The sequence below is a fragment of the Bufo gargarizans genome, chromosome 4 (assembly GCF_014858855.1).
Source record: "Bufo gargarizans isolate SCDJY-AF-19 chromosome 4, ASM1485885v1, whole genome shotgun sequence".
Lineage (NCBI taxonomy): Eukaryota > Metazoa > Chordata > Amphibia > Anura > Bufonidae > Bufo > Bufo gargarizans.
In genome coordinates this window covers 386966210-387254567 of record NC_058083.1, presented here as the reverse complement: position 1 = coordinate 387254567, position 288358 = coordinate 386966210, and the positions used below count along the sequence as shown (strand labels likewise).

Genomic DNA, 288358 nt, shown 5'->3' with positions numbered 1-288358 from the left:
TATCAATAAGCATGATTATATTGCTGAACAGCAAGCTATCTCCTGAAGAGACTCAGTTTTAAGTGATTTGATTTGCTACTTTAAAGCCAATGCAAAACATAATGTTACTAGAACAGCCAAAAGGCTGCTTTCTGTATTGAATGTCATTTCAGTAAGTCTATAATCAGTCCTGGTGATGTTAACGTTATTAAAAATATTGATTGAAGTTCCTGACTGCTGACAATGAAGGTTTGCAAAGGAGCCTAAATTTACATTCAATATTAATCACTATATTAGACAGGGATAAGTGAGCTAACATGTGTAATTAGCATTTGAAAAATAAAATTGCCATTGCATATAGCTTCTAAATTACGATACCTTTTTGAGATACATACAAACCGGATTCCAAAAAAGTTGGGACACTATACAAATCGTGAATAAAAACTGAATTTAATATAATTCTTCTTTTGCATTGCAAAGTACAATACTATCAAATGTCCTGTAGATGGCAACCATCGGGCGCTGCCTTCACAGCACGGCAGCCCCTATGGTTGAGAGAGGGAGCCCCACAATGACGGTGTGTAGGTGGCATCAGGAGACCACAGAGTGGCAAGGTGACATAGTGTAGAGGTGGCAGCAGCATCAGGAGACCACAGAGTGACATGGTGACGGAGTGGGGAGGTGGGTGGAAATACCAGCTGAAGTACCAGCTGAAGATGGTGGGTGAAAGAAGGAGCACTTGGCATCAGATGTGTGGCATCAGGTGGGTGGCAGCATCAGAATAGCAGCTGAGACAGGTAGTCAGAAGAAACCTGTCTCTTCTTTTAAAGTGTTGGAGTGGCACCATAGATGATCTAGTCTGATGCCTCAGGCATTGGTGGGTAGAAATCCTGGCTGATCCACGCCTGATTCATCTTGACAAAGGTCAGTCTCTCTGCATGGACAGGCGAGTTCTTCTTGGGGTAACTATGGCCCTTGCTGCACTAAACACCCACTCTGATGCCACACTACTGGCCGGGCAAGACAGCTTTTCCATGGCAAACTCTGCCAGTTGTGGCCACAAATCCAGTTTGGCTGCCCAGTAGTCCAGTGGATCTTCAATGTGGGGTGGCAGGGAGCTGCGCAAGTATGTCACCACCTGCTGGTTCAGGTTCTGCTCCAGGTCTAGCTGCTGCTGCTGGTGAGTAGTTTCTTTACTAAGCGGGTGAAGACAGCTGCTCATCTGCGACTCTAGACTTAAGTTGCTACTGATTGAGCTGGTACTGCTCCTAGCCCCCCACCCTGCCACAGCAGCCATGGCAGTGGAACGTTAGCGCAGAGGGTCCCCCCAGTCAGACCTGCGAGTGGATGGGCGATGGCGCACATAGGCAGCGGCCAACTGACTACATAGGATGTCTCTATAGTAGTTCAGTTTGTCCTCCTTCTCAGCTGGTGTAAAAAAGGCCCCCATTTTTTACCGGTAGTGAGGGTCCATCAAGGTTGAGAGCCAGAAGTCATCCCTCTGCCGAATGGTGACAATTCGGCTGTCACTACCCAAGCAAGTGGGCATGCAGCGGCCATTTGTGCACGTGACTCGGAGGAACTCCCTGCCTCCATCTGCACTGCATACTACCACGGTTTGCCTGGGTCATCTGCCTCCTCTTCCGGATCTCCCTCATGTTCCTCCGGCTGCTGCTCCTCTGCTTACAACTGTGTAGAAAAACCACCTATTTTGCTACACATTGCTTGTGCTCCAATGTCCTCCTCCTCCAGTTCAGCCCCTACAGGGCTCATGTGACCATGAGATGTAGGCGCCACATCTCCAGTCACCTGACCAGCCAGATTTACCAGCATCTGTTCCAGGATATAAAGCAGTTGAATGACGTTGGTCATCCCTAGACCTGGCGAATGACAAATAACGTGGCAATAAGGGCCTGAGCAAATGGCAGGTGTCAAGCATGAGCTGCCACTGGCTAACATCGAAGTTACACAGGAGAGTACCTCTGTCCATCTGTATTATCATGAAATCATTTATGGCCTTTCTCTGTTCGTATAGTTGGTCCAACATATGGAGGGTGGAAACGTTGCATATCAGCCTATGTTGGGGGATGCCGTTCTGCTGCTGCAGCTCAAGGAGGGTTGGTGGTGTACAAGTGGCTGGAGTGCATGCAAAGTTTTCTGGCCATTTTTAGAATGTTTTGCAGATGGGTGGAAGACTTTAGGAACCACTTGACAACCAGATTGAACACGTCTGCCATGCAGAGCGCATGTCTCAGCCTTCTTTGACGCAGTGCCGACACCATGTTCTTCCCGTTGTCGGTCACCATGGTTCAGATTTTGAGTTGTTGTGGAGAAAGCCAGCATTTGATTTCTTAAGGACGCAGAGAAGTTCCTCCCCGGTGTGACTCAGTTCGCCCAGGCAAATGAGGTGTAGAAAAACGTGACACCGCCGTGCCCTGCACATGTGGTATGCTGGAGGGGCACTACTGTGAATTGCATTCCATTCCAAATGAATCCCTGCAGTGGAGGCTGAGGACACAGTGAAGGATGAGGAGGCAGACATTGTCGCATGACTAACGGCTTGAGAACGTGGAGGCGGAAGCGGCATCACCTGGACAAGTAGCTGGGGTGGCTGGGCAGGAACCACATTTACCCAGTGGGCCATAAAGTTCTTACCTGTACTTACAGCTCCACACGTCGGCGCTGTTGTGCACTTTGACAGACACTGGCAGGCTTAAGGACTTGCCCAACTTCTGTTCTAGATATGTGTGCTGAGCTGGTACTGCCTTTTTGAAAAATAAATGACGGCTTGGGACTCTCCACCTCGGTTCGGCACAAGCCATCAGTTCTATGAAAGGTGCAGAGTCCACCAGTTGGAAAGGGAGGGACTGCAGCACCAGCAACTTGGCCAGGAGCACGTTCCGTTGGATGAGCGCACGGGTATTGCTGTCTCTTGCAAATCGCTTTGGTGATCAACTGCTGACAAAATGCATGATGAGGACAAGGAGCAGGAGCATCAGGACTGGTAGATGATGGGAAGGACAGACAGCTCTCTTCGGCTGAGATGGTGGAGCCTTGACTTGCTGAAATCGGGTGCGTGCCACTGGGTGATGCAGCGGTTGCTGCGGCAGGCTGGAGCACCACATCGGAGACATGGTTTTCCCAGGCCATTTTTATGGTGAAGCTGCAAATGCTGATGCAGGGCCATGGTGCCAACATTGGCACCCTGGCCATGCTCCACCTTCTGCCCACGGATTCGGCAAATGGCCATGTTCACCTCCTCCGCCGGCTTAACAAAAAGCTGCCACACCGCCGAGTAGGTGATTTAACCTCTAACACTCCGCACTGACTGACTGCTACGGCCGCTGCCTCCGTGCCCTGCAACACTACTTTCCAGGCAGGTAGGCTCCTACGAAGCGGGTGGTCTACCCTGGGCATGTTTGGCTCCCAACTCCCTGCTGACTCCCGACCATGCTACAGATTTTATGGTTCCGCCACTGCCTCACATGCAAGCTGCCACCATCTTCTCCCGATGATGATGAAGTCCTTTCGTCACCCGACTACCAATTGCGATCGGCTACATCATCATCGAGTACTGTCTGCATGTCACTGATGTCCTCCTCAACGGTCTCTGAGCCAGGAGCCTGACCGCTCACAACACCAGCTCCCATGCCACTCTCCTCATTACTACTTGCCCGCCTACCAGAGGAAGCGGAGTATGTCTCCTCCACATCTTGGCTGGGCAGTAGCTGCTGACTGTCCTCTAGTAGCTTGTCCTTGCTGTATAGTGGAGCTAAGCCCACAGCATTTAATACTTCTCTGGCTGAGGGAACAGAAAAAGATAGAGGCAGATTGATAGGTGAGGGCAAAGGGCCTGCTCCCAGGCCATGCCAACTAAGGGTTGTGTCTGACGAACCCACCGACTCTTGGTTGGGGGTGTCTGATGTCACTTGGAACAAAGTGGATGACCGAGTCAACCACTCAAGAACCGCTGGTTTGCTGGTCAAGACACAACTGCTAGATGACACCGGGAGCTCATGCCCCTCGAAGTGACCCCTTCTGCCATGCCCCCTTACTCTGCTGCGACCTGTGCCTGCGCCAGAAACATTTAAGCCTCTACCTGTCCCCTGTGCAGGGCCACTTCTCTGCCTGACATACTGTTCGATCAAATAAATAAATAAAAAAGGAAATTAATACTCCCCAAAAAGGCTTTAGAACATATAACTGCACTGATGAACTGCAAATAATACTTTTTTCCCACTAATACACCCCAAAAAAAGGCTGTAATTTTGTAACTTCACTGAACAAAGGCTAAAAAGCCCTTTTTTTTTTTTTTTACTAATACATCCCAAAAAAGGCTTTAGAACATATAACTGCACTGCTGAATAGCAAATAAGCCCCTTTTTTCCACTAATACGCCCCCAAAAAGCTTTAGAATATATAACTGCACCGCTGAACGGCAAATAAGTGCTTTTTTCCACTAATACATCTCAAAAAAGGCTACAAAACATATAACTGCACCGCTGAATGGCAAATAATACTTTTTTCCCACTAATACACCGAAAAAAGCCTATAATTTTGTCACTTCACCGCACAAAGGCTAATAAGCCCTTTTTCCCCCACTAATACACCCCAAAAAGGCTTCAGAACATAATTGCACCACTGAACGGCTAATAACACTTTTATTTTCCACTAATACAACTCAAAAAAGATTGTAATTTTGTCACTTCACTGCACAACGGCTAAAATGCCCTTTTTTCCCACTAATAAACCCCAAAAAAGGCTTTAGAACATATAACTGTAATGCTAAACGGCTAATAAAACTTTTTTTGCCACTAAAACACCCTAAAAAGGCTGCAATTGTGTCATTTCACCACACAAAGGCTTATAAGTCCTTTTCCCCCCACAAATACACCCCAAAAAAGGCTTCAGAACATTTAACTGCACCGCTGAATGGCAATTAAGCTCTTTTTATCCAGTAATACACCCCAAAAAGGGCCTCAGAACATATAACTGCACTGCTAAACAGCTAATAACACTTTTTTCCACTAATACACCCCAAAAAAGGCTGTAATTTTGTCACTTCACAGCGCAATGGTTAACGAGCCTTTTTTTCCCACTAATACACCCCAAAAAAGGCTTCAGAACATATAACTGTAATGCTGAACGGCTAGTAAAACTTTTTTCCACTATTACAGGCTTCAGAACATATAACTGCACCACCGAATAGCTAATACCACTTTTTTTCCACTCATACACCCCCAAAAAAGGCTGTAATTTTGTTACTGCACAATGGCTAACTAGCCTTTTTCCCACTAATACACCCCAAAAAAGGCTTTAAAACATATAACTGCACCTCTGAGCGGCAAATAAGTCCTTTTTTTTGTAGACTAATACACCCCAAAAAATGCTTTAAACCATACAAATGCATGACTGAATGGCAAATAATCCCCTTTTTTCCACTTGTACACCCCAAAAAATTGTGTTATTTTGCCACTTCACTGCACAACAACTAACAAGCATTTTTATTTTTCCACTAATACACCCCAAAAAAGGCTTTAGAACATATAACTGTACCGCACAAGGGCTAATAAGACGTCCAAATATTTCCTAGTAATGCACCCTGTTAATGGCTGTATCACACAGCACTTGCACCCCAATAATAAGCAAGGTTTGCTGGAATTAGAGGTATCATCTATTGCAAACCTAAAAGCAGCAGAATAATTCCTCCCCATCCTTTCCCTACACCTAGACTAATCTTTCCCTGAACTTGTAAATCGTTTTTTCAGCAAAATGAAGTCTTTCCTAGCACTGTCCCTAGCGCCTGATGACGTCTCTCCCTGCACTAAGCATACTGGAAAATGGCAGAATCCCAAAGGTTATTTATAGGGCTGTGACATCGCATGGCTGGCTGGCTGCTGATTGGCTGCATGCATGGCATTGTGGGTGATCCCTCGTTCTTTGCTCCATGTCCTAAAATGTGCAGCAGCCATTTTAGTAAAAAAATGTGATTCGTTACCATGAAGCGTGAGGAAATTCAGATTCGAATTCCACTTCGTCAACTTCGTTTTGCTCATCTCTATTATTTAAATATCTGTACATTGTAATTTAATGTAGTACACAAAAAATATAATGGTTTTGTTGCCCTCTAGTGGTTGAAGTTCAGGTAACAAATATTAATCTAACATTGCCAAATCAATACAAGTATTATTTTTTTATGAAGCATTTTTGGGGTGTCCACACATAAATTTGCATGGATTATTCATTACAGATAGATTATATAGAATTAGAAACTGATTACATTTAGTCACTTACACAACTAGTGATGATATCTTACATGTTCCCAGTATTGACTAAATGATTAAAACATTTTTAGTGTCTTTATCAGAGATTGTATAAAGGATATTCCTTCCAAATTTGTATTATTAGTATAAAGGACTGTTGTGTACAATTAATCCAGAAATTAAGATTTGAAAGCTATGAAATGAACTTGCAACATAATTATTGTTTTAAATAATTATTATTTAAGAGATGGAAATGTACAAGTATTTTAAAGGCAAGTTAGTAAGATAAAAATCTAGCTATGTCCACTGACAAAAAACTGCAAAACAAATCCCAGTAAGTCCCACGGAAGCCAGACCCACCCCTGAAGAACAAGAAGCAACTAACTATAAATTTCCTTCTGATCTCTGAACTACTCTGTACATTAATACCATTAAAGCTACTTTCACACTAGCGTTTTTGCTGGATCCGGCAGGGTTCAGCAAAAACTCTTCCGTTACTGATAATACAACCATCTGCATCCGTTATGAACGGATCCAGTTGTATTATCTTTAACATTGCCAAGACGGATCCGTCATGAACTCAATGGGGGGATGGATCCGTTTTCTATTGTGGCAGAGAAAACTGATCCGTCCCCATTGACTTGCATTGGGGGTCATGCCGGATCGATCTTGCTCCACATCCCAGGATGGAAAGCAAAATACAACATGTTGCGGTTGGCTCTCAAGTATGGAAACGCAACTAAATGGAACAAAATGCATTTTGGAGCATTCTGTTCAGTTCAGTTTTGTCCCCATTGGCAGTTTTTTTTCGGTATTGAGCCCCTATGACAAAATTAAATACCGGAAAACTTAAACGCTAGTGTGAAAGTACCCTAATATTGTTTGGGCTGGATTTACTGCATTCACTGCATTCACATATATGTTTTCTATTAGGAACATAAAATCTAAAATGATGGCAGTGCCAAATCAGTCACATGATTGATCCCACTGACTTTAATGAGATCCATCGAAGTTACTGGAAAAAATAGCACTGCACACTATACTATTTTTATGGGAATAAAGAGAAAATTATGGACTGGCACTCTGTATGTGTGGATAAAAACAATCCTTAATACTCTGTATGTGTGGATAAAAACAATCCTTAATACAATATAAAGTGATCACGTACATTTAATATTAATATTTTTATGGGAAATTTGACAGAACTTCACCACAGATGTAAACAGGTGCCAAATACATTCTGCCACTATAAATTCTTTTGAAAGCATGTTCCATGACTTTATAATTAAGGCCTCCCATTTTGAGGCTGAATCTCTCTTTTAGAATCGAAGTGTCAAAAGAAAAGGTTCAGCCTCCAAAGACACAAATGCTTCTTTGCTGTAAGAGCTGTGATGCAGTGGTATAGTATATACAGTTGCAAGAAAAAGTATGTGAACCCTTTGGTATTTCTGCACAAATTGGTCAAAAATGTGATCTGATCTTCATCTAAGTCACAACAATAGACAATCACAGGCTGCTTAAACTAATAACACACAAAGAATTAAATGTTACCATGTTTTTATTGAACACACCATGTAAACATTCACAGTGCAGGTGGAAAAAAGTATGTGAACCCTTGGATTTAATATCTGGTTGAACCTCCTTTTGGCAGCAATAACTTCAACCAAACGTTTCCTGTAGTTGCAGATCAGACGTGCACAACAGTCAGGAGTAATTCTTGACCATTCCTCTTTACAGAGCTGTTTCAGTTCAGCAATATTCTTGGGATGTCTGGTGTGAATCGCTTTCTTGAGGTCATGCCACAGCATCTCAATCGGGTTGAGGTCAGGAATCTGACTCTGACTGGGCCACTCCAGAAGGTGTATTTTCTTCTGTTTAAGCCATTCTGTTGTAGATTTACTTCTATCCTTTGGGTCGTTGTCCTGTTGCAACCCCCATCTTCTGTTGAGCTTCAGCTGATGGACAGATGGCCTTAATTTCTCCTGCAAAATGTCTATTGTGCAAACTGTAAACATGCAGCAATGTTTTTTTTGGACAGCAGTTGCTTCCTCTGTGGTATCCTCCCATGAAATCCATTCTTGTTTAGTGTTTTACGTATCGTAGATTCTCTAACGGATGTTAGCATATGCCAGAGACTTTTGTAAGTCTTTAGCTGACACTCTAGGATTCTTCTTCACCTCATTGAGCAGTCTGTGCTGTGCCCTTGCAGTCATATTTACAGGACGCCCACTCCTAGGGAGAGTAGCAGCAGTGCTGAACTTTCTCCATTTATAGACAATTTGTCTTACCGTAGACTGATGAACAGCAAGACTTTTGGAGATACTTTTATAACCCTTTCCAGCTTTATGCAAGTCAACAAATCTTAATCGTAGGTCTTCTGAGAGCTCTTTTGTGCGAGGCATCATTCACATAAGGCAATGCTTCTTGTGAAAAGCAAACCCAGAACTGGTGTTAGTTTTTTTATAGGGCAGGGCAGCTGTAACCAACACCTCCAATCTCATCTCATTGATTGGACTCCAGTTGGCTGACACCTCACTCCAATTAGCTCTTGGAGATGTCATTAGTCTAGGGGTTCACATACTTTTTCCACCCTCACGTGAATGTTTACATGGTGTGTTCAAAAAAAACATGGTAACATTTAATTCTTTGTGTGTTATTAGTTTAAAGGGAACCTGTCACCGGGATTTGGGGTATAGAGCTGAGGACATGGGTTGCTAGATGGCCGCTAGCACATCCGCAATACCCAGTCCCTATAGCTCTGTGTGCTTTTATTGTGTAAAAAAAAAACGATTTTATACATATGCAAATGACCCTGGGATGAGTCCTGTCCCTGACTCATCTCAAGTACAGGACTCATCTCAGGTTAATTTGCATATGTATCAAATCGTTTTTTTACACAATAAAAGCACACGGAGCTATGGCGACTGGATATTGCGGATGTGCTAGCGGCCATCTAGCAACCCATGTCCTCAGCTCTATACCCAAAATCCAGGTGACAGGTTCCCTTTAAGCAGACTGTGATTATCTATTGTTGTGACTTAGATGAAGATCAGATCACATTTTATGACCAATTTGTGTAAAATACATATCATTCCAAAGGGTTCACATACTTTTTCTTGCAACGGTATGTGAATTTAGACCTAATCACCGCCTAGAGCTTAGAACCCTTTACTATGAGCCAGAACAGTGAGCTGCCTAATTAACCACCAATTGCCGCCATGATTTGCTGGTTTCTGCAAACAAGTATAATAATAAAGTGGAGAAGATGATGGATATAACTTTTTTTTAATATAATGATTGCTGGCACAGTGCTACCTAGCACACAGCATGGTCCTAGTGATCAGTGGGGTGGACTGTGTTCCCCAAGGCTCATTTGCTCTATTGAGAAGTACAGGGCACACTGTACTATCATGTACTGGAATCTACATACTGTACATAGATTAGCCCTACACCTAAGTAATAATACATTTCCTGACTGAATGTTACCAACATACAGAGACTTAATAATAGTACCATACAGTAAAATAGATTGATATAGTGATTGGATAACAAATACCATAACATGATCAGATAACACTACCATACTGTGACCGGATAACACCACTATACTGTGACTGAATAACTGGATATATAAAGAGGCACTGTACATTATATGATTAGGGGTGCAGTACATTACATGACTAGGAGCACAGTATAGAATATAATAAGTGAGGACAATACAGGGTATGATTAGGGTGCACTATATATGGTATAATAAGAGAGCACAGTATAGGGTATGATAGGGAGGCACAGAACATGGTTAGATAAGGGGGCACAGTACAACATATTACTTGGGCCACAGTATAGGGCTGTGATGAATAACTTTCGGCACTCCAGCTGTGGTAAAACTACAACTCCCAAGATGAACACTTGCTTGGCTGTTCTCAGAACTTCATAGAAATGAATAGAGCATGCTGGGAGTTGTAATTTCAACACAGCTGGAGTGACTGAGGTTTGCTATCACTGGTATAGGGTATACAGGGGCACAGTACAGGGTATGATAAGGGAGAACACTACAGGGTATAATAAGAGGGCAGAGCACAGGTCAAGATAAGGTAACACAGCTCAGGGTAAAATTAGTGGGTACAGTATATGACTAGTAGGTATCACAGCAGGTACTATATGACAGCAACTATGACAATTGATGACAGGGTAACCAGAATTAGAAGTACTGTAAGTAATTTCCAGGATTACTTGGATGTCTGCTACAATACCCAGGATGTCACTAGCGGTAACCAGTCACTTGCCCCTCTGTCTGGAGGTTCTCTTCACCTCTCCACACAAGTGCATGTAGCTGGCTGGGCACCAGGATTCCACTTGTTCATCTCAGACGGGTAGGCAAACGGGTGAGTCACAGAAATGCTCAGCTGTTTCCTCCATGCCATGGCAGGCCGGCATGCTGTGTGAATGTATGACTGAGCTGGTTGGTGGAGCTGCAGTTCCTGCTCATTGCTGCTCTAAAAATCAGCTCAACACTATACATTAAAATCAATGCTAAAAAAATATACAGTAAACTCCCATACTCCCTCTAGTGAAAGAGACAGACACCTGTAAGATTAAAAAAAAAAAAAAAAAAAAAACATGGATCGCACATCCAAATGCCCTGCATTGATCTATTATTGTCACTCAGCACAATTCATGTAGCTTCTCAACGTAATTAATAGTATACCACGCCCTAATCTACAGTCATGGCCAAAAGTTTTGAGAATGACACAAATATTAGTTTTCACAAAGTTTGCTGCTAAACTGCTTTTAGATCCTTGTTTAAGTTGTTTCTGTGAAGTAGTGAAATATAATTACACGCACTTCATACGTTTCAAAGGCTTTTATCGACAATTACATGACCTTTATGCAAAGAGTCAGCATTTGCAGTGTTGGCCCTTTTTCAGGACCTCTGCAATTCGACTGGGCATGCTCTCAATCAACTTCTGGGCCAATTCCTGACTGATAGCAACCCATTCTTTCATAATCACTTCTTGGAGTTTGTCAGAATTAGTGGGTTTTTGTTTGTCCACCCGCCTCTTGAGGATTGACCACAAGTTCTCAATGGGATTAAGAGCTGGGGAGTTTCCAGGCCATGGACCCAAAATGTCAATGTTTTGGTCCCTAAGCCACTTGGTTATCACTTTTGCCTTATGGCACGGTGCTCAATCGTGCTGGAAAATGCATTGTTCTTCACCAAACTGTTGTTGGATTGTTGGAAGAAGTTCCTGTTGGAGGGTGTTTTGGTACTATTCTTTATTCATGGTTGTGTTTTTGGGCAAAATTGTGAGTGAGCCCACTTCCCTTGGATGAGAAGCAACCCCACACATGAATGGTCTCAGGATGCTTTACTGTTGGCATGACACAGGACTGATGGTAGCGCTCACCTTTTCTTCTCCGGACAAGCCTTTTTCCTGATGGCCCAAACAATCGGAAAGAGGCTTCATCTGAGAATATGACTTTGCCCCAGTCCTCAGCAGTCCATTCACCATATTTTCTGCAGAAGATCAATCTGTCCCTGATGTTTTTTTTGGAGAGAAGTGGCTTCTTTGCTGCCCTTCTTGACACCAGGCCATCTTCCAAAAGTCTTCGCCTCACTTTGCGTGCAGATGCGCTCACACCTGCCTGCTGCCATTCCTGAGCAAGCACTGCACTGGTGGCACTCCGATCCCGCAATCCTCTTTAGGAGACGATCCTGGCGCTTGCTGGACATTCTTGGACGCCCCTGAAGCCTTTTTAACAAGAATTGAACCTCTTTCCTTGAAGTTCTTGATGATCCTATAAATTGTTGATTGAGGTGCAAACTTAATAGCCACAATATCCTTGCCTGTGAAGCCATTTTTATGCAACGCAATGATGGCTGGACGCGTTTCTTCGCAGGTCACCATGGTTAACAATAGAAGAACAATGATTTCAAGCATCACCCTCCTTTTAACAGGTCAAGTCTGCCATTTTAACCCAATCAGCCTGACATAATGATCTCCAGCCTTGTGCTCGTCAACATTCTCACCTGAGTTAACAAGACTATTGGGCCTCATGCACATGACAGTATTTTTTCACGGTCCGCAAAACGGGGTTCCGTTGGTCCGTGACCGTTTTTTCGTCCGTGGATCTTCCTTGATTTTTTGAGGATCCACGGACATGAAAAAAAGTTTTGGTGTCCGCCTGGCCGTGCGGAGACAACCGGATCCGTCCTGAATTACAATGCAAGTCAATGGGGACGGATCCGTTTGACGTTGATACAAACAATATGGTGCAATTGCAAACTGATCCGTCCCCATTGACTTTCAATGTAAAGTCAGGAGTCCCTTTTATACCATCGGATCAGAGTTTTCTCCAATCCGATACCATCGGATCAGAGTTTTCTCCAATCCGATGGTATAGTTTAACTTGAAGCGTCCCCATCACCATGGGAACGCCTCTATGTTAGAATATACTGTCGGATATGAGTTACATCGTCAAAACTCATATCCGACAGTATATTCTAACACAGAAGCGTTCCCATGGTGATGGGGACGCTTCTAGCTAGTTAGAATATACTACAAACTGTGTACATGACTGCTGCCTGGCATCCCCTGATCTCTTACAGGGGGCCGTGATCAGCACAATTAACCCCTCAGGTGCCGCACGAAGTGAAAACTCAGCTCTGAAAAAGCTTTTATGCAGACGGACCTTCGGATCTGTATGAAAGTAACCTACGGCCACGGATCACGGACGCGGATGCCAATCTTGTGTGCGTCCGTGTTTTTTTTCACGGACCCATTGACTTGAATGGGTCTGTGAACCGTTGTCCATCAAAAAAATAGGACAGGTCCTATTTTTTTGACGGACAGGATACACGGATCACGGATGCGGCTGCAAAACGGTGCATTTTCCGATTTTTCCACGGACCCAATGAAAGTCAATGGGTACGCGGAAAAAAAAAAGGAAAACGGCACAACGGCCACAGATGCACACAACGGTCGTGTGCATGAGGCCTTACTGAAATGATCTCAGCAGGTCCTTTAATGACAGCATTGAAATGCAGTGGAAAGGATTTTTGGGGATTAAGTTAATTTTCATGGCAAAGAAGGACTATGCAATTCATCCGATCACTCTTTATAACATTCTGGAGTATATGCAAATTGCTATTATAAAAACTTAAGCAGCAACTTTTCCAATTTCCAATATTTATGTAATTCTCAAAACTTTTGGCCACGACTGTACATACTGTATACAAGGCATTAGTATACGTTTTGATCAACCACATCAAAGAGTGGATACCTACTCTAAATCGGTGCAGCACCACATGGGGACTACTGCCACTGCAACACCACACAGGCAGGAGGCGTGACGCAGCTGTCCAACAGCACCCCTGCTGTCAGACCAGTGTCTGTGTCTTTACTATGGTATCAGCATTCCTCCCATTTGACCCAGGTGTTTTTCATTAGCAGGAGACTACAGAAGGGTTAATTACCTTCTACTGGGTCTCAGTTGGTAGCCCCTGAGACCAGATGGAAAGGTGAGCTTTTGATATCTGTTCACATGGTGCAGTGCTGAATGGTTGCTGTTGTTGCTGTGACGCTATGCCTGTGGGTCAGTGCTGCTCAGTGCCAAGGGGGCTTTAGTTTGACAGTAGAGGTGCTGTTGGACAGCTGGGTCATACTGCCTGGATGAAACATCAGAAGTTGATTCGCATTAAACTTTGTTTGAATACTGTACTGAGCAAGCGCTCCATACAGTATTCGAATGTATTGGCGAGAATGTATTGGCGAGACTTCGCGTAATAACTTCATAAATTGATTTCTACTGTAAAAAAAACATTTCCCCAACTGTTTCATCCGAAGTCGATTCGCTCATCCCTACTTTTTTTTTTAATACTCCCTCTAGTGGCGGCTGCTGGTAGCCAGCATGTTATTATTTAAAGAATGTCTATATACAGTATATGGAGGTCTGAGAGCTATAAGGAAACATTGAGAAATTAGCACATTTTGGACAAAAAACCCCAAAAAGTCAGATTCACTTTAAGCTTTTAGGACTGTTTCCTTGGGGATGTTCATCTTTTTCTGGTTACTGTGAAGCTTGTTTATAGATAATTCCTACCAATGTATTTAACCTTTTCATTTGCTTTGGTAAAATCTATAACATATTAATCAGTGTTAAGTTCCATTCTTTATGGCACAGCTTGTTGTAAGTGATATCTGAATGTCTCAGTATCAAAATAGTGCTTTTTCTTTAGATAAATGTGCTGTTTTTACACATACATTTGTGTGCTAAATTGCTTTATTTTTTCTTTGAAGGCATCGCTCAGAAATGCACAGCCATCAAGTATCACTTCTCTCAGCCAATTCGCCTGAGGAATATTCCATTCAATCTGACCAGGACTATTCAGCAAGATGAGTGGCACCTTCTCCGTAAGTATAATGCATTAAATGACACCAAGCTGCAATTGTAAAGGAAGAGAAAAACATGTCACTTCAGCAAATGGCATTTATTATGTAGAGAAAGTTAATACAAGGCACTTTCTAATGTATTATGATGGCCCATGTTGCTTCCTTTGATGGCTAGTAGTGTCGATCGAGCACCAAAGCGCTCGGGTGCTCAAGTAGAACACTTTGGGATGCTCGGGTGCTCTACAGAGCACCCGAGCACAATAGAAGTCAATAGGAAAAACCAATCATTAAACCAGGTCAGAAATTGATGGAAACACCACTGAAATGGTTCGAGAACAGCATGGGGAGGATGTCTGAAGACATCTTGGACTCCCAGGTCGCTGCTGGGAACGATATTGTCTGAGTAGTACGCCACTTTTACAGACTGACAATAATACGCAACAAACCGAGGGGCTAGGGCCTGCTGCTGAGCTGACCATCTAAAACATTAGGGGCGAGGGCCTGCTGCTGAGCTGACCATCTAAAACATTAGGGGCGAGGGCCTGCTGCTGATCTGACCATGTAAAAAATTATGTGCGAGGGGCCTGCTGCTGAGCTGACCAATTAAAACATTATGGGCGAAGGCCTGCTGTTGAGATGACCATCTAAAACATTATGGTAGTAGGCCTGCTGCCGAGCTGACCATATGAAACATCATGGGAAAGGGCCTGCTGCTGAGCTGACCATCTAAAACATTATGGGCAAGGGCCTGCTGCCGAGCTGGCCATCTAAAATATAGGTGAGGGTCTGCTGCCAAGCTAACCATCTAAAACATTATGGGTGAGGGCCTGCTGCTGAGCTGACCATCTAAAATATTATAGGTGAGGGTCTGCTGCCAAGCTAACCATCTAAAACATTATGGGTGAGGGCCTGCTGCTGAGCTGACCATCTAAAACATTAGGGGTGAGGGTCTACTGCTGAACTGGCTCTCTAAAACATTAGGAGCGAGGGTAGCCTAATAAGCATGTTGATATGATGGAGGAGGAGGACGAGAAAAGGAAGATTGAACCATATACCTTTTTTGTGGTGGAAAGGGTGCATGGAAATACAGTGTATTCAATACACCATAAAAGCGACATAAAAGTGCTTTTATGTTCAGCCACTTAACTCTGGTGGAGTAGAGAAGTCAGGGGCAATCCAGGACTTGTTCATTTTGATAAGAGTCAAACGGTCAGCATTTTCAGTTGACAGGCGGATGCTCTTATCAGTTATTATGCCCCCAGCAGCACTAAATACCCGCAGGGCAGGCCAGCATCTCCAAGGCGTAGAGCGCCAGTTCATGCCACATGTCCAGCTTGGACACCCAATAGTTGTAAGGCACAGAAGGATCATTGAGGACACAGACACGGTCTGCTAGGTACTTCTTCACCATCTTCCAAAATGTTTCCCTCTTTGTGACAGTAGGCCGCGCATCAGGGTGAGGGTCCTGGCCGGGTGTCATGAAACTGTCCCAGGCCTTGGAAAGTGTTGCCCTGCCTATTTTGGAACTGCTGTGTGTTCCCCTCGTCTCCCCTCTTTGGTTGCCCAAGGAACTACGTACTCTGCTGCCAGGGTTGTCAGCTGGAAATTTTTGGAGCAATTTTTCCACAAGGACCTTCTGGTATTGCACCATTTTGCTAGTCCTCTCGACCACAGGAATGAGAGATGAGAAGTTCTCTTTATAGCACGGGTCGAGAAGGGTGAACGACCAGTAATCAGTGTTGGCCAAAATGCGTATAAGGCGAGGGTTACGGGAAAGGCAGCATAACATAAAGTGAGCCATGTGTGCCAGAGTCCCAAAAGACAAGACTTCGCTGTCCTCATCAGGAGGATGACTCTCAATCTCCTAATCCTCTTCAGCCCATCCATGCTGAACAGATAGAATAAACCTGATATGGGTACTACCCTCTGTAGCTGAGGCAACCGTCTCCTGCTCCTCCTCCTCATCAAATTTGCGCTGAGAAGACGAACGTCTGGCTATCACCCTGTGTACTGTCTTCCCCCATTTCCACCTCTTCCACATGCAAAGCATCCGCCTTCATTGTGAGCAGCGAGCGTTTCGTCAAAAATCCATGCCCACTTGTCGCTTGTGAAGAGCGGAAGCTGACTGGAAAGGCGACAACCATGTTGCAGCTGGTATTCCACTACTGCCCTCTGCTGCTCGCAAAGCCTGGCCAACATGTGGAACGTGGAGTTCCAGCGCGTGCTCACATCGCACAACAGTCGGTGAGCTGGCAATTGCTAGCGATGCTGCAGCGCTGCCAGACCGGCGTCAGCTGTAGATGACTTTCAGAAATGGGCATACACACGGCGAACCTTCACCAGTAGCTCAGGCAAATTGGGGTAGGTTTTGAGAAACCGCTGAACCACTAAGATTAACACGTGGGCTAGGCATGATATGTGTGTGAGCTTGCCGAGCTCCAAAGCAGCCACCAAGTTACGGCCGTTATCAGACACAACCATGCCTGGTTCTAGGTTGAGTGGCGAGAGCCACAACTCAGTCTTGTCCTTTTATACCCTGCCACAGCTCTGTGGCGGTGTGCTGTTTGTCACCTAAGCAGATCAGCTTAAGCATGGCCTTAAGCATGGCCTGTTGCCGCTTCCCCACTGCAGTGCTACACTGATTCCAGATACTGACTGATGGCTGACTGGTGCTGCAAGATGACAATTCAGAGGTGGAAGTGGAGGTGGGAGGAGGAGAAGGGGGAGTTGCAGCCACTAATGTAGGTGGTGGCGGAAATCCTGATGGAAGTAGGGCCCGCAATCCTTGGTGTCGGTAGCACCTGTGCCATCCCAGGGTACAACTCGCTCCTGGCCTCCACAACGATCACCCAGTGTGCCATCAAGGAAATGTAGCGTCCCTAGCCACAAGCACTTGTCCATGTGTCAGTCGTTAAGTGGACCTCCCCGTAAATGCGTTATTCACGGCACACATGCTGGTGTAAGGCGGTGATGACACCCCGGGCAAAATAGTCCACAAGCCTAAATGGCAAAATTTCCAGGGCCAGCAATTTGGAAAAGTGTGCATTTAGTGCTATGGCCTGTGGGTGGGTGGCTGGGTATTTGCGCTTTCATTCAAAGGACTGGGGTATGGACATTTGTACGCTGCGCTGGGACACAGAAGTGAATGTGTTAGCTGATGGTTCATGTGAAAGTCCAGGTGCAGGTCCAGGTCTTGGACAGGGGATTGGCTAGCATGTAACACAGGGGAAAAGGAGACAGTGGTGTGACCCGCAGACACTGATTGTGGACCCAGGCGTTCGGCCCACCTATTAGGGTGCTTTGATGCCATGTGGCAGATCATGCTGGTGGTGGTGAGGTTGCTAGTGTTTACACCCCTGCTCATTTTGGTACGGCACAGGTTGCAGATGACAATTATTTTATCGTCTGCACTTTCCTCAAAAAAGCACCAGACTGCGAACACCTACCCCTTGGCAAGGGAGACTGCCACAAGGGGGTGCTCCTGGGAACAGTTGCGGGCCTGTTTGGTGTGGCCTGTCTTCTCCCTTATGTCATCCCACTTCCTCTTCGAGCCTGTTACGGTGCTGCAGATCCCTCCCCCTCTATACTGCTGTCCTCGCTCAGCTTGCCACCTTCCCAGGTTGGGTCAGTGACTTCATCGTCCAGCATCTCCTCTTCCTCACTCTAGTCATCCTCCAGACTTGTTGACCTAACAACAACCTCACTTATTGACAACTGTGTGTCATCCTCAATCTCTTGAGACACTAATTGCCGTTAACTTATTGGCAACTGTGTCTCATCATCATCATCCACCTTGTGAAACACTAATTGCCGTTCCGCACCTCAATCTTCTTTTGACTGTGGATGCTCAAGAGTTTGGGAATCGGGGCAAAAGATCTCCTCATGTCCCTCTGTATGCGAGAGGCCCAAATTAAGGAATGTTGATTAAAAGAGCTCCTTGGAATATCTGAGTGTGGGATCACTTGTTTGCAAAGACCTCCATGGTGGGAGGAAGGAGGATCAGGGCGAGGATTCAGTTGACCAGACTCTTGGCTACTGAGACTGGACTTCTTGGAAGACAGGGTGGTGCTTAACCGACTGGAAGCATTATCTGCTGCAATCCAACAGACCACCTGCTTGCACTGATCTGACTTCGATAGAGGTGTCCTGAGCCGCCCTGCAAACTGGGACATGAAGCTAGGTATCGTGGATGAATGTGTTTCTTGTGCTCTGCCAGCAGGCACATTTTCACCACGTCCAGGGCCAAGGCCTCTGTGTGCTCCATCAGCAGCACGGCCACTTTCCTGTCCCTTACTGCTCACCTTCATCTTATTAAGTGGTATATATGCATGCAAGTATGTCACACGTACAGTAGCGCTGATTTTAAGTGTATGCGCAAATAAATTACAGTCAATGTCACAGATATTTGGGATGCGGAAACGTTATAAGGAGAGGTACCACAGGTAATGGCGCTGGTGTCAACAGTGGCTAAGAAAAAATTTCTGTCAATGTCACGGATATTTGGGATGCAGAAACGTTATACAGGAGAGGTACCACAGGTAATGGCACTGCTGTCACAAACGGCTAAGAAACAATTTGTCAATGTCACTGATATTTAGGATGCGGAAACGTTATACAGGAGAGGTACCACAGGTAATGGTGCTGCTGTCAACAGCGGCTAAGAAAAAAATAACTATCAATGTCACTGATATTTGGGATGCGGAAATGTTATACAGAAGAGGTACCACATGTAATGGCGCTGCTGTCATATTTTTAGTATGCACAGATGTTAAACAGGAGATGTAGCACAGATAATGTTGCTGTCTGCAGCATCTACGGATAAAGTACACTGGATGTCACAGATATTTTTAGGAAGCGCAAACGTTATACAGGAGATGTAGTGCAGGTAATGTAGCTGTCCGCAGCGGACTCCGTCTACGAAAAAAGTACACTGAATGTCAGATATTTTTAGGCTGCGCACACATTACACAGAAGATGTAGCGCATATAATGTCGCTGTCTGCAGCGGCCAAACATTTGCAAGCTATTTAGCGCACGTTGTGCTAAAAATATATATTGCTGCCAGATACAACAATAGTCCTCAAAAGGACTTTTGGCTCTCTAACACCATCCTACCTAGCAAATAAATTCAATTCCCTACACTATCTGTTCCTTCTACAGCACAGCTCTCCCTGACTAAGGCTACATGCACACGACCATTGTGTGTTTTGCGGTCCGCAAATTGCTGATCCACAAAACGTTGATATACAGTTGCAAGAAAAAGTATGTGAACCCTTTGGAATGATATGGATTTCTACACAAATTGGTCATAAAATGTGATCTGATCTTCATCTAAGTCACAACAATAGACAATCACAGTCTGCTTAAACTAATAACACACAAAGAATTAAATGTTACCATGTTTTTATTGAACACACCATGTAAACATTCACAGTGCAGGTGGAAAAAGTATGTGAACCCTTGGATTTAATATCTGGTTGAACCTCCTTTGGCAGCAATAACTTCAACCAAACATTTCCTGTAGTTGCAGAACAGACGTGCACAACTGTCAGGAGTAATTCTTGACCATTCCGCTTTACAGAACTGTTTCAGTTCAGCAATATTCTTGGGATGTCTGGTGTGATGTCTGGTGTGAATAGTTTTCTTGAGGTCATGCCACAGCAATCGGGTAGAGGTCAGGACTCTGACTGGGCCACTCCAGAAGGCGTATTTTCTTCTTTTAAGCCATTCTGTTGTAGATTTACTTCTATGCTTTGGGTCGTTGTCCTGTTGCAACACCCATCTTCTGTTGAGATTCAGCTGGGGGACAGATGGCCTTAAGTTCTCCTGCAAAATGTCTTGATAAACTTGGGAATTTATTTTTCCTTCGATGATAGCTATCAGTCCAGGCCCTGACGCAGCATATCAGCCCCAAACCATGATGCCCCCACCACCATACTTCACAGTTGGGATGAGGTTTTGATGTTGGTGTGCTGTGCCTCTTTGTCTCCACACATAGTGTTGTGTGTTTCTTCCAAACAACTCAACTTTGGTTTCATCTGTCCACAGAATATTTTGCCAGTACTGCTGTGGAACATCCGGGTGCTATTGTGCAAACTGTAAACATGCAGCAATGTTTTTTTTGGACAGCAGTGGCCTCCTCTGTGGTATCCTCCCATAAAATCTATTCTTGTTTAGTGTTTTACGTATCGTAGATTCGCTAACAAGGATGTTAGCATATGCCAGAGACTTTTGTAAGTCTTTAGCTGACACTTTAGGATTCTTCTTCACCTCATTGAGCAGTCTGCGCTGTGCTCTTGCAGTCATCTTTACAGGATGGCCACCCCTAGGGAGAGTAGCAGCAGTGCTAAACTTTATCCATTTATAGACAATTTGTCTTACCTTGGACTGATGAACAGCAAGGCTTTTGGAGATACTTTTATAACCCTTTCCAGTTTTATGCAAGTCAACAATTCTTGATTGTAGGTCTTCTGAGAGCTCTTTTGTGCGAGGCATCATACACATCAGGCAATGCTTCTTGTGAAAAGCAAACCCAGAACTGGCGTGTTTTTTATACGGCAGGGCAGCCATTGATTGGACTCCAGTTGGCTGACACCTCACTCCATACTTTTTCCACCTGCACTGTGAATGTTTACATGGTGTGTTCAATAAAAACATGGTGACATTTAATTCCTTGTGTGTTATTAGTTTAAGCAGACTGTGATTGTTTATTGTTGTGACTTAGATGAAGATCAGATCAAATTTTGACCAATTTGTGCAGAAATCCATATCATTCCAAAGGGTTTACATACTTTTTCTTCCAACTGTAACTGCCTATTCTTGTCCGTAAAAGAGAAAAGACTAGGACAGGTTATATTTTTTTTCCGGGGCCACGGAATGGAGCAACGGATTCGGAAAGCATGTGGAGCACTGTCCGCATCTTTTGCGGCCCCATTGAAGTTAATGGGTCCGCATCCGAGCCGCAAAAACTGCGGCTCGGAGGCGGACCAAAACAATGGCCGTGTGCATGAGGCCTACGACAGAGGCGAACCACATGTCATTGGGTGCTTTATAGCAACCGATGACGCGTTCCGGCAAGCCAATCACTGTAATGCTAGTAACCAACATGGCTACGGCATTACAGTGAGTTACAGTACTTACCTGCACATTTTTTGGCTGTGTAGCAACCAACAAACGTACGGGGAGGAGACTCAAGCATCGCGCACGAGCACACGCGGCATGCTTACTCAACACTAATGGGTAGATAAATTTTTCCATCGCATTACACACTGCTCGTTTCCGTGGTTTACGACCACCCTGCAAATCCATCATCAGTGACCGTGCTTGCGCACTATAGAAAAAAGCACCAATCTATGTGAGCTCCCACGGTCCTGGTCACCAGAGAGGCCTGCACTTTTTTTCTACAGTGTGCAAGCAAGGCCACCACTGATGGACTGAAGGGTGGTCGTACCCATGAAAACGAACAGTTTATAATGTGATGGAAAACTGATTCAAGCCAGCAAAGGAAGTAATATCTCAAAACATTAAGTGCCTGGTATTACATTTCTCTACATGATAAATGCAACTTACTGATGTGACACAACCCCTTTAAGACTGAACATGCTATCTAATGTGTATGGAAAGCTCCCGACTACCCCCCCGTCTTATGATGTCAGGTCGAGAGAAAGATTGGGTAAAGTGAATATTTTGGTCCAAACCTTTTGTTCTACCAGACGATAAGCCATCTCCATTGAATACACATACACTTTCAGCTTAGCCAAATGTGCACGATGGAACCTGGTGGGAATCGGGAGAGATAGCTGTCAGCTAAATGATTGTTTGGCCAACACCTATTGAATGTGTATGGCCTCCCTTACAGGAGCAAACAAAATATGCTGTTCAAGAATTTATTATCTCTCATCTACACAACACATATAACGGTCCTCCCAGATTATTAGTACATATTCTAACTGGGAGAGCTTGTGGAAGGCCCCTAGGAAATGGTACACCCTTTCTTGGGAAGACTGGAAAACAACTCCCACAATTGAATGCTGAAAAAAAAATTGCATAACATCATTTTACTGTGCATCAATAAAGATGTCCCCATAGACACAGGCAATTTTGTGTGAATTATTTTTGTGTGTGATTAAGAACAATTTGAAAACTTCAATACATTGTCCAATTACAGTATATCCATATAGTGCTCAAATACCACAATAAAATCCCAAACTGTGCAAGACAAAATAATACCACAATAAACTGCTCCAGTAACATTATCATATAGTACCCAATTAATACCAATTTAAAAAGCTCAAATACCGGCATACCAAACCCAAATATCACTGACAACCTATTAATTTGAATGGGAACTGTGTAATGCTCAAAGGGGTTTTCCAATCTCAGACAATGGGGGCATATCACTAGGGTATGTCCCCATTGTCTGATATGCACTGCCAGCCAGCACTTTGCCGGCTTAGTTTTGGGCTCCGTTTACGAGATAGGTGCAGGTCCTACCTCTGGGACCCACACCTATCAGACAATGGGGCATATCCTAGAAATATGCCCCCACTGTCTGAGATGGGAACAATGGGGCATATCCTAGAAATATGCCCCCACTATCTGAGATGGACTGCCAGCCAGCACTTTGCCGGCTTAGTTTTGGGCTCCGTTTACGAGATAGGTGCAGGTCCTACCTCTGGGACCCGCACCTATCGGACAATGGGGCATATCCTAGAAATATGCCCCCACTGTCTGAGATGGGAAGTCATAAACCCCTTTATGCAGTCATAATACCCCTTTAAAGAGGACCTGACACCTCTCCTGACATGCTTGTTTTAATAGCTACATGCATTCCCCATGTAATAATTCTGGAGCAGCTATTCTTATGGCTTTATGTTGTTCCATTCCATTATTATTTCTACTAGAAGGTATGAATGAATTGCTAGCAGTCTGCAGTAAGGGTACAGAGGCGTGTTAAACAGCTGAGGGTGTGAACCTGCACAGTCTGACTCTATCAAGTCAGTACTGATGTTGCCAGACTGTGCAGGTACACACCCCAGCTGGTTACCACCCCCTCTGTACACTTACTGCAGACTGCCAGCAAGTTATTCATAACTTCTAGCAGAAATAATAAAGAAATGGCACAACATAGAGCCATAAAAATAGATGCTAGGAATCGTTATTACATGTGGAATGTATGTACCTATTAAAACAGGCATGTCAAGAGTGGAGACATGTCCTCTTTAACTTTCCCGGTGGTGCAGCAGGCATATTAAACACTTAGGCCTCTTTCACACGGGCATTGCGGGAAAATGTGCGGGGGCATTGCAGGAACACGATTTTTTCGCCCGAGTGCAAAATATTGTAATGCGTTTTGCACTCATGTGAGAAAAATCGCGCATGTTTGGTACCCAAACCCTAACTTCTTCACGGAAGTTCGGGCTTGGGATCGGTGTTCTGTAGATTGCATTATTTTACCTTATAACATGGTTATAAGGGAAAATAATAGCATTCTGAATACAGAATACATAGTAAAATAGCGCTGGAGTGGTTAAAAAATAAAAATTTAACTCACCTTAATCCACTTGATCGCGAAGCCCGGCATCTCCTTCTATCTTCATCTTAGCTCTGTGCAGCAACAGGACCTGTGGTGACGTCACTCCGGTCATCACATGATCCATCACATGATCTTTTACCATGGTGATGGATCATGTGATGACTGCAGTGACGTCACCACAGGTCCTGTTGCCGCACAGAGCTAAGATCAAGACAGAAGGAGATGCCAGGCTTCGCGATCAAGTGGATTAAGGTAAGTTAAATTCTTTTTTATTTTTTAACCCCTCCAGCGCTATTTTACTATGCATTCTCTATTCAGAATGCAATTATTTTCCCTTATAACCATGTTATAAGGGAAAATAATAATGATTGGGTCTCCATCCCGGTCGTCTCCTAGCAACCGTGTGTGAAAATCGCACCGCATCCGCACTTGCTTGCGGATGCATGCGATTTTCACACAACCCTATTCATTTCTATGGGGCCTGCGTTACGTGAAAAACGCAGAATATAGAGCATGCTGCGATTTTCACACAACGCACAAGTGATGCATGAAAATCGCCGCTCATGTGAACAGCCCCATAGAAATGAATGGGTCGGTATTCAGTGCGGGTGCAATGCGTTCAACTCACGTATCGCATCCGCGCTGAATACTCGCCAGTGTGAAAGGGTCCTTAAAGTGTCACTAACTTTTCATAGAGACATATCGAAAGTTTTGATCAGTGGGGGTCAGACCCCAACCGATCTCTAGATTGAGGGGAGAGGAAACACCCCCCAAAAGTTCATATTTTGCATACTACACCCTTCAAGGAATTCATATATTGATGTATTAAGTATTTTGACCACATAGGTTTCATAAATGTTTTTTAGAAGTGGGGCATAATATCTAATCATATGTAGTTTAGGCCAGATCATTTCAAGAAAAACGACACCCTTCAAGGAATTCATATATTGCTGTAGTAAGTATTTTGACCACATAGGTTTCATAAATGTTTTTTAGAAGTGGGGCATAATATCTAATCATATGTAGTTTAGGTCAGATCGTTTCAAGAAAAACTACCCATGAATTGTTAAATAACTTCTCCTGAGTATAACAGTACCCTATATGCAGTGATAAACAGCTGCATGGAAAAATTGCAGGCCTCAAAATGGAAAGAGTGCCATTTGACTGGAGACACTGGTTTTGCTGGAATGAGTTTGTACATTTGCAACTCCCCTGAAGTATCAGTAAAGTGAAAACGTCCAAGTAATGGCCCCATTTTGGAAACTAGACCCCCTAAGGAATTCAGCTAGGGGTGTAGTGATCGTTTTAGCCCTACGAGTGTTTCATGGAATGTATGGGCACTGGACCATCAAAATTAAAAATTATATTTTTGTCCAGTAATAGACCTAGTTCACACTTCAGTGTTTGGTCAGTGATGTCCATCAGCAATTGTGAGCCAAAACCAGAAGTGGAGACTAAACAGAAAGTAATTGTAATAAAAAAATGTGCACCTGTTCTGTGTTTTTGACCCGCATCTGGTTTTGTCTCACAATCACTGATGGAAATCACTGACCAAATCACTGAAAAGTAGGCCTAATATTAGAAAAAAATGAAATTTTTTATTTTCATCGTCCAATGTTAATAAATTCCATAAAACACCTGTAGGGCTAAAACCATCACTACAGCCCTAGCTGGGTAAAAGAAGAGAAAACACGTCCCAACGGTTGTGCAGTTTCTCCTGATTATGGAAAAATTTCTTATGCAGTCATAAACAGCTGTTTGGGAAAACAGCAGGGTTTAGAAGGGAAGGCCTTCCACTTGGCTTTTGAAATGTTGATTTTACTGGAATGTGTTTAGGGTGCCATGTCACATTTGCCACTCCTCTGAGCTACTAGTACAGTGGCAACATCAAACTGACCAAATTTTGAAAACTACACCGCCAAAGAATTCAGCAAGGGGTGAAGTGATAGTTTTGACCCCATAGCTATTTTAATAATTTCTTAAAACTGGGCCATAAAAATGAAAAACAATTTTTTTTCCCAATATTATGTTGCTTTAAAGTACAGATGAACAATTTGGTTCTAACTAGACATAAGCAAATTTATTTTGTGGCTGACTCATTGAATTGAAAAAAAAAAACTATTTGTACCTGAATCGATTATACCGAAATAAAAACTGCTCGCATTTTCCTAAAAAATTGGTATGACACTTTGTGGTCTTGACGGACTTGACTTTCACTTTCTTTTCCTTCTTTTGAAATAATCTCATATGCTCTTTCTCTCCCTCACCCTTTTAACTTCTTAAGGCCCGGGCTCATTTTCACCTTCAGGACCAGGCCATTTTTTGCTAATCTGACCAGTGTCACTTTATGTGGTGATAACTTTAAAACGCTTTGACTTATCAGGCCATTCTGAGATTGTTTTTTCATCACATATTGTACTTCATGACACTGGTAAAATGGAGTAAAAAATTCATTTTTATTTATAAAAAAAAATACCAAATTTGCCAAAAATTTTGAAAAATTAGCAAATTTCCAAGTTTCAATTTCTCTACTTCTATAATACATATTAATACCTACAAAAATAGTTATTACTTTACATTTCCATATGTCTACTTCATGTTAGCATCATTTTGGGAATGACATTTTATTTTTGGGGGACGTTACAAGACTTAGAAGTTTAGAAGTAAATCTTGAAATTTCTCAAATTTTCAAAAACCAACCTTTTAAGGTCCAGTTCAGGTCTGAAGTCACTTTGTGAGGCTTACATAATAGAAACCACCCAAAAATGACCCCATTCTAGAAACTACACCCCTCAAGATATTGTAAACTGATTTTACAAACGTTGTTAACCCTTTAGGTGTTCCACAAGAATTTCAAAATTTCACTTTTTTGGCAGATTTTTAATTTTAATATTTTTTTCCAGGTACAAAGCAAGGGTTAACAGCCAAACAAAACTCAATATTTATGGCCCTGATTATGTAGTTTACAGAAACCCCCCAAATGTGGTCGTAAACTGCTGTACAGGCACACGGCAGGGTGCAGAAGGAAAGGAATGCCATATGGTTTTTGGAAGGCAGATTTTGCTGGACTGTTTTTTTTTTGACACCATGTCCCATTTGAAGCCCCCCTGATGCACCCCTAGAGTAGAAACTCCATAAAAGTGACCCAATCTAAGAAACTAAACCCCTCACGGTATTCAAAACTGATTTTACAAACGTTGTTATATTACACTTTTTGTGTGGCAAGGTAACAAGAAATAGCTGTTTTGGCACCGTTTTTTTTTTTTTGTTATTTACAACATTCATCTGACAGGTTAGATCATGTGGTATTTTTATAGAGCTGGTTGTCACGGACGCGGTGATACATAATACGTATACAATTTTTTTATAGAGCCAGTCGATACGGACGCGGCGATACCTAAAATGTATGTTTATTTTTTCCCCTATTTTTTACCAATTTTTTTTTACTTTCTTTGGGGAAAATGATGTTTTTGCTTATTTTTACTTGAAACTTTTAATTTTTAGGAGGGGGATTTATTTTTCCAACTTTTTTTTCACTCAATTTTTTTGTCCCACTTTGGGGGGGGTTAAATTCTTTACAATGAATTCAAATACTTCTGTATTGGAATGCATTGGCTGTATGAGTAATACTGTGTGTATTACTCATACAGCTTCCGGCCTGTGAGATCCAGGGGACTAGATCTCACAGGCACATAACAGGAAGGCATCGGTGATGCCTCAGAAAGGCTTTGCGCTGCCTTCCATGCCATCGGGTCCCCCCTACAGCCCCATGGCACCGCCGCCTGCAACATGAAAAGCCGCAAACTGCAGGTCTGAATTGAGGCGCTCCCAACTGCCGTTCTGAAGCCCCGCCCAGCTCATCAATATTCACTTTGCTGGGCGGCGGCTACAACTCTCCCCAATCACAATCCTGCGCATGGGCAATTGAATCCTCCTGGCATCATTTACGTCTAATCTTCTGCGCTTGCGCCCGGCCGTGGATACATCGCGCCTGTGTACAGACCCATGTAAAACCGATGTAACCACGGCTGGGCGCAAGCGCAGAATATTAGAACGATGCCAGGAGGATTCAATTGCCCATGCGCAGGATCGTGACTGGGGAGAGTTGTAGCCGCTGCCCAGCGAAGTGAATATTGATGAGCTGGGCGGGGCTTCAGAACGGCAGTTGGTGAGCGGCTGGCTGGGCACATTTGTAGATGAAACGCCGCCCCTTGGGCAGATTGGTGACGAGACAGGCAGGTTATAAAACTTCATTTTTCGGTATTTATAAGGTGGACAGGGGGAATACTTAGATGCTTTTAATAGACTGTATAAGACCTGTAATGTCATATATATAACTAAATATGCTGATTTTGCCTGTCAGTGTCCCTTTAAGTACCAGGACATCAGGGCGTACCTGTACCCCCTGTGTCCTAAAGAGGTTAAAGGGATGTTCTGAGATTTTTTAAGTGATGACCTCCCATCCTCTGGATACATTAGTATCTAATTGGTGGGGGTGCGACACCCAGGCTGTTTCAGAAGCCATCAGCACTCGCAGTTGCACCATGGCCTTCTCTCATCTCATCAAGCACAACGCCGTACATTGTACAGCGACTGTGCTCGGTATCACAGTTCAATCCCTTCTCACTTCAATGGGGCTGTGCTGCACCTATGCCATGTGACTGATGAACATGACATTAGATGGCCAAGACAAAACTACGTGTCAGATTGAAGACCTTTGCACAGAGATGGTGGCAGCCGAGCTTGGCTTAGGTCTGGCATGCTTTGAGCCTGCGACTATAATATCAGCGACATTGCCAGTTCCTGAGCTGACCATAATAGAAGCAGATATGGCCCTGGCAGTTTTTTCGGAGTTTATGGCTATTCGCTGCCTCTGCTCTTTATTGCTGTGGACACCACCCTCTTCCTCTGATGTCACCTCCTCCTCAGCACCCTGATCAGGCTCCCAGCTCCTGTCACACACAATTATAATTATAGTCCTCCACCTACCCACCACTTATATCAGACTGGGATATGTCATCATGAGCTTCTTGGCCCTCCTCCCACTTCCCTGTGCTGTATAAGTGCCACTGTCACCAGGGCTACCACCAACACCATTGCAAGAAATGGCATTACTACTGAACCTCTTCCGTATGGCAGTTCAAACACTGACTGTTCTCACACAACTCATCAACAGGGAGACTCTCTTGAGCATCTTCCATAGTGCATGGATTTTTTTGCCTCTGGGAGGGGCCAGTGAAGACGGAGATGATGCAAGTGCAAGGATTTTCTGGGGCTGCAAGGAGGTTAGTTCAGCATCATCCAGCTGTGACTGAGAAGAGGAGTGAGCCATCCAGTCCACAATGTCATCCTCTTTGTCCTCAATCACAAGATGTGCATAGAATGGCTTCTATACAGCTCAGGATCTTTCAAAATCCTTCCCCTGATTGACTCCCGGGCTGTCTATCAGCCTCTGAGCCAATCAGGGCAAGCCCCCTCCCAGGGTTATGCGATTCCCCCATCTTCACCCTCACCCGGAGCATTTTGTGTGTTTGGTACAAAGTGAATCTCATAACTCTGGATTAGTTTGGCAGCAGAATTTTTGTGAAATTCTTCACAAATCCAGTTCGTTCAGAATTGATTCGCTCATCTCTAGTTCTAACAACTTGATTCATCTCATCAGCAGGGGTTCTTCACCTGTGGGGAGCTGCCTGCAAGACTCTCTTGGTCTGCTAATTAGAGCAGCAGCGCAGGCAAGAAATTGTTAGAGCCGGACTTAATGTCTGGCTCTCTCAATCCAATTGATGATCTCTAATATCGTCTGGGGCAATTTATTTTCTGTGAATTATACAAATTTTGGGCTATACATCTTTAACAAGGCAAAACAAATAGTTAACACTTTTTTCTTTTTTTTTTACAGCATTCAGCTTCAATATATCTGCAGACTGTCTCGCCTTCTGTTTTACAGTTAGTCCACCAGACAGCAGCTGTAACAGCTCGTGTATAGCCCTTATCTCTGAACTCATGATAGCTCATAAGCTCTTATTATAGCTAAATTCATATTAGTTTGATAAGAATATGGCTTAAATGAGTGTTTATGAGCTGTCAACCAATCGAGGTTGTACATAATTTATCTTTTTTTATACTATTCTATCTGCTATTTATAAGTTAGTAAGGATTTGTTTGAGGAAACTATTATCTTATGGTACTTTATAGAATTTTCTGCAAATTATAGGACTGTATACATTGGACAACAAGAAGCAAAATCTGGTCCAGTTTTTATATAGGATGTTCTGCAGGGGCAGACTAGGAACTTAAAGGGGCTATCCCATCTTAGACAATGGGGGCATATCGCTAGGATATTCCCCCATTGTCTGATAGATGCGGGTCCCACCGCTGGGACCCGCACCTACAAGGAGAACGGAGCGGAGAAAGTGGAGGAGGGCGCACTGCGCATGCGCAGCCACCCTCCATTCATTTCTATGGAGCCGCCGAAAATAGCCGAGCACTGGCTCGGCTATTTCTTTCGGCCCCATAGAAAGGAATGGGAGCGGTGGCCGGGCATGCGCTGTGCGCTCCCATTCACTTCAATAGGAGAGGCGGGGAGCTGTGCCTAGTGGTGGATAGACCCTGGGAAACCCGGGGTCCTCCAGCCACAACTCTCCCCGACTCCGTTCTCGTTGTAGGTGCGGGTATCCAGAGGTGGGGACCCGCACCTATCAGACAATGGGGGCATATCCTAGCGATATGCCCCCATTATCTAAAATGGGATAACCCCTTTAAAGTGGCCCTGGCCTGGGAAAAAAATAAATAAATGGCCCCATATTTTAGGCGGGTCCAAATTGACAGAATGTGGGACAACAGAAGTAGGCATGGCTAGCAATACTATAGTGCAGAACATACCACCCCAGCAGAGCCAGATACCTCAGTACAGCACAAAATACTGCCACCTGCACCACAATATGAAACTGTATCATCGTTCTGAGGACAGCAATACAGTTAAATTCAGGAGGGCACCTGCGGCTGCTGGCCAGATGCATAAGCCCCTGATGCTCCTACATTAATTAATTCTAAGGCATCAGATCGTTATGTACTAGGCTGGTGGCCAACCACTTTATATTAGTACATTTAACATATAACTACTGAAGAGGAATCCTAGGTTGGTTCTGAGAGGCATCTGGCATAAGCAATATTCACTCTAATGATGCGATTTTGTATGTGACCAGTTTATGGGGTCTCATTAATGTCTGCATTCCTGTGCATGGATAGCCCTGTCACGATGAAAGAAGCAGACACTACAGCTTTGAAATTAACTTCGAACCACAATATTTACTGTACATAGCACAGGGGAACAAGTGGGAAGTGTACCTGTTGCAGTAAAAGACATATACAGTTGGTAAGCAGAGCTTTGGCGCAAGTACTCATTGTTACACAGAGGGAAAGATTGGAATTTTTTACATGCTGTTATACTAAAAAAAACTAAGTTGGATTGGGATCCGTTAGATACTTTGACTATGCAGATTTATGGAATTTGGAAACACTTAGCAGTAAAAATGAAAAGTTTAGTTTCTTCCAATAGCATGTTGCTTTAGCCCCAAATTTTTCCTTTTTTAAAAGGGGTAACAGGGGAAAAAGCTCCCCATAATTTGTTACCAATTTTCTCCTGAATACGGCAACATCCCATATGTGGTCGTAAACTGCTGTGGGGGCACATGGCAGGACTCCGAACGAAAGGAGCACCATATGGCTTTTGCAGCGCAGGTTTTGATGGATTGGTGTATGGGTGCCATTGTTTTTTTATTTTTTAAGCGATTGTCTTATGTGAGGGCTCATTTTTTGCGGGATGAGGTGACGTTTGATTGGTACCATTTTGCGGTACATAAGACTTTGATTGCTTGGTATTAAATTTTTTGTGAGGCAAGGTGAAAAAAATGGCTGTTAAGGCATCATTTTTATTTTCTTTTCTTTTACAGCATTCACCCGAGGGGGCATACAATGTGATATTTTTTATAGAGTAGGTAGGGCAGCATGTCTATAATTGTTATTTTCCTTTACACAGTGAAATCATTTTTGAACAGAATAAAATCTTGTTTTTTGTGTTGCCATTTCCTGAGCCCTATTTTTTTTATTTTGGGGTGATTGTTTAAGGTAGGGCTAATTTTTTGCGGGATGAGATGCCTGTTTGAATGGTAACATTTTGGGGTACATAGGACTTTTTGATCACTTGGTATTACACTTTTTGTGAGGCAAGGTGAAAAAAATGTCTGTATTGGCTTTTTTTTTTTTTTTTTTTTACAGCATTCACCTGACGGGGTGGATCATGTGATATTTTTATAGAGCCGGTCGATACGGACTTGTCAATACCTAATATGTCTATTTTTCTTTCTTTCCCTATTTTTTCCTAATTTATTTTGGGAAAAGGACGCTTTTAAAAAAAAACAAAAAAACTTATTTTTCTTCACTTTATTTTTTGTCCCACTCTGGGACTTCAACTTTTGATCCCCTTTACAATGCATTGGCTGTAAGTGTAATACACTTACAGCTTCCTGCCTGTGAGATCCAGGGGGCTGGACTTTACAGGCGGACATGGATGGGAGCCACGATGCCTAAGGAAGGCATCGGGCTGCCGTCCCAGCCATTGGGTCCCGATCACAGCAGCGCGGGGACCCGATGGCCACCCCACACCCGGCAGGATACCACACGTGCAGTGCAAGAGTTTTCACCGATGCCGGCACATACAGCAGGGATCCGCCTATCTGTGACTGCAGGACCCCTGCAGCCAATCAGAGAGCCGTAGCTGTACGGCGCTGGGATTTGTGACCCAGATACCAGCGCCGTATATAATCAGCCAGAGGAACACTGTGTGTGTGCAGGCCGCATCTCCCAGGCCAACTGTACTCTCCTGACCTGAACTGACTGTATGACAGTAATTTATGGTACAGGTAACCTGATGGTTGGGTAAGTACACAAGATGAGGTAAGTACATGACAATCTCCCTGCGGTCAGATACAGACCGGCTCTATCATACATTACTGTCATACAGTCAGTGCGGGTCAGGGAAGCCGCGGCTGGCCTGAAAAATGTGGCCGACGCATGGACATGGATTCCTGGGCCGATCACGGTCGTTTGCATACTGAGCCCTCATAACAATGTCATTGTAACGATCAGTGTGGGGTGAAAAACTCCACACTAAACACAGGAGGGAAGGGGAATAGTAACTGGGGAAGAAACAGGTCACCTCCTATACAACTCTAATCCGGGCCCTAACCACCTATCAATATCAATAGACCTTGAAGGTAGGAATATTCATATGCTGTATACCTAGGCTCTTATATCCCTATAAGGCCCTGGAATGAGGTTAGGACCAGAGACAACCCATTGCTCCCCAGATGGATGAATGGAAGTCTCTATCTGAGGCCCAGATACAAACAGGGAATATAACAAACACAAATCAATAAGAACAGTCAAGACTTATCTGAAAGTAGAAAACTGGCAACTCCAGAAGCACCACAGAGTACAACCGACCAGCTAGTTAGAAGGCAGGAAGAAAATCTATAAACCGCACCTCCAAGAGTGAGAAGCTGCTACTTATGGCAATGGTAGTTTACCAACAAACACCTGCCGCAAGGGATGTGGCATATACCAAAACACAGACACAATAAGGGTCCATTCACACGTCCATGTGTGTTTTGCAGATCCACGGATCTGCAAAACACGGACATCGCCGGCAATTGCGGACAAGAATAAGACATGTTCTATATTTTTTGGGATCGGAATTGCGGACCCGGAAGTGCGGATCCGCAATTCCGGATCCGGGCAGCCCCAACCAGGAAGTGGACAGCGAGTGCCGGGAGCAGGTTCCCCAACCAGGAAGTGCACAGCGCGCCGGGAGCAGGTAAGTATAACCTGCGTGTTGAGAAAACCCCTTTAAGAGTGTTCACATGGCTTCTTAGAGAATCACTGCAGTATTCTGTCACTTCGTGGATCCTAAACAATTCAAAGAACGCTTTTTTTTTTTTGTTACGAAATTCTTCAGGTCTTTTTCCTTCCAGCATGCCCAGACAGTCTACAGCAGGCATGTCCAAACTGCGGCCCTCCAGCTGTTGCATAACTACAACTCCCAGCATGCCTGGATAAAGCAGGGCATGATGGGAGTTGTAGTTTTACAACAGCTGGAGGGCCGCAGGTTGAGCATCCCTGCTACAGACTATTAGAATTCAGAATGCTGCTGTGAAGAAACAAACAGCAGGCAGCAGGGGTTCGCAGATTATGAGAGGGAGCCAGTCTGAAGCCACAGAGTTTTAGCCTGTCACAGTTTTTGTTGATTACTTTTGAGAAGATTTTTAAGAGAACATATAAATAAAAGTGAAGTTTTAAAAAAACAGCACATGGAAAAAAAGACGTAGTTAGGTCTTAAAGGGTTTCTACCACTTGCTTTGCACACATTTCGTTTTCAGACACTAGCGATCCGCTAGTGTCTGATGTACCATACAAGCTAAGTATTATATTCCTCCGTTCCACCGCTTTGTTTAAACAAAGCACTTTTATATTTATGCAGATGAGCCTCTAGGTGCTATGCAGGCGTATTTTCAGCACCTAGAGGCTCCGTCTACCTTCATAAACTGCCACCCAGCTCCTCGCTCCAGCACGCCCATCTCCTAGTGAAATCGATCCCCCCCCCTGCTTCTGGCGTCCGAAATCTCGCGCCTGCGCCGTTCGTCTCTGCATTCGGCGCAGGCGCAGTGGAAATGTCTGAGCAGGGAGCGGTCAGACATTTCCACTGCGCCTGCGCCGAATGCAGAGACGAACGGCGCAGGCGCAAGATTTCGGACGCCAGAAGCAGGGGGAGGATCGATTTCATTAGAGATGGGCGTGCTGGAGCGAGGAGCTGGGCGGCAGAGGGGCGTCACTCTTGCAGGAAGGAGCCCAGACAGGCCCCCTGCCACAATGTGTTCACCCTCGAAAGACTTAACAACCCGCCCCCAGGTCACACTAAGCCACACGTCTGATCTGGTTAGGCCACGCCCCCTCGCACTCCTGAGCCGACGGGGGATTGAAAAAAAAGTTTAAATTCAACTTCTAGGTCCCACTAAGCTACGCCTAGATCTGGTTAGACCACGCCCCCTCCACTCCTCAGCCAACAGGGATTGAAAAAATGAAGGTAAAAATCAACTTCTGTCAGCTGCAGGGGTGGGAGGTAGGGGGACTTTCTCCCTGCAGCTCACACTCAAACTGTACAGTGCTGCTGTCTTAGAGTGATCTGTTCAAAAGAACATGCCCCCGATCCAGGAAAGACCACTCTTAAGGCGGCGGGCCCCTGTGGAGGTCACTGTCAAGGGGGTGGTATGCTGTGAAAGTCACTATTAACCCCCTCAGCCCCGCTAGCTGAAACCCCCTTCATGACCAGGCCACTTTTTACACTTCTGCACTACACTACTTTCACCGTTTATCGCTCGGTCATGCAACTTACCACCCAAATGAATTTTACCTCCTTTTCTTCTCACTAATAGAGCTTTCATTTGGTGGTATTTTATTGCTGCTGACATTTTTACTTTTTTTGTTATTAATCAAAATGTAACGATTTTTTTGCAAAAAAATGACATTTTTCACTTTCAGCTGTAAAATTTTGCAAAAAAAACGGTTTGGGTAAAAGTTATAGCGTTTACACACTATGGTACAAAAATGTGAATTTCCGCTTTTTGAAGCAGCTCTGACTTTCTGAGCACCTGTCATGTTTCCTGAGGTTCTACAATGCCCAAACAGTCGAAAAACCCCAAAAATGACCTTATTTCGGAAAGTAGACACCCTAAGGTATTCACTGATGGGCATAGTGAGTTCATAGAACTTTTTATTTTTTGTCACAAGTTAGCGGAAAATGATGATTATTTTTTTTTCCTTACAAAGTCTCATATTCCACTAACTTGCGACAAAAAATTAAAAATTCTAGGAACTCGCCATGCCCCTCACGGAATACCTTGGGGTGTCTTCTTTCCAAAATGGGGTCACTTGTGGGGTAGTTATACTGCCCTGGCAATTTAGGGGCCCAGATGCGTGAGAAGTACTTTGCAATCAAAATGTGTAAAAATGGCCTGCGAAATCCGAAAGGTGCACTTTGGAATATGTGCCCCTTTGCCCACCTTGGCTGCAAAAAAGTGTCACACATCTGGTATCGCCGTACTCAGGAGAAGTTGGGGAATGTGTTTTGGGGTGTCATTTTACATATAACCATGCTGGGTGAGAGAAATATCTTGGCAAAAGACAACTTTTCCAATTTTTTTATACAAAGTTGGCATTTGACCAAGATATTTATCTCACCCAGCATGGGTATATGTAAAATGACACCCCAAAACACATTCCCCAACTTCTCCTGAGTACGGCGATACCACATGTGTGACACTTTTTTGCAGCCTAGATGCGCAAAGCGGCCCAAATTCCTTTTAGGAGGGCATTTTTAGACATTTGGATCCCAGACTTCTTCTCACGCTTTAGGGCCCCTAAAAAGCCAGGGCAGTATAAATACCCCACATGTGACCCCATTTTGGAAAGAAGACACCCCAAGGTATTCCGTGAGGGGCATGGCGAGTTCCTAGAATTTTTTTTTTTTTGGCACAAGTTAGCGGAAATTTTTTTTTTTTGGTATTTTCTCACAAAGTCTCCCTTTCCGCTAACTTAGGACAAAAATTTCAATCTTTCATGGACTCAATATGCCCCTCACGGAATACCTTGGGGTGTCTTCTTTCCGAAATGGGGTCACATGTGAGGTATTTATACTGCCCTGGCATTTTAGGGGCCCTAAAGTGTGAGAAGAAGTCTGGAATATAAATGTCTAAAAAAATTTACGCATTTGGATTCCGTGAGGGGTATGGTGAGTTCATGTGAGATTTTATTTTTTGACACAAGTTAGTGGAATATGAGACTTTGTAAGAAAAAACAAAAACAAACAAAAAATTTCCGCTAACTTGTGCCCAAAAAAATGTCTGAATGGAGCCTTACAGGGGGGTGATCAATGACAGGGGGGTGATCAGGGGGTCTATATGGGGTGATCACCCCCCTGTCATTTATCACCCCCCTGTCATTGATCACCCCCCTGTAAGGCTCCATTCAGACGTCCGTATGATTTTTTACGGATCCACGGATACATGGATCGGATCCGCAAAACACATGCGGACGTCTGAATGGAGCCTTACAGGGGGGTGATCAATGACAGAGGGGTGATCACCCATATAGACTCCCTGATCACCTCCGTCATTGATCACCCCCCTGTAAGGCTCCATTCAGATGTCCGTATGATTTTTACGGATCCACTGATACATGGATCGGATCCGCAAAACACATGCAGACATCTGAATGGAGCCTTACAGGGGGGTGATCAATGACAGAGGTGATCAGGGAGTCTATATGGGTGATCACCCCTCTGTCATTGATCACCCCCCTGTAAGGCTCCATTCATACGGACCTCTGAATGGAGCCTTACAGGGGGGTGATCAATGACAGGGGGGTGATCAATGACAGGGGGGTGATCAGGGAGTCTATATGGGGTGATCAGGGGTGATCAGTGGTTCATAAGGGGTTAATAAGTGACAGGGGGGGGGTGTAGTGTAGTGTAGTGTTTTCTGGTACTTTGCACAGCTACCTGTGTCCTTTGGTGGTCGATCCAAACAAAAGGGACCACCAGAGGACCAGGTAGCAGGTATATTAGACGCTGTTATCAAAACAGCGTCTAATATACCTGTTAGGGGTTAAAAAAAATCACATCTCCAGCCTGCCAGCGAGCGATCGCCGCTGGCAGGCTGGAGATCCACTCGCTTACCTTCCGTTCCTGTGAGCGCGCGCGCCTGTGTGCGCGCGTTCACAGGAAATCTCGCGTCTCGTGAGATGACGCATATATGCGTGACTGTGCGCAGCGCTGCCACCTCCGGACCGCACATCTGCGTTAGGCGGTCCAGAGGTGGTTAAAGGGGAAGGCTGCTGTAAAGGTCAAAGTTAAGGGGGTGGACTGCTGTGGAGGTCCAATTTTAAGGGACGGGGCACTGTGGGGGGGGGGGGGCAGTGTTAAGGGGTGGGGGGCTGTGGAGGTCACTGTTTTGGGGGGGGCAGGGTGCTGTAAATGTCACTGTTATAGTGGATAGTGTTGATTTTTTTTAACGACACACACAAACATTAAATATACCCGAGCAAAGTCGGGTCCTTCAGCTAGTATATATATATGTTGGACTCCTCGTAAGACTAGGGGGCTAATGAACAATATTGATTATATATACTATCCTTTAAATTAACATTAGACGTTTGCGGTACTACCTCTTACCCCTATATTAATACTATGTTACTGCCGCTTAATGTGTCATTGCCATGTACCCCTCTTTTCCAGCAGTGATCCAGATGTACAGTGCTTGTCTCTGCACGTCATTGTGTGCTGTCTGGATTTAGCCCTATGACAGATATATCAGTTGATGATCTCATGCGATTGGTTGTTATAATGCCTGTGGTGATGCGGGCTTTCCACGAGACGGTGGAGTGCGAGAGTTCTGATCACATGACCGGATTCAAGATCAGGTGATCGGCTATGCGATCATGTGACCGGGAAGTTTTGAAAGGTCCTGCGACATGCGCAGTGAAATGATTAGTACGCCGAGATCCATGTAGACCGCTTCCATCGCCCGCTCTAGGACCTGCCTCATCACTATGTTTTTAAGGTACACCTGCACACTATTTGCTATTATGATGATATCCTCAGATGTTTGTAGTTATAATCAGGGTGATTAATTATGGATACATGATCGTATGATTTGATTATGTGGCAATGGTGCCCATAGTATTACACTGTTATTTATGTATTAAACTATGGAATGAGATTGTAAAAAGTCACAGATAATGTCTTGAGGCTGATATTTTGAGAGATTTGCTTTTGATTAATGTGATTAACATGATTATTGTTTAACTATATGAAGTTGTATAAATATGCACAATGCACTACCAATTGCTGTCACTGTTTGAAAAAGATCCCAGGAAGCGGATCGAAACGTTGCAGGTCTGGTGAATAAAGCTTTTTTACTCCTTGGAGGTGCTGTGGAATTTTTTCGCTTATCAATTGGAGGTAGATCGCCTTCACAGCCGCTGGCACTCTGTCCGTACCTCATAGACAGCTGTGCTGCACACACTTTTCTACCTTTGCCTATATATATATATATATATATATATATATATATATATATATATATATATATATATACTCAATAATAAGTATATAGTAAGCACCCTCTAGTGGTAGCTATAGACTTTTAAATCTATTACCCACATTAACTAATGTGAGTGCATCTAGAACTGGCATAAAATGAGCCATATTGTGACAACATTTTGTGTATCTAGGTTTAAAGAAGTTCTATGCTTGTAAAAAGGGAGAAGCTTTTTGGAGAAGCGGTGTGGCCAGGATTCTACAATATGTGCTAAAACTGCACCATAATTCTGTCATAATATTCTGTCTCTAAGTAAACCAACCAATAGTTGGTATAGAGTTAGACAAAAGTGTCTAGCCATACACCAGTTCTATTATCCAACATGGGGTACTGTGATAATTCTGGCGCAGGTCTAGTCAGCCTAAGTTTCCGCCATCCACTGGGTAAGTAAAACTGCACCTATATCTATGTAAAGGATTTGGAGCTCTGAGCTCTATATAAACCAAGAGCATTTTCAGCAATAAAATCAAATAAATTAGCACATAATTGAAGAGTTCTTTACTGTCATTAATAATTACGGTAAACATAGCAGTCACAGTCTTTGTCCTGTATAGACTGACAGATCTTATACAGGTTACAGCTTGCGCTCTCTGTATCTCTCGATCTCTTCACTTCTTTCAAAATGCAACTACAAATATCCAACTATTTTTGCAGTTGGCCAGTCTGTCTCCAAAATATGCTGGAATTCCAAATCTGAAATGCTATGGAGTCTATGAATTAAATGCAGTTTATCTCCACAGTCTATTTACTACACACCTCCTCATAAAGGCTGATATACATCCAAAGGTTATCATCATTAGCTTCCTCAGAGGTGGTTTATGTCTTTCTCTCAGGACTGCTCTTTCTGCCTCCTCTCTCGTCTGTCTCACTCTACTCACTGAGCAAGCAATAATAACCCCTCCCTATGTGGAGGGTGAACACGTGGTCCCGTCACCTATCTCTAGTGCTAATTAACTCATTTGCGTCACCTAGAAAGGAAATGCTCAATACCATATTCCCACACATTTTTAACCCTTCTAGCAGTGGACTACCAGCACACTGCACTTGTTCATGCTAAATTTTATGTTTGTTTATCTTATTGATAAAAAAATGGTTCACTTTGTATTTAGGTTCCTGAAGTTAGTTCTACTTCATTTAACACTAGTTTATTGTTCATTTTAATGAATTGAGAAAATACGTTTTCAAGAAATGTAAAAGTTAATCCAATTTACCCAATAAAGTGGAACGGCCAGTAATACAAACAGTATTCATTGTTTTCCTAACATTTTTGAAGTGCTAATGTTCAAAGGGGATTAAAGGATCTTTGTTGTTGTTTTTCATTTATATTTCAAAATGAAATGTCCTAGAAATACTGAACTCTTGCCAACCTCTTATGTTGCTGCCGAAGAAGAGAAGATAATCTTTTTTTCTTTCTGTGCATTAACAGATTTAAGAAGAATAACTGCTGGATTTATGGGAATGGCTGCTGCAGTCCTCCTATGTGGATGTATAGTGGCAGCAGTGAGTTTCTTTTGGGAAGAGAGCCTTACACAGCATGTGGCTGGACTGCTTTTTCTCATGACAGGTAAATTATACAGATAAAATAAAAGGCTATGGACATCTTTGCGGCATTTTTTGTTACTGCATTCTAGTTATGTTAGACTACAAATAATTTTTCCAATTGGTAATTAAACCTTTGTCTTCTACAGTTTTCAGCTTGACTGCATTTTCAGGATGTTCCTTTTCCTTCTTAGGCCTCTATCACACGACGATTTTTTTTTCCATTTACGTGACTTTTTTGCGATCCGTATACGGAACCATTAATTTCAATGGTTCCGCAAAAAAAAAAAAAAACGGAATGTACTCCGTATTAATTCAGTTTCCGTATTTCTGTTCCTTTGAAAGATAGAACATGTCCTATTATTGCCCGATAATCATGCTCCGTGGCTCCATTCAAGTCAATGGGTCACATAAAGAAACGCATCCGTATGTCTTCCGTATCCGTTCATTTTTGCGGAACCATCTATTGAAAATGTTATGCCCAGCCCAATTTATTCTATGTAATTACTGTATATGCCATACGGAAAAACGGAACGGAAAAACAGAACAGAAAAACAGAACAGAAACGTAAACACAACAGAAACAAAAAACGGAATGAATCCGTGAAAAACGGAACGCAAAACACTGAAAAATCCATAGGTTCGTGTGAAAGAGGCCTTAGTGAAACCCATCACACAGCTGCTGTGACAGCTTGATTGGTAGCCCATATCTCTAAGGCCCCATGCACACGGCCGTTGTTCACGGCCCTGTGCGGGCCGTGGAACCGCGGCCTGGATCCCTCCTGAGAGCAGGAGCGCACGGCGTCACTGGTTGCTATGACGCCATGCGCTCCCTGCTGCCGCCGCAATACAGTAATACACTGGTATGATCTATACCAGTGTATTACTGTACTGTGCCGGCAGCAGGGAGCGCACGGCGTCATAGCAACCAGTGACGCCGTGGGCTCCTGCTCTCAGGAGGGATCCAGGCCGCGGTTCCACGGCCCGCACACGGCCGTGAACAACGGCCGTGTGCATGGGGCCTAAGGCCTTTGCACATGACCGTAGTTCGAGTCCGCATCCGAGCCGCAGTTTTGGTGGCACAGGTGCGGACCCATTCACTTCAATGGGGCCGCAAAAGATGCGGACAGCATTCAGTGAGCTTTCCGCATCCGTTGCACCTTTCTGTGGCCCAGCAAAAATATAGCATGATATAACGATAGTGAAGGAGATGCACAGGAATGCTGATCCTCCAAACAAGGGTGCTCACAGTCCCACAGTGTCACCCCACTGTTGAATAGAGTAAAAAATTATAGATAAAAAGACTGGGCACACCTAGGATATGAGGACAAATGCTTTAATTAGTAAATATTCTGATAAAACAAAGTTAAATAAAATACAATAAAATAAAGTTGAATTACAATAGGGTATGGACCACAGTCTAGATTAATTTAGGACATTCAACACCAATACTCTAAATTGTGAAAATAGCAGCAATATGCAAAACAAAGTGCATTAGTAACAGTGGAGGTGGTAGCGGTTAAAGATAGTCTATAGCTTCTGCAATAATAATATATCTACTTGAAGGAAAATAGATAGACTCTGTTACTTTGTAGCATACATAATGTTTGTGGATCCACCTGTGGAGAATAAGATAGTTTCTAGCCAGCACAGTCCTAAGTAAACCCTCGATGTATCCAAAGAGAGGGGGATTTAAAGTGCCGTCTGTAGAGTCCTTCAATATAGCATTTGTTGAATACTAATACACTGTGCACTTCGTAATCAGTAGATGTTTGTAAATGTGTCCTCGACACTAAGTGCACACCATATACCTAACCCGGCGGCGTCCCGCTAGCAATCAAGGTTTAGGATAGGGTGGTGTGCCAACTTTGGCTGGATTACTGTACCGGGTTTATAAATGAGAACGGTCTTACCGGTCTGTTGGATCTCCGTTCTCGACTGCGGATGAGTTCTTCTGTCCAGGAGAAGCTTGCTCAGGTTAGTTTTTTCAGTTAGGGAGATATCGTCTTCACCGCGTTAGATGTTTGCTCCACGTGGGTTAGCTTGTGCCAGCGGTGACGCTTTACTCCCTTCACCTTACGAGCTAGAGCTTCTCACTGGTTTGTCGCAATGTCCTTAGGTAGGTCCGGAGATGTGGTGCACTCACATAGGTTCGGGGGTCTGACCAGACGCGTTTCGGGGTTGGGGTATCCCCTTCCTCAGTGGTAACCAGACCACCCGAACCAGCTCTCTTTTATATCTCAAAAGGTGTTGGTTGCAAGACCCGAAATGGATTCCGTTCCGGAAGTCAGCTGATTTTCTTTATCATGTGTAATTATTTGGGTTTTCATTTTATTTAGTCTGGCTATAGTTATCTACACAGGTCATTGCACTAATGTTTTCACTTATGTCACTTATAATAGATTTATAATTATCTTCTTACTGCAACAACCGCAATTGTGTATATTCTTGATATTTTTACGTTTCCATTGCGTTATAGTATGCCGCTTCACCTTCCACAATATATTAGGGTATAGTCTATATGGTGTAGTATATTATTTATCAGTCATGAGCTTTTGTTCACTGATACCAAAAATTGGCTAATGCACATAGTGTGGAAGTGAACATATAGGGATAGACAATGAATATAAATAGTGGAATAAAAAATTATAAATGTCTAAAAATAGTGACAGATAAAATATTAAAATATTAAAAATAACAATAGTGTTTCTAATATAGGTAATATCAATTAGAGATGTAGCCTAAAAATATTAATATTAATGTAGCCTAAAAATATTAGTGTTATCCAGTGTTCAAGATAACGTTATAGAAGTAACTTTTAGTTTCATTTAATATAGCACAAAATTAAGAATTATGCAGATGGGCATATAATGCCTTATAGGCCACAGTTACACAGACATCGCAAATATTAGAATATAATAAAAAATCTGCAGAAAAAAGCGTCGGGAAATTCCCACAATGTCGGATTGCAATAGTGGGTCTCATCTTACGATATTTGGTTATGAAATATTTATTTTTCAATCAAAAAATCCAAAAGTTTAATTTTTATTAAATAATTTAATTTTTATTAAATAAAATTTTCTGTTTTAAATTTGTGGATGAAGATGTTGGTATTATATTATCAGTACAATCATATAAGTATATTGTCTACAAAAGTTTTTGTATTCATTTTTATATTTATTATTCATATTTATTATCGTTAGATTTTTAAAGTTTTTTAAAAAAAATTTTAAATATAAAATATTTGTGGAGACGGTCATGTGATGTGTGTGGGTGGGGGCCCACCGTCGAGGACGGGGCCCGCCGCAAAATGTTTTTTACGACGGGATCCATCCTCCACAGTGGGTCCCCACCCTTCAGATTCTTTAAAGGAAGCCAAATATTTCATATTCCGCGTTGAGGCCTTCCGGAATCATGGTTTCCAATTCAAATATTCTTTGGGTCTCCATCCTTGACATTTTGCTTATATGATTGCCCTTCCTCCAGCTTTTCGGTATTTTATCTATCGCAGCGAATTTCAGACCAGATGGATCGCTATTATGCACATTTTTGAAGTGTTGTGATAGCGAGTGCGTCTCCACTCCTTTTTTGATGTTAGATACGTGTTCCGCTAGACGTTTTTTTAGTGTCCTTTTGGTCCTACCAATGTATTGCCTTCTACAGGGGCATTCTACAATGTATATGACACTCTCTGTACTGCATGTTAAAAATTCTTTTATGGTATGTTTGTGTCCATTGGTGGTAGATGTTATTTCCTTAGTGTGTCTTCCAAAGGAAGTTAGTTTGCACATGTTACATTGGCCACATCTAAAGAACCCCTTTAAGTCCATCCATCTACATAGTGATGTATTTTTATCTGTATTGTCTTCTTTGACTGTGGGGGCTATCTTGTTCCCCAGATTTGGTGCCTTGGTAAAAATAATCAGGGGTTTTGGAGGAATTATAGTGCCAATAGTTTTTTCTTTTTTTATTACTTCCCAATGTTTGTATATGATGTTTCTTATTTTTTTGTGGTCTGCATTGTATGGTAATATTAGTTTTATTAGGCTTTCTCCCTGTTCTTTAGTGGTCTTCTGTTTTTCTTTAAAAATTTCTGTTCTTTCCATATTTTTCACTTTGTTTAGGGCTATGTCTAAAATTTCTTCTGGGTATTTTTTTGTTAAAAATTCTGTTTTCATATTATCAGCCTCCAATTCAAATTTTTCCATAGTTGTACAGTTGCGTCTTAAACGTTGGAATTGGCCTTGAGGAATATTTGAAAGCCAACTCGGCAAGTGGCAACTATTGAAAAGAATATAGCTATTGCGTGTTGAGGGCTTGATGTATGTGCAAGTTTTGAGTTTATTTTCTTCAACGTAAATTTTTAAATCTAAAAATTCTATATTTTCTTTACTAGTTGTACCCGAAAATTTGAGATTTTGATTATTTTGATTAATAGATTTTAAAAATATATCTAATTCCTCACGTCCTGACCGCCAGATAAAAAATACGTCGACGATGTATTTTTTATCTGGCGGTCAGGACGTGAGGAATTAGATATATTTTTAAAATCTATTAATCAAAATAATCAAAATCTCAAATTTTCGGGTACAACTAGTAAAGAAAATATAGAATTTTTAGATTTAAAAATTTACGTTGAAGAAAATAAACTCAAAACTTGCACATACATCAAGCCCTCAACACGCAATAGCTATATTCTTTTCAATAGTTGCCACTTGCCGAGTTGGCTTTCAAATATTCCTCAAGGCCAATTCCAACGTTTAAGACGCAACTGTACAACTATGGAAAAATTTGAATTGGAGGCTGATAATATGAAAACAGAATTTTTAACAAAAAAATACCCAGAAGAAATTTTAGACATAGCCCTAAACAAAGTGAAAAATATGGAAAGAACAGAAATTTTTAAAGAAAAACAGAAGACCACTAAAGAACAGGGAGAAAGCCTAATAAAACTAATATTACCATACAATGCAGACCACAAAAAAATAAGAAACATCATATACAAACATTGGGAAGTAATAAAAAAAGAAAAAACTATTGGCACTATAATTCCTCCAAAACCCCTGATTATTTTTACCAAGGCACCAAATCTGGGGAACAAGATAGCCCCCACAGTCAAAGAAGACAATACAGATAAAAATACATCACTATGTAGATGGATGGACTTAAAGGGGTTCTTTAGATGTGGCCAATGTAACATGTGCAAACTAACTTCCTTTGGAAGACACACTAAGGAAATAACATCTACCACCAATGGACACAAACATACCATAAAAGAATTTTTAACATGCAGTACAGAGAGTGTCATATACATTGTAGAATGCCCCTGTAGAAGGCAATACATTGGTAGGACCAAAAGGACACTAAAAAAACGTCTAGCGGAACACGTATCTAACATCAAAAAAGGAGTGGAGACGCACTCGCTATCACAACACTTCAAAAATGTGCATAATAGCGATCCATCTGGTCTGAAATTCGCTGCGATAGATAAAATACCGAAAAGCTGGAGGAAGGGCAATCATATAAGCAAAATGTCAAGGATGGAGACCCAAAGAATATTTGAATTGGAAACCATGATTCCGGAAGGCCTCAACGCGGAATATGAAATATTTGGCTTCCTTTAAAGAATCTGAAGGGTGGGGACCCACTGTGGAGGATGGATCCCGTCGTAAAAAACATTTTGCGGCGGGCCCCGTCCTCGACGGTGGGCCCCCACCCACACACATCACATGACCGTCTCCACAAATATTAATATTTAAAAATTTTTTTAAAAACTTTAAAAATCTAACGATAATAAATATGAATAATAAATATAAAAATGAATACAAAAACTTTTGTAGACAATATACTTATATGATTGTACTGATAATATAATACCAACATCTTCATCCACAAATTTAAAACAGAAAATTTTATTTAATAAAAATTAAATTATTTAATAAAAATTAAACTTTTGGATTTTTTGATTGAAAAATAAATATTTCATAACCAAATATCGTAAGATGAGACCCACTATTGCAATCCGACATTGTGGGAATTTCCCGACGCTTTTTTCTGCAGATTTTTTATTATATTCTAATATTTGCGATGTCTGTGTAACTGTGGCCTATAAGGCATTATATGCCCATCTGCATAATTCTTAATTTTGTGCTATATTAAATGAAACTAAAAGTTACTTCTATAATGTTATCTTGAACACTGGATAACACTAATATTTTTAGGCTACATTAATATTAATATTTTTAGGCTACATCTCTAATTGATATTACCTATATTAGAAACACTATTGTTATTTTCAATATTTTAATATTTTATCTGTCACTATTTTTAGACATTTATCATTTTTTATTCCACTATTTATATTCATTGTCTATCCCTATATGTTCACTTCCACACTATGTGCATTAGCCAATTTTTGGTATCAGTGAACAAAAGCTCATGACTGATAAATAATATACTACACCATATAGACTATACCCTAATATATTGTGGAAGGTGAAGCGGCATACTATAACGCAATGGAAACGTAAAAATATCAAGAATATACACAATTGCGGTTGTTGCAGTAAGAAGATAATTATAAATCTATTATAAGTGACATAATGAAAACATTAGTGCAATGACCTGTGTAGATAACTATAGCCAGACTAAATAAAATGAAAACCCAAATAATTACACATGATAAAGAAAATCAGCTGACTTCCGGAACGGAATCCATTTCGGGTCTTGCAACCAACACCTTTTGAGATATAAAAGAGAGCTGGTTCGGGTGGTCTGGTTACCACTGAGGAAGGGGATACCCCAACCCCGAAACGCGTCTGGTCAGACCCCCGAACCTATGTGAGTGCACCACATCTCCGGACCTACCTAAGGACATTGCGACAAACCAGTGAGAAGCTCTAGCTCGTAAGGTGAAGGGAGTAAAGCGTCACCGCTGGCACAAGCTAACCCACGTGGAGCAAACATCTAACGCGGTGAAGACGATATCTCCCTAACTGAAAAAACTAACCTGAGCAAGCTTCTCCTGGACAGAAGAACTCATCCGCAGTCGAGAACGGAGATCCAACAGATCGGTAAGACCGTTCTCATTTATAAACCCGGTACAGTAATCCAGCCAAAGTTGGCACACCACCCTATCCTAAACCTTGATTGCTAGCGGGACGCCGCCGGGTTAGGTATATGGTGTGCACTTAGTGTCGAGGACACATTTACAAACATCTACTGATTACGAAGTGCACAGTGTATTAGTATTCAACAAATGCTATATTGAAGGACTCTACAGACGGCACTTTAAATCCCCCTCTCTTTGGATACATCGAGGGTTTACTTAGGACTGTGCTGGCTAGAAACTATCTTATTCTCCACAGGTGGATCCACAAACATTATGTATGCTACAAAGTAACAGAGTCTATCTATTTTCCTTCAAGTAGATATATTATTATTGCAGAAGCTATAGACTATCTTTAACCGCTACCACCTCCACTGTTACTAATGCACTTTGTTTTGCATATTGCTGCTATTTTCACAATTTAGAGTATTGGTGTTGAATGTCCTAAATTAATCTAGACTGTGGTCCATACCCTATTGTAATTCAACTTTATTTTATTGTATTTTATTTAACTTTGTTTTATCAGAATATTTACTAATTAAAGCATTTGTCCTCATATCCTAGGTGTGCCCAGTCTTTTTATCTATAAAAATATAGCATGTCCTATTCTTGTCCGTGTTGCGGACAAGAATAGGCATTTCTACAATGGACCGCCCGTTACGCAAATTGCGGAAGGAACACGGGTGGCTTCCGTTTTTAGCGGACCGCAAAACACGTCACGGTTGTTCGTGTGCATGTAACCTAAAACTGATTTAAGCCATATGTTTATCAGTTTGATATAACTTTAGTTGAAATATGGGTCTAATGCCTCATTCAAACGTCAATGTTTTGGTCAGTGCATTTTGCAGTTCGCAAAACACGGATCTGCAAAAAAAAAAATTTGCTTTTTTGCGGATCTATTGTAGCAATGCCCGTCCTTGTCCGCAAAACGGACAAGAATAGGGCATGTTCTTTTTTTTGCAAAATGGACTTGCATATATATGGATACGCAATGCACACTGAGCCATTTCCGTTTTTTTTGCGGCCCCATTGAAATGAATGGTTCAACATATGGGCTGCAAAAAAACCTAAAACGGACACGGTACGTTTGTGTACATGAGCCCTAAGGGACAGTTCTGCACCTGTTCTGTGTTTAGAGCCACACCTGGTTTGGGCTGACAATCACTGATGGAAATCACTGACCAAAACACTGACATGTGAATTAGGCATAAGGGCTACAGCCTGAGCTGTCAGAATACTCTCTGAGGGGTTTCACTGAGAAGAAAACTGAACAATCTGCAGATGCAGTAAAACTGAAAGCTGTAAAAGACAAAGACAAACTGTTGAACATTATTAATAAAGACTAATTAGAAAATGTTTTTAAACCATGATAAGTAGAAAGCAACAATAAGAAAATGACCCAAAAGTGTCCTCAGACCTTAAATTCAACAGACTTGACCTTCTATGATGTAGCATTTTCCCCGATTGCAATTTAGAGCATGCAATTGGAATGTTTTTGATTAGACACATATTAAAATTAGTGTGCTAAAAAGCTATAAGAATACAGTGCCGGGCGCCACATAGAGTAGTACTTTTAAGATTGGAAAAGCCAGGGTGAAAGAGCAGAATTTGAGACTGGGCTCTCACCTTGTGTTGTGACAAAGCACAATATCCGTTGGGTGTAACCCATTACGGAGGGGGAGGGGGGTGTTTAGAGTTAATTAGTTGATTCAGATGATTAGGTTAATAGCTCGTTTAGAGAACCTTTTCATGATATGCTAATTTTTTTAGATAGGAATTTTGGGTTTTCATGAGCTGTATGCCAAAATCATCAATAATAAAACAATAAAAGGCTTGAACTACTTCAGTTGTGTAATGAATCTAAAATATATGAAAGTCTAATGTTTATCAGTACATTACAGAAAATAATGAACTTTATCACAATATGCTAATTTTTTTAGAAGGACCTGTAGTGACGAGCCCTTTAAAGACATTGTAACATGATTAAAAGATAATCCCCCGACAACATACAAAGTACTTGGCCATTTCCAGCAGTCCCATATAGAATGAGTAGAGTAGCAAGGTGCATGCTCTACCTGCCATTTCATCAGGAAGGAGTAACAGGACCTCTATTCTTGAGATTAGTAGGGGGTTCCAGAGGTCAGGCGCCAACCAATCATTTATCCCCTCTAAGTTTTGTGTGTTTCTAAAGTCTCTTTATCTATAAAGGGGTGGTTCTGGATTTTTTTTTTATACTTGCCCCTAGCCAGCAGTATCTGTGGAGAAATCTATACTCCCCTGCTCCCCTCCACTCCAAGTCCATGACTCTCTTCGGTGGCCTGGGCCCATCTGTCAACTTTACACAAATGGGGACACATGTGTTGCTGCAACCAATGACTTAGGGACAGCTAAAACTTTTGTCTAACTTTATACCAACTATTAGCTTAGTTTGCAACAGAATTTTGTGCCATAATGTAGGTGACATTTTGGTTAACTAAGTCACAACCCATTCTTGGTAGGCCATGCCTCTTTGCGTGGTGCTGTGGACTTTTCTAAAACTAATTGCACCAAAAATGTGCCAAATAACTCAAAGTATGGTGCATTTTATAATAAGATCTAGTCGCATAAGTAAATGTGGCCATTAAATGTATTTAATTGCAGCATATTACAACCACTTTAGGGAACATGTAAGCATGTTCATGTGACATTAATATAATTTCTTAAAATCTACTAGTACATTCTGTAATGAAAGACCAGATCATATATCGATCTGGTCATATTTTTCTAGGCATTTTTTTTTATGTTCTAAAATTCAGTATATAAAATGAGACATTAATCCAGGAAATCATAATAATTTCTATGAAATCTAATTGCTTACAGCAGGAATAAAACCTTTTGAATGATTTCTTACTAATTTTTATATTTCATTTGTTTTCTTTTTCAGGAATCTTTTGTACAATTTCTTTGTGTACATATGCAGCAAGTGTCGCTTATGATCTAAACCGCCTGCCAAAATTTCTTTATGGGCTTCCAAGTGATGTGGAACATGGATACAGCTGGTCTTTGTTTTGTGCATGGTGCAGTTTGGGCTTCATAGTAGCAGCTGGATGCCTGTGCACTGCATATCCTTTTATCAGCAGGACCAAGATTTTGCATCTTAAGTTTGCCAGAGACTCTTGTGTATGACTGTGAGAGCTGCAAGGTTAATGACTTTTGTTTCCATCTACAAGACATTGTGTGCACTTCAAGACTGGCTAAGCGTGATCTGTACGTATCAACAGAATATTGTGTTTAAAGCACAAGTTCCATATCCTTAAAGGACTGCAAAAATAGTGTCTTGTTATGTGAAATGCATATGTACGATGACCCAAGACACCATTGTTCTACTGTTGGATCTTGCTCTTAAACCTGCTTGATCACCTCTGCAGATCAGTCATTAAAATGTCAAACAATTATGTTAAATTAAGATGGATTTATTAAATACAGCTCGGCTTCTTGGGGAAAAAAAAAAAACAACAAAAGCAAGGAAATACATTGCAATCAGGTTCCTTGAGAGTCTATTAGTTATGCAGCATTTTTACTAATGTCTAACAAATGTGTCAAGAACATTGCATAGTTCAGAAGAGTGAAATTCATGATCCTGTTTTTGTTTCCAGAATTTTTGCCTTGTTGTCGTTTATAAAAAATAGAAATCAGTCCTGTTGTCAAAGCAAACTTGTAGATCTAAAGGTATGTTCTTCATATCACGCTTGAAAATTTTTACCTCCAAACCGTGTTAAGTCATTTCAGCTCATGTTCCAGAATTGCATCACATCAAATATGATTTCTTAAATGTCAATCCTATTGTGTCATAGAAAAGTACAGTGGCCTAAATGAATTAAGACCTAGCATATATTAACTATTGCATATTTTGTCACTGTGCAGTTTTAAAAAGCCCTTTAGAACATTACATCTGATATCAGTATTATATATTTTGGGTGCTATGGATATGGTCAGATGAAGTGGCAAGTCCCATGACATATAGGAAATTTTGTGGCTGTGCAGATCCAAACTATGTTCTAAAATGTGAACAGATGTCATCTGCATTTGAATCGGGTTTGGTAAATCCCAATTAACCTTTATTGTACTATATATGCACTATGTTGCATATTATTTGTGCAAAAAAAGTGCACAGCATCTGAATATACTCCAAAGTTCCTTATTTACAATTAGCTGTACAAAACAACCCCTTATTTCCAGCCTAAGATTATAAAGAAGCCCAACGTTATATTTTCAGGTAAAACTCAAAACTGTAATTCCAGTGCAGAAGAGATCAATGTTAGTTTGTGATTTAATTTGAACTATAAAGCACTACATGAACTTAGGAACCTTTATGGATTCCAATTATAAGTGAACGGCACAATGGACTTCCTGCATTATACAAACGCACAGTAGGATCACTCTGTTAAATAAACAATTTTCTTGATAAAATTGTGCACTCTTTTTTTTTGTTCAAACTTTGTTCTATATCATTTTTTTTTTATGTACAGCTCCTTAAAAAGGATTCATACCTCTGAACTTTTACACATATTTTCACATTACACCCGCAAACCTAAATGTATTTTACCGGGATTTTATGTAATAGACCAACACAAAGTAGCAAGTATGTGTGAAGGTAAAGAAATTAAAAATGGTTTCCAAAAATTTTTATAAATAAAAATCTAAAAATTGTGACATGCATTTGTATTCAACCCCCTGTACTCTGATACCCCTGTGTAATTTATTCTCAGTATAACTACAGCTGTTCTGTGAAGGCCTCAGAGGTCTGTTAATGAACATTAGTGATCAAACAGAATCATGAAAACCAAGGAACACCAAAGACAGGTCAGGGATAAAGTTGTGGAGAAGTGTAAAGAAAAAAAAATATCCCAAGCTCTGAATATCTCACAGAGCATTGTTCAATCCATCCTTCAATCCATCATCTGAAAATAGTGGATAGCCAAGACATGGCTGTCCACCAAAACTGACAGCCCAGGCAAGGAGATCCCAAATTAGAAAAGCAGCCAAGAGGCCCATGGTCATTCTGTAGGAGCTGCAGAAATCCACAGCTCAGGTGGAAGAATCTGTCCACAGGACAACAATTAGTTGCGTACTAAACAAATCTGGCCTTTCTAGAAGAGTGGCATGAAGAAAGCAAGCCATAAGAAGTCCTGTTTGCAACAAGCCATGAAGGGGACACAACAAACATGTGGAAGAAGGTGCTCTGGTCAGATGAGATCAAAGTTGAACATTTTGGCCTAAATGCAAACTGCTATTTTAGCCTCTAGATATGCAAAGCTGGTAGAGACATACCCCCAAAGACTTGCAGCGTAAGGTGGTCCACAAAGTATTGAGGGGGGGCTAAATAAAATGCACACCACAGTTTCCAGATTTTTATTTATTAACAATTTTGAAAAACATGTATCATTTTCTTTTCACACATACTTGCTACTTAGTGTTGGTCTATCACATAAAATCCCAATAAAATACATTTAAGGCTACTTTCACACCTGCGTTTAGGTGCGGATCCGTCTGGTATCTGCACAGACGGATCCGCACCTATAATGCAAACGCTGGTATCCGTTCAGAACGGTTCCGTCTGCATTATTCTGTCCAAAAAAAGTCAAACTAATCTGTCCTGACTTACATTGAAAGTCAATAGGGGACAGATCCGTTTACAATTGCACCATATTGTGTCAATGTAAACGGATCCGTCCGAATTGACTTACACTGTAAGTCAGGACGGATCCGTTTGGATCTGCATCGCCAGGCGGACACCAAAATGCTGCAAGCAGCGTTTCGGTGTCTGCCTCCAGAGCGGAATGGAGGCGGAACGGAGCCAAAAGTGATGCATTCTGAACGGATCGTTATCCATTCAGAATGCATTGGGGCTAAACTGATCCGTTTGGGGCCGCTTGTGAGAGCCTTGAAACGGATCTCACAGGCGGACCCTGAAACGGCAGTGTGAAAGTAGCCTAAGTTTGTGGGTGTAAATTGAAAAAAATACTTTTTCAAGGCACTATAGATATTTTCTTTTTCTCCAACAGACAGGTAAGTCAAGAAAAAGAAAATGGACATTCAAAATAGCTTGTGCTCTGACCAAAATAAAACAAAATTATGCTTACACCTTTTTGCTCCATCATTTAATATTAACCTGCAGTGTAAAGAAAACATGTTCTTAGTTTTTACATGTTAATATAGTGCCTGAAATAGCCAATGGATGGGGGAAAACTGATTAGTAGGGTTCCAACCCTCAATCCCGAGAACAGGGGTCCTGTAACTCTGCCTGATCGAATTGCAGGTTCAGCATGTGCCCTCATGTTGGACATGCCATTCCATCATGACTGGGGCATGTGATCCCCGTTCTTAGAATCAGTGGGCATCTTAGCAAACTGTAAGTTATCCCAAGAGAATAAGGGATAATTTTAATCACCAGAACATCTCTTTAATTATCTTTTGTCCTACTGCACACAAGACACCCCAGGGAGGCTCCTTCTCCAGCCACTTGTCTTACAGCCTGTAAAAACTGTAAAGAGGAGGAGGGTGTGACATGGATGGTGTCCTGGGACACAGAGAGAATATTTATTTATATAGTTATCCGTTTCAGGCCTCATGCACATGACCATAACCATTTTGCTGCCTGTAAATTGAGGATCTGCAAAATACCAATGATGTCCGTGTTGCATCTTTATTTTTTGCGGGCAGGTATAGGACATGTTCTTTTTGTGGCATGGACATACAGATACGGAAAGCACATTGATTATCTGTGTGCTTTTGGCATCCATACATCTGTTATGCAAAAAGAGAGAATACAGTGCCGTAAAAAAGTGTTTGCCCCCTTACAGAATTCTTTATTTTTGCATATTTGTCACACTTAAAGGGGTTATCCAATACTATATAAATTTCCACCATATGCTGGGCCTCTCACAGTGAATATAATTACCCCGCTCCTCTGCTGCTTCTCCCGCCCGTAGATGAAAACATCCGATGTCGGGAGCGAGCAGCCAATGGCAGGGGGGGGGACGAGCCTCCCTAGCGTCACCCGCGATGCTAGGGAGGCTCGTCCCCCCCCCGGTGTTTTCATCAGCGCACAGGGAGAAGCAGCAGCGGCACGGGGACCAGGAGCTGCCCAGGGAGCAGGGAGCCAGGTAAGTAGATGCACTGTGAGGGGCTTGGCTTATGGGTAGTATTTTAATATATTTATAGTATTAGATTACCCCTTTAAATGTTTCAGATTATCAAACAAATTTAAATATCAGACAAAGATAACCTGAGTAAATAGATACCGTATTTTCTATAAGACGCACCAGCCTATAACACGCACCTAGGTTTTAGAGAACAATAAGAAATAATTTAGAGGACGCTCAGACCACCAATCAAACCCCCAATGTTAATCAGACCTCAGCTCACAGCCCCAGTCAGACCCAAAGTTACTAAGACCCTCAATCAGACCTCAGATAAGGCCCCCGTGCCGCAGAGTAAATAAAAAACAAAACAAAAACATTAACTTACCTTCTCAAGATGCGGCCACTCCTAGGATCCATCTCTCTTCTTCTTTCGGACGCACACAGTGTGAGGTCACAGCACAGCCGACAGCAGAGGAAGAGGTGAGTACAGAGCCTTGCATTCACTGCTTCCCGGTACTTAAGGGGGGCGGGGAGTCCCTTAGTTTATAAATGATGTGATTTTATTTATTATGGGGAAAAAGCTATCCAAACCAAATTGTCCCTATGTGAAAGATCACCCTATAAGACACACTAGCCAATAAAACACACCTAGGTTTAAGAGGAGGACAATAAGTAAAATGTTTTTTATTAGACGTCAGATCAGACCTCCAATCAGATCACCGATGTTAATAACCCCCAATGAGACCTCAGCTCAGACACCAATGTGAATGACCCCCAATGAGACCTCAGATCAGTCCCCAATGCCTCCTGCTCTTCCTGCCGTCGGCTGTACTGTGACAAGATGTGCACAGCGGGAGGTCACAGAGTGCCCTAATGCCAGACATCCCAACCTGCAAAAACTCATTTCAGGGAGGTCCACCTATAAGCCCTGTGAGCTAAACATATGCTCATGTCCAGGGTAGCATTCTGATTTCTAAGGTGGCCTTATAAAAGCTATTTGTGGCTTTATTCTGCGGAAAAACAAGTTTTACTAACCTGTCAATCATTAAGGTGCCCAAGCAGGGGAGGTCTGTGGATGCATGGTGCCCGGCCGCTGTGCCGCCTCTGCCTCCTCCCGCTTTGAGATCCCGCGCGTTCGCACAGGCTCAGCCTGATGCGCCGTTGCGGACTGCTGGCATCGGCTTCTTCTTGCACTCTGCGCACGCACTGAGAAGGGGACACTGCTATAGGTTGCCGGAAAGGTTTACTGCCGAGTAAACCTTTCCGGGATATATTGTTTCACATGCGGGCATCAGGGAGCCGCTATCTAATAGCGGGAGACTCCCTGAACGTCCGGGAGACTTGAGATCCCTGCCTAACGCTGTGCGCAGCCACAGCACAGCTGACAGAAGGGGACCAGGAAGCGGTTAGTACCGAGCTTTCACTGCTTCCTGGTCCCCCGGTACCAATAAGCGCTTCCATACTGGAAGCACTCATTAGTATTCACCCCATAAGATTCAGGGACATTTTCCCCACACTTTTGGGGTAAAAAAATGTGACTTATGGGGTGAAAAATACAGTAATCAAGCATTTGAGAACTGGCGATGAGTCTTTTACATCTCTGTGGAGGAATGTTGGCATCAATATCAGATTGGCAGGGGTGTCGGGTGTCGGACCCCTGCCAATCAGCCGGTTGAAGAGAAGGCCATGCTTCATGCGAATGCTCCCTTCTCTTCATTGCTTATCTGCTCACTGTCGACATCGCAGCAGTGGGCAGGGGAAATGACAAGCTGTCCCATTCACTTCAATAGTACGGCTTTGTAGTATTCAAGTGTATAGGAATGAGCCGTTGCATAAAATGAATGGGACGTCTTGTAATTACAACTGCTCACTGCTGTGATGTCGACGGCGAGCAGGTAAACAATTAAGAGAAGGCTGTGCTCTAACGGAGCATGGCCTTCTCTTCAGCCAGCTGATCGGTGGGGGTACCAGACCACCACCGATCTGATATTGATGACCTATCGTGATGATAGCTCATCAATTTTAAATTCCCAGAAAACCCCTTTATGGTCGTGCCACAGCATCTCAATCAAATTTAAAGGCGTTTAATCACTTCAGTTAGTGGCATTTATGATGTAGAGAAAGTTAATACAAGGCACTTACTAATGTATTGCTATTATCCATATTGCTTCCTTTGCTCACTGGATTCATTTTTCCATCACATTATACACTGCTTGTTTCCATGGTTACATACCACGCTGCAATCCATCAGCAGTGGCCGTGCTTGCACAATATAGGAAAAGGCACCAGCCTATGTGCGCTCCCATAGTCTCAGCCACCAGAGAGGCTGATGCTTTTTCCTATAGAGTGCAAGCACGACCACCAAAGACATATTGCAGGGTGGTCTGTAACCATGGAAACGAGCAGTGTATAATGTGATGGAAAAATTAATCCAGCCATCAAAGGAGGCGATATGGACAATCAGAATACATTAGTAAGTGGCTCGTATTATCTTTTTCTACATGATAAATTACATTTGTCATGAGACAATCCCTTTAAGTCTGGACTTTGACTAGGCCACTTGAAATTCTTTATTTAGTTTTTTTTCAGTCAATAAGAAGTGGACTTGTGGTGTGCTTCGGACCATTGTCCTACTGCAGAATCCAAGTACACTTGAGCTTAAAGCTGCTCTGTCACCAGGATCAAAACTTATTAAACCAGATATACTGCCTGGTAAGTCTCATCATGCTAATTAAATGTCTAATATTAGGTGTATTTCTGGTGCAGACGGTATCGCAAAGCACATTTGTGTTGCAAGGTGCAAATTTTTCCCTGCTCATGACAGGTCTAAAAAAAAAAGAGAACAGGCTGACCCGTCTTATCGTATAGTTTTCTACACCTGTTTTAGGCATAGAAAATGGTCTAAATCAATGCCAGCAAGGGAGGCCGGTGCCTTAATAAATTACCCCCTATACCTTTTTTTGTCTGTATGCTAAACAGCTACAGAGATAACAGAGTTTTTATTCACATACAAATGAGCAATTGAAGCACCAGGAGGAGGGGCTAGATCATTTGAGCACAGCTTTTTAACACGCCCCCCATCACAGTTAATTATTTCGGGGAGGGGCAATTATTTTTTCACATAGGCTAAACAACCGGGCCCTAACTTTTTTTCCTGAATAATTAAACTACGATTTAAAAACTGCTTTTAGTTTTTACTCAGGTTAGGCCATTTTCAAACTAGAGGCACGGACCTCTGGGGTGTCTTCTTTCCAAAATGGGGTCACTTGTGGTGTAGTTATACTGCCCTGGCATTCTAGGGGCCCAGATGTGTGAGAAGAAGTTTGCAATCAAAATCTGTAAAAAATCACCGGTGAAATCCGAAAGGTGCACTTTGGAATGTGGGTCCCTTTGCCCACCTAGGCTGCAAAAAAGTGTCACACATCTGGTATCGCCGTACTCAGGAGAAGTTGGGGAATGTGTTTTGGCATGTCATTTTACCTATACCCATGCTGGGTGAGATAAATATCTTGGCAAAAGACAACTTTTCCCATTTTTTTTATACAAAGTTGGCATTTGACCAAGATATTTATCTCACCCAGCATGGGTATATGTAAAATGACACCCCAAAACACATTCCCCAACTTCTCCTGAGTACGGCGATACCACATGTGTGACACTTTTTTGCAGCCTAGATGCGCAAAGGTGCCCAAATTCCTTTTAGGAAGGCATTTTTAGACATTTGGATCCCAGACTTCTTCTCACGCTTTAGGGCCCCTAAAAAGCCAGGGCAGTATAAATACCCCACATGTGACCCCACTTTGGAAAGAAGACACCCCAAGGTATTCAATGAGGGGCCTGGCGAGTTCATAGAAATTTTTATTTTTTTTGCATAAGTTAGCGGAAATTGTTATTTTTATTTTTTTTCTCACAAAGTCTCAATTTCCGCTAACTTGGGACAACAATTTAAATCTTTCATGGACTCAATATGCCCCTCAGCGAATACCTTGGGGTGTCTTCTTTCCAAAATGGGGTCATTTGTGGGGTGTTTGTACTGCCCTGGCAATTGAGTGTCTCCGCAATCATTACATGTATGGCCAGCATTAGGAGTTTCTGCTATTCTCCTTATATTGAGCATACAGGTAATGAGATTTTTTTTTTTCCGTTCAGCCTCTGGGCTGAAAGAAAAAAATGAACGGCACAGATTTCTTCATTCGCATCGATCAATGTGGATGAAAAAATCTCTGCCCAAAAAAAAAAAAGGAGGGGAAAGGCGTCTGCCAGGACATAGGAGCTCCGCCCAATATCCATACCCACTTAGCTTGTATGCCCTGGCAAACCAGATTTCTCCATTCACATCAATCGATGTGGATGAATAAATCATTGCCGGGATTTTTATTAATTTTTTTATATACAAAGTGTTTGCCAAAGCATAGGAACACCGCCTCCTCCTCGGCTCGTATGCCTTGGCAAATGTATCTTTTACTGCAGAGTAGAAATCTCATCTTGCAGCGCCGCATACACCGACTTGCGTGTAATCTGACAGCAGCGCAATGCTTCTGTCAGAATGCACATCAGTGCTGCAGCTGGTCGATCAGTTGGTCCACCTGGAAGGTAAAAAAAAAAAAAAATGGCCGCAACGCAATAATTTAATTAACGTTGGAACTAAACATTAACCTTTTTGCTTACTGGTGTTTTTTTTGTTTTTTTACCTTTATAGAACAAACCTCTCCTTCCCCATGGGTCAATGTGCAAAGCGCAAATCGCCCAAAGATGTGGCGAAGTGCGTTATGGAGAGAGAAAGGAGAGGTTTGCAGCAGCTGTATGTGAATGGGCCCTAATAGCCCTGTGTGCCTGTCCTGGTGAGATGTGATCCCTATGCTAGGTGTACCTGTGTGTGGTACTTCCGGAAACACTCCCCTAAGCATAGGGCAGGGTGGTCAGGGCAGTCAGGACAGAAATAGCGGGTGTCACGCCTTATTCCACTCCTGCTACAGACACGACATCTTTTTCGGGGTGACGGTTGGGTTGAGGTACCGGCAACGACATTGGAGAAATGTCGCTCGTGTAGACGGCTAACTACACTGGTGGATGGGGCCACGGAACCTCCTGGGTACAGGAGGTTCTCGATGATCTCTTCCTGAAATTTGAGGAAGGATCCAGTTCTCCCAGCCTTACTGTAGAGAACAAAACTATTATACAGAGCCAATTGAATCAAATATACAGACACCTTCTTATACCAGCGTCTGGTTCTGCGGGAAACTAAATACGGAAACAACATCTGGTCATTGAAGTCCACCCCTCCCATGTGAAGGTTATAGTCGTGGACTGAGAGGGGCTTTTCAATGACACGGGTTGCTCGCTCAATTTGTATTGTCGTGTCTGCGTGAATGTAGGAGAGCATGTAAACGTCACGCTTGTCTCTCCATTTCACCGCGAGCAGTTCTTCGTTACACAATGCAGCCCTCTGCCCCCTTGCAAAACGGGTGGTAACGAGTAGAGTTGAGCGAACACCTGGATGTTCGGGTTCGAGAAGTTCGGCCGAACATCCCGGAAATGTTCGGGTTCGGGATCCGAACCCGATCCGAACTTCGTCCCGAACCCGAACCCCATTGAAGTCAATGGGGACCCGAACTTTTCGGCACTAAAACGGCTGTAAAACAGCCCAGGAAAGGGCTAGAGGGCTGCAAAAGGCAGCAACATGTAGGTAAATCCCCTGCAAACAAATGTGGATAGGGAAATTAATTAAAATAAAAATTAAATAAATAAAAATTAACCAAAATCAATTGGAGAGAGGTTCCATAGCAGAGAATCTGGCTTCCCGTCACCCACCACTGGAACAGTCCATTCTCAGATATTTAGGCCCCGGCACCCAGGCAGAGGAGAGAGGTCCCGTAACAGAGAATCTGTCTTCATGTCAGCAGAGAATTAGTCTGCATGTCATAGCAGAGAATGAGGCTTCACGTCAGCCACCACTGCAACAGTCCATTGGCATATATTTAGGCCTAGCACACAGGCAGAGGAGAGAGGTCCCGTAACAGAGAATCTGGCTTCATGTCAGCAGAGAATCAGTCTGCATGTCATAGCAGAGAATGAGGCTTCACGTCAGCCACCACTGCAACAGTCCATTGGCATATATTTAGGCCCAGCACACACACAGGCAGAGGAGAGAGGTCCCGTAACAGAGAATCTGGCTTCATGTCAGCAGAGAATCAGTCTGCATGTCATAGCAGAGAATGAGGCTTCACGTCAGCCACCACTGCAACAGTCCATTGGCATATATTTAGGCCCAGCACACACACAGGCAGAGGAGAGAGGTCCCGTAACAGAGAATCTGGCTTCATGTCAGCAGAGAATCAGTCTGCATGTCATAGCAGAGAATGAGGCTTCACGTCAGCCACCACTGCAACAGTCCATTGGCATATATTTAGGCCCAGCACACACACAGGCAGAGGAGAGAGGTCCCGTAACAGAGAATCTGGCTTCATGTCAGCAGAGAATCAGTCTGCATGTCATAGCAGAGAATGAGGCTTCACGTCACCCACCACTGCAACAGTCCATTGGCATATATTTAGGCCTAGCACACAGGCAGAGCAGAGAGGTCCCGTAACAGACAATCTGGCTTCATGACAGCAGAGAATCAGTCTGCATGTCATAGCAGAGAATGAGGCTTCACGTCACCCACCACTGCAACAGTCCATTGGCATATATTTAGGCCTAGCACACAGGCAGAGCAGAGAGGTCCCGTAACAGACAATCTGGCTTCATGTCAGCAGAGAATCAGTCTGCATGTCATAGCAGAGAATGAGGCTTCACGTCACCCACCACTGCAACAGTCCATTGGCATATATTTAGGCCTAGCACACAGGCAGAGCAGAGAGGTCCCGTAACAGACAATCTGGCTTCATGACAGCAGAGAATCAGTCTGCATGTCATAGCAGAGAATGAGGCTTCACGTCACCCACCACTGCAACAGTCCATTGGCATATATTTAGGCCTAGCACACAGGCAGAGCAGAGAGGTCCCGTAACAGACAATCTGGCTTCATGTCAGCAGAGAATCAGTCTGCATGTCATAGCAGAGAATGAGGCTTCACGTCACCCACCACTGCAACAGTCCATTGGCATATATTTAGGCCTAGCACACAGGCAGAGCAGAGAGGTCCCGTAACAGACGATCTGGCTTCATGTCAGCAGAGAATCAGTCTGCATGTCATAGCAGAGAATCAGGCTTCACGTCAGCCACCACTGCAACAGTCCATTGTCATAAATTTAGGCCCAGCACCCAGGCAGAGGAGAGAGGTCCCGTAACAGACAATCTGGCTTCATGTCAGCAGAGAATTAGTCTGCATGTCATAGCAGAGAATCAGGCTTCATGTCAGCCACCACTGCAACAGTCCATTGGCATATATTTAGGCCTAGCACACAGGCAGAGGAGAGGTTCATTCAACTTTGGGTAGCATCGCAATATAATGGTAAAATGAAAATAAAAATAGGATTGAATGAGGAAGTGCCCTGGAGTCCAATAATATATGGTTATGGGGAGGTAGTTAATGTCTAATCTGGACAAGGGACGGACAGGTCCTGTGGGATCCATGCCTGGTTCATTTTTATGAACGTCAGCTTGTCCACATTGGCTGTAGACAGGCGGCTGCGTTTGTCTGTAATGACGCCCCCTGCCGTGCTGAATACACGTTCAGACAAAACGCTGGCTGCCGGGCAGGCCAGCACCTCCAAGGCATAAAAGGCTAGCTCTGGCCACGTGGACAATTTAGAGACCCAGAAGTTGAATGGGGCCGAACCATCAGTCAGTACGTGGAGGGGTGTGCACACGTACTGTTCCACCATGTTAGTGAAATGTTGCCTCCTGCTAACACGTTGCGTATCAGGTGGTGGTGCAGTTAGCTGTGGCGTGTTGACAAAAGTTTTCCACATCTCTGCCATGCTAACCCTGCCCTCAGAGGAGCTGGCCGTGACACAGCTGCCTTGGCGACCTCTTGCTCCTCCTCTGCCTTGGCCTTGGGCTTCCACTTGTTCCCCTGTGACATTTGGGAATGCTCTCAGTAGCGCGTCTACCAACGTGCGCTTGTACTCGCGCATCTTCCTATCACGCTCCAGTGCAGGAAGTAAGGTGGGCACATTGTCTTTGTAGCGTGGATCCAGCAGGGTGGCAACCCAGTAGTCCGCACAGGTTAAAATGTGGGCAACTCTGCTGTCGTTGCGCAGGCACTGCAGCATGTAGTCGCTCATGTGTGCCAGGCTGCCCAGGGGTAAGGACAAGCTGTCCTCTGTGGGAGGCGTATCGTCATCGTCCTGCCTTTCCCCCCAGCCACGCACCAGTGATGGACCCGAGCTGCGTTGGGTGCCACCCCGCTGTGACCATGCTTCATCCTCATCCTCCTCCACCTCCTCCTCATCCTCGTCCTCCTCGTCCTCCAGTAGTGGGCCCTGGCTGGCCACATTTGTACCTGGCCTCTGCTGTTGCAAAAAACCTCCCTCTGAGTCACTTCGAAGAGACTGGCCTGAAAGTGCTAAAAATGACCCCTCTTCCTCATCCTCCTCCTCCTCCTCCTGGGCCACCTCCTGTTCCATCATCGCCCTAAGTGTTTTCTCAAGGAGACATAGAAGTGGTATTGTAACGCTGATAACGGTGTCATCGCCACTGGCCATGTTGGTGGAGTACTCGAAACAGCGCAACAGGGCACACAGGTCTCGCATGGAGGCCCAGTCATTGGTGGTGAAGTGGTGCTGTTCTGTAGTGCGACTGACCCGTGCGTGCTGCAGCTGAAACTCCACTATGGCCTGCTGCTGCTCGCACAGTCTGTCCAGCATGTGCAAGGTGGAGTTCCACCTGGTGGGCACGTCGCATATGAGGCGGTGAGCGGGAAGGCCGAAGTTACGCTGTAGCGCAGACAGGCGAGCAGCGGCAGGATGTGAACGCCGGAAGCGCGAACAGACGGCCCGCACTTTATGCAGCAGCTCTGACATGTCGGGGTAGTTGTGAATGAACTTCTGCACCACCAAATTCAGCACATGCGCCAAGCAAGGGATGTGCGTCAAATTGGCTAGTCCCAGAGCTGCAACGAGATTTCGCCCATTATCACACACCACCAGGCCGGGCTTGAGGCTCACCGGCAGCAACCACTCGTCGGTCTGTTGTTCAATACCCCACCACAACTCCTGTGCGGTGTGGGGCCTGTCCCCCAAACATATGAGTTTCAGAATGGCCTGCTGACGTTTACCCCGGGCTGTGCTGAAGTTGGTGGTGAAGGTGTGTGGCTGACTGGATGAGCAGGTGGAAGAAGAGGAGGAGGAAGCCGAGAAGGAGGAGGTGGCAACAGGAGGCAAAGAATGTTGCCCTGCGATCCTTGGCGGCGGCAGGACGTGCGCCAAACAGCTCTCCGCCTGGGGCCCAGCTGCCACTACATTTACCCAGTGTGCAGTTAGGGAGATATAGCGTCCCTGGCCGTGCTTACTGGTCCACGTATCTGTGGTTAGGTGGACCTTGCTACAGATGGCGTTGCGCAGTGCACACTTGATTTTATCGGATACTTGGTTGTGCAGGGAAGGCACGGCTCTCTTGGAGAAGTAGTGCCGGCTGGGAACAACATACTGTGGGACAGCAAGCGACATGAGCTGTTTGAAGCTGTCTGTGTCCACCAGCCTAAATGACAGCATTTCATAGGCCAGTAGTTTAGAAATGCTGGCATTCAGGGCCAGGGATCGAGGGTGGCTAGGTGGGAATTTACGCTTTCTATCAAATGTTTGTGAGATGGAGAGCTGAACGCTGGCGTGTGACATGGTTGAGACGCTTGGTGACGGAGGTGGTGGTGGTGGTGTTGGTGGTACATCCCCTGTTTGCTGGGCGGCAGGTGCCAACGTTCCTCCAGAGGCGGAGGAAGAGGCCGAGGCGGCAGCAGCAGAATAGGCCGAGGCGGCAGCAGCAGAAGAGGTAGCAGGGGGAGCCTGAGTGACTTCCTTGGTTTTAAGGTGTTTACTCCACTGCAGTTCATGCTTTGCATGCAGGTGCCTGGTCATGCAGGTTGTGCTCAGGTTCAGAACGTTAATGCCTCGCTTCAGGCTCTGATGGCACAGCGTGCAAACCACTCGGGTCTTGTCGTCAGCACATTGTTTGAAGAAGTGCCATGCCAGGGAACTCCTTGAAGCTGCCTTTGGGGTGCTCGGTCCCAGATGGCGGCGGTCAGTAGCAGGCGGAGTCTCTTGGCGGCGGGTGTTCTGCTTTTGCCCACTGCTCCCTCTTTTGCTACGCTGTTGGCTCGGTCTCACCACTGCCTCTTCCTCCGAACTGTGAAAGTCAGTGGCACGACCTTCATTCCATGTGGGGTCTAGGACCTCATCGTCCCCTGCATCGTCTTCCACCCAGTCTTGATCCCTGACCTCCTGTTCAGTCTGCACACTGCAGAAAGACGCAGCAGTTGGCACCTGTGTTTCGTCATCATCAGAGACATGCTGAGGTGGTATTCCCATGTCCTCATCATCAGGAAACATAAGTGGTTGTGCGTCAGTGCATTCTATGTCTTTCACCGCTGGGGAAGGGCTAGGTGGATGCCCTTGGGAAACCCTGCCAGCGGAGTCTTCAAACAGCATAAGAGACTGCTGCATAACTTGAGGCTGAGACAGTTTCCCTGGTATGCATGGGGGTGATGTGACAGACTGATGGGGTTGGTTTTCAGGCGCCATCTGTGCGCTTTCTGCAGAAGACTGGGTGGGAGATAATGTGAACGTGCTGGATCCACTGTCGGCCACCCAATTGACTAATGCCTGTACCTGCTCAGGCCTTACCATCCTTAGAACGGCATTGGGCCCCACCATATATCGCTGTAAATTCTGGCGGCTACTGGGACCTGAGGTAGTTGGTACACTAGGACGTGTGGATGTGGCAGAACGGCCACGTCCTCTCCCAGCACCAGAGGGTCCACTAACACCACCACGACCATGTCCACGTCCGCGTCCCTTACTAGATGTTTTTCTCATTGTTATGGTTCACCACAACAACAAATATATTATTTGGCCCAATGTATTGTATTCAAATTCAGCGGGATATAAATTTGAGGCCTAGTATTTAGGCGCTGGGTGACCGGTATGGATTTAGTGACAGAATTAGACTTGGAAATGCACAGAAGCGTGTGTGTGAAGTTATTCTGAATGACCCAATGTGCACCTTGAATATTATATACCCTTTTTGGGATAGATTTCAAATAGCTCTGATATAGCAGGAACCACTAAATTATGAAATTGCTAAATTGGGAATTGTACTTCAACCCAGAACAAAAAATGTGCTTTGACGGGCACTAAATAACTTTCCCAGCTACAACAGTACAGCGGTAACGAGAGATTTAGAGGGATTTAAATTTGAGGCCTAGTATTTAGGCGCTGGGTGACAGGTATGGGTTTAGTGACAGAATTAGACTTGGAAATACACAGTAGTGGGTGTGTGTGAAGTTATTCTGAATGACCCAATGTGCACCTTCAATATTATATACCCTTTTTGGGATAGATTTCAAATAGCTCTGATATAGCAGGAACCACTAAATTATGAAATTGCTAAATTGGGAATTGTACTTCAACCCAGAACAAAAAATGTGCTTTGACGGACACTAAATATCTTGCCCAGCAACAACAGTACAGCGGTGGGTAACGAGAGATTTAGAGGGATTTAAATTTGAGGCCTAGTATTTAGGCGCTGGGTCACCGGTATGGATTTAGTGACAGAATTAGACTTGGAAATGCACAGAAGCGTGTGTGTGAAGTTATTCTGAATGACCCTATGTGCACCTTCAATATTATATACCCTTTTAGGGATAGATTTCAAATAGCTCTGATATAGCAGAAACCACTAAATTATGAAATTGCTAAATTGGGAATTGTACTTCAACCCAGAACAAAAAATGTGCTTTGACGGACACTAAATATCTTGCCCAGCAACAACAGTACAGCGGTGGGTAACGAGAGATTTAGAGGGATTTAAATTTGAGGCCTAGTATTTAGGCGCTGGGTGACAGGTATGGGTTTAGTGACAGAATTAGACTTGGAAATACACAGTAGCGGGTGTGTGTGAAGTTATTCTGAATGACCCAATGTGCACCTTCAATATTATATACCCTTTTTGGGATAGATTTCAAATAGCTCTGATATAGCAGGAACCACTAAATTATGAAATTGCTAAATTGGGAATTGTACTTCAACCCAGAACAAAAAATGTGCTTTGACGGACACTAAATATCTTGCCCAGCAACAACAGTACAGCGGTGGGTAACGAGAGATTTAGAGGGATTTAAATTTGAGGCCTAGTATTTAGGCGCTGGGTCACCGGTATGGATTTAGTGACAGAATTAGACTTGGAAATGCACAGAAGCGTGTGTGTGAAGTTATTCTGAATGACCCTATGTGCACCTTCAATATTATATACCCTTTTAGGGATAGATTTCAAATAGCTCTGATATAGCAGAAACCACTAAATTATGAAATTGCTAAATTGGGAATTGTACTTCAACCCAGAACAAAAAATGTGCTTTGACGGACACTAAATATCTTGCCCAGCAACAACAGTACAGCGGTGGGTAACGAGAGATTTAGAGGGATTTAAATTTGAGGCCTAGTATTTAGGCGCTGGGTCACCGGTATGGATTTAGTGACAGAATTAGACTTGGAAATGCACAGAAGCGTGTGTGTGAAGTTATTCTGAATGACCCTATGTGCACCTTCAATATTATATACCCTTTTAGGGATAGATTTCAAATAGCTCTGATATAGCAGAAACCACTAAATTATGAAATTGCTAAATTGGGAATTGTACTTCAACCCAGAACAAAAAATGTGCTTTGACGGACACTAAATATCTTGCCCAGCAACAACAGTACAGTGGTGGGTAACGAGAGATTTAGAGGGATTTAAATTTGAGGCCTAGTATTTAGGCGCTGGGTCACCGGTATGGATTTAGTGACAGAATTAGACTTGGAAATGCACAGAAGCGTGTGTGTGAAGTTATTCTGAATGACCCTATGTGCACCTTCAATATTATATACCCTTTTAGGGATAGATTTCAAATAGCTCTGATATAGCAGAAACCACTAAATTATGAAATTGCTAAATTGGGAATTGTACTTCAACCCAGAACAAAAAATGTGCTTTGACGGACACTAAATATCTTGCCCAGCAACAACAGTACAGCGGTGGGTAACGAGAGATTTAGAGGGATTTAAATTTGAGGCCTAGTATTTAGGCGCTGGGTGACAGGTATGGGTTTAGTGACAGAATTAGACTTGGAAATACACAGTAGCGGGTGTGTGTGAAGTTATTCTGAATGACCCAATGTGCACCTTCAATATTATATACCCTTTTTGGGATAGATTTCAAATAGCTCTGATATAGCAGGAACCACTAAATTATGAAATTGCTAAATTGGGAATTGTATTTCAACCCAGAACAAGAAATGTGCTTGAACGGACACTAAATAACTCGCCCAGCTACAGCACTAGGGACAGATTTAGCTGGATATAAATTTGAGGCCTAGTATTTAGGCGCTGGGTGACCGGTATGGATTTAGTGACAGAATTAGACTGGGATATGGCCAAAAAATGAACAGACTATTGCTGGTTAAATGCACTTGGTGTGACAGCTTCACCCTGATGTAGGCTTTAGCCAAAAAACAACCACACCATTGAGGGTTAAATGCACTTGGTGACAGGCGCAGCTTGCCCCTGATTTTGTATATGGCCAAAAAATGAACAGACTATTGCTGGTTAAATGCACTTGGTGTGACAGCTTCACCCTGATGTAGGCTTTAGCCAAAAAACAACCACACCATTGAGGGTTAAATGCACTTGGTGACAGGCGCAGCTTGCCCCTGATTTTGTATATGGCCAAAAAATGAACAGACTATTGCTGGTTAAATGCACTTGGTGTGACAGCTTCACCCTGATGTAGGCTTTAGCCAAAAAACAACCACACCATTGAGGGTTAAATGCACTTGGTGACAGGCGCAGCTTGCCCCTGATTTTGTATATGGCCAAAAAATGAACAGACTATTGCTGGTTAAATGCACTTGGTGTGACAGCTTCACCCTGATGTAGGCTTTAGCCAAAAAACAACCACACCATTGAGGGTTAAATGCACTTGGTCGCAGCTTGTGCTGGCGCACCACAAGACACAAAATGGCCGCCGATCACCCCAGAAAAATGAGACTGACAAACGGTCTGTGCAGCCTAAAAACAGTGAGCAATTGAGGATCAGCAGCTCAATGATCCACAGCTGCAGATCGATCAGTTAATCAAGTCCTTTGGAGGAGTTAATCTGCCTAATCTCGCCCTACTGTCGCAGCCGCAACCTCTCCCTACGCTAATCAGAGCAGAGTGACGGGCGGCGCTATGTGACTCCAGCTTAAATAGAGGCTGGGTCACATGGTGCTCTGGCCAATCACAGCCATGCCAATAGTAGGCATGGCTGTGATGGCCTCTTGGGGCAAGTAGTATGACGCTTGTTGATTGGCTGCTTTGCAGCCTTTCAAAAAGCGCCAAGAAAGCGTCACAAAAGCGCGAAGAAAGCGACGAACACCGAACCCGAACTTTTACGAAAATGTCCGGGTTCGGGTCCGTGTCACGGACACCCCAAAATTCGGTACGAACCCGAACTATACAGTTAGAGTTCGCTCATCCCTAGTAACGAGCCATTGGGGGAAGCCCGCGTGACTAGTTCGCGCGGTGCTACAGGCGCCAGTTTGTGGGTATAGCCTGTGGCCCTTTCACAGAGCTTATACAATTTGACCCCATACCGGGCGCGCTTGCTTGGGATGTATTGTTTGAAGCCAAGGCGCCCGGTAAAATGTATTAGGGACTCGTCTACGCAGATGTTTTGCTCTGGGGTATGCAAATCTGCAAATTTCTGGTTGAAATGGTCTATGAGGGGCCGAATTTTGTGGAGCCGGTCAAAAGCTGGGTGGCCTCTGGGACGGGAGGTGGTGTTGTCGCTAAAGTGCAGGAAACACAGGATGGTCTCAAATTGTGTCCTGGACATAGCAGCAGAGAACATGGGCATGTGATGAATTGGGTTCGTGGACCAATATGACCGTAATTCATGCTTTTTAGTTAGACCGATGTTGAGGTGAAGGCCCAGAAAAGTTTTAATTTCGGAAACTTGGACTGGTTTCCCCTGGAAAGGCTGGGCATAAAAGCTTCCCGGGTTGGCGGTTATAAATTGTGTGGCATACCGATTTGTTTCGGCCACGACTAAGTCCAAGAGCTCCGCAGTCAAGAACAGCTCAAAAAATCCCAGGGCCGAACCGATCTGAGCTGTCTCAACACGAACTCCAGACTGGGCGGTGAAAGGGGGAACTACAGGTGCGGCTGAAGTTGGGGACTGCCAATCAGGGTTTGCCAGCACCTCAGGGATTCTAGGGGCTCTACGGGCCCGCCTTTGCGGTGGCTGCGATGGGGTCACTACTGCTCGTGCCACCGTACCAGCTTCAACTGCCCTTCTGGTGCTCGCCACTTCACCAGGTTGTACGGCAGTGCTAGTACTAGGTCCAGGAAGGGCTACGCTGCTGGTGTATGCCTCACCATGTAATCCGACAGCACCAGCCCCAGCCCCACTCTGCTGCTCTTGAAGCGGATCCTGCGCAACCTGTAGTCTAGCCACACGGGGCCGGGTACGCCTGGTGCTATCAGGGACCTCAGCCTCCTCGTCCGAACTTTGGGTCAGAGAGCCACTGCTTTCTACAGGTTCGTATTCTGACCCGCTAGATTCATCAGATGAGGGTTCCCATTCCTCATCTGACTGGGTCAGAAGCCTGTAGGCCTCTTCAGAAGAATACCCCCTGTTTGAGATTTGGGCAACTAAATTTAGGGGTATTCCCTGAGACTACCCAAGAAAAAAAACAAGCCTGTCTTACAAATGGGAGGCTAGCGAAGTACAGGAGGCCGCTGCGGTTGAAAAAAAAAAATCTCAACTGATTTTTTTATCGCCGCAGTGCGTGTAAAGTGAATGTGCAGTGATCAAAAAAAAATTTTGTCACTGCAGTGGGGCGGGCGTGGGTGAACGCACGTGTGGGCGACCGATCAGGCCTGATCGGGCAAACACTGCGTTTTGGGTGGAGGGCGAACTAAAGTGACACTAATACTATTATAGATCTGACCGTGATCAGTTTTGATCACTTCCAGATACTATAAAAGTACAAATGCAGATTAGCGATACACTAATCAGCGAATAAGGGACTGCGGTGCGGTGGGCTGGGCGCTAACTGATCCCTAAACTACCTAACCAAGGGGCCTAAACTATCCTAACAGTCAATACCAGTGAAAAAAAAGTGACAGTTTACACTGCTCACTTTTTTCCTTTCACTAGTGATTGACAGGGGCGATCAAAAGGGTGATCAAAGGGTTAATTGGGCTGCAGGGGGGTGATCTGGGGCTAGTGTGTGGTGTTTGGTGTACTCACTGTGAAGCCTGCTCCTCTGCTGGATCCAACCGACGAAAGGGACCAGCAGATGGCTTCTGATTGGATTTTTAAAAAATCAGCAAACTGCCAGTCGCGATCATTGGCTGGCAGGTTGCTGACGAAATACTGCTTTAACATTTGCCGGCCCGCGATGCGCATGCGTGGGCCGGCTCTGACCGAAATCTCACGTCTCGCGAGATGACGCACGGATGCGTCCAGGAGGAGTAAATCAACCACCTTCCGGACGCATCCGCGCGTTAGGCGGTTCGGAGGTGGTTAAGCGTATTTTAGGCGCAGATGGCAGCGCAACTTCCCATCAACTTCCCCTTGCTTATGCTAGGTCTAAAATTGTGGGCGTGTCATGGGGGGGAGGGGACAGGCCGGTAGGCCAGTCTCATTTATAATTTTCTATGCCTTTTTTAGGCGTAGAAAAAGGTCTAAATATAAAACAGTTCGGAAGCGGTCTTACATTCAGGCCCCTTATAGACGAGCGTGAGCGGATTAGGTCCGGATGAGTTCAGTGAAAATGGAGCGATTTCGCAAGCAAGTTCATTCAGTTTTGTCTGTGATCGCGTTCAGTTTTTATGGCGCGGGTGTAATGTGATTTAATGCATTTTGCACTCACGCGATAAAAAAAACGGAATGTTTACAAACATCTCTTAGCAATTATCAGTGAAAAACGCATTTTCATGCAGCCCCATTCACTTGAAATCGCAGAATATAGAACATGCTGCGATTTTCACGCAGCGCACAAGTAACACAGTAACAGTACATAAGGCCGAAAAAGACATTTGTCCATCCAGTTCAGCCTGTTATCCAGCAAGTTAATCCAGAAGGCAAAAAAAAAACAAAAAAAAAAAAACCCTGTGAGGTAGAAGCCAATTTTCACCACTTTAGGGGAATAAAAAAATTCCTTCCCGACTCTAATCAGGCAATCAGACTAACTCCCTGGATCAACGACCCCTCTCTAGTAGCTATAGCCTGTAATATTATTACTCTTCAGAAATACATCCAGGCCCCTCTTGAATGCCTTTATTGTACTCACCATCACCACCTCCTCAGGAAGAGAGTTCCATAGTCTCACTGCTCTTACCGTAAAGAATCCTTTTCTATGTTTATGTACAAACCTTCTTTCCTCCAGACACAGAGGATGTCCCCTCGTCACAGTCACAGTCCTGGAGATAAATAGATGATGGGATAGATCTCTGTACTGACCCGGATATATTTATACATATTAAATAGATCTCCCCTCAGTTGTCTTTTTTTCTAAAGTGAATAACCCTAATTTCGATAATCTTTCAGGGTACTGTAGTTGCCCCATTCCAGTTATTACTTTAGTTGCCCTCCTCTGGACCTTCCAGGTCTGCAATGTCTGCCTTGTTTACAGGAGCCCAGAACTGTACACAGAACTCCATGTGTGGTCTGACCAGCGATTTGTAAAGTGGTAGGACTATGTTCTTATCACGGGCATCCTATGCCCCTTTTAATGCAACCCATTATCTTATTGGCCTTGGCAGCAGCTGCCCGACACTGGTTTTTGCAGCTTAGTTTGCTGTTTATTAAAATTCCTAAATGCTTTTCCATGTCAGTATTACCGAGTGTTTTACCATTTAGTATGTACGGGTGACTTGCATTATTCCTTCCCACATGCATAACTTTACATTTGTCAGTGTTAAACCTCATCTGCCAGTGATGCGAGAAAACAAACGCTCAAATAATGAATGGGTCCGGATTCCATGCGGGCGCAATGTGTTCCCATCACGCATTGCACCCGTGCGGAATACTCACTCGTGTGAAAGGGGCCTCAGAACTGGCACTGGATGTGCAACAGGTATGGAGAGGCCTGCATCTCTTCGGAAATTCGGCAGAACCAGCGCCAGCTTAGGGCTTTATTAACACCGGCATCTAAAATGCTGATCTTAATAAATATGCCCCATAGTTATGAACAGAATTGCTTCCAGTGGTGAAGCTAGTCCTAGAGGACACTTTACACATACAGAATAGCCTATTGTCACATCAAGTTAGAGCAGCGTTACCACAGAATGAGGCAATATTTAAGCTAAATATGCTGTACAAAGGATGTATTAGACATCTCAATCACATAGGCGATTGTCAGGAGGGAAGTGTTACTTCCTGGCAACCACCTGCTCGCTAGCGGAGGAGACTGCTGCTATTACATTTGCAGATGTTGCATTTGAGTCTTTCCAAATGCAACATCTCTCACGTGCAACTCTTAAGTGCACATACTGAATTATACCAGAATGTAATATTAATATGGAATCCACTTTGTCATCACTGCCTACTGACCAACACCCAATTCTCTCCTCTCCAGGTATGTCTTCACTGAAGCTTACTGCTGCCCCCAGCTTTTCCACAGTCTGATATTGTCCACCCCTCTAATTTTTCCTTCTTAATCCTGGTATGTCTTTACTGAAGCTCACTGCTGCACCCAGCTTATTCACAGTCTGATATTATCCACCCGTATCATCTTTCCTTCTAAATCCTGGTATGCCTTTACTGAACTTTAGTGTCTCTTTCCCTGCTGAATTTATTGAGTATTTGTTTACATTGACTATTTCACCCCTTTATCTGGTCCTACCTTGATTAGGCCAAATGTAGTCCCCTCCCCTCTTGGTCACACCTGATTGAACACTGAGTGGTATAAATCTAAGTTCCTAGGTCTTCCCAAATACAACATCTCTCAAGTCCAACTCTTAAGTGCATATACTGAATTTTACCAGAATGTGACCAGAAGGGGACTACAGGTGATTACATACATAGTTACTGCAAACAATGTTTACATTTTTCATCTTACTCTTCCCACTTTTCCAGAACCTTCTGAAATATCCCCGCATCCATTCACCCAGCAAGGAACTATTCATCTCTCCCTCCATCTTACCTTCTCATCTAACAGCTTGCACAACCCTGTTTGCAAACATAAAGCAATTCCTTCCCAAACACACACAGATACCGCGTGCCCTCTCTTATTCTCACCTATTAACACTTTCTCCACTTCTCCTTATTGCTGGGGATATCTCTCGAAATTCAGGCCCCCCTAAGCAAATCCCCACTATCACCTCCATGTCCCACTACAAATCACCTTCTAAAAATTTCTGCAACCCCTTAAACCTAAATAACCATTCCTCTGACCCCTGCTCCTTTGGTCCCTCTTGCAGGAGCATTATGGAATGCATGCTCTGTCTGTAACAAACTGTCCTACATTCATGAACTTTTCATCTCAGAAATTTTCCTTTCTGGGTCTCACAGAAACATGGCTGACACCCTCTGACACCTCCTCCCCTGCTGCACTCTCATATAGTGGATTTCAATTCACTCACACCCTCCCCCCCTGGCTGCAAACATAGTGGAGGAGTTGGTCTTCTCCTATCAGACACCTGCTCCTACAGCACAACTCCACTGCCACCCTCCATTACGCTCACCTCATTTGAAGTACACTCTGTTTGCATCTACTCTCCCTCCAAGTAACCGTTATTTACCACACCCCAGGCCCAGCCACCATCTTTCTTAACCATTATTACACCTGGCTAGTACACTTTCTTTCTGCCGACATGCCCACTATCATCATGGGTGACTTCAACATCCCTATTGACACCTGCCTTTTGGCCGCCTCTAAACTCCTATCACTCTCTTCCTCCTTCGGCCTATCACAGTGGTCTTCAGCTGCCACCCACAGAGATGGTCACACTCTGGATCTGATCTTTACACACCTCTGCTCCCTATCTAACCTTTCTAATTCGCCTCTCCCCCTATCCAACCACAACCTACTCACCTTCTCTTCATTGGCCTCTTCTGCTGCTCCCCCTGTCCACACATTAGCACACGCCCACAGGAACTTTAAACACCTCGACTTTCGCTTGCTTTCTGACTCTCTTCTTCCACTCTCTACCATCTGTTCCCTCCAAGACCCAGATGCTGCCACCACCCTATATAACACCACAATAAGTACAGCTCTGGACACTGTTGCCCCCCTCACACACAACAAAACCCAATAAATCAACAGACAACCCTGGCACACCAACCTGACCAAAAAACCCAGACAAGCCTCCAGGGCTGCTGAGCGGCAATGTAAGAAATCCCATTCTAAAAAGATCATTTCACTGCATACAAGCAATCCTTCCTCATATTCAAATCCTCCCCACCATAACACTTATTCCGTATGTCTCAAAGCTACTTGAACAGGTCTATTCAGAACATGTCCTCTCACCTCTCCTCCTGCTCCCGCTTTGACCGCTTACAATCTGGCTTCCGACACCACCACTCGACTGAGACTGCCCTTACCAAAGTCACCAATGACCTACTAACAGCCAAATCCAAGAAACAATACTCTGTCCTTCTCCTTGACCTGTCCTCTGCCTTTGACACTGTTGACCACTCCCTTCTGTTGCAAACTCTCTAATCTCGTAGCATCACTGACCTGGCCCTCATCATACCTCACAGATCGGACGTTTAGCGTCTCCCACTCCTGCACAACCTCCTCGTCTCATTCCCTCTCTGTGGGTGTCCCACAAGGCTCTGTCCTAGGACCCCTGCTCTTCTCTATCTACACTTTTGGCCTGGGACAGCTCATAGAGTCCCATGGCTTTCAGTATCACTCATATGCTGACGACACACAAATCTACCTCTCTGGTCCAGACATCACCACCTTACTATCAAGAATCCCACAATGTCTATCTTCTATATCATCCTTCTTCGCCTTTCGCTTTCTAAAACTTAACATGGATAAAAACAGAATTCATCATCGTTCCCCCATCTTGCTCAACCCCCCCAACAGACCTATCTATCACGATCAATCGCTTGCACACTCTCCCCAGTCAACCAAGTCCGCTGCCTTGGAGTGACCTTGGATTCTGCCCTCTCCTTCCGACCGCACATCCAGGCCCTTTCCACCAACTCAAAAACATAACCCGCATCCACGCTTTCCTCAACTTTGAATCTGCGAAAATGCTTGCACATGCCCTCATCATCTCCCGCCTAGACTACTGCAACACTCTTGTGTGGCTTTCTATCTAGCACTCTCGCACCCCTCCAATCTATCCTCAACTTTGCTGCCCAACTAATCCACCTCTCACCCTATTACTCCTCTGCCTCTCCCTTCACTGGCTGCCCAACAAATACATACAAGGCCGTCCATAACCTGTCCCCTCCCTACATCTCTGAGATACTTTCCCGATACATCCCCACACGCACTCTCTGATCCTCACAAGACCTCCTTCTCTCCTCTTATCACCTCTTCCCACAATCGCCTCCAAGATTTCTCCCGTGCATCCCCCATACTCTGGAACTCGCTACCCCAACATATCAGACTCTCACCTACAGTGGAATCCTTCAAAAGAAACCTGAAAACCCACCTATTCAGACAAGCCTACAACCAGTGACCCTGCTACCTCTATACCGCCATGACCAACTTCACCCGCACCTACCGTGTCCTTCTCCCATACCATGTAGATTGTAAGCCCTCACGGACAGGGCCTTATCTCCTCCTGTACCAGTTTGTAACTTGTGTTGCTTATGATTAGTGCAATTGTCTGTATTATGTATGTATACCTCTTCTCATATGTACAGCGCTACGGAATGAATGGAGCTTTAATAAGAAGAAATAATAATTACATGCAGCGATCTTCCCTGAAGCAAGGGGAGAAATGATCGTTATGCTATCAATTGTTCCCCATGTTGTATAGTGGTTTGCCAGCGGCAGATCGTGATTAGACAGCACAATCTGCTGCCTGCAAACAATTTTTTTAGCATTTAAAAAGATTAGTATTGCATGATGAACAAGCATTTGCTTGTTCATAGGGCAATTGGCAGCAGTATTACACTGCTGGATGATTACTAACGAGCGTTTATACAAACCCTTGGTTAGAGATCATCAAGCAGAAAATCTGTCCATGTAATACACCCTTTAACTCCTTAGTGACACCCATACGTGTTTTTACGGCAGTCACAAAGGGGCCTTGGGGTCCATTCACATGTCCGTAGTGCATTGCGGATCCGCAATACACCCAGCTGGCACCCTCATAGAAATGCCTATTCTTTTCCGCAATTGTGGACAAGAATAGGACGTGTTTATTTTTTTCCGGAGCTGCGGATCAGAAGATCGGGGCGCTCCAGAAATGCAGAGAGCTTTTTTACGGCGGCCCAGTCTAAAGCGCTGCACAGGTCCTCTGTGCAGCGGGGAGAAGGGGCCCTGCTTTAACAGCCCAGACCGGCAGGAGTGCCGATCCAGGCTGTTTAACACATTAAAAACTACAACTTGTCTCGCAAAAAACAAGCCCTCATAAAGCTATATAGACAGAAAAATAAAAATAAATTATAGTTTGGAACGCTGCAAAAAAAAAAAAATTAAAAAAAAGGGAAGAAAAACGCTTGGTCAGTAAGGCCCAAAACAGGCTGATCACTAAGGGGTTAAACACAGAGCTTCTGCTTTATTGAAATCATTTTTTTCATAATTGCAGTAATGTTAAAAGGGTGCGGTCATGCAGATTTTTACATTTGGTAAAATTCCTATAAGGCTGGTTTCACACGAGCACGTGTCACGCTCCGGACTTGCAACGCAGCACCCGCCCTGAACTTCCAGCACTGCCGGGTTGCATAATGCTGTCAGTGTTATCCAATACATTCCAGAACTTTAAAGGTTACATAGCATCATAAATCAATCAATATAATGCTATGAGACTGGAAGGTCAGGACAGGAACCGACAAGTCCAGAGCGTGACTCTCACTCGTGTGAAAGCAGCCTCATTTATGGTTTTATCCAGAGAAGCACATTGATTGTAACATCATGTAGGTAGAAAAAAAAAGAAAAAAAATCAACACATTCTTCAAATTCAGTGTAATTTATTTTATTGTTCTACATCGTTAGCCGCTGAAAGGGGTTGTCACAATAAAAAAATCTGTTCCCCAGTGTGTGATCTCCCCGTTTGCTTGAGTGAAGAGCTGCTAATAAGCTCTGTTGATTTCAATGGGTCCGTGGACCACATTTTGCAGACCAGAATAAGTGTTCTATAATTTGCGGAACTGACATACGGATGTGGACAACACAAAGATGTCAAAGAGGGGTAGAAAAAAAAAAAAAAAGAAAGTGTCTGCTTTCTTTAAAAAACAGCACCAAATCTGTCCTAGCGTTGCAGTTTGGCCCCACTGAAATGGAGAACTGAGATGCAGTAGAAAAGACAACCCATGGACAGCCCCTTTCTTACGCAGTGATTTTCTGTTTTTGATCCCTGCTTTCTCAGAGCCATAAAGTTTTTATCTTTCAATTCACATAGATGTATGAGGGCTTGTTTTCGTGGGACAAGGTGCACTTTCTAATGGCACCATTTAATATTGAATATGATATAGGAAGCTTGAAGCAAACTCCAAATGGACTGGAATTGGAAAAAAATAAAATGCAATTCCGCTTCAGTTTTATGGGTTTTGTTTTTACAATGTTTACTATACAGTAAAACTGACTTGTTCATTGTAGTTTTTGTAAATACCATTCTGGGGTGTGTGCGTGACTTTTTGATCACTTTTTATTCAATTTTTGCTTGGGAGGGAAAGTGATGAAAAATAGTGAATCAGCCATTCAGCGTATGGGATATTTATTATTTTTTTAGAATGTTTTAATAGTACGTGTGTTTTTGTATGCGGTGATGACCATGATGTTAATTTTTTATTGTTTATTTTGGGCAAAGGGGGGCGATTTGAAATTTTTATGAAATTGTGATTTGACATTTTTTTTTTAGGTCCTCAATTGGACCACAACATGCAATCGTCAGATTGCAATTATACGATATTGCATTATCCTATACAGAAATATCTATAAAATAGTTCAGTGCTGCCACCTGCTCGCCTGAAATGTAATATACAAGTAATGATCCTGGAAGCCTAGTATAGGCTCAGACTCATTACTTTCAAGGAATGCCTTCCCCTAATTCCACCTGGGGGAGGTGTTCCTGCCCGTGAAGTGCGCACTTCTGTGTTTCTGGCCTCTCAAGTGCCGTGGTCACATTTAAATATCCGCAATCGGCATTACCATTGCAGGTGTCTGCTGAAGGAAACAGCAGGCACCCCCTAGCTATGGTCCGCTAGCTTCCGAACAGGCATCATCTTTAAAAGACCCGACATCCGCTTTACTTGTATGGCGGATGTCGTGAAGGATTTAAGATAGATGGAGACAGAACAATGTGAGTGCTTGATTTTGCAGGGTGAGCTATTGCTTTTATTGTTACTATTTTCACGTACATACAACTTAATCACTTTGTACAACATTTTTGGGGAGAAAAGAAAACCAGCCATTGCTTTTTAGCATTAGTCATGCTCTCCACCCTGTTCTGTCATATTCTAAATTCAGCTCTCTGGCTCTACTATGCTTGCTGACCACATCCACTTCATCAACTAAACAGTCCTTAATGGGCTTTTAGATACTGATGACCTATTTGACCCACTATCATTACTAAACTCTATGGCTATTTAAGGACCCCTCCCCACTGCTCCTTCCTTGAGCAATTGGTTTGCTAGCTGTTAGAACTATTGGGTAAAACAATAAAAAAAAAAAAAAAAAAAAAAAAAAATCCATAGTCCATAGTATAAGGCCTATACAAATGTATGGACATGAACATTAAGAACAACCATTTTGTCTTATTTGGAAAGGGAAAGATGAGGTCAAAACCCTTTGGATTTAGAATCCCTAACTTCAGATTAACACTGTACATCTGTACAAAAGGGTTTACCCAAGTCTGCTTTTGTGAGAAGGAGGTTTCACAAGGTCTAATGAAAAGTATTTAATTAGATAAGACAATGTAGTAGAAATGTGCTGAGTTTTATACACACACACACACACACACACACACACACAATATAGTACGATATAAGAATTAAGGGAATTTCTCCCATAGCTTCAAGGTGCAAGTTAATGAATTACTTCAGTCTTAGGAAACCTGTTCTTGGGCTTGTAGACACAAATGTTCAGGAACAAACAATTGATTTACACAGAGACAATGGCTGAGTAACATTTATGGTGGTTCCCAAACAGACAAGGATAATCCATGAATAGAGTAGACGTTGGATTGTGTAACTAGACTAGAAGTTAAAGTGTATATATGATTGCTTGGTGAGAATCAACATTCTATTGTTTCCCTGTTAAACATTCCAAATCCTGTTTTTAAAATCAGTTAAGTAAAATCCAAATTAATTTCTAAAATTTATATGTGGACCTCTGGTGCCATCTGGTGGTAGAATAGAATTAAGGAATTTGTTGCAAAATCCCTAGGGGAGGTCCTATTAGTTATAAAATGATGTCACTAGTTGTTGATTAAACTAGACCAGTCCCATTTTAGATAGGATGGTATGGGCTGACAGAGAGGGAACCTTCATCTTCAGATCAGATTAGGAGGCAGATCATCATCATCCTCATCATCTTCTTGAATCAGCTTGGGATGGTCATCTTTAAAGTAGACATCTTAATCCATCATATCCAGCCCTGACCACCTTTTCAGTCATTGGAGGCAGCCATCTTAGAACAATTGAAACCGATTTCTGCTAGCTGACATTTTTGGTATAGTATAACCTTATTTATATTTTATAGGATAATTAATTAATATAAACATTTCTATATATATATTCAATAACCATACTTTGTGTATCGTATCCGTTTTGGAATAAGATTGGGGTGTACCTGCAGCATCATCCTAAAACTTAATCCAATCCAAGGAGATTGAAAATATACTGGTGAAAACACGGTATCCTCTCCAAGGAACTGAATTCAGTTCTAGATCGGTATGGTTGATTATGTATATATATCTGTATACATAAAAGATAAACCAGATTTGGGTTTAATCAGACATTTGTCGGCTGAGAGAAATCAGGTATCAAATGATTTAAAAATAGAATTGAGGGGTGTTATACTAAGGCAGAGTAGTGAATATATATATCCGAGATTGCCCAGTGCTAGGGATGAGCGAACTCGAACTGTATAGTTCGGGTTCGTACCGAATTTTGGGGTGTCCGTGACACGGACCCGAACCCGGACATTTTCGTAAAAGTCCGGGTTCGGGTTCGGTGTTCGTCGCTTTCTTGGCGCTTTTGTGACGCTTTCTTGGCGCTTTTTGAAAGGCTGCAAAGCAGCCAATCAACAAGCGTCATACTACTTGCCCCAAGAGGCCATCACAGCCATGCCTACTATTGGCATGGCTGTGATTGGCCAGAGCACCATGTGACCCAGCCTCTATTTAAGCTGGAGTCACATAGCGCCGCCCGTCACTCTGCTCTGATTAGCGTAGGGAGAGGTTGCGGCTGCGACAGTAGGGCGAGATTAGGCAGATTAACTCCTCCAAAGGACTTGATTAACTGATCGATCTGCAGCTGTGGATCATTGAGCTGCTGATCCTCAATTGCTCACTGTTTTTAGGCTGCCCAGACCGTTTGTCAGTCACATTTTTCTGGGGTGATCGGCGGCCATTTTGTGTCTTGTGGTGCGCCAGCACAAGCTGCGACCAAGTGCATTTAACCCTCAATGGTGTGGTTGTTTTTTGGCTAAAGCCTACATCAGGGTGAAGCTGTCACACCAAGTGCATTTAACCAGCAATAGTCTGTTCATTTTTTGGCCATATACAAAATCAGGGGCAAGCTGCGCCTGTCACCAAGTGCATTTAACCCTCAATGGTGTGGTTGTTTTTTGGCTAAAGCCTACATCAGGGTGAAGCTGTCACACTAAGTGCATTTAACCAGCAATAGTCTGTTCATTTTTTGGCCATATACAAAATCAGGGGCAAGCTGCGCCTGTCACCAAGTGCATTTAACCCTCAATGGTGTGGTTGTTTTTTGGCTAAAGCCTACATCAGGGTGAAGCTGTCACACCAAGTGCATTTAACCAGCAATAGTCTGTTCATTTTTTGGCCATATACAAAATCAGGGGCAAGCTGCGCCTGTCACCAAGTGCATTTAACCCTCAATGGTGTGGTTGTTTTTTGGCTAAAGCCTACATCAGGGTGAAGCTGTCACACCAAGTGCATTTAACCAGCAATAGTCTGTTCATTTTTTGGCCATATACAAAATCAGGGGCAAGCTGCACCTGTCACCAAGTGCATTTAACCCTCAATGGTGTGGTTGTTTTCTGGCTAAAGCCTACATCAGGGTGAAGCTGTCACACCAAGTGCATTTAACCAGCAATAGTCTGTTTATTTTTTGGCCATATACTACATCAGGGGCAAGCTGCGCCCGTCACCAAGTGCATTTAACCCTCAGTAGTGTGGTTGGTCAAGCTGTGACACCAAGTGCATTTAACCAGCAATAGTCTGTTCATTTTTTGGCCATATACTACATCAGGGGCAAGCTGCGCCCGTCACCAAGTGCATTTAACCAGCAATAGTGTGGTTATTTTTTGGCCATATCCCAGTCTAATTCTGTCACTAAATCCATACCGGTCACCCAGCGCCTAAATACTAGGCCTCAAATTTATATCCCGCTAAATCTCTCGTTACCGCTGTCCTGTTGTAGCTGGGAAAGTTATTTAGTGTCCGTCAAAGCACATTTTTTGTTCTGGGTTGAAGTACAATTCCCAATTTAGCAATTTCATAATTTAGTGGTTTCTGCTATATCAGAGCTATTTGAAATCTATCCCTAAAAGGGTATATAATATTCAAGGTGCACATTGGGTCATTCAGAATAACTTCACACACACCCGCTACTGTGTATTTTCAAGTCTAATTCTGTCACTAAACCCATACCTGTCACCCAGCGCCTAAATACTAGGCCTCAAATTTATATCCTGCTAAATCTCTCGTTACCGCTGTCCTGTTGTAGCTGGGAAAGTTATTTAGTGTCCGTCAAAGCACATTTTTTGTTCTGGGTTGAAGTACAATTCCCAATTTAGCAATTTCATAATTTAGTGGTTTCTGCTATATCAGAGCTATTTGAAATCTATCCCTAAAAGGGTATATAATATTCAAGGTGCACATTGGGTCATTCAGAATAACTTCACACACACCCGCTACTGTGTATTTCCAAGTCTAATTCTGTCACTAAACCCATACCTGTCACCCAGCACCTAAATACTAGGCCTCAAATTTATATCCCGCTAAATCTCTCGTTACCGCTGTCCTGTTGTAGCTGGGAAAGTTATTTAGTGTCCGTCAAAGCACATTTTTTGTTCTGGGTTGAAGTACAATTCCCAATTTAGCAATTTCATAATTTAGTGGTTTCTGCTATATCAGAGCTATTTGAAATCTATCCCTAAAAGGGTATATAATATTCAAGGTGCACATTGGGTCATTCAGAATAACTTCACACACACCCGCTACTGTGTATTTTCAAGTCTAATTCTGTCACTAAACCCATACCTGTCACCCAGCGCCTAAATACTAGGCCTCAAATTTATATCCTGCTAAATCTCTCGTTACCGCTGTCCTGTTGTAGCTGGGAAAGTTATTTAGTGTCCGTCAAAGCACATTTTTTCTTCTGGGTTGAAATACAATTCCCAATTTAGCAATTTCATAATTTAGTGGTTTCTGCTATATCAGAGCTATTTGAAATCTATCCCTAAAAGGGTAGATCATATTGAAGGTGCACATAGGGTCATTCAGAATAACTTCACACACACCCGCTACTGTGTATTTCCAAGTCTAATTCTGTCACTAAACCCATACCTGTCACCCAGCGCCTAAATACTAGGCCTCAAATTTATATCCTGCTAAATCTCTCGTTACCGCTGTACTGTTGTTGCTTGGAAAGATATTTAGTGTCCGTCAAAGCACATTTTTTGTTCTGGGTTGAAGTACAATTCCCAATTTAGCAATTTCATAATTTAGTGGTTTCTGCTATATCAGAGCTATTTGAAATCTATCCCTAAAAGGGTATATAATATTCAAGGTGCACATTGGGTCATTCAGAATAACTTCACACACACCCGCTACTGTGTATTTTCAAGTCTAATTCTGTCACTAAACCCATACCTGTCACCCAGCGCCTAAATACTAGGCCTCAAATTTATATCCTGCTAAATCTCTCGTTACCGCTGTACTGTTGTTGCTGGGCAAGATATTTAGTGTCCGTCAAAGCACATTTTTTGTTCTGGGTTGAAATACAATTCCCAATTTAGCAATTTCATAATTTAGTGGTTTCTGCTATATCAGAGCTATTTGAAATCTATCCCTAAAAGGGTATATAATATTCAAGGTGCACATTGGGTCATTCAGAATAACTTCACACACACCCGCTACTGTGTATTTCCAAGTCTAATTCTGTCACTAAACCCATACCTGTCACCCAGCGCCTAAATACTAGGCCTCAAATTTATATCCTGCTAAATCTCTCGTTACCGCTGTACTGTTGTTGCTGGGCAAGATATTTAGTGTCCGTCAAAGCACATTTTTTGTTCTGGGTTGAAATACAATTCCCAATTTAGCAATTTCATAATTTAGTGGTTTCTGCTATATCAGAGCTATTTGAAATCTATCCCTAAAAGGGTATATAATATTCAAGGTGCACATTGGGTCATTCAGAATAACTTCACACACACCCGCTACTGTGTATTTCCAAGTCTAATTCTGTCACTAAACCCATACCTGTCACCCAGCGCCTAAATACTAGGCCTCAAATTTATATCCTGCTAAATCTCTCGTTACCGCTGTACTGTTGTTGCTGGGCAAGATATTTAGTGTCCGTCAAAGCACATTTTTTGTTCTGGGTTGAAATACAATTCCCAATTTAGCAATTTCATAATTTAGTGGTTTCTGCTATATCAGAGCTATTTGAAATCTATCCCTAAAAGGGTATATAATATTCAAGGTGCACATTGGGTCATTCAGAATAACTTCACACACACCCGCTACTGTGTATTTTCAAGTCTAATTCTGTCACTAAACCCATACCTGTCACCCAGCGCCTAAATACTAGGCCTCAAATTTATATCCTGCTAAATCTCTCGTTACCGCTGTCCTGTTGTAGCTGGGAAAGTTATTTAGTGTCCGTCAAAGCACATTTTTTCTTCTGGGTTGAAATACAATTCCCAATTTAGCAATTTCATAATTTAGTGGTTTCTGCTATATCAGAGCTATTTGAAATCTATCCCTAAAAGGGTAGATCATATTGAAGGTGCACATAGGGTCATTCAGAATAACTTCACACACACCCGCTACTGTGTATTTCCAAGTCTAATTCTGTCACTAAACCCATACCTGTCACCCAGCGCCTAAATACTAGGCCTCAAATTTATATCCCGCTAAATCTCTCGTTACCGCTGTCCTGTTGTAGCTGGGAAAGTTATTTAGTGTCCGTCAAAGCACATTTTTTGTTCTGGGTTGAAGTACAATTCCCAATTTAGCAATTTCATAATTTAGTGGTTTCTGCTATATCAGAGCTATTTGAAATCTATCCCTAAAAGGGTATATAATATTCAAGGTGCACATTGGGTCATTCAGAATAACTTCACACACACCCGCTACTGTGTATTTTCAAGTCTAATTCTGTCACTAAACCCATACCTGTCACCCAGCGCCTAAATACTAGGCCTCAAATTTATATCCTGCTAAATCTCTCGTTACCGCTGTCCTGTTGTAGCTGGGAAAGTTATTTAGTGTCCGTCAAAGCACATTTTTTCTTCTGGGTTGAAATACAATTCCCAATTTAGCAATTTCATAATTTAGTGGTTTCTGCTATATCAGAGCTATTTGAAATCTATCCCTAAAAGGGTAGATCATATTGAAGGTGCACATAGGGTCATTCAGAATAACTTCACACACACCCGCTACTGTGTATTTCCAAGTCTAATTCTGTCACTAAACCCATACCTGTCACCCAGCGCCTAAATACTAGGCCTCAAATTTATATCCTGCTAAATCTCTCGTTACCGCTGTACTGTTGTTGCTGGGCAAGATATTTAGTGTCCGTCAAAGCACATTTTTTGTTCTGGGTTGAAATACAATTCCCAATTTAGCAATTTCATAATTTAGTGGTTTCTGCTATATCAGAGCTATTTGAAATCTATCCCTAAAAGGGTATATAATATTCAAGGTGCACATTGGGTCATTCAGAATAACTTCACACACACCCGCTACTGTGTATTTCCAAGTCTAATTCTGTCACTAAACCCATACCTGTCACCCAGCGCCTAAATACTAGGCCTCAAATTTATATCCTGCTAAATCTCTCGTTACCGCTGTACTGTTGTTGCTGGGCAAGATATTTAGTGTCCGTCAAAGCACATTTTTTGTTCTGGGTTGAAATACAATTCCCAATTTAGCAATTTCATAATTTAGTGGTTTCTGCTATATCAGAGCTATTTGAAATCTATCCCTAAAAGGGTATATAATATTCAAGGTGCACATTGGGTCATTCAGAATAACTTCACACACACCCGCTACTGTGTATTTTCAAGTCTAATTCTGTCACTAAACCCATACCTGTCACCCAGCGCCTAAATACTAGGCCTCAAATTTATATCCTGCTAAATCTCTCGTTACCGCTGTCCTGTTGTAGCTGGGAAAGTTATTTAGTGTCCGTCAAAGCACATTTTTTCTTCTGGGTTGAAATACAATTCCCAATTTAGCAATTTCATAATTTAGTGGTTTCTGCTATATCAGAGCTATTTGAAATCTATCCCTAAAAGGGTAGATCATATTGAAGGTGCACATAGGGTCATTCAGAATAACTTCACACACACCCGCTACTGTGTATTTCCAAGTCTAATTCTGTCACTAAACCCATACCTGTCACCCAGCGCCTAAATACTAGGCCTCAAATTTATATCCCGCTAAATCTCTCGTTACCGCTGTCCTGTTGTAGCTGGGAAAGTTATTTAGTGTCCGTCAAAGCACATTTTTTGTTCTGGGTTGAAGTACAATTCCCAATTTAGCAATTTCATAATTTAGTGGTTTCTGCTATATCAGAGCTATTTGAAATCTATCCCTAAAAGGGTATATAATATTCAAGGTGCACATTGGGTCATTCAGAATAACTTCACACACACCCGCTACTGTGTATTTTCAAGTCTAATTCTGTCACTAAACCCATACCTGTCACCCAGCGCCTAAATACTAGGCCTCAAATTTATATCCTGCTAAATCTCTCGTTACCGCTGTCCTGTTGTAGCTGGGAAAGTTATTTAGTGTCCGTCAAAGCACATTTTTTCTTCTGGGTTGAAATACAATTCCCAATTTAGCAATTTCATAATTTAGTGGTTTCTGCTATATCAGAGCTATTTGAAATCTATCCCTAAAAGGGTAGATCATATTGAAGGTGCACATAGGGTCATTCAGAATAACTTCACACACACCCGCTACTGTGTATTTCCAAGTCTAATTCTGTCACTAAACCCATACCTGTCACCCAGCGCCTAAATACTAGGCCTCAAATTTATATCCTGCTAAATCTCTCGTTACCGCTGTACTGTTGTTGCTGGGCAAGATATTTAGTGTCCGTCAAAGCACATTTTTTGTTCTGGGTTGAAATACAATTCCCAATTTAGCAATTTCATAATTTAGTGGTTTCTGCTATATCAGAGCTATTTGAAATCTATCCCTAAAAGGGTATATAATATTCAAGGTGCACATTGGGTCATTCAGAATAACTTCACACACACCCGCTACTGTGTATTTCCAAGTCTAATTCTGTCACTAAACCCATACCTGTCACCCAGCGCCTAAATACTAGGCCTCAAATTTATATCCTGCTAAATCTCTCGTTACCGCTGTACTGTTGTTGCTGGGCAAGATATTTAGTGTCCGTCAAAGCACATTTTTTGTTCTGGGTTGAAATACAATTCCCAATTTAGCAATTTCATAATTTAGTGGTTTCTGCTATATCAGAGCTATTTGAAATCTATCCCTAAAAGGGTATATAATATTCAAGGTGCACATTGGGTCATTCAGAATAACTTCACACACACCCGCTACTGTGTATTTCCAAGTCTAATTCTGTCACTAAACCCATACCTGTCACCCAGCGCCTAAATACTAGGCCTCAAATTTATATCCTGCTAAATCTCTCGTTACCGCTGTACTGTTGTTGCTGGGCAAGATATTTAGTGTCCGTCAAAGCACATTTTTTGTTCTGGGTTGAAATACAATTCCCAATTTAGCAATTTCATAATTTAGTGGTTCCTGCTATATCAGAGCTATTTGAAATCTATCCCAAAAAGGGTATATAATATTCAAGGTGCACATAGGGTCATTCAGAATAACTTCACACACACGCTTCTGTGCATTTCCAAGTCTAATTCTGTCACTAAATCCATACCGGTCACCCAGCGCCTAAATACTAGGCCTCAAATTTATATCCCGCTGAATTTGAATACAATACATTGGGCCAAATAATATATTTGTTGTTGTGGTGAACCATAACAATGAGAAAAACATCTAGTAAGGGACGCGGACGTGGACATGGTCGTGGTGGTGTTAGTGGACCCTCTGGTGCTGGGAGAGGACGTGGCCGTTCTGCCACATCCACACGTCCTAGTGTACCAACTACCTCAGGTCCCAGTAGCCGCCAGAATTTACAGCGATATATGGTGGGGCCCAATGCCGTTCTAAGGATGGTAAGGCCTGAGCAGGTACAGGCATTAGTCAATTGGGTGGCCGACAGTGGATCCAGCACGTTCACATTATCTCCCACCCAGTCTTCTGCAGAAAGCGCACAGATGGCGCCTGAAAACCAACCCCATCAGTCTGTCACATCACCCCCATGCATACCAGGGAAACTGTCTCAGCCTCAAGTTATGCAGCAGTCTCTTATGCTGTTTGAAGACTCCGCTGGCAGGGTTTCCCAAGGGCATCCACCTAGCCCTTCCCCAGCGGTGAAAGACATAGAATGCACTGACGCACAACCACTTATGTTTCCTGATGATGAGGACATGGGAATACCACCTCAGCATGTCTCTGATGATGACGAAACACAGGTGCCAACTGCTGCGTCTTTCTGCAGTGTGCAGACTGAACAGGAGGTCAGGGATCAAGACTGGGTGGAAGACGATGCAGGGGACGATGAGGTCCTAGACCCCACATGGAATGAAGGTCGTGCCACTGACTTTCACAGTTCGGAGGAAGAGGCAGTGGTGAGACCGAGCCAACAGCGTAGCAAAAGAGGGAGCAGTGGGCAAAAGCAGAACACCCGCCGCCAAGAGACTCCGCCTGCTACTGACCGCCGCCATCTGGGACCGAGCACCCCAAAGGCAGCTTCAAGGAGTTCCCTGGCATGGCACTTCTTCAAACAATGTGCTGACGACAAGACCCGAGTGGTTTGCACGCTGTGCCATCAGAGCCTGAAGCGAGGCATTAACGTTCTGAACCTGAGCACAACCTGCATGACCAGGCACCTGCATGCAAAGCATGAACTGCAGTGGAGTAAACACCTTAAAACCAAGGAAGTCACTCAGGCTCCCCCTGCTACCTCTTCTGCTGCTGCCGCCTCGGCCTATTCTGCTGCTGCCGCCTCGGCCTCTTCCTCCGCCTCTGGAGGAACGTTGGCACCTGCCGCCCAGCAAACAGGGGATGTACCACCAACACCACCACCACCACCTCCGTCACCAAGCGTCTCAACCATGTCACACGCCAGCGTTCAGCTCTCCATCTCACAAACATTTGATAGAAAGCGTAAATTCCCACCTAGCCACCCTCGATCCCTGGCCCTGAATGCCAGCATTTCTAAACTACTGGCCTATGAAATGCTGTCATTTAGGCTGGTGGACACAGACAGCTTCAAACAGCTCATGTCGCTTGCTGTCCCACAGTATGTTGTTCCCAGCCGGCACTACTTCTCCAAGAGAGCCGTGCCTTCCCTGCACAACCAAGTATCCGATAAAATCAAGTGTGCACTGCGCAACGCCATCTGTAGCAAGGTCCACCTAACCACAGATACGTGGACCAGTAAGCACGGCCAGGGACGCTATATCTCCCTAACTGCACACTGGGTAAATGTAGTGGCAGCTGGGCCCCAGGCGGAAAGCTGTTTGGCGCACGTCCTTCCGCCGCCAAGGATCGCAGGGCAACATTCTTTGCCTCCTGTTGCCACCTCCTCCTTCTCGGCTTCCTCCTCCTCTTCTTCCACCTGCTCATCCAGTCAGCCACACACCTTCACCACCAACTTCAGCACAGCCCGGGGTAAACGTCAGCAGGCCATTCTGAAACTCATATGTTTGGGGGACAGGCCCCACACCGCACAGGAGTTGTGGCGGGGTATTGAACAACAGACCGACGAGTGGTTGCTGCCGGTGAGCCTCAAGCCCGGCCTGGTGGTGTGTGATAATGGGCGAAATCTCGTTGCAGCTCTGGGACTAGCCAATTTGACGCACATCCCTTGCTTGGCGCATGTGCTGAATTTGGTGGTGCAGAAGTTCATTCACAACTACCCCGACATGTCAGAGCTGCTGCATAAAGTGCGGGCCGTCTGTTCGCGCTTCCGGCGTTCACATCCTGCCGCTGCTCGCCTGTCTGCGCTACAGCGTAACTTCGGCCTTCCCGCTCACCGCCTCATATGCGACGTGCCCACCAGGTGGAACTCCACCTTGCACATGCTGGACAGACTGTGCGAGCAGCAGCAGGCCATAGTGGAGTTTCAGCTGCAGCACGCACGGGTCAGTCGCACTACAGAACAGCACCACTTCACCACCAATGACTGGGCCTCCATGCGAGACCTGTGTGCCCTGTTGCGCTGTTTCGAGTACTCCACCAACATGGCCAGTGGCGATGACACCGTTATCAGCGTTACAATACCACTTCTATGTCTCCTTGAGAAAACACTTAGGGCGATGATGGAAGAGGAGGTGGCCCAGGAGGAGGAGGAGGAGGAGGAGGAAGAGGGGTCATTTTTAGCACTTTCAGGCCAGTCTCTTCGAAGTGACTCAGAGGGAGGTTTTTGGCAACAGCAGAGGCCAGGTACAAATGTGGCCAGCCAGGGCCCACTACTGGAGGACGAGGAGGACGAGGATGAGGAGGAGGTGGAGGAGGATGAGGATGAAGCATGGTCACAGCGGGGTGGCACCCAACGCAGCTCGGGTCCATCACTGGTGCGTGGCTGGGGGGAAAGGCAGGACGATGACGATACGCCTCCCACAGAGGACAGCTTGTCCTTACCCCTGGGCAGCCTGGCACACATGAGCGACTACATGCTGCAGTGCCTGCGCAACGACAGCAGAGTTGCCCACATTTTAACCTGTGCGGACTACTGGGTTGCCACCCTGCTGGATCCACGCTACAAAGACAATGTGCCCACCTTACTTCCTGCACTGGAGCGTGATAGGAAGATGCGCGAGTACAAGCGCACGTTGGTAGACGCGCTACTGAGAGCATTCCCAAATGTCACAGGGGAACAAGTGGAAGCCCAAGGCCAAGGCAGAGGAGGAGCAAGAGGTCGCCAAGGCAGCTGTGTCACGGCCAGCTCCTCTGAGGGCAGGGTTAGCATGGCAGAGATGTGGAAAACTTTTGTCAACACGCCACAGCTAACTGCACCACCACCTGATACGCAACGTGTTAGCAGGAGGCAACATTTCACTAACATGGTGGAACAGTACGTGTGCACACCCCTCCACGTACTGACTGATGGTTCGGCCCCATTCAACTTCTGGGTCTCTAAATTGTCCACGTGGCCAGAGCTAGCCTTTTATGCCTTGGAGGTGCTGGCCTGCCCGGCAGCCAGCGTTTTGTCTGAACGTGTATTCAGCACGGCAGGGGGCGTCATTACAGACAAACGCAGCCGCCTGTCTACAGCCAATGTGGACAAGCTGACGTTCATAAAAATGAACCAGGCATGGATCCCACAGGACCTGTCCGTCCCTTGTCCAGATTAGACATTAACTACCTCCCCATAACCATATATTATTGGACTCCAGGGCACTTCCTCATTCAATCCTATTTTTATTTTCATTTTACCATTATATTGCAAGGCTACCCAAAGTTGAATGAACCTCTCCTCTGCCTGTGTGCTAGGCCTAAATATATGCCAATGGATTGTTGCAGTGGTGGCTGACGTGAAGCCTCATTCTCTGCTATGACATGCAGACTGATTCTCTGGTGACATGAAGCCAGATTGTCTGTTACGGGACCTCTCTCCTCTGCCTGGGTGCTGGGCCTGAATTTATGACAATGGACTGTTGCAGTGGTGGCTGACGTGAAGCCTGATTCTCTGCTATGACATGCAGACTGATTCTCTGCTGACATGAAGCCAGATCCTCTGTTGCGGGACCTCTCTCCTCTGCCTGGGTGCTGGGCCTAAATTTATGAAAATGGACTCTTACAGTGGTGGGTGACGTGAAGCCTGATTCTCTGCTATGACATGAAGACTGATTCTCTGCTGACATGAAGCCAGATTGTCTGTTACGGGACCTCTCTCCTCTGCCTGGGTGCCGGGGCCTAAATATCTGAGAATGGACTGTTCCAGTGGTGGGTGACGGGAAGCCAGATTCTCTGCTATGGAACCTCTCTCCAATTGATTTTGGTTAATTTTTATTTATTTAATTTTTATTTTAATTAATTTCCCTATCCACATTTGTTTGCAGGGGATTTACCTACATGTTGCTGCCTTTTGCAGCCCTCTAGCCCTTTCCTGGGCTGTTTTACAGCCGTTTTAGTGCCGAAAAGTTCGGGTCCCCATTGACTTCAATGGGGTTCGGGTTCGGGACGAAGTTCGGATCGGGTTCGGATCCCGAACCCGAACATTTCCGGGATGTTCGGCCGAACTTCTCGAACCCGAACATCCAGGTGTTCGCTCAACTCTACCCAGTGCATTTGTTTTCTACATTATAATTTTTCTGAATAGATTGGGTGAATCTACTCTACTGAGAGAACCTTATTTGATCTTGGCTGATCCAGTGCATCACATTCTATATACACTATATATAATATATCCGGTCGCTACCCTTCTCTCAATTTCTCCGCGTCAAACGAGTTGTCTCTGATGAGAACAAACTTGATGCGACTCTGAACTCCATGGCTGTTAAGTTCCAGGACAGGGGTTATCCTAAACCACTGTTGAACGAACACATGGACAGAGTGCGCACGCTCGATAGGACTGAATTACTGATGAAACGGGACACTGTCCAGAAAAAGGCCAGGATTCCGTTTGTTTCAGTATATACTGAACTCAGTCCTTCAGTTAACAAGATACTGAACAAACATTGGGGACTGTTGGGTACATGCTTCAAAGATATTCCTGAGTTCTCATGTCTACCAATGTCATCATATCGCCGATCACGGAATCTACGTGATCAGTTGGTAAAGGCCTATATTGGCCCCAGGGGATCTTTGAAGCAAACTAAATTGACCCAGTCTGGCTTAGGCTGCTTTCCTTGCCTAAACTGCATCAATTGCAGATACATCCGTAAGGGGAGGTATTTTGTACACCCCAATACCGGTGTATCTTATGCCATTTTATTTCATTTAACCTGCGATTCTAATCATGTCATCTATGTGTTGTCTTGCCCATGCAAGTTGCTTTATGTGGGTGAGACAACCACTGAATTGAAGACCCGCCTCAACAATCACCGCCTCAGTATACGCAAAAGACGGCTGGATTTGCCTGTAGCGAAACATTTTACTGAGGCCAAGCACAAAGAAGGCGACCTGAGGTGTTGGATCCTGGATCATATACCCCAGCCTCGGCGAGGGGGGGGATAGATCCAGGATACTAAAACGCAGAGAGTTGAGTTGGATCCACAAGCTGGATAGCTTGAAGCCTAAGGGCTTGAAAGCTGATTAGAATTTTGGGGATGTTCTGTGAGGTCTGGTTTGCCCTCTTTCATTGCTTGATATTGTTTTACATCATTGTGTACATATGTTGAGAGTTATACAACTCATGATTTTCTTATTCTAAATATTTTTTCTTTTTTTCTAGATCACTTTCACCCTGCACTTTGGGGCTTTGAACATATAGTCGGAGTATACGCAGCATACCTTGGAAGGGGTTCATTTTATTATATTTACATTTTATATTTATGTTTGGTTTAGTTCTGTTGCTGACAGGCATGGCAGACACCGCGTTTTGATATCTTACTAATATTCTTCTTTTCATGATTTTTTGGTACTGGGAGCTGGTCTATATACACCTTTGCAGCATCTGTTAACCGTGCAGAGGAGATCCCTCTCGGGTAGGATGGGGGGTAGAAATTCCTAGCGTTATCCTCGCAGACACTGCGTTTATCGTGGTTGCGATGGATTTATTGCTTGGAGTGAGTATATGGGTACCCTGCCTAATGGGATTCCCTGTGCCCTTGTCTAACCCCTCATGCCCGTTTTTGTTCTTGGTTGGGTGCGATATGCTAGGTGGTTCTATGGGCAGCTCTCCAGTGACTAAGATGGCGCGTCCAGCTCAATTCTCGGTTGAGCATGCACACAGGACTGCACATTGTGTGCTTCCGGGAGGACGTCTGTAATGACGTGGGGTTGCCTGCGCATTATGCTGACGTGCAACATACCTGGTCTGCTGAGCACTCGCTAATGGTGTGCAGCCACGCCTGCGCAGAAAGACATCCACAACGCCGACTCCACGGCATATTATGAGCCTCCTTGCTAGATAGGTATGTTCTGCGATATTACTCCGTTGCTCCTCCCCCATAAGTCTATGTATAATGTTCACATTGTATGTTGGCACATCATCTGATCATGTTTATGCACCTGATCTGTACATTGTTTCTATATACTTGATCTGTACATTGTTTCACATCACTGTTCTCAATGATGATCTGTATATTTCTTTGCACTTATATGATGTGTATTCACTGTCAATTATTATTATATATTTTATGAATTGTTGAACACACCCACTGGGCTGTGATCACATGTTTTGTATCCACTATATAATCACTGTTATTTGAGTTGTTTCTTTGCTTGAGGAAGGCTCGCGATTAGAGCCGAAACGTTGCACCACTGGTGTGAATAAAGGGTTCACTACTTTTATTCTTGGAGTGCCGCTCATTTTTCCTAGTGTATGTATGTATGTATGTGTGTATATATATATATATATATATATATATATATATATATATATATACACATACACATACATACATACATACACATACACACACTTTATATTATATACAATGATTTTTTTGACTTTACTATTTTGCATATTATTGATTGTATTTCTATTATCACCAATTTTCTTATATACTAATTTGAAGCGTATTATTGTTATTTAATAAATATATATTGTGATAAACCACCGTCTTATTTTTGTTGTCTAACTTGGCGCAGATCACTAGGTTCGTTTTAGCTTGGTATTTATGATAATAGATTAAAATCTCCTTCATTACAGATTCTAATTTATTAACATAAATAATATAGACTGTCAATTGGAGACAGCATAAATATTCCGCCATAGCTTCTTTTGTGCTTGGACCGAAATGGATTGTGTCTGACTTTTAATTTCTGCCGATTGCCTCTGACCTTGTCTGGTTAGATTAAGGTATTGGATAAACTTTGCCAGTCCTAACATTTTGCGTGATAAACTATGATTTCCAGCTCCCAGTTTTGCTAGTATGAACTGATTTCCACTCACAACAGCCACTGTCCTCAAAGTCAACACCAAAGGCGCAGCCTTACAACCATGGCCAATACTTCTGCATTCCAATTTCATCCTTACAGACATCCTTGTGGATTGGACTAGTTTTGTCCCATTCTAGATTGCAGTGTCAGATATATCTACATATAAAATATCTACACCAGAATAAACATTTACGTGTACCACTTGTGGGCCAGGCAAATGCTGCTATGTTATGCTTGAACATATTTGTTCACTACATAGCTGACTAGAAGACTAACTAACCATTTATTATGGAGTCTGAAGAACTCCCTAATTAACATTTACTGTGGTATCCATTTTTTAATGACATTTCTCTTTAATAGCCAAAAGTATCTCACATTCCAGAATAAATACACTATAAACCACATATTACACAAAACACTGGCTTTAAAAATACTATAATCAGGTCTATAATTATAAAGCAACAAATATTTATTTTATTAATAGTAAAATAAAGCAGGGAAAAGATCCTAGAAGAAAACAGACTGGGATGTCTTTTTGCATTTAAAGAGTACAGCTTCTGTGACTCCGAGGCTTACTGAATGAGACTCAATATGAGTCAAAGATGTAAAATCAAAAATTTTCATTGTAATTTGTTCTTGAGCCTTAGAGCCTTCACTAGTGCATGTAGATGGGGAGTCCGAGCCAAAAATTTTCAGGTTCTCACTTTCCTTAGACTTGAAATAAAAATGTTTTTTCAGATAATAGTGAAGCTTTTGGCTAAGTAATAATACAAGAACACCTCCAATACGTAGTACTCTACAAACATAAGAGACAATAGACACCAATATTAAAATATATTTATTAATAATAAAAGCATGAATGTCTATTTTTGAGAAATGTTCAAATGTATTAACTTATTTATTCTTCTGTATAAGCCACAAATAGTATTACACTAATCGTCCTAATTACTGTAGTAAGGTGCTAGAAACAGTGGTTTTTGTTCTGCATTTGATTGAGAAATAAAGCAGAACATCCACACGTGGACAACATTGTTGGTACCCTTACATTAAAGAAAGAAAAACCCACAATGGTCACTGAAATAATTTGAAACTGACAAAAAGTGATAAACACTAAGAAATTACTGAAAATCAACTAATGAAAATCAGACAGACATTGCTTTTAAATTGTGGTTCAACAGAATAGTTAATAAGACAAACGAATGAAACTGGCCTTAATGATGGTACCCTTAACTTAATATTTTGTTGCACAATCAGTGCAATCAAGTGATTTCTGTAACTCTCAATGAGACTTCTGCCCCTGTCCACAGGTATTTTGGCCTACTCCTCGTAAGCAAACTGCTCCAGGTTCGTAGGGTGCCTTCTCCAGACTGCATGTTTCAGCTCCTTCCACAGATGTTCAATACAATTTAGATCAGGGTTCATAGAAGGCCACTTCAGAATAGTCCATTCTTGGGTGTTCATAGCTGTGTGTTTTGGGTCATTATCCTGTTTGAAGACCCAGGAATGAGACCAAGCTTTCTAACACTGGGCAGCACATTTTGCTCCAGAATACTTTGATAGTCTTGAGATTTCATTGTACCCTGCACAGATTCAAGACACCTTGCGCCAGATGCAGCAATTTAGTCCCAAAACATACCTGAGCCTCCTCCATGTTTCACAGTAGGTACAGTGTTTATGAAGATAGAGCTGATGTGACTTACCAAAAGGATCCAGTTTTGTCTCATCTATCCAAAATATAGCTTTGTGGCTTGTCAATATGCATTTTGGAAAATTTCAGTCTAGTGTTTCATGCTTTGGTTTCCTCCTCGGGTGTTTTTCAGTAAGTCCACTTTGGCTAAGACAGCGACGAATGGTGATATCTGACACTGATGTAACTTGTCCTTGGAGTTCACCTCTGATCTTATTGGAAGTTTTCTGGGATCTTTGGTTACAATTCGTATTATCCGTCTCTTTAATTTCTTTTTTCCTCCTCGGTCACGTCCAGGGAAGTTGGCTACAGTCCCATAGACCTTAAACTTCTGAATAATATGTGCAACTGTAGTAACAGGAACATCAAGCAGTTTGGAAATGGCCTTATAGCCCTTTACCTTTAACATATTTGTCTATTATTTTCTTTCTAATCTCTAATCTCTCCTTAGCTTTCTTTGGTCTACGTTCAGTGTGAAACACACCAAGATAAACAGCACAATGACTACTTTACACCCTTTAAATAGGCAGACTGACTAATTACTAGGGGTGCACCGAAATTTTGGCGGCCGAAAATGCACCTAATCCATTTCTGCCGATATTTGTACATATCGGCCGAAAATAGCGGGGAGGGACTGGGAGGAGGAGCTGGAGGCCGGTGCGTTCACTGTGCTCCGGCCCCCAGCTCCAGTAGTTATAAAATGTGTGCAATTAATAAGGATTCTATTCATGAGGCCCCCTCTGCAGTAGAACATTCAATATAGCCACATCCTACTCACAGGGCTGTTATCTTAATGCTGGCCGGCCGGGCAGACGAGCGGCAGCGTCACGACTGACGTCACATGCCTGCGCCGCCTTCTTCATTCAGAAAGTAGGCCGGGCACATGACGTCAGTCGTGACGCTGCAGCTCGTCTGCCCGGCCGGCCAGCATTAAGATAACAGCCCTGTGAGTAGGATGTGGCTATATTGAATGTTCTACTGCAGAGGGGGCCTCATGAATAGAATCCTTATTAATTGTACAACATTTTATAACTACTGGAGCTGGGGGCCGGCACCCAGCTCCTCCTCCCAGTCCCTCCCCGCTATTTTCTATTAATTGTACACATTTTATAATAACCAGTATGTACTGGAGCGGCAATGGGGGGGGGGGGGGGGGTCTGTGGATGGCACTGTTATGGGGTGGGTGGGGGTCTGTGGATGGCACTGTTATGGGGTGGGTGGGGGTCTGTGGATGGCACTGTTATGGGGTGGGGGGGTCTGTGGATGGCACTGTTATGGGGTGGGGGGGTCTGTGGATGGCACTGTTATGGGGTGGGTGGGTAATATGATTTATTAAATTCATGAAAAATAATTATTAATAAAATCATCAAAAAAAAAGTATTTTAAAAGTATTTGGGCAAAAAGGCAGTTTCGGTTTCGGTCTCGGTCCAGGGGTATCCTGAATTTTCGGTTTCGGACCAGAATTTTCATTTCGGTGCACCCCTAATTACATGTTTGAAAACACCTGTGATGCTTTCAGGACACACTTTAGATCAGGCATCCTCAAACTGCGGCCCTCCAGCTGTTGCAAAACTACAACTCCCAGCATGCCTGAACAGCCTACAGGTATCAAATTGTGCAGGGCATTGTGGGAGTTGTAGTTTTACAACAGCTGGTGGGCCGCAGTTTAAGGATGCCTACTTTAGATGAACATGTTCCGATGGTCAAATAATTTTCATTCTTTTCTAGATGTACCGTCATTTTTGTCCTGTCAAGTTTCATTAGTTTCTTAAAATTATTCTGTTGAACTACAATTCAAATGCAATGTCTGATTTTCATTAGCTGATTTTCAATAAATTTATATTTATTGTTACTTTTGTCTGTTTCAAGTTATTTCAGTGACCACTGCATGTTTTTCTTTCTTTAACGGAAGGATACCAATGATTTTGTCTACGTGTGTATATCCCTCTGATGTTCTTGGTCATGGCAAACTGGCTGCTGTCATTTAATGATTTTTTTTAGGCAGTACACATTGTCACTTCACCTAATACTCATGTGCAGTAGTTTACAGTAATGGGGACAGACACCTGATTTTAGGGGTTCTTCCGAATCAAGAATAATTGATCAGAATGCAAATTTAGTGGTAAGGGTATGATGGTGTGGGGATGCCATGCAGGGTCAGATCACCTGTCCATAACCTAAACATTTAGAAGGACATTTGTCAATTTTATTTAAGCCACTTTTGTGGTGTAAATAGGTTGCAAATTTTGTTGTACATCATTTGTGCGGTAAAATACGCAACTTTTCACCTCTCGCGACACTTTTCCAAAATGGGGCATGGCGTGACAAGGAAACCAGCGGGCCAAGAGGACCTGCTCATTTATCATTTTCCATGCCGGTTTTTTGTTGTGGAAAATGACTTAAATCTATGACAGCAAGAGAGCTGGTGTAGATTTCAACCTGTTGCATGGCCTGCTGGACAAAGAGCCAAACTAAGTAGAGGACTGTGCCTCTACATAACTTTGACTTGAGTCCGGCATGGAAAATAATCTTAATAAATGTTCCCCTCAATATTTATTGAGGAAAGAAGGATGAAAAATCAATTCAACAATTGAATACTAGAAGACAAAGACAAGTTTTAGATGAACCCAGTCAAAATACTGTCTTTTAGTGGGGCTTTTAACATTTTAGACGCAATAACTACTTTTTCATGTTACTGGTATTCTATGGACTGGTTACCTTGAGATTGAGACTGGCTTGCATATGACCAGTTTCATTAGAATCTATAGTCCACAGCATTAAAAGGGGCTGTGCCATTAAAGTTATTTCCTATCCACAGGATAGGAGAAACTAATTGTTGGGGGTCAGACTGTTAGAACCCTCAACAATTCCAAGAACGGGGGTCCAATGTTTCCATCCTGATTGGGCGTCAGGTCGTGCTTGCACCCTGCCTCTCCATTTGCTTTCTATGAAAAAGCTGGAGATAGTGAGTATGATGCTCCGCTATTTCTGCCAGTCACACTGAGGGAAAAAAATAAAATAAAAAATAATTTAAAAAAAAAAAATATCGAGCAGCAAGGTGCATGCTAATCCTGACGTTCCACCAAGATTGAAATATGCGAGCCTCATTTTCAGTATCAGTGGATAACTTTCATAATTTGCATAACCCCTTTAAGCCACTTTTTTAAAGACTACTATACCATATTTTATTAAAATAATATATAACATAACTATGAAAGGTTTTCAAATCACATTCAACAGGGCCATGGTTAGGGCATGAGCAAATATATTACATTTACAGCTATAACTCTGCTGGCTTTTCCTTATTACATATTAGCTTGAATGCATAAAAGAAAAAAAAAAGAAAAAAATCTAAATCAGATATTCAAACAGTTCTTGTTTTTTGACAAAAGAAAAAATGGTATTACTTACCGGTAATTTGATTTTACAGAGCCCATGACAGCACCACCGGAGAGAGGAGGATCCGACCCACAGAGACAGGAAACCTGCAGGATAAAATAGGATGGGCGGACATACTCCTCCTCTTCAGTGAGTTTCCAAGTATCAGAGGAAGGCCGCCACGTGTTAGACATGCAATTTGTATATAAAGAGATAGAGATATATAGAGATATATATATCTCTTTTCTTTTTTGCAATACCCGTGCAGTATAGAAGAACCACCAGAGAGGGAAAACCCAGGGTGCTGTCATGGGCTCTGTAAAATCAAATTACTGGTAAATAATACCATTTTTTCCTATCGCCCCCATGACAGCACCACCGGAGATTTACTAGAGAAATTCCTAAGGGTGGGAAGTAGAGAGAAGAACCCCTTTACCGAAGGAAGGAAGTTTCACCAGAAAAGTTCAAGTCCAACCTATAGTGCTTAAAAAAGGTTGAAGGGGAAGACCAGTTTGCTGCCTCACAAATTTTCTCAATTGGAACCGAACCTCTCAGCCCAGGAAGCAGCCACCGCACTGGTCGAGTGGACCCTCGAGCCCACCGGGGGAGATAACCCAGACGAAAGGTAGGATAAGGAAATGGCTGACACGACCCACCGTGATATAGAACTCTTTGAGGCAGCAGAACCTTTGTTCCTCCCCTGAAACTGCAGGAAGAGTGAAGAAGACCTCTGCCAGGAAGAGGTAGAGGACAAATAGGCCAAAAGGGCTCTCTTGACATCTAGACAATGGAGAGATTCTTCTTCCTCCGAGGAAGGATTTTGACATTGAGTAGGAAGAATAATCTCCTGAAAGCAGTGGAATTTGGTGGCGACTTTTGGAAGAAAAGCCGGGCAAGGACGGATTATAACTTTGTCCTCTAAGATTAAAGAGTACGGAGGGTTGATGGAGATGGCTTGGATCTCACCAATCCTGCTAGCCGAAGTCAAAGCTATCAAAATGGATAGCTTTAGGGTAAGATGCTTAATTGAAAAAGAATTAATGGGTTCAAAGGGGGGCCCAGATAAAGCTTTTAATACCACCTCTAGACTCGGGGGGGGGGGGGGGGGGCTCTTGGAGCTACCACTAAGGAAGACCTCTCCATGGCTCTAAAAAACCTGGAAACCCAAGGGCTACTGGTTATGTTCTGATTAAATAGAACAGACAGGGCAGAGACCTGACCTTTCAGGGTACTGACTGATAGACCCATTTCTAGACCCTTCTGAAGAAACTCAAGGATAGAATGTAAAGGAGCAATCAAAGGAATGTTCCTTAACTGGATCTGGGCAAAATTTAAGAACTTGTTCCAAACCTCTGCTATAAATCCTTACTGTAACCTCTTTCTTACTTTTTAGCAGGGTAGAAACCAAGGCAATTGAGAACCCTTCCTTTTCTAATAACCACCTCTCAAAATCAAGGCTGTTAAGTGTAGGCTGTCTACAGCTGGATGTATCACTGGTCCCTGGCTCAGAAGGCCTCGGACCATCGGAAGCACCCAGGGATCGGTGATCGACATGGTCCGGAGTGCCGTGAACCAGGACCTCCTGGGCCAGAAGGGGGCAATTAGGATTACTGTGGCCTGCTCTTCCCCGATTTTCCGTAAAACCCGGGGAATCAGGGGAAGAGGAATCCTTAGGTCCTTTCCTTCTATCTTCGGGAGGGAGGCCCTCATCGCAAGGCCAACCACCATCAATTCTTTCAGATTGGAGGACTCTGCTTTTTGTAGGGGGTCCCAACGACCCTGGAAGGAAGTTCCCTGAATGTGGGCACCGCATCCCCAAGGGCTTGCATCCGTAGTCAGGCACACTAACCTGTCAGTTTTCCACGGGGTCCCCTGAATGAGATTTTCCGTATTCAGCCACCATGATAGCCTCTGTAAAGTTTGGACTGAGATCTTCATTTTTGCGTTTAAGGACCGGTTTTCCCTCCAAGCAGACAGGACCTCCCACTGTAAAGCTCTGGAGTGCAGCTGAGCCCACCTTACCCCTGGAATACAGGATGTGAGGGAGCCGAGGACCGACATTGCTATTCTTATTGAAGTAACCTGTTTCCGGGTTAGATTTCTGATTTTGTTATGAACAACATTTACCTTGTCTGCAGGTAAAAAGGTTTTCTGGAGAGATGAGTCCAGTATTAAGCCTAAGAAGGTCTGCCTTCTTGATGGACGGGGTCTTGACTTCTCTTCGTTCGTTATCCACCCTAACCTGTTTAAGATAGACCGGATTTCTGAAACCGCCGAAATGCATGCTTCTTCTGTCTGACCTACTACTAAGAAGTCGTCCAGGTAAGGGATGAAGAGAATGTCCTTTTCCCTTATGTGGGCTGCCATTTCCGCTACCAACTTCGTAAACACCCTTGGGGCCATGGAAAGGCCAAAGGGTAGAGCCTGGAACTGGAAATGCTCCAGTTGACCCTTCAATTGGATGGCCACCCTTAGGAACTTCTGGTGCTCTATTGCAATAGGGACGTGGTAGTATGCGTCTTTTAAGTCGAGAACAGCCATGAAGCATAGAGGATAAAGAAGATTGTTGAACGTATAGTCTCCATCTTGAATCTTTTGGGCTGAAGAAGCCGGTTTAATTTTTTTTTGATTTATGATGGTTCTGAAAGAACCATCTGTTTTTTTTTACCCAAAAAAGTGGTGAGTAGAAGCCTCTGCCTTCTTCTTCCTTTATTACCGGGGTTAAGACAGATTTTTCTATTAATTTTAACACCTCTGCCTGTATAACTGACTTCCCTAAGGCCGAAGGAGGATCTACGGTTGGAAAGAATCGGACAGGAGGGGACTGAAGGAATTCCAATGTTAACCCCTTGCCGACGGTATCTAAAACCCACGGACTTAGGGAAATTTTCTCCACTCTGCTAAGAAGTCCTTCAGTCTGCCCTCTACCGGAATCCTGGCGTCATTGTTGTTCTGGCTCTCAGAGGAGGACTGGTTAAAGAAAAAATTCCTATTTTTCCTCTGACCTCTGAACCGGTCTTCCCTAGCCTTCTTATCCTGTTCCTGGTTACCCCTAAAGGGACGAAAGGACCGACTAAACTTATTTCTATAAGAAAAATATCTCTGAAAACCAGGAAACCTTTTCTTCCTGTCTGCCGCTTTATCCAGCAGGTCGTCCAGGCTTGGACCAAAGAGGTGTTCCCCATCACATGGAACTCCACAAAGCTTAGATTTAGAAGCAATGTCCCCAGTCCAATTCTTTAGCCAAAGAGATCTTCGTGCTGATTTGGATAAAGCGGCTGATCTGGCTGCCAACCTAACAGAGTCAGCCGAGGCATCTGCCAGAAAGTCTGCTGCCTTCCTAATCGTAGGGAGGGAGGCTAATATCTCTTCCCGGGGGCACCTATTTTTTAACTGGGACTCAAGCTCTTCTAACCACACAATAAGAGACCGGGCTGTGCAAGTGGAAGCTATACTAGGCCTAAATGAGGAAGTTGATGCCTCCCAAGCCCCTTTAAGAAAGGCATCCGCCTTTTTATCCAGGGGGTCTTTCAAGATTCCCGTGTCATCAAGTGGTAGGGCAGTCTTCCTGGAGACTTTGGATGTAGCCACATCTATTTTAGGCGCCTTATCCCAAGACGCAGAATGTTCCTCCTTAAAAGGATATTTACGCTCAAGACTTTTGGAGATAAATACCCTCTTATTGGGTTTCTTCCACTCTCCCTTTATCAATGCTGATACATTCTTATATATTGGAAAGGTACCATGCTGCCTGGATTCCAACCCCCCCAAACATAATATCTTGAATTGAGCGGGGTTCCAGAGTTTCCTCTATGCCCATAGTCGAGCGGATAGCTTTAAAGGAGCTTCTCGGTGTCTTCTACCGGAAAACAGGGTTCCCCCCCTATTTCTTCTTCCCCAGAAGAGGCTTGCAATGAGACATCAGAGGGGCCAAACACTGAAGAAGGGATCTCTCCCTCATCTGACGAAGGGGGTTCTCTGGAATACTCTCCATGTTTAGGCTTTTGCTGTTTTTGGGTAGCCTGGGATGCATTAACTTCAGAGCGTACCAACGCTTGCAGACATTTGTAAAATGAGGGAGACTCCTCAGCCACCGTCTTATCTATACAGTGCTGGAACATCTTCTTATCCCTGAGAAATATGAATTACATAGGTGTCAGGTCATAATGTAACCACATAAAATGACACTCCGTTTAAGCTGTAACCAACAGTTATGTTAGATATTTCCATCTTAACATACAGATGGTAACCCCACACTGCATAAGGCACACTCCTTATTTTTCTTCTTTGCCCCAACCTTCTTGGGCTTAGCTGGAACAGGAAGAACCGTGGGCTCCTCGGACCGCTTGGCATGATGGCTCTCGTCCTCCATCCTGTAGGGTTGTCAGCTCAAGTCAGAAGAGACGCCGGACGAAAATCTCGCGCTCTTCTCATAGGCGCCTGAAGATGACGTCACTGCCGGCCGGTCATGTGACTTTAGGAGTGCTCCACGGCCTGCTCACAGCCGGAGCCGCCACTCTTCCTCCCCCTGGTGGCTGGCGTCTTCTTCCGGCGTAACACGTGCCACCCCCTCCAGCATCCCAGCACACTGCCTGCCCCCTCCGGAACTCAGCTGTGCTTCTGCCTGCCAGCGCACCGCCGCTACTTACCAGGGATCGCAGGTTAGTGGGGAGCCACCAGAGGGAAGGATCCAGCATGTCGATACTGCAGGCTTCCCATCAGAGACAGGAAACCACACTGAAGAGGAGGAGTATGTCCGCCCATTTTATCCTGCAGGTTTCCTGTCTCTGTGGGGCGGATCCTCCTCTCTCCGGTGGTGCTGTCATGGGCGATAGGAAAATAATATAGAAGGAACAGAGGCAACAAATACAGTGATACACTTCAGAACTTTTTTTAAACTGTGCCCCCCCCTAACAGTGAAGAAAACGGAGCAGCTCTTCTGTTATTTATGGCTGAGCAAAGCACTCATTACAGAAATGCTCAAGCCTTAACATGCTCTAAAGGGAACCTGTCACCATGAAAATGCCATGTAAGCTACAGGCAGCATCAGAGGCGGACTGGGAACTTAAAGTGGCCCTGGAAAAAATACTAAAAGTGGCCCCGTTTGCAGTTGGGTCCAAATTGATGGAAGGCCGGGTCTATAATACCATATTGTGGCACAACCTACCATCCCAACAGAGCCAAATACCACAGTCCATTACAAAATACATCCCTAAAAATTTGTACTAGCTGGCCATGAGGAGGGCCCAGATGGCCCCCTGGGAAATTTCCCTGTAAAAGTCCATGACCAATCTGCCCCTGGGCAGCATGTTAGACAGCATCAGGAGCTGAGAAGATTCATATATAGCTTTCTGGGAAAATATTCAGTAAAACTTGTAATTTATTCATTTATATTCTGGCTTATTCTGGGCTTTGAAGTCAAGGAGGCGGTCTTATCAGTGATTGACAGCTATCTCTGTATACACAGTCATAGAAGGAAAGCTGTCAATCACTGACAGCCTCCTTGACTTGAAAGCTCAGAATGAGCAGGAATTTAAATGAATGAAATATAAGTTTCTCTAAATATTTTCCCACAAAACTATATAATCAATCTGCTCAGCTCCTCCTGCTCTATAACATGCTGTCTGCCACCCAGAAACCATGTTCAACTTGACAGGTACGCTTTAAAAAGGTAAATGCTGCTATCCATTCTGTTTAAATCAGTGACAGAGTCCCTGTTCAAAGTCTCGATCATGAAGTCACATTGGACACAATGTAACATACATATTCTTGCTGTTAAAATGGCAGCTGCCTAACCGACCCAAGGGTAAGACAATGAGTTTCATCAGATGCCTATGGTGGCACCATGGCTTTCGTTATTAACAAAGGCTGTGACAATGATTTGAACCGACTCCTACACTTTAAAGGGGTTCACCAGCTTTACCTCACTTTTTAATTATGCCTAGGAATGTGCTCTTCTTAAAATAGAAAATTTGCTCACCGGCTCCACGCTACTCATTTGCAGACCAGAGGCTCCGTTGAGCGATACTTCCGGTCCCTGCCAGTACCTTCGGTGTGGGTCCATGTGCTCTGCTGCACAATCGCTATCCCAGAGGTGATGTGTCCCAGCAGTCATGGGGTGCTTGAAAATATTCACCTCTGAAGCCAGTGACTGGCTGCAGTGGCACATGTGACCCTGTCTGGAGGTTTACAGCCCGGGGAGTGGAAGAATCACTGAACTAAACATTGGCACTGGAACAGCGTGTTTCTTATTTTAGGGTGGAGCACAGGGAATAATTAAAAGGTCCTATTTACTTCAATGGGATGTCTCATTCCCATTCATGTGAATAGGAACGAGCTGTCCCATAAAAGTGAATGGGACGGCTTGTAATTATACCTGCTCACCGCTGCAATATCGACAGCAAGCAGGTAAACAAAGATGAGAAAGCTGCACTCACACGGAGCAGGGCCTTCTCTTCAAGCAGCTGATCGCCGGGGGTGCCGGGTGTCGAACCCCTGCCCATCTGATATTGATGACCTATCCTGAGGACATGACTATAAAAATCCCAGAAAACCACTTTAAAAAGTGCTCTAAAGAATTTGATTAGTTTACTGGTCACATTACATCATACTTTAACTTGTTTCCTGTCTACTTTTACATGCACCTATATTTATTTTGAACTTTACCTTTCCATTTGACGAATTATGTCAGGCAGAAGTTCTTTCATATCTTTGGAACATGTGAACTTTTTTCCAAATGGTATATCTGAAATGACAACATCCATGCTTTCCGAGAGGACTGGAAGGCCTATAAGACGAACAATACAAAATAAACACTGTTAGTTGCTGTTATACGATATATTCGTACATAACAATTTATACAACAAAATTTATAGTCACCGTTTCTGCATAAATATTAAATACATGGTTTCAAATTGCGTTCTACTTAATCAAAATAAAATATGCATTTAAATTGAAAATATGTTACTTGTCCATAACAATAAAATCTAAGTTCATTGCCTTTATGGCTGTCCTTAAACATTCTCTATCTTAAAAGGAGTTCTCTGGGAAAGAAGAAAATTATAATATTTAAATATTACTTTACTATAAATATATTCCCAAATATCTTTCATTAGTTATAATGGCTCGTTTTGTCTAGGGATAAATCATTAGGACAAATAAAATGGCTGCCATCCTATAAGTACACCCAAACCATACACTAATTACACAACAGGACAAGAAACTTCCGCACATTGAGCTAAAGAGATGCCTCATCTTCTTCTCCTATTTGTCAGGGATTATGTTCCTGAATACAGTTGAAAAAATGAGGAGGAGACATCAGCTTTTCTCAGTGGGCGTCTCTTCTCCCTGGCTGTGAGCTGCGCAATCACAGCGGAGCACGTCACAGCCAGGGAGAAGTTGAGCAGTTTTTTCTTAATGGCTTTGATTGGACAGCGCCACAGCCAGATAGAAGAGACGCCCACTGAGAATAGCTGATGTCTCCTCCTCCCTGTTCCGATGCTATTAATTAGCATACAGGGCGCCTAAACAGAACGAGGGGCACATCGGCGCAATGGAGGAGCATAGCATGAAAAAAATGTGCATTATGACATCTAGGGAACATGGGCTACAGTGTAAGGTATGGCTTTTATAAAGTAAAAACTGGTGAAAGGTCCTCTAAGTATTTTCATTTTCTGTGTGTCAGTACGGATATGCACAGGCAGGAGGAGTGAGAACCAGGAGCAGAAGGGAATTAGTAAGAAATGACTTATTTCAGGATTTTATACTGTACTGGGCCTTTAAAAAATGTAAATCAATTGACAACCCCTTTTACATCCTACATGTACAACAAATTTGATTGCTTATTTTTTCCTCATAAGTGTCTTACCAAGCACAGATCCTTTAAGGAATGCTACAGAGTTCATCACATCTGCTTTCTTCACATTGTCAAGTGCGTGTTTCAGTTGCGATTCACTATTGTCAATGCCGAGAAAAGTAGCATGCTGTTACAAAGCAAAATGAAATATATTCACATTATTTAGATATTTTTTTAATAATCTATAGGTGGATTCTATCACAGCTGATTTAAATCCAAAACAAACATTTTCCTATTTAACCTTTCCCGACATTCATGTATGGCAGATTTCTGGTCTTTAAAGATGGTGCTCTCTCAAGATGCTGTGGTCAATTGCGACCATAGAATCTGAGTGGTCATTTACCGGAAATGTGGCACTCCAAGGTGACCAATTGGCTCGACTGTGACAAAATCGCAGGAGCTATCCTGTGGCTATGGAAGCAGGCCTTGATAGTTCCTATGTCTTGATAGGAACAAACTCATTCTCATTGAATTATCAAATAACCTTTCCCCATTTTACAAATAAAAATGAACAAAAATAAATAAACATCATTGGTATTGCTGCATCAGAAAATTCCTGTACCACAGATAAATGTATTTATTCCATATGGTAAATGGTGTAATAAAAAAATCTAAATTGCTAATTTTAAAAGAATAAAAAGTGACTGAAAAGTCATACATGTACCAAAAGGGCATCAATGAAAAAAAAAAAAAAAGTCTTCCCTCCAAAACTGATCCCTTACACAACTCTGTAGACATAAATATCAAAAGTTATATTATCAGAACATGCCAATGCAAAGAAAAAAAGATTTTATTTTATTTTTTAAGTATGAACACACAAGAAAAACTATAAGAATTTGATACGCAGAATGAAACCGACGTGTCATTTTACCACAAATGAAATGCGGTAAAAAACAAAACAAAACAAAAAAAATAAAAAAAACATGAAACAATGTCAGAACTGAATTTATTTCCAATTCTACCCCATTTAGAATTTTTTTTACAGCTTCCCACTACATCATATGCAATATTAACTGGTGCCATTAGAAAGGACAAATTTTCCCACAAAAAACAGGGCCTGAAATGGCTATGTGAACATAAAAAAATAAAATAAAAAAATTGGGAAGAGGCTAAAGGGAACCTGTCATCAACTTTATGATGTCCATACTAACAGCAGCATAAAGTAGAGACAGGTGAGTTGATTTCAGCACTCATCTAAAAGTTAAAAGTAAGTGGTTGCCGAGAACCAACATCACAATCGTTGCAGACTGGGCCTGGAAAAAAAAAAAAAAAAAAAAAGTCACAGACACCTGAGAAGAGTCCGTAAATTCCTGCTCTCCCTGCTGACAATTGTCTTCTACCTAGTCTCCCTTTCAGTCTAGGAGAGAACTGCCAATCATCAGCAGATGGGCAAGAGTGCAGGAGATTATGAATAACCATGACTCTTCTCAGGTAGATTTGACTTTTCAAGGCCTGGGCTGCAATGATTATGATGCTGGTTCTCGGCAACCACTTACTTTTAGCTCATGAGTGAGACACCGTTGAAATAAGCATTTCTGTCACTATTTTATGCTTCCCTCTAGGGATCTAAAAAGGCTGTGGTTGAACCTAATGTAGCAAAACAAGATATTCTATGTACTTATCTTACCAATTATCACATGTCCCTTTGCTATCCCACTGCACCTTTTTTTGGGTCACAGGACAGATCACATGATGTTTGAGACCAATCAGCCGCATTAACGTCACTATGAACAAAAAAACACTGCTGTGGACAGTGATAGGTGTGCTGCGTCACCCACTATGATTGAAAATGTCATTTTTCTATTTTAAGCACAACATCTGGAAAACCTCTCTAAAGGTCCATTCTCACATCCGTAGAATAGGTCCACATTTGTTCCGCAAATTGCGGAACGGGTGCGGACCCATTTATTCTCTATGGGGCAGAAATGGATGTGGACAACACACAGTGTGCTGTCCGCATTTCTGGAGTGCGCCCCCAATCTTCCTGTCCGCGGCTCCGGAAAAAAAATAAAAATAGAACATGTCCTATTCTTAGAATAGGCAGTTCTATCGGTGTGCCGGACGGTTATATTGCGGATCCGCAATACACTACGGACATGTGAATGGACCCTAACCCTCTCCTGATGTGGCTCCTGCATTCCCAGAGCCATAATCTTTTTATTTTTCTGTTTAAATAGCCTTATAAGGGCTTGTTTTTTTTTGCAAGACTAGTTCTACTAATCCCACCATTTACTATTACATGGGATGTAGTGGGGAGCAGGATTGAATATATATCTCTATCTATATCTCTATCTATATCTCTATCTATATCTCTATCTATATCTCTATCTATATCTCTATCTATATCTCTATCTATATCTCTATCTATATCTATAGCTCTATCTATATCTATCCCAATTGGGGTGGAATTGGAAAGAAAAGTTTTTTTTTTTTTTTACGTGTTCATTATGTGGTAAAACTGACTTTATTCTATTGAAAACTGCCATTTTATTTACTTATTTTTTCGTTATTCCATTCACCATATGGGCTAACCTTTTTAGTAGTTCGGGAGTTATCACATCTGGCAATGCCCATGATATTTAAAGTGGTTTTTTTTCTTTAAATGGAAGTGATATGAATGTTGATATTTTTCAATTTTTTTTGTTTTTCTAAATTTTTTGTTTGGTCCCCAAGCAGACCACAGCTTGCACAGAATAATGGAAAATGCTTCATTAGTCTGTACTGAATCTACTATAACAGTTCGTGTTGCCACCTAGTGGCCTGAACTGGGATATATGAATGAAGAATATGAAAGCCTAGTACAGGCTCTCGTTCATTATTACAATAGGGTGCTTTACCTGATCTCCACCAGGGGAAAGCACACACTTCCGTTTTTTAGCACTTTCAGATAACTCCTTGGGGGCTGATGCAAAAAGCCCTCAAATATTTACCACCTATCCTGTGGAGAAGTGATAAATGCCCATTGTGCCACAACTTCTTGTTGAATTAATTTTTATGACAATATTGTCAGCCTACATACATACCGGCCATTCCATGGCAGCTTCTAACAATATAGTTCCAACACCACACATGGGATCAAGTACATATTTTGCTGTCTGAAAAGAAATAATACAAAAAGCCCACAAAAAAATTAACACACAAACCAAATAAAAAAAACTATGTATAGGCTTGGTTAAATAGAAAAATTATAGATTTAGCTAAAAAGTTAAAAAAACTTGATTATATTAACTAATTTTAAATAAATTAAATGTTTAATATTTATTTAAAAATTATAGTTAAACTTTTCTAGCTAAGGCTTCTTTCATACTTCCGTTTGTAGTTCTGAAGATGTTCCGGCAGGGAACAGAATGCGGGAGCTCTCTGGATCCAGCAATGCCGGATGTTACCGAAATGCCCACAGGCACCATTGACTATAATCTGGTCTGGCCACTACCCGGCAAATATGCACACAGTGGGTTTTTGTCCAGCCGAAACCTGGCTTAGGCTACTTACACACTAGCGTTCGATCGGATCCGTTCTGAACGGATCCGATCATAATAATACAGACGGAGGCTCCGTTCAGAACGGATCCGTCTGCATTATTTTGGCATATAAAAGCTAAGTGTGAAAATAGCCTCGGACGGATCCGTCCAGACTTTCAATGTAAAGTCAATGGGGGACGGATCCGCTTGAAGATTGAGCCATATTGTGGCATCTTCAAACGGATCCGTCCCCATTGACTTACATTGTAAGTCTGGACGGATCCGCACGCCTCCGCACGGCCAGGCGGACACCCGAACGCTGCAAGCAGCGTTCAGCTGTCCGTGCGGAGGCGAGCGGAGCGGAGGCTGAATGCCGCCAGACTGATGCAGTCTGAGCGGATCCGCATCCATTCAGACTGCATCAGGGCTGGACGGAGGCGTTCGGGTCCGCTCGTGAGCCCCTTCAAACGGAGCTCATGAGCGGACCGACGAACGCTAGTGTGAAAGTAGCCTTAATTGCCTGGTAGTGGCCAGTTCTTTGCCAGACTCTATTATAGTCAATAGGGCCGGCGGGCATTCTGGTAACATCAGGCAATGCCAGATCCGGAGAGCTCTGGTAGGCTGCTCTCTGCCCAAACAGCGTGATGGAACGATGAATTAAAGTGTGAAACTAGACTAAAGCCTGGATTATCAGATGAACACACACCTTGTAACATTTTTATTTATTTATTAAAAGTCTGGGATCATATTTTGGTGACTCCAGTGCTAAAAAAAAAAAAAAAAAAAAATGGGCTATGAAAACTATACAATACACTGACCAAAAAGACCCCACAAGCATCAAGAACAAGGCGGATCCTTTAGTCAAAAAGAGACCAATCTATAAATTCTGGCATCCACCTTGACTCTTGCCCAAGCATACTGTCTAGGTCTTCAAGTCTAGATTTTGGCTACCTCTACAGGGGAGACAGATTACCAGGGATCAGGAACCTACGATCACAAGAAGGGCACCTAACAGAGCACCATAATGAGACACCCTTGTGACAAACAAACATATTGCACAAGGAATACCATATAACATAACTGATTGGAATAATAAAAATTCCATAATGCAAAATAGTGTCATTTCAACAAACATTGCATAAATTAATAGTACAGATGAATATAAGAAACATTGTAATATATCTTATCAGAGAAATATGCCCTTTTCTCTTTGAAGCAGATTTACTCTCAGCTCCATAGACTTTTTTTTTTAAAACACTAAAGTCTTTGGTTTCAAAAATTGCATTAATAAAAAACCTGGATGTGTGGCAGCACACTTAAAAAAAAAAGTTAGTTTGTGAGGATGGGGGGGGGGGGGGGGGTAGCATTCTTCTCTGATGAGGTATATTACAAAGTTTGTTATATTCACCTGCACTACTGATTTATGCTAAGTTTCTTGAAACGACAATGACTACTTAAAGCAGGGCTGGCCAACCTGTGGCTCTCCAGCTGTTGTAAAACTACAATTCCCACCATGCCCTGCTGTAGACTGGTAGCTGTAAGCAGTCTAGGCATGCTGGGAGTTGTAGTTTTGCAACAGCTGGAGAGCCTCAGGTTGGCCAGCCCTGACTTAAAAGGAACCTGTCACCAGTTTTATGGTGTCCTAACTAAGGGCAACATAAATAAGTGACTGATTCTCTTAGCAAAATGCTGGGTCACTTTCTTTAATTGACCGAGTCAATCTGCCAACATCTTGTATTGAAAAGCTCCTGCTGATAATGACGAGTTCTGAATATTCATGAGCTCCTGACTCTCCCCGCCTACCTGCTGCTGATTGACAGTTATTTTCCATATGAATCAGCAACAGGTGGGCAGGGGAGTGGCTATATCAGCGAATTTAAAAAACGCTGGACTCACCGACATCATGCTGGACTCAAATAAGCTCATTAGCATGCGACATGTGGCATCTTTGTGTGAATATTATGAGGTAACCATTTGTCACACCAGTAAGTGAATACATCTAAGGTACTTTTTAATAGTTAAATGATTGTATATAATTAGTTAGATTATAATAAAACATCCACATGACAGGTTCCTTTTAAGGTTGGACAAAAGAGATGTGGGTTCAAAAAAGACGGAATGTCAAGAGCAAATTTGCTTTTAAATCGGTGGTAATCCATAACTAGTAATTTAAAAAGGTGTTCTCCGGTTTCAAAAATATTTTATTTTCCTGCCCAGAGTACCCCAAACACTGCATTTTTCCCCCCTCATATACTGGTTTTTCATATCAGCACTTTACTTCCCTTTTTCTTAGCTGCGCTGTCTCCTCCCAGGATGTTTTCAGAAACTTTCTGCTCAGTTTTCTAATCAAACTCTGAAGGCTTTTCTCTAATATTTCTCAGCTTGTTCCACCTGCCACACTGTTCACTCAGCAGTAATCATGTCCCCCTACAACTTTTTTTGTGTGTTAGCTATGTGGAAAAAACTCTGTGAAACATTAATGAGCAAAGCATTATGGGTTTGGTTAGAATGCCGAGCAAGAAGAAAAGAAAAGGGGAAGGAAAGTGCTGACATGAAAAAAAGTATTTTGGTGCAAAAATATGTAGTATTTGGGGTACTGCTTGCTGATAAAAATCATTATGAAACCAGAGAACCCCTTAAAGCCACTCCTGGGTATCAATGGCCATCAAACTTCTCAGCTCCTAGCTTCAATCCATCTCATTATGAAACCAGAGAACCCCTTAAAGCCACTCCTGGGTATCAATGGCCATCAAACTTCTCAGCTCCTAGCTTCAATCCATCTCATTATGAAACCAGAGAACCCCTTAAAGCCACTCCTGGGTATCAATGGCCATCAAACTTCTCAGCTCCTAGCTTCAATCCATCTGGTCCTTAAAGGGGGAGGGGGGACTAAGGTTTCAGCTATGTGGAGGTTACAGGAGCAACTGATTTTAGAGATCTACATGGTCTGGTGGAATAACAAATGGTTGCTTGAATGAAACAGTAACTGGTGGGAGTATGTTAAAGTCAAGTTTTGTTGTTTCTTCCAGGCCAAGCAACAACAGGCATGTGAAAAGAAAAGGGATTTCAGAGAGCTGCAACATCAGTTGCGGTCCCTGCAAAACCTTCATCTATGCAGTTGGGACGTTAGAGAGGAGCTGGAGGAAACCAAGAAGAGCCTGAAATGGCACTTTGAGGAGGAACCCAAGCAAATAATCTTTTGTTTCAAAGTGAAAAACCTGGATAAGGGTGAGAAATTTAAAAAGAGTAACAAAACCTTCACATAAACTTTCATATGATGTCCCAAATGCCCTAATAAAACCATCGCTATCATACTTTATTAATTAATTTTCACTACACTTTTTTCTACCTAAAGCGCACCATTCCCTGGTGCTCTTAAAACTCTGTTCTCTGTACACCGCTGACAGCTCAGCGGTGTATGGAGTACATTAAATCAATGGGGCCGCAGCAGCACTGTGAGTACAAGCAGGAGCGGCTGCTCTGCTAAGCTAAAAGAACTGCATGTCTGCTCTCTTAGCAGAGCAGACAGAAGGAGGAGCCTGCTCCACTCAGCTAATCCTGGCATAGAACATGGGTCCAGGGTACCCATGTGCTATGCCAAAAGTTAGTAATCGTACAGGGCACGAGCAGGAATAGCAATATGCGCACCTGCCCATATTTACAGCACTGCTGCAGCCCCATTGATAAAATGTACTCCGTACACCACTGAGCTGTCAGCGGTGTACAGAGAACAGAGTTTTAAGCGCACAGGAAATGGTTTGCTTTAGGTAGGAAAAAAAGTGTAGTAAAAATAGAAAATGTATAAATAAAGTATAATAGAGATAGTTTTATTAAGGCATTAGAGACATCATTTGAAAAGTTTATGTAAAGGTTTAGTTACTCTCTAAACTTGTTCTTTTTCAGGAGACTCCACTCTGGCCACAGACCAGTGAATGAACTTCCAAGACAAGGACGGCAACATGCTATCAGGGAAGGATGAAGTGATAAGAGACATCACAGACTACTAAAGTGACCTCTACTCCCTGAAGAACACTGTCTAGACAACCGCAAATAAATTCCTGCCAGGTATCACATGTATACCCTGTTGATCCTGCAGGTGCGGGGGCATGGATGACCCTCTAACAGTGGGGGAGCTGCTCTCTGCTGCAAGACCCTTTAAGTCTGGGAGGACCTTGGGTAGCAACGATCTTCCAGTAAAGCTCTACATAGCACTGCAGGACTGGATCTGTCCAGTTTTGCTGAGGAACTCTATGAGGAGAAGGTGGTGGAGGGTAGAATGCCCACATCATTTAGGACAGAAATGATTATGATCTTATATAAGAGGAAGCGGGAGAGATATGACCGGAAAAACTGGCATCCCACCGCTCTCCTGAACGTGGACTACAAGATCCTTGCCAAGGTATTGGCCAACCGGCTAAAGGTTGTCATCCAACGAATGGCTCTGTTTAGCAAGCCTACCCCTCTGGACAGGTCTAGGCTTGGACAAGTGGGACAGCTCTTTCCCTTACAACTGGCACGATCCTTGGTACTATGGAAATGTTGTTCCGGTTTGGGAGGGAACATCAACTGGGGGGCCTCAAGCCTGACTTGTGGAAACCGAAGATGATCCAAAAGTTAATCAGAGCAAATTACTTTGTGGGGTCAATTCCAGAGCTGATGACACTGCAGAGACTGTATGAACTAATGTGTCTTCAGACAGGTTAACCGGGCACAAGGACTTGTCATGGATGGCCATCCAGGGAGGCTTTCATATCCGGTCATTCATGCACACCCGGAACCTGTGCAAAACTTGCTAATGCCCCAGGCGGAGAAAACATCTTTGCACCTGTTTTGGGAGTGCCCCTTTGCAAAGGGCCTGTTGGATGCCCTGCAACATGAACTTAAAGACTCTGTGCCCAGGAACAGCCTACAATACACCTCGGTGCTGTGTGGACTATTTCCAGGGATTTATACTGTCGAGGCATCCAGGAGGCCTGGCACCTTATGAACTGTTTTAAGGACGCTATATGGCTTGCAAAGAAGCGGCTCATTCTCAGGAGGGACAGCAAGTCCATCCTGGACTGCTGCAGGCTTATCCACAATCTGCTGTGGGACTACAACATCTTGGACATTGACGAAGAAGACTAAACCTCTCTTCCCCTAGGGTTAGTGGATCTCAAAAATATACCCATGATAACAAAAATCAAGAAATGTATTGCGATAACGATATATCGCAATAACCATCCAAGGAGACATACTTTATGGGGGCCACAAGGAAACATTATACTATATGGGGACCACAAAGAGACATTATACTGGATGTAGGATACAAGGAGACAATGCTGTATGGGCCACATGGAGTCATTATACTGTATGGGGGCCACAATGTATTCTTGTGGTCCCATATAATATGATGTCTTCTAGTGGCCCCATACACTATAATGACTTCTTATTGCCCCATACAGTCTCCCCCACCACCCCCGGCCCACACATCCTGTGACCTCCTGCAGGTGCCCTGACCTGTACCCCATGTAGTGCTGAAAGAAGAGCATGATGTTCTGGTAGATGTTGTAGAGACGGTCGGTGCATTCCTACGACAGAATAAGATTTCAGGCAGCACAGCGATAAGGACCCGTTAGCAGCCCCATGCCAGTAGGTAGATGGGTGCGCTTACCAGAATGACAGTAGCAGGGACCATGTAGCACAGGGATTTGGTGTACAGCACTGCCGAGAGCAGTATGGTGACAGGTCTTCCTCACATCAGGTTACACACTTATGTCCTACACTGCATCTGACAGTTGGTAATTACGAAATAGCAATGCTGCCATATAGCCCTTTCTTTATACCGTGGTATATATTACATACCAGTATTTTGCCCAAACCTATCTTTTCTCTCTCCCCCTTTTGTGTCGGTCTTTCAATAAAGCTTTGAGCAAGTGATTTCCCCTTCCTATCCACCACCCCTCATCACTGTCTTGTTGTAGGACTTTTTGTGTATTGTGATTGAATAGGAATTTTAGTGTATCGTGCAGTATGATGTATAGCGTAGGCAAGCCTGGACTGTATATTAGACTGTCATGCTATGCATGGCGATTGTGTTATTTATTGGATACTGCCTGACGGCCTGCGCTGCATTGCAGTGCTTATGTGTAGTATGTATGTTGATGACTGATTGTAATAAGTGTGTTTTCAAATAAAAAAAGTGGACTAAATTTCAGTGTGTGAAGCAATATAACAATCTGATAACTGTTTGGAACTTGCTAATCTATGGAGACATGCACATTGATGGATCCAGACAATTTCTACATAGTTTACAAAAGGATGAGGCATGTGTATATACAGTAAAACACTATTAGGGGAATTTATCATGAGGGAAATATCTCAAGTCAGTTTTGCTTGAGTCTGCGTTTGTGTACTTTAAGCCACATTTATCAACTGTTGTATGTTTGACGTAGTAGGAGGGTCAGGACTGGATGATGTAGAATGGCTACGTTGCGCTCCTCCCCCTCTCGCTCCAACCACCCATGTCTGCACGCCTTGCTTCACTCTAGCCTGATGCCGGAACACTACCTTCTCCTTGGCCAGGAGCCTGCGAGTGCGCTGGGGTCGTCTGAGCTGTCTCGTCCCTCTACTACGTGCGGCTCGGATCTGCGCTTGCTGCACAGTGTTGCCCGACACCGCTGACATTCCAGTGGCTCCCCTCCTGGTCTCATCGCTCTCCGCTTTATCGATTACCGCTGCAGTATAATCCCGTTCTCTGCCTCCATCTGGATTACCCCTGTCCTCTCCACTTTGTCTCCTTTTGGATTGAGGTTTGGATTAATGTTCCCTCCTGCTCCCCTCATCTCTATGTTTAATCCATCCTCCTCCCTGCGTACTCTTTTCTGTCGATCCTCCCTTGTCTGGTTTGGAATTCTTGAAGTTCGTTCATTGTGATCTATATCTGAGTCTAACTCTGGATATAAATTGACTTGCAACTGCTTTGCCCTGGTGTAAAAGAGACTGCTTGCGTCCTGGTGTAAAGAGACTGAGACCGAAGAATTCATCCCTTAAAACGGGTCAGAAAGTGGTTGATCCCGAAAAAATTAACAATTTTTTGGAACCCCCAAATGTAAATACAAGATCAGGTCAAAAAGTCATGTCGGATCTGAACGCTAAAAAAAAATTGCGGATTTAGAGCGATAGAAGTCTTGGAAGATGTTACCCAGGAGGAGCAGGCGGAGAGAGAAGAACCAGAGGACTTAGCCAAGGAGGAATGTTCTCCATTAAATGATATTCTCTCTGCGGTGAAAAAAAAATATGGGGATCTAATAAAAGATATTTCATTACAACTAGGGGACATCCAGTCCGACGTGGTCCTGATAAGGGACGACCTCGCAAAGATACGGGACACCAACACAGAAAATTTGGTGGGGGCCCTGGAGAAGGAATTTTAAAATGCTCAAAACTGAAATCTCAAAGTTGAGTCTGGAGGGTAATACTTAATAATAAAAAAAAATAAAGTGACGGATTTGGAAGATAGGTCGAGGCGATGCAACGTGAGAATTGTGGGCCTACCAGAAGGCATGGAGGGAGACAAATCTGCCGATAAGATTCAGTCCTTAATTTTGGAGAAGTTTGGAAAAGAGCATTTTTTCACCACTGTTTTTTGTAGAGAATGCACATTAATCCCCGGAAGGCTCCCATGGATATTTCTTGTTAAGATCTTGGTGTCACGAGATAGAGACATAATTTTGAGAAAGGCAAGAGAGTCCCCCCCCAATTTTATGTAATGGTAATAAACTGTTGTTTTCCCCTGATTTTTCTAAGGACGTTCAAGAAAAGAGACGTTCCTATAATGAGGTTAAAAATTGTCTCCAAAAAAAGGACATTAAATATTTGCTTACTTATCCGGTCAATCTGCAGATAATATTTAACAATGTGACCCATTTTTTTGTTTTATACTCCCAATCGAGCGGTGGAATTACATCTGAGAAGTTATTTTTGTTTTGAAGAGTTAATTTATTTTTGTTTTTGATAGAGGTGGGACGGGGCATTGGTCTTAGTTAAGAGATGTGATGCAGTAATGTGGTGGATCAAGAGGTTGGGGGGGGGGGGGGGGGGTTTATGGGAGGGATTGCGGTGCGTCTCCTAGGAGGAGGAAAAGGAGGGTGGCGGCAAGGTTTTTCTGGGATTCTATAAGCTGAATGGATGTCTACCAAAATATTAACATGGAATGTTTGGGGCCTGGGGGGATTGGCTTAAAAGACTAGCGTTTTTTTATTTGGTACATAGACATTTGCCTGCGATCGTGTGTCTTCTGGAGACCCATCTCACTCGGGATACGGCCTGGTGGCTTGATAGAGGATGGGCTGTGCAGACTTATCATTCTACCTATTCTAGAGGGGTAACCGTTTTAGTTCACAATCGAATTGATTTAGTCTGCCGGGCATCCTCTATTGATATGCTGGGTAGATATGTTTTTCTTTATGGAAAGCTTGATGGAAGATTGTGTATTCTGGCTTTTATTTATATAACCCCCACCCCCCGCTCTTGAAATACTTAACCTTTTGTTAAATTTCATGGATCGTTGGCCCGAATGACCTTCATTATTTAACGGGGATTTTAACTGCATTATAAACCCTGGGGTTGATTTGATTTTAATGGGGGTTGATAACAAGATTTCAACACAAGGGTCCCCCCTGGCACTATTCTGTCAGGAATCAGGCTTTGTTGATGTATGGGGCCTTGTAGGGAGGGGGAAAAGAGCGTACTCCTGTGTTAGGCTAGTTTCACACTAGCGTTCGGCTGTCCGCTCGTGAGCTCAGTTTGAAGGGGCTCACGAGTGGACCCGAACGCTTCCGTCCAGCCTTGATGCAGTCTGAATGGATGCGGATCCGCTCAGACTGCATCAGTCTGGCGGCGTTCAGCCTCCGCTCCGCCTGGCCGTGCGGAGGCGTGCGGATCCGTCCAGACTTACAATGTAAGTCAATGGGGACGGATCCGTTTGAAGATGCCACAATATGGCTCAATCTTCAAGCGGATCCGTCCCCCATTGACTTTCAATGTAAAAGTCTAGACGGATCCGCTCAGGCTAATTTCACACTTAGCATTTTTTTGCTAATATAATGCAGACGGATCCGTTCTGAACGGAGCCTCCGTCTGCATTATTATGATCGGATCCGTTCAGAACGGATCCGATCGAACGCTAGTGTGAAAGTAGCCTTACTAAATCAGTATAAATCTATGTCCCGGATAGATCTAGCTTTGATAAATAAAAACTATACAAAATGCATAAAGCGGATGAAATATGAGGCCAGGGCTTTATTGGATCATGTACCGCTCTCTCTTGAGGTATCTATGGAGGATAACAAGCCTAGGGCAGATTAAATCCCTACTGGATTTCCTTAATTTATAACCATAACATGATTGAACAGCAGATTGTCAGTTTTTGGGACATTAATTATAACTCTGTAAAAATTCAATTGGCATGAGATGCATTTAAGGCATTTGAGGGGGGTTTTGTCAGCAATATTTCCTATTTAAGAAAGGAGTATGGTATAAAAGAGAGGGACTTAAAAGAAGCAGCGGCAGGTGCCATGATGGAATTCTCCAAAAATAGATCAGAAGAAAACAGGGGAATAATAGAAAAAGCAAGACAGGATTTTGAATCAGGAAAAAAAAGAGATAGTAATTATTCAACCAGATGAGGAAATAATAGGGGATCAGGAGCATATAAAAAGAATCTTTGTCAGGCACTTTGCAGGGTTATACAAATCAGACAGTAATATCCCTGATGAAATGATAGATGCCTATGTGGATACTATTTCTTTACCGACTCCCAAAGGAATCTCGATCTTGATTTTTCCAGGATGAGATATAGTAAAATATAAGTTTATTCTGCGCCAACCACTTAATGAATGAAGCAGGCAGCGTGGGCACATGAAGCAGTGACTCACGCTGCCAGCACCTGTCCTGCCTCCTCCCTCCTCTCTGAAACAGAGCGCTTGTAAGTAATATAGGCGCTGATTACCCAGAATTTTTACACATTAACAATGCCTACAATTACAGATACGATTATATACAGTGAGCGGGGCCCGTGTAGTAGAATACAGTCACTGCACGAGCTCCGCTGTCATTATAGAAGCAGATGCCGGCCCCCAGACCCTCCTCCCTCTCAGCTGATACACCCGCAGGGCGGCATTGCGGCACATCATTGAAAATTCGGCAAAATGCAGCATTCGCCCCATAAGACGCATGTCTTTAGGGCGAAAAATACAATATCTAATTCCCCCCCCTAGGGGCTAGAAACTGGGATCATTTAATCCCTTGTCCTATTCACCCTGATAGAGCTCTATTAGGGTGAATAGGACTTTACACTCTCCCTGCTGCTCAATGCATAGTGCACACAGCAGCAGGGAGCTTACCGTGGCAGCTAGGGCTTCAGTAGCGTCCTGGCTGCCATGGTAACCAATTGGAGCCCCAGGATTACCCTGCTGGGGCTCCGATCAGAAGCTGCCACTGCCACCAATGATATTAAGGTTGGGATCAAAAAAGTATTAACAATCTTGATTTGATTATGTATGGAAATTAATTCTTTTTTGATTCTCAATAAAATTTATATCTAAAAAAAATAAAAAATAAATAAAATAGTCTCATCCTTAAACCTAACACTTGTCTAGAAAAGCTACTTCAGTTTACCTACTCCACCCTCCTACAGGAGCGAGATTGCTTCTTTTTTTTTAAAGGGAACCTGTCACTGGATTTTGGGTACAGAGCTGAGGACATGGGTTGCTAGATGGCCGCTAGCACATCCGCAATACCCAGTCCCCATAGCTCTGTGTGCTTTTATTGTGTAAAAAAACGATTTGATACATATGCAAATTAACCTAAGATGAGTCAGAGCTTCGAAATATGACACTTCTCTGGTCACACAAGTAAGATGTGACTTATGTTAATTTGCATGAAAGGCGGGAAGTACAAAAATGCATAATACTTATTGAATTTGTCTGCAAATGAAATTAGGTGTAATTTATATGTTTAGGGTAACACAAACATTTAGAAATGCTCAGTGAGGGTAGCATAGTAGAGGTGACAGGTTCCCTTTAAAGTCTCAATGAGGAATCTGGAGTGAAACTAATTAACATAGCTAACCACACCCATTTTTCCACCCACATTTCAAAACTAGAGAGGTGTTGAAATGCAAAAGGTTGCAAAATATTTGCACAAATGAGCCCAAAAACTCGCAAAGGGCCTATTTTGCTTCTTTTTGAAGCCAGAATGCTGGAATGAAGGCATGACAATTCAGGGCCTTATACCTTCTGACTGCAAAATATTAGTGCATCCATTACTTTTTTCAAGAAGCAATGTCAGTCAAGCCTCAAAGACCCCTTTCAAATTTTGTAAAATTAAATATACATGTTACTTACACTAATCTCAGCAAGTGAGGCCATTGCCCATGCGGTTGTAGCTCGCAATCCTGTATTCTGAATATAATATCTATTTGCCAAGGGTTGCCTGATAAAAGAAAAAGCATAATAATCTATATAAAAGTATGTACTGTTATTTACAATAAATACACTATATACAAGAAAACTGTTAAAAAATAAGCACATATTCACACAGTTACCTGCAGGACTCCAAGGAACATGCAGACCCCCAAACAAACTATCCCTGGCAGCCCCACAGAGCTGAAAGGAGCATCAGTGTACAAGTGTGACCGCCACTCCATTCAAACTGGAGAGCACAGACACCTGCCTTATCCCCCACAATGGGGATAGGAGAGAAGTTGTCTTAAAGGGAAAGCACCTTTTCTCAGACAACCTTTTTAATGCTAGCTGTAATAGGATGGTGTCACAATACACAGTGCATCGCAACTTGCTGTATACCAGTCTCCTTGTGTCCACTATTAGTACCTAGAACGGGCACACAAACAGAACTGAACCACAGAAAAGATAGCACCAAGATATACTATGGAAAGAAGGCAAGTTGGCAGAGGCAGTGTGATGCTCTGAGCAATGTTCTTATGAGAAATCCTAGATCCTAGCATTTGACATGTACAACCTACCAAAACATGGTTGCAGACATAAATAAGGAGTCCAGCACGTAATAATTGTTTCAAGTCGCTTTGGTCTTTATTTGTAATCCTTAAAAAAATACATCCAGTGAACATCATCTTCCCTCACCCTCTTGAGAGGGTGAGGGAAGATGATGTTCACTGGATGTATTTTTTAAGGATTTACAAATAAAGACCAAAGCGACTTGAAACAATTATTACGTGCTGGACTCCTCCTTATTTATGCCGAAAACCAATGTGGACCTGCACCCCTCCGTGCAGCAGGGGGTAAAAGGGAAAGGTGAGCTGAATTTACTTTTTTACCAGTAATATTGTTGCAGACAGTCATAAATATGATGTAAGGGTACATACATGTAACAACTACTATGGAATTATATGTGCTGTGCATCTGTTGTATAAGGATTCCCAATGTGTGATTTCTGCTGAAGAGAAGGTTAATTCACCAAATGGCTGACTGCTTTGAAGCCTCCATTCTATCCAAGCAGGATGGAGTTAAGCAGGCTAGGCAACTGCCAGCTACAGAAAATGGACAGTTATCCTCATCTTCCTGTCCCGACACCTCTGGCTGCCATGTACAAACTTCAAAAAAGCATCCAGTACCCCCTGCTAAACCGGATACTGGAGGAAGGGAATTAATTTTACCGGGAGACTTGAAAAGTTTCAAACAAAGAGGTTTTATTATTCAGTGCTCTCCACTTCCTTCATTAATCCCCTCCCCCCAATGGAAGAACTGGGATTTGGATAGTCAATGACTGGGTCGACCGGAAATCGGAAACTAATCCTGGTTCTATAAAAATATTGTATGGGCATATTATATTTGTTACACAGTGTGGGACTCACTGCCAAGCTGACTGGTATCCATTTCTCCACCTTGCCTTGGGGGCAATAAGTTTTGAATTACTGTATCTTCTCCCATTTATTTTACCCTTACTGTTTGAGTACATTATTTTTGTCTCATTTTACATCAGTTTTTCGTTAGCACTGCACTATTTTTTTGTGTATAAAATATTCACTTTATAGTCTGCCTTGTTGCTCTATAGAATCCATAGCCTGAACACGTGATTGTGGGATTGCTTGCGAGCTGAACATTTGTGTGCGTCTTCTTCAGCATTCTTGACTTACGTCAAAGTGGTGGCAGCTGGTGTTTGGGGTGTTGGGTCTGTGCATGTTTGGGTGTGATCTACGCTCACTTTGCAGCTTGTGTGGTGTGTGCAGAGTAAGAGCCTAAAGGTAGTCTTGCCCCTGGGCAGACCCATCCCTGTGTACCCGACACAGACCAACTATATCCTTTCATGACAGTAGAATTCCCTAATGGCAGAGATCTCTTTTAGAATGCATCCTGCCATAATGCTAAAAATGTTAAACTGGGTACTAGGGGGTGACTGTAATATAGAAGGGATATAGACAGTGATCTGGGGTGAGGTAATGGAACAGGGGGCGGAATGGAGGGAGGAACTAGAATAGTTCAGAAGAAATGCCACAGGATGAAAAATATGCAAAAACCTCTTAACTGTAGGTTAAAATTGGTGAACTGGAATTAGTAATGTCTGAGGAGAACTATGACATTGTGGGAAACATGGCTAGATAGCAGCTATGACTGGACAGTTAACTTACAGGGTTACAGTCTGTTTAGAAAGAATCGTGAAATCCAGAGAGGGGGATATTTGCCTTTATGTAAAGTCCTGTCTAAAACACAAACCTCGGGAAGATATAAAAAAGTGAGGGAAATGAACATGTGGGTACAAATGCATGGTGGGAAAACCAATAATAAAATTACTAATAGGAGTTTGTTATAAGCCAGGTAATATAAAAGAGTCCACAGAAAATCTACTACTAAAGGAAATAGATGAGACGGCAAATCATAATAAGGTACAGTACAGACCAAAAGTTTGCACACACCTTCTCATTCAAAGAGTTTTCTTTATTTTCATGACTATGAAAATTGTAGATTCACACTGAAGGCATCAAAACTATAAATTAACACATGTGGAATTATATACATAACAAAAAAAGTGTGAAAAAAAATGAACATATGCCATATTCTAGGTTCTTCAAAGTAGCCACCTTTTGCTTTGATTACTGCTTTGCACACTCTTGGCATTCTCTTGATGAGCTTCAAGAGGTAGTCACCTAAAATGTTCTTCCAACAGTCTTGAAGGAGTTCCCAGAGATGCTTAGTACTTGTTGGCCCTTTTGCCTTCACTCTGCAGTCCAGCTCACCCCAAACCATCTCTATTGGGTTCAGGTCCGGTAACTGTGGAGGCCAGGTCATCTGGCGCAGCACCCCATCACTCTCCTTCATGGTCAAATAGCCCTTACACAGCCTAGAGGTGTGTTAGGGGTCATTGTCCTGTTGAAAAATAAATGATGGTCCAACTAAACACAAACCGGATGGAATAGCATGCCGCTGCAAGATGCTGTGGTAGCCATGCTGGTTCAGTATGCCTTAAATTTTGAATAAATCCCCAACAGCGTCACCAGCAAAGCACCCCGACACCATCACACCTCCTTTTCCATGCTTCACAGTGGGAACCAGGCATGTAGAGTCTATACGTTCACCTTTTCTGCATCGCACAAAGACATGGTGGTCGGAACCAAAGATCTCAAATTTGGACTCATCAGACCAAAGCACAGATTTCCACTGGTCTAATGTCCATTCCTTGTGTTCTTTAGCCTAAACAAGTCTCTGCTTGTTGCCTGTCCTTAGCAGTGGTTTCCTAGCAAATATTCTACCATGAAGGCCTGATTTACACAGTCTCCTCTTAAAGGGAACCTGTCACCTGGATTTTGGGTATAGAGCTGAGGACATGGGTTGCTAGATGGCCACATCCGCAATACCCAGTCCCCATAGCTCTGTGTGCTTTTATTGTGTAAAAAAAACTATTTGATACATATGCAAATTAACATAAAAAAAAAAAAAAGAGTCATATCTTACTTGTGTGACGAGAGAAGAGTCATATTTTCAAGCTTTGACTCATCTCAGGTTAATTTGCATAGGTATCATTTTTTTATTTATTTTTTACACAATAAAAGCACACAGAGCTATGGGGACCGGGTATTGCGGATGTGCTAGTGGCCATCTAGCAACCCATGTCCTCAAAATCCCGGTGATAGGTTCCCTTTAACAGTTGTTCTAGAGATGTGCCTGCTGCTAGAACTCTGTGTGGCATTGACTTGGTCTCTAATCTGAGCTGCTGTTAACCTGCGATTTCTGAGGCTGGTGACTCGGATAAACTTATCCTCCGCAGCTGAGGTGACTCTTGGTCTTCCTTTCCTGGGGCGGTCCGCATGTGAGCCAGTTTCTTTGTAGTGCTTGATGGTTTTTGTGACTGCACTTGGGGACACTTTCAAAGTTTTCCCAATTTTTCGGACTGACTGACCTTCATTTCTTAAAGTAATAATGGCCACTCGTTTTTCTTTACTTAGAATTTGTATTATGGCAAGAAAAAAGCAGCTAACAGTCTATTCAGTAGGACTATCAGCTGTGTATCCACCTGACTTCTCCACAACTCAACTGATGGTCCCAACCCCATTTATAAGGCAAGAAATCCCACTTATTAAACCTGACAGGGCACACCTGTGAAGTGAAAACCATTTGAGATGACTACCTCTTGAAGCTCATCAAGAGAATGCCAAGAGTGTGCAAAGCAGTAATCAAAGCAAAAGGTGGCTACTTTGAAGAACCTAGAATATGACAGATTTTCAGTTGTTTCACACCGTTTTGTTATGTATATAATAATTCCACATGTGTTAATTCATAGTTTTGATGCCTTCAGTGTAAATCTACAATTTTCATAGTCATAAAAATAAAGAAAACTCTTTGAATGAGAAGGTGTGTCCAAACTTTTGGTCTGTACTGTAGTTATTATAGGAGACTTCAACTACCGTATTTTTCGCCGTATAAGACGCACTCTCCCCCCCCCCCCCAAAAGTGGGGGGAAAATAGCAGTGCGTCTTATACGGCGAATGCTGCTGATTTTGCGAGTTTTCAATGATGCACCCGCCGCGATGCCGCGCGGCGGGTGTATCAGCTGTGAGGGAGTAGGGGCTGGGGGCCGGCATCTGCTTTTATAATGACAGAGGGGCCCGTGTAGTGACTGTATTCTACTCCACCGACCCCGCTCACTGTATAATCGTATCTCTAATAGTAAATTGTTATGCATATAATCGCATAATGAGCGCTGTGTATTACTTACAACTACAAGTGCTCGCTGCTCAGTAGGTAGCAAAGAGGAGGGAGGCGGCAGGCTGGGAGGACGGGCCCTGGCAGTGTGAGTCATAAGTCAAGCGCCTGCGCCGCCCACTTTATGAATTAAGCAGGCGGCGTGGGCGCATGATGTATGACTCACACTGCCAGCGCCTGTCCTCCCGGCCTGCCTCCTCCCTCCGAGCTGCAGCGCTTGTAGTTGTAGGTAATACACAGCGCTCATTATGCGATTATGTACATAACAATTAACTATTACAGATATGATTATACAGTGAGCGGGGCCCGTGTAGTAGAATACAGTCACTGCACGGGCCCCGCTGTCATTATAAAACCAGATGCCGGCCCCCAGCCCTGTATTGAGGGTCATTCAGGGACACTTATGGAGGGGATCTGTGGATGACACATAGCATAAGATGCTATATATGTGTCATCCACAGAATCCCCCCCCCCCCCATAACTGTCATACACAGATCCTCATAACAGTGCCATCCAGAGACTCCAATAAGTGTCACCCACAGATCCCCCATAACACAGTGCGTCACCCACAGATCCCCCATAACACAGTGAGTCACCCACAGATCCCCCATAACACAGTGAGTCACCCACAGATCCCCCATAACACAGTGCGTCACCCACAGATCCCCCATAACAGTGCCATCCACAGACCACAATTAGTTCAAAACCCACCAAAAGCACACCTTTTGGTTCCAATTTTTTTTTCTTATTTTCCTCCTCAAAAGCCTAGGTGCGTCTTATGGGCCGGTGCGTCTTATACGGCGAAAAATACGGTACTTAGTTATTGACTGGGAAACTAAAACCTGCGAATCTCATAAGGGAAACAGGTTCTTGGCAATAATTAAAGATAATTACCTTTCCCAACTGTGTACAGGATCCGACTAGAGGGACTTCCATACTGGACTTAGTATTGAGCAATAGAGCTGACAGAGGTACAGGTTGGGGAACATAATTTCTGTGACCATGAAATATTAACCTTGAAATTACAGGTCTGCAAAAAAAATTTTTTCAAGAGCTGTTTTGGTTATTCCACGTAATCTTAATGTTTTTTTTTTTTTTGTGTGCGCTGAATCCGAAAATTACCTCCATTTTGTCATAGGACATCACGTTTCCTGACAATTTAGGTAACTATGTTAACCCCTTAGGGACCCATGACGTATCGGTACGGCATGTTTCCCGAATCCTTAAGGACCCATGACGTACCGGTACGTCATGGCTTCAATTCGCGATTCCGGCGCCGCGGGGGTTAATCGGAACGGGATGCCGGCTGAAATCATTCAGCCGGCATCCCGTAACAACGCAGGGGGGGGTCATTTGACCCCCCCGTATAGACGATCGCAGAAAACCGCAGGTCCATTCAGACCTGCGGTTTTCTGCGTTTCCGGTCCATTCGGGTGTGCTGTGACCCGATGAACCGGAAAAAGACTGCGATCGGTGGCGTAATTTTACACCACCAATCGCAGTCCGAGGATTTGAGGAGGCGGTGCTGGCCCTGGTGCTGAACACTGCTGTCCAGGGTGCTGATTGGTGCAGGGGAGAGAGGCGCGAGATTCAAACTTCCTGCGCTCCTCTCTCCCCTCCTCTTCCTGTCCAGCACCCTGACCGTGCAGCATCGTCCAGCACCAGCTCCTGTGTCCCCCTAATCGGCATCCATCACCCTCCTGCACCCATCGCCACTCAGGTAGGTTAGGGTCAGTGAGGGAGAGGCACCATTAGGAAGGGAAAAGTTAGTTAGGAAAAAAAAAAAAAAAAAAAGAACTTTTACACAAAACTTTTTTGATCCATCTATCAGACCCCAGAGCCCCCCCTGCCACTTGCCCCCCCCTACCAGCCCCCCACCACCACCAGCCCCACCCATCCCCCCACCAGCCCTCCCCCAGCCTCCCCCCCCCCTCACCACTAGCCCCCTTACCACCACTTTTTTTTTATTTTTCTGCGTTCGCTGACTGGTCGGCACTTTAGCGTCCGTCCACTGTTAGCGCATCGCCTGCCCCACCGCTGATCAGCGTTGTACCGCTGATCAGCAACTTTGAACTTTTTTTTTTTTTTTCCTAACACTTGCCCCTTTATTTTCCTTTTTTTAGTACGCGAACACCCGTTGCCCCCACACACACGCACATATAATAAAGGTTTCCACACACGCACACCTACACGCACACACACCCATGGCCCGCCGGGTGTTCTCGGCCGAGGAGGCATACGCCCAGATTGCCTCCGACTCCGAGAGCCCCAGTGAGGATGAGGATGACCCCACATTCCTTCTGTCATCCGCATCCTCCTCATCATCATCGGATGACGATGAGCCACCAAGGCGGCGGAGACGCCGCCAGGCGGAGCCAGGGGCCACACATGCTAGGGATCCTGTGGCCCACCCTAGTACGAGCCGCCCTGGGGTTCGTACTGGTTTCCCGGCCCACCAAATAAGTTCACCGGAGCCCCCTGCCGATGAACTTAGCTGGTGTCCCCCAGTGGACTTTGAGCCTGAGATTCCGGATTTCGCTGGCAATCCTGGAATCCAGATTCCCACAGTGGGGTTTACTGAAATAGACTTTTTTAGTTTTTTTTTCAGTAACCCACTGGTGAATTTGATGGTGGAGCAGACGAATCTGTACGCCCAACAGTTCGTCGCTCAAAACCCAGGCTCATTTTTGGCTAGACCCGGTGGCTGGACGCCGGTCAGTGCAGCCGAAATGAGGACATTTTGGGGCCTCGTGCTGCATATGGGTCTAGTCCAAAAACCCAGTGTCAGGCAATACTGGAGTGGGGACGTCCTATACCAGACCCCACTGTACAGTATGGTCATGACACGTCCCCGGTTTGAGGCCATCCGGAAATGTCTGCATTATTCCGATAATGCAGCATGTCCACCCCGAGGTGATCCTGCCTATGACCGGCTGTATAAGATACGGCCGGTCATCGATCACTTTGGGGCCACATTTCAGCAGGCCTACGTACCTGGAAGGGAGGTCGCGGTTGATGAGTCTCTCGTTGCGTTCAAGGGGAGACTCAGTTTCCGCCAATACATTCCCACAAAGCGGGCGAGGTATGGCGTGAAGCTATACAAAATTTGTGAGAGTACCTCAGGGTACACTTACAAATTTCGTGTGTACGAGGGGCGAGATTCCCGTATTCAACCCCCAGAATGTCCCCCCACTCTGGGTGTTAGCGGGAAACTCGTGTGGGACCTTATGCACCCACTGCTGGATAAGGGTTACCACTTGTACGTGGATAACTTTTATACCAGCATTCCCTTGTTCAGGTCCCTTGCCGCCAGATCCACGTTCGCTTGTGGGACCGTGCGGAAAAATCAGCGCGGCCTCCCTGCCCACCCCCTCCAGGTACCCATCCCCAGGGGTGAGACCCGTGCCCTTACCAGTGGAAACCTGTTGCTGGTCAGGTATAAGGACAAGAGGGATGTCCTTATGCTGTCCACAATCCACGGTAACAGCACCACCCCAGTCCCTGTGCGAGGTACCGCGGCAACGGTCCTCAAGCCCGATTGTATCGTCGACTACAATCGGTATATGGGAGGAGTTGATCTCTCTGATCAAGTCCTCACGCCATATAATGCCATGCGCAAAACCCGGGCATGGTACAAAAAAGTTACGGTCTACATGGTGCAGGTTGCCATGTACAACTCTTTTGTACTATCCCGAAGCGCTGGCAGCACAGGGACATTCCTCCAATTCTATGAGGCAGTCCTCAAAGACCTGATCTTTTCGGACCGGGAAAGAGCAGGCCGGAGTACCTCGGGAACTGGCGGCGCCCGGATCGTCCCTGGCCAACACTTTCCAGGTGTGGTCCCCCATACTGGAAAGAAGGGACGAACCCAAAAAAGATGCAGAGTGTGTCACAAGAGGGGGATACGGAAGGACACCACCACTCAATGTGACACGTGCCCTGATCATCCGGGCCTCTGCGTTATCGATTGCTTCAGGGAGTATCACACTTCCATGGAGTACTAAATTTTTATAATCCCCAACAGTCCACTAGAGAACATAAAACACTATGGCTCTTAGACTTTGGAGACACAGAAACAATTTTTTTCCCCAAAAAAATATTAGTTTTAGAGCAGGCATCCTCAAACTGCGGCCCTCCAGATGTTGTAAAACTATAACTCCCAGCATGCCCAGACAACCTACAGCCATCAGCAGGGCATGGTGGGAATTGTAGTTTTACAACATCTGGAGGGCTGCAGTTTTTAGGATGCCTGCTTAGTGTCTCCAAAGTCTGAGAGCCATACATATTGGGCATCGTCGCGTGCGTAAAAGTCGTCGCTATAAAAATAACATTTGACCAAACGCCTCGAATGAACGGTGTTAAAAATATAAAACAAAAACGGTGCCAAAACACCCATTTTTGGGCAAAATTTCAATTTGAATCCCTTTTGCCGGTAATAAAGCAAGGGTTAACAGCCAAACAAAACTCAATATTTATGGCCCTGATTCTGTAGTTTGCAGAAACACCCCATATGTGGTCGTAAATGGCTATATAGCCGCACGGCAGGGCATAGAACGAAGGGAACTCCATACGGTTTCTGGAAGGCAGATTTTGATGGACAGTTTTTTTTTTGACACCATGTCCCATTAGAAGCCCCCCCTGATGTAGCCTAGACTAGAAACTCCAAAAAAGTGACCCCATCTAAGAAACTACACCCCTCAAGGTATTCAAAAGTTACTTTACAAACTATGTTAACCCTTTAGGTGTTCCACAAAACTAAATAGCGAATGTAGAAAATTTTTTAGAATTTAATTTTTTTGTTACATTGCCTCAAAAAAGAGTAATATAGAGCAACCAAAAATCATATTTACCCCTAAAATAGTCCCAAAACAACAACCACCTTATCCTGTAGTTTCCTAGATGGGGTCACTTTTATGGAGTTTCTACTCTAGGGGTGCATCAGGGGGCTTGAAAGGGTACATGGTGTAAATAAACCAGTCCAGCAAAATCTGCCTTCCAAAAACCGTATGGCGTTCCCCTTCTTCTATGTCCTGCCGTTTGGCCAAACAGTAGTTTACGACCACATATGGGGTGTTTCTGCAAACTACAGAATCAGGGCAACCCATTTTGAGTTTTGTTTGGCAGTTAACCCTTGTTTTACTCCTGGAAAAAATTGATTATATTGGAAAATTTTCCAAAAAATAGAAATTTCTAAATTGTTTCTCCATCTGCCATTAACTCTTGTGTAACAACTAAAGGGTTAACAAAGTTTGTAAACCCAGTTTTGAATACCTTGAGGGGTGTACTTTCTTAGATGGAGTCACTTTTTTGAAATTTCTATTCTAGGGGTGCAACAGGGGGCTTCAAATGGGACATGGTATAAACAAAACCAGTCCTGCAAAATCTGCCTTCCAAAACCCATATGGTGTTCCCCTCCTTCTATGTCCTCCCGTTTGGCCAAACAGTAGTTTACGACCACATATGGGGTGTTTCTGCAAACTACAGAATCAGGGCAACCCATTTGGAGTTTTGTTTGGCAGTTAACCCTTGTTTTACTCCTGGAAAAAATTGATTATATTGGAAAATTTTCCAAAAAATAGAAATTTCTAAATTGTTTCTCCATCTGCCATTAACTCTTGTGGAACACCTAAAGGGTTAACAAAGTTTGTAAACCCAGTTTTGAATACCTTGAGGGGTGTACTTTCTTAGATGGAGTCACTTTTTTGAAATTTCTATTCTAGGGGTGCAACAGGGGGCTTCAAATGGGACATGGTATAAACAAAACCAGTCCTGCAAAATCTGCCTTCCAAAACCCATATGGTGTTCCCCTCCTTCTATGTCCTGCCGTTTGGCCAAACAGTAGTTTACGACCACATATGGGGTGTTTCTGCAAACTACAGAATCAGGGCAACCCATTTTGAGTTTTGTTTGGCAGTTAACCCTTGTTTTACTCCTGGAAAAAATTGATTATATTGGAAAATTTTCCCAAAAATAGAAATTTCTAAATTGTTTCTCCATCTGCCATTAACTCTTGTGGAAGACCTAAAGGGTTAATAAAGTTTGAAAAAACAGTTTTGAATACCTTGAGGGGTGTAGTTTCTAGAATGGGGTCATTTTTGGGAGGTTTCTATTATCTAAGCCTCACAATATGACTGCAAACCTGAACTGGTCCATAAAAAGTGGGATTTTGAAGATTTCTGAAAAATTTCAAAATTTGCTTCTAAACTTCTAAGCCTTGTAACATCCCCAAAGAATAAAATATCATTCCCAAAATGCTACACACATGAAGTAGACATATGGGGAATGTAAAGCCATCACAATTTTTGGGGGTATTACTATGTATTACAGAAGTAGAGAAACAAACTTTGAAATTTGCTAATTTTTCAAAAAAAATTGTAAAAATTTTATTTTTTGGTGCAAAAAAATTAACTTTTTTGACCCAATTTTAGCAGTGTCATGAAGTACAATATGTGACGAAAAAACAATCTCAGAACGGCCTGGGTAAGTCAAAGCGTTTTAAAGTTATGAGCACTTAAAGGGACACTGGTCAGATTTGCAAAAAATGGCCAAGTCCTTAAGGTGAAATAGGGCTGAGTCCTTAAGGGGTTAAATAAGGCAATACCTCAAAATAAATGGAAATAGACTTATACGTCCTCTTCTCTGTGAGGCTCCTCTTGGTGCATTTACGCTTACGCTTGCGAGTTGTTGCGACACCAAAATTTTGATTCAGTTTCGATACCATAAAAAAGTATTGCGATATTCTATACCATTCAATACCATGCGAAAAAAATAAAACAAAAAAGCCATTTTTTGGGGTGACAAAAAAAATCTGAGAATCACATGGTTTTTATTTATTTATTTCTGTTACGGTGCTCACTGCGTAGGATATTTTTTTAAAATAATTTAATAGTTTGGACTTTTCGGACGCTGCGCTATGTAATATGTTTATTTATTTATTGTTTATATATTTTATATGTAAAATTGGGAAAGGGGGGATTTAAACTTAATATTTTAGGGTACTTTCACACTAGCGTTTTTCTTTTCCGGCATAGAGTTCCGTCACAGGGGCTCTATACCGGAAAAGAACTGATCAGTTTTATCCTAATGCATTCTGAATGGAGAGCAATCCATCAGGAGGTCTTCAGTTCAGTCTTTTTGACTGATCAGGCAAAAGATAAAACCGCAGCATGCTACGGTTTTATCTCCGGCGAAAATAAACTGAAGACTTGCCGGAATGCCATATCCGGCATTTTTCCCCATAGGAATGTATTAGTGCCAAATCCGGCATTCAAAATACCGGAATACCGGATCCGTCCTTCCGGTCTGCACATGCAGACCGGATGTGTAAAAAGATACAAGACGGATCTGTCTGTCCGCATGACAAGCGGAGAGACGGATCTGTTTAGCAATGCATTTGTGAGAAGGATCCGCATCTGGATGTGTCTCACAAATTCTTTCAGTCACATCCAGATCGGTGGAGGATCCGGCAGGCAGTTCCGACAACGCAACTGCTTGCCAGATCACACTGCCGCAAGTGTGAAAGTAGCCTTAGGCCTCTTTCAGATGGTGGAATCATTAACCTTGTTCCTCACTCACAGCTCCCGAATTTTCAGGAAAGTAGTCAAGGTGGGACTGGAGGAAATGCACTGTCAAACTCAATAGGCAACCTAAAGCTTGAAATGCTTTCAGCATTCGTCCGATGATCTTTTTGTAGTGAGGATCTTTGTTATTGCCTAAAAATTTCTGTACGACTTCTTTAAATGCAATCCACCCTTCTTTTTGAGGATCTGTCATGGTATTGTCACGGATGTAGTAGGGGAGAACACCAAAAGACAACAAGAAGGAAGGGAAAAGACACTAGGCCGCACCGCTGGGGAAGGAAAAAGGGTCACCACCTATAAAACCCTGCTCCTGGCCCCAACTCCTATCCGTATGGGCACCTTTCGATGGTAGACATGCCCATACACAGGAACCTAGAAAACCCTGGTGGCCCTCAGATGCCCTAATGGTAATGGCAGGGCAGAGACAACACGCTCCTTCCCTGGTGAAGGAACCAGCCTCGCGCTGAGGCCTAGTAAACAAAAGGTGGGGGGGAATACTAAATACAACAAGTGGAACACTTAACTTCTGAGGCTGATAGATGAACAGGACTTCAACTAGAACCACACTTCAGCTCTTCCAAAAACCAAATGAAGCTATCCAGAGCAAGGAGTGATGGGTAAAGTCAGACTGAATAGGGGAAGGTAAAGGTCACATGATCCACACCTGAACAGGAGGTGTGGACATACCAGCAACACACAAAGTGAAACCAAAAGAGGCTGTCAGATCACTAACCTGAAGAAAATCTTTCAGACCTTCTCAAACCTGTCACTGGTGTGACAGGTATTGACAAACCCTCGATCAACTATAAGCCTTCTAATGTCTGGTCCGACTAACACCTTCCTTCAATTTTGCCTCCGACAGGCCTGGAAACTTGGTGACAAACAATTTGAAGCATTCTCCATCTCTTAGAAGTAATTTTACGAATTGCTTCATCAATCCCAATTTTATATGGAGAGGTGGTAGAAGAACTTTATGGGAAGGTACCAAAGTTTATCAGAGGACATTTTTTTCACCGACTGTTAACACCCTCGGCTTCCAACTCTTGGTCTAGTGATTTTGTCTTTCTCAACTGTCCCATAGACACAGAAAACAAGTGTATTTGGTATACCCAGCTTGCTGCCCGAGCAGCATGCACAAGACTTTCAAGTCCTCACACACTTGCCAACAATGGTCTTCATATTTAAGTTTACGAAGAACCAATTCCAAGTTCTCGTAGGTTTCCTTCAAGTGTACAGAATGATCTACACCATTGTGGCATAAAACTGCTTTGAGACTTATTTTGAAGAATCTATAAAAAGACGCCATTGTGTAATGACCGGCGTCACGCAAAGGGAGGGAAAAGGGAAGGCCCTGCCCAAGGGAGAGGGAAAGGTGGTGACCCCTGACTCACCTTGCGGCTGGCACCTGAGTGCCCTGATGTCCCTAGACGGGTTCCTCACCCGTACGCCGATCACGTGCCTAAACACCGGCTTTCCTTAAGTTGAGCCCTAGGTAGTGAACGGGGCGGTGGGATCACTAGTCCGCACCACTGACACTAAGAGGAAAACACCAAGGAGAGGACAGACAATACAGACAAACATATAATCCCAGGTAGGCGACAACAGCAGACCACAAAGGCCCAACAGGGATCCGGAGGGTAACGTTCTGGAACAACAACCAGGGAACGCAGCAACACAGCTCCAGTGGGTCAGTATAGAAGTCCAGGCAGGAAGCTCTATATCTGGCAACCAGAGAAGTGTGAGAGGGGAATATGAGGAGGTTGGGAGTGCTGGACAAGGAACAGCTGAGGAGAAGGAGCTACGGGTCCCTGAGTGAGCCAAAAATGATTGCAAAGCAAACCCAGAAAGCTACCATAAAGAAACAGCCCTATCTTTCTACATAAAGCGTGCAGCCAACCGCTGCGACTTCCTGACCCCGGGTATAACGGAGTCAGGCGTGGTTCTTGACACCCTCGTGACACATTATTCTGAATCATATTGGATTTTAAATTGAGCCATCAGACCTTCGACATCGATGCAATAAACCAATTTATCCTTCTGGGTGAAGTAACGAACAATGTCTGAACCATGAAGATGACACTCCTGCTTTTCAGCCTTGATCCGAGTAACTTAGTGGCATCTTTGGGAAGATTCAAGTCTCTTACCAAATCATTCATCTCCTCCTGAAAAAACAATTTTGGTCTTGTATCATCTTCAAAGTCAGATTCTTCAGGAAATAATAACCCCTTCTACCATTAGAAGCACAGAATCAGGGCTAAGGCTTACACAGAGCATGCTGCTGAGTATCCCACAGTAGTCAGACATGTTACTCAGAGTAGCATTTGTATTCACCCCCTTTGCAGAGGAGGAGGGGCAGAGGTTGCTTACCTGCAAATAACAAAGGGCCAAAAAGAGAACTAGGGAAATGAGGAAATATATTTTTTCCCCCTAAAACTTGCTTAGCTCATGTATTATATTGCTGACCATCAGTGCTATATATTTTTTTTTACATAACTCGGACAACCCATTTAAGTTTTTTGGGGCATTTTATATCCTAAATGCACTTATGTGAATTAATAGTAATTTGGACTTTAAATTTGGTTAAAAACCCATAATATAAAATAAAAAAATACCAAAAATGTTAAAAACAAAATTGTGCATTTTGTGGCAAATCATGAAGTCTAGTTTTTTTAATATTTTGTTTTCAGCACACCAAAATACATGTAAATTAGATGAAAATATTCAAACAGCTTTTTAGTCACAGACCTGTTTTGATCAATTCAAAAGGGTATTTTTTTCAGTGAGACAGAAAAACACTGAACTTCCGAAAAAGCGAAATTTGAACAGCCAACAGAAGCCGCCAGCCTCACTAACTGGGATAAAATCCTCAAACATAAAAATACAGCCAAACATATGAGGAAAAGAAGTCACAAAAAACCCAAATGTGGATAAATAGACATTTAAAGGGGGCAATAAATGAAAAAAAAAGGCATTCAATTTACTAAAATGGTCAGAAAGTAAAACACTAAAATATTCTTTAATTATATAAATGGTAAAAAATTTAAAAACTGAAAGTATTGGCCCTTTAAGGAATTATGAGGGAAGAGTTGTATAGAGCGATGAGGAGAAAGCAAATTTATAACTTTTTTTATACTTTTTTCTCTACTGTATTCACTGAGAAAAATGAAATGTCAGATGAAATGAGAGTGTCAAAGTAAACTCTGCATTAAATGTTGCATGTCTGACCCGGGAAGAGCTGCAGCAGCGTCTTACAAAGATTAAAATATAAACAAATCACCGGATCCAGATGGCATACACGTCTGTATTTTAAGAGAATTAACCACCTCCGGACCGCCTAACGCAGATGTGCGGTCCGGAGGTGGCAGCGCTGCGCACAGTCACGCATATACGCGTCATCTCGCGAGACGCGAGATGACGCGAGTATGCGCCCGCAGTTCGCGCCGGCATTTCGTCGAGAAGTATTTCGTCAGCAACCTGCCAGCCAATGATCGTGGCTGGCAGGTTGCTGATTTTTAAAAAAGCCAATCAAAGTGCCAGATATCAGATCATATTAGTAAATATGATCTGATATATGGCTGCCTGCTCCTCTGCTGGTTCTTTTCGTCGGTTGGATCCAGCAGAGGAGCAGGCTTCACAGTGAGTACACCAAACACTACACTTTAGCCCCTGATCACCCCCCTGAACCCCAATTAACCCTTTGATCACCTCTGTCAATCACAAGTGAAAAGAAAAAAAAGTGATCAGTGCAAACTGTCACTTTTTTTTTCCACTGTTATTGACCGTTAGGTTTTAGGTATAGTTTAGGTCCCTTGGTTAGGTAGTTAGCGATCAGTTAGCGCCCAGCCCACCGCACCGCAGTCCGTTATTCGCTGATTAGCGTATCGCTAATCAGCATTTGTACTTTTATAGTATCTGGAAGTGATCAAAACTGATCACGGTCAGATCTATAATAGTACTAGTGTCACTTTAGTTCGCCCTCCACCCAAAACGCAGTGTTTGCCCGATCAGGCCTGATCGGTCGCCCACACGTGCGTTCGCCCACACTCACTGCAAATTCACTTTACACGCACTGCGGCGATAAAAAAAAAAATCAGTTTTGATATTTTTCAACCGCAGCGGCCTCCGGTACTTCGCTAGCCTCCCCTTTGTAAGACAGGCTTGCTTTTTTTTTTCTTGGGTAGTCTCAGGGAATACCCCTAAATTTAGTTGCCCACATGTCTAACAGGGGATATTCTTCTGAAGAGGCCTACAGGCTTCTGACCCAGTCGGATGAGGAGTGGGAACCCTCATCTGATGAATCCAGCGGGTCAGAATACGAACCTGTAGAAAGCAGTGGCTCTCTGACCCAAAGTTCGGACGAGGAGGCTGAGGTCCCTGATACCACCAGGCGTACCCGGCCCCGTGTCGCTAGACCGCAGGATCCGCTTCAAGAGCAGCAGAGTGGGGCTGGTGCTGTCGGATTACGTGGTGAGGCATACACCAGCAGCCCAGCCCTCCCTGGACCTAGTACCAGCACTGCCATACAACCTGGTGAAGTAGTGAGCACCAGAAGGGCAGTTGAAGCTGGTACGGTGGCACGTGCAGTAGTGACCCCGTCGCAGCCACCGCAAAGACGTGCCCGTAGAGCCCCTAGAATCCCAGAGGTGCTGGCAAACCCTGATTGGCAGTCCCCAACTTCAGCCGCACCTGTAGTTTTCCCTTTCACTGCCCAGTCTGGAGTTCGGGTTGAGACAACTCAGATCGGTTCAGCCCTAGTATTTTTTGAGCTGTTCTTGACTGCGGAGCTTTTAGACATAGTTGTGGCCGAAACAAACAGGTATGCCACACAATTTATCACCGCTAACCCGGGAAGCTTTTATGCCCAGCCTTTCCGGTGGAAACCAGTCCAAGTTTCCGAACTTAAAACTTTTCTGGGCCTCCTCCTCAACATGGGCCTGACAAAAAAGCATGAATTGCGGTCATATTGGTCCACGAACCCGATTCATCACATGCCCATGTTCTCTGCTGCCATGTCCAGGGCACGTTTTGAGGCCATCCTGCGGTTCCTGCACTTTAGTGACAACACCGCCTCCCGTCCCAGGGGCCACCCTGCTTTTGACCGGCTCCACAAAGTTCGGCCCCTCATAGACCATTTCAACCAGAAATTTGCAGATATTTATACCCCAGAGCAAAACATCTGCATAGACGAGTCCCTGATACATTTTACCGGGCGCCTTGGCTTCAAACAATACATCCCAAGCAAGCGCGCCCGGTATGGGGTCAAATTGTATAAGCTCTGTGAAAGGGCCACAGGCTATACCCACAAATTTTGTGTCTATGAGGGAAAAGATCAGACCCTGGAGCCGGTCGGTTGCCCCGACTACCTGGGGAGCAGTGGGAAGACAGTTTGGGACTTGGTGTCACCCTTATTCGGCAAGGGGTACCATCTTTATGTGGACAATTTTTACACAAGTGTGGCCCTCTTTAGGCATTTGTTTCTAGAACGGATTGGCGCCTGTGGTACCGCGCGGGCTTCCCCCAACGGCTCGTTACCACCCGTCTTGCAAGGGGGCAGAGGGCCGCACTGTGTAACGAAGAACTGCTCGCGGTGAAATGGAGAGACAAGCGTGACGTTTACATGCTCTCCTCCATTCACGCAGACACGACAATACAAATTGAGCGAGCAACCCGTGTCATTGAAAAGCCCCTCTCAGTCCACGACTATAACCTCCACATGGGAGGGGTGGACTTCAATGACCAGATGTTGTCTCCGTATTTAGTTTCCCGCAGAACCAGACGCTGGTATAAGAAGGTGTCTGTATATTTAATTCAATTGGCTCTGTACAATAGTTTTGTTCTCTACAGTAAGGCTGGGAGAACTGGATCCTTCCTCAAATTTCACGAAGAGATCATCGAGAACCTCCTGTATCCAGGAGGTTCCGTGGCCGCAACCACCAGTGTAGTTAGCCGTCTACACGAGCGACATTTCCGCAATGTCGTTCCTGGTACCTCAACCCAACAGTCACCCCGAAAAAGATGTTGTGTCAGTAGCAGGAGTGGAATAAGGCGTGACACCCGCTGTTTCTGTCCTGACTGTCCGGACCACCCTGCCCTATGCTTTGGAGAGTGTTTCCGGAAGTACCACTCACAGGTACACTATTAGCATAGGGATCATCTCACCAGGACAGGCACACAGGGCTATTAGGGCCCATTCACTCACTGCTGCTGCAAACGTCTCCTTTCACATGGGACAAAGTGCATAACGCACTTTGTCCCAGAAATCTGGTTTGTCCCAGAAATCTGGTTTGCCAGGGCATACGAGCTAAGTGGGTATGGATGTAGGGCGGAGCTCCTATGTCCTGGCAGACGCCTTTCCCCTCCATTTTTTTTTTTTTGGCTGAGATTTTTTCATCCACATTGATCGATGCGAATGAAGAAATCTGTGCCGTTCATTTTTTTCTTTCAGCCCAGAGGCTGAACGGAAAAAAAAAATCTCATAAGGCTACTTTCACACTAGCGTTCGATCGGATCCGTTCTGAACGGATCCGATCATAATAATGCAGACGGAGGCTCCGTTCAGAACGGATCCGTCTGCATTATTTTAGCATATAACAGCTAAGTGTGAAAATAGCCTCGTACGGATCCGTCCAGACTTTCAATGTAAAGTCAATGGGGGACGGATCCGCCTGAAGATTGAGCCATATTGTGGCATCTTCAAACGGATCCGTCCCCATTGACTTACATTGTAAGTCTGGACGGATCCGCACGCCTCCGCACGGCCAGGCGGACACCCGAACGCTGCAAGCAGCGTTCAGCTGTCCGCCTGTCCGTGCGGAGGCGAGCGGAGCGGAGGCTGAACGCCGCCAGACTGATGCAGTCTGAGCGGATCCGCTCCATTCAGACTGCATCAGGGCTGGACGGCTGCGTTCGGGTCCGCTCGTGAGCCCCTTCAAACGGAGCTCACGAGCGGACCGACGAACGCTAGTGTGAAAGTAGCCTCCTAAAAGGAATTTGGGCACCTTTGCGCATCTAGGCTGCAAAAAAGTGTGACAGATCTGGTATCGCCGTACTCAGGAGAAGTTGGGGAATGTGTTTTGGGGTGTCATTTTACATATACCCATGCTGGATGAGAGAAATATCTTGGCAAAAGACAACTTTTCCCATTTTTTTATACAAAGTTGGCATTTGACCAAGATATTTTTCTCACCCAGCATGGGTATATGTAAAATGACACCCCAAAACACATTCCCCAACTTCTCCTGAGTACGCCGATACCAGATGTGTCACACTTTTTTGCTGCCAAGGTGGGCAAAGGGGCACATATTCCAAAGTGCACCTTTTGGATTTCACCGGTCATTTTTTACACATTTTGATTGCAAAGTTCTTCTCACACATTTGGGCCCCTAAATTGCCAGGGCAGTATAACTACCCCACAAGTGACCCCATTTTGGAAAGAAGACACCCCAAGGTATTCTGTGAGGGGCATGGTGAGTTCCTAGAATTTTTTATTTTTTGTCGCAAGTTAGTGGAATATGAGACTTTGTAAGAAAAAATAAAAAAAATAAAATCATCATCATCATTTTCCGCTAACTTGTGACAAAAAATAAAAAGTTCTATGAACTCACTATGCCCATCAGCGAATACCTTAGGGTGTCTACTTTCCGAAATGGGGTCATTTGTGGGGGTTTTCTACTGTTTGGGCATTGTAGAACCTCAGGAATCATGACAGGTGTTCAGAAAGTCAGAACTGTTTCAAAAAGCGGAAATTCACATTTTTGTACCATAGTTTATAAATGCTATAACTTTTACCCAAACCATTTTTTTTTTTTTTTCGCCCAAACATTTTTTTTTTATCAAAGACATGTAGAACAATAAATTTGGCGAAAAATTTATATATGGATGTCGTTTTTTTTGCAAAATTTTACAGCTGAAAGTGAAAAATGTCATTTTTTTGCAAAAAAATCGTTACATTTTGATTAATAACAAAAAAAGTAAAAATGCCAGCAGCAATGAAATACCACCAAATGAAAGCTCTATTAGTGAGAAGAAAAGGAGGTAAAATTCATTTGTATGGTAAGTTGCATGACCGAGCGATAAACGGTGAAAGTAGTGTAGTGCTGAAGTGTAAAAAGTGCTCTGGTCATGAAGGGGGTTTCACCTAGCGGGGCTGAAGTGGTTAAGTAATGTCATAGACAAATCCTTATTTCTGATATTTAAAGACTCTATAATGACAGGGAGCAGTCATAGGATTGGCGCTTAGAAAATGTCGTGCCAATACTCAAAAAGTGGTCAAAAACAGAGTCTGAAAACTATAGACTGGTCCAACATCTGATGTGGATAAACGGTTTGAAGGTTTTCTAAGAGATGCTATTTTGTAGTATATTGAACAAAGAAATATATAACCGTATCAGCACAAGTTTATGCGGGATTGGTCATGTCAAACTAATTTAATAGGTTTTCTATGAGAAAGTACGTTTTAGAATGGACCAGCGTGAATCAATGGATCTCATATAGCTTGACTTCTGCAAAGCATTTGATACTGTGCCACATAAAAAGTTGGTACATAAATTGAGAATACTTGGACTGGCTCAGGGATTGAAAACAGAGGGTCGTTATTAACGGTACATACTCAGACTGGGACACATCACTAATGGGCTACCACAGGGGTCAGTATTGGGCCCTATTCTCTTCAATATATTTAGTAATGATCTAGTAGAGTGGTTGCACAGTAAAATATAAATACAAAAGAGGTCAGTGAACTGCTACAGATGGAAAGGTTGGGGGCTTGGGTAGAGAAGTGGAAAATTAGGTTTAACACTGGTAAAGGTTATGCACATGGGAGGGGCAAATAAATGTCACAAATGCATATTAAAACGGGAAAACACTGCTTAAAGATGAAATGTCACAACAAAATGCAGTGCAATCTGACAGTACCATGTTGTAGAGCAGGTGAAGCTGAGCAGATTGATATATATTTTTAAGGGAAAAGATTCTGTAAAACCTGTAATTTATACAGCATCAGTACAGGGAGGAGGGTTATCAGTGATTGATAAGGAGTTATGTATAAGTGTGCATAGAGAGATAGCTTTCACATCTTCCCTGTACCGATAGCACTTAACAAGGCTGTAGATGTAAATATTACAAGTTTTACTGAATCTTTTCCCACAAAAATATAATCAATCTACCCAGCTTCTCCTGATCTATAACATGCTGCTTTCAGATTGCATTGCATTTTTTGGTGACAGGTCCTCTTTAATACTGACATGGAAAAGGACTTAGGTGTCTTAGTTGACAATAAACTTAACGGTAGCCACCTGTGTCGGCAACTGCTGCCAAGGGCAAAAAAATAAATAATGTGTTGCATCAAAAGAGACATAGATGCACGTGACGCTAACATATTTCTGCCACTTTATAAATGATTAGTCAGACCACATGTGGGGGAGATTTATCATCTCCTTTGTGATAGCAGCGTTAAAAAGTCACAGATGCAACTTATTTACCCCTTAAGGACTCAGCCCTATTTCACCTTACGGATTTGGCAATTTTTTGCATATCTGACTAGTGTCACTTTAAGTGCTGATAACTTTAAAACGCTTTGACTTATCCAGGCCATTCTGAGACAGTTTTTTAGTCACATATTGTACTTCATGACACTGGTAAAATAAAGTAAAAAAAAACAAAAACATTTTTATTTATAACAAAAAATACAAAATTTACCTTTTTTTAAAAAAAAAAAAAAAAAAAAGCTAAAATTTCCAAGTTTCAATTTCTCTACTTCTATAATACATAGTAATACCGGCAAAAATAGTTACTTTACTTTTTACATTCCCCATATGTCTACTTCATGTTTGGATCATTTTGGGAATGATATTTTATTTTTTGGGGATGTTACAAGGCTTAGAAGTTTAGAAGCAAATCTTGAAATTTTTCAGCAATTTTCAAAAACCTAATTTTTAGGGACCAGTTCAGGTCTGCAGTCACTTTGCGAGGCTTACATAATAGAAACCACCCAAAAATGACCCCATTCTATAAACTACACCCCTCAAAGTATTCAACACTGATTTTACAAACTTTGTTAACCCATTAGGTGTTCCACAAGAATTAATGGAAAATAGAGATACAATTTAAAAATTTCACTTTTTTGGCAGATTTTCCATTTTAATAAAAATGTTTCCAGTTACAAAGCAAGGGTTAACAGCCAAACAAAACTCAATATTTATGGCCCTGATTCTGTAGTTTACAGAAACACCCCATATGTGGTCGTAAACAGCAGCACGGGCGCAGAAGGAAAGGAATGCCATACGGTTTTTGGAAGGCAGATTTTGCTAGACAGTTTTGATTTTTTTTGACACCATGTCCCATTTGAAGCCCCCCTGATGCACCTCTAGAGTAGAAACTGCAAAAAATTTTATGCTGGCAGCTCTAAGCCGTCATAGATTTTAAGACTGCAGGAGGATATCGCAGACTGCAGGAGATAAAGACTGGCACTTTCTGCACCAGTCTTGATATCTCCCCCATGGAGTATTGTATGCAAATGTGGGCTCCTATGAACAAGACAGACATAGCAGAGCTGACGAGGGTTGACTATAGTACCGAGAAATATTATCAAAAGTAGGGTTATTTAGTTTACTAAAAAAAAAAAGAAAAAGAAAAAAAAAAAGTCTGGAGGTGAGATCTAAAAACTACAATCAGGCTGACACAACTACAAACATTGACACAATTCTAACATTTTTGGCTCTATACACCACCACAATGGACTTGAAATGAAATGAACAAGATGCGCTTTAACTGCAGACTGTCAGCTTTAATTTGAGGGCATTTACATCCAAATCAGGTGAACGGTGTGTGCCTCCCACTTGTTAAGGAACCAAAAGTAATGGGACAATTGGCTTCTCAGCTGTTTCATGGCCGGGTGTGTGTTATTCCCTCATTATCCCAACTACAATGAGCAGATAAAAGGTCCAGAGTTCATTTCAAGTGTGCTATTTACATTTGGAATCTGTTGCTGTCAACTCTCAAGATGAGATCCAAAGAGCTGTCACTATCCGTGAAGCAAGCCATCATTATTATTATTAATTATTAAAGCGCCATTCATTCTATAGCGCTGTACATATGATAAGTGGTGCACATACATAATACAGACAATTGCACTAATCATAAACAAGATGAGTTACAAACTGGTACAGAAGGAAAGAGGGCCCTGCCCGTGAGGGCTTACAATCTACATGGTATGGGAGAAGGACACAGTAGGTGCGGGTTAAGTTGGTCATGGCGGTATAGAGGCAGCAGGGTCACTGGTTGCAGGCTTGTCTGAAGAGGTGGGTTTTCAGGTTTCTATTGAAGGATTCCACTGTAGGTAAGAGTCTGATATGTTGGGGTAGCGAGTTCCAGAGTATGGGGGATGCACAGGAGAAATCTTGGAGTCGATTGTGGGAAGAGGCAATAAGAGGAGAGGAGAGAAGGGGGTCTTGTGAGAGGATCGGAGAGTGTGTGTGGGGGTGTAACGGGAAAGTAGCTCAGAGATGTAGGGAGGGGACAGGTTATGGACGGCCTTGTATGTATTTGTTAGTACTCTGAAGTGAATTTGTTAGGCAATGGGGAGCCAGTGAAGGGATTGGCAGTGGGGAGAGGTAGAGGAGTAATAGGATGAGAGGTGGATTAGTCGGGCAGCAGAGTTGAGGATAGATTGGAGGGGTGCGAGAGTGCTAGATGGAAGGCCACAGAGGAGAATGTTGCAGTAGTCTAGGCGGGAGATAATGAGAGCATGTACAAGCATTTTCGCAGATTAAGCATGGATGCGGGAGATGTTTTTGAGTTGGAGGCGGCAGGTGGTGGAAAGGGCTTGGATGTGCGGTCGGAAGGAAAGGGCAGAATCCAAGGTCACTCCAAGGCAGCGGGCTTTGTTGACTGGGGAGAGTGTGCAACCATTGATCATAATAGATAGGTCTGTTGGGAAGGTTGAACAAGATGGGGGAAAGATTATGAATTATGTCTTATCCATGTTAAGTTTAAGAAAACGAGAGGCGAAGAAGGATGATATAGAAGATAGACATTGTGGGATTCTTGATAGTAAGGTGGTGATGTCTGGACCAGAAAGGTAGATTTGTGTGTCGTCAGCGTAGGAGTGATACTGAAAGCTGTGGGACTCTATGAGCTGTCCCAGGCCAAAAGTGTAGATAGAGAAGAGGAGGGGTCCTAGGACAGAGCCTTGCGGGACACCAACAGAGAGGGAATGAGACGAGGAGGTGGTGCGGGACTGGGAGACGCTTAACATCCGGTCTGTGAGGTATGATGTGATCCAGGAGAGGGCCAGGTCAGTGATGCCAAGAGATGAGAGAGTTTGCAACAGAAGGAAGGGAGTGGTCAACAGTGTCGAAGACAGAGAACAGGTCAAGGAGAAGGAGGACAGAGTATTGTTTGTTGGCTGAAAAAACTAAGCAAACCCATCAGAGAGATAGCATAAACATTAGGCGTAGCCAAAACAACTGTTTGGAACATTCTTAAAAAGAAGGAACGCACCGGTGAGCTCAGCAACTCCAAAAGACCCGGAAGACCAAGGAAAACAACTGTGGTGGGTGACCGAAGAATTATTTCCCTGGTGAAGAAAACACCCTTCACAAAAGTTGGCCAGATCAAGAACACTCTCCAGGAGGTAGGTGTATGTGTGTCAAAGTCAACAATCAAGAAAAGAGAGTGAATACAGAGGGTTCACCACAAGATGTAAACCATAGGTGAGCCTCAAAAACAGGAAGGCCAGATTAGAGTTTGCCAAACGACATCTTAAAAAGCCTTCACAGTTATGAAACAACATCCTATGGACAGATGAGACCAGGATCAACTTGTACCAGAGTGATGGGAAGAGAAGAGTATAGGAAAGGAAAGGAACTGCTCATGATCCTAAGCATACCACCTCATCAGTGAAGCATGGTGGTGGTAGTGTCATGGCATGGGCATGTATGGCTGCCAATGGAACTGGTTCTCTTGTAGTTATTGATGATGTGACTGCTGACAAAAGCAGCAGGATAAATTCTGAAGTGTTTCAGGCAATGTTATCTGCTCATATTCTGCCAAATGCTTCAGAACTCATTGGACGGTGCTTCACAGTGCAGACGGAAAATGACCCAAAGCATACTGCAAAAGCAACCAAAGAGTTTAAGGGAAAGAAGTGGAATGTTATGCAATGGCCAAGTCAATCACCTGACCTGAATCTGATTGAGCATGCATTTCACTTGCTGAAGAAAAAACTGAAAGTAAAATGCCCCAAGAACAAGCAGGAACTAAAGACAGTTGCAGTAGAGGCCTGGCAGAGCATCACCAGGGAAGAAACCCAGCGTCTGGTGATGTCTAGGCTTTCCAGACTTCAGGCTGTAATTGACTGCAAAGGATTTGCAACCAAGTATTAAAAAGTGAAAGTTTGATTTATGATTATGTCCCATATGCAAACTGTTGTAATTCCTACACTGTTCACCTGATTTGGATGTAAATACCCTCAAATTAAAGCTGACAGTCCACAGTTAAAGCACATCTTGTTCGTTTCATTTCAAATCCATTGTGGTGGTGTATAGAGCCAAAAATGTTAGAATTGTGTTGATGTCCCAATATTTATGGACCCGACTGTACGTATAAATATATCAGGGGGTCAATACAGCGATGTCTGCCATGATCTATTTATACCCAGGACTGTGACAAGGGGGCATCCACTACGACTAGAGGAAAGACATAACATAGAAGAGTATTCTTTAGTGCAAGAGCAGTGAGACTAGAGACAAAAGAATTGTCTGCCAGTGGAGGTGTGATGGATACTCACTAAAAAAGTTCAAGAGGGGTCTGGATGCATTTCTGAAGTGTAATTATATTACAGGTTACAGTTACTAGAATTCTGGAGTAGGGTCCTTGATCCAAGAAGTTACTCTGATTGCCTGAATGCAGCTGGGAAGGAATCTTTTTCCCTAAAGTTAGGAAAATTGGCTTCTACCTTATGAGTTTTTTTTTTGCCCTCCTCTGGATCACCTTTGCTGGATAACAGCCTGAACTGGATGGACATATGTAGTTTTTCAGCCTCACAAACTATGCTATGTTCAGGAATGCTTTGAGGAAAATGAGAAAGAGCTCAAGGTGGACCAAATTCCCAAGATCTCAATTCAATGAAACATATGTGGAACATACTAGAAAAACAAGTCCTAACCATGGAAGCAGCCACATAACACCTACAATATTAAAGAGGTAATCCAGGATTGACTTATGTTTTAAATTTCCCTTCCTCCCTTGCACCAGACCTGTGAAGCATATGAGCGTCTTAATATTGTAGCCATGTAAACAATGCCTGACCAGGAAAACAGGAGCAGAGCAGAGAGCCCCCTCATGCCAGACATGTGAAAGGAAGCATACTTATCACCTTTCCACCATTTGGTTCTTGCTCCATTGGTCTCTGACTCTGTCTTCATGGTGATCTCCACTTGTAAATTTCTGACATGGACTGGGTCACGTGCGCCGATGCAACCAATGATTGGACTCAGCAGTGACATGCCCCCAAATGGCACACTTGCTTGGGGCAAGTTACTGAAAAGGCAAGACATTTGCACATAACTGCATCAATGTCGGAGGTTTACATGTGGTAACCGAAGTGCAGTGAAGACAGTCTGAATTATGATATATGAGATATGCCTCCGTTGTCTGAGATGAGAAAACCCCTATAAAGATCTTGTGCAATCCATGCATCAGGTCAGAGCTGTTTTGGTGCAACAACTGGCACTTACACAATATTAGGCAGGCAATTTAAATATTATAGCTGATTAATTCTCAATTAAATGCAGAATACTGAATATTCAAGAGCTTAAGAACTATCATTGTGAATGGAAAACAAGGCATTAGATTGAGCAGAGTCTTAAAGGGGTTGTCCATTTTCACAGCAAGATGGGACTAAGCACCAACCCCAGCTGCGTGGGCTTGCAGAAACAGTAGAGTGAGCTAGTGCTCCACTGTTTCTGTAACTCTCATTGTAGTGAATGGGAGCTAGGCAAACAGCATAGCAGAAAATGCCACACAAGCTTTGGCGTTTCCGCAACTCTGGCAGTTACGTAGGCAGTGTAGCTTGCTGTACTTTGCTGTTTTTGGAGGTCCCATTCACTACAATTGGGGGTTACAGAACAGATGGAGAACCGACTCACTCAGCTGTTTCCATATTCCCGGCGGCACTCAGTCCCATCTCTCAATGGAAACTTTGAGATAGGACAACCCCTTTAACAAGTGGCAATCAGATGGCACAGGCATGACTATTAAAATTACCTTAAAATTGGGAATCCCACCACAGAATGCATGTCATTCAGGTGCACAAAAACCTAGCATAATAAAACAAAAAAAAAAAAAACACAAAAATCATCATTAAAGGCTATTTAGCTATACATATAGAACCCACATTTGTTATTTTTTTGTGACTACTTAAATAAACAAAAGTATGTTCAGTGTGGTATTTTTCATGCTAGAAAGCTATAAAATGTTTCACCCCTATCAGCTAAAGCAGTTTTTTTTTTGGCCTGGTTAAAAACAGTGTGCGTTTATACTGCAATTGTGCAGTTGCCAGGCTACAGACATTGATGACCTGTCCTACAGATACTGATGCCTTAGCTATTTGGGGCTGCGTTGGCGCCAGAAACAAACAGTGAATGAAGCCGAAGGAGTAGACCCCGTACACTGTAGTTTCTGGTACTGGAGTACTGAAGCTCAGCTCCAATTCACTTGCACATACCCTGGCACAGTGTATGGAACCGTCTGCATACAGTGTCATACACTACACTGTTACCGGAGCCGCGGCATCCTTAATCAGCTGATCAGTGGAAGTGCTGGTCGTTGAACCACACCAATCTGATATCTGTAGCCCAGAGAACTCCTTTAAATATATTTTACCAATTGTAAAAACGGTGACTGGAAATATTGCTCCCACACAGAGCGTACTTCCTGCAGTGAACATGCTTGTCTGAAACTGGCAGTAGAGGTATTTAGCCATTGACAAAATTACCTATCCACATTATGATTGTTAGAGGCCCCACCTATCGCTAGTTCAGAAGTCACTGAGTCCTCTATGTGAATGGAGCAATGGTGCACATGTGACCATTTCTCTATGGGACTGACAATTACAGTGCTCTGCAATCTCACTCAGTCCCACAGAAGTAAATAGAGTGGTGGTCACAAATGTACGCTCCGACTCTATTCACAAAGGGGACTCTGAAACCCCATTTCTTGTGAATGTTGGAGGTCCCAGTGGTGGGTCCCCCAGCAGTCATAAAGTGGCATGCAAACGTTTGTGCAAAATTACTGTTACTGTGAACAGTTAAGTTGAAGATGAAATGATCTACAAAAGGCATAAAGTCAAAGATGACACATTCCCTTTGTATTTTGAGCCAAAACTAGTTTTTATTTTCATATTTTACATTTTCAAATTAAAGGGGTTGTCCGAGTTAGGAAAAAAAAAAATATATAGCACTGAAAATCTGATATATAACTGAGCTAAGCAAGTTTTATGCAAAAATATTATATATATTTCCTCATTTCCCTGGTTCTTTTATGGCCCTTTGTTTACATGCAATAAAAACAATCTCTGCCCCTCCCCCCGCTCTGCTAAGGGACTGAATACAAGAACTTCCCTGAGTGACATGTCTGCCTGCTGGGAGACTCTGCAGCATGTTGTATGTGTAGAATTACAAGTCTCACCTGTATAATGACGCTAATACACATAGGATCTTACCCCTACCTTCTTGTGCAATGCTCTCTCTAGTCTGTCAGCTCCAGTGCCCAGCATTGTCTCCTCACTGCCTGCAGAGCTGTGCAGCTGAAGGGGTTAAGAATCCTAGCAGAGAGTAGACGGCAAAAAAATAACTTGCATAACCCCTTTAACAAAAAAGGAAAAGAGCCTAAACAAAAACTTTGGGCACCCAGCATGGTTAGTACCTAGCAACATCCCCTTTGGAAAATATCACAGCTTGTAAATGCTTTTTGTAGCCAGCCAAGAATCTTTCAATTCTTGTTTGAGGGATTTTCATCCATTCTTCTTTGCAAAAGTGTTGCAGTTCTGCGAGACTACTGGGCCATCTTGCATGCACTACTCTTTTGAGGTCTATGCACAGATTTTCAATAATGTTCAGATCAGGAGACTGTGAGGCCTATGGTAACAAGCCTTAGGCCTCTTTCACACAGGCGAGATTTCCGTGCGGGTGCAATGCGCGAGCTGAATGCATTGCACCTGCACAGAATCCGGACCCATTCATTTCTATGGGGCTGTGCACATGAGCAGTGATTTTTCGCGCATCACTTGTGCGTTGCGTGAAAATCGCAACACGCTCTACTTTGCGAGTTTTTCACGCAACGCAGGCCCCATAGAAGTGCATGGGGCTGCTTGAAAATCGCAAGTATCCGCAAGCAAGTGCGGAAACTGTGCGATTTTCACGCACGGTTGCTAGGAGACGATCAGGATGGGGATCCGATAATTATTATTTTCCCTTATAACATGGTTACAAGGGAAAATAATAGCATTCTTAATACAGAATGCTAAGTAAAATAGGGCTGGAGGGGTTAAAAATAAATACATTTAGCTCACCTTAATCCACTTGTTCACGCAGCCTGGCTTCTCTTCTGTCTTCATCTTTTCTGTGCAGTAGGAAAAAGGACCTGTGGTGACGTCACTGCGCTCATCGCATGGTCAGTCACATGATCCATCACCATAGTGATGGATCAAGTGATGAGCGCAGTGATGTCATCAAAAGGTCCTTTACCAGGTCCTGAAGACAGAAGAGAAGCCGGGCTGCGCGAACAAGTGGATTAAGGAGAGTTAAATAATTGTATTTTTTTTTTTTAACCCCTCCAGCTCTATTTTAGTAAGCATTCTGTATTAATAATGCTATTTCCTCTTATAACCATGTTATAAGGGAAAATAATACAATCTACACAACACCGAACCCAAACCCGAACTTCTGTGAAGAAGTTCGGGTACCAAACATGCCGATTTTCTCACGTGCGTGCAAAACGCATTAAAAATGTTTTGCACTCGCGTAGAAAAATCGTGCATTTTCCCGCAACACACCCGCATCTTATCCGGCCCAAAAACATGACGTCCGTGTGAAAGAGGCCTTAAACTTAACAGAGTATTTAAGGTTTGAGACCTTGCACAAAGTTATCTGTACGTTCAAATCTCCTTGAGTTCCCATACTTTTGCAAGGTACTCCTTAAAATGTTGAAACGTGTGTTTCATCTTTAACTTTATGCCTTTGGGAGATCATCTCATCTTCAACTTGCTTAACTTTTCACATTAAGTCTACTTTCACACTGGTGTTTTGGCTTTCCGTTTGTGAGAGCAGTTCAGGGCTCTCAGAAGCGGTCCAAACTGATCAGTTTTGCCCTAATACATTCTGAATAGAAAAGGATCAGCTCAGAATGCATCAGTTTGCCTCCGTTCCGTCTCCATTCCGCTTTGGAGACGGACAACAAAATGCTGCAAGCAGCAGACTCGGCCTCCGGGTGTCTGCTGTGTAAAGTAATTTTTACAGAGCTAACATCTGCCACACATGTACAGTGGATGTCAGTAAATGAAGACTATTTTGAACATAGGTTATCAATATGAGATCGGCGGGGTGCGACTCCAAGAACCCCTCCAGTGAGTGCCGCAGCTTCCTCATTACTTACCATGCACCGCACTGTCCATTGTATTGCAGCTCAGCCCTATTAACTTGAACGGGACTGAGCTGAACCTAAGACATGTGACCAATGAATGCCACATACAGCTGATTGGCGGGGATGCCGGGAGTTGGACCCCCGCTGATCTAAAACTTTCAAACATCAATATAAAATCAACCAGTGATGTTAAAGAATAACATATGGTCCGATATACTGTATCTGGGGCATCCTGTGTTCCCCTGTGTCTATTATTGACAATATTGCTATGTTGACACAATATTTCTGGCGTAAAAATTTTTTTAAAAAAATCTGAACTGATGCCTTTGATATCACTGGGGTCGGTTAGGATTTCTCAGTGCTTGTTTAAAAAACTGTTATAACGGCGATGGCGCTGTTATAAATGGAAGCTAGTTATGCAAGTGCTAGTACACCAATTATTAGTAACTATGCACCTACATAGGTAAACTATTGCTAAACTTATTTACTACAACTTCATTTACAAAAAGATTATTCTGCTTAAATTAAATGCCTTTAATAGTATAATAAATATGAGAACTGAAAATATTTTAGTGTATGCAAAAAGGAACAAAATAAAAACACATAACAAGTACCTCAAGAAGAGGTCGTCGCAGGTCAGGTTTCCAACCAAACTGTTTTGCAAGTGACACTCCAATAACGCGACCAATATCCTAGGAAACAAACTTTGCAGTTAAACTGCTACTTACAGAACTGTACATTGATTTATATTAAAATGAGCTAAAATATTATCTATTTATACAATATAAGTGAAAATAAATTAAGAAAAAGTATTCTAAGATTTAGATGATACTGTGTAGTGCATATACGTGCTGGTTCATTTAGTATAGAATGGAGACTCCCTAGAATTCACCAAGGATGTAATTAACAAACAAGGAACACCCGGTAGGACCATCTCTGTTAATTATATTCATTGTAAAAAAAAAAAAAATAACAGATAGAAGCCCTGGCATGATATTGACTTTTCTAACTGTAATTTTTCAGCAGGATAATATTTGCCCATAAACAGCAAGAGATGCACACTTCATTAGCTTGCCCAGATTTATCGTCAATCGAGCATTTATGGGATGTCAGCTTCTGCAGCCTACGAATGTGCAGGATATACAGGCCCAGCTGCAACATCTGTGGGAAATGTGCTGCAGGATATCATATGGAATCATTATGTCTCCATGACCAACTGTATCACACCTTGTGCCAACAGGGCCCTAGAGCCTCCTTTCATTTGCAGTTTTAACTGTAATATTGTAATCTGGTATTATCATTACATTCACACAAAGTTTCATTCGATTACAACAACTCCTTCTTGGCGTTACTTGGTTCGTTATGTTTTTCAATGAGTGTACATGTCTTGTCTCTCTCCCATGTTTTGTCTGGGGAGCAATAAGGGGAAACAAAATGACTGCTGTCCCATTCACTCACACAAAACCTGTCCTAAATCACACAGCAGGACAAGTTACTTTACAACACTGAGTTAAAGAGCTGCCTCTTCCTTCTCCTCTCTACTTGCCAGGGATTATGATCCTGAAAACAGATAAGAACCTTAGGCTACTTTCACACTGGCGCTTTGGTTTCCGTTTGTGAGATCCGTTTCAGGGCTCTCACAAGCGGTCCAAAACAGACCAGTTTTGCCCTAATGCATTCTGAATGTTAAAAGGATCCATTCACAATGCATCAGTTTTCGCCCGTTCCCCCTCCACTGCGCTCTGGAGGCGGACACCAAAACGCTGCTTGCAGCATTCTGGTGTCCGCATGACGATGCGGAGGCAAATGGATCCGTCCTGACACACAATGTAAGTCAATCGGGACGGATCCGTTTTGACTGACAATGCAAAACAGATCCGCCCCCCCAATTGACTTTCAATGGTGCTCAAGACGGATCCGTTTGGCCAATGTTAAAGACAATACAAACGGATCCGTTCTGAACGGATGATGCATGCGGTTGTATTATCGGTGCAGATCCATGACGAATCCGCACCAAACGTGAGTGTGAAAGTAGCCTTAGCTGAATCTCTGGGGAATTTAGTTCATAAGGAGATAAGAAGTACAGAGAGGACAGACAGGACAGGCTGTGATAACGGAGACTATATACAAGTGCTGCTGTTCATTAGCCACACCTCACCCTTCTCATCATCTCCATTCCCACAGAGATTTTACCTGTATTCAGGAGCATGATTCCTGACAAGCAGAGCAGAGAGGAGGGTGAGGCAGCTCTTTAGCTCAGTGTTGTAAAGTAACTTGTCCTCCTGTGTGATTAGGACAGGTTTTGTGTGCACTATTAGGACGGCAGCCATTTTATTTCTCCTGATGTTTGCTCCCCAGACAAAACAAGCCATTCTAAGTAATGAAAGGTATTTGTTAATATATTTATTATAAAATAATATTTAAGTATTTAATTTTTTTTTTAATTCCTGGAGAACCCCTTTAAGGTGTACCTATATTAAACATTGATATGTCAGCAACAAAGGATTTGATAAGTGGGGGTTCGAGTGGTAAAACCCCCACCGATGGCTTTTAACAAGGAAACAGAAGCACTTACACATACTAAGACTTTTGTAGTATAAAAAGTCAGACATTATGGTGCACTCCATATTTGTAACTTTTTGCGCATCTTGCCATTTTTCTAAAGTGGGTAGAAAATGGGGTAGGGGTCTTTGGGTGAGGTAGCAGAAACTACAAGCAGAACTATAATTTATGCTATAAACTGGCATAAATTATAGCTCATGTCTATGCCAGCCCCTACCTGCCAGCTACCACGCAGAGGGCCAGAGATAAGTCTAATATATAGAGGCATGCATCTCACTACAGCACAAAGGAGATAAAGACTGGTGTCCAGTCTTGACAAATCTCACCCACAGACCTATGTTTCTCTTCACTGCTGAAGAAGGGCTCAATAGAAAGTCTAGGTGGTCCTCCATAGCAGTGAAAAGAGACAGCTCTATGTGTAAACACTTCTATCTGCATATTTACAGTATGCCATACACAGTTGATTGGCTGTGGGCCCTAGAGATTGGACCAGCACTTACGTCCGCTGCTCCATTCAACTCTTGGACCGCTGAAGAGAGCATGCATGCAGGACTGCTTCTCCATTCAAACAGGGAACAATGTTCAAACAACGTTCTTGTGATTAGCGGGAGCTCCATATGATCTGACACTTATCCCTATGCTGTAGATAGGGGATAGGTTATCTTAATAGGACATCCCCTTTGGGGGTTGTTCAGTGGATAGGTCATCAATATCAGATCAGTGGGGAAATGATACGATAGTCCACATTCTTAAAACAACTGGGTTCAAGAATGTGAACACAATTATTTACTTTCATCTAGTACTACAGCTTAATTGCCATTAGATTAGTGGTACACGAGTCCCTATCAGATTGGAACAGTTTCAATGGAGTCCAGGAGAAATGGGACTACTATAAAAGTGGCACTATTGAAGGCAAAAGATAATTGCATTAGGCTTGTCAGTAAAAGCAAAAAAAGGAATAGACCATTGTGGTACTCTGCTGAAGTGGCCAAAATCATTAAAAACAAGAAGATAGCATTTACTAATTATAAAAAAATAAATAAATTAAACACGAGGATGACAGGGATATTTATAAGATTAGGCACAGAGAGGCCAAGCAAGTTATAAGAGCTTCTAAAGCACAGGCAGAGGAAAAATTCGCTCAGTGAAAAAAGGTGATAAGACATTCTTCAGATACATAAATGAAAAAAGTAAACTAAAACAAGGAATTAATAACAAAAGAAGGAAGGTATATGGAAGAAGATAAATAAGTAGCTGACTGCCTCAATGAATACTTCTGTTCAGTTTTTACAAAGGAAAAGGACCTCAGTTAGGGAGGAAGACTAATGAATCTTTTGATGCATGTGTCTTTGCATATGTATCAAATAGTTTTAGTTGTTTTTTTTTTACAAAATAAAAAGCACACAGAGCTATGGGGACTGGGTATTTCGGATATGCTAGCGGCCCATCTAGCAACCCATGTCCTCAGCTCTATACCCCAAATCCAGATGACAGGTTCCCTTTAAGGAGAGGATTGTGGAACATCTAAAATCCCATGGATGGAAAGATGAAAAACCAGCATAGTTTACTTCAGGGAAATCATGTCAAACTATTCTATTGATTTTTTTTGATTGGGTGACTAAAATAATAGGTGGCGGAGGTGCAGTAGACATCGCTTATCTAGACTTTAGTAAGGCTTTTGATACTGTCCCACATAGAAGGCTTATCAATAAATTGGAGTCTTTGGGCTTGGACTCCCATATTGTTGAATGGATTAGGCAGTGGCTGAGGGACAGAGAGGGTTGTAGTCAATGGAGTATATTCAGACCATGGTCTTGTTACCAGTGGGGTACCTCAGGGATCTGTTCTGTGACCCATATTGTTCAATATCTTTATCAGCGAAATTGCAGAAGGCCTCGATGGTAAGGGTTGTCTTTTCTGATGACACAAAGATTTGTAACAGGGTTGATGTTCCTGGAGGGATACACCAAATGGAAAAGGATTTAGGAAAACTATGGTAAAAAATCTGGCAACTAAAATTTAATGTTGATAAGTGCAAGATAATGCACCTGGGGCGTAAAAAAGAGCAGAATATAAAATCAATGATACAGTCCTAACCTCAGTATCTGAGAAAAGGGATTTAGGGGTCATTATTTCAGAAGACTTAAAGGTAGGCAGACAATGTCATAGAGCAGCAGGAAATGCTAGCAGAATGCTTGGGTGTATAGAGAGAGGCATAAATAGAAAGAGGGAGGTGCTCATGCCGCTCTACAGAGCACTAGTGAGACCTCATTTGGAGTATTGTGCACAGTACTGGAGATCAGGGGCCAGATTTATCATTAGCTCAGGTCAGAATAATGGAGTGAAAAGGTCCCCAAAAAAGTCCCAAACGCTAAAACTGCGCACAAATTTGCGACTTTTTTCTGCTCTGCAATATGCTCTCCAGTTTTCTGAAAGTGGGCATGTTTTCTTATGTAAATGAATCTCTAGACAGATTTACTATTGGGACTATTTAAAAAGTCGCAATTTCACTCAAGTGAGGACCATGCTTATCTTATGAGACTTTTTAATAGAACATGCGACTTTCATAAAACGTGAAACTTTTTCGGAAAGATGTGCAACTTTTGTAAAGCTGCTTACTGACGGATAAACTGCTACCGTCAAACCACATTTATTACAGTCTTAAAGGGCCGATCATAAATCTGACTTGGCTAAAACTGACTTTAGCCATATGTTAAAGTGGAGTGAGCTGTTTAACGGATCTGATATTTATCTTTTTCACAATTTTAAAGGTCTGCGCATGCGCGGACCGGATCAGTTTTCCCGGAACACTTTGGGCCGGATCCGGCATTAATGCATTTCAATGTAAAATAATGCTGTATCCAGCATTCCGGCAAGTGTTCCGGAATTTTGGACGGAGAAAATACTGCAGCATGCTGCAGTATTTTCTCTGTCCAAAAAACGTACAGTGACTGAACTGAAGACATCCTGATGCATACTGAACAAATTACTCTCCATTCAGAATGCATTAGGATAAAACTGATCATTTTTTTTCCAGTATTTAGCCCCTTGGACAGAACTCAATACCGGAAAAGAATAACGCTAGTGTGAAAGTACCCGTACATTTTGTCTACTTAAATAACACCTCTTCAGGCATCCCACTAGGAATTCTGATTTGATAGAGGAAATTCCATGTTCACTACCTTCAGAGCAGCTTCAGCTATCTTTTCCTTCATGGTCAACACATTGATTTCACGCATCTGTGACTGGAGATCACAAAATACTACAGAAAGTGCTTACCTGCGCAGTCATTGTCTTTGTATACGCGCCAGAACACCGACAAGAAACTCTAAAAGTGATGAGTTCAGAAATTTTATTTTTTAAAAGTGGATTCACTGTATCTTGTGAATCTTCAACAGGCAGTTTCTGAGATAGCAACAGTGCGATGGTGTCTGTGGGCGTCTGGCCATGATCGTTAGATTGTCCGCCATCCACTACAGTCTCTTCTTTTCTTGTTTCTGACTTTGACTCTGTTGAATCATTATCCAATTTTCTCTTTAAACCTTTTTGTTGTGTGTAAGAAATTCCTTGCTGGCTTAGCTGATCCTGAAATGTTTCCCATATCAGCAACTTATCCAGCCACAAGTGAGGTTTACCAATGATAAATTTTCGCAAAACAAACAACGCATTCCCTATAAAATATAATAGCAAGTGACCATTATAAAACCATTAAAAAGGCATAATTTATTTTGAAAATACTGATACATTAATGATAAAGTTAATTCTCAACCCAAGTACTTTATTTGCATCACTACTACTCAGTACCTCTGTTATGTGCAGAATCACCTGTTTTCTCCATATGCAATCCACTGGAGACATTATACCGGCTAGTCTCTGCCCACAAGCTGTTGTACAATTTAGCATTACAGAATGAGCATGCAGAGGAGAAAACTGATAAAATATACAAGATAACAGGCAGAAATATTGCTATTCCTCATGCAAACACACACACACAGTGGCTTAGCCTAAGAAAGTTCTCAAAAGACATATACGATTTAAAGGGGTTGTGTCACAAAAATAATATTCTACATTTTTCAAACCAGCACCTAATCGCACATGCTCAGTTGAAATCTTCAATTGTTTCTGTTAGAAGCTGTGGCAGCTACAAGGAAAGAGCTACTACAGAAAGGACACACACCCAAGAGAAAGGACAAGACCCCTTAGCTGCCAGCCTGAAATAAATATAGCAGAACAATTGAAGCAATGAATGTGGAAATCTTTGGTTCCACGTGAGCTGAGGCGAAACGCGCGCCAAGGTTTTCAGCCTGTCCTGTGCCTGCTTTTTCTGCCCTCCATCATGTCTTATGGTATGTTGTAACTTTCCATCAGGTGCCCATAGATGAGCTCTGTTTATAGACATCATTTGATGCATGGGGTCTTACTAATTTGAGTATTCTATATAGATATTACTTTGTCTATGTTGTTACTTGTGTATTATTAGAATTCAGTGCCTTAGACTCATCCAGCGGCTATGCATTGGAGTGATGATCACAGTCATAATATTTCAGTGGTTAGTATCGTATACCACTTTGCTGTGAATCACCCCACTGCATAATATATACACACCTGACATGTTTTCCATCTTTTTGGCAGGCTACAGAGACACCTGTCGGGGGACGGCGGCATCCTGTTTTTTTTTGCTGACTTCAAACTTTTTGTTATCTTCAATACCTGAATAATCATGATCTGTTTATTATGAAATAAAGTATATATTTTTTGAATACATTGGGCATTCATTGGTTGTTTGTTTAACAACATTTTAGGTTTATATGGTTGTTCTCTCGTTTGCCCTACTCAACGGCATTATAGTGAGGCTTTTTTGTTTGGTTCTGAGCTACAGGGCTAGTTCAAGATTTGGTAGAAAGTGTCATGTACTATATAATGTTTAATTTAAAATTTTTACATCAATAACGGCACAACTCCTTTAACCGCCTCCGGACCGCCTAACGCAGGATCGCGGTCCGGAGGCGGCTGTCTCAGGCAGAGTCACGCATTGGTGCGTCATCTCGCGAGACTTCTTGTTAACGCGCGCACACAGGCGCACGCGTTCACAGGATCGACAGGTAAGCGAGTGGATCTACAGCCTGCCAGCGGCGATCGTTCGCTGGCAGGCTGTAGATGCGATTTTTTAACCCCTAACAGGTATATTAGGCACTGTTTTGATAACAGCGTCTAATATACCTGCTACCTGGTCCTCTGGTGGTCCCTTTTACTTGGATCGACCACCAGAGGACACAGGCAGCTCTGTAAGTAGCACCAAGCACGACACTACACCCCCCCTGTCACTTATTAACCCCTTATTAACCCCTGAACACATCATATAGACTCCCTGATCACCCCACTGTAAGGCTCCATTCAGACATCCGTATGCGTTTTGCGGATCCGTAAAACACATACGGACGTCTGAATGGAGCCTTACAGGGGGGTGATCAGGGAGTCTATATGGGATGATCACCCCCCTGTAAGGCTCCATTCAGACGTCCGTATGTGTTTTACGGATTTAAGGATCCATGGATCGGATCCGCAAAACACATACAGACGTCTGAATGGAACCTGACAGGGGGGGTGATCACCCCATATAGACTCCCTGATCACCCCCCGTCATTGATCACCCCCCTGTAAGGCTCCATTCAGAATTTTTTTGGGCACAAGTTAGCGGAAATTGATTATTTTGTTTTTTCTTACAAAGTCTCATATTCCACTAAGGGCTCTTTCACACTTGCGTTCTTTTCTTCCGGCATAGAGTTCCGTCATCGGGGCTCTATGCGGGAAGAATCCTGATCAGTTTTATCCTAATGCATTCTGAATGGAGTGAACTACCATTCAGGATGCATCAGGATGTCTTCAGTTCCAGAACGGAACGTTTTTGGCCGGAGAAAATACCGCAGCATGCTGCGCTTTTTGCTCCGGCCAAAAATGCTGAAGACTTGCCGCAAGGCCGGATCCGGAATGAATGCCAATTGAAAGGCATTGATCCGGATCCAGCCTTAAGCTAAACGTCGTTTCGGCGCATTGCCGGATATGACGTTTAGCTTTTTCTCAATGGTTACCATGGCTGCCTGGACGCTAAAGTCCTGGCAGCCATGGTAAAGTGTAGTGGGGAGCGGGGGAGCAGCATACTTGCCATCTGTGCGGCTCCCGGGGCGCTCCAGAGTGACGTCAGGGTGCTCCAAGCGCATGGATCACGTGATCGCATGGCACGTCATCCATGCGCATGGGGCGCTCTGACGTCATTCTGGAACGCCCCGGGAGCCGCGCGGACTGTAAGTATACCGCTCCTACTATGGCAACCAGGACTTTAATAGCGTCCTGGCTGCCATAGTAACACTGAAAGCATTTTGAAGACGGATCAGTCTTCAAATGCTTTCAGTACACTTGCGTTTTTCCGGATCCGGCGTGTAATTCCGGCAAGTGGAGTACACACCGGATCCGGACAACGCAAGTGTGAAAGAGGCCTAACTTGTGTCAAAAAATAAAATCTCACATGAACTCACCATACCCCTCACGGAATCCAAAACGCGTATATTTTTTTAGACATTTATATTCCAGACTTCTTCTCACGCTTTAGGGCACCTAAAATGCCAGGACAGTATAAATACCCCACATGTGACCCCATTTCGGAAAGAAGACACCCCAAGGTATTCGCTGAGGGGCATATTGAGTCCATGAAAGATTTAACTTTCTGTCCCAAGTTAGCGGAAAGGGAGACTGTGAGGGGGGAAAAATAAAAATAAAAAAATAAATAAAAAATTTCCGCTAACTTGAGCCCCCCAAAAAAACCTTCTATAAACTCGCCATGCCCCTCATTGAATACCTTGGGGTGTCTTTCCAAAATTAGGTCACATGTGGGGTATTTATACTACCCTGGCATTTTAGGGGCCCTAAAGCGTGAGAAGTCTGGAATCCAAATGTCTAAAAATGCCCTCCTAAAAGGAATTTGTGCCCCTTTGCGCATCTAGGCTGCAAAAAAGTGTCACATGTGGTATCACCGTTCTCAGGAGAAGTAGGGCAATGTGTTTTGGGGTGTCTTTTTACATATACCCATGCTGGGTGAGATAAATATCTTGGTCAAATGCCAACTTTGTATAAAAAAAAAAAAAAGGGAAAAGTTGTCCTTGGCCGAGATATTTCTCTCACCCAGCATGGGTATATGTAAAAAGACACCCCAAAACACATTGTCCAACTTCTCCTGAGCACGGCGATACCACATGTGTGACACTTTTTTGCAGCTTAGGTGGTTAAAGGGGTGGTTAAAGGGGCACAAATTCCAAAGAGCACCTTTAGGATTTCACAGGGCATTTTTTTACACATTTTGATTTCAAACTACTTCTCACGCAAGGGTGTTTAAGCTGGGGGGCTGAGGTGGTTAAAGGGAACCTGTCACCTGGATTTTGGGTATAGAGCTGAGGACATGGGTTGCTAGATGGCCGCTAGCACATGAACAATACCCAGTCCTCATAGCTCTTTGTGCTTTTGTGTAAAAAAAAACTATTTCATACATATGCAAATTAACCTGAGATGAGCCAGAGCTTGAAAATACGACTTCTCTGGTCACACAAGATATGACTCTTCTGTTAATTTGCATAAAATGAACATTTAGAAACGCTCAGTGAGGGTAGCATAGTAGAGGTGACTGGTTCCCTTTAAGGACAGGCCCTCTACATATGTTCTATTAGGGCTCATAAACATGAGAACCTCTCTGAGAGTGGTTCACTTTCTTTAGTTCAAGTGACTGTAAGGGTACTTTCACACTTGTGGTAGGACGGATCCGACAGGCTGTTCACCATGTCGGATCCGTCCTGCGGCTATTTTGCCGTCCCGCCGGACCGCCGATTTTTTTATTTTTTTTGGGGAATATTAATTCATACTCAACCCCTCCTTAAATCTCAGGGGGGGAAATCTGGGCCGTCGTGGTATTATTAAATAGGGTGGGCAACTGCTTGCAGAACCTTGTGACCGAAGGTTAAGTCCGCAGAAGCCGACACAATAATTCGGTAATGTTTGATAAAAAGTATTTATACTCGACCAGGTGGCCGCTCTACAAATTTTGTCTAAGGAGACACCCCCTTTCCCTGCCCACGAAGAAGCCATAGCCCTTGTAGAGTGAGCTTTTATATTTGTGGGGCTGTTTAGACGTGACTTCTGATAGCAACAAGTAATGGTAGATCTGATCCATCTTCCAATGGTGGCATTGGATGCCTTTTTACCCCCTTGTCTGGACCTGCGTATTGAACGAAAAGATTATCACCTTCCTAAATTCCCTTGTTGAATCTAGGTACTGTATGATAGTATCCCGAACATCCAGGAGCTGGAACTGATCTTGTGATGGACAATCTTTGGGAAAGAATGGAAGAATAATTTCCTGATCTCTGTGAAAGTCCGACACCACTTTCGGGAGGAAACCCGGATCCAAAATGTAAAATTATTCTATCTGGGAAGATCGTAACATATGGTTCCTGGCAGGACAGTGCATGGATTTCGCCCAGTCGTCTGGCTGAAGTAATGGCCACTAGAAAAGCTGCTTTTAATGATAGGTGTTTGAGTGAGATATCCTGGATAGGAGAAAATGGTTTACTTGTAAGACTTCTCAGGACCAGGTTTAAAGGGATTCTGTCAACAGGTTTCACCCCTGTAAGCTAAACATATGCTGATGTTCAGGGCCTCATCAGGATTCCTAATGTGGGCTTCTAAATGTGATCCGTAGCCTTATTTTGCTAAAAAACAGGTTTTACTAACCCGTCACTCAAAGAAATAAGGTGCCCAAGGGGATGTCAAGGGCTGCAAGGTGCCGGCCGCACCCACCGCCATTCGTGCCCAGCTCCGCCTTTCCAGACTTCTGCACCGCCTCCTAATCCTCTGTGTCGCCTCCCGCTCTCCCTCCCGCTCTCCCTCCCTCCCTCCCTCCTGCTGCTGCTTTAAGATCTTGCGCGTGGGCACAGGGCTCTGAGAGGCTGGCGCCAGAGTGCAGGTCATACCTAGGTTGAGCGAAGTGCCGGCGCATGCGCAATTCGCTTTAAGAAGCCAAATCAAGAAGCCCGCACGGGCGCATCAGGCAGAGATCTTACAGCAGGGGGAGGGAGAGCGAGAGGCGGCACAGAGGATTAGGAGGCAGTGCATTAGTCTGGAAAGGCGACGCTGGGCACGAACGGCGGTGGGTGCGGCCGGCACCTTGCATCCCATGGGCACCTTATTTCTTTGAATGACAGGTTAGTAAAACCGGTTTGTTTTTTTAGCAAAATAAGGCTACAGATCACATTTAGAAGCCCACATTAGGAATCCTGATGAGGCCCTGAACATCAGCATATGTTTAGCTGACAGGGGTGAAACCTGGTGACAGAATACCTTTAAGTCCCACTGAGGCGTCCTAGGGGTTAGGGATGGCCTAAATCTGGAGGCAGCTCTTGTAAACCTCCTTATCCACCTATGGCTGGCTAGGTCTGTAACATAGCAGGCCCCCAAGGCCGAGACTTGTACTTTAAGAGTGCTCGGTCTGAGTCCCAGATCTAAACCCAGTTTGAGAAAATCTAGTACTTGTTCAATATTCGGGGAAGAGTTTACCAGAGGGCTCTGGCCCAGCCAACTACAGTATTTCTTCCATATTTTAAGATATATCGCAGAGGTGACTTGTTTCCTGCTAGATTTAAGGGTATTTATAACCTTCTCCGATAGCCCTCTGCTTTTTAGGACCTCGCGCTCAGGATCCAGGCTGATAATTTGAACACACCTGGATTCTGGTGAAGAATTGGACCCTGAGAAAAAAAGTTTTCCTGTGGGGTGATTCTCGAGGGTTCTTCCAGAGCTAGCTCTTTTAGTACTGGGAACCAATTTATTTTTGTCCAGTATGGGACAACCAGAATTATTGTTACTGGGTCGACCTTATTTTCTGCAGCACTCTGGGTATCAACGGCCAAGGGGGAAAGGCGTAAGCCAGATCCCAAGTCCACCTGATTGAGAATGCATCTGTTGCCCAAGTGTTGCCCCTTGGGTTTAGGGAGCAGAAAGGATGGACCTTTGCGTTTTTCCTTGATGCAAACAGGTCTATCTGGGGAGCCCCCATCTCCTGGTGATCTGATGGAATACGTCTGAGTTTAAGGCCCATTCTCCCGGATCTATGGTCATCCTGCTGAGGAAGTCCGCCTGTATGTTTTCTGTACCCTTTAAATTGATAGCTGTGACGGAGAGAACATTTTTTTCGGCCCAGGAGAATATTTTTTCCGCCAGTTCTTTTAAGCTTGTTGCTCTTGTGCCCCCTTGATGTTTCAGATATGCGACAGCTGTTACGTTGTCCGAAAAGATTTTCAGGTGTTTTCCGGAGACCTTGTCTTCTAACACCTTCAGCACCTCCCAGATCTCCCTCAGTTCTCTGTGGTTTGATGATCTTTTTGTCATGTTGCCTGATCAAGTGCCCTGGTAATTTAGCGAGCCTATTTTTGCTCCCCATCCTGCATCCGTGTTTATTTTTATCTCTGGATTTTTTACCCAGGGTATCCCTTTTAGCAGGTTTCTCTCTTTCGTCCACCAGTTTAAATCTGATCTTACGTGATTTGGAATGGGGATTCTTTTTTCTAGAGAGCACTGTCTCTTGTCACAATTTCTCAGGATCCACGACTGGACAACCCTGGTGTGAGCCTGGGACCAAGATACTGCTGTTATACACAAAGTCATCATACCCAGGAGGCTCATGGAACTGCGAATGGAACACCGAGATTGACTTTGGAATTTTTTTGTTTTGTCCATAAAGGATGTTGTTATTTTCTCCTGAGAGAGGGATGTGATCTGGGAGACTGAATCCAGGATCACTCCCAGAAATTTCATTTTGGTTGAAGGGATTATACATGTTTTTTTTAGGTTTATTACCTAACCTAGGTCTGAAAATCTGCGCATCAGATCTTTGGTAATGCTGGCTGTTTCACGCTTCGAGGATCCTAGGACCATAAAATCGTCCCAGTATGGGAATATTTTTATTCCTTCTGCTCTCAGGGGAGATATCATTTCACTACGAGCTTCGTGAATACCCTTGGGGCAGATGAGATTACAAAGGGTAACATGGTGAACTGGAAGTGTTTTACCTCTCCTAAACTGTCCACTAGGGCGAATCTGAGGAATTTTTGAGATGACTTGTTTATGGGGACGTGATAGTACGCGTCCTTTAAGTCTATGGATGTCATGAAGTCTCCTGCTTTGATCAAGGGAATGATGGCTGTTATGGATTCCATTTTGATCTTTCTGTATGTGACTGCCTTGTTTAGTCCCTTTAAATTTATAATGGTGCGGAAGGTACCATCTGTCTTTTGCACCAGAAATAAACTGGAATAACAACCCCTTCCTCTTGCCATACTTGGGACTTCGGTCACTACCCCCGAGTCTATAAGCTGCAGGACCCCTTGCCAGAGTTTTCCTATAATCTTTGGGCTGTGTGAAGTTATTCTGAATTTTTTTGGAGGGGCTGATGAAAATTCTATCCAGTAGCCATCCCGTATGATGTTTAAAGCCCACGGATTTTTGGTGATGAATTCTCACCGGGACAGAAAATTCCCCAGTCTTCTCCCCACTCTGGCGTCATTGTTTATCTGACTGCTTATTCTGGGGGTTAAGAAGGAACCCTCTGCCTTTTTCCCCCTTTTTGGTAACTCCACCTACCCCCCTTCCCTTTGCCCCTATAGGGTCTAGTCTGGGAATTTAAGGACTGAAAGCGCTTCTTTTTAGTTTCTGCCTGAAACCCCTTCTTTTTATCTGCCGCCTTTTCCAGGATGGAGTCTAATACTGGTCCAAACACGTATTCCCCAGAGAAAGCTATAGATATAGAGCATAGCTTGGCTTTTGATGCTCTATCCCCTCCCCAGGCTTTCATGCACAATGCTCGTCTAGCAGAATTAGTGAGGGCCGTATCCTTAGCGGCTAACGTCACCGACTCAGCCGATGCATCTGCCAAAAAGGCAGTGGCAGATCTGAGGAGTGGGATAGAGTTTAATATGTCCTCTCTAGGGGTTTTGTTTTTGATGTGTTCTTCTAACTCGTTCAGCCAAAAACACATGGATCTAGCAACCAACGTCACGGCTATGTTGGTTTTAACCCCAAACATAGATGCCTCCCAGGATTTTTTTTAGGAGAGAGTCGGCCTTCCTTTCCATTGGGTCCTGTAGCTGTGAAGAGTCCTCAAATGGGAGGGAAGTCTTTTTAACTACTTTTGCTACTTGGATGTCAATTTTGGGGCTTTCGAGAAATAGTTTGACATCTGCTGGGTCAAATAACAGCCTATTTCTAAATTCTCTGGATACCCCAAGTCTTATCTCGGTGTCGGTCCATTCATCCAGTATCATGTCTTTTAGATTCTCATTCATTGGGAAAACTTTAAAAAAATTTGGCTCTGAGTCCCCCAAACATTTCATCCAGGACGGACCTTGGTTTTTTCACCTCTTCAATCCCCATGGCTGCTCTAACAGCTCCCAAAAGCTCCTCCATATCCTCAGAAGAAAAAAAGTTTTTTTTACTATCTTCCATGATTTCACCCTCTGACAGAGCATCAAGATCAACATTCTGTCTAGAGGTGGAGGCCTCTGTGTCCATATCCTCTGAGACAGAGGAGGATGGAACCAACAATATTGTGTTTTTCGCCGGAGGTGTAGGCGGGATTGATTGAGGGAGGCCAGAGAAGACTTAATTTCATTTTGAATAAGTGATTTGACCTCTGACAAAATAGACGGTTGCTCCTCTTTTATAGGATCATGTATTCAACCCTGGCAGAGCTTCTTTTTATAATTCTCAGGAAGCCTCTTGCTACAAGTTGCACATCTCTGAACTTTAGTTCTTGTTCTGGGCTCTTTAACTCCCTATAAGAGAGGAGCAGCCAGGTATCAATAGATAAGATAATCAACATCATTTGTCCTTTCCCCACAAGGGAACTCACTGTTGGAGTAGCCGAGGGGGCTTCCATCTGGGCTGCAGAGGCGTCAGGGGCTTCAGGGGCAGACGTCATCACAGTGCGCCCGGTCCAAGCTCCGCCCCTTCCGCCTCCTGCCGGCCCAGAGTGTAGTGCTGAGGCTTCGTCCGGAGTCGGCGTGCAGCATGCTCTGCTTGCGTGCGGTCAGCTTCCTTAATGCAGGGAAGGGGGATCGACGCTGTGGGAGGGATACAGGCTCCTGTGCTCAGGAACGAGATCGACTCCACTTGTATCCTCTGCCCAGCCTTGGACCCGACCACAGGAGGGCAGAGGAGGAGGACGCAAATCCTCAGGTATTTTAAAAATAAAAAAAGTTCTTCACCTCCACCAGGAGGGCTCTCTGTGAGTTGCCCCCGTAGGGACAGGAAACACTGAGGGTGAGAGTGGGTGGTGGCCTATTAAACTGCCCCTACAGAGGTCAAGGGTCAATCTCATAGTAGAGCCGTCATGGTGGACGAAATGGAAAACATACTTTTAAGTCGACTTGTGGGACTTACATAGTAGAAATCACCCCCAAAATGACCCCATTTTAGAAACTACAACCTTTAAGTTATTCAAAACAGATTTTACAAACTTTGCTAACCCTTTAGCTCTTCCACAAGAATTAAAGCAAAATGGAGGGGAAATTTTAAAATTTCATTTTTTCTTTGCAGATTTTCCATTTTAATAAATTTTTCCTGTTACACAGTAAGGGTTAACAGTCAAACAAACCTTAATATTTATTACCCTGATCCTGCAGTGTACAGAAACACCCAATATGTGGTTGTAACTTGGAGTATGAGCATACGGCAGGGCACAGAAGGAAAGGAGCGCCATATTGCAAATGGAGGGCAGATTTGTTGGAATGGTTTTCATGTGCCATGTCACATTTGAAAAGCCCTGAAGTACCTCTAGAAAGAAACCCCCCCAAAATGGACCCCCATTAAGGAAACTACACCCCTCAAGGAATAAATCTAGGGGTGAAGTTTCATAGAATTTCTAAACACATGGCTGTGAAAATGAAAAATTTACTTTTATTTCCAATATAATGTTGCTTTAGCCCTAAAAAAAAATAAAAAAATTCACAAGGGCTAACAGGAGAAAATGCACCCCAGAATTTGTTATGCATTTGTTTCCGAATACGGCAATACCATATATGTGGTCGTAAACCGCTGTTTGGGCACACGGCAGAATTCATAAGGGTAGGAGCGGCATCGGGACTTTCTAACATGTAATTTGCTGAAATTGTTTTTAGGGGCCATAACATTTTTATTTTTTGACCAATGTAGCTGTGTGGGGGCTTGTTTTTTGCGGGGCGGGCTGTAGTTTTAATTGGTATAATTTTGGGTACATATGACTTTTTGATCACTTTTTATAACTTTTTGTGGAGATGAATAGGGTAAAAAATAATGGCAACTGTGTCAGTGTTTATTTTCTTTTATGGGTTTCCTCTTGCAGTAAATATAATATGATAATTTTATTCTCAAGTTTGATACAGTTATGGCGATTGCTAATTTATATAGTTTTTTTTTTTTTTAATCACTTTTGTATTAAAAATTTATGATATTTTTCATCGTCATATACGAAAATCCATAACTTATTTTTTTCACCAATGGAGCTGTGTGGGGGCTTCTTTTTGCGGGAGGGGCTGCAGTTTCTATTATCATTGTGGGGTACATATGACTTTTTGATCACTTGGTATTTATTTTTTGTGGAGGTGAGGTGACAAAAACAGCAATTCAGTCATTGTTTTCTACATTATTTTTTACGGTGTTCACTGCACGGGATTAGTAACATGATAGTTTTAGAGATCAGGTTGTTACGGATGCGGAAATACCAATTATGTGTAGTTTTTTTAATTTATTTAATTTTTATAATGACATAAATGAACGTATATGACAATTTTTCTTTTATTTTTAATGATTTTTTCTTTACACTTTTTTTTTTATCTATGAAGATCCAGTGGGCCTGATGGCTATACAGTGCATTGCAATAGTCATCTATTGCAATGCTCTGTATTATACTTACACTAACCCTAAGTTCACACCTGAGTGTTTTACAGCGCGTTCAAACGCGCTGTAAAACGCTCAACGCGTGAAAACCAATGCTTCCCTATGGCCCTGGTTCACACTTAAGCGTTTTACAGCGCGTTTGAACGCGCTGTAGAACGCCCGACGCATAAACAAGTTCTTGAGATTTTTTGGGGGCGTTTGTCGCGCGTTTTGGCCATAGACTCAATGGACAACACTGCAGTCAATCACACAAACGCGCGTCAAACGCGCGTTTACTATTGCAAAAAACGCGCATAAAAACGCGCGACAAATACGCGCGTAAAACGCGCGTCTCAGAAACGCTCAGGTGTGAACCCAGGGTAAGACTGATCAGACCCTCAGAGTCTGATCAGCCTTAGGTACATGGCAGCCCCAACGCCCCTTGTAAGGCGTACGGTTGCCATGGCAAACACCGGGCCTTTGCCGTTGCAGCAGCAGCGGTCCAATGGAAGAGAGAGGGAGCTACCTCCCCCTCAACCCCATGGATGTCGTGGGCGGTTACTGACACTGACGCCAGCTGCAGGGGGGGGGGGGGGAATCAGGAGGCAATGGGGGCTTGCCTGATTTCAGGCTGTGATTTACAGCATGGAGATCACAGCCTGAAACTGGCATTTTCACACTAAAGTGCTTCTATTTGGTTAGTCTCTGCAGACTAACCAATCGGCGTGCTTGCCGGGAAGGGACCACTCTGGTCCCTTGCCGGCTTCCCCGGTGTCTCTGCTCTCAGGGAGAGAGGAGACTCTGGGACTGACACTTTATAGTGTCACGGCCCCCGTAAACAGTCTGGATGTGACTATATGTTCAAATGCAGTAAATTACTTACGTCCAAATCGTACGTCCAAATGCGTGAAGGGGTTAATCATTTGTTATGCTCCATTATGCACATTTTGCATCTGTTTTAGCCATTTCCATCTGAGATCCATTATTTTATAAGGAAAAAAAATACTTTGAGTAGGACTCTATTTTCCATATAAAATAATGGATCTCGGACAGAAATGGCTAAAATGGATGCAAAATGTGCATAACTGAGCATATCAAATTTTTTTAAATACAGGATCCATTTTTTGGTTTCGTTTTCAGTTTTTCTGACAAATCAAAAGAACGGTAAACGAAACGGTGATGTGAAACCAGCCTAAGGGTACTCCCTACTGGAAAGGGGAATGTTAACTCCCAGTTGTCAATACCTTTATACATTTGCAGGAGAAATAATAAAGGACAAAATGCTAATTCCTAAGATGCTTCCGAACTGTTATTTTAATGAGGTTATATAAAAATAGACATGTCAGATGAGCCAATTGGTCGTGATATGTACAGCGGAGCCCAGGCATCCCACTGCACTTACTATTATCCCTGGGCGCCGCTCCGTTCTCCCGCTATGTCCTCCGGTATTTTCAGGGACTTTGTTATACTGGGCGGAGACTGCCCTTGTTCTCCTGGTCGTCTCCTTCTCCCAGGCTGTGGCGCTGGCCATTCGCAGAGCAGAGCTTACAGCCTGGGAGCTTTTTTTTCTCCCAGGCTGTGAGCTCTGTGCTGCGAATGGCCAGGGCTACAGCCTGGGAGAAGGAGATGCCCAGGAGAACAAGGGCAGTCTCCGCCCAGTATAACCAAGTCCCTGAAAATACCGGAGGACATAGCGGGAGAACGGAGGCATTCTGGAGCAAAATGTGCTGATCAGTGTCAGAAAGCTTGGTCTAATTTTCAGGTCACAGGTCCTTAAAACAGGATAACCCAAAATATACAGCTAAAAACAACCAAGAAGAGCAAAGGAATGGACTATTCCGAAGTGGCCTTTTACGAGTCCTGATCTAAGGCTAGTTTCACACTAGCGGCAGGGGAGTCCAGCAGGTTGTTACGGCGGGTGAACAGCCTGTCGGATCCGTCCTGCCGCTAGTTCATTTGTGCCCCCGGACTGCGCTTCCGTCCCCATTGACTATAATACTCCCCTTCCGCTAATGTGAAAGTACCCTAAATCTTGCTGAACATCTGTGGAAGGAGATGAAACCTGTAGGAGGAGATTAATTAAAACTAGTAGAAAAGAAAACTAGCTTTGTCTCCCATAGCAACCAATCAGATTCCACCTTTGATTTTTCAGTGCTCCTTTGTGGTTGGCGCGGTGACTGTGTAATCAATGACGGGAAAGTGGTGTTTGCAACAAAGGATAGGCCAACAATATCAGGGACCATCGAGTGTATTCCAGAAGTATTAGGGCTCATGCACACAAACGTAATGGCATTTAGGCAAGTGTTCCCTTTTTTGGGCCAGAGATAATACCGCAGCATGCTACGGTTTTATCTCCGTCCTGAACAGTCAAAAAGACTGAACTGAAGACATCTTGAACGCATTTCTCTCCATTCAGAATGCATGGGGATAAAACCGATCAGTTATTTTCTGGTATAGAACCCCTAGAACGAACCTCTATGCTAAAAAATAAAAACGCTAGTGTGAAAGTACTACAGATGGATAATATGTCCCGAAAACAATCGTGACTAGCCTCTTACATTCTAGGAAAATCCTTTCAATCTTAACTCTGAAGGTCACCAATAAGATGTACTGTATATGATGCAACAAATAGTATCCAAAATGTAAAACTCACCTTTATATTCAGTAAGAGGAGGCCCCTTACGAAGGAGCAAAAATATTCTCTCAGCAGACTTAACTTTTCTTAATAAGCACAAGTCAGGATTTCCTTTGAAAAAAACTTTTCCTGGAATGGATTCAACCTAAAGAAAGAAAAGGTTATAATCAATATCAAACTGTCTGAGATTATTTAAAATTAAATCCAAAGCCTCCTGTTCTGAAAGATACAAATGGATATCACTGACTGTAGTGGGATTTACCAGTTTGAAGGTGAAATTACTATAATCTATTCTGTCCCTCAAAGTAACATAAGCTAACTAAACTGAAATAATGTAATTTGATTTTTCTGATGTCAATCTCCATCATTTTTGCAAAAATCGCGTACTTATTAACACTCTTGCCTAGACACCTCTCTAGAAAAGTATCACTCCCCCCCATACCACTTCTCTGGTTTAATAAAGTTGCAAATGTGTTTGCGACCTATTAATAGTCACTGCTACAGATCGTTGTCGTAACTGGCGTTTCTATGTCACCCTAGTTACTTTTCTAAAAGGGGGTGTGGTGAGGGTCAGGAGGGGATTGGCCCAGCACATATATCTTTATTTATGCCAGTTTTCTATTTAGACACCAGTGTCTGTCATTGGGTTCACATCACATTTTTGACATCGATTTAACATATATGCTGGGGAAGAAGAAGGACACAAAAAAGTGTAGCAAACCACGCTTTTCTGGGGGGGGGGGGGGGGAGAGGAGAGTATATATATATATATATATATATATATATTTTTATTTATTTTTTTAACCACAGAACTCTGTGGTGATCAGATGCCAAACGTATAAGACATCCATTTACAGTATGTTTTTTGGATACGTTAAAAAACGGATGGTAAAAGCGAGATGTGAAAACAGCCTAAATGAGGTGCATCCCCAGGCAGCACAAGGGTTATCATAGACTGGCATAAAACACTGGTCTATGATAAATCCCCCACTTGTGTTTCAGCAGTGTCAGGGGATGTTCACACTCAGGAATTTTTTCTTACTGCCCCGTTAAGTTTGTTATGACTTGCAGAAATCCACAAAAACTCCATTCAGTTAGATGGAATTTTCCAAACCGAGTCTCAGCTCAAAAAAACAAAAACAGCATTTTTCAGGTGAACCACAGCTATGTGAATGGGTCAGCGATCTGCAATAGCTAGTCTGCACCGCAAAAAAATAAAATAAATAATAATAATAATAATAATAATGATAATAATAATAATAAACAACATGTTCTATTAGTTGCTTCTGTGGGCTTCCGCTCCATATCTTGCAGACTGCAGACCCAGTGCTCATCCATTGCGGACCCGCTGTTCACATGCCGTTCGTGTGCATGAGCCCTAACAGTTTTTTCACCTAATTCAGGCCGAAAAAAGGTGCATAACATAAATAAGGCTACTTTCACACTTGCGTTCAGAGCAGATCCGCCCAGACGGATCCGCTCATATAATGCAGACGATGGGAAACGTTCAGAACGGATCTGTCTGCATTATATTGTAGAAAAAATGTGAAAGTATATTGGAGAAAAAGTGTGAAAGTAGCTTCAGACAGTTCCAACTTTACATTGAAAGTCAATGGGGGATGGATCCGTTTGAAAATTGAGCCATATAGTGTCAAATTCAAACGGATCCGTCCCCATTGACTTACATTGTAAGTCTGGACGGATCCGTTTGCCTCAGCACGGCCAGGCGCACACCCGAACGCTGCAAGCAGCGTTCAGGTGTCCGCCTGCTGAGCGGAGCAGAGGCCAAACGCTGCCAGACTAATGCATTCTGAGCGGATCTGCATCCACTCGGAATGCATTAGGGCTGGACGGATGCGTTCGGGGCCGCTTGTGAGAGCCTTTAAACGGAACTCACAAGCGGAGCCACGAACGCATGTGTGAAAGTAGCCTAAATTGGAAATAAGACGCAAAACAAAGACAACTCCAAAATTAATCTCTAAATATTAAACGAACAAGAGGCAAATACCTCCTAATCAGGCCCAATAAGACTTGACAGTCTAAAAACAGCTTTTTTACTCCAGAAAAAAAGCGCGGACATTCTTGTAAATACGCCCCACTGACAACGTGCATATCCACACTTTAGTGGTTTTGTACTGAACATGGGGGGGGTCAGTGAAAAACAACTACAGTGATGTGGACCAAACACGTCTATGGATCAGTAAAAACTACTGTGCTTGGTTCTTGGTCCTCAAACCATTTATCGGAGATTCTCTGGAAATCCCTTTTTTAGCCTACAGTGTACATGGAATACTGATGACACACTGAGGGCAAAAAAAAATGGACACAGACCAACAACAGAACTTTCACAGATGAACACTGGGAGAGGTTTATCAAAAAAGGTGTAAAGGAAAATTAGCTTTGTTGCCTATAGCAACCAATCAGATTTTGCCTTTCATTTTTCAGAGCTCCTTTGGAAAATGAAACGTGGAAACCAACTGGTTGCTATGGGAAACTAATAGCCACTTTCTTTTACACCCGTTTTGATAAATCTCCCCCCACTGACTCTTCTCATGTAAACAGACGTGTGAATAAGGCCTAATGCACCATACAACTTAACACTTAGGATACCGGATGTTTTTTTTTTTTTGCAATTTCATTTTTCTTCCCTATCTTCCTTGAGCCATAACTTTTTTATTTTTCTGTTCACGTACCCATATGAGGGCTTATTTTTTGCGAGACAAGTTGTACTTTCTAATGCCATGTAGAGTTGTTGCGATCCCAAAATTTTGATTCGATTTCAATACCATAAAAAAAAAAAGTACTGCGAAACACGATACCATTCAATACCACGCAAAAAAAATTAAACACCAAAAAAGCATCGTGCATTCTGCATTTTATGGAACGTCCGGCCCATAATCGAACAGTCCGATCCTATTTTTTGGGGGCACAAGGTGACAAAAAAAATAAATAAATAAATAAATAAATAAATAGAATTGCGTGGTTTTTCTTTTTTTTTTTATTTCTTTACGGCATTCACCGCATAGGAGATATTTTTTTATATTTTAATAGTTCACACTTTTTGGGGGCATGGCGATATGTAATAAGTTTATTTATTGTTTATATATTTTATATGTAAAATTGGGAAAGGGGGTGTTTTAATATTTTGGGGTTTGTTTTTTTAAACTTTTTTTACTTTTTATTTAATAACTATTTCCTACCTTAGGGTACTTCCACCCTAGCGTTTTTCTTTTCCGGCACAGAGTTCCATCAAAAGGGTTCAATGCCGGAAAATAACTGATCAGGTATATCCTTATGCATTCTGAATGGAGAGTAATCCGTTCAAGATGCATAAGGATGTCTTCCGTTCAGTCATTTTGACTGATCAGGCAAAAGAAAAAACCGTAGCATGCTACGGTTTTATCTCTGGCGAAAAAAACTGACTGAAAAAAAGGCTTGCCTGAATGCCAGATCCAGCATTTTTTTCCCCATAGGAATGTATTAGTGTATTCAAAATACTGGAATGCGCAGACAGAAGAAAAAAGGTGAAAAATTTTAATAAAAATGCCTTATCCCTTATCCTACTCATATATACAAAAAAATGGCGTGGTGTCAAAAGGCAGTAAGTGCTCAATCCCATATGCAGTTGTGCATCTATACCCAGGAGAGCAGATACTGCACTAGTGGCGCGTTGCTAATGGCGATACCCAGCAAAAATACATACAGTAGAGGATGCCCGCAGCGGACCATAAGTACCACAAAAGACATCCTACACAAGATTGAAAAAAAAAATGTGTGGATGTAAATAGCTATATAAAATAAACATTGATAAGGAAGGTGCACTACAATGGATGCAAACAAACAAGTATGAATAGACCCTCAAACTGGTATTAAAATTGCTCTATTAGCTCTATTAGGGTGAATAGGACTTTACACTCTCCCTGCTGCCCTGTGCACATAGCAGCAGGGAGGATTACCATGGCAGCCAGGGCTTCAGTAGCGCCCTGGCTGCCATGGTAACCGATCAGAGCCCCAGGATTACACTGCTGGGGCCTGCTACTGCACCACCAATGCTGCACCTGAGGGGTTAACTGCCGCAGATCGCAGCGCCCTGTCATAGAGGTCGGGTGCCAGCTATGCGATTCTGCCGCCGGCACCCGCCTCCTGTATTTGTATTTATGGGCGCATTATCATTGGTGGCGCAGTGGCCACAGCCCCTCCCCTCCTCCGCCCCTCCCCTCCTCCGCCCCTCTCCTCTCTTGATGGCGGCGGCAGCAGCAGCAGCCAGGGGGGGGAGGAGGAGGAGGGTTAGACTCTCCCTTGTGCTGTTGAGGGAACATGGCGCTCGCTGAGAGCAGCGCTCTCTATGTTCTCCGATACTAGGCTACGCAGTAGCACAGCCTCGTATCGGTGAATGTCCAATCCCGGTATCGAATCGATACCGGTACAAAAGTATCGATTGGGTATCAATAATTCCCGCTACAACCCCAATGCCACCATTTAATATGGCATACTACATAGTGGGAAACTGGAAAAAAAAGGCAACTCCTCCGTCGTTTCATGGGTTTTGTTCCTACGGCGCTCCCTTTACAGCAAAACTGACCTGTGCCCTTCATTCTCTGGGTCAGTACGATTACAATGATACCAAAATATGTATAGGTTTTTTAAGTCTAAATTGTGTACAAATAAATTAAAACTTTGAAAATATATATATATATATTTTTTCCCCATCACCACATTCTGACCCCCATAACTTTTTTTATACTTCTATCTACTGAGCTGTATGGGGCTCATTTTTTGCTGGACGATTCTGTAGTTTTTATTGATATCATTTTGGAGTGTGCACAAAGAAATAAAGGGATCATTTACTATCAGAAATATGCCTATATTACTTTTGTGCAGCGATCTGTGACTTTTCCTCAACTCAAGCCAAGTCTAAAAATACTTCAATTACTCTTACCGGTAATATGGTTTTCCATGAGCCCCATGACAGTACCTGTGAGAGATCCTCCCCCTTCCGGACAGGAAACAGGAACTTCCCAGATCTTTAAATTGGTCCTAAAAATTGCGATAACGATATGCGATGCGATATTTAAGAGAATTGTGCTAGAGGTCTATTTGCTTGGATTTTCCAATATGAGCCGCTGACGCGGCTGGGTATGACGCTGTTATGGGGTGGGTGGATCTGTGGAGGACGCTGTTATGGGGGGGTGGATCTGTGGAGGACGCTGTTATGGGGGTGGGGGGGTGGATCTGTGGAGGACGCTGTTATGGGGGGGGGGGTGGATCTGTGGAGGACGCTGTTATGGGGGGGGGGTGGATCTGTGGAGGACGCTGTTATGGAGGGGGGGGGTGGATCTGTGGAGGACGCTGTTATGGAGGGGGGGGGGGGTGGATCTGTGGAGGACGCTGTTATGGAGGGGGGGGGGTGGATCTGTGGAGGACGCTGTTATGGAGGGGGGGGTGGATCTGTGGAGGACGCTGTTATGGAGGGGGGGGGTGGATCTGTGGAGGACGCTGTTATGGGGTGGGTGGATCTGTGGAGGACGCTGTTATGGGGTGGGTGGATCTGTGGAGGACGCTGTTATGGGGTGGGTGGATCTGTGGAGGACGCTGTTATGGGGTGGGTGGATCTGTGGAGGACGCTGTTATGGGGTGGGTGGATCTGTGGAGGACGCTGTTATGGGGGGGAATCTGTGGAGGACGCTGTTATGGGGGGGAATCTGTGGAGGACGCTGTTATGGGGGGGAATCTGTGGAGGACGCTGTTATGGGGGGGAATCTGTGGAGGAGGCTGTTATGGGGGGGGAATCTGTGGAGGAGGCTGTTATGGGGGGGAATCTGTGGAGGAGGCTGTTATGGGGGGGGGGGAATCTGTGGAGGACGCTGTTATGGGGGGGGGGGAATCTGTGGAGGACGCTGTTATAGTGGATGTGTGCTATGACACATAGGCCACAAGGGGGGCCAGAATAAGACATATAGCATCTTATGCTGGTCCCCCTCACGGCCCTATGTGTCCTAAACTGCGCACATAACTGGATTTGTGTGTAAAGTATTTTACTAGTGTGTATAACAATCTCTCTCCTAGTGATAACTGTCACCGTCATCGTGACAGTGAGTACAGAGGCTGGATCACTAGTAAAATACTTTACACACAGAGCCAGTTATGTGCACGGGGCCCCTTCATATATAATCGTGGCATTTTTGGGCCGGCCAAATCACCATATCGCATTTGCTGATTTTTGCAATTCGACTAATTTTGTGATATATCATGCAGCCCTAGGGAGGGAATTATGTAGGTGCTGTCATGGGCTCATGGAAAACATATTACCGGTAAGAGTAATTGAAGTATTTCCATTATGCCCCATGACAGCACCTGTGAGAGACTAGACTAGATAACTATTAGGGAGGGACTACAGCATGCAGCACCTTTCTCCCAAAAGACATATCCTGCACAGATGAAAAAGGTCTAACCTATAGTGCTTGTAAGGCCTAATGAACAGGACCGTTTTTTTTTCCGGTCCGCAAAAACGGGGTCTGTAGGTCCGTGACAGTTTTTTCATCCGTGGGTCTTCCTTGATTTTTGGAGGATCCACGGACATAGGGGGAAAAAAAAAAAAAAAAAAAAAAAAAAAAAAAAAATCGTTTTGGTGTCCGCCTGGCCGTGCGGAGCCAAACGGATCCGTCCAGAATTACAATGCAAGTTAATGGGGACGGATCCGTTTGACGTTGACACAATATGGTGCAATTGCAAACGGATCAGTCCCCACTGACTTTCAATGTAAAGTCTGGAGTCTCTTTTATACCATCGGATCAGAGTTTTCTCCAATCCGATGGTATATTTTAACTTGAAGCGTCCCCATCCCCATGGGAACGCCTCTATGTTAGAGTATACCGTTGGATATGAGTTACATTGTGAAAACTCATATCCGACAGTATATTCTAACACAGAGGCGTTCCCATGGTGATGGGGACGCTTCTAGTTAGAATATACTACAAACTGTGTACATGACTGCCCCTTGCTGCCTGGCACCACCCGATCTCTTACTGGGGGCCTTGATCAGCACAATTAACTCCTCAGGTGCCGCACCTGAAGGGGTTAATTGTGCGCATCATAGCCCCCTATAAGAGATCAGGGGCTGCCAGGCAGCAGGGGGCAGCCCTCCCCAGTTTGAATATCATTGGTGGCCAGTGTGCGGCCTCCCCCGGCCCCCCTCCCTCCCTCTATTGCATTATTAACATTGGTGGCAGTGTGCGGCCTCCCCCACCCCCCCTCCCTCTATTGCATTATTAACATTGGTGGCAGTGTGCGGCCGTCCCCGGCCCCCCCTCCCTCTCTCTATTGCATCAATAACATTGGTGGCAGTGTGCCACCTCCCCTCTCCCCCACCTGATCATTGGTGGCAGCGGAGTTCCGATCGGAGTCCCTGTTTAATCGCTCGGGCTCCGATCGATAACCATGGCAACCAGGACGGTACTGGTTGCCATGGTTACTTAACAATAGTAGAAGCATCATACTTACCTGCTGGCTGCTGCGATGTCTGTGTCCGGCCGGGAGCTCCTCCTACTGGTAAGTGACAGCAATGCGCCGCACAGACCTGTCACTTACCAGTAGGAGGAGCTCCCGGCCGGACACAGACATCGCAGCAGCCAGCAGGTAAGTATGATGCTTCTACTATTGCTAAGTAACCATGGCAACCAGTACCGTCCTGGTTGCCATGGTTATCGATTGGAGCCCGAGCGATTAAACAGGGACTGGGTATGATGCTTCTACTATTGCTAAGTAACCATGGCAACCAGGACTGCAGTGGCGTCTTGGTTGCCATGGTTACCGATCGGAGCCCCAGCGATTAAACTAGGACTCCGATCGGAACTCCGCTGCCACCAATGATCGGGGGGGAGAGGGGAGGCGGCACACTGCCACCAATGTTATTGATGCAATAGAGGGAGGGAGCGGGGTCGCACACTGGCCACCAATGATATTCAAACTGGGGAGGGGAGGGGGTCTGCCCCCTGCTGCCTGGCAGCCCCTGATCTCTTACAGGGGGCTATGATACGCACAATTAACCCCTTCAGGTGCAGCACCTGAGGGGTTTAACCGCCTCCGGACCGCCTAACGCAGATGTGCGGCATTTTGTCAAGGAGGGGTCGCGTCATCAGCTTGCCAGCCAATGATCGCGGCTGGCAAGCTGATTATTTTTTAAAAATCCAATGAGAAGCCAGATAACAGATCATATTAGTAAATATGATCTGTTATATGGCTGCCCTGCTCCTTTGCTGGTCCTTTTCGTCGGTTGGATCCAGCAGAGGAGCAGGCTTCACAGTGAGTAGCACCAACAGTACACACTTAGCCCCAGATCACCCCCTGCACCCCAATTAACCCTCTGATCACCCCTGTCAATCACTAGTGAAAGGAAAAAAGTGATCAGTGCAAACTGTCACTTTTTTTTTTCCACTGGTATTGACCGTTAGGTTTTAGTATAGTTTAGGCCCCTTGGTTAGGTAGTTTAGGGATCGGTTAGCGCCCAGCCCACCGCACGGCAGTCACTGATTCGCTAATCAGCATTTGTACTTTTATAGTATCTGAAAGTGATCAAAACTGATTACGGTCAGATCTATAATAGTATTAGTGTCACTTTAGTTCGCCCTCCACCCAAAACGCAGTGTTTGCCCAATCAGGCCTGATCGGTTGCCCACACGTGCGTTCGCCCACACCCGTCCCACCGCAGTGACCAAAAATATATATTTTTTGATCACTGCACATTCACTTTACACGCGCTGCGGCGATAAAAAAAAATCAGTTTTGATATTTTTTATCAACCGCAGCGGCCTCCGGTACTTCGCTAGCCTCCCCTTTGTAAGACAGGCTTGCTTTTTTTTCTTAGGTGGTCTCAGGGAATACCCCTAAATTTAGTTGACCAAATGTCAAACAGGGGGTATTCTTCTGAAGAGGCCTACAGGCTTCTGACCCAGTCGGAGGAGGAATGGGAACCCTCATCTGATGAATCTAGCGGGTCAGAATACGAACCTGTAGAAAGCAGTGGCTCTCTGACCCAAAGTTCTGACGAGGAGGCTGAGGTACCCGATAGCACCAGGCGTACCCGGCCCCGTGTCGCTAGACCACAGGTTGCGCAGGATCCACTTCAAGAGCAGCAGAGTGGGGCTGGCGCTGTCGGATTACGTGGTGAGGCATACACCAGCAGCGCAGCCCTCCCTGGACCTAGTACCAGCACTGCCGTACAACCTGGTGAAGTGGCGAGCACCAGAAGGGCAGTTGAAGCTGGTACGGTGGCACGTGCAGTAGTGACCCCGTCGCAGCCACCGCAAAGACGGGCCCGTAGAGCCCCTAGAATCCCAGAGGTGCTGGCAAACCCCGATTGGCAGTCCCCAACTTCAGCTGTACCTGTAGTTCCCCCTTTCCCCGCCCAGTCTGGAGTTCGGGTTGAGACAGCTCAGATCGGTTCAGCCCTGGGATTTTTTGAGCTGTTCTTGACTGCGGAGCTCTTAGACATAGTCGTGGCCGAAACAAACAGGTATGCCACACAATTTATAACCGCCAACCCGGGAAGCTATTATGCCCAGCCTTTCCGGTGGAAACCAGTCCAAGTTTCCGAAATTAAAACTTTTCTGGGCCTTCTCCTCAACATGGGTCTAACTAAAAAGCACGAATTGCGGTCATATTGGTCCACGAACCCAATTCATCACATGCCCATGTTCTCTGCTGCTATGTCCAGGGCACGTGTTGAGGCCATCCTGCGTTTCCTGCACTTTAGCGACAACACCGCCTCCCGTCCCAGAGGCCACCCTGCTTTTGACCGGCTCCACAAAATTCAGCCCCTCATAGACCATTTCAACCTGAAGATTTGTATACCCCAGAGCAAAATATCTGCGTAGACGAGTCCCTAATACATTTTACCGGGCGCCTTGGCTTCAAACAATACATCCCAAGCAAGTGCGCCCGGTATGGGGTCAAATTGTATAAGCTCTGTGAAAGGGCCACAGGCTATACCCACAAATTTCGGATCTATGAGGGAAAAGATCAGACCCTGGAGCCGGTCGGTTGCCCTGACTACCTGGGGAGCAGTGGGAAGACAGTCTGGGACTTGGTGTCACCCTTATTCGGCAAGGGGTACCATCTTTATGTGGACAATTTCTACACAAGTGTGGCCCTCTTTAGGCATTTGTTTCTAGAACGGATTGGCGCCTGTGGCAACGCGCTAACTAGTCGCGCGGGCTTCCCCCAACGGCTCGTTACCACCCGTCTTGCAAGGGGGCAGAGGGCCGCATTGTGTAACGAAGAACTGCTCGCGGTGAACTGGAGAGACAAGCGTGACGTTTACATGCTCTCCTCCATTCACGCAGACACGACAATACAAATTGAGCGAGCAACCCGTCTCATTGAAAAGCCCCTCTCAGTCCACGACTATAACCTTCACATGGAAGGGGTGGACTTCAATGACCAGATGTTGTTTCCGTATTTAGTTTCCCGCAGAAGCTGGTATAAGAAGGTGTCTGTATATTTAATTCAATTGGCTCTGTATAATAGTTTTGTTCTCTACAGTAAGGCTGGGAGAACTGGATCCTTCCTCAAATTTCAGGAAGAGATCATCGAGAACCTCCTGTACTCAGGAGGTTCCGTGGCCCCATCCACCAGTGTAGTTAGCCGTCTACACGAGCGACATTTCCCCAATGTCGTTCCTGGTACCTCAACCCAACCGTCACCCCGAAAAAGATGTCGGTAAAAAAAAGGTAAAAAAAAAAAAACAGTAAGCAAAAAGGTTAATGTTTAGTTCAAAAAGTTAAAGTTTATATATTCTGTTCGAAAGTTAATAAAATTATTGCGTTGCGGCCTGTTTTTTTACCTTCCAGGTGGACCAGCCGATCGACTAGCTGCAGCACTGATGTGCATTCTGACAGAAGCATTGCAGTGTATGCGGCGCTGCAAGACGAGATTTCTACTCTGCAGTAAAAGATACGTTTGCCAAGGGATACGAGCTGAGGAGGAGGCGGCGTTCCTATGCTTTGGCAAACACTTTGTATATAAAAAAAAAACAAAAAAAAAACCCGGCAATGATTTATTCATCCACATCGATTGATGTGAATGGAGAAATCTGGTTTGCCAGGGCATACGAGCTAAGTGGGTATGAATGTTGGGCGGAGATCCTATGTCCTGGCAGACGCCTTTCCCCTCCTTTTTTTTTGGGCAGAGATTTTTTCATCCACATTAATCGATGCGAATGAAGAAATCGGTGCTGTTCATTTTTTCTGTTCAGGCTGAACGGAAAAAAATAAATAAATCTCATTACCTGTATGCTCAATATAAGGAGAATAGCAGAAACTCCTAATGCTGGCCATACATGTAATGATTGCGGAGACCCTCAAATGCCAAGGCAGTACAAACACCCCACAACTGACCCCATTTTGGAAAGAAGACACCCCAAGGTATTCGCTGAGGGGCATATTGAGTCCATGAAAGATTAAAAAAAAATTCCTAAGTTAGCGGAAAGTGAGACTTTGTGAGAAAAAAATAATAATATTCAATTTCCGCTAAATTATGCCAAATAAATAAATTTCTATGAACTTGCCAGGCCCCTCATTGAATACCTTGGGGTGTCTTCTTTCCAAAGTGGGGTCACATGTGGGGTATTTATACTGCCCTGGCTTTTTAGGGGCCCTAAAGCGTGAGAAGAAGTCTGGGATCCAAATGTCTAAAAATGCCCTCCTAAAAGGAGTTTGGGCACCTTTGCGCATCTAGGCTGCAAAAAAGTGTCACACATGTGGTATCGCCGTACTCAGGAGAAGCTGGGGAATGTGTTTTGGGGTGTCATTTTACATATACCCATGCTGGGCGAGATAAATATCTTGGTCAAATGCCAACTTTGTATAAAAAAAAAAAAAAATTGGGAAAAGTCCCGGAAAAAAACAGTGACAATAGAGATACACATAGACTTATTAATGATACCAATGACACTATACAGCATGAATCACGGATTACAGTCACTAATAGGTATGAGGCATTATCATCGCCTCTTTTTTTAGATGGGACTCCACCTCATCATCGTCCCAAAATGAAACATACCCGGACACCCTCCCCACCAAGGAGACATGGGATTGCACAAAAGGGAGATCACAAACACGAATACAATTTGAGACAGCGCTACCCGGAACACCGGGACAATCAGACAAGGATACCAGGGCTGAGACAGAATTACAATCAGACACGATATCCTCATTCATACAGTCAACAGGAACAGTCATACCACAGAGGTCAACAAACACACAGGTACGGAGACAGATACGAAGGGGCAGACACGCAAAAAAGAAGAAATCATCACAACTCAACGAGGAAGTATCAAACATAAATTAATATTAGTTCCACCACACTGACTGAGGCACAGACACGTCTTTTGAACAAAGGTCTGAAGTTCTCTCCGACCAGGGCCCTCGATAAATTTTCCACATATGTTGGGATTGAAAAGTTTATACGTAGGCTCTGATCAAGTTAAAGAACTAGATGATCTACTAGTTGAAGAAATAGCTAAAATGACAATGAAAGGAGAAGTTATCATTATGGGAGATTTCAATCTTCCAGATATAAACTGGAAAACCAAAATAGCAAGTTCTACCAGGAGTACAGATATTCTAAATTCCCTACTGGGGTTATCCCTACAACAAATGGTTGAGGAGCCAACCCGGAGGGAGGCCATTTTGGATTTGATATTCACAAATGGGGATTCGGTATATGATGTCATTGTAGGCGAAACCTTGGGATCTAGTGATCACCAGTCAGTGTGGTTTAATATAAGAACTGTGAAAGAGTCCCACCACACAAAAACAAAAGTTTTAGATTTTAGAAAAACAGACTTTTCAAAAATGAAATTAGTCATAAATGAGTCCTTATCAGACTGGAACGGATTACATGGAGTCCAGGAGAAATGGGACTACTTAAAAGGTGCATTATTGAAGGCAACAGAAAATTGCATTAGACTTGTCAGTAAAAGCAAAAAAAGGAAGAGACCACTGTGGTACTCAGCAGAAGTGGCCCAAATCATTAAAAATAAAAAGCTAGCATTTTGTAATTATAAAAAAAAACAGAGCAATGAAGATAAGGAAATCTACAAGATTAGGCAGAAAGAGGCCAAGCAAGTTATAAGAACTTCTAAAGCTCAGGCAGAAGAAAAACTAGCTCAGTCTATGAAAAAAGGGGATAAGACATTCTTCAGATATATAAATGAAAAAAGGAAATTAAAACAAGGAATAACTAAATTAAAAATAAAGGACGGAAGGTATGTAGAACAGAATAAAGGGCTAGCCGACTGCCTTAATGAATACTTCTGTTCAGTTTTTACAAAAGAAAAAGAAGGAGAAGGACCTCCACTAGAAAGGATGACTATTAAATCGTTTGATGCATGTGTCTTTACAGAGGAAGATGTTCTAAGTTTGCTGTCTAAAGTGAAGACAAATAAGTCACAGGGGCCTGATGAGATACACCCAAAATTATTAAAAGAGCTTAGTGGTGAGCTGGCAAAACCGTTAACAGATTTATTTAACCAATCATTAGTAACAGGAGTCGTCCCGGAAGATTGGAAATTGGCAAATGTCATGCCCATTCACAAGAAAGGTAGTAAGGAGGAATCAAGCAACTATAGACCAGTAAGTCTGACATCAATAGTAGGCAAATTAATGGAAACCCTATTAAAGGATAGGATTGTGGAACATCTAAAATCCCATGGATTGCAAGATGAAAAACAGCATGGGTTTACTTCAGGGAGATCATGTCAAACAAATCTTATAGATTTTTTTGACTGGGTGACTAAAATAATAGACGGTGGAGGTGCAGTAGACATCGCATATCTAGATTTTAGTAAGGCTTTTGACACTGTCCCACATAGAAGACTTATCAATAAACTGCAGTCATTGAGCATGGACTCCCATATTGTTGAGTGGATTAGGCAGTGGCTGAGTGACAGACAACAGAGGGTTGTAGTCAATGGAGAACATTCAAAACAAGGTCATGTTACCAGTGGGATTCCACAGGGATCTGTACTGGGACCAATTTTGTTTAATATCTTCATAAGTGATATTGCAAAAGGCCTCGATGGTAAGGTTTGTCTTTTTGCTGATGACACAAAGATATGTAACAGGGTTGATGTTCCTGGAGGGAAACGCCAAATGGAAAAGGACTTAGGAAAACTAGAAGAATGGTCAGAACTCTGGCAACTGAAATTTAATGTGGATAAGTGCAAGATAATGCACCTGGGGCGTAAAAACCCAAGGGCAGAATATAGAATATTTGACACAGTCCTGACCTCAGTATCTGAGGAAAGGGATTTAGGAGTAATTATTTCAGAAGACTTAAAGGTGGGAAGACCATGTAATAAAGCAGCACGAAATGCCAGCAGAATGCTTGGATGTATAGGGAGAGGTATAAGCAGTAGAAAGAGTGAAGTGCTTATGCCGCTGTACAGATCACTGGTGAGACCTCACTTGGAGTATTGTGCGCAGTACTGGAGGCCATATCTCCAGAAGGATATAGATACTCTAGAGAGAATTCAGAGAAGAGCTACTAAACTGGTCCATGGATTGCAGGATAAAACTTACCAGGAAAGGTTAAAAGACCTTAATATGTATAGCTTGGAAGAAAGAAGAGACAGAGGGGATATGATAGAAACTTTTAAATACATAAAGGGAATCAACTCGGTAAATGAGGAGAGCATATTTAAAAGAAGAAAAACTACCACAAGAGGACACAGTTTTAAATTAGAGGGGCAAAGGTTTAAAAGTAATATAAGGAAGTATTACTTTACTGAGAGAGTAGTGGATGCATGGAATAGCCTTCCTGCAGAAGTGGTAGCGGTAAATACAGTGAAGGAGTTTAAGCATGCATGGGATAGGCATAAGGCTATCCTTCATATAAGATAGGGCCGGGGGCTATCCATAGTATTCAGTATATTGGGCAGACTAGATGGGCCAAATGGTTCTTATCTGCCGACACATTCTATGTTTCTATGTTTCTATTTGAAGAAGTACTTCCTTAAAACTCCAGTAACTGGTATGACCCCGGATGTTTCGTATGTCGGGAGATATTTCCATACTGATTTAAAAGTTAGATCCAAAAAATACCCAAGACAGGAAATGAGTGGGGAAATGATAACGTTCAAGACAAATATAGAGAAAGAACTAAGGTCATTGAAGGGTCGCACCCGGAATCCTAACTTAACGAGAATGGAACGAGATGCGATTCAAGAATTACAAGACACCAAAGAGATCACTATTAGACCTGACGATAAAGGCGGAGCGGTAGTTATTTTAGATACAGAAGCATACAGAGGTGAATGTTTAAGACAGTTGGAAGATGGAAGCACATATCAGAAATTGAAAGGAAATCCTACAGAGGAATTTTTTAGGGAGCTGAAGAGTTATTGTGACAAGGGATTAACGGCGGGATTCTTGCAGGATCATGAGGCTAGATATATTATGGATACACAAAAAAGGATTCCCGTTTTCTATTGTCTTTCGAAGATCCATAAAGATCTGAAATGTCCCCCAGGAAGACCGATAGTATCGGGTATCGATTCCATTTCATCTAATTTATCGCGATATATTGACCGTTGGCTCCAACCATTGGTCAAAACCACCGCCTCTTATATCAGAGATACAACTGATATTGTTAAATTGCTTGAAACTCTCGAATGTAAAGAAGGGTGGATGCTAGGTACACTTGATGTCAGTTCCCTTTATACTGTAATTGAACATAAAATGGGGATTGACGCTTTAATGAGACAGTTCGAAAGGGATAATACTTTGGAAAATGAACAGAGGATGTATATTTTAGAAGGAGTGGAATATATCCTGTCGCATAACTATTTTGCATTTGAGCAGGATTTCTATCTGCAGTTGACAGGTACCGCCATGGGCACCAGATTCGCCCCCAGCTATGCCAACTTTTTCCTGGCCCAATGGGAAAGTGAGACCAGTCAGTCATAGACTGGGGGGGAATCTGGTGCTCTGGCGAAGGTATATTGACAACATTCTGTTCATTTGGGAAGGTACTAAGGAGACCCTTGATGATTTTCTTATAGAAATCAATATGAATGAAAGAAATTTGATTTTTACCACAAAGATTAGCTATAAAGAAATTGAATTTTTGGTTATTAAAGTAGCAATTGAGGGAACGTTGATTAAGTGCAGCACCTTTGTCAAGGAAGTAGCTAGGAATAGCTTTATTCACTTTTCCAGCTGCCAGCTACCCAAGTGGTTGTTAAATATACCAGTCAGCCAATTTCGGCGACTGAAGCGGAATTGTACAGACCAGAGGCAATTTGAAGTAGAAGCTGCTGCTCTTGGTCAACAGTTTCTGGAGAGAGAATACCCAGACCAGACAGTCAAGAAAGCCTTAGACAAAGTCAGGAGCATGAACAGACAGGATTTTTTTGCCCCCAAATGTACATCCACAACAGATGAGATACTGAGGATGATTTTACCTTATCATTCACAGCATCGACAGGTGGAAAAAATCATCAGGAGACATTGGCATCTTCTCCTAGATGATAAGATTATAGGTCCATCTCTCACTAAAGATCCAAGAATAACATATACAAGAGCCCTTACACTGGCAGCAAAAGTAGCACCCAGACTGAAAAATAATAAGATAGGTCTAAATGAGGGCCATAATTGGCTTAGAACTGGTGGCTTCCATAGATGTGGGCGGTGTGGGAACTGTAAGGTAACAAACTTTGCAAGGAAAACCACAAGTGTTACCTCTACTCAAAATTCCTTCAGGTTTGACATTGATGAATGTCTAACCTGTGATTCTACGGATATTATCTACCTACTACAGTGTAGCTGCCATAAACAATATATAGGAAGGACAAAGAGGACACTAAATTAGAGAGTGGCAGAACATCTGACTAATATAAAAAAAGGGGTATCTATTACACTCCCTTTCCAAACATTTCAAAGATGTACACAATTGTGATCCTGCGTCCTTACAATTCTTTGCATTGGAGAGAGTCAAGAAACCATGGAGAGGTGGTAACCATGTGGCTGCTATGTCCAGGCAGGAATCACGTCGGATTTTTGAAATCGAATCCCTGATTCCCAGAGGCTTGAAAGCCGAATGGGAACTGTTTGGATTCCTTTGAGGAACGGGTGGTGAGCCGGGTGGTGATGTTGATCCAGAGTTTGGCTGTTTTCCAGCACTCTGTTCCATCCTCCCTGCCCTGCTCCCCTCCCCTTTCCGACAGATACGGATCTTCATATGAATTCTATGGCTATGTTTGCTTCCTCTTGAATATATACTTTTCTAAAGTTTTATTTAACGTCATTCACTATCTAGTATGTTATTTTAACTTTTTATTGGCAGATTTTATTGTTTCAGAAACGCACTAAAAACGCACCTGACCACATGTGCGTTTTTTTATGCGTTTTCATTGTAATTGATAGTGATTGCATCGGCATTGTCATTTCTCAAGTTTTAATAATTTATAGGATATTTTATGTATAATTAAATATTTTTAGTGAGGAAATGTGGGGATTTTTCCATGGTATTGGATCCTTATATAGATCCTTATATAGATGGGTGTGTGTGATTGGACACATGAAGGTCCACTGAAAGATGCAGGGGTTGATATATGTGTCTCCTTATGTTGATTTTATAACTGTATTTTAATATGTCCATTACATTGATGCTGTGAATATTGTAGGATCTGATGTTTTATATGAATTACTTGATTCCCACATCGGGTTTTCCTGAGGTCCCAATTAGGGCAGTATCACCTGTGACTAACTTCCTGGGAGGATATAAAAAGCTGTCCAGAGCTCACTGTCTCCACCACTGAGGAAGGGGTGTATACCCTGAAACGCGTTTGGGCAAGTCGGGACAGCGAGTCTTTTTTCCCCCCAATACCACAAGTGACCGAGCAGTGACAACGTCGGTCGGGGTGATCTGCAGAACCAGTCTCGCATAGAGGTGGTTTTTGTAAGCATAACAAGATACGCTATCACAGCTACTACAGCTCCGGCTGGTGAGTCGCGTGAGACGTCACGCTTCGACTCTATACCACGTGGGACGCCGCATTCAGCTGTGCTAGGCTGATACTTCACTCCACTACAGCGAGACTACTGAAGGCTTACGGTAAGAAGTGTTTACTGCTATTTCCTCCAGGACTTGATCTTACCATCTATTTCCCTGCTCTGGAGGCCTGAAGCTGGACACTGTGTGGGAATCTTACCTCAATTGATGCAATCTAACCACACGCCCTTGAAACTACATCTAGGTGCATGTGGATTTGTTGGGACTGATTCTTATTGTGGGCAGGGCCCCATGAACCCCTGAACTTTTTACTACAATAGGTCTAACCAGGACCCCACCTTTTATTTTATTTTACTTTTGGTGTTAATAGATGTACAGACGTGGACAAAATTGTTGGTACCCTTTGGTCAATGAAAGAAAAAGTCACAATGGTCACAGAAATAACTTTAATCTGACAAAAGTAATAATAAATTAAAATTCTATAAATGTTAACCAATGAAAGTCAGACATTGTTTTTCAACCATGCTTCAACAGAATTATGTAAAAAAATAAACTCATGAAACAGGCATGGACAAAAATGATGGTACCCCTAACTTAATATTTTGTTGCGCAACCTTTTGAGGCAATCACTGCAATCAAACGCTTCCTGTAACTGTCAATGAGACATCTGCACCTCTCAGCAGGTATTTTGGCCCACTCCTCATGAGCAAACTGCTCCAGTTGTGTCCGGTTTGAAGGGTGCCTTTTCCAGACTGCATGTTTCAGCTCCTTCCAAAGATGCTCAATAGGATTGAGGTCAGGGCTCATAGAAGGCCACTTTAGAATAGTCCAATTTTTTCCTCTTAGCCATTCTTGGGTGTTTTTAGCGGTGTGTTTTGGGTCATTGTCCTGTTGCAAGACCCATGACCTGCGACTGAGACCAAGCTTTCTGACACTGGCTAGTACATTTCTCTCTAGAATTCCTTGATAGTCTTGAGATTTCATTGTACCCTGCACAGATTCAAGACACCCTGTGCCAGACGCAGCAAAGCAGCCCCAGAACATAACAGAGCCTCCTCCATGTTTCACAGTAGGGACAGTGTTCTTTTCTTGATATGCTTCATTTTTTCGTCTGTGAACATACAGCTGATGTGCCTTGGCAAAAACTTCGATTTTTGTCTCATCTGTCCACAGGACATTCTCCCAGAAGCTTTGTGGCTTGTCAACATGTAGTTTGGCATATTCCAGTCTTGCTTTTTTATGATTCGTTTTCAACAATGGTGTCCTCCTTGGTCGTCTCCCATGTAGTCCACTTTGGCTCAAACAACGACGGATGGTGCGATCTGACACTGATGTTCCTTGAGCATGAAGTTCACCTTGAATCTCTTTAGAAGTCTTTCTAGGCTCTTTTGTTACCATTCGGATTATCCGTCTCTTAGATTTGTCATCAATTTTCCTCCTGCGGCCACGTCCAGGGAGGTTGGCTACAGTCCCATGGATCTTAAACTTATGAATAATATGTGCAACTGTACTCACAGGAACATCTAGTTGCTTGGAGATGGTCTTATAGCCTTTACCTTTAACATGCTTGTCTATAATTTTCTTTCTGATCTCTTGAGACAGCTCTTTCCTTTGCTTCCTCTGGTCCATGTCGAGTGTGGTACACACCATATCACCAAACAACACAGTGATTACCTGGAGCCATATATATAGGCCCAATGGCTGATTACAAGGTTGTAGACACCTGTGATGCTAATTAGTGGACACACCTTGAATTAACATGTCCCTTTGGTCACATTATGTTCTGTGTTTTCTAGGGGTACCATCATTTTTGTCCATGCCTGTTTCATGAGTTTATTTTTTTACATAATTCTGTTGAAGCATGGTTGAAAAACAATGTCTGACTTTCATTGGTTAACATTTATAGAATTTTAATTTATTATTACTTTTGTCAGATTAAAGTTATTTCTGTGACCATTGTGACTTTTTCTTTCATTGACCAAAGGGTACCAACAATTTTGTCCACGTCTGTATGTTTTTATATGACTATGTATGTGATGCGTGTTATTTACATTAAAATCTAATTTTGACAGATATTTTTATCTTCACCACAGCTCTTTGTTCCCATATAAGGAGTGCCCCTCTACTTTCTATTTTTAATTTTGTCTACTGTACGGTCTGGGTGGACCGAGAGGTGAGCACCCATTTCCATCCGGTCTATAGGTTGAGCCGCTGGTTTCTATTAAAAGTTGTCTTTTGCCAAGATATTTCTCTCACCCATCATGGGTATATGTAAAATGACACCCCAAAACACATTCCCCAACTTCTTCTGAGTACGGCGATACCAGATGTGTGACACTTTTTTGCAGCCTAGATGCGCAAAGGTGCCCAAATTCCTTTTAGGAGGGCATTTTTAGACATTTGGATCCCAGACTTCTTCTACTTTTTTGCAGCCAAGATGGGCAAAAGGGCACATATTCCAAAGTGCACCTTTCGGATTTCGCAGGCCATTTTTTACACATTTTGATTGCAAAGTACTTCTCACACATTTGGGCCCCTAAATTGCCAGGGCAGTATAACTACGCCACAAGTGACCCCATTTTGGAAAGAAGACACCCCAAGGTATTCCGTGAGGGGCATGGCGAGTTCCTAGAATTTTTTATTTTTTGTCACAAGTTAGTGGAATATGAGACTTTGTAAGAAAAAAATAAAAAAATCATCATTTTCCACTAACTTGTGACAAAAAATAAAAAGTTCTATGAACTCACTATGCCCATCAGCAAATACCTTAGGGTGTCTACTTTCCGAAATGGGGTAATTTGGGGGTTTTTTCTACTGTTTGGGCATTGTAGAACCTCAGGAAACATGACAGGTGCTCAGAAAGTCAGAGCTGCTTCAAAAAGCGGAAATTCAAATTTTTGTACCATAGTTTGTAAACGCTATAACTTTTACCCAAACCATTTTTTTTTTCCCAAACTTTTTTTTTTTAATCAAAGACATGTAGAACAATAAATTTAGTGAAAAATTTATATATGGATGTCGTTTTTTTTGCTAAATTTTACAGCTGAAAGTGAAAAATGTCATTTTTTTGCAAAGAAAATGGTTACATTTTGATTAATATCAAAAAAAGTAAAAAATGTCAGCAGCAATGAAATACCACCAAATGAAAGCTCTATTAGTGAGAAGAAAAGGAGGTAAAATTCATTTGGGTGGTAAGTTGCATGACCGAGCGATAAACGGTGAAAGTAGTGTAGTGCAGAAGTGTAAAAAGGGGCCTGGTCATTAAGGGGGTTTCAGCTAGCGGGGTTGAAGTGGTTAATTGTGCTGATCACAGCCCCCTGTAAGAGATCGGGTGCTGCCAGGCAGCAGTCATGTACACAGTTCATTGTATATTCTAACTAGAAGCGTCCCCATCATTATGGGAACGCTTTTGTGTTAGAATACACTAGGGATCGACCGATATTGATTTTTTAGGGCCGATACCGATACCGATAATTTGTGAACTTTCAGGCCGATAGCCGATAATTTATACCGATATTCTGGGAATTTTCATTTTTGAAAAAAAAATTAAAATTCCCACAAATCTGCTGAAAATTAATGTTTATTGTTAATGTGTATTTTTATTTTTTGTAAATCTTTCTTTTTCATTTATATTTAATATTTTGGTGTTTTTATTTTTATTACTTTTTTTTTTTTTTTAACTAACTTTTAGCCCCCTTAGGGACTAGAACCCTTGTCCTATTCACCCTGATAGAGATCTATCAGGGTGAATAGGAGCTCACACTGTCCCTGCTGCTGTGTGCTTTGTGCACACAGCAGCATGGAGCTTACCATGACAGCCAGGGCTTCAATAGCGTCCTGGCTGCCATGGTAACCGATCGGAGCCCCAGCATTACACTGCTGGGGCTCCGATCGGAGGAGCAGGGGAGAGGGAATCCTGTGGGGGGCGCACTGCGACTGGGGTAGGGGGGCGCACCACTGCTTAATACTGGGGGGGAGGGGGGGGGCCTAATATTGGGGGGGGGGGCGCACTGCGCCACCAATGTCTGATACTGGGGGGCTTGGGGGGGGCGCACTGCGCCACCAATGAAGCTTAATCGCACATTTATTCATATACAGGAGGCGGGAGCTGGCTGCAGGATCACATAGCCGGCTCCCGACCTCTATGAGCTGTAGCTGCGATCCGCGGCACCTGAGGAGTTAACTACTGCAGATCGCAGCTACAGCTCAGAGGCCGGGAGCCGGCAATGTGATCCTACAGCTCCCGCCTCCTGTATATGAATTAATGTGAGATTAAGCTTCATTGGTGGCGCAGTGGCCATAGCTCCTCCCCTCCTCTTGTCCCCTGTCCTCCCATTGGCTGGAGCGGCAGCAGCAGCACAGGGGGAGGAGACACTGCTCCTTCTTCCCCTGTGCTGCTGCTGAGGGAACACGGAGAGCGCTGTCAGCAGCGTGATCTGTGTTCCCAGGACGTTATCGGAATATCGGCAAAATAAATGCCGATACCGATAACGTTCAAAATCCTGAATATCGGCCGATAATATCGGTAAATCCGATAATCGGTCGATCCCTAGAATACACTGTTGGATCTGAGTTTTCACGAAGTGAAAACTCAGCTCTGAAAAAGCTTTTATGCAGACGGATCTTCGGATCCGTCTGTATGAACGTAACCTACGGCCACGGATCACGGACGCCAATCTTGTGTGCATCCGTGTTCTTTCACGGACCCATTGACTTGAATGGGTCCGTGAATCGTTGTCCGTCAAAAAAAATAGGACAGGTCATATTTTTTTGACGGACAGGATACACGGATCACGGTCTCGGCTGCAAAGCGGTGCATTTTTTGATTTTTCCACGGACCCATTGAGAGTCAATGGGTCTGCGAAAAAAAACAGAAAACGGCCACGGATGCACACAACGGTCGTGTGCATGAGGCCTAAAACGTAGAGGGGGGAACTCCACATTGCTGCCCTACAGATTTGTTCAATGGTAGCGCACCCTTTTTCTGCCCAGGAAGAGGCTACTGCCCTGGTGGAATGGGTTGAAAAATCTGAAGGGACCTGACAATCTGATTGTGAATATGCCAGACCTATCGCTCTCTTGATTCATCTGGCTAAAGTACGGTTGTAACTTTGAGCCCCTGTTCTGACCCTGAAACTGAACAAAGAGTTGCAGGGTTTTTCTAAAGCCCTTCGTAGACTCTAAATATGCACAGACACACCTTCTGACGTCTAAAGTATGAAAGGATTTTTCCCCTTCGTTTTTGGGTCCTGACAAAAGGAAGGAAGAACTATTTCCTGAGGTTTATGGAATACCGACACTACTTTGGGCAGAAATGCAGGATCCGGTTTGAAAACAATTCTATCTTCCAGAACCTGAGTATATGGTGGGGAAGAGGACAAAGCAGATAGTTCTCCTACTCATCTGGCGGATGTAATGGCCACAAAAAATACAATCTTATAGGACAGCATCTTTAAGGGGATATCCCCAAGAGGCTCAAACAGGGCATTGGTTAGAGCAGAAAGAACCAGGTTATGGTCCCATGGGACTGATTTAGATTTAACTATAGAACATAGTCTAGAGCAGGCATGTCCAAACTGCGGCCCTCCAGCTGTTGCAAAACTACAACTCCCAGCATGCCTGGGTAGCTTACAGCTATTAGGGCATGCTGGGAGTTGTAGTTTTGCAACAGCTGGAGGGCCGCAGTTTGGACATGCCTGGTCTAGAGGATCCCTTAATGAACATTTTGACCCAAGGATGAGTAGCCAATCTAAAGTCAAATAGGACACTCAGTGCCGAGACCTGCTGGGTTTAAGCTTTTTGTTAAGGCTTAAAAAATAACGGGATGTTGGGTGAGCTCAAGTCTAGGCCTGGCTCTGCAAACTGAAAGAAGGTCTTCCATACCCTCAGATAGATTTTGACTTTTTTCCGACTAGCTAGGAGAGTCCCAATGATTTGTTCTGATAGGCCTCTAGACCTGAAGAATGTCCTCTCAAAATCCAGGCTGTCAGGTGGAGGTTCTTGACTTCCAGATGATGTAGAGGGCCCTGTCTTTCTGGAAGTATCCAGGGATCGGCTATTGATAGTCTCCTCAACCAAGTAAACCAGACTCTTCTTGGCCAAAACGGTGCTATTAGAATCACTGTTGCCTGCTCCCCCCAATCTTCTGAATCACTCTGGGCAACAGGCTGATGGGAGGGAAAGCATAGACTAGGCCCTCCCCCCTTGTCTGTGAGAGCGCATCTGTGCCTATCGACTGATCCTCCCTGCTCAGAGATAAGAACCTTTCGCACTTTTTGTTCTCCACCGAGGCAAATAGATCTATCGTGGGGGGATCCCCCATAGGGCCTCTATTTGGTGAAATACTTGCCGATTCAGACTCAAATTCGCCTGACTGAATCTGTGTCTGCTGAGAAAGTCCGCCTGGTGATTCTCTGAGAGAGAAAAAAAAAAAAAACTTTCCCCTGTATTAACGAGAAAATCCTGGATACCAGATGCATTAGTTGAGGAGATCTTGTAAAAAAATTTAAAAAATACTTGTCGAAGGACTAAAGTGGGGGCTCAATCTACTTGTCCCTCATGACCATCTACTTGTCCTGAACTTATACTAAAGTTATACTGTATGGGGGCGGGGGCCACAGGGTGACGTTATACTGTATGGGGCACTAGGGCAGCCCCAAGGTGACGTTATACTGTATGGGGCACTAGGGCAGCCCCAAGGTGACGTTATACTGTATGGGGCACTAGGGCAGCCCCAAGGTGACGTTATACTGTATGGGGGCCACAAGGAGACGTTATGCTGTATGGGGGCAGAGGCCACAGGGTGACATTATACTGTGCGGGGGCAGCCGCTTGGTGACTTTATACTGTATGGGGCACTAGGGCAGCCCCAAGGTGACGTTATACTGTATGGGGGCCACAAGGAGACGATCTATACCAGTGTATTACTGTATTGCGGCGGCAGCAGGGAGCGCACGGCGTCATAGCAACCAGTGACGCCGTGCGCTCCTGCTCTCAGGAGGGATCTAGGCCGCGGTTCCACGGCCCGCACACGGCTGTGAAACACGGCCGTGTGCATGGGGCCTAAGGGTTACATAGCATCATAAATCAGTATAAATGCTATGTGACCCCAGTCAGCACTTGCAGGTCAGGCCGGGAGCTGCGATGTGGACAGGCTCCGGGAGGAACGCTCATCTGCAGGGGGCCGTGGGGTCTCTCACTCCTCTTCTCCCATCTTGGCCTGCAATTACTCAGTCGCTGGAGACTGTGTGCTGACTTACTGTGCTCTCCTGTGCTGGCAGGTGGGCGGAGACTTCGATACAGGAGCCGGGAGGAGCGGGGGCCGCCTGCAGGAAGTGATATGTACGGTACTCATATGCACGATGCAGGGGCAGGCTGACATAGATGTAGGAGCGGTCAGCTCGCGGCTAGCATATGACCGCTCCTATTACTGCCCAACCGAGATGTCCCTGCTACTTGCCCGCACAGGGATAAACAACTGTTCAAACTACTTGCCCGGCGCCCAGAACTGCATGTCCCGGGCGTCAGGAGATAGGAATTCCACACCCCTGTTATATAAGCTACCACCGAGGCGTTGTCGGATAGGATCCTAACATGTTTTTGAGGCAAATATGGGAGACTTTCCTTTAATGCACACAGGACTGCTCTTAACTCCCTGGCATTTTGGGACTGAGCACTGTGTTTTTGACCAATGGCCTTGGAAAAACCTCAAAACTGAATGGGCCCCCCATCCCCAAGGGCTTGCGTCGGTGGTTATTATTAAGGGGTCGTGCCTCACCCATTCTACCCCCTGACTAAGGTTCGTAATTTTTTGCCACCAAGCTAGGGACCGGGTTACTGACCCCGGGACTACAATCTTGCGATCCAGGGATAGCGACCTCTCGTCCCATTTGGACAAAATGTGCCATTGAAGTATTCTGGACCTGAATTGGGCCCACCTCACAGCAGGAATACAAGCTGTCATCAGACCCAGAATAGACATTGCTTTTCTTAGGGAAACTTCCTTGGTTTTGCTGAAAGACCTGGATTTTATGCTGAATACCTTTCTTCTTGTCTGCCGGAAGATAAGATTTCTGTGTCTGAGAATCTAATAGGATGCCTAGAAAAACGCATTTGGAGGTTGGAATCAGGGATGATTTGTCCCAATTTACTAACCAGCCCAGGCTCATCAGGATCCCCAGGACCTTCTGTATTTGAGATCTTAAAAGCTCTGGGGACTGCCCTACCAAGAGAAGGTCGTCCAGGTATGAGATTATAATGATGTCTGACCTTATTTCCGCAATTACCTCCGCCATTAGCTTTGTGAAGAGCCTCAGCGCCTGTGATATCCCAAAAGGAAGTGCTCTGAACTGCAAATAGACAATTGATTCTCCCATCTTCACTGCTACCCTCAGGTATCTGAGACAAAGGATGAATGGGCACGTGATAGTAGGCATCTTTTATATCTATTGGGGCCATCACGCAGTTGGGGGAACAGATGGAGGACCGTGGAGGAGATGGATTCCATCCCGAATTTCTGGTAGGATAGATATTGGTTGAGACTCTTCAAATTTATTATCAGCCTGAATGTACCGTTAGGGTTGGGAACCAGAAATAGGGTTGAATAAAAACCCTCTCCTTGTTAGTTCTTTGGGACTGGAACAAGGACTGCCTTTTCCAGGAGGTTGTTTATTTCCTCCGTAAGAGCCGCCTGTTTTGGAGAATTTTGGTTTAAGGAAGTAATTTTGAATGTCCTGGGTGGTAGCCTTACCCAGGCGCTTGCGGTAATATTTTGCCAGGCTGGAGAAAACAAAGAAAGACGACCGCCTACTTGGGGTCTGGCGTCATTGTTGAGTGGAACTTGAAGTTTGAGGTCTGGATTTAAACAACACACTTTTTGATTTATCGGATCTCCAGTCCCTTTTCTTCTGATCCCCGAAACCTTTCCTTCTCTCATTACGCCGAAATGGCTTCCCCTGTCTAGGAAAGGACGGTGCCAGAAATCCTTTTTTCTTATCGGATGCCTTATCTAAAATATCATCTAAGGCCAACCTAAACAAAAAATCTCCTTGGCAAGGGAGGGCCCAAAGCTTAGACTTTGAAGCCACGTCACCCTTTCACCTCTTCAACCACAAGGACCTTTTGGCTGAATTGGACAGTGCGGCCGCTCTAGCGGAAAGCCTCAATGCATCAGCGGAGGCATCAGAGATAAAGTCCACTGCACTGGACATAGTTGGTATAGCCTCCAGAAGCTGTTCCCTAGGAGTCTTGTTCTCAATATGAGACTAATTCCTCCAGAGCTGTAAAAGACCTTGCCACCGAAGTAGTCGCTATATTTGATTTAAAGGCAGAAGTGGATGCCTCTCAATTCTTCCATAAGTATGCATCAGCCCTTTGGTCCATGGGATCTTTAAGGGACACTAAATCCTCAAACAGGAGAGCTGATTTTTTATTTATCTTAGCTACGGGAGCGTCTACCCTCGGTACCTCCTGCCAAGCTAATACTTCTTGATCGTCAAAGGGGTACTTTCTCTTGACCGCGCTAGGGATAAATAATTTTTTATCGGGTTTCTCCCATTCACATTGAATCAGGTCTTTGATACAGTCCTGAATGGGGAACACCCTAGACTTTTTAGGCTTTAGGCTCTCAAACATAAGTTCTGCCCTAGACCTGGACTCCTGTTCTTCCTCCAACACATCGTGGATCTAACCGCCTTTAATAGTAGATCCGTATCTTCAGCTCTGAATAACGGCTTCCCTGTCAAATCCTCAGAGGAGGAATCTGAGTCTACAATAGCGCCCTCCTCATACTTAATAGTATCCTCCACTATCGTCTGAGCCCTCTTATATCTGGATGAGCTAGGCAGGGATTTTTTAAGATGTTCCACAGAAGAACAGACTTCATTTTTAACTAAGTCTTGGATACTTTGTAATAAAGATGGCGACTCCTCTGCCACTAACTTATCCAGACATGGTTGGCAACATGTTTTGGGGGTAAGACGGGTCCAATTTTCTCTCGCAAATTCCACACTCCTTAGCTCTTGTTTTGTGGGTAGCTTTTCTTGGGGCTTTTTTAACCTGCATTTAATAAAACAGCCTAATCAGTCTAAACCTGACCATAATAATAACTCCCCAAAAGGGAGATGGTGGGGGTTAACCCCTCTTACCCCCAGGAGTACCATGCTGGATTCCGAAAGCTGCTCGTGTCTGTCAGTGCGCGGTTGTACTTCCCATTCTTTCTGCACGATGATGCTGCTTGAAGGGGGCAAATGGAGGGCCGTAAGTGCCGCCTGCCGTCCGGTCGGTATCTGCTTGCTGCTGCTCCCTCCATGCTAGCTGGCTGGCGTTCCCTTTTTCAAATGGGCCGCGCAGCGCCCGCCATGTTAAGCTCCTCTCCTTCCGGCCGGTGCAACACGCACGCCCAGACTCGGCCTGGCTCCATGAGAGAAGAAGTTCCACCTCACGCCGCAACTTCGCCGGCTAGGCAGGGCCACGAGGCAGCTACAGGCATCCCCCCATGGCTCCGAAGAAGGGAAGAAAAGATGCTGGGCTTCTCAGAGGCTCTGAGTGGAGACTTACGCCGACAGGTACCTCCACTAGGTTTCCATTTAACCCTAGAGGTTCTGCAGCCAAAAGATAGACCTGGAAAAAAATCCTCCTGTCCCTGGACAGGAAAGAACTGAGTGGTGGAAGGTAATGGACCAATTTAAAGATCTGGGAAGTTACTATTTCCTGTCCGGAAGGGGGAGGATCTCTCACAGGTGCTGTCATGGGGCGTAATGGAAAAGTGAGTGAGCGTGGCGTGGGCAGGCCTATCTCATTCATTATTTTCTACACCTGTTTTAGGCGTAGAAAATGGTCTAAATTTAAGGCAGCAAGCGAGCAGGCAGCATTTAGACCATGGTGATGGATCATGCGATTGGACCATGTGATATGACGTCACCACAGGTCCTTTAGCCGGCAGCTCATGATTAAAGTAGTAAGAAGGGACCGGCAGATACGTGATCAAAATTCAAGAGGAGAAGGCAAGTTAATTATTTTTTATTTTTTAACCCTCAATTGACCACCTACTAAGCATTCTGTATTAAAGAATGCTATTATTTTCCCTTATAACCATGTTATAAGGGAAAATAATACAGTGAATAGACTGTCATCTTAACAACCATCCTTCAAAATCGCACTGCATCCGCACTTGATTGCGGATGCTTGCGATTTTTACTCAGCCCCACTCACTTCTATGGGGCCTGCGTTGCAACGTGATAAACGCACAATATAGAGCATGCTGCGATTTTCACTCAACGCATAAGTGATGCGTGAAAATCACAGCTCATGTGCACAGCCCCATAAAAATGAATGGATCCAGATTCAGTGCGGGTGCACCTCCCGCATTTCACCCGCGCTTAAATCTCGCCCGTGTGAACTCAGCCTTAAGGGTACCATGGTGAAAAACACCAAAAATTCTGCCATTGTATTTAGGGGCTCCTTTTTATAGTGTTAACTGTGCAGTAATAATAACATTTAAATTTTATAATGCAGTCAATACAATTATGGAAAAATCAAATGTATGTGGTTTTCATTTTGCTATATTTTTTTTTTAAAGGATTGTTTTGTGTCGCCATATTCTGAGATTCAGAAAGTTTTTTATATTTTTCTGCTGACGGAGCATTTTGGGATACATGGGATCTTTTATTCCATTTTTGGGGGGGAGGCAAGGTGACCACAAAACAACAGTTCTGGCATTAGTGTTGTACTACAGGAGTATACATAATGCAGTTATTCTGACACACTGTCACAGCCTGCTGGAGGCAAGATGTATTAGCGGCTGGGACACAGCAGGCCTGGACCCCTTCATAAATCCTCCAGTTGCCATGCTGAGTACTTGGCACCCCACAAGTGTGCTTGTAGGGGGCCAATCAAAGGACTAAAGCAGATCCCTCGCTCTGTCTAACCGTTCAGATATAGAGGTTGCTATTGACCGTGACAAATTAGAATTAAACTGCCGGGACTGGAGTTCTCTCTGATCCTGGCAGTGACATTACAGTGCCTGCTGCATAAAGCAGCCAGAAACCTCCATTGCCACAACATAATATTATAGCACAAGCAGGAACAGCCCTGCTGCCATGGCGTAATACTATGTCATGAAGCGTTAAGGGGTTAAAGCAGACCTGTCACCTCTGACATGTTTGTTTTATGAACTACTTGCATTACCCATGTAATAATTATTGAGAATTTATTCTTAAGACTCTATGATGTGTCATCCTTCTATTATTCCTTCTAGAAGTTATGAATAAATTGCTGGCGGTTCGTAATGAAGGTCCAGATGGGTGTTACCAGTTGGGAGTGTGTCACTGCACATAATAAGACTGGTTTCACACAAGCGAGTGTCACGCTCCGGATTCGCAGCCCTCGTCCTGAACTTCCAGCACTGCTGGGATCACATAGCATTATATTGATTTATAATGCTATGTAACCCTTCCAGTTCTGGAATGTATTGGATAACACTGACAGCATTATGTCAGTGTTATCCAACACATTCCAGACATCTAAGGGTTACATAGCATCATAAACAAACATAATGCTATGCGATCCCGGCAGTGCTGGAAGTTCAGGACAGGTGCTGAGCAGCGAGTTCGGAGCGTGACATTCACTCATGCGTAACCAGCCCAAGGCTACTTTCACACTAATGTTTTGGCTTTCCGTTACAGAGATCCGTCATGGGCTCTCAAAAAAAAAAAAAAAAAAAAAAATCGCGAACTGCTGGCGATTCATCACTTCTAGCAGGAATAATAAAGGAATAGCGCATCATAGGGTCATAACAAAGATGCTCCAGAACTGTTATTACTTGGGTAATGCAGGCAGTTACTAAAACATGTCTGGAGAGGATCCAGTTCCTCTTTAGGCCTCATTCACATACAACCATATTTTTTCTCTGCATTTTCTGCAGCCCCATTCATTTTAATGTCATCTGTATGTCCGTCCTGCAAAACAGACCAGAATAGGCCTTTGGACATGAGGGCCTACAGAAACTGTGGGGTGCACATGGCCAGTATCCATATTTTGCTCAAGTGATGTGAGCGGAGAAAAATTAAAAGCTGATATGCTGCGGGTGGCAATAGACTTATTGCTCTAAGACCCCCCACCCAAAAAAAAAAAAAAAAAATACGCTTACGTAACCCCCTATGACGCACAACGACTGACAGGATGGATATATAGGAGCAGTTTCTCCTAAAAACTAAATGTATGGTACAGTGCGGTATAGGACGGCCGTGTGCGTTACATGCGGTTGTACTCACAACTACTGCTGACAGTTTAGACGTTAACTCCTGCATGACAAAGCGCTCCATCCCGCGCCCCACCGTGCAGAAGAAATCATGGCTGTGGAGGTGCGGAGCGTGGGGCGCACTATGGCCGGACATGGGTAACCGTGCGGAATGAGTACACAAGCCCGCTGAAGTAGAGGTCACGTGGTGGCTGTGATGTCATATGATCGGAGTGGAAGGGGCGGGGCTCATCTTTAATACCGCTGTGTGGAGGCATACGTAGTGAATGGGATGCTTTGGAGTTCAGCCACACGATTCTACCCATAGAAACGTAATTCTAGTCATTTACCTACAGAACATGCTAAAAGGGAGTTTATGTATGAGGATGATGGAGAAATGAGAATATGAAACAAATGTACTAGTATTAATGCATACCAGTTTATTAATAAGCATATAATCTGATGCCATAATCAGAATTTTTGTCTTTTTCACCTTTTTATTTATTTTGATTCAGGTTAACATGAATAATAAATGTGTTTTTTTAGCTTACATTTTTCGTTTTTTCTCCATGCCGTCTATAAATATATATATATATAGTACAGACCAAAAGTTTGGACACACCTTCTCATTCAAAGATTTATTTTTATTTTTTTTCATGACTATGAAAATTGTAGATTCACACTGAAGGCATCAAAACTATGAATTAACACATGTGGAATTATATACATAACAAAAAAGTGTGAAACAACTGAAAATGTCATATTCTAGGTTCTTCAAAGTAGCCACCTTTTGCTTTGATTACTGCTTTGCACACTCTTGGCATTCTCTTGTTGAGCTTCAAGAGGTAGTCACCTGAAATGGTCTTCCAACAGTCTTGAAGGAGTTCCCAGAGATGCTTAGCACTTGTTGGCCCTTTTGCCTTCACTCTGCGGTCCAGCTCATACCAAACCATCTTGATTGGGTTCAGGTCCGGTGACTGTGGAGGCCAGGTCATCTGGCGCAGCACCCCATCACTCTCCTTCATGGTCAAATAGCCCTTACACAGCCTGGAGGTGTGTTTGGGGTCATTGTCCTGTTGAAAAATAAATGATGGTCCAACTAAACGCAAACCGGATGGAATAGCATGCCGCTGCCAGATGCTGTGGTAGCCATGCTGGTTCAGTAGGCCTTCAATTTTGAATAAATCCCCAACAGTGTCACCAGCAAAGCACCCCCACACCATCACACCTCCTCCTCCATGCTTCACGGTGGGAACGGAGTCATGTATAGTCCATCCGTTTACCTTTTCTGCTTCGCACAAAGACACGGTGGTTGGAACCAAAGATCTCAAATTTGGACTCATCAGACCAAAGCACAGATTTCCACTGGTCTAAAGTCCATTCCTTGTGTTCTTTAGCCCAAACAAGTCTCTTCTGCTTGTAACCTGTCCTTAGCAGTGGTTTCCTAGCAGATATTCTACCATGAAGGCCTGATTCACACAGTCTCCTCTTAACAGTTGTTCTAGAAATGTGTCTGCTGCTAGAACTCTGTGTGGCATTGACCTGGTCTCTAATCTGAGCTGCTGTTAACCTGCGATTTCTGAGGCTGGTGACTCGGATGAACTTATCCACAGCAGCAGAGGTGACTCTTGGTCTTCCTTTCCTGGGGCGGTCCGCATGTGAGCCAGTTTCTTTGTAGCGCTTGATGGTTTTTGTGACTGCACTTGGGGACACTTTCAAAGTTTTCCCAATTTTTCTGACTCACTGACCTTCATTTCTTAAAGTAATGATGGCCACTCATTTTTCTTTACTTAGCTGCTTTTTTCTTGCCATAATACAAATCGTAACAGTCTATTCAGTAGGACTATCAGCTGTGTATCCACCTGACTTCTCCACAACGCAACTGATGGTCCCAACCCCATTTATAAGGCAAGAAATCCCACTTATTAAACCTGCCAGGGCACACCTGTGAAGTGAAAACCATTTCAGATGACTACCTCTTCGCTGGGCGGCTACTACTGTCCCCGACTTCACAAGATCCGGCGCATGCCCAATACAATCCTATGGGCATCAGCCTCCGTCTCTTCTTCAGCGCATGCGCCCGGCACCCTCACTGGCCGGGATCACATCACGCCTGCGTACCATCTGCATCTTAGAGGCCGCTTCAGCCTCTGCATTATGCGCATGCGCCGGGCACTGTTCAGCGCAGCGCTTCAGAGCGGGGACAGCAGAAGCCGCCCAGCAAAGTGAATATTGATGAGCTGGGCGGCGCTTCAAAACGGCAGTTGGGGCGAGGCTGGCTGGGCGCAAGTGGAGATGAAACGCCGCCCCTTGGGCAGATTGAAGACGATTCAAGCAGGGTATAAAACTTCAGTTTACTGTATTTATAAGGTGGACAGGGGGGATACTTAGATGATTTTAATACACTTTATAAGACCTGTACTGTCAGATATATATACCTAAATATGCTTATTGGGCCTGTCAGTGTCCCTTTAAACAGAAGAAAATAAGTCTTCTGGAGTGGCCCAGTCAGAGTCCTGACCTCAACCCGATTGAGATGCTGTGGCATGACTTCAAGAAAGCGATTTACACCAGACATACCAAGAATATTGCTGAACTGAAACAGTTCTGTAAAGAGGAATGGTCAAGAATTACTCCTGACCGTTGTGCACGTCTGATCTGCAACTACAGGAAACGTTTGGTTGAAGTTATTGCTGCCAAAGGAGGTTCAACCAGTTATTAAATCCAAGGGTTCACATACTTTTTCCACCTACACTGTGAATGTTTACATGGTGTGTTCAATAAAAACATGGTAACATTTAATTCTTTGTGTGTTATTAGTTTAAGCAGACTGTGATTGTTTTTTGTTGTGACTTAGATGAAGATCAGATCACATTTTATGACCAATTTGTGCAGAAATCCATATCATTCCAAAGGGTTCACATACTTTTTCTTGCAACTGTATATATATAATCAAAGAAACGGGCAGCACTCCCAGTAGAAAATATACGGTCGTTTATTCACCCATGTGGTACAGTGAAGCAACGTTTCGGCTCATACAAAGAGCCTTTCTCAAGCTTGGGAAAAGGCTCTTTGTATGAGCTGAAATGTTGCCTCACTGTACCACATGGGTGAATAAACGACCGTATATTTTCTACTGGGAGTGCTGTGCGTTTCTTTGATTATTACATTAGGTAAGGAGTAGTGATGAGCGAGCATGCTCGTCCGAGCACCGGTTCGGCTCGAGCATCGCTGTGCTCGGCACATGGCGGTACTTGGTCGAATAACACGTGTGCTCGTCGCATTGCTCTAGTCTCCTCCCTGCACGTTTGACGCCTCCTAAGCAGCCAATCAACGTTCAGGTAATTCCCATTTAGTGTAATGCCATAGCCATGTTAGCTGTTAGCCTTACACTGATTGGCTGGCCGGAACACGTGATATCAATTTATATAGGAGCCGATGTCCCGCGCTCAGATCATTCAGCGTCAGGGAGAGCCGACAGTAGGCAGGGATAAATAGCGTTATACTGGAAATTCACAGATTTAACTCCAAAAAACTATTAAAAGACCAAACAGTCCTTTTAAGGACTACAGTGTGTGTTTGACAGCAGTGCAGCGCCATTTTTATTTTTTTCACCAGGGGTTAAATTCAGCAGTATCAGGGACAGGCGTCTTCAGGAAGCGGGAGATAGTGCAGGGCTGGAAACGTTTTTAAGTACCCAAAATCATTTAAAAGACAGAAAGATTTGATATTAGTGAGATCTACAGTATGCCATCAGAAAGCAGTGTGTTTAGCAGACATTATAAAAAGGGGCTTATTCACTAGAGTGTGCCTGCAAGTGTGGGCAGATGTGGAAATGGGGGAGAACTTTAGTGTGGGTGATAGCCAGACCACCCACATTTCGTCTTCTCAGCGCGAATTGGCCCATTAGGAGGAGGAGCTGGAGACAGTTTCCTCTGCTACAGAGGGTACTACCGACGGAACTTTAATTCCATCGGTTCGACGTGGATGGGCACAAGGGGATGAGGAGGAGGAGGAGATGGAGAGTCATCCTGACGTCGACATAGACGTCTTGCCTGTTGGTTCTCTGGCACACATGGCTGTCTTCATGTTAGGCTGCCTTTCCCGCGACCTTCGCGTTATACGCATTTTAGATAAAACGGATTACTGGGTGTTCATCCTTCTCGACCCCCGCTACAAAGAGTTCTCATCTCTCATTCCTGTGGTGTAGAGGGTAAGTAAAATGGTACAATACCAGAAGGTCCTTTTTGAGAAATTGCTCCAAACATTTCCATCTGACAAAGCTGACGGCAGTGTCTGTACTTCCATAGGCAAACGAGGAAGGCAGACAATGGGAACACACTCCACTTTCAACAAAGGCAGGGCAACACTCTCCAAGGCATGGGACACTTTCATGACACCCCGCCAGCAACCTCACCCTGAAGCGCGGCCAACAATGAGGGAAAAGTTTTGGAAGATGGTGAAGGAATACATAGCAGACCGTGTTAGCGTCCTCAATGATCCCTCGGTGCCTTACAACTACTGGGTGTCCAAGCTGGACATGTGGCACGAACTTGCGCTCTATGCCTTGGAGGTGCTGGCCTGCCCTGCCGCCAGGGTTTTGTCTGAGCGTGTATTTAGTGCTGCTGGTGGCATTATAACAGATATGCTTATCCGCTTGTCCACTGACAATGCTGATAGGTTGACTCAGATATAAATGAACAAGGCCTGGATTGCCCCTGACTTCTCCACTCCACCAGAGGAAAGCTGAGCTAATGAGGAACAAAAAATCAATTTAAATGTAGTGACAAAAAGGCAGTGGAAAATAGCATTTTGCTGGAAATTCACAGATTTAACTCCCAAAAACTATTGAAAGGCCAAACTGTCCTCTTAAGACCTCATGCACACGACCGGTTTTTTTTTGCGGTCCGCAAAAACGGGTTCCGTAGTTCCGTGATCCGTGTCCGTTTTTTCTTGCGTGGGTCTAACTTGATTTTTGGAGGATCCACGGACATGAAGGAAAAAGTCGTTTTGGTGTCTGCCTGGCCGCGCGGAGCCAAACGGATCCGTCCTGACTTACAATGCAAGTCAATGGGGACGTATCCGTTTGACACAATATGGTGCAATTGCAAACGGATCCGCCCGCCATTGACTTTCAATGTAAAGTCAGGATTCCCTATTATACCATCGGATCTGAGTTTTCTCCAATCCGATGGTATATTTTAACTTGAAGCGTCCCCATCACCATGGGAACGCCTCTATGTTAGAATATACCATGAGATTTGAGTTAGAGCGTGAAAACTCAGATCCGACAGTATATTCTAACACAGAGGCGTTCCCATAGTGATGGGGACGCTTCAAGTTAGAATATACTACGAACTGTGTACATGACTGCCCCCTGCTGCCTGGCAGCACCCGATCTCTTACAGGGGGCTGTGATCCGCACAATTAACCCCTCAGGTGCCGCACCTGAGGGGTTAATTGTGTTCATCATAGCCCCCTGTAAGAGATCAGGGGCTGCCAGGCAGCAGGGGGCAGACCCCCCTCCCTCCCCAGTTTTAATTTCATTGGTGGCCAGTGCGGTCTCCCCCGGCCCCCCCTCCCTCCCTCTATTGTATTAATTTCATTGGTGGCCAGTGTGCGCCCCCCCAGCCCCCTCTCCCTCCCTCTATTGTATTAATTTCATTGGTGGCCAGTGTGCGGCCTCCCCTCTGTGCGGTGACAGGTCTGTGCGGCGCATTGCTTAATGATCTGTCACTTACCAGTAGGAGGAGCGCTAGGCCGGTCACAGACAGTGCAGCAGGTAAGTATGATGCTTCTAATATTGCTAAGTAACCATGGCAACCAGGACTGCAGTAGCGTATTGGTTGCCATGGTTACCGATCGGAGCCCCAGCGATTAAACTGGGACACCGATCGGAACTCTCCGCTGCCACCAATGATCGGGGGGTGTGCATCCGTGTTTTTTCATGGACCCATTGACTTGAATGGGTCCGTGAACCGTTGTCCGTCAAAAAAATAGGACAGGTCTTATTTTTTTGACGGACAGGAAACACGGATCACGGACGCAGATGAACAACGGTGCATTTTCCGAGTTTTCAACGGACCCATTGAAAGTCAATGGGTCCGCAGAAAATCACGGAAAACGGAACAACGGACACGGATGCACACAACGGTCGTGTGCATGAGGCCTAAGGACTACAGTGTGTGTTTGACAGCAGTGCAGCACCATTTTTTTTTATTTTTTTATTACCAGGGGTTAAATTCAGCAGTATCAGGGACAGGCGTCTTTAGGAAGGGGGAGATAAAAAGGTTTTCAGCCCTGCACTATGTACCCAAAAGCTTTTAAAAGACAGAAAGATTTGATATTAGTGAGATCTACAGTATGCCATCAGAAAGTAGTGTGTTTAGCAGACATTATAAAAAGGGGCTTATTCACTTAGAGTGTGACTGCAAGTGTGGGCAGATGTGGAAATGGGGGAGGACTTTAGTGTGGGTGATAGCTTCTCAGCGCGAATTGGACTATGAGGAGGAGGAGCTAAAGACAGTTTCCTTTGCTACAGAGGGTACTACCGACGGAAATTTAATTCGCTCTATGCCTTGGAGGTGTTGGCCTGCCCTGCCGCCAGCGTTTTGTCTGAGCGTGTATTTAGTGCTGCTGGTGGCATAACAGATAAGCGTATCCACTTGTCCACTGACAATGCTGACAGGTTGACTCAGATATAACTGAACAAGGCCTGGATTGCCCCTGACTTATCTACTCCACCAGAGGAAATCTGAGCTAATGAGGAACAAAAAATCAATTTAAATGTATGCTTTATAATGTACTCAATCCACAAGATTCAGATGCACCCTTTTCACCGCAAAAAAGGGTATGTGTTTGAATCTTGTGTTTTCATCCTCCTCCTCCTCTTCCATACAGTATATATGCCCTAACTACAATGTTTTATAGGGTCCACTCACCTTCAGGCCCCTTACCTCCAATGTATTATACGGTCTTCTCACCTGTAGGCCCTTACTTCTAATGTTTTATATGGTATGCTCACCTGTAGACCCTCACTACAATGTTTTATAGGGTCCGCTCACCTTCAGGCCCTCTGTCACAGAAGGTATATCAGCAGGGAAATAACCAAACACGGGGGGGGGGGGGGGAAACAGAACAATAGACTAGGCACAGAAGCTAGGGAGAGAGGATCACCTCCTAGCGATCCCTGAAGCTTTCCCTATACTGCTGTGCACATGTGCATACCCTTATGGTGGATATGCACATGCCCTCGTGCCTATGTCTATATATTCCCTGGGACAACCCTGAGTAGAAGGGAAAGGGGAAGAGGCGACCTGCTTCCTCAAGCGCGAGGAAGCAAGCGTCTTGCTAGAGGCCTAGACAAAAGACAAGGGAAAAACAGAGAGGACTTATCCTGAGCTGGAGCAAACCATCCTCAACACATCCAAAACCCCCAGGAATGAACTATAACCCGTACAGCCAACTGGGAGAAGGAGGAATAAATAGCCTCGCTAACAATCAACCCAGTACACCTCAGGGAAGGTGGATCCAGCTCAACTCAAACCAAAACAAAAGAGACGAGTCGAACATGTGCAGCCAGCCTGGCAGATCTCTGCACATTTACAGGGCAAGACGTGACAGTCCCCCCCCCCCCCCCCCCTTATACGGGTGACCTCCGGACCAACTTTCTCCGGGTGTGCCCTGTAAAAGGCCCTCACCGGGCGGCTAGCACTAACATCAGAAGCTGGAATCCACATTCTTTCCTCGGGACCGTATCCCTTCTAGTGCACTAGGTACTGGAGGGAACCCCGAAGAATCCTAGAGATCTCAAACTCTAAATTACCATCCACCAGGACAGGAAGAGGTGGCAATGGAGATGGTTCCACATATTTCTTCAGTAAGGACCTGTGAAACACATTATGGATCTTTCTGGTCTGCGGAAATTCCAGTCGGAACGCCACCGGGTTGACCACAGCAGAGATTTTGTAAGGGACGATAAATCTTGGACCCAGTTTCCAAGATGGTACCTTGAGCTTAATGTTTTTAGTGGACAACCACACCGAATTACCCACACACAAGTCCGAACCAGTCATACGTCTCCTGTCAGCCATCCGTTTATATCTTTCACCCATCTTTTCCAAATTAACTTGGATCTTCCGCCAGATAGATGACAAGGCGGAGGAGAATCTCTCCTCTTCTGGCATCCCAGAAGATCCAGTCCCAGAAAAAGTACCAAACTGTGGGTGAAAATCATAAGCGCCAAAAAATGGCGACTTATCAGTTGACTCCTGTCTACAGTTATTCAAGGCAAATTTGGCTAGATACAAGAACAAAGACCAGTCATCCTAGTTCTCGGCAACAAAACACCTCAAATAGGTCTCCAGGTTTTGGTTAGTGCGCTCTGTCTGACCATTCGACTGGGGATGAAAAGCCGAAGAGAAAGACAGTTGAATTCCAAGACGAGAGCAAAACGCCCTCCAAAACCTGGAAACAAATTGTGTCCCTATATCAGACACCACATCAGAGGGAATGCCATGTAGTTTTATAATGTTATTGATAAAAACCTGAGCGAGAGTTTTGGTATTGGGCAAGCTATTTAACGGTATAAAGTGAGCCATCTTACTAAAGCGGTCCACTACCACCGAAATCACAGTTTTCCCAGAGTAACTCGGCAAATCGGTAATAAAGTCCATGGACAAATGCGTCCAAGGACGAGACGGAATGGACAAAGGAAGAAGGGATCCTGAAGGCCTAGTGTGAGCCACCTTCGCCCGTGCACAGGTCTCACAAGCTGCCACAGAACCCTCCACACCCTTGCGCAACCCTGACCACCATAATCTCCGGGAAATAAGATCTATGGTGGATTTGCTTCCAGGATGTCCCTCAAGGACCGTATTGTGATGTTCCTTGAACACCTTGTATCGCAGTTCAGCACGAACAAATAACTTCGGTCTAAGTGATCCGTCTTTCTTTTTTACAAAAAAGAATCCGGTGGCCACAGGGGACTTGGATGGCCTAATATGTCCCTTTGCCAAACTCTCGGCAATATACTTCCGCATAGGCTCTCTTTCGGGTTGGGAAAGGTTGTATAGTTGAGACTTTGGCAGTTTAGCTCCAGAGATGAGATTGACTGGAAAATCATATTCTCGATGGGGAGCAGCTCCTGAGCTCCACCCTCCGAGAATACGTCCGCAAAATCAGAGAGAAACTGAGGTAGGACCGTAGTTGACACCCCTGAGATAGAAGCACAGAGACAGTTGTCCGTACAAAATTCACTCCAGCTACTGATTTGTCTTGCTCGCCAGTCAATAGTAGGGTTATGTTTTACCAACCATGGTAAACCTAGAACCACCAGAGCAGGCAAGGCCCTCATAACAAAACAAGAAATGGACTCAACATGTGAATCACCCAAACTTAACTTAGTGTCATGAACAATATGAGCAAGACTCTTTTGTGAGAGAGGGGAGGAATCAATAGCAAACACTGGTATTACCTTTTCTAATGCGCTAGTTCTAAAACCAAAATTTTGGAGAAAATGAAAGTCAATAAGGTTTACCCCCGCACCATTGTCAACAAATACCTCAAAATCAAAATTTCCTGAGTCTAGTGCCACCATGGCAGGCAGGAGAAAACGCGTATTGCAGGGAGAATGCATATTAGCTTGCTCAGACTCCCCATTCACACTACCAAGAGTCAGGGAGGTTTTTTCTTTCTCTTTATGTGAATACCTCCGTAGTTTTTCATTACTGTTTTGAGGTTTAACAAAAGGACATGCATAAACAAAATGACCTTTTTTACCACAGTAGTAACATAGCTTATTCAGCTTCCTAAAGTTCTTATCACCTGAGCGAAAAGAAACCTGGCCCAACTGCATAGGCTCCTCTCCTGCCCCAGATTCAAAAGTCATATCACCCCGGGGACTAGGTGGAACAGATCCACTTACAGACGGGACACCCCACTTGAGAGGAATCTTATATCTTTCCCTAAGACGTCTATCAAGCCGCACTGCCAAAGACATGGTCGTCTCCAATGAATCGGGATACTCATGAAAAGCAAGGGCATCTTTCAACCTCTCAGATAGCCCCTGACAAAACTGACTCCGGAGTGCAGGATCATTCCGCCTAGAGTCAGATACCCATCTTCAACTGCGCAGCTTCGATTCAGCCATAGAGACGCGGTGTGGGTCATCTCATAAATCAAGCCCAAGGCTCTAAAAAATTAATCCACTGACCGGAGGGATGGTGAACCGGTCGGCAGAGAAAAAGCCCAGGACTGCGTGTCCCCTTTGAGCAGAGATATAATGATCCCCACTCTTTGAGTCTCCTCACCAGATGACATCGGCCGCAGACGAAAATACAACCTGCAGGACTCCCTGAACCGAATAAAGTCATCACCACCCCCTGAGAACCTATCAGGGAGAGCAACTTTAGACTCTAAGCAGATCTGTTTTCCTCCAACGGCGCCAAACACCAGAGCATTCTGACACCGTGCAACAGAACTGCGGAGATCAGCAACCTCCAGCGATAATCCCTGGATGCGATCAACCAAGGCATCTAAAGCCTCCATTTCACAAACAGCAGGGATATGACAGTTTTATGGCGGGTTATAATGTCACAGAAGGTATATCAGCAGGGAAAACAAACAGAACAATAGACTAGGCCCAAAAGCTATGGAGAGAGGGTCACCTCCTAGCGATCCCTGAAGCTTTACCTATACTGCTGTGCACATGTGCATACCCTTATGGTGGATATGCACATGCCCTCGTGCCTACGTCTATATTTCTTGGGAAAACCCTGAGCAGAAGGGAAAGGGGAAGAGGCAACCTTCTTCCTCAAGCACGAGGAAGCAAGCGTCTTCCTAATGGCCTAGACAAAAGACAACAAGGAAAAAACAGAGAGGACTTATCCTGAGCTGGAGCAGACCATCCACAACACATCCAAAGCCCCCAGGAATGAACTACAACCCGCACAGGCCACTGGGAGAAGGAGGAATAAATAGCCTCGCTAACAATCAACCCAGTACACCTGAGGGAAGGTGGATCCAGCTCAACTCAAACCAAAATAAAAGAGACAAGTCAAACATGTGCAGCCAGCCTGGCAGATCTCCGCACATTCACAGGGCAAGGCGTGACACCCTCACCTCCAAAGTTTTATACGATCTGCTCACCGGTAGGCCCTCATCTCTAATGTTTTATACGGTCTGCTCACCTGTTGGCCCACACTACAATGTTTTATACGGTCCGCTCACCTTCAGGCCCTCACCACCAATGTTTTATACAGTCTTCTCACCTGTAGGCCCTCACTACAATGTTTTATACAGTCTGCTCACCTGTAGGCCCTCACTACAATGTTTCATACGGTCAGCTCAACTGTAGTCCCTCACCTGTAATGTTTTATGCGGTCTGCTCACCTGAAGGCCCTCACATATAATGTTTTAGAGCTTCAGCTGAACAGCAGGCCCTCACATATAATGTTTTAGAAGGTCAGCTCAGCAGCAGGCACTCGCCCCTAATTTTTTATAGGGTCACCAGCATACCCTCGCTCCAAATGTTTTGGTAGGTCACCAACAGGCCATCAAGGATAATTTTTCAAGGGTGTGTATGATGCCCTCCTTTATGTGTAAGAAAGGGTGTACTGGAGTGCCGGTTCCTTGTAATATTTGGCAGCCCTCTCTCTTAGTGCATAGGCTTTAGGCGTGTAGCAGTGTGCCTGAACAACTGTAGCACCATCCACGTGAATGAGGCCCTCCTTTATGTGATATACAGACTGTATCGGAGTGCTTCTTCCTTGTAATTTTTGCAGCATTTACACTGTATATACAATTGAATATACAGGAAAGAATGTTTCCTAACCATTTTTCCTCTTAAAAGTTTTTTTTTTTTGGGGGGGGGGGGGGTTTTTATTTTTATTTTGTCGTCTGTAAAAGTGGCGTACAACATGGTTCCCAGCAGCGACATTGGAGTCCAAGATGCATCCAGACATGGCTCCCTTGCTGTTCCTGATCGATTTCAGAGGTGTTTCCCTCACTTTCAGACCTTTTTTTATGAACCAGGCACCCTCCCCTCATCCGAGCAGGGGGTGCCTGGTTGTCTCCTATTGACTTTCATTATACTCGGGTGCTCGGCCGAGCGCACGAATATCGCTATGTGTTCGGATCGAGTGCTCGAACACCCGAACACTTTGGTGCTCGCTCATCACTAGTAAGGAGCCATACCCCTGGACATAGCACCCATTCTACCATTTTTATTTTTTGTTTATCAGTGCCGCCATTTTTTCCATTTTATATATAGACTTGAGAAAGGCTCAATTGTAGTGACAAAACGTCGCCACACTATGGGTTAATAAATCTTTTGGATTTTGTTTTATCCTGTGTTGGAGTGCTGCTCTTTTTTTGCATATTATATTTGGGTAAGATTTAGCCCTCAGAGCGTGCACCCGGTCATTCTACACCTACATCAGTGCTGCCTCCCATTTTGTCTTAATATATATATGTGTAATGTAGCAAAAAGAAGGCAGCACTCCAGATGACTGTGAAAAAGTGGACGGTTTATTCACTCATCAGCAACGTTTCAGCTCTCTCAATGGAGGCTTTTTCCAGCTGAGTAACATGTGCCAAATTACATTTATATATAGTGCAAGTGATTAACCAAATACAAATTGATACATCATATAATAAAGTGCAAATGCATAAATATTACAGCCATATTACAAAAGTGGTCAGTGTACCATCGTGATTCAATATAGCAGCATTATCAATATATTCATGAAAATTTCATAGTGTAATAAAAACGATATAAAATCACAAAAAGTCCATAATTACTAATCGCAGGTGACAAGTGAACAAATGTGTTTAACATAATATATCAATGAAAATTAAAAACCTTTGAATGAATCACTTCAGGCAGAATAGACATGATGGGAGCTTGTTGGCGTCCGGAAAGGAAAACGGCGCATGCGCCGCTCCAACCGCTATCGCGAGATTCACAGTGGTAATACAAGACGTGCAAACCACATCAAAAATGGCCACTTTAGAACATTGCTTCAGGGCGCATGCGTGTCCAAAACACCGCCCAAATAGATTTGACAGGCACTCGTACAATGCCTGAGCACTGCAGCATCTAGCAGACTAAGCTGATCCAAACATCGGGGACCGGCGGGTCAACGTCGGTCACCAATAAGATATCTGTATCTACGTGGCGGTACGGTAGTCACACCGTTAACACCCAGTAGTCCAGAATGACAGCAAATTCGCTCCATGTCACTCACAGTTGTAAAGTGGGCAGGAACCACGAATTGTGTCCAAAACCCACTGACCGCTGGAGAGGCACGGACCAAACTGCATCGGGGCTCATACTGTATCCATATTTTATTTATATTAAATGGGACAGCAGCTTCCGTCTGTGTAGATGCCACCCAAGGTTCTACATAAAACAGACTATAGTATTACCTGTCAACGTTTTTTGATTTCTTTGTTGAGGTTCATCCTGACTAGGAACTACTTCCTGTTCCAGGATGACTTTTTTTTACAGTTGCGTGGGACCGCGATGGGGTCCAACGTGGCGCCGACCTATGCAAATCTTTACATGTCACATCTTGAGGAGTCTGTCGTCTATGTGAGCCACCACTTCAGCCATGTGCTGGGGTGGTGGCGTTACATTGATGACATTTTCCTGGTTTGGGTCGGTGCCACGGAGGACCTCATCGCTTTCCATAGTTTTTTGAATTCTATTGATCCCAGTGTTAAGTTTACATTGGCACACTCAGTGGCTTCTCTGCAATTTTTGGACACTCAAGTTAGCATTCACAATGACAAGTTAGTGACGGACTTATATGTGAAACCGACAGACAAAAACACTTTATTGCGTTATGATAGTCACCACCCAAAACCTATGATAAGGTCGCTTCCTTTCAGTCAGCTCCTTAGGGTCAAAAAAATTGTCCAAGATCCGGTAAAAGCAGAGAAAAGATTGCAAGAAATGGGGTCCAAATTTCAGACACGTGGGTTCCCTAAAAAAATGATCCAAGAACAGATCAATAGAGTCAAACCGCTCACCACAGAAGTCATTAGAGAGGGATTAGGTAACCATAAATGTTCCCAGGCTTGAATTCCCTTTGTGTCGGAGTTCAGCATAAATAGTGGCAGGATTGCAGCTATAATTAAAAAGCATTGGCGAATTCTCACTAGCAACTTTGAGAAAGTGCAGGAGTTTAAAATGCCACCCTTATGTTCCTATCGACGCAGTCCCAACTTAGGTGATAGATTAGTGAAATCTGATATTGGTTTTAACAGGGAGACATGTGAAAGTTACTTTGGTTCTACCCGTAAAGGGTGTTATCCTTGTTACAACTGCATCAATTGTAAATTGATGCTGAGAGGCGACTCTTTTGTGCATCCCACCTCGGGACAGAGGTTTAAGATCAGACAGTGCTTAACATGTGATTCCTCCTATGTTATTTATCTGCTGATGTGCCCATGTGGCCTCCTATATGTTGGGGAGACCACATGGGACGTCAAGACTCGTCTCAATCAACATAGGTATTCCATCAGAAAACAAAAAATGGATCTCCCTGTGTCCAAACATTTTACTGAAGCTAAGCATACACAGAATGACCTGCGCTTTAGAATTTTGGAGCAAATATCTCTCTCAAGGCGAGGCGGTGACCGAATAAAACTTTTAAAAAAACGTGAGCTCTACTGGATTTATACACTTGGTACCCTTAAGCCATATGGTTTAAATGTAGAGTTTAGGGTTGTCTAGTCATTGAGTATTTGTTTTCTCTCCTGGTCCGATGACGTATGTGGACATACATGTGCTATACAATAATAGAAAATATCTTCTTTTTTCTTTTTCCTGTAGGATATGACTTTGAAATACAGCATACGAATGTTCACATATGGCGATGACTGTAGGAATCTTGTTGGCGATCCTCCTTCTTATTCTCTTTTCTTTTTTTGCATTTTACAGTATGTATAATTAATGCTTGAGGACAGTCACTGTCTGTGAGATGGTGCGACTCCAGCCCCTTTTGGGACTTGGGTGGCATCTACACAGACGGAAGCTGCTGTCCCATTTAATATAAATAAAATATGGATACAGTATGAGCCCCGATGCAGTTTGGTCCGTGCCTCTCCAGCGGTCAGTGGGTTTTGGACACAATTCGTGGTTCCTGCCCACTTTACGGCTGTGAGTGACATGGAGCGGATTTGCTGTCATTCTGGACTACTGGGTGTTAACGGTGTGACTACCGTACCGCCACGTAGATACAGATATCTTATTGGTGACCGACGTTGACCCGCCGGTCCCCGATGTTTGGATCAGCTTAGTCTGCTAGATGCTGCAGTGCTCAGGCATTGTACGAGTGCCTGTCAAATCTATATGGGCGGTGTTTTGGACACGCATGCGCCCTGAAGCAATGTTCTAAAGTGGCCATTTTTGATGTGGTTTGCACGTCCTGTATTACCACTGTGAATCTCGCGATAGCGGTTGGAGCGGCGCATGCTCCGTTTTCCTTTCCGGACGCCAACAAGCTCCCATCATGTCTATTCTGCCTGAAGTGATTCATTCAAAGGTTTTTAATTTTCATTGATATATTATGTTAAACACATTTGTTCACTTGTCACCTGTGATTAGTAATTATGGACTTTTTGTGATTTTATATCGTTTTTATTACACTATGAAATTTTCATGAATATATTGATAATGCTGCTATATTGAACCACGATGGTACACTGACCACTTTTGTAATATGGCTGTAATATTTATGCATTTGCACTTTATTATATGATGTATCAATTTGTATTTGGTTAATCACTTGCACTATATATAAATGTAATTTGGCACATGTTACTCAGCTGGAAAAAGGCTCCATTGAGAGAGCTGAAACGTCGCTGATGAGTGAATAAACCGTCCACTTTTTCACAATCATCTGGAGTGCTGCCTTCTTTTTGCTACATTATCCATACCTGGGACATTATCCATACCTGGGACATTTTTTGCACCCACACGTTTTCTCTTTGTGTGCTGCTTCTCTTTTTTCTATTTTTATATATATATATATATATTTATACTGTATACATGAAAAGTAGGACAGCACTCCTTTGCCAACTGTAAAATGGGTGCCACCCGTTTGCGTACGGATTGCTGGATCAGGCAGGCAGTTCCGGTGGTGGAACTGCCTGCCCGAACTCTGCCGCAAGTGTGAAAGTACCCTTACAGTCTTTGTCCCTTCTTTCCATGTGCCTCTATTTTTGGTGAAAAATTAACTTTTGTTTTATGCAAATTAGCCTCTAGGAGCAATTGGGGTGTTGCCACTACTTCTAGAGGCTCTGTTCTCCTTCCGCTGACCGTGCCCTCAACATTGTGATTGACAGGCGGTGTTCATGAGGAGGAAGAACAGAGCCTTTAGGAGTAGGGGCAACACCCTCACTGCTCTTAGAGGCTCATTTGCATCAAATAAAAGTTTATTTTTCACAGAAATGGAGGCTTATAGAAAGAAGGGACAAAGACTGTTAGCTTACTGATGACAAAAACCTTTTAAAGGGGTTATCGAAGCCCAAAGTTACATAAATTAATATGCCCATTTGGATACACTTGCCATATATAATGATAGGTGTACCTTAATTCTGTCCTTGCTGCTTTATTTATATCGTGCCATGATTTCTTTCCCTCCACTGCAAGGAAGCGATGTTATGTCATCAGCTCCCTCAGTCTGTATCCAAAACGCGCCTCCTTCCCATACAAAGATCTCCCTCCGCCCAGTACCAAATTTGTAATACCCACTCCCTACCCCGCCCACACCTCCCCTGTCTCTGTCGCAGCTCCATCTGCACCCAGTGCCATCTTGGAACTCTCATGGCGAGATGCGATTTTTTTTATTCGTACGGCTAACCACAGCATACAGCAGAACAGGGGACCAGGTGAACGAACAGTGCTGCAGCTGATTGGTTACTTCACTGGCCAATCAACATGTACGGCTTGCGCATGCACAGTGCAAGCCAAACATGTTGACGGGGAATAGCAGAGAAGTGGGAATAAGAGAAGGAAGGCCGACAAGGAGGGAAGAGTAGGAGTAAACAGGGAGGAACAGGGAACAGTGGGAGCATATAAGAATGGTTGACAGGGAGGACCAGCAAGGGGGGCGTGGAAGCACCGCTAATGATGTTCCGTCAACTTCAGCGCTGGGGACTTGATGATTCCGCAAGGCGGATGTTATGGAATAAAGCTGGCTGGTGCGTCACGTGATCGCTGTGCAGAGCGGCAAGTAAATTGCAAAGTTAAATGGGGGACTACATTAAAGGGAACCTGTCAGCGCCAAAAAAACACAGCCAGCAGTACCTTTAACCTCTTAAGGACACAGGGCGTACAGGTATGCCCAGATGTCCGAGTCCTTAAGGACACAGGGCGTACAGGTACGCCCTGTGTATTTCCGATCACCGCCCATCACCTCCACGTGAGCCACCATAGTGCCATCTGGCACTCAAAAGTTATTAGGGACAGGTTTAGGGACAGGTTAGATTAGACAGGGAGACTGAGGGATAGTTTTAGGGAAAGGGTATAAGTGAACATAAACACCCTTCCCCCCACACACTCACACACTAAATAAAGTTTTACACACACGCACACACACACACTCCCCTATGGCCCGCCGGACGTTCTCTGCCGAGGAGGCATACGCCCTGCTTCTCTCCGACTCCGAGAGCCCCAGTGAGGACGACGATGACCCCACTTTCCTCTTGTCATCTGCGTCCTCCTCATCATCTATTGATGATGAGCCCCTAAGACGGCGGAGACGCTGCAAGGCGGAGCCAAGGGACCCTGTAGCCCACACTAGTATGAGCAGCCCTGGTGCTCGTACTAGTTTTCTGGCCCACCAGATAAGTCCACCTGAGCCCCCTACCGGTGAACTTGTCTGGTGTACCCCAGAGGATTTTGAGCCCGTGATTCCTGACTTTGTTGGCCAATCAGGAATCCAGATTCCCACAGTGGGCTTCACTGAATATGACTTTTTTTTTTTTCAGTGACCACTTTGTGAATCTGATGGTGGCGCAAACAAACTTGTTCGCCCCAACAGTTCATTGCTCAACACCGAGGCTAGGTCCGGTCTCCGGTCAGTGCAGCCGAGATGAGGACGTTTTGGGGCCTCCTGCTGCACATGGGCCTAGTCAAAAAACGCAGTGTCAGGCAGTACTGGAGTGGGGATATCCTCTACCAGACCCCACTCTACTGTATGGCCATGACATATTCCCGTTTTGAGGCCATTTGGAAATGCCTGCATTATGCAGATAATGCAGCATGTCCCCCCGAGGTGATCCTGCCTATGACCGCCTGTACAAAATCAGGCCGGTCATCGATCACTTCAGGGCCAAATTTTTGGAAGCCTATGTACCTGGAAGGGAGGTCGCTGTTGATGAGTCTCTCATTGCTTTCAAGGGAAGACTCATTTTCTGCCAGTATGATCCCTCTAAGCGGGCGAAGTATGGCATGAAGCTGTACAAACTTTGTGAGAGTACCTCAGGGTACACTTACAAGTGTTGTTTGTACGAGGGGCGAGATTCCCGTATTGAACCCCCAGAATGTCCCCCCACTCTGGGTGTTAGTGGGACACTTGTGTGGGACATTATGCACCCACTGCTAGATAAGGGTTACCACCTGTAGATGGATAACTTTTATACTAGCATCCCCTTGTTCCAGTCCCTTGCCGCCAGATCCACGCCCGCTTGTGGGACCGTGCGGAAAAATCTACGTGGCCTCCCTACCCACCCCCTCCAGGTACCTATCCCCACAGGTGAGACCTGTGCCCTTACCAGTGGAAACCTGTTGCTGGTCAGATATAAGGACAAGAGGGATGCCCTTGTACTGTCCACAATTCACGGTAACGGTGTCACCCCTGTCCCTATGCGAGGTACCGCGGCAACGGTCCTCAAGCCCGATTGTATCGTGGACTACAATAGGTATATGGGAGGAGTTGATCTCTCTGATCAAGTACTCAAGCCATATAACGCCATGCACAAAACCCCGGCATGGTACAAAAAAGTTGTGGTCTACTTAGTGCAGGTTGCCTTGTACAACTCTTTTGTGCTGTCCCGGAGAGCTGGCAACACAGGGAAATTCCTGCAGTTCTATGAGGCATTCCTCAAGGCCCTGATCTTTTCTCGGGAACTGGCGGCACCCAGATCGTCCCTGGCTAACACTTTCCAGGTGTGGTCCCCCATACTGAGTGTGTCACAGGAGGGCGATACGGAAGGACACCACTACTCAGTGTGACACGTGCCCCGATCATCCGGGCCTCTGCATTGACAGTTGCTGCAGGGAGTACTACACTTCTATGAAGTACTACATTTATAATCCTCTTCCCCAATTTTAATTCCATTTAGCCACTGACAATCAGAAAAAAACTATGGTTTTCAGACTTGAGACAATAAAATAAAAAACTATTTTTTTCAAAGATATTTTGTAAAACTAAAATAAAATAAAAAAAGTAGACATATTAGGTATTGCTGCGTCTGTAGGAATCCGCTCTATAAAAATACCCCATGACCTAACCCATCAGATGAATACGGTCAAAAAAATAAAATAAAAACAGTGCAAAGAAAATGTATTTTTTTGTCACCTTACATCACAAAAAGTGTAATAGCAAGCGATCAAAAAGTAATATGCCCCACAAAATAGTGCCAATAAAACCGTCCTCTTATCCCGTAAAAAATTAGCCTCTACCTAAGATAATTAGCTAGAAACTAAAAAAAAAAAAAAACTGACTCTTAGACTATGGAGATACTAAAATGTTTTTTTTTTTGTTTATTAACCACTTCAGCCCCGCTAGCTGAAACCCCCTTCATGACCAGGCCACTTTTTACACTTCGGCACTACACTACTTTCATCGTTTATCGCTCGGTCATGCAACTTACCACCCAAATTAATTTTACCTCCTTTTCTTCTCACTAATGGAGCTTTCATTTGGTGGTATTTTATTGCTGCTGACATTTTTACTTTTTTTGTTATTAATCAAAATGTAACGATTTTTTTGCAAAAAAATGACATTTTTCACTTTCAGCTGTAAAATTTTGCAAAAAAAACCGACATCCATATATAAATTTTTCGGCAAATTTATTGTTCTACATGTCTTTGATTAAAAAAAATGTTTGGGCAAAAAAATAAAAATGGTTTGGGTAAAAGTTATAGCGTTTACAAACTATGGTACAAAAATGTGAATTTCCGCTTTTTGAAACAGCTCTGATTTTCTGAACACCTGTCATGTTTCCTGAGGTTCTACAATGCCCAAACAGTAGAAAAACCCCACAAATGACCCCATTTCGGAAAGTAGACACCCTAAGGTATTCGCTGATGGGCATAGTGAGTTCATAGAACTTTTTATTTTTTGTCACAAGTTAGCGGAAAATGATGATGATTTTTTCTTTTATTTTTTTTCTTGCAAAGTCTCATATTCCACTAACTTGCGACAAAAAATAAAAAATTCTAGGAACTCACCATGCCCCTCACGGAATACCTTGGGGTGTCTTCTTTCCAAAATGGGGTTACTTGTGGGGTAGTTATGTAGTGTCCCACTAGGTATGGGTGGGTACTACACAAGGGTCAATTGGTGTGCGCGTTTCTCCTACTCACAAGGAACAGAAATGTCATATTTAATTCTGCATTTAATGTATGTTTTAATGTGTTGTTATATGCAATGTACCCCTGTGTAATGCAGTAGCAGGCCTAGTTGGGTGTAGTTAGACATCCCAGACACTAGAGGGAGATAGGGAGCCCCTAGTATAAATGTCCAGGCCCAGACAGGGAGAGGGAGTGCAGAGCCAGGAGTCTGAGAAGACACAGGTTAAGAAGCCTGCTCCTGACATGCAGCTGGATAGCCCTGGCTGCTAGTGATGTCCAGGAGGCTGTTGAGAAGCTCCAGCCTGCCTGAGAACAAGAGAGCCTAAGTTAGCTCTGAAGAGATACCCCAGTTGCAGGATCCAACCTCCTGGGAGAAACCGACAGTTATCCACCTGATAGGAGGAGGCGACCCAGGGTAAGCAAAGTGACCCTGATGGGCAGAGGAACTTAGGAATCATAGCAAGCAGTATAATACCTGAGGAAGAAAGTAACCAAGGATATAAGCCACCCTTTTAGGCATCCGGGCCTTGGGAGATATAAAGCCAGAGCAGGAGTTCTATAAAGGACAGTGTACAGTGATTCTGGGAAAAGTACAACCTGCTGCTGAGTGCTTGTGGAATTTACCCTCAGTGTAACTTGCATGACTATTTCCTGCCGTATTTGTGAATAAGCCCCTTTTGTGGAACTGTAATATAAAGACTGTGCTACACCTGCTGTACAAAGTTGGATTGTCCAGTAAAGTTTACGTTTGGTTCACTGCATACTTGTGTACCTTCGTCATTCCAACCACCAACCGGCGGGCCACCGTCCAAAGGCACTGGCGTCACGAATACCACAGGGACCTTGCCCCAGGCACACAAAATACCTGTAACATCCAGGGCACCTCAACTACCATCAGGCCTGGTCCCTCTCTACAGAGCGTGCCCCAGAGGAACTGTGTCTACCTCTCCTTCACTGCCACGCGCCTGCCCAGGGTTCTTCAAATATAGTGAGTACCCTCGATTGCCCATAACTGTGACCTCACTTCGTCATACCCTGCAGGTCTGGCGTGTTGCATAAATTGGCGTCACGAACAGGATACGAATATTCCTGCGCCATAGCGGATTTAAGAACTGTGTGCTGAAAATTGTCTTGAAGTGACATGGCCCAATTGTTTTATTGAAAATTGCTGGGCCAAAGTGAACTGTAATAATTGCGGTGTGAAGATTGTGCTATATGGACTGTTTTCTGCTTATTTGAGTCACCGCTTGCTGTCAGTGAATAGACAGCTATTTTGCTCAAAGATGGCCGCTGAGCTTGCTTGAAATTGTTTGCTGCGTCATCTTCATCTTAAATTGGCGGTAAAAATTGGCGCCTTCTGCTAAAAGTGCGGGAAGGCTGTATGCTGGCGCCACCGCCCTGTCTGGACATTTGCATGTCTGCTGTAATGGACTCCGCCTCCCCCATACTGGAGTACCTGGGGGGCGGCCTCCCAGTGCAATGGGAGGATCTGTCTGAACTTGTTGGCGCCACCCTGTCGCTCTCCAGAGAAGGATCGAGCATGTTGAGGAGTGAGGACTTTCCTGCTGATATGTCTGCGCCTGACCTATTAAACATGAATGTGACTGGTGTTGAGCAAGAGGACGCTCCACCGGCCTACTCTCCGGCACCGGAGAGACCCGCCTGCCCGCCACTGAGGACGCAACCGGAGACCTACTATGGCTCCTGGAGAGACTTCTTCCAGCCCTCGTTCAAGTGGTCAGCTCTAATGGCAGAGATCCGGGAGGCCGCAATAAAGAAAACGACTAAAACCAAAATTTACTACGAGGAACTGGCAAAGACCGTTCACGAGTGCCACACTGACACACAACCCCGCCTGGAAAGGAGAATGGGGTTGGTTGTGGCCTTTGACAAGGACCGAGGCTTCGGTTTTATAAAAGACTACCTGACTGGACGAGACTTATATGTCAACAGGAGGTCCGTCAAGCAGAGCTACCTCCCAGAACGTCTACACAACCTCCGCGAGGGAGAGGAGGTTGAATTTACCCCTGCTGAGGGCCTGCGAGGCCCCTACGCCACTGCCATGTCCCGTCCTAAGAAGAAGACAGAGGACTGGGACCTTGATGAGGACCACCCTGGCTGCGAGCAAGAACCTATGTGCTCTCCAGAACCGGCCCATCATGCTTTCCAAGAAAGGGGCTCCTTCATTGGCCCGAATGTATTTTGGCAGCCGACAGTGGTAGAGAAGAGGGTTAGCCCATGGCCCTCACCTGAGTTGCCTCGCAGGGAGAAAACCGTACGTGAACTTCAGGATGCAGAGAGATTCAGAGCTGCCCTGGAGAATATCCGCAGAGGGAGGAAAGCGGACGCCTCGCCTGAGCCTGCAGCGGCTGCGCAGGACGAACCACCCACCTTCCAAGTGCCGACGGCGACAGCGGAGACCAGCGATCCCGACTCCGAAAGCCTGGACGACCAGATCGTGCGGCTAGAGTTAAAGCTACGGGAGCTGCGCCAGACTGCCTCCGCCAGGATCCGGACTCCACCTGACCTACAGGAAAGAAGACGTAAGGACTCGGACGTCTCCGGGTCTAAGGTGAGAGTACCTGTCCCTGCCAGTAGTCCCTCCTTAGTATCGGCACCTGCGGTGGGATCCTCGTACGCTGTGCACCGGTGCACAGAGCCAGTCGTTCCAGAACCCACCGGACCGCTTGCAGCAGCGGTACCCAGGCCAGTGCAGCAGCCTACGATTGTAATGCCTGCTCCGGTGAGGTCAGCGACTTTGATAACCCCTAGGCCTATGGGGCCTATACCTATTAGGGGTCCATTTATGTTACAGTTGCCCCCCAATACTGTGTTGTGGGCACATCCATCGATTGAACCTCAGTACAGGCCCAATATACTAATGGAGCCAGGGAGCACCACTGAAATGCAAAGTGGATATGATATGCCCCTGTGAATTGGCCTGCTAGGCCCTTGATGTGTGCTTTATTTTGCCAAGGGATCCTAAAGAAGAGTTAACCCTTTCAGTACAGGAGTCCTTAGTTGTTTTGGCCCTCTGTTGCTGCTGCCAGTTACCCACGGCTCAGTGGAAGCGGCAAGCCACTGAAGTACCACGTGCAGCAAGGCCATCTTGTTTACAGGACCTCCTGCCTGCTTTCTCAGAGTGAAAACCCAGTTGTGCCTGTTTTCATGTTGCACCTTTAACCCTCTAACCCCCTTTTCAGGTTGATTAAGGGTATTACAGCACTACTTTGATGTGTATGCCATTTAAATAATGTGGACTATTTTATGTGCTGTCATTTTACTATGCAACTGGAATTTAAAGGAATTGGGCCCAGGGATAGACTCAAATGCACATGAGCCTCTGAGATTTTGCTACTATTTTAAAGTATTGTGCCCAGAGATGGACTCCACCTCGTGCGAGCCTCTGTGATTCTTGCTATACTGTCTAAAGGTCCTATATCTTTACTTAGCTGTGGATTAAACAAAAAGAAAAGAACCTGGGTACAGACTCATTTTAAATGCTTTGAGCCTCCAAGAACTGTTATTTAATGTTTTACATTTTCCATGGACTATAACTGTTCTATCATGGACAACTTGCACTTAAAGGAATTATTATGGACTATCCTGGTATTTATTGTTACGCTGTGCCAGGTCAGCGCCCCTGTTCCCATTGTTTTATCCTGAGAGAAGAGAACGACGCCCCTTTTTACCATTACTTGCTCCTAATCCAGTGGAACTGCCTAATATATGTATACATATAATGTATATTTTGCAAATGTAGATGTGTTTTCCTGCTTTGCTTTATCGTCCTCATTACAGGTGCAGTATCCAGCTGTGCAGGGACCCTCCATGTTGCGCCGAGGACGGGCAACGTTATAGCGTGGGGGTATGTAGTGTCCCACTAGGTATGGGTGGGCACTACACAAGGGTCAATTGGTGTGCGCGTTACTCCTACTCACAAGGAACAGAAATGTCATATTTAATTCTGCATTTAATGTATGTTTTAATGTGTTGTTATATGCAATGTACCCCTGTGTAATGCAGTAGCAGGCCTAGTTGGGTGTAGTTAGACATCCCAGACACTAGAGGGAGATAGGGAGCCCCTAGTATAAATATCCAGGCCCAGACAGGGAGAGGGAGTGCAGAGCCAGGAGTCTGAGAAGACACAGGTTAAGAAGCCTGCTCCTGACATGCAGCTGGATAGCCCTGGCTGCTAGTGATGTCCAGGAGGCTGTTGAGAAGCTCCAGCCTGCCTGAGAACAAGAGAGCCTAAGTTAGCTCTGAAGAGATACCCCAGTTGCAGGATCCAACCTCCTGGGAGAAACCGACAGTTATCCACCTGATAGGAGGAGGCGACCCAGGGTAAGCAAAGTGACCCTGATGGGCAGAGGAACTTAGGAATCATAGCAAGCAGTATAATACCTGAGGAAGAAAGTAACCAAGGATATAAGCCACCCTTTTAGGTATCCGGGCCTTGGGAGATATAAAGCCAGAGCAGAAGTTCTATAAAGGACAGTGTACAGTGATTCTGGGAAAAGTACAACCTGCTGCTGAGTGCTTGTGGAATTTACCCTCAGTGTAACTTGCATGACTATTGCCTGCCGTATTTGTGAATAAGCCCCTTTTGTGGAACTGTAATATAAAGACTGTGCTACACCTGCTGTACAAAGTTGGATTGTCCAGTAAAGTTTACGTTTGGTTCACTGCATACTTGTGTACCTTCGTCATTCCAACCACCAACCGGCGGGCCACCGTCCAAAGGCACTGGCGTCACGAATACCACAGGGACCTTGCCCCAGGCACACAAAATACCTGTAACATCCAGGGCACCTCAACTACCATCAGGCCTGGTCCCTCTCTACAGAGCGTGCCCCAGAGGAACTGTGTCTACCTCTCCTTCACTGCCACGCGCCTGCCCAGGGTTCTTCAAATATAGTGAGTACCCTCGATTGCCCATAACTGTGACCTCACTTCGTCATACCCTGCAGGTCTGGCGTGTTGCAGTTATACTGCCCTGGCAATTTAGGGGTCCAAATGTGTGAGAAGAACTTTGCAATCAAAATGTGTAAAAAATGACCGGTGAAATCCGAAAGGTGCACTTTGGAATATGTGCCCCTTTGCCCACCTTGGCAGCAAAAAAGTGTCACACATCTGGTATCGCCGTACTCAGGAGAAGTTGGGGAATGTGTTTTGGGGTGTCATTTTACATATACCTATGCTGGGTGAGAGAAATATCTTGGCAAAAGACAACTTTTCCCATTTTTTTATACAAAGTTGGCATTTGACCAAGATATTTTTCTCACCCAGCATGGGTATATGTAAAATGACACCCCAAAACACATTCCCCAACTTCTCCTGAGTACGCCGATACCACATGTGTGACACTTTATTGCAGCCAAGGTGGGCAAAGGGGCACATATTCCAAAGTGCACCTTTCGGATTTTGCAGGCCATTTTTTACACATTTTGATTGCAAGGTACTTCTCACACATTTGGGCCCCTAAATTGCCAGGGCAGTATAACTACGCCACAAGTGACCCCATTTTGGAAAGAAGACACCCCAAGGTATTCCGTGAGGGGCACTGCGAGTTCCTAGAATTTTTTTTTTTTGTCACAAGTTAGCGGAAAATGATGATTTTTTTTTTCTCTTTTTTCCTTACAAAGTCTCATATTCCACTAACTTGCGACAAAAAATAAAAAATTCTAGGAACTCGCCATGCCCCTCACAGAATACCTTGGGGTGTCTTCTTTCCAAAATGGGGTCACTTGTGGCATAGTTATACTGCCCTGGCAATTTAGGGGCCCATATGTGTGAGAAGTACTTTGCAATCAAAATCTGAAAAAAATGACCGGTGAAATCCGAAAGGTGCACTTTGGAATATGGGTCCCTTTGCCCACCTTGGCATCAAAAAAGTGTCACACATCTGGTATCGCCGTACTCAGGAGAAGTTGGGGAATGTGTTTTGGGGTGTCATTTTACATATACCCATGCTGGGTGAGAAAAATATCTTGGCAAAAGACAACTTTTCCCATTTTTTTTATACAAAGTTGGCATTTGACCAAGATATTTTTCTCACCCAGCATAGGTATATGTAAAATGACACCCCAAAACACATTCCCCAACTTCTCCTGAGTACGGCGATACCATATGTGTCACACTTTTTTGCTGCCAAGGTGGGCAAAGGGGCACATATTCCAAAGTGCACCTTTCGGGTTTCGCAGGCCATTTTTTACACATTTTGATTGCAAGGTACTTCTCACACATATGGGCCCCTAAATTGCCAGGGCAGTATAACTACGCCACAAGTGACCCCATTTTGGAAAGAAGACACCCCAAGGTATTCCGTGAGGGGCACTGCGAGTTCCTAGAATTTTATTTTTTTTGTCACAAGTTAGCGGAAAATGATGATTTTCTTTTTTTCTCTTTTTTCCTTACAAAGTCTCATATTCCACTAACTTGCGACAAAAAATAAAAAATTCTAGGAACTCGCCATGCCCCTCACGAAATACCTTGGGGTGTCTTCTTTCCAAAATGGGGTCATTTGTGGGGTAGTTATACTGCCCTGGCAATTTAGGGGCCCATATGTGTGAGAAGTACTTTGCAATCAAAATGTGTAAAAAAATGGCCTGCAAAATCCGAAAGGTGCACTTTGGGATATGTGCCCCTTTGCGCATCTAGGCTGCAAAAAAGTGTGACAGATCTGGTATCGCCGTACTCAGGAGAAGTTGGGGAATGTGTTTTGGGGTGCCATTTTACATATACCCATGCTGGGTGAGAGAAATATCTTGGCAAAAGACAACTTTTCCCATTTTTTTATACAAAGTTGGAATTTGACCAAGATATTTATCTCACCCAGCATGGGTATATGTAAAATGACACCCCAAAACACATTCCCCAACTTCTCCTGAGTACGGCGATACCAGATCTGTCACACTTTTTTGCAGCCTAGATGCGCAAAGGTGCCCAAATTCCTTTTAGGAGGGCATTTTTAGACATTTGGATCCCAGACTTCTTCTCACGCTTTAGGGCCCCTAAAAAGCCAGGGCAGTATAAATACCCCACATGTGACCCCACTTTGGAAAGAAGATACCCCAAGGTATCCAATGAGGGGCCTGGCAAGTTCATAGAAATTTTTTTTTTTTCGCAAAAGTTAGCGGAAATTGATTTTTTTTTTGTTTTTTCTCACAAAGTCTCACTTTCCGCTAACTTAGGACAAAAATTTCAATCTTTCATGGACTCAATATGCCCCTCAGCAAATACCTTGGGGTGTCTTCTTTCCAAAATGGGGTCAGTTGTGGGGTGTTTGTACTGCCCTGGCATTTGAGGGTCTCCGCAATCATTACATGTATGGCCAGCATTAGGAGTTTCTGCTATTCTCCTTATATTGAGCATACAGGTAACGAGATTTTTTTTTCCGTTCAGCCTCTGGGCTGAAAGAAAAAAATGAACGGCACAGATTTCTTCATTCGCATTGATCAATGTGGATGAAAAAATCTCTGCCAAAAAAAAAAAATGGAGGGGAAAGGCGTCTGCCAGGACATAGGAGCTCCGCCCTACATCCATACCCACTTAGCTCGTATGCCCTGGCAAACCAGATTTCTCCATTCGCATCAATCGATGTGGATGAATAAATCATTGCCGGGATTTTTTTTTTTTATATATATACAAAGTGTTTGCCAAAGCATAGGAACGCCGCCTCCTCCTCAGCTCGTATGCCTCGGCAAACGTATCTGTCACTGCAGAGGAGAAAATCCCGTCTTGCAGCGCCGCATACACCGACTTGCGTGTAATCTGACAGCAGCGCAATGCTTCTGTCAGAATGCACATCGGTGCTGCAGCTGGTCGATCGGTTGGTCCGCCTGGAAGGTAAAAAGACAAAAAAAAAAAAAAAGAAAAAACCAGGCCGCAACGCAATAATTTTATTAACTTTGCAACAGAACATGTAACTTTAACTTTTTGAACTGAACATTAACGTGTTTGCTTACTGGTGTGTTTTTTTTTTTTTTTTTTTTACCTTTATAGAACAAACCTCTCCTTCCCCATGGGTCAATGTGCAAAGCGCAAATCGCCCAAAGATGTGGCAAAGTGCGTTATGCACTTTGTCCCATGTGAAAGGAGACGTTTGCAGCAGCAGTGAGTGAATGGGCCCTAATAGCCCTGTGTGCCTATCCAGGTGAGATGATCCCTATGCTAATAGTGTACCTGTGAGTGGTACTTCCGGAAACACTCTCCAAAGCATAGGGCAGGGTGGTCAGGACAGTCAGGACAGAAATAGCGGGTGTCACGCCTTATTCCACTCCTGCTACAGACACGACATCTTTTTCGGGGTGACGGTTGGGTTGAGGTACCAGGAACGACATTGCGGAAATGTCGCTCGTGTAGACGGCTAACTACACTGGTGGATGGGGCCACGGAACCTCCTGGGTACAGGAGGTTCTCGATGATCTCTTCCTGAAATTTGAGGAAGGATCCAGTTCTCCCAGCCTTACTGTAGAGAACAAAACTATTGTACAGAGCCAAATGAATTAAATATACAGACACCTTCTTATACCAGCGTCTGGTTCTGCGGGAAACTAAATACGGAGACAACATCTGGTCATTGAAGTCCACCCCTCCCATGTGGAGGTTATAGTCGTGGACTGAGAGGGGCTTTTCAATGACACGGGTTGCTCGCTCAATTTGTATTGTCGTGTCTGCGTGAATGGAGGAGAGCATGTAAACGTCACGCTTGTCTCTCCATTTCACCGCGAGCAGTTCTTCGTTACACAGTGCGGCCCTCTGCCCCCTTGCAAGACGGGTGCTAACGAGCCGTTGGGGGAAGCCCACGCGACTAGTTCGCGCGGTACCACAGGCGCCAATCCGTTCTAGAAACAAATGCCTAAAGAGGGCCACACTTGTGTAAAAATTGTCCACATAAAGATGGTACCCCTTGCCGAATAAGGGTGACACCAAGTCCCAAACTGTCTTCCCACTGCTCCCCAGGTAGTCAGGGCAACCGACCGGCTCCAGGGTCTGATCTTTTCCCTCATAGACACGAAATTTGTGGGTATAGCCTGTGGCCCTTTCACAGAGCTTATACAATTTGACCCCATACCGGGCGCGCTTGCTTGGGATGTATTGTTTGAAGCCAAGGCGCCCGGTAAAATGTATTAGGGACTCGTCTATGCAGATGTTTTGCTCTGGGGTATAAATATCTGCAAATTTCAGGTTGAAATGGTCTATGAGGGGCCGAATTTTGTGATGCCGGTCAAAAGCAGGGTGGCCCCTGGGACGGGAGGCGGTGTTGTCACTAAAGTGCAGGAAGCGCAGGATGACCTCAAATCGTGTCCTGGACATAGCAGCAGAGAACATGGGCATTTTGAATCGGGTTCGTGGACCAATATGACCGCAATTCATGCTTTTTTGTCAGGCCCATGTTGAGGAGGAGGCCCAGAAAAGTTTTAATTTCGGAAACTTGGACTGGTTTCCACCGGAAAGGCTGGGCATAATAGCTTCCCGGGTTAGCGGTTATAAATTGTGTGGCATACCGATTTGTTTCTGCCACAACTAAGTCTAAAAGCTCCGCAGTCAAGAACAGCTCAAAAAATCCCAGGGCCGAACCGATCTGAGCTGTCTCAACCCGAACTCCAGACTGGGCGGTGAAAGGGAAAACTACAGGTGCGGCTGAAGTTGGGGACTGCCAATCAGGGTTTGCCAGCACCTCATGGGATTCTAGGGGCTCTACGGGCACGTCTTTGCGGTGGCTGCGACGGGGTCACTACTGCACGTGCCACCGTACCAGCTTCAACTGCCCTTCTGGTGCTCGCTACTTCACCAGGTTGTACGGCAGTGCTGGTACTAGGTCCAGGGAGGGCTGGGCTGCTGGTGTATGCCTCACCACGTAATCCGACAGCACCAGCCCCACTCTGCTGCTCTTGAAGCGGATCCTGCGCAACCTGCGGTCTAGCGACACGGGGCCGGGTACGCCTGGTGGTATCAGGGACCTCAGCCTCCTCGTCCGAACTTTGGGTCAGAGAGCCACTGCTTTCTACAGGTTCGTATTCTGACCCGCTGGATTCATCAGATGAGGGTTCCCACTCCTCATCCGACTGGGTCAGAAGCCTGTAGGCCTCTTCAGAGGAATACCCCCTGTAGACATGTGGGCAACTAAATTTAGGGGTATTCCCTGAGACTACCCAAGAAAAAAAAGCAAGCCTGTCTTACAAAGGGGAGCCTAGCGAAGTACCGGAGGCCGCTGCGGTTGATAAAAAATATCAAAACTGTTTTTTTTATCGCCGCAGTGCGTGTAAATTGAATGTGCAGCGATCAAAAAAAAATTTTTTTTTTGTCACTGCGGTGGGGCGGGTGTGGGCAAACGCACGTGTGGGCGAGCGATCAGGCCTGATCGGGCAAACACTGCGTTTTGGGTGGAGGGAGAACTAAAGTGACACTAGTACAATTATAGATCTGACCGTGATCAGTTTTGATCACTTCCAGATACTATAAAAGTACAAATGCTGATTAGCGATACGCTAATCAGCGAATAACGGAATGCGGTGCGGTGGGCTGGGCGCTAACCGATCCCTAAACTACCTAACCAAGGGGCCTAAACTATACCTAAAACCTAACGGTCAATACCAGTGAAAAAAAAAAAGTGACAGTTTGCACTGATCACTTTTTTCTTTTCACTTGTGATTGACAGGGGCGATCAAAGGGGTGATCAAAGGGTTAATTGGGGTTCAGGGGGGTGATCTGGGGCTAAGTGTGTAGTGTTGGTGTACTCACTGTGAAGCCTGCTCCTCTGCTGGATCCAACCGACGAAAAGAACCAGCAGAGGAGCAGGCAGCCATATAACAGATCATATTTACAAATATGATCTGTTATTCGGCTCTCTGATTGGATTTTTTTAAAATCAGCAACCTGCCAGCCAATGATCACGGCTGGCAGGTTGCTGACGAAATAGTCCTGAACGAAATGCCGGCGCGAACTGCGCATGTGCGGACGCATATTCGCGTCATCTCGCGTCTCGCGAGATGACGCGTATATGCGTGACTCTGCGCAGCGCTGCCACCTCCGGACCGCACATCTGTGTTAGGCGGTCCGGAGGTGGTTAAATGATAATATAGTATAAAACCTAAATAACAAAAAAAGTAGACATACAGGTCCTTCTAAAAAAATTAGCATATTGTGATAAAGTTCATTATTTTCTGTAATGTACTGATAAACATTAGACTTTCATATATTTTAGATTCATTACACACAACTGAAGTAGTTCAAGCCTTTTATTGTTTTAACATTGATGATTTTGGCATACAGATCATGAAAACCCAAATTTCCTATCTCAAAAAATTTGCATATTTCATCCGACCAATAAAAGAAAAGTGTTTTTAATACAAAAAAAGTCAACCTTCAAATAATTATGTTCAGTTATGCACTCAATACTTGGTCGTGAATCCTTTTGCAGAAATGACTGCTTCAATGCGGCGTGGCATGGAGGCAATCAGCCTGTGGCACTGCTGAGGTGTTAAGGAGGCCCAGGATGCTTCGATACCGGCCTTAAGCTCATCCAGAGTGTTGGGTCTTGCGTCTCTCAACTTTCTCTTCCCAATATCCCACAGATTCTCTATGGGGTTCAGGTCAGTAGAGTTGGCAGGCCAATTGAGCACAGTAATACCATGGTCAGTAAACCATTTACCAGTGGTTTTGGCACTGTGAGCAGGTGCCAGGTCGTGCTGAAAAATGAAATCTTCATCTCCATAAAGCTTTTCAGCAGATGGAAGCATGAAGTGCTCCAAAATCTCCTGATAGCTAGCTGCATTGACCCTGCCCTTGATAAAACACAGTGGACCAACACCAGCAGCTGACATGGCACCCCAGACCATCACTGACTGTGGGTACTTGACACTGGACTTCAGGCATTTTGGCATTTTCCTCTCCCCAGTCTTCCTCCAGACTCTGGCACCTTGCTTTCATCCGAAAAAAGTACTTTGGACCACCGAGCAACAGTCCAGTGCTGCTTCTCTGTAGCCCAGGTCAGGCGTTTCTGCCGCTGTTTCTGGTTCAAAAGTGGCTTGACCTGGGGAATGCGGGACCTGTAGCCCATTTCCTGCACACGCCTGTACACGGTGGCTCTGGATGTTTCTACTCCAGACTCAGTCCACTGCTTCCGCAGGTCCCCCAAGGTCTGGAATCGGTCCTTCTCCACAATCTTCCTCAGGGTCCGGTCACCTCTTCTCGTTGTGCAGCGTTTTCTGCCACACTTTTTCCTTCCCACAGACTTCCCACTGAGGCGCCTTGATACAGCACTCTGGGAACAGCCTATTCGTTCAGAAATTTCTTTCTGTGTCTTACCCTCTTGCTTGAGGGTGTCAATGATGGCCTTCTGGACAGCAGTCAGGTCGGCAGTCTTACCCATGATTGCGGTTTTGAGTAATGAACCACGCTAGGAGTTTTTAAAAGCCTCAGGAATCTTTTGCAGGTGTTTAGAGTTTATTAGTTGATTCAGATGATTAGGTTAATAGCTCGTTTAGAGAACCTTTTCATGATATGCTAATTTCTTTAGATAGGAATTTTGGGTTTTCATGAGCTGTATGCCAAAATCACCAATATTAAAACAATAAAAGGCTTGAACTACTTCAGTTGGTGTGTAATGAATCTAAAATATATGAAAGTCTAATGTTTATCAGTACATTACAGAAAATAATGAACTTTATCACAATATGCTAATTTTTTTAGAAGGACCTGTATTAGGTATCGCCGCATCCATAAGAAATTCTGAAATTTAATCTCCATTTGCCATAAACTGTTGAGGAACACCTAAAGGGTTAATAAAGTTTGTAAAATCAGTTTTGGATACCTTGAGGGGTGTAGTTTCTTAGATAGGGTCAATTTTATAGAGTTTCTACTCTAGGGGTGCATCAGGGGGGCTTCAAATGGGACATGGTGTAAATAAACCAGTCCAGCAAAATCTGCCTTCCAAAAACCACACGGCGCACCTTTCTCTCTACTCCCTACCATGTGCGGGTGTAGTGTCTATAATGGAGTCATTTTTGGGTGGTTTCTATTGTGCAAGCCTCACAAAATTTGCTTCTAAACTTCTAAGCCATCTAACGTCCACAAAAAATGAAATGTCATTTCCAAAATGATCCAAACTTGAATTAGACATATGGGGAATGTAAAGTAAACTATTTTGTAGGTTTTACTATGTATTCTAGAAGTGGAGAAATTTTAACTTGGAAATTTGCTAATTTTTCAATTTCGTGAAGTACAATAGGTGACAAGAAAAAAACAATCTAAAAATGGCCTGTGTCCTCGTCTCTACAGCAATGGGGGGCGGGGGAGGGGGGTAAAAATAAATAAATAATGATTTAACTCACTTTAATCCACTTGTTCGCGCAGTCCGGCTTCTCTTCTGTCTTTTTTCTTCAGGACCTGGGTAAAGGACCTTTGATGACATCAGTGCACTCATCACATGGTCCATCACATGATCCATCACCACGGTGAAGGATCCATTCAGAATGCATCAGTTTGCCTCCGTTCAGCCTCCATTCCGCTCTAGAGGCGGACACCAAAATGCTGCTTGCAGCGTTTTGATGTCCGCCTGAAGATGCAGAGCCAAATGGATCTGTCGTAACTTACAATGTAAGTAAATGAGGACGGATTTGTTTTCACTGACACAATATGGTGCAATTGAAAACGGATCCGCCTCCCATTGACTTTCAGTGTACGTCAAAACGTATCCGTCTGCATTATCTTTTTTTTTTTTTCTTTTCATGGTAATGCAAACGGATCCTTTCTGAACGGATACAATAGTTTGCATTATAGGTGCGGATCCGTCTGTGCACCTAACGCAGCTGTGAAAGTAGCCTAATAAAGAGACAGGGAATGGAGACTGGAACCTTGACCTTGACCTAAGCAGTAAATATGAGGCCTGGACACTTAGATGATGGGAAATTTTTTGAGACGCTAAAATGCTAAATGCTAACATACCAGGGCTAAAAACAGCCGATTTTCAGCCAAAGCCAAAAGTATAAATCCTTCCTTTACTGTATATTTCTAATTCCTTTCCAATCAATTTCTGTAAGCAGGTCTGCTTCAAATCCTCATCAAAAAAACTTTATGTGTATTTAGCCTTAGTGCATTCTCATGACAATATTTTTGGTCTGCATCCATTTTTTGAGGACCTATTCATTTCAGTGTGGGCAAAAAAGATGTGGACAACACCATGTGCTGCCTGCATCTGAATGTCTTTTCTGTGGCTCCCCAAGAATAGAAATTTTGTCCTATTCTTGTATGTTTTGCAGGGGGAATTCTCCAATGGCAATACAGGGTGGTCAATATATATTTATTGGCAAAGCACGCAATATGAGGAGGGAGGTCGAAAGTGGATTATATACTGGAACTACTGGTGGAAACGGAGGAACATTAAAAACTGGAGCCATTAAATATATGGAGTTGGTTGCTTGAGAAAGGCTCTGGATTTTGAGCCGAAACGTCGCCTCACTGTGCCACTGTGGCCCAATAAATAATCTTTTTGGTATTATTGGAGTTGCAGTCCTTTTCCGATTATAAACAAGGGTAAGCAGTGAAATTCCCTGGACATAGCACCCGCTTTTATGGTGTGAATTGGTGCTGCCAAACGTTTCTTTTTATATATATATATATATATATATATATATATATATATATATATATTTGTATTCGGGTCGACTCAAGATAAGTACGCCTACTTACCTACCTACCTACTATGCTAAGAAGTAGGGGTATGCCGAGACTGCTGTATGGAGGGTAGGCTAAAGGGGCCCACCCCATTGAGTAGTTAGAATAAAAGGGGACTTGGGAGGGTGGGGCAGAAACGAGCTGCCGGTAAGGTGAGGAGGAGGCTGCGGCAAATAAGCAGTATAGCCCCGCCTCCTCTCACACAAATGTGGCAAATAGCTATTTGCCTATAACTTGTATTTGGGTTGGCTCAAGATAAGTACGCCTACCTACCTACTATGCTAAGCAGTAGGGGTATGCCGAGACTGCTGTACGGAGGGTAGGCTAAGGGGGCCCAAAATAACAAACAGCTCAGGGCAATAGTGTTATTAGCAAAATTACGATACCAGATTCCTGAAAGCATTAAACATTTCACACTGCGGAGTTGGTATATATCGTGCATAACAAGCCGACTGCCATCTGCCCAACTTCCTAATAACATGCACTGAGACTGAGTAATGCCCTGTGATGGAACTGGGACTGACCCCAACAGTCCTCAATAATATTCGGGTGAATTTGGGAAAGTTCTGACAACTCAAAGGCGCAGAACCCAGCTTTAGCAGAAGAGCATCCCCTGGGGTTGCTTCGGTAAAGCGCGTCCATTCCTGCACTGCCATAACTGGGCACCACTTATTACCAGTGGGGAAGTATCTAACCTCTGTGAGCTGACCCGCTCGGGCCGTCTTTGTGGACGTTAAAGTAAGAACTTAGCATGACCCATCCCATAACAGCTGATCCTTGCTCAGATAGCTCTTGCATGTTGTGGCGCAGGTGAACTCGCCTGGTCTAAGGAAGCCATAGAAGGCTAGGTACATAGTTGTCTTGTGCTTACTAAAGGGGTTTTGCGTAGTTTATCTGAAAGTAATCTGAACATTGACCCTGTAAATGGCTGTCGTGTAGGGCGGGCCACAGCGGACCCCTTCTGGATACACTTCAGTAGCATTCTAATTGGATGGGCTGAAAACAAGGAGGGTTGATTAGGATGCCATAGATACAAATGATGTTGAATCCCAGCCGGGTATAACTTAATAGTGCTAAATGACAGCTTGTGGTGAGAGTGGCAAAAATGCGGCAAAGGCCAGTAGGTAAGAGATGTTGCCCACTCCTGCCGAAGAATGGGTTCTCTTAAAATTACAGAACTAGGTCCATGCCTTCTTATATATCCTCAGGGTGTTAGAGGACAGGGCTTTAGTCATAAGGGACCTGGCGGTGGCGAGATAAACCGTTAGTCCATCACTAGCTGGTCAAGCCTGGGCACTAGTGATGGTATGCGGTCTGCCTGTGGAGAGACCTGCAAAAAGAGAAGAGCCAATAGTACTGTATGGAAACCTGCAGAAAGACCATTGATAACATACTGTACCAAGTCTGCATGTGGATGGGACCCTAACAGGATAAGACAACATCCCTGTACAGACTAAAGGCTAAGACAAACTCTGGTATGCTGAGTTTCTATTCAGCCTCACGTCCTTAGATTTGAGGACCACCGAGACCTCCCCACAGACTATGGTCTTGTTGTCTGTTGCCTCATGAGCTGTTATAAGTAAGGACTCTAAGTTCACGTTCTTGCCGTCGAATGTTGGCTGGAACGAATTGAACGGTGTGATAGGGGGTACAGAACCTGACCCACCATCAACACTAGCCTGGAGGCTAGAAGAACCCGCCGGACTCTGGCACACCAAACGGGCAGCTGTATCGCCTGCCTCGACTGACTCTAGCCTGGCCTGAAAGTTCAACATTGATGACGCCATGGAGTTGATGGCCGCGTGCAGTTGCGTAAGCGAGGTCTGAATAGTGTCCATGGACACCCCCTGCGGATTTTGGACCTCCGGAACTGAAGACAGAAGACGGAACAGTTCCGCCTGACATGAGAGTGGACGAGGCATACAGTGTAGGACCGTATCCTGTGGTCGTGACAGGACTTAACGTGTCTGTAGACGTGACAGACATATTGAATTTATGCCTGTACTCGTGACAGGACTTAAACGTGTCTGTAGACGTGATAGACGTATCGAATTGATGCCTGTAGTCGTGACAGGACTACATTTTTTATTTTTATTTTTTATCGAGTCTGTGGCCGTGACAGGCTGGAGCCTAACCGAGGATATAATAGACACGTGAGAGACCTGTCAGACAGACTTGCCATAACCAACTTTGTAAGTGGAATGTGAGTACGCACCCACAATGCTACTGTACCTGGCAACTGCTACCTTGCTGATGAAATGACTGAACGTAGCTGAACATGTTAAAAACTGAGTATTAGCAACTGTACCAACCCCCTAGTCTTAAATCTACTCCCGTGATGCACAATAGCTTACTTTGACCCTGATGCTAAATGTGTCTACTAAGAATAGCTGCGTCTGCTGGTACGAAGCCGTGCATCGGGTGGATAGAAGGAGCCATGAACCTATGGAGGCATATATGAAAGAAAAACCTGTAGACAATTGACCCAATAATTGATAAGTAACGCACTGCTTGAGATGACCCTACTAGAGAAGATGATGGGCAATAAACTTGCGACACACGCTGTGGAACCTTAAAGAGTCCCCTTTATTTGATTTTATTTTTTTTTCAACTCAAACTCCCACTTTTTTTTTTTGTTAACCCAAACTCCCACTTTTTTTTTTTTGTTAACCCAAACTCCCACTTTTTTTTTTGCCTATAACACACACATATATATACATATATATATATATATATATATATATATATGTATATATATGTATACAGACACTTCAGGGGGCATTATAATACAGGGCACTGTACAGGGGAGTTATAACAGAGGGCATTAGAACTACATGGGGACCTGCAGGGGCGACATTATAAATACTGAGGGCACTATGGTGATATTATTGGGAATTGTTGCGTTGCTCGTTATTGAAGGAGACTGCTGCTATTACATGTAGCGATCTCCTTCATACTATTGGGAGGAGCAAACACTAATGCCATCGCTCCTCCCCATGTAGAATAGGTTGGGAAAGGATTAAATCACTGAGAGTCCCAAAGTTGTATTTTACAATTCCGATTGTAAAGTACATTTTTTATACCTTTTGCTTTATTATTTTATTCACTGTCCTTCTGTGTTCATTGTGCCTACAGTCATATTTTAACTTTCCAATTAAAATATAAAGCACAACAGATGCTTGTGGTTATTTTGTTTAAAAAAATATATTAGTTACAATAACACCAACAAAAACAATCACACAAATCTAAGTACATTCTGTATGACCACACGATATACATTATATATGCAATTGGCAAGTGCTTATGTAGCATGGCAGAAATGCTTGCTCAGAGAAAGAAAGTATTTTCCGGTCCGATCGGGGTGCGCAGGGAGCCGGCGAGAATACGTGGCAGAGATTATATGATGTCAGGATAGTGCAGTTAAGTGGTAGGCGGTGCTGGGCTCCGGATCGATGGGCGCGGCTGGGCTCCAGGAGATCGTGGGACAACCCCTTGGGCTCCTGACAGAGGTGATTTACATATGAATAAGATTGCTTTTTATAAAAATATAAGGCACACAGAGCATAAACAGAGGGCTCATTGTAAACACTGCATGAAGACTAATGGGCACATATAAATATCTCCATATCGTTAATCCTGGTGACAGAATCCCTTTAAGTTCTGGGATGATGTCCTATCTGTCCTATCTGTACAACAATGCAACAATTACATTGATCATCTGTATAAAGTCCATCCATTAGTGATAGAAAAGAAAGGCCATGCCATTGTTGGCATATAGCATTCTGTATCACTAAAGCTTTTCATGTTAGCCATGGAAGAGTAAAGGGCAGACCTACTGTAGATCCATGATATGGTCCTGGACTACAGCTGTACCATTGTTAATTCATTGGGATTGGGAAATGTTGTAAATGAAAATGGTGCAATTGTTATTTTCTGCATTAAACCCATTATTAAAGTTTAAACCCTGAATCAGGAGTACTCAAGCATTTTTCCTAAATGTCCACATACCTGGGTCTGCCACTGGGTGAAGGTTCCCAAAAAAAAAAAATGTAAGGAAGACAAAACCAGTGGCATGTAGCGCTCTGTGGAAAGTTTTTTTTTCTTCTATAAATAAGCACCGCCTCAGGGACCCAAGACAATAAGGCCCCTTTTACACGGGTGAGAGGTGTATGCATTGCACCCGCACTGAATCCGGACTATTCACTTCAATGGGGCTGTTCAGATGAGCAGTGATTTTCAGGCATCACTTGTGCGTTGCATAGAAATTAATGGGGATGCGGTGCGATTTTCACGCATGGTTGCTAGGAGATGATAGGTATGAGCAACCCCATTAAAGTCAATTTACTGTATTACAGGTGAAACTCGAAAAATTTGAATATCGTGCAAAGTTCATTTATTTCAGTAATACAACTTAAAAGGTGAAACTAACATATGAGATAGCATATGAGATTGCATTACATGCAAAGCTAGATATTTCAAACCTTTATTTGTTATAATTTAGATGATTATGGCTTACCGCTTATGAATAGTGATGGACGAACATCAGATGGGACGGTTCGCGAATGCGAACGCTCAAACTCGCTCAAATGTTCGTGAACCACAGGTTCGCAGCAGGTCCCATTCATTTTAATGGCATGCAAACATGAGAAACCTCCAGGTCATATTTGCAGCCACAAAATACTTAGTAAATGTGCAAACATAATCCCACAACATGGACACTGACATACCAGAAGTATTAAGCGATTTTACGATATGCAAGCATTTCTTTTTATCGGCGAAATTTCGGCGAAGTATTAATCGCAAGATCACATGCGTTCTGAAGGCGTGGCGTACAGGAACTGGTTTACACCGACTAGCAAATTAATGGATGCGATAGTTGGAGCGAAGTTCAACGAGGAAGAGGAAAAACTCCTGGTGACTGTAAGTAATCTTATATTAAATGAGTGTATTTGATTACATTTTACCCGAATGTCTGAACAATCGCTTTATATGCATACAGAGTGTTATAAAAGAAATCGCCAGTGCGACCGTCTGCGATTTTAATTTTTCTTAAGTGCACCAAACTTCACATTTTATAAGGTCTTACTAGATATTATAGATTTTTGCACTAAGTATTCCTGTGACATTACACCCACTATGTTAGGTTACCCTGCAGAGTGGCCGAGCGCACAGCGTCATTGGTTGCTAATGCTAACTCGCTATGACGCCGTGCTCTTCTTGCCGCCACCGATGTACAGTAATACACTTGTATAGATCATACAAGTGTATCACAGTACAGCGGTGGTGGCCTGGAAGCGCACGTCGTGATAGCAACCAATGCGCTTGTCCACTCTGCAGGACAGGTCTATATGGTCCGTAGTTTTGAAAAAACACGCCCGTGTGCATGCGGCCTTACTGTTACGGTTAGAAGATAGGCTTGTATTACAACTGTATGTGGGTGGGGTCTGAGCTATCAGATATTGTCCAGCTAAGCAGAGATGTACCTGTCTAGTGAAGTGACGGTAAGGTATGGGGTGTACAGCTGGTTTGTCTCCCCGGGATGCACCATGGGTAACTGTAAATGAACCATCAAATACTGGCGGTGCATACGGCCTAAATCTAATATTTCCACCTCAAAGCATTAAATACTTTCTTCTGTTTACTTGACTACATTTTTTTCCATACTATTATTGTTAAAAATGGGGATTATATTCTTGCATTTTTCTCTTGCAGCGGATGTTGGTTCGGGGCTACGACAGCACCCGATCCCATGCCGAGAAACAGAAGATCGTGCGGCAGTTGGCCTATGAAATGTGGAGCAAAATGGGTCGCATACACCGCCGTCTGGCCATTTAAAAAAAATGGTCAGACAAACAAAGAAGGCAGCCCCATTTCATTAAAAGAATCCGGGACGAAAAATGCCCAGGTACATACGTAAATAACTTTTGTATGTTTTGACAACACATTGTAATGTATACAGTGCTAAGCAAAAGTATTCACCCCACTTGACTTTGTTCTTTTTTTTGTTGCCTCACGCCCTGGAATTAACATGGATTGCTTGAGGATTTCCATCATGTAATTTGTAGAACATGCCCACAACTTTGACCTTCTTTTAAATTGGTTAATTGTAAAGCAAACCACTAATAGAACAAAATAACAGAAAAGGTCAATGTGCATAACTATTCACCCCCCCTAAAGTCAATACTTTGTAGAGCCACCTTTTGCGGCAATCACAGCTCCAAGTCGCTTTGGATAAGTCTCTATTAACAGTTGCCACATCTTACCACAGGCATTTTTGCCTCATTTCTCCTTGCAATACTGATTCTGCTCCTTCAAATTTGATGGTTTCTCGCTTGTGAACAGCAATCTTTAAGTCTGACCAGAGATTTTCTATTAGATTGAGATCTGGGCTTTGACTAGGCCATTCCAACACATTTATATGTTTCCCTTTAAACCACTCAAGTGTTGCTTCAGCAGTGTGTTTGGGGTCATTGTCCTGCTGGAAGCTGAACCTCTGTCCTAGGCTCAAATCACGCACAGAATGGGACTGGTTTTGCTCAAGAATATCCCTGTCCATCTTTCCCTCAACTCTGACAGTTTCCCAGTCCCGGCTTCTGAAAAACATCCCCACAGCATGATGCTGCCACCACCATGTTTCATTGTGGGGATGAACCATCACTGTGTCTGCAGTAAAAGCCTGAGGCCTAGCCTCCTTCCTACAAGCTTTGGACACAGGACTATGGAGACCCCCACTCCGACCTATTTGGTTCAGAGGGAACTATAGACCATTAATTTTTGGTTGAGTTTATAGGCCACATTTTTCGTATTCCCCATTAAAGTAGCATGGTGTGAATCCATAAACACAATAAGGGTTAACTCTGCTCAGAGACTCCAAATTTATGTGTTGGTTTATTTGTCCCTTTGTCCTATTGTGTTAGTGATGGGATCATAGTGAGTAGCAGACTCTGGTGTAGAGAATTATATCATCCTATGATACACTGAGGAGAAAATCCCATACCATGGGCCTCCTCTCTCCCTATTGTTCCATCAAGACACTGTGGAGGGGATGTCTTTTTTCATACTGTTAGTTTTGGATTGAGTTATGCATCATAAAGCTGGCAGCCACTGCAATTATATATAGATCCCTCCATACTGGAATATCTTTATATCAAATGTTCTTAAGATTTTGGAGTTGTTTATCTAAATTCTGAACATTTTGTGATCACAGACGTTCCTATTCCCTCCATTCGGGAAAAGGCGACCGTTGGAGTTTGTGGTGGTAGAGGAGGTGAAGGCCGGACCCTCCCAGCCTATTGAGCCACCCCCACCAGATGTGGGAGAAGTGAAGGAGGTGAAAAGTGCTGGACCCTCTAGCACTACCCCATCTCAGGACTCGGAGGAAGAGGAGATGATCACCAGCCCCCGGCAGGAGGGTAAATATGTGCACATAGCAATATGATTATGTATCCATAACATGTATATAACCATTAAAAGGGCTGACAATGAGGCGACAACATACACTCTAGTAATACAAAGAACACTGGTCAATAACTCTTTAATCTACTTTAAAACCATTGATTTAACAAATAAATAATATTAAACTCAATTGAATTATCATTAACTAACAAACAAAATAAAATTATAATGTACTGAAATATAACTAACTAATATACCATATAATGATCATAAAGATCACTAACTAACGCAATAAGATTTAAATTGTCAATGTGTATAAAGACTTTAAATTTAAAAAAAAATTGTTGTCTCTAATCGCGGAGTACAATTTATGTCCAAATTTTGGAAGAATTGAACACTGGACATTGATGTTAATTTGTCATCTGCTTTTCACCCCCAATCAAATGGTCAGACTGAATGCACAAACCAAACTTTGGAGCAGTATCTCCGATGCTACATTTGCCATTTGCAAGATGACTGGGTTAATTTGCTTCCAATGGCCGAATTTTCATACAATAATACTCAGAATGCTTCCACCAAACAAACACCATTTTTTGCTAATTTGTGTTACCATCCAAGTATCCTCCCTAATTTCCCCAGACACACCTCTATTCCTGCTGTCAATGACAGAGTTCAATCTCTCCAACAGAATGGAGATGTTAAAAGGACACATTAAAGATTGCCCAGGAGAGATATAAGCAAACAGCAGATAAATCCTGCAGGCCTTCTCCAACTTTCAAGGTGGGAGATGAGGTATGGCTTTCTATGAAGAATTTAAAACTTCATGTGCCTTCAGCAAAACTAGGTCAAAAATGTATTGGGCCTTTCAAGATTATTGGACAAATAAATGCAGTAGCTTTTCGGTTAAAACTTCCCAGGACAATGAGAGTACATCCTGTGTTCCATGTATTACTTTTGAAACCTGTTATTCCAGATCCATTTCCAAGACGTAATCTGCCTCCTCCCAATCCAGTTGAAGTAGATGGACAAGAACATTACACTGTTGAAAAAATACTGGACTCTAGAATTTTCCGAAATCATCTACAATACCTAATTAAATGGCAGGGGTATGGCCCCGAGGACAATTCATGGGAACCTGTAAACAATATTAGTGCTCCTCGACTGCTTGAAGAATTTCACCAAAGATATCCAGAAAAACCGAGTCAAGCATCGTCCGGAGGTTGATGCTGAAGGAGGGAATAATGTCAGAATTTGATGTAATCTTCTAAATTACCACTAGTGGCTGCTGTTTCACCCACTCTGTACTTGTGTTGCAATTTCACTCCTCCACCACTGGAGGCTGCTGTGTTATCTGAGGATCTGCCCTTAACTAAGATGGCCGTTGTGATACTGATTGGGAGCCATCTTGTTTCCTGTTTGGGCCTACTTATACCCATGAGGCAATGCAAACATTGCTCGAGTATTGTGACTTGTTCCAGTCTCCTGCTCCTCAGAACCGGCCTTTCCAGACTGTTCCAATTCTTCACTGGATTCCCTACCTTGCGATCTACTACTCAAGTCTGCGCCTCGCTTGTTCCTTCTGGCCACTGGATTCCAGCCGTGTCTACCAGCAGCATAACAAATAGTAGGTTTTGCCGCACCTGTAACAACCAGCTGTCTAAAAATATCATGCCAAATAACCCCTTAGTTGGACACCTTTTTAAACAAAAATTAACAATTGTTAAAAAAGGAAATTTTATGGACAGCTTTTCTCACAAAAAGGTGTAATAGCAAGCGATCATAAAGTTATATGCACCACAAATTAAAGGTTTAATAAGAGTTGCAAATAATGTTCAGATTGAAGGCCAAATTGGCCAAACTGCAAAGGGGTGCATCTCCATGATATGTGGGCCGTTCATGAGCACTTGAAGGGCATGGAGGAGAGGCAACGCAAGGCCATGAAGGAGGTGCATGACATTATCATGCTTTTGGAGAAATTGCCTTAATTTTTATTTTTTCTACTAAGTTATATAAATCGTTTGTACAGTTATAACGTGTATTGTGTTTTTTTGTAATATTGCTTGGTTTTATTGTAATAGCTCGGCCTAAATCAGCCAGAACTGACAGCAGCCGGTAAATACATGTCAAATACATATAGGGTCCATTCACACGTCTGTTAAATGTGTCCGCAGAAGTAAGTGTCAGCTATTACAGGCCTCAAAAATTAGCCGACAGGCGTTTCCCTGACCGCAAATAACTTTGTATTCTGTTGCTCGTGGTACATTAGGCATTCACAGGATACAGAAGTAAGTGTCGGCCATTATAGGCCCCAAAGATTAGGCATTCAACGTACATAAAAGGCATTTTATGCCGCTGTATTTGCCGAAGACAGGGACCATAAATTGTTATGGGTGGTGGCGGATATGGACTGTCATAAGGAATTTTAAACAAACATGGTCTACTGTTCACATGTGTTGAATTCCTCAGAGATCCATGCCTCATTCATTTTTAGAAATGTGAGGTAGTCAACACTGTCGTGAGCTAGGCAAGTCCGCTTATCAGTCACGATCCCCCCAGCTGTGCTGAACGTCCTTTCGGACAGGACACGTGATGAGGGGCAAGCCAACAGTTCCATTGCAAATTGTGCAAGTTCTGGCCAGAGGTCAAGCCTGTCCACCCAGTAGTTCAGGGGTTCATCACTTCTCAGAGTGTCCAAATCGGCCGTTAAACCGATGTAGTCGGACACCTGTCGGTCTAGGCGTTCCCTGAGGCTGGATCCGGAGGACAGCTGTCGATGGGTTGGCTGAAAGAATGTTCTCATATCAAAAGTGACCAACACATCTTCAAATCGCCCTCTTCTTGCAGTCGCTATTGTATTGGTACCCACAACTGTTTCTCTGTGAGTGGAAACTCCTCTGCCAGCGCCCAAAAAAGCAGAATGCAACATTTCTCTAAGCAAGGCTTGGAAGTGCTGCATTCTGACAACCCTCTGTGATGGTAGTAACATTTTAACCATTTTTTGTTTATAATGGGGGTCTAAATATGTTGCCACCCAGTACTGGTCCTTGCCCTTTATGTTTTTTATATGGGGGTCCCTCTTAAAAGACTGGAGCATGAAGGCCCCCATTTGCACTAAACTGGAAGCGTTGTAGTGGCCTGGCTCCTGCTCATCATCCAGGATAATGTCGTCCTTGTTCTCCTCATCCACGGACAACACGAGGGATCCCAGAAAGGTTTAAAGCATGCTCTTCTTGGTCCTCCTCCTCCCCGACACCATCCTTCTCTGACTCGTCTTCAGACTCCTGTTGTTGATTTGTCTCAGATGGAGTAGCCTCCCCTGGGAATTCATGCAGCATTGCTACTTCCTCATCTTCCTGCTCCTGCTCCTTGAGGGTTGATCAATGACACGAGGCAATGCACGCTCCAGAAAGAAAGCTAAAGGTACGATGTCACTGATGGCGCCCTGGCTGCGACTGACCAGTTTGGTGATCTCTTCGTATGGCTGCAGAAGTCTGCATGAGCAGCCACTGGCGCGGTGAAAAAAAAACAAGCTCCCCAGAAGCTGTCCTGCCGCATAGTTCGTACAGGTAGACGTTAACTGCACGTTTTCTGCTGGAGCAGCCTATCGAACATATACAAGGTTGAGTTCCATTGCGTTAGGCAGTCACAAATAAGACGTCTGACGGGCAGGTTGTGTCGCCGCTGGATTTCAGCAAGGCGAGCCATGGCCGTGTAAGATCTTCTCAAATGGCCCGCGATTTTCCTGGCCTGCCGCAAGACGTCCTGGACCCCGGGGAATTTGACAACGAATCCCTGCACGACAAGTTCAGGACGGCACGTGTGTAATTTTGCCCTGTTTCAGCACGCTCAGCAGATTGGCACCGTTGTTGCACAATATATTACAAACTGTCAAATTGAGCGGTATTAGCCACTGATCTGCCTGTGAACGCAAAGCTGAAAGGAGTGCAGGACCGGTGTGGCTCTTTGCTTCCAGGCACAACAAACGCAGCACAGCATGGCAACGTCTAACCTGGTATGTGGAATAGGTTCTGGGGATCTTGGTTGGCGCAGCGGAAGAGACGGTAGCAGCAGAAAAGGAGGGGTCAGCCGAGGAGGAGAGGAAGGATGGAGTAGGAGGAGGAGGAGAAGAAGAGGCCGGCCTGCATGCAATCCGTGGCGGTAAAACCAAATCTACACAGGTGCCACAGGTTACATGCTTGACGGCCGTCAGAAGGTTCACCCAGTGGGCAGTAAAAGTTATATACCTTACCTGCCGTGTTTGCTAGACCACGTGTCTGTGGTAAGATGTATCTTGGAACCAACATTGTGTGCCAGAGATACATTCACTTGCCGCTGAACCTGTCCATATAGCTCTGGGATGCCCTTCTGAGAGAAACATTTCCTTCCTGGGACCTTCCATTGTGGTGTTCCAATGGCCACAAATTTTTCGAAAGGCCTCTGAGTCCACAAGTTTATATGGCAGAAGTTGGCGGGCTATCAGTTGTGACAAGCCAGCGGTCAACCGTTGGGCAAGAGAGTTATCCGGCGTCATCATTTTTTTACGCTCAAACATTTTGGCCACTGAAGCCTGCCTTTTTCCTGACAAACATGAGGACGGCATGATTAAACGTGGAGTAGAGGAGAGAGGAGAAGAGGCTGGATGGTGAGAGCCTGGAGTGTGGCTTTGTGGGTTCTGACGACGTTGCTCCCACTGGGCTCGGTGATGTGAGGCCAGCTGCGTTCTTAAGGCGGTCGTCCCTAGGTGAGTGTTGAGCTTACCGTGACTTATGTGTTGACTGCAAAGGCTGCAGATGGCAACACTATTGTCAGCAGCTGATACATTAAAAAAAGCCCACACTGCAGAGCCATGTGCCGGCGTCCTGGCACCTTTAGGATTTCACAGGGCATTTTTTACACATTTTGATTTCAAACTACTTCTCACGCATTAGGGCCCCTAAAATGCCAGGGCAATATAACTACCCCACAAGTGACCCCATTTTGGAAAGAAGACACCCCAAGGTATTTCGTGATGGGCATAGTGAGTTCATGGAAGTTTTTATTTTTTTGTCACAAGTTAGTGGAATATAAGACTTTAAGGAAAAAAATAAAATAAAAATCATCATTTCCGGTAACTTGTGACAAAAAATAAAAAGTTCTATGAACTCGCTATGCCCATCAGTAAATACCTTAGGGTGTCTACTTTACGAAATGGGAGGTAGAACCTCAGGAAACATGACAAGTGCTCGGAAAGTCAGAGCTGCTTCAAAATGCGGAAATTCACATTTTTGTACCATAGTTTGTAAACGCTATAACTTTTACCCAAACCATTTTTTTTTTTTCCCAAACATATATATATATATATTTTTTTTTTAATCAAAGACGTGTAGAACAATAAATTTAGAGAGAAATTTATATAGAAATGTATTATTTTTTTAAAAAATTTTTTTATGTAGATTCGATTAATAACAAAAAATGTAAAAATGTCAGCAGCAATGAAATACCACCAAATGAAAGCTCTATTAGTGAGAAGAAAAGGAGGTAAAATTAATTTGGGTGGTAAGTTGCATGACTGAGCAATAAACCGTGAAAGTAGTGTAGTGCAGAATTGTGAAAAGTGGTCTGGTCATTAAGGAGGTTTAAGCTAGGGGAGCTGAGGTGGTTAAAGGGCATAAAAACAATCCTAATTTTTTTTGAACAACATGGTTTAAAACATCCAGTGTGTTTATACGATCAGGTATGATGTTGTATCGATCAGGTAGTATAAGGGTTATGCCCGTTTCACAGACATGCACTGCAAACAACCACAAACAGTCCATTTACCCAACCGCAAACTCCCCATTTGCACAAGGTTTGATACCAAGCTAGCCGTGTCCCATTAATGTCATTGAAGGTTTCTTTCTCCACCCAGCCACGTACAACACCAAGGGGCCACGAAAGGTGAATTGAATAGATTTTTCGAACGGGGAGATGGTTAAAAAAAAAATCCCTGGCTCCCTCTCCTTTGTTTTAATCCACGGTCACTGCGTCTGCACCGTGCAGTTTACTGTCACACCCGATATGAGTGGTATTTTCTGTCGTTCTCGTCTCATCAGTTTAATCCCTGTTACGTCCCCTATCCGGGGACGTGTGTCAAATTGATTAAACGTTGTCGAGATTTTTTAAATTGTCTGCATTATTTCTAATAAACTATTAAGAGACTTTATTATGATTTTTTTTTTTTTTTTTTTTATGTATTAAAAACCCATACAACTTAAAAAAAATAATAAATTAATGTTTTTTTCTATGAAAAATTATCCATCCGATCGCTTTTGGTCTGATCATAATGAAGCAACGGCCTTATTATCTGGGGTGTGGCAACATTGCCAACACACTCATAGAGGTGATGATCGCTTCATTGTGATACGCAAGCCCCTTCACCACAACAAGGTAACTATCACGAAGAGGAATTGACACTTGTATGTGCTTTTTTTTTTTTTTTTTTTTTAAAGCACCAAAGGCCAGAAAAATTAGGCATGTACACATGCCTTAAAAATAATGGTATTGTTGTAGCAGCGGATGGAAAAATTGATGTTTTCCAGGCAGAAAGGTGACTAAAACATTGCGGCTTGAACCCTAGTTGGTGGCGGAGAATTCACGAAAGTCATCCGGTATGCAGACATTAAATACAGCAGCGTGGGGACCATTTTGAGGTCAAGGCATGTCATCAGGCCATTTGTTAGTCAAATGTATCCCCCACTGTCAGTCCCTTTGGGATCCATGCCTCATTCATCTTAATGAAGGTGAGGTAATCAATTTTTTGACTGAGGCGACTTCTTTTGTCAGTGAAAATGCCTCCTGCTGCACTGAAGGTCCTTTCTGACAGGACACTTGAAGCGGGGCAGGCCAGAAGTTCTATCGCAAACTGGGATAGCTCAGGCCACAGGTCAAGCCTGCACACCCAGTAGTCAAGGGGTTCATCGCTCCTCAGAGTGTCGATATCTGCAGTTAAGGCAAGGTAGTCTGCCACCTGTCGGTCGAGTCGTTCTCTAAGGATAGATCCCGAAGGGCTGTGGCGATGTGTAGGACTGAAAAAGCTCTGCATGTCCTCCATCAACAACACATCTGTAAAGCGTCCTGTCCTAGCCGCCGTGGTCGTGGTAGGAGGAGGATTACTTTCACCTCTTCCCCAGTTAGATTCCCGTTGTGCTGTGACATCTCCCTTATAAGCTGTGTAAAGCTTTGTTTGGTTTTGAACTGCTGCATCCTTTCTGACTGTCGGTAATTTGGTAACATTTCTGAGTCTTTCTGCTTATACCGGGGGTCTAGTAGTGTGGCCACCTAGTACAGGTCGTTCTCCTTTATCCTTTTTATACGGGGGTCCCTCAGACATGACAGCATGAAAGACCCCATTTGCACAAGGTTGGATGCCGAGCTACTCATTTCCCGTTCCTCGTCCTCACTGATGTCATTGACGGTCTGGTTCCCCCCCAGCCACGTACAATACCACAGGTCCCAGATAGGTGACAACAACGAGCACCCTGGGATGCCTGCTGTGGTTGGTCTTCCTCCTCCAAGCCAAATTCCTCCTCTGACTCCTCTTCCTCATACTCCTCTTGCAGCGTTGCCGCAGGTCCGGCAAGCGATGGTGACCACAACTCTTCCTCTTAACGCTCATCTACAGCCTGATCCAGCTATCTTTGCAGGGCACGCTCCAGGAAGAAAACAAATGGGATGAGGTTGCTGATGGTGCCTTCGGTGTGACTGACTAGGTTTGTCACCTTCTCAAAAGGACGCATGAGCCTACAGGCATTGCGCATGAGCGTCCAGTAACGTGGCAAAAAAATTCCCAGCTCCGCAGAGGCTGTCCTAGCACCCCGGTCATACAAATACTTGTTGACGGCTTTTTCTTGTTGGAGCAGGTGATCGAACATTAGGAGTGTTGAATTCCAACGTGTCGGGCTGTTGCAAATCAAACGCCTCACTGGCATGTTGTTTCGGCGCTGAATGTCTGAAAAGCACGCCATGGCCGTGTAGGAAGGCCTGAAATGGCCACACACCTTCCTGGCTTGCTTGAGGACGTCCTGTAAGCCTGGGTACTTAGACACAAAGCGTTGTACGATGAGATTCAACACATGTGCCATGCACGGCACATGTGACAACTTGCCCAAATTCAATGCCGCCAACAAATTGCTTCCATTGTCACACACCACTTTGCCGATCTCCAGTTGGTGTGGGGTCAGCCACTGATCCACCTGTGCGTTCAGGGCGGACAGGAGTGCTGGTCCGGTGTGGCTCTCTGCTTTGAGGCAAGTCAACCCCAAGACAGCGTGACACTGTCGTATCCGGGATGTGGAATAGCCCCAGGGGTGCTGGGGGGGTTCAGTTGATGTGCAGCCAGACGCCGCAGCAGAAGAGGACTCGACCGAGGAGGTTATGGAAGAGGATGGAGTAGGAGGAGTAGAGGAGGTGGCAGTAGGCCTGCCTGCAAGTCTTGGTGGCGTCACCAACTCCGCTGCAGAGCCATGCATTCCATGCTTGGCAGCCGTCAGCAGGTTGACCCAATGCGCAGTGTACATGATATACCTGCCCTGACCGTGCTTTGCAGACCAGGTATCAGTGGTCAGATAGACCCTTGCCCCAACACTGTATGCCAGAGATGCCATGACTTCCTCTTCAATTACTGAGTAGGGGTTTGGGATTGCCTTTTTTGAAAAAATAAAATATAATTTGTCCAGGTACCTTCCACTGTGGTGTCCCAATAGTGACAAATTTTTTGAAGGCCTCAGACTCCACCAGCTGGTATGGTAAAAGTTGGCGGACTAAGAGTTCCGTCAAGCCAGCTGTCAGACGCCGGGCAAGAGGGTGACTCTGTGACATTGGCTTCTTACGCTCAAACATTTCCTTTTACAGACACCTGACTGTGGGCAGATGAGATGGAACTGCTGAAGGTGAGAGGCGGAGTGTCGGGTGGTTGAGAGGGGGCAAGGAGGACAGCAGTGGTTGACGTGGCTGAAGATGCTGGACCAGGAGGAGGATGGTGGCTTTGAGTTTGTGTGCTGCTTGTACTCATGTGTTGATCCCATTGGAGTTTGTGATGTGAGATCATATGCCTTCGCAAAGCAGTTGTACCAAGGTGGGTGTTGGACTTCCCACCATTTAGTTTCTTTTGGCACAGGTTACAAATGGCATTGCTGTTATCAGAGGCAGACACACCAAAAAAATACCACACTGCTGAGCTTTGCAATGACTGCATTCTGGTGGTAACAGCATGCGTTGATTGGCGTGCTGTCTGGCTGACCCCGGGTGCCGATACATGCTGTCTGACTGTGCCACTAGCTCCTTGCGGCGACCTCCCCCTGCTTCCAACTCGTCTCCTCCTTCTCTCTGTCTCCCCTTCAGAACTTTCCCCTTCTTCTTCTCTTCGAGCAGGCACCCACGTGGCATCCACGGACACATCGTCATCATCAACCGCTTCCCTTGTAGGAAGCAGCAGCGGGTACAACATCATCATCAACATCACACTGTACATCCATGTGTGTAATGTTGCCTGACTGAGACATATCCCTGTTATCTACATCCTCTGTCAATAATGGTTGCGCATCACTAATTTTATCAAACTGATGTGTAAATAACTCCTTTGAGGGCTCAAAAGTGGCTGTGGTGGCGGCGGGCGTGCGAGTGGTAACTTGAGAGCAGGTGACCAAAGCTGAGCTGGAGGAGGATGGTGCGTCAAGGTTCTTAGCGGAAGCTGTTGAAGATTGGGCGTCCTGTGTAAGCCAGTCAACTATTTTCTCAGAATTTTTTTGGGTTCAGGGTACGTGGCCTCTGAACACTGAGCATTATTCCAGGGCCAGTGGAAATCACAGCACCATGACCACGACGGCCCCTGCGGGCTGGCCTGCCTCTGCCTGTCTTTTTTTTTTTTTTTAGATAAGTGGTACTATGCATGCAAGGTACTGTGTGGGCCTGACACATACTGGCTTAAAACTGCGATTCTATCATAGAGAAATAATATAAATGTAATTATCTTTATCTGCAAGGTATTGTCTGTGACACCCTATATGAATGGTGTGCACACAGTACTGTCTGTGACTGAGCCTGCAGCCTCTCACACACGGGCAGGCAACTGCAATATATGTGTGTGTGTGTGTGTGTGTGTATATATATATATATATATATATATGTATGTATATATATTTATATAGCAGACTGATGTACCAGCCCTAAAAAGGGCTTTTTGGGGTGCTGTCAGGACAGCAGATGAGTCTGTGGACACAGAACACTGCCCTAGCTAGCGCTTTCCCTATTGAATCAGCAGCAGCTACACTCTCCATCCTCTCACTAAGAATGCAGCTTCCGAATGAATCTTAAATGGATGCTGTCCAGGAGGTGGGAGGGTCTGGGAGAGAGGGTCTGCTGAAGATTGGCTGGAATGTGTCTGCTGACTGTGAGGTACAGGGTCAAAGTTTGCTCAATGATGATCTATAGGGGGCGGACCAAACATCGCATATGTTCGCCTGCCGCGGCGAACGCGAACAAGCTATGTTCGCCAGCGAATAGTTCGGGACATCACTACTAACCAGGTGAACGTTTGTGTTCTGTGGACTTTCCATGGTGTGAACATACACCAGTGCTGCAAACTGTTATTTTGTTTTGCCTTTTGTGTGAATAAACATTGAACTGTTTTAAGTTAAAGGGGTTCTGCATTATCATTTAACTGATGATCTACCCTCTCCGATCCGCTCGAATGGAACCTCAATAATCGGATAGGGGACTAAGGAAATGTGGCTGGGGGCTGGTTATCTGGTAGGTTGGGCAAGACTTGCAATACTCTTCCACTTCTCTGAACACACTGGGCCAGTAGAACCGCTGTAGAATCCGGTTTTAAGTTAAGGGGGTTCTGCACTTTCATTTAACTGATCTATCCTCAGGATAGATGATCAGCTTCTGATCGTCGGGGGTCCGACACCTGGGACCCCCGCCATTCAGCTGTTTGAAAAGGTAGCGGCGCTCCAGCAGCGCCACGGCCTTCTCACTGTTTACCGCCGGCCCACTGACATCACGACTAGTATCAACTAGCGTGGGCGGGGCTTAGCTCTGTTCACTTGAATGGAGCTCAGCCGCGCCCACGCTAGTTGATACTAGTCTTGACGTCAGTGGGCCGGCGGTAAACAGTGAGAAGGCCGTGGCGCTGCTGGAGCGCCGCTGCCTTCTCAAACAACTGAATGGCGGGGGTCCTGGGTGTCGCACCCCTGTCTATCAGAAGCTGATCTATCCAGAGGATAGATCATCAGTTAAGGGGTTCTGCACTTTAATTTAACTTAAAACCGGATTCTACAGCGGTTCTACTGGCCCAGTGTGTTCAGAGAAGTGGAAGAGTATTGCAAGTCTTGCCCAACCTGCCAGATAACCATCCCCCAGCGACATTTTCTTAGTCCCCTGGTCCCTTTCCCGATTATTGAAGTTTCATTTGAGTGGAACGCTATGGATCTCATAGGCCCAGTACCGAAGTCCGCTAGAGGGCACCAACTCATCTTAGTTGTCCTCAACTACGCCACTGGGTACCCGGAGGTGGTGCCGCTGCATCATACATCAGCCAAACTTATAGCTAAGGAGTTAATACAGTGTGTGTGTGTGTATGTATGTATGTATGTATGTGTATGTGTATATATATATATATATATATATATATATATATTGTGAGACATTGACAGGTCTCACTCAGGTTAGAGGCAAGGAAGGGGTGGATAGTTCGGTCCACACCCCTGTTCCACCACAGGTGAGAGAAGCTGGAGGTAATCAGCCTAGCACAAAGCACCTCCCAGGGTGTCAGAAGGGGGGTAGTGTGTTACCTGTGGACAGAGGCCTGGAGGCTCTGTCTGTGTGGTCTCAGCTGGGCAAGGCTGAGGGACCACAAAGCTGTGCGATAGCCTGGAGTTGGGGGACGCAGCGACGCCTGGGAGGGTCGCAGGGCCATAGTCAGGCAGACTACTGAGCCCCAATCCCCCACAAGAAATACTGAACTGGAGACAGTGGGCGTACTGTGCTCTGTACAGCCAGGAGGCTGTGGGACATTGGCTGACAAAGCCGCACGAGTTCACAGGGTGTGAACTGGGACCTAGGTGAGTCAGGAAACTTTGTTTAGTTAGAGCCTGGACGGGCGAGTGTTTATTATTTTGTCATTTTATTGTTGCTGGTGTTGAACAATAAATACACTGTTTGGACCTGAAACTTGGTGTCCTACAGGCGTATCTGTGAGAATGACCCCCAAATAAGAGGCGATCCCTTACAATATATATACACATATATCTCTTCAGGGCAGCATGTCTCCAAACAAAGATCTGGGGTGTTTTTAGGCCAATGGACCAGGGAACGTAATTGTAAGGAAATTATGTCTGTATCCACACACGTTCACATATATGTATTAATTCAGCCTTATATGCTTGTATTAAAGTATACAGAGTTCTTCTTTAAAGGAAGTAACAACAAGGTCTAGTAACACAAGCTAACAGGAAATGGCTGTCTGAAGCTCAAAACCGCATGGCTAGAAAGAGATATGCATGCTTTGCAAAAGAATGCCACATTTATGATGAAGGTATCTGGAGAGAGAATTGCTGAATGCATGACATCATAGCTGCAGAAACATATATATGCATATATACATATATACCTTTTTACACTTATATCTAATATGTGCATTAGACATATATTTTACATTTGCTATAATACTGGTTATATAAGCATCTTGTATATTGACGTTCATCTTTGGTTTAGATAAGTGAAGGATGTTTTATCAGATAAATGTTGGTACAAAATAAACAAGGATGATTCCGCGAAATATTTGAACAGAGCGAAGGTTGACAAACATGGTGGTTAGATATCTAAATTCTAAGAATTATAAATGCGTCACATATGTACCTTGTTTCTAGGAAATTATCATGACTTTTTTTACTTTGGCTGTATAAAGATGAAATTGATCAATTCGTTACCTGATTGGATTAAACTTAGGGGAGGTATATGCTAATTTTGTGGTTTGAAGCTATAAATTTTCTACGATGTCAAAATAAAGCAGCAACCATTTTATACCTATCAACGTGTATTGGTCTTCAGTGGTTGTCCGGCCGGTGATTCACCCACAGACAAACCAGGGGCTCCTTTCAATTGGTAGCAGAGGATGGTTCACTGACTATCCAGGTGAGTAATAATTTCTGCCACTATTTGTGTTGGTTGGAATGTTTCTCTCCTGGATACGGTGAATATCTGATGTATACTGGATGGCAGGTTAGTTGATAGGTTAGTTTAGTGTTCATATGACTGTGGGACAGACACGAGGCAGCACTCAGTGTTCTGCGTATCCTGATAGGAGCGGCGTCTCCTATAGGCACAGTGGTTGGCAGGGGATGTTGTTCCAGGAACATACATCATATTGATGGCAGGGAATTTTCCGAATGTAGAACTAGTCTCTTCGGACGTTGGCAGGGATTTTTCAAGTGGGAATTAGTCTCACTTGACGGTTTATTGAGTTACAGGATAACTCCGGATATATGTGAATGAGTTAAAGGATAACTCTGGATTTATGTGAAACAAGGAAACAAGGTACCAGGAATATATGTAAAGGAATACATATGATACAAAGGAAACAGTGAGGGAAACGCATACATCTCAATGCAGATGTTGGTTTCTAACTCACTAGGATTGTCTGTGGAGTGAATTGTTTAAAGAACATAACTGTACGGTTATAACTTGGAAGGTGACATTGATTACTGCAGTGTATTAAATCCATAAATGGTGTTGCCCATATTAGATATTTTACACGTGTTATAAGAATATTGTACTGGTGGAAAATCTGATTGTGCTGGCTTAATTGATCCTCAACATAACAGTACTAACACAATTACTTGCTGCTATTTCTACGCTGCTATTTCCACCTCACTGTTTGCTGCTCGAATATATATATATAGAGTTTATTGTCAATTGCATTAAACATTATGGGTAACAGCGTGGGAAAGGATCTGGATGGTGAGCCAGAGACCAGACCCACACCGTTACATTTTGTATCAGGCACCTGTGGGATTAGTGTAACTGATCCATTTTGGGTAAATATCTGTGACCGCAGTCAGCAACTGTGTATTACGCAGATCAGCGATGTAGGTCCTCGCAATGAAGGGGACTGGGAGGAGGTTAAAAAATGGTGGGGCTTCACCCGAAATATAACTATCCAGCCGGTGCCTGGGATGAAAATTATATGAAAACATGTTTTAAGAAATGGGAGAAAGCATTAAAAGAATATAGAAAGAGATTTCCACCAACCCATCACATATACTTAAAACAGGATAGGGGGACAGTGAGTAAAGAGGAAGAAGTTCCATGGTCAGAAATTCTGCCCTCCTTACCAGATAAACCACCGGCATATGACGTGACGGTGTTAGAAAAGGCAACACTCCCAGCTGTCTCTACGGAGGACATGCTACAAGACCCTTATGATAAGGTCCCCTGTCCAAAACAAGCAACCGCACCAGAATTATTATTATTTTCTGGTGAGAACCAAAAGAGAACCGGACTGTACCCGGATTTGGGGGATAGAGATTCCCTTCTGAGTACTGCAGTTATAGTGGCAGCAGCACTTAGGGAACAAAAAGATGTGGCTCCACAAGTCAAAGAGGCTCAGGAAAGGAGAAAGGAATATAGAAAAAGTATGAACATTTATGTACAGGAGTTGACCCAACTGAGGGATAAACTAAAGATAGACATAGTCTACATTAAACAACTTCCCCTTCAGAATGTCTTTCCCGTTATATATGATCACGAGAACCCCGATAATACTGACCTCCCTAGTGAGGAACAGATGGATGAATTGAAGGGTATTCTGGGAGGAGAATGTGGGAAAACCAGAGCTGTAACTAACAAAAAGGACCAGCTGCTGACCGAGATAGAAAAACTAAGACAAGAGTACAGGAGGGTGAGGAAGGACTGGGAAACCAGAGCTCAGGAAGAATACAGTAGGAGAACTGAAACACAGATAGGGGCAGACAGTTTAGAACATGGTAGGCCCCTGGCAACCTCCACCCCTAGAGTACCTGGAATAATGCAACCCCTGACAGACATATTTTCCAAACTCGCTCTAACACCTAAGGAAGGGGATAATAGAGGCACAAAACTACAGCTCCCCATGATCACTGTAGGTGACACTGAAGTCCATATCCCTCTTCCTTTAGGATTAATGAAAGAACTGAAGGATATGTGTCCCAATCCAAAAAAGGACCCTAGAGCAGCAGCAATGTTTCTGCAGAAGTATACTGCAGGGAGCCAATTAACAATGGAGGATATTCAGATAATACTCTCAGCCATAGACCCAGACACTGGCTCCCAAATCAATACAGAGGTGGTCTGAGCATGAACACCCGTCCCCACGGGGGAACAATCACTATTAGGGGTGCCCAGAACGAGTCCCGTCCTTCATTATGCATTTTGTTCCAACTGATTGGCAAGTTTTACCACAAGTAATACTGCAAATTGATGGTATTACAGTTAATTTATTGCTTGACACCGGAGCAACGACTTCAAGCGTAAACAAAATAGACTTCATTAACGACAAATGCACCGAAGGAAGTTCTATGGGTATCAATGGGACGACAGTGATACATAAGGTGACAGCACCGCTCCCGGTTTGTACTCTTACGGGGGAACTAGTGACGCACATGTCTTTTGCAGTCCTGCTAGAATGCCCCGTTTGCCTATTAGGAAGGGATCTAATGGCAGCATTACAGATTTCATTAGTTTTTGACAAAAAGGGAAGACTGACAGCGACCTCAATGAAATGCGACCTGACAAACCCAAAAAGACGTGACATGAATGGGTTCTTTTTAAGCATACCAATGTCCCTGGAAAATCATCCAATTTGGGCAAAATGTAAAGACTCAGTAGGAACGATTAACTGTGAGCCCTACCGGCCCTGTTTGAAGGAGGGGGTTATGCCAACCTTTCAGAAACAATACCCATTGAGTGAGGAAAAGTTAGAGGGTATAAGGCCGCAAATTGAGAAATACTTACAGATGGGAATTCTTAGGAAGATTGTCAGTCCCTGGAATACACCGATAAATCCCGTAAAAAAAAATAATGGCACATGGAGATTTGTACAGGATCTAAGGAAGGTAAACAAGGCAATTATCCCACTTCCCCCCTTGGTGGCAGACCTTACAGCTGTGTTTGGGGCCATTCCTGCGGGATCCAAATACTACACTGTAGTTGACCTCAGTAATGCGTTCTTTTCCATACCAGTGGCTTGGGATGCACAAAGTCTTTTTGCTTTTCAGTGGGCTGATGATGGTCAGGTGACTTGGACCCGTCTCCCACAAGGTTTTGGGGATAGTCCAGCAGCCTTTTCTATTGTATTAAAGGCTACATTGGAAGATTGGGAACCAAAGAGGGGATCCACCTTAATACAGTACACAGATGACCTTTTACTCTCCAATTCGGAGTTAGAAGCCTGCGAAATAGATTCACGGAGTTTATTAGACCACTTGGCAAGCAAAGGACACCTGGCCTCGAAGAAGAAAATCCAATATGCAAGTACCCAGGTAGAGTATCTGGGGTGCATAATAGAGGCAGGAGAGAGAAAGATCTCACCCGCTAGAGTCAAGGCAGTGACCTCCCTAAGCAGGCCAGGGGACAAAGCTACAATGCTGTCCTTTCTAGGGTCAATAGTGTATTGCAGGCAGTGGATCCCTGATTGCTCCCATTGGGATTCAATCCTAAGGAAAACTACACTCACAGAAGCACCAAAGGTAGTGGAGTGGACAGAGGACAGAGTAGAAGCCTTTGAGAGATTGATTCGGTCCCTGACCCAAGCCCCAGCCTTGGCCCTGGCAGATTATGGAAAACCATTCCAATTATACTGTGTGGTATCAGGAGAAACCTATGCAGCGGTTTTGACACAGACACATGGGGGAAGAAACAGGCCAGTTTCATACCTATCGAGAAAATTACCTCCTGTAGTTCTTGGAATGCCTCACTGTCTCCAAGCATTAGCAGCCGCGGCCATGTCAGTAAAAGATGTTACTAAGATAGTCCATGGAAATGTAATGGAACTTTTCACCACTCATACAGTTTTGTCCCTCCTTCAAAACATGACCACACAACACATGACAGCTCAGAGACTGTCCGGATATGAGACCATATTACTCAGTACGGCAAACCTGGTGATAAAGACATGTCCAGACACCTCACCAGTGATAAGATTTTTGCATACACTTTTGAGACTTAAGTGTGAAGGTTCTGACGAACAAGTAGACCCAACACCTGAACACAGATGTGATGAAGTGATCTTGTCATGCACAACACCTAGGAAAGATTTAAAGGACACGCCACAGACTGACAGTATAGATGTTTTTGTGGATGGATCATGCACAAGACCAGATGACAGGACATATCAAACAGGTTACGCAGTAGTCATGCTCCCAAATCAAGTGATAGAAGCTGAACCAATTGTCACAACTTCGGCACAACAAGCTGAGCTGGTAGCGCTCACAAGAGCCTGTGAAATATTCGCAGGACACAAAGTGAATATTTATACTGACAGTAGCTATGCATTTGGAACAGTGCATGATTATGCATTAATATGGAAAAATAGGGGATATATCTCAGCAGATGGGAAGCAGATAGCGAATCAAAAATACATAGATCACCTGCTACGTGCAATTCAACTGCCAGAAGCTATAAGTGTGATAAAAGTGAAAGGACACTCTGCAAAAGGAGATTATCAAGCCATGGGAAACAACTTAGCAGACAGAGCAGCGAAAATGGCAGCCAAGAGAGACACGAGAAGGGAAAGTAAGTTATTATTCATGACAGATTTTGAAAGTGAAAACTGGGTGTCAGTAGTATATCAACTACAGAAGCAGTCTACCAGTGAGGATATCAAGTACTGGAAATCTCAGGGACTGCAGATGACAGGTACAGGTATATGGACAAAAGATCGGATATTGGGGGTTCCCACTGCATCAGCACCGCTCCTAATATCCTATCTTCATGGTCCTGGACATTTGGGAAAACAATACATATCAGAACATTACAAGTCACTGTTCTGTACACACCAATTGCAAAGATTGATAGACGATCTGGTCGACTCATGCATGACTTGTGCACAGAATAATGTTCAAGGAAAAGCACACGGAAGACATGGGAATCTACCACCCCCTACAGGCCCTCTGCAAGATTTGCAGATAGATTACACACACATGCCAAAGCAACCCGGGAATATAAGATATCTCCTTGTAATAGTCTGTAGGTTCTCAGGATGGTGTGTAGCCGTACCTACTTCAGGAGAAACAGCTGGTGTGACAGCTAGGGCATTGATAAATCAATGGATTTCAGTGTATGGACTCCCTCGGGTAATTCATTCAGATCAGGGACCTGCTTTCCAGTCCAAACTAATACAAGAACTGACGAAGATTCTGGGTTTCCAGTGGAAGCTCAATATAGTCTATCACCCACAAAGTGCAGGAGTCGTGGAAAGAATGAACCGAACCATTAAGGATAGGTTAAAAAAGGCCACTTCAGGAACATTGAAGGATTGGCTGAAATTTCTACCCGCCATTCTCTACCAAATAAGAACGACACCAAATAAACAGACAGGGTTGTCACCTTATGAAGTGTTATTCGGTAGACCCCCTAATACCCGTGTGGAACCAGATATTGATAGTAACATTTTTGCCTTGCAGGAGCAGTACGTGAAACATTTGGTAGGTATACTCTCGGAAAATCATGATAAGGTTGCTGTCACCTTTCCTCCTCTTTCCACAGACCCAACTCATCCATTCTTGCCCGGAGACAAGGTTCTGGTGAAACAACTGGCTGTCCGCCACAAGACTGGTCCAATATATCAAGGTCCATTTGAGGTTCTGAGAGTTGCTCGAACGGCTGTCCTTACCGACCAGAGTCCACAGTGGATACACGCCAGCCGGCTCAAGAAGACACCGGAAGGAGTCCTGAAGGAATTCCCCGGACAAGCATGAGTCTTTTGGACAAGATGCCTTCAAAGGAAATGACTTTGATCATACCCCCAAGCCTGCAAAGTAGATATGAGCAATGGCTAAGAGGCTATCTTAAACCACTTTGTCCAGAGGATCCAAAGACTATGCAGGACTTGTATGAGGAAGAATTCATGTTCAGGGAATATACCAATGAACTAGAGACTGAGGACTTGAAAGATCAAAACTTTCCTGAACCATTTAGTAAGCAGATGATTCAGAGAATGAAAATGGTGTGTGGTATAAGGAGTGATCATATGGAATGGGAATTCCATATGATCAAAGAGGGGATTGTAAGGAAATTATGTCTGTATCCACACACGTTCACATATATGTATTAATTCAGCCTTATATGCTTGTATTAAAGTATACAGAGTTCTTCTTTAAAGGAAGTAACAACAAGGTCTAGTAACACAAGCTAACAGGAAATGGCTGTCTGAAGCTCAAAACCGCATGGCTAGAAAGAGATATGCATGCTTTGCAAAAGAATGCCACATTTATGATGAAGGTATATGGAGAGAGAATTGCTGAATGCATGACATCATAGCTGCAGAAACATATATATGCATATATACATATATACCTTTTTACACTTATATCTAATATGTGCATTAGACATATATTTTACATTTGCTATAATACTGGTTATATAAGCATCTTGTATATTGACGTTCATCTTTGGTTTAGATAAGTGAAGGATGTTTTATCAGATAAATGTTGGTACAAAATAAACAAGGATGATTCCGCGAAATATTTGAACAGAGCGAAGGTTGACAAACATGGTGGTTAGATATCTAAATTCTAAGAATTATAAATGCGTCACATATGTACCTTGTTTCTAGGAAATTATCATGACTTTTTTTACTTTGGCTGTATAAAGATAAAATTGATCAATTCGTTACCTGATTGGATTAAACTTAGGGGAGGTATATGCTAATTTTGTGGTTTGAAGCTATAAATTTTCTACGATGTCAAAATAAAGCAGCAACCATTTTATACCTATCAACGTGTATTGGTCTTCAGTGGTTGTCCGGCCGGTGATTCACCCACAGACAAACCAGGGGCTCCTTTCAGTAATCACAGTAAATGGCACCATGACAAAAGAGCAATACATGAGGATTCTCAACAAAAACATCAGGCAGTCTGCAGAGAAACTTGGCCTTGGGCACCAGTGGACATTTCAGCATGACAATGACCCAAAACACACAGCAAAAGTGGTGAAGAAATGGTTAGCAGACAACAACATTAACGTTTTGGAGTGGCCCAGCCAGAGTCCAGACTTGAATCCAATTGAGAATCTATGGAGGGAGCTAAAGATCAGGGTGATGGCAAGAAGACCCTCCAACCTGAAAGATTTGGAGCTCATTGCTAAAGATGAATTGTGCAAAAATACCAGTGGAGACATGCACAAAGCTGGTCTGCAATTATAGGAAGCGTTTGATTGCTGTAATAGCCAATAAAGGCTTTTCTATTGATTAGGGTATGAATAATTATGGACTGGACACTTTTTGATCAAATGTAAATAAAAGCTGAGAAATGCTTTTTCTCCCCCACCATTATGCCTCTTATACATCGTCCTATTATCTTTTGGGAGACAACTATGTAATTTCCTGTCAAAAAATTACTTGCTGGTTGAATAAAAGTAACTTTAACTCAAAATTTTCCTGGGGTATGAATAATTATGGGCAGCACTGTGTATGTGTGTGTGTGTGTGTGTGTATATATATATATATATATATATATGAAAAAAAGCCAGCACTCCAGATTAGTGATTAAAAAAAAGTGGGTGGTTTATTCACCATCTAGCAGCAACATTTCAGCTCTCTCATTGGAGCCTTTGTCCAGCTGAATAACATGTGCATAGTGGCATACATAAATAGTGCAAGCAATTTTTAGATAATCAAGAAATCCATGGTTAAATAATAAAATACAAGTACATCAAAACATAGCAATATTAAAAACATAATTCATCTGTGGCCATGATCATAGCAAAGTTGTTTGAACGTCGTAGAATAAAGTGCATAGCGTAATAAAAACAATAATAATGTTGATACCTAATTGTAAATAAAAATGTATAAAGTGCACAGTGGGTATCAATAGCAACTTAATTGCAACCTTAAAAACATTCGGCTCAGTCACATTCGGTCATGGAGACATGATGGAACCTGCTTGGCGTCCGGAAAAGCGATCTGCGCATGCTTCACTACACGTGCTCTCGCGAGACATGGGACAATGCAAAGAGGTGTGGGAACCACAACAAAGATGGCTGCTGGTTACCTTTCGTACAGGGCGCATGCTCATGCCCAACCAGGCATGTGTCTGTACAGGGGGGGGGGGGAGGTCATGGAGTGTCAAACCATATTCTCCTCCCCTATCAGAATATCTGCTTCATGTCATAATACCAGGGTTGCAAAAGGGAGCATCCAAGAAAAACTTGAGACAGTCTCTGTCAAGGCGGGGCACCCCCACCCCCCTGGGCAATGGCAGTGGCTGCAACGCCAGATAGCAGGGCACAGGGAGCTGGTCACAAACTAAAGTAACCCTGAGCTATCCCTGGACTCCTAGCGCATGAGCCGCCTCAGATGGTAAGGGGGCTCATGCGCACGAACCTGCGCACGAACCTAGGACCCTACTATCCCTGTAATGCCCTAGGCCTAATGACAGGGCAGAGACCACCCATTCATCCTACACTACGTATGAAAAGGTGTCTCCAGAGGCCCAGTGGCAGACAGGAAGCAAGACCATGAGATAAACAGTACGGCAGGTAAGTTACACAGCAACATAACTATGCTATCCACACTTACCTGCAGTAGCCAAGATGGAATGCGGTTCCAGGCTGGGAAACCCACAGTCTTGTCTTCGCTTTAACCCCTCAGGGAAAGCACACCTTTTTTTGGAGCCAAGACACCACCAGAAGACCTCCATACACCAATACAAGATACACCAGGTGGGGGAGGAAAACAGAGACACACCGGAGGGGACACACAGCCAGGGCAAAGAAACAATATTATAAATAAGGGTGACTCACACAGACACAAAGAGTTGTCTGCCTGTGTAGGAGCTCTGCTCCCTGGCGGTAACAAAATAAGACTGAATACAGACTCCAACACACCAAGATATAAAGAGGCCTGAGGTCACACCCACCACACCAAGCAGACACACCTAAATTAACCCTGTGACAACCAAAACGGGGAAAACACCAAATAAAGGAAAGTGTACGTGCAAACAGAAAACTACACGTTGACCCCGGCAACCAGTCTGCACGCAACAGCGTCAAGGTCAAACATAAATTGGCCGTGACAGTCTCCCAGCAACAATAGGGTAGGGCATCAGGGTGTCACAGTGATGCGGCCCGGGATCCCTCCCTATACAAGGGAAAGGCACGGATAGACTGAATCAGAGCAGTACATAGTATACATATTAAATTATAAACGGACCGCCCCGTCACGAATCAGTGTCAACCAGGCCCCAAAAGGGTGGTGGGGTTGTGGTCATGGACACCAGATCCTATGTGGCAGAAATCAGGCTGCAGCTTGCAGACACTAATGTGTATGAAATGATTCACAATGATCCTAAGTTTATGCTATTTTGAGAGTTAAAGGACATATTGAATAGAGCTAGATATAACGGCATTTATTGATGAGAAGATATTTACCTTTTTATATTGTGATAAACCAGTTACACCTATACTGTACACCCTGCCAAAGATCCACAAGTCATTGACCTCTCCTCCAGGGCGCCCAATAGTCTCGGGTAGAGACTCGTTGTTTTGTAATGCAGCTATTTTTATCAATAAAATCCTGCACCCATTTGCCATGTCAGCTAGATCTTACATTAGAGTTGCTAATGATTTTTTGACCAAGATTGATAATGTGCGAATTCCCACAAAGGCTCTATTAGCTTTGTTTGATGTTGTAAGTTTATATACTTCCATAGAACATGAGTTGGGCATACGGATAATACAGGAGAATCTACAGGGGGGACACAATATAGTACTGATTGTCAGCAATTTTTGATTGCTTTGTTGAGGTTTATACTCACTCGAAATAATTTTTTGTTCCACGATGATTTCTTTTTACAATTACAGAGGACCACGATGGGGTCCAATGTGGCGCCGACCTACCCAAATCTTTACACGACACACCTTGAGGAGTCTGTCATCTATGTGAGCCACCACTTCAGCCATGTGCTGGGTTGGTGGCGGTACATAGACCACATTTTCCTGATTTGGGTCGGCGCCGCAGAGGACCCCATGGCGTTTCTCTTGATGGTTGACATGAGGTCCTCATTAGGCACCGCCTCAGGTACACCTCTGAATCTGAGGTTATTTCGCCAGGTGGAGTTTTCTTGATCCTCCATTGCGGCATAGAGGGTGTTAATGTAGTGCTGGCAGGAGGAGAGCGATTGCGATACAGCAAAGCTATGCTCCAGGGCCGCTGACTGCGCAGCTTCCAGTGATTGGCCTATATGCTGGATCTCGTGAGTTAGGACCGAAATCTCCTGTTTAAGAGGGGATAAAGCTTCGGCGAGGGCCTGCTAAATGAAGAGTCTAGAGACTGGTAAGTGGCGCTAGTTCCCCGACTCACCTCCGTCAGTTTCATCATCAGAGACGCCTTCCTCTGCCTCGGCAGGAGTACATTCATCCGCCGGTGCCATCTTGGATTCTCTAACCGCAGACATGCTGGCTTGCATTTTCGGGTATTTCGCCATCCCTGCTCTGGGATTATGGGACTTGGGCATCGTGGCAGGATCAGTGGTCTTCTGACCCCTGATCTTTACCATTTTGAAGGTTGCCAGCTGACGTATGCGGTTCTTAGCAAGGCAATGTACGGAGCTCAGCAAAGCATGTCCTCACAGCACAGGCGCAGGCTCCGCTCCCCGGACCTCATGGCGTTTCAGTAGTTTTTGAACACCGTTGACCCTAGTGTCAAATTCACTTTAACCCATTCTGAGGGGATCATACCGTTTTTGCATACTCGGGTCAGCATTTGCCAAGATAGGTTAGTTACTGATTTATATGTGAAACCCACAGACAAAAACACTTTATTACTCTTTGAGAGTCATCACCCTAGACCTATGATTAGATCACTTCCATTTAGTCAATTGCTCAGGGTTAAGAAGATTGTTCAAGATCCAATTCTGGTAGACACTAGGTTACATGAAATGGGTTGCAAATTCCGGACACAGGGATACCCCAAAAAACTGATTTAAGAACACTTAGCAAAAATTAAGCCTCTGACTAATGATGACATTAGAAAGAGGCTAGGTGACACCACACATTCATAGGCCAGAATCCCTTTTGTATCAGAGTTCAGCAGTAATAATGGCAATATTTCAGCCATTTCGAAAACAACACTGGAGAATACTGACAAGCAATTTTGAGAATGTTGAACAATTTAAATCCCTGCCTCTATGTTCGTATCGGAGAAATCTCAATTTTGGTGACAGACTTGTCAAATCTGACATAGGTTTATCTAAGGGAACTTGTGAGACATACTTTGTTTCTACCCGGAAGGGTTGTTTACCATGTTACAATTGCGTTAAATGCTACAGGGTGACTCGTTTTGTTAGGATCTGGACTTGAACCCAGGACCTCTGCTGTGTCTGGCGGTGCCTCTACTTGCTGAGCCATCTGAAATGTTGGACAGTTTCTTAGACAATTCCTTGAATGATCTTGTCTTGAATCTGGTTTGCCTTGAACCTTGAACTCTTTGCTCCTCCCAGGAACTTCCTGATTTAAGCCATGTATCTGCACTTCCTGGTTGCCAGAATATTGTGCCTTTACCAGCCAATATCTCGCTCCTGTCTATCCTGCTGCCGACTGTATCTCTGCTAGCATCAGTTACTGACATTTGACTTGTTCCTCGACTATGCTCCTGCTTAATCCCAACCTGCACTATTCGTTACCGACCTTGACTTGTTTCTCAACCACGCTTCTGCTTGATCCCTGCCTGCTATATCTGCTGCTGGACCTTGGCTTGCTCACCTACTGCTGGGGCTATCCTGAGGACCGCGACCTGGTATTAACACGCAGCAAAGTCCATCTCCACCATCGGGAGCTCTGGCGAATACCGGTTAGTACTTAGACCCCGCACCTCAGGTGAACCCGTGTCATGAGCCAGGGTGACCAGTGTGAATATCTGCTCCGCTGCTATAGCTACTGGCCTCCGAGCCTGACTCGAGGCCGTGACACGTTTGTTCACCACATTTCAGGTAAAATGTTCAAAATCAGACAATATCTAACTTGTGATTCTTTCCATGTTATTTATTTATTGACTTGTCCTTGTCACCTTTTATATATAGGTAAAACCACTTGGGACCTAAAAACTCGACTCAACCAACATAGATATTCCATTAGGAAGCAAAAAATGGACCTTCCAGTTTCAAAACACTTCACTGAGGCCAAACACTCAGAAAGGGATTTACGGTTTAGAATTTTGGAACAGAGATCCTCTTTAAGACGAGGTGGTGATAGGACCAAATTATTGAAGAGAAGGAAACTTTATTGGATTTATACATTAGAAACTTTAAATCCAAATGGTCTAAATGTAGAATTTAGGGTCATTTCGTCATCTCCATCATTTATGCATGTTTTCTACTTGTGCCTCCTCGTGTGGAAAACAACATGTGCTATATGTCTAATTGTTTTTTCTTTTTTTAGGACAGCAATTATTGAGTCCACTGTCAGGAATGGTCACTGTGGCGAAAGCCATTAAGCCACGGTGTTTTGGAGGGGGCTGTTTTCCCGCCTCCTGCCCCTGGATTATGGCCCTTTAAGAACCATCTGGGGACATACTGTGGAGTTACTGGATGGCCACCATTTCATGTATCAGAGGCACATGGTGAGAACAATGGTTGAAGCTCATGGTGAGAACAATGGATGGCGGCCATTTTTAACTCAGACACCGTTTGGACTTTTCTACACGGTGCCACCTCGCCGGTATTTCGTGCACAAAGACATCGGGCAGTAGTTGTAAACTATACAATAGGGGACCCATTATACAGTAATTATTTTTGATATAGCCTGTATATGTTCTGCGGAATCTGCATTAAACTGTATCTTCCATACTACTGAACGGATCTGGGTGAATTTTAAATATGTGGTTCACCCAGATCCCTCGGTTCCGAGGATATACTTGTTATGAGGTTATTGCATGTTTTGGTGTTCCTGTGATATAGTTTATAAAACGGTATTTCTCTGCCTGTGATAATTATATTACCCATTGTTTTCAGTAATTATCACAGGCAGAGGGGAGGATTTTGTGTGGGAGTGTCTGTGTGCATTGTACGGATTGATTGGTTGTATTTCAAAACCCTGTGGGCAGTACTATGTTTGTGGATTGTGAATAAAAGAGGCTGTATGTGCCAGTACAGTCAGTTCTGCTTGACCCTCAAGCGAAGTGTCGTCTCGTTCTTGGGGGAGATAGGAGTGTATGCTGTTACAGTGTGACTGCTAGGAGTGTAAACTGTTCATAGGGTTTGTCCTGTAGGGCTGTATACAGCCTTCATGTGTTTTCCCTTTTGGGAGTATGGAGAATTCATGTGCTTGCATTTCGGGAAATTGGTGCTTGCAGTAACTGCCTGTCAATCTGAAAGGAGGATATCGTCTGAACAGAACTGTGTGCTGAACGGAGCGTTACAGTCACGTTTAGAGAAAAATGGAGGAACCATGTAGGCGAATCCCGATTATAGTAGCATATATTATATCCTTGTCTGGCTGGGATACCACTTTTACAGGGAGTGCAGAATTATTAGGCAAGTTGTATTTTTGAGGATTAATTTTATTATTGAACAACAACCATGTTCTCAATGAACCCAAAAAACTCATTAATATCAAAGCTGAATATTTTTGGAAGTAGTTTTTAGTTTGTTTTTAGTTTTAGCTATTTTAGGGGGATATCTGTGTGTGCAGGTGACTATTACTGTGCATAATTATTAGGCAACTTAACAAAAAACAAATATATACCCATTTCAATTATTTATTTTTACCAGTGAAACCAATATAACATCTCAACATTCACAAATATACATTTCTGACATTCAAAAACAAAACAAAAACAAATCAGTGACCAATATAACCACCTTTCTTTGCAAGGACACTCAAAAGCCTGCCATCCATGGATTCTGTCAGTGTTTTGATCTGTTTACCATCAACATTGCGTGCAGCAGCAACCACAGCCTCCCAGACACTGTTCAGAGAGGTGGACTGTTTTCCCTCCTTGTAAATCTCACATTGGATGATGGGCCACAGGTTCTCAATGGGGTTCAGATCAGGTGAACAAGGAGGCCATGTCATTAGATTTTCTTCTTTTATACCCTTTCTTGCCAGCCACGCTGTGGAGTACTTGGACGCGTGTGATGGAGCATTGTCCTGCATGAAAATCATGTTTTTCTTGAAGGATGCAGACTTCTTCCTGTACCACTGCTTGAAGAAGGTGTCTTCCAGAAACTGGCAGTAGGACTGGGAGTTGAGCTTGACTCCATCCTCAACCCAAAAAGGCCCCACAAGCTCATCTTTGATGATACCAGCCCAAACCAGTACTCCACCTCCACCTTGCTGGCGTCTGAGTCGGACTGGAGCTCTCTGCCCTTTACCAATCTAGCCACGGGCCCATCCATCTGGCCCATCAAGACTCACTCTCATTTCATCAGTCCATAAAACCTTAGAAAAATCAGTCTTTAGATATTTCTTGGCCCAGTCTTGACGTTTCAGCTTGTGTGTCTTGTTCAGTGGTGGTCGTCTTTCAGCCTTTCTTACCTTGGCCATGTCTCTGAGTATTGCACACCTTGTGCTTTTGGGCACTCCAGTGATGTTGCAGCTCTGAAATATGGCCAAACTGGTGGCAAGTGGCATCTTGGCAGCTGCACGCTTGACTTTTCTCAGTTCATGGGCAGTTATTTTGCACCTTGGTTTTTCCACACGCTTCTTGCGACCCTGTTGACTATTTTGAATGAAACTCTTGATTGTTCGATGATCACGCTTCAGAAGCTTTGCAATTTTAAGAGTGCTGCATCCCTCTGCAAGATATCTTACTATTTTTGACATTTCTGAGCCTGTCAAGTCCTTCTTTTGACCCATTTTGCCAAAGGAAAGGAAGTTGCCTAATAATTATGCACACCTGATATAGGGTGTTGATGTCATTAGACCACACCCCTTCTCATTACAGAGATGCACATCACCTAATATGCTTAATTGGTAGTAGGCTTTCGAGCCTATACAGCTTGGAGTAAGACAACATGCATAAAGAGGATGATGTGGTCAAAATACTTATTTGCCTAATAATTCTGCACTCCCTGTATATGTACTATGATTATGGACATTCTTGTCTTTGACTCAGTGCCTCCCCTGCCCCCTTTTGGGGCCTGGGTGACACTGATTTGTGAAGGGGCAGTCCGTTTATAATTTAATATGTATCCTATGTACTGCTCTGATTCATTCTATCCGTGCCTTTCCCTTGTATAGGGAGGGATCCGGGGCCGCATCACTGTGACACCCTGATGCCCTACCCTATTGTTGCTGGGAGACTGTCTCAAGTTTTTCTTGGATGCTCCCTTTTGCAACCCTGGGATTATGACATGGAGCAGATATGCTGATAGGGGAAGAGAATACGGTTTGACACTCCATGACAGACACTCTGGCACGGAGACTGATGGTCGCCAGTTGGTCTTCCGTTTGCGGGTCAGCTTTTGTCTGCTTGAACTGTGGAGCTTTTAATATATATAGTGTGTCTTTGCATTTTTGTACAAGCATGGATGGGCATGAGCATGCACCCCGTACGAAAGGTAACCAGCGGCCATCTTTGTTGTGGTTCCCGCACCTCTATGCATTGTCCCGTGTCTTGCGAGAGTAGGTGTAGCGACGCATGCGCAGATCGCTTTTCCGGATGCCAGGAAGGTTCCATCATGTCTCCACGACCTAACGTGACTGATCCGAATGTTTTTAAGGTTGCAATTAAGTTGCTATTGATACCCACTGTGCACTTTATACATTTTTATTGACAATTATGTATCCACATCAATATTATTCTTATTGTTTTTATTACGCTATGCACTTTATTCGACGACGTTCACAAACAACTTTGCTATGATCATGGCCACAGAGGAATTATGTTTTTAATATTGCTATGTTTTGATGTACTTGTATTTTATTATTTAACCATGGATTTCTTGATTATCTAAATTGCTCGCACTATTTATGTATTCCACTATGCACATATTATTCAGCTGGACAAAGGCTCCAATGAGAGAGCTGAAATGTTGCTGCTAGATGGGTGAATAAACCATCCACTTTTTTAATCACTAATCTGGAGTGCTGCCTTTTTTTTTTTCTCTATACATTTGGGACCTTGGTCACAGGCCCCCATAAGGAATTGCACCCGCGTTTAATGTGTGCTGCTTTTTTTATTTATTTATATATATATATATATATATATATATATTAGTCCAGAAAAATGAACAGCACTCCAATGTGTCATGAAAAAATAAGACCTCCTTTAATCACCCATTATTATATACAGTGTGTATACATATACCATATTTTTCGCTTTATAAGACGCATTCCACCCCCCAAAGTGGGGGGAAAATGTCAGTGCGTCTTATAAAGCGAATGCTGACATTTTTTTTCTCTGGTGACACTGGCCGCTATGCTGCACAGCGTCTGCGATGTATCAGCGGGGATGGAGGAGGGGCTGGAGGCTGGAAACTGGTGTTGGAATCACGGCGGTGCCCGATGCAGTCACTGTACTCTATTACACTGGGCCCTGGTCACAGCAGTCTTTATATGTAAAGTGTAGTCATGGGAGCTTTGTTAAAGTGTCGCAATCTTCTGCAGTAGCGCAATCCTCTGTAGTACTCCCTATTAAACTACCATAGCAGGCAGGCCGGCCGGCAGCATAAGGTCACACACCTGCTCTGCCTGCTTCATTAATAAAGTGGGAGTACAGTGACTGCATCGGGCCCCGCTACGATTCCAACACCAGTTGCTGGCCTCCACTCCCTGTATTGTGGGTCACTATTTACACAAGGACACTGTTATGGAGTGGATATGTGGATGACACATATAACATAAGATATCATTCACAGATCCCCCCCCCATAACAGTGTCATCCACAGACCCCCCCATAACAGTGTCATCCACAGATCCCCCCCCAACAGTGTCATCCACAGATTCCCCCCCATAACAGTGTGTCATCCACAGATTCCCCCCCATAACAGTGTGTCATCCACAGATTCCCCCCCATAACAGTGTGTCATCCCCAGATTCCCCCCCATAACAGTGTCATCCCCAGATTCCCCCCCATAACAGTGTCATCCCCAGATTCCCCCCATAACAGTGTCATCCCCAGCCCCCATTAGTTCAAAACCCACCAAAAGCACACCTTTTGGTTCAATTTTTTTTTCTTATTATTTTTCCTCCTCAAAAATCTATGTGCGTCTTATAAAGCGAAAAATATGGCGTGTGTGTGTGTATATATATATATATATATATATATATATATATATATATATATTTCAAGGAAAAATGGCGGCACTGGTGCAAAATCAAATAAAGTTAGGGTGCACATCTCCAGGGGAATAGGCTTCTTACCCCAATGTATAGATCCAGAAAAACGGGCGGCACTCCAAGGATAAGAACAAGTGAACCTTTATTCACCCAGGTGGTGCAACGTTTCAGCTCTGCACTTGAGCCTTTTTCAAGCAAAGATACAACTCAAAACACAGCATTATATACAGGTGAATCAATTAACATATTCAACATGTGATCACACTCCACCCAGTGGGTGTGTTACAAGTCTTGACAATCAAATGTGAGAACAATGTGAACATCACATAAAAGTAATAAACAAGGTGCGAATCGGGTAAAGAATACATGTAACATACATGTTATATACAGTGTGGCTAGAGACACATGCCACAACTATCAATTAAAAAGTCGATCTATCCGATCGGTGCATAATAGTGTAATATACTTAACAGGAGGGAGGAACAGAGAGGACGGGCGATCTAGCAGACATACCAGAAAGGCGAGGTGGTCCCTGTCATGCCGCTATTCGTTGCGCAGACGTAGCGCAGCACCAATCAGGGATATGCAGGCCGAGGAATATTGAATACTTACAACATGAACTTTCTATTTTACACTCTGAAATAGGGGACGTGGAGGCGGCTCTACAGTCTTTTATCCCCTGATGATTTTAGCAAATATATGGAAGACACTTCTACTTTAATGAAGCAGTTTCAGCTGGAATCGGAGGAGAGTAAAAGAACGAAGTGGTGCAGGGATACAGAGGACTATAAAAAAGGCAATGTCTACAATTGGCAAACTCAGAGACAATATAACACTCAGCAGCGGGACGTGAGGAGACGGAGGAAAACGACTCAGGCACCTTCAAATGAAAAGCAGTCTTTTTTAGACACAATTCCACAAATGCCAGAGGGTCACGGCGACGTATCAGGAGAGGTGGCTGTAGACAGGGGAGGTCCAGGCAGACTACGGAGCAGCAAGGTTCGACCCATGGCAACCAAGACGAACACAGCAAGGAGAAAATGACTGTAATCAACTTATCCTCCAAAGAACTAACCCCTACTCAAGTGAGTGTTCTTTTAAAGGGGTTTTCATTCTTTCCTAGTTCACGTACAGATTGGTTTGGTTTGAGTTGGAATCTAATTTATTTTGTTTTTCCCGTCGTATTAAATTAACAATATGGTTGCATAAAAAGGATGGAGTTGTTAAGCCCCAGATGAGTGAGTTCACCATGGGGTCTCTCAACTTATTCCAAAAGAGCAATTTTGTACCAGTTATCAATGAACCTTTTTAGTGGCCTCATTTGCATGTCTAGAACATGGCACCAAGAACCCAGGAAGCCCTTGCCCGATGTATACTCTGGTTTCTCTTCAGAACGTATAAATCTTTCGCCTTTTACTAAAGATTTCTGTGGAGAGGAGCAAAACTGAGTTTTTTGGCAATTTTTGCATGCTCCAGCTTGCTGGGGCTTCCTTGTTCAGGTTGAAAAACAGAATGTTCTTCTCTAGCTCTTGCAGGCTTTTAGTGGCCTCATTTGCATGTCTAGACCATGGACAGCCTACTCCTCCCAGGTGGTCTCCTTGATCCAATTGAGGTCCGAGGAGATGGCACCAAGAACCCAGGAAGCCCTTGCCCGATGTATACTCTGGTTTCTCTTCAGAATGTAAAAATCTTTCGCCTTTTACTAAAGATTTCCGTGGAGAGGAGCAAAACTGAGTTTTTTGGCAATTTTTGCATGCTCCAGCTTGCTGGGGCTTCCTTGTTAAGGTTGAAAAACAGAATGTTTGTCTCTGGCTCTTGCAGGATTTTTAGTGGCCTCATTTGCATGTCTAGAACATAGCACCAAGAACCCAGGAAGCCCTTGCCCGATGTATACTCTGGTTTCTCTTCAGAACGTAAAAATCTTTCGGGTTTTACTAAAGATTTCCGTGGAGAGGAGCAAAACTGAGTTTTTTGGCAATTTTTGCATGCTCCAGCTTGTTGGGGCTTCCTTGTTCAGGTTGAAAAACAGAATGTTTGTCTCTAGCTCTTGCAGGATTTTTAGTGGCCTCATTTGCATGTCTAGACCATGGACAGCCTACTCCTCCCAGGTGGTCTCCTTGATCCAATTGAGGTCCGAGGAGATGGCACCAAGAACCCAGGAAGCCCTTGCCCGATGTATACTCTGGTTTCTCTTCAGAATGTAAAAATCTTTCGCCTTTTACTAAAGATTTCCGTGGAGAGGAGCAAAACTGAGTTTTTTTGTATGCTCCAGCTTGTTGGGGCTTCCTTGTTCAGGTTGAAAAACAGAATGTTTGTCTCTAGCTCTTGCAGGATTTTTAGTGACCTCATTTGCATGTCTAGAACATGGACAGCCTACTCCTTCAAGGTGGTCTCCTTGTGCTAATTGAGGTCCGAGCAGATGGCACCAAGAACCCAGGAAGCCCTTGCCCGATGTATACTCTGGTTTCTCTTCAGAACGTATAAATCTTTCGCCTTTTACTAAAGATTTCCGTGGAGAGGAGCAAAACTGAGTTTATTTGTATGCTCCAGCTTGCTGGGGTTTCCTTGTTCAGGTTGAAAAACAGAATGTTTGTCTCTAGCTCTTGCAGGATTTTTAGTGGCCTCATTTGCATGTCTAGACCATGGACAGCCTACTCCTCCCAGGTGGTCTCCTTGATCCAATTGAGGTCCGAGGAGATGGCACCAAGAACCCAGGAAGCCCTTGCCCGATGTATACTCTGGTTTCTCTTCAGAATGTAAAAATCTTTCGCCTTTTACTAAAGATTTCCGTGGAGAGGAGCAAAACTGAGTTTTTTTGTATGCTCCAGCTTGCTGGGGCTTCCTTGTTCAGGTTGAAAAACAGAATGTTTGTCTCTAGCTCTTGCAGGATTTTTAGTGACCTCATTTGCATGTCTAGAACATGGACAGCCTACTCCTTCAAGGTGGTCTCCTTGTGCTAATTGAGGTCCGAGCAGATGGCACCAAGAACACAGGAAGCCCTTGCCCGATGTATACTCTGGTTTCTCTTCAGAACGTATAAATCTTTCGCCTTTTACTAAAGATTTCCGTGGAGAGGAGCAAAACTGAGTTTTTTGGCAATTTTTACATGCTCCAGCTTGCTGGGGCTTCCTTGTTCAGGTTGAAAAACAGAATGTTCTTCTCTAGCTCTTGCAGGCTTTTTAGTGGCCTCATTTGCATGTCTAGACCATGGACAGCCTACTTCTCCCAGGTGGTCTCCTTGTGCTAAATGAGGTCCGAGGAGATGGCGCCAAGAACCCAGGAAGCCCTTGCCCGATGTATACTCTGGTTTCTCTTCAGAACGTATAAATCTTTCGCCTTTTACTAAAGATTTTTGTGGAGAGGAGCAAAACTGAGTTTTTTGGCAATTTTTGCATGCTCCAGCTTGTTGGGGCTTCCTTGTTCAGGTTGAAAAACAGAATGTTTGTCTCTAGCTCTTGCAGGATTTTTAGTGGCCTCATTTGCATGTCTAGACCATGGACAGCCTACTCCTCCCAGGTGGTCTCCTTGATCCAATTGAGGTCCGAGGAGATGGCACCAAGAACCCAGGAAGCCCTTGCCCGATGTATACTCTGGTTTCTCTTCAGAACGTAAAAATCTTTCGCCTTTTACTAAAGATTTCCGTGGAGAGGAGCAAAACTGAGTTTTTTGGCAATTTTTGCATGCTCCAGCTTGCTGGGGCTTCCTTGTTCAGGTTGAAAAACAGAATGTTTGTCTCTAGCTCTTGCAGGATTTTTATTGACCTCATTTGCATGTCTAGAACATTGACAGCCTACTCCTTCCAGGTGGTCTCCTTGTGCTAAATGAGGTCCGAGGAGATGGCGCCAAGAACCCAGGAAGCCCTTGCCCGATGTATACTCTGGTTTCTCTTCAGAACGTATAAATCTTTCGCCTTTTACTAAAGATTTCCGTGGAGAGGAGCAAAACTGAGTTTTTTTGTATGCTCCAGCTTGCTGGGGCTTCCTTGTTCAGGTTGAAAAACAGAATGTTCTTCTCTAGCTATTGCAGGATTTTTAGTGGCCTCATTTGCATGTCTAGACCATGGACAGCCTACTCCTCTTAGGTGGTCTCCTTGATCCAATTGAGGTCCGAGGAGATGGCACCAAGAACCCAGGAAGCCCTTGCCTGATGTATACTCTGGTTTCTCTTCAGAACGTATAAATCTTTTGCCTTTTACTAAAGATTTCCGTGGAGAGGAGCAAAACTGAGTTTTTTGGCAATTTTTGCATGCTCCAGCTTGCTGGGGCTTCCTTGTTCAGGTTGAAAAACAGAATGTTCTTCTCTATCTCTTGCAGGCTTTTCAGTGGCCTCATTTGCATGTCTAGAACATGGACAGCCTACTCCTTCCAGGTGGTATCCTTAATCCAATTGAGGTCTGAGGAGATGGCACCAAGAACCCAGGAAGCCCTTGCCTGATGTATACTCTGGTTTCTCTTCAAAACGCATAAATCTTTCGCCTTTTACTAAAGATTTCCGTGGAGAGGAGCAAAACTGAGTTTTTTGGCAATTTTTGCATGCTCCAGCTTGCTGGGGCTTCCTTGTTAAGGTTGAAAAACAGAATGTTTGTCTCTGGTTCTTGCAGGATTTTTAGTGGCCTCATTTGCATGTCTAGAACATAGCACCAAGAACCCAGGAAGCCCTTGCCCGATGTATACTCTGGTTTCTCTTCAGAACGTATAAATCTTTCGCCTTTTACTAAAGATTTCCGTGGAGAGGAGCAAAACTGAGTTTTTTGGCAATTTTTGCATGCTCCAGCTTGCTGGGGCTTCCTTGTTCAGGTTGAAAAACAGAATGTTCTTCTCTAGCTCTTGCAGGATTTTTAGTGGCCTCATTTGCATGTCTAGACCATGGACAGCCTACTCCTCCCAGGTGGTCTCCTTGATCCAATTGAGGTCCGAGGAGATGGCACCAAGAACCCAGGAAGCCCTTGCCCGATGTATACTCTGGTTTCTCTTCAGAACGTATAAAACTTTCGCCTTTTACTAAAGATTTCCGTGGAGAGGAGCAAAACTGAGTTTTTTTTGCATGCGCCAGCTTGCTGGGGCTTCCTTGTTCAGGTTGAAAAACAGAATGTTCTTCTCTAGCTCTTGCAGGATTTTTAGTGGCCTCATTTGCATGTCTAGACCATGGACAGCCTACTCCTCCCAGGTGGTCTCCTTGATCCAATTGAGGTCCGAGGAGATGGCACCAAGATCCCAGGAAGCCCTTGCCCGATGTATACTCTGGTTTCTCTTCATAACGCATAAATCTTTCGCCTTTTACTAAAGATTTCCGTGGAGAGGAGCAAAACTGAGTTTTTTGGCAATTTTTGCATGCTCCAGCTTGCTGGGGCTTCCTTGTTCAGGTTGAAAAACAGCATGTTCTTCTCTAGCTCTTGCAGGCTTGTTAGAGGCCTCATTTGCATGTCTAGACCATGGGCAGCCTTCTCCTCCCAGGTGGTCTCCTTGATCTAATTGAGGTCCGAGGAGATGGCACCAAGAACCCAGGAAGCCCTTGCCCGATGTATACTCTGGTTTCTCTTCAGAACGTATAAATCTTTCGCCTTTTACTAAAGATTTCCGTGGAGAGGAGCAAAACTGAGTTTTTTGGCAATTTTTGCATGCTCCAGCTTGCTGGGGCTTCCTTGTTAAGGTTGAAAAACAGAATGTTTGTTTCTGGCTCTTGCAGGATTTTTAGTGGCCTCATTTGCATGTCTAGAACATAGCACCAAGAACCCAGGAAGCCCTTGCCCGATGTATACTCTGGTTTCTCTTCAGAACGTATAAATCTTTCGCCTTTTACTAAAGATTTCCGTGGAGAGGAGCAAAACTGAGTTTTTTGGCAATTTTTGCATGCTCCAGCTTGCTGGGGCTTCCTTGTTCAGGTTGAAAAACAGAATGTTCTTCTCTAGCTCTTGCAGGATTTTTAGTGGCCTCATTTGCATGTCTAGACCATGGACAGCCTACTTCTCCCAGGTGGTCTCCTTGATCCAATTGAGGTCCGAGGAGATGGCACCAAGATCCCAGGAAGCCCTTGCCCGATGTATACTCTGGTTTCTCTTCAAAACGCATAAATCTTTCGCCTTTTACTAAAGATTTCCGTGGAGAGGAGCAAAACTGAGTTTTTTGGCAATTTTTGCATGCTCTAGCTTGCTGGGGCTTCCTTGTTCAGGTTGAAAAACAGAATGTTCTTCTCTATCTCTTGCAGGCTTTTTAGTGGCCTCATTTGCATGTCTAGAACATGGACAGCCTACTCCTCCCAGGTGGTCTCCTTGATCCAATTGAGGTCCGAGGAGATGGCACCAAGAACCCAGGAAGCCCTTGCCCGATGTATACTCTGGTTTCTCTTCAGAACGTATAAATCTTTCGCCTTTTACTAAAGATTTCCGTGGAGAGGAGCAAAACTGAGTTTTTTGGCAATTTTTGCATGCTCCAGCTTGCTGGGGCTTCCTTGTTCAGGTTGAAAAACAGAATGTTCTTCTCTATCTCTTGCAGGCTTTTCAGTGGCCTCATTTGCATGTCTAGAACATGGACAGCCTACTCCTTCCAGGTGGTATCCTTGATCCAATTGAGGTCTGAGGAGATGGCACCAAGAACCCAGGAAGCCCTTGCCCGATGTATACTCTGGTTTCTCTTCAAAACGCATAAATCTTTCGCCTTTTACTAAAGATTTCCGTGGAGAGGAGCAAAACTGAGTTTTTTGGCAATTTTTGCATGCTCCAGCTTGCTGGGGCTTCCTTGTTCAGGTTGAAAAACAGAATGTTCTTCTCTAGCTCTTGCAGGATTTTTAGTGGCCTCATTTGCATGTCTAGACCATGGACAGCCTACTCCTCCCAGGTGGTCTCCTTGATCCAATTGAGGTCCGAGGAGATGGCACCAAGAACCCAGGAAGCCCTTGCCCGATGTATACTCTGGTTTCTCTTCAGAACGTATAAATCTTTCGCCTTTTACTAAAGATTTCCGTGGAGAGGAGCAAAACTGAGTTTTTTGGCAATTTTTGCATGCTCCAGCTTGCTGGGGCTTCCTTGTTAAGGTTGAAAAACAGAAAGTTTGTCACTGGCTCTTGCAGGATTTTTAGTGGCCTCATTTGCATGTCTAGACCATGGACAGCCTACTCCTCCCAGGTGGTCTCCTTGATCCAATTGAGGTCCGAGGAGATGGCACCAAGAACCCAGGAAGCCCTTGCCCGATGTATACTCTGGTTTCTCTTCAGAACGTATAAATCTTTCGCCTTTTACTAAAGATTTCCGTGGAGAGGAGCAAAACTGAGTTTTTTGGCAATTTTTGCATGCTTCAGCTTGCTGGGGCTTCCTTGTTAAAGTTGAAAAACAGAATGTTTGTCTCTGGCTCTTGCAGGATTTTTAGTGGCCTCATTTGCATGTCTAGAACATAGCACCAAGAACCCAGGAAGCCCTTGCCCGATGCATACTCTGGTTTCTCTTCAGAACGTATAAATCTTTCGCCTTTTACTAAAGATTTCCGTGGAGAGGAGCAAAACTGAGTTTTTTTGCATGCTCCAGCTTGCTGGGGCTTCCTTGTTCAGGTTGAAAAACAGAATGTTCTTCTCTAGCTCTTGCAGGATTTTTAGTGGCCTCATTTGCATGTCTAGACCATGGACAGCCTACTCCTCCCAGGTGGTCTCCTTGATCCAATTGAGGTCCGAGGAGATGGCACCAAGAACCCAGGAAGCCCTTGCCCGATGTATACTCTGGTTTCTCTTCAGAACGTATAAATCTTTCGCCTTTTACTAAAGATTTCCGTGGAGAGGAGCAAAACTGAGTTTTTTTGCATGCTCCAGCTTGCTGGGGCTTCCTTGTTCAGGTTGAAAAACAGAATGTTCTTCTCTAGCTCTTGCAGGATTTTTAGTGGCCTCATTTGCATGTCTAGACCATGGACAGCCTACTCCTCCCAGGTGGTCTCCTTGATCCAATTGAGGTCCGAGTAGATGGCACCAAGATCCCAGGAAGCCCTTGCCCGATGTATACTCTGGTTTCTCTTCAGAACGTAAAAATCTTTCGCCTTTTACTAAATATTTCCGTGGAGAGGAGCAAAACTGAGTTTTTGGGCAATTTTTGCATGCTCCAGCTTGCTGGGGCTTCCTTGTTCATGTTTAAAAACAGAATGTTCTTCTCTATCTCTTGCAGGCTTTTTAGTGGCCTCATTTGCATGTCTAGAACATGGACAGCCTACTCCTCCCAGGTGGTTTCCTTGATCCAATTGAGGTCCGAGGAGATGGCACCAAAAACCCAGGAAGCCCTTGCCCGATGTATACTCTGGTTTCTCTTCAAAACGCATAAATCTTTCGCCTTTTACTAAAGATTTCCGTGGAGAGGAGCAAAACTGAGTTTTTTGGCAATTTTTGCATGCTCCAGCTTGCTGGGGCTTCCTTGTTCAGGTTGAAAAACAGAATGTTCTTCTCTAGCTCTTGCAGGATTTTTAGTGGCCTCATTTGCATGTCTAGACCATGGACAGCCTACTCCTCCCAGGTGGTCTCCTTGATCCAATTGAGGTCCGAGGAGATGGCACCAAGAACCCAGGAAGCCCTTGCCCGATGTATACTCTGGTTTCTCTTCAGAACGTATAAATCTTTCGCCTTTTACTAAAGATTTCCATGGAGAGGAGCAAAACTGAGTTTTTTGGCAATTTTTGCATGCTCCAGCTTGCTGGGGCTTCCTTGTTAAGGTTGAAAAACAGAAAGTTTGTCACTGGCTCTTGCAGGATTTTTAGTGGCCTCATTTGCATGTCTAGACCATGGACAGCCTACTCCTCCCAGGTGGTCTCCTTGATCCAATTGAGGTCCGAGGAGATGGCACCAAGAACCCAGGAAGCCCTTGCCCGATGTATACTCTGGTTTCTCTTCAGAACGTATAAATCTTTCGCCTTTTACTAAAGATTTCCGTGGAGAGGAGCAAAACTGAGTTTTTTGGCAATTTTTGCATGCTTCAG

The 288358-nt window shown here is 43.9% G+C and overlaps 3 protein-coding genes, 21 non-coding genes and 7 pseudogenes across 27 annotated transcripts in view; 30 read left to right on the top strand and 1 right to left on the bottom strand.

Annotated features, from left to right (window-relative positions):
* The window catches only part of TMEM178A (transmembrane protein 178A), a 168058-nt gene extending 115582 nt beyond the window's left edge, over positions 1-52476 (top strand). The window contains exons 2-4 of one of the 2 annotated variants that reach the window (XM_044292070.1): positions 14543-14656; positions 40808-40945; positions 50951-52476. In XM_044292070.1, coding sequence (XP_044148005.1) covers positions 14543-14656; positions 40808-40945; positions 50951-51192 — 494 coding nt within the window. In that variant the 3' untranslated portion in view covers positions 51193-52476. Of the gene's footprint in view, positions 1-14542; positions 14657-38774; positions 38842-40807; positions 40946-50950 lie in introns of those variants that run through there. The other variant, XM_044292071.1, reaches the window with a different exon arrangement.
* Positions 52477-96393: 43917 nt separating this feature from the next.
* THUMPD2 (THUMP domain containing 2) lies at positions 96394-206455 on the bottom strand. Of its 2 annotated transcripts, XM_044290879.1 has the most exons (10): positions 206298-206455; positions 175033-175159; positions 160710-161101; positions 155483-155560; positions 151494-151546; positions 123820-123907; positions 111995-112066; positions 108984-109098; positions 107783-107903; positions 96394-96847 (listed from the first exon to the last, which is right to left on the bottom strand). In XM_044290879.1, exons 1-10 carry the CDS (start codon positions 206418-206420, stop codon positions 96559-96561), a joined length of 1458 nt encoding a protein of 485 aa, XP_044146814.1. In that variant the 5' UTR covers positions 206421-206455; the 3' UTR covers positions 96394-96558. The 2 variants fall into 2 exon arrangements, with proteins under 2 accessions (XP_044146814.1, XP_044146815.1); XM_044290880.1 differs by lacking the exon at positions 111995-112066.
* Positions 206456-261431: 54976 nt separating this feature from the next.
* LOC122935799 lies at positions 261432-268129 on the top strand. 2 transcript variants are annotated; one of them, XR_006388828.1, is made up of 2 exons: positions 261432-262079; positions 267687-268129. XR_006388828.1 is itself a non-coding variant. In XM_044291691.1 (2 exons), exons 1-2 carry the CDS (start codon positions 264734-264736, stop codon positions 267896-267898), a joined length of 2322 nt encoding a protein of 773 aa, XP_044147626.1. In that variant the 5' UTR covers positions 264711-264733; the 3' UTR covers positions 267899-268129. The 2 variants fall into 2 exon arrangements, 1 of the variants encoding a protein (XP_044147626.1); XM_044291691.1 differs by lacking the exon at positions 261432-262079 and adding an exon at positions 264711-266843.
* A 12659-nt stretch (positions 268130-280788) lies between these two features.
* Positions 280789-280904, top strand: LOC122936618. Its single transcript, XR_006389138.1, has one exon. It is a non-coding gene; the product is annotated as a U5 spliceosomal RNA (small nuclear RNA).
* Positions 280905-281074: 170 nt separating this feature from the next.
* Positions 281075-281190, top strand: LOC122936607. Its single transcript, XR_006389128.1, has one exon. It is a non-coding gene; the product is annotated as a U5 spliceosomal RNA (small nuclear RNA).
* A 116-nt stretch (positions 281191-281306) lies between these two features.
* LOC122936816 lies at positions 281307-281422 on the top strand. The gene has a single exon (XR_006389323.1). It is a non-coding gene; the product is annotated as a U5 spliceosomal RNA (small nuclear RNA).
* A 171-nt stretch (positions 281423-281593) lies between these two features.
* On the top strand, positions 281594-281700 carry LOC122936917 (annotated as a pseudogene).
* Positions 281701-281871: 171 nt separating this feature from the next.
* LOC122936919 lies at positions 281872-281978 on the top strand (annotated as a pseudogene).
* Positions 281979-282149: 171 nt separating this feature from the next.
* On the top strand, positions 282150-282256 carry LOC122936920 (annotated as a pseudogene).
* Positions 282257-282427: 171 nt separating this feature from the next.
* Positions 282428-282543, top strand: LOC122936589. Its single transcript, XR_006389110.1, has one exon. It is a non-coding gene; the product is annotated as a U5 spliceosomal RNA (small nuclear RNA).
* Positions 282544-282714: 171 nt separating this feature from the next.
* On the top strand, positions 282715-282830 carry LOC122936701. Its single transcript, XR_006389217.1, has one exon. It is a non-coding gene; the product is annotated as a U5 spliceosomal RNA (small nuclear RNA).
* A 171-nt stretch (positions 282831-283001) lies between these two features.
* LOC122936534 lies at positions 283002-283117 on the top strand. The gene has a single exon (XR_006389057.1). It is a non-coding gene; the product is annotated as a U5 spliceosomal RNA (small nuclear RNA).
* A 171-nt stretch (positions 283118-283288) lies between these two features.
* Positions 283289-283395, top strand: LOC122936859 (annotated as a pseudogene).
* A 171-nt stretch (positions 283396-283566) lies between these two features.
* LOC122936474 lies at positions 283567-283682 on the top strand. Its single transcript, XR_006388997.1, has one exon. It is a non-coding gene; the product is annotated as a U5 spliceosomal RNA (small nuclear RNA).
* Positions 283683-283853: 171 nt separating this feature from the next.
* Positions 283854-283969, top strand: LOC122936483. Its single transcript, XR_006389005.1, has one exon. It is a non-coding gene; the product is annotated as a U5 spliceosomal RNA (small nuclear RNA).
* A 116-nt stretch (positions 283970-284085) lies between these two features.
* On the top strand, positions 284086-284201 carry LOC122936472. The gene has a single exon (XR_006388995.1). It is a non-coding gene; the product is annotated as a U5 spliceosomal RNA (small nuclear RNA).
* Positions 284202-284372: 171 nt separating this feature from the next.
* On the top strand, positions 284373-284480 carry LOC122936962 (annotated as a pseudogene).
* A 171-nt stretch (positions 284481-284651) lies between these two features.
* Positions 284652-284767, top strand: LOC122936401. Its single transcript, XR_006388930.1, has one exon. It is a non-coding gene; the product is annotated as a U5 spliceosomal RNA (small nuclear RNA).
* Positions 284768-284938: 171 nt separating this feature from the next.
* Positions 284939-285054, top strand: LOC122936471. The gene has a single exon (XR_006388994.1). It is a non-coding gene; the product is annotated as a U5 spliceosomal RNA (small nuclear RNA).
* Positions 285055-285170: 116 nt separating this feature from the next.
* On the top strand, positions 285171-285286 carry LOC122936470. The gene has a single exon (XR_006388993.1). It is a non-coding gene; the product is annotated as a U5 spliceosomal RNA (small nuclear RNA).
* Positions 285287-285457: 171 nt separating this feature from the next.
* Positions 285458-285573, top strand: LOC122936581. The gene has a single exon (XR_006389102.1). It is a non-coding gene; the product is annotated as a U5 spliceosomal RNA (small nuclear RNA).
* Positions 285574-285744: 171 nt separating this feature from the next.
* On the top strand, positions 285745-285860 carry LOC122936469. Its single transcript, XR_006388992.1, has one exon. It is a non-coding gene; the product is annotated as a U5 spliceosomal RNA (small nuclear RNA).
* Positions 285861-286031: 171 nt separating this feature from the next.
* LOC122936481 lies at positions 286032-286147 on the top strand. Its single transcript, XR_006389004.1, has one exon. It is a non-coding gene; the product is annotated as a U5 spliceosomal RNA (small nuclear RNA).
* A 171-nt stretch (positions 286148-286318) lies between these two features.
* Positions 286319-286434, top strand: LOC122936468. Its single transcript, XR_006388991.1, has one exon. It is a non-coding gene; the product is annotated as a U5 spliceosomal RNA (small nuclear RNA).
* A 171-nt stretch (positions 286435-286605) lies between these two features.
* On the top strand, positions 286606-286721 carry LOC122936584. Its single transcript, XR_006389105.1, has one exon. It is a non-coding gene; the product is annotated as a U5 spliceosomal RNA (small nuclear RNA).
* A 116-nt stretch (positions 286722-286837) lies between these two features.
* Positions 286838-286944, top strand: LOC122936887 (annotated as a pseudogene).
* A 171-nt stretch (positions 286945-287115) lies between these two features.
* On the top strand, positions 287116-287222 carry LOC122936886 (annotated as a pseudogene).
* A 171-nt stretch (positions 287223-287393) lies between these two features.
* LOC122936682 lies at positions 287394-287509 on the top strand. Its single transcript, XR_006389199.1, has one exon. It is a non-coding gene; the product is annotated as a U5 spliceosomal RNA (small nuclear RNA).
* A 171-nt stretch (positions 287510-287680) lies between these two features.
* On the top strand, positions 287681-287796 carry LOC122936480. Its single transcript, XR_006389003.1, has one exon. It is a non-coding gene; the product is annotated as a U5 spliceosomal RNA (small nuclear RNA).
* A 171-nt stretch (positions 287797-287967) lies between these two features.
* Positions 287968-288083, top strand: LOC122936623. The gene has a single exon (XR_006389143.1). It is a non-coding gene; the product is annotated as a U5 spliceosomal RNA (small nuclear RNA).
* A 171-nt stretch (positions 288084-288254) lies between these two features.
* The window catches only part of LOC122936583, a 116-nt gene continuing 12 nt past the window's right edge, over positions 288255-288358 (top strand). The window contains exon 1 of the small nuclear RNA XR_006389104.1: positions 288255-288358. This exon is cut by the window's right edge and continues 12 nt beyond it. This is a non-coding gene — a small nuclear RNA (U5 spliceosomal RNA).

Coding starts and splice junctions, on each gene's coding strand:
- THUMPD2 (XM_044290879.1), bottom strand. CDS start 206,420: ATGTCCGGCCATAGTGCGCCCCACGCTCCGCACCTCCACAGCCATGAT. Junction 161,102..175,032: donor TCCTCTTACTGAATATAAAG/GTGAGTTTTACA, acceptor TATATTTTATAG/GGAATGCGTTGTTTGTTTTG. Junction 109,099..111,994: donor AAGCTGCCATGGAATGGCCG/GTATGTATGTAG, acceptor GCTTTGTAACAG/CATGCTACTTTTCTCGGCAT.
- LOC122935799 (XM_044291691.1), top strand. CDS start 264,734: ATGAATGGGTTCTTTTTAAGCATACCAATGTCCCTGGAAAATCATCCA. Junction 266,844..267,686: donor ACTGCAGATGACAGGTACAG/GTATATGGACAA, acceptor CTCTTTCCACAG/ACCCAACTCATCCATTCTTG.